At 38.9% G+C, this 211,540-nt stretch overlaps 3 protein-coding genes and 2 long non-coding RNA genes across 7 annotated transcripts; 4 read left to right on the plus strand and 1 right to left on the minus strand.

The window, feature by feature from the left end:
- Positions 1-90,267: 90,267 nt before the first annotated feature.
- Serpini1 (serpin family I member 1) lies at positions 90,268-170,478 on the minus strand. Of its 2 annotated transcripts, none has more exons than XM_048424852.3 (9): positions 170,339-170,478; positions 115,470-115,737; positions 114,213-114,443; positions 112,392-112,586; positions 110,683-110,887; positions 105,296-105,393; positions 94,175-94,261; positions 92,496-92,585; positions 90,268-92,274 (listed from the first exon to the last, which is right to left on the minus strand). In XM_048424852.3, exons 2-9 carry the CDS (start codon positions 115,717-115,719, stop codon positions 92,198-92,200), a joined length of 1,233 nt encoding a protein of 410 aa, XP_048280809.2. In that variant the 5' UTR covers positions 115,720-115,737; positions 170,339-170,478; the 3' UTR covers positions 90,268-92,197. The 2 variants fall into 2 exon arrangements, with proteins under 2 accessions (XP_048280809.2, XP_048280808.2); XM_048424851.3 differs by lacking the exon at positions 170,339-170,478 and adding an exon at positions 170,046-170,211.
- LOC146890100 (uncharacterized) lies at positions 107,171-127,474 on the plus strand. The gene is made up of 5 exons (XR_014999374.2): positions 107,171-107,231; positions 116,107-116,221; positions 120,487-120,542; positions 121,008-121,267; positions 127,104-127,474. It is a non-coding gene; the product is annotated as an uncharacterized LOC146890100 (long non-coding RNA).
- On the plus strand, positions 154,393-169,659 carry LOC125394136 (uncharacterized). The gene is made up of 4 exons (XR_007230114.3): positions 154,393-154,650; positions 160,949-161,043; positions 162,463-162,729; positions 169,267-169,659. It is a non-coding gene; the product is annotated as an uncharacterized LOC125394136 (long non-coding RNA).
- LOC146890099 (uncharacterized) lies at positions 169,696-170,936 on the plus strand. Its single transcript, XM_087899386.1, has 3 exons — positions 169,696-170,068; positions 170,206-170,640; positions 170,764-170,936. Exons 1-3 carry the CDS (start codon positions 169,696-169,698, stop codon positions 170,934-170,936), a joined length of 981 nt encoding a protein of 326 aa, XP_087755512.1.
- Pdcd10 (programmed cell death 10) lies at positions 170,848-210,351 on the plus strand. 2 transcript variants are annotated; one of them, XM_048424853.2, is made up of 8 exons: positions 170,848-170,993; positions 186,569-186,787; positions 194,351-194,404; positions 198,106-198,223; positions 199,568-199,694; positions 206,757-206,835; positions 207,089-207,171; positions 209,725-210,351. In XM_048424853.2, the coding sequence occupies exons 2-8, from the start codon at positions 186,692-186,694 to the stop codon at positions 209,804-209,806; spliced, it is 639 nt and encodes a 212-aa protein (XP_048280810.1). In that variant the 5' UTR covers positions 170,848-170,993; positions 186,569-186,691; the 3' UTR covers positions 209,807-210,351. The 2 variants fall into 2 exon arrangements, with proteins under 2 accessions (XP_048280810.1, XP_085538627.1); XM_085682501.2 differs by lacking the exon at positions 170,848-170,993 and adding an exon at positions 171,487-171,509.
- The last annotated feature ends 1,189 nt before the right edge of the window (positions 210,352-211,540 follow it).

Here is a 211,540-nt window from a genome sequence, read left to right on the forward strand (position 1 = left end):
CGCTCTAGAAAAGAACCAGCTCCATTGCTTGGTGTTCAGTGAGTTTTATAAGTGTTGTCTTCAGCAATAGGGCCTTACTGTTTTATGTTTTGTTTTGTTTGTTTGTTTTTGTGTTTTTTAGCAACTAATAACCTGGCAATAACCTGGGTTTTGAGGGGTTTCAATGGGACACCTTTGGCAAACAACTCAATTATATGTAACCCATTTCCAGTGCTGGAATCTTCATTTGATGGCAAGAGATATCCATTTGGGGCTCTGTATTCCCCCAGACAGATAGGAGATTTGGTGATTTGTTACTTGCTGATTTCATTTAGATTGATTTCATATATGCCTATATTTTAGAAAACTTCTACTGCATTAGATTTCCATAGAGTCCCTCAAATGACCCTTAGCTCTAGCTGTCCCTCCCTTTACTGCCCCTCTCCGTTTGATTCTGCTATTTCAATGTTCCCCTCATCTGTCTATAACTATGTGATTTATTTTCACTTTCTAGGGAGATCCATCCCTCCCAACTATTCCCTTACTATATCACTAATCTCTGTGGTTATATGGATGATATCCTGCTTATCAATGACTTAACAGTAAACATCCACATATAAGTGAACAGGTGTGTCTCATTGTCATGAAAAGACCTAAGTTATTAAAACATTTTAACTGCCATATTCTGGAGGTCTTTGATTTGAAGAATGCCCATTTAACTGAAATATATCTCTATATATCTAGAAAACCTAACTCACATGACTACAAGTGTGACTATTATAGATAGTTATCTATTAACCTCTATTTCTTAATTATACATTACATTTTTAAATTAACTGCACAAACAATATACCTTAACCAGGAGCAGAAATATACATATAATAAATTGACCTTAAATTTGTATCAATAAACCAAGATCCATATCAATGCAAAGTATTCATCTCTCTATGGCATATCCCCTTTTAAATGTAAACAAACATTTATAGACAGTATTTGGGAATTTGGGTGTAGTGCTCTCCAAACTGTTTCCTCCTTTTTTGTTGGGCAAAGTAATTTTGAGGGGTGTTTATGGTGACCTTTCAGGAGGTCTTGCTCCATTAAGCCACTTTAGTTTGGAAGGATTTCACAGGTACTCATTCTCTTAGGAAACAAAAGAAGAACTTCTTTTCTAAAACACCATATCTTTAGTCTCAAATTTTAAAGTCAAGAAATCTTTAAAACATATATGTTGGTTTATCTTGGCAGTCCCCAAAATCAAATGTTTCTCTTCAGTCAAAAAATTCAAAGAAAACACAGTAGTATACATAATCCAGACTCTCAGTGTATATTCCATCTTTATGTGGTTTATTTTTTCTTACTCTTATTTTTTCTGTAAGTTTAATATTTACTTTATTATCTTTACTCCTTTAATATATGACTGTCTGTACTCTTTATATTATTTACTGTCTCTTTACTCTTCTTCTATCTTCCAAGAGGAAGAGTATCTTGTTTAGAGGTCTTTTATGTCTGAATCTGACCTATTGTGTATCTGAAATCTTTTTCTGTCCAGGGCCACTTCTTAAAATGTTAACTGGCTAAGCATTATTACTAAAAGTAAAGCTGCTTTGCCTTTTGGTTCCACCCAGTCCAGCGTGGCCAGGCAGAGGTCTGTTTCACACAAGCCATACTAACAGCTTCAGTTTCAGGCACAAAGAGGGTCTATGTTGCCATTAAGTAAGTCATAGCACTCTGCTCACAAACTCCATTTAAATGCTCTGTAGTAAGACCTTCCAAAAGAGTCAGAGTTCATGCTATTAGCATGGCCCAGGAATGGGTTTTTGTTTGTGTGTGTGTGTGTGTGTGTGTGTGTGTGTGTGTGTGTGTGTGTGTGTATTTTGGCTACTACTGAATCAGGAAGACCCCTCTTACAGGGGCTGCAGCATGCTGCCAGTAAGCAGAACCCATTCAGAAAAAAAAATGGGGCTAAACTTTGTTTTTTAATGTCTAGAATTCCTTTCTAAGCCCTCTCAGGTTTTATGTGAATTTAGCTAGCACACATTGGAGCACCAATTTTTTGTTGGAGAACACTTCATTCATTTTTCAGCCACACAGAGTCCCAAAATAATCACACAGAAGCTGTATTAATTAATCACTGCTTGGCCTATTAGCTCTAGTTTCTTATTGGCTAGCTCTTACATATTTATTTAACCCATTTCTATTAATCTGTGTATTGTCATGTGACTGTGGCTTACTGGCAAGGTTCCATTTGGCCTCTGTCTCTGTCTGGGGCTTTTCCCTGACTCCACCTTCTTTCTCCCAGAATTCAGTTTAGTTTTCCCCACCTAGCACTATTCTGCCCTGCCATGTCCAAGACAGATTTTTTTATTAACCAATGGTATTCACAGCATACAGAGGGTAATCCACATCACTACCCCAGTGAAGAAAATGATGCACCCTCTCCTAACACATATTAACAGCTTGAAGATCCTCAGGGAGCAATGATCCTCATTTGCTCTTCCACATCAGTGCTTCTGGGTCTGAGAAATTGCTATTTGCCCAAAGGATAGGAAACTCTCCCTTAGAATTTTCTGCCTCTGAGAACTGGATATTAGGAAAGGCATTTCTCTCGAGTCTAACTGCCAAAGAAGGTGTTTATTATATATTTAAAACTGCCATTCTTGCTGGACAAAGTGGCACACATCCATTGTCTCAACTTCTTGGGAGACTGAGGTAGGAGGATCACTAGGTCTGGGAGTTCTGAACTGTAATACACTATATGAGATAGGGTGCTCATGCTAAGTTCTGTATCAATTTGGTGACCTCCCAGGAGTAGGGGACCACCAGCTTGTCTAAAGAGGAGTGAACATCTCAATTCTGTGAAATACAAAGATTTTCACTGTTTCTTTTCTACACAGTAGATTCTCAGATCAATTCTTATTCTATGAGTCTCAAAATGATCTTCTAATGTCCTCTTTCACCTTCTTCATCTCTTTTCATTCTTACTCTCACCTCACCAGGCAGACAAATATCTGCAGAGGAACTCATCATCCATTTATATACTACCATCCTTTCCCTCTTCTTTTCATCTGTAACAAGTATGCTTTATCATGTGTCTTCCTGTAGAGAGACCCAGTTCCACCCTTTCATCTCTAACTGGAGGTCTAAAAGTTCCCTGCCGTCCTTATCACCCATGTCATTTTTATTCCCTGGATTATTCCCTATAAGTGTGTGTACTTTCTCTCATTTAAAACAAATGTTTTAGAAAAGGTCTGTCTCTGACCCACTTCTCTCTTTGGCTTCGATCTCAATGGGTTACTTTACATCTGCTGCAGAGTACGAGACAAGATAAAAACTGAAAGGGGGTTTCAAGATCCGCTGCCTTCAATTTTCTCCCCTGGCTCCCTTGAACTAACCCAGATGTTTCACTTCACTGTTCTACTAACCTACTTCTCGCAAAGTCATGAATGACTGTCAAACCACCTACTCGATTTCAATTTCAATTTCAAATTTCCAGAGGAATCCAGGCATTCTCTTCTCCTAGAAGACTTTGTTTGGCATGTAAGATTCCATGTGCAATCATTTTTCTTACTTTATCGTCTTTTCTACTATTTAATTCTCATCTCCCAAACTCTAACTTTAGTGTACTCAGACCCCAGTGATTAGACTTCTCTCTCGTTCTCTCTCTCTTTCTCTCTCTCTCTCCCCTCGCTCTCAACTCTATTAATGACTAAAATATATAAATGAATATTATACATGCTAATGATTCTAAAACGTATAACTGTGTCACTCTAGAAATCTATCCCTCCTTCCATCTTTCCTCCTTTCTCCCTTCTTCTTATTCATCTTACTTCTCTAGACTCACATGGATGTCTTATATGCATCTCAACATTACATCCCCAAAGTAAACTTTTAAAAAGTCCATTCATGTGCTACCAATTCTTGGAATGGACAACGAGGCACCTATATATATATATATATATATATATATATATATATATATATATATATATATTATTTTTTGAAAGATAATATTTTAAAATTATGTTTCTTTTGAAGGAACAAAGCAATTGACACTTCGTTCGACTAACATTATGGACCAGTCTCCAGTTTTGTAATGAATCTTACTTTGTTTCTTTTCAATTTCAATGCCAGGTAAAAAAGGAGAATCTCAGATCTGGAATATAACCTATGAAAAATAGGGTTTTGTTTATGAGTATTTCTCAAGGTAGTCGATAATTTTATCAAAACTACAGAAACAAAAACATAGAACTTATAAGCAGCTTTCAACAATTGTTGCTGCCTCCACTTAGGCCTCATATTTTCCTCAGAGCTGATATGAGCAAATAGGGAAATGTGTGTACTCACTACATTTGAGAACAGAGACTGGGGGCTGATGATGTAGATCAGGGTAATGGTGAATGCACGGCACACACAAGGTCCCAGGTTCATTAGTGCCCTAGGCCACAGAGAGAGAGAGAGAGAGAGAGAGAGAGAGAGAGAGAGAGAGAGAGAAAGAGAGAGAGGCTAGAAAGAGAAAATTTGAAAAAAATCTTGAAGGAAAGGCTTTCTAAGCAGAGGCTAAACAGACTTACTTTTTGTCTCTGTGGGTTGTCACCCACCACTCTCTAACACTGCAGAAGTTTCCCTCCCCATCTATGTTCTTCACCCTTGTTCCTGAAAATAGAGGTGTCCACAATGACCAGGCTGATATGAAAGATGGGAAGTTGGCAGGCAGCTGAGAGATGGACACTAAGCTAGAGCCAGCTCCTGGGAAATGAGGTCATAAATATATTGCTAGCAGAAAACTCTTCAAAGGGCTGTGTTCAGTAGAAAATCACTGGAGCTTGCCCAAAAGCTGACATAGAAGCGTCAGGAAAAAAATTATTTATTTTTATCTGACAAAAACAAGACAATTGCTTGAGGAGCTTCCATTGCATATTTCTATTAGAGTTATATGTCTCATGTTCCACTCTGTGGGAAGAAAATAGTGACCCTGACAATTTAGTTTTCACTCAGTTTTATTTCTGAGGTATGAACAATGCTGTTTAGTCTAACAGCTTGAGTGCCTGGCCCAGGGCAGATCTTCAATCAGAAACCCATGTTAAATAGAAACGGATTGATATTCCTAATTATCTGAGAATAGAACTCTTTTTTTAACAGCAAACAGTATTAGCAGTGATACCCATTAAAAAGCAGTCTAAGACAGCCAGAAACTTAACTAAGAAAAAATTATTAGCCAAAAAAGATGAGGAACTACAGGGGACGGGCCATGTTCTATTATTTTTAATGCCCATATCATATGAAATCATCTATCATAATTATATATGTGTCTGTGTGTTTATGCGTGTGCGTATGTATGCATATACAAAGTATAGAGGCAGGTTTCTATATTTTCACTAGAGATACTCCCAAGTTCACATTGTAGAATAGTTATAGACGCAACTTTGAATATTTTTTAAAATGTAAATGTTTTGGTTATTGATAAAATTTTATTTTTTATCCAAAATAAATAAAATACAACAAGAATAATGGAATATTAAAAGATTTTATCATTCCTAAAACAAAAAGTCATATCAAGGGGACAGGAATGATGGCTTAGTTAGTCAAGTGTTTGCTGTGCAACCATGAGGACCTGAGCTTACAACCCCAGAGGCTACATAAGAAGCCCCCCCCCCCCCGTGGTTGTTTAAACACACCTCTCATCCCAGTGGTGGAAAGGCAGATACAGGAAGATTCCTGGGGTGTGCTGACAAATTAGTCTTGCTAAGTCAGAGAGCTCTAGGTTCAGTAAGAGAAACTGTCTAGAAAAATAAAATGAAAAACAACAGAGTATCAACCTCTGGCTTAAATAAACACACACACACACACACACACACACACACAGGTGAGGTGAACACACACAACAAAAGTAGGGCACGTATATGTAGACATTTATGTGGAGGCCCAAAAATGTGAATCTATTTCCACCTTGTTTGAAGGTCAGAGAGTTTCAGCTTCCTCAGAGTTACCATTCCGCCCTGACCAAATGTCAGAGAGTTGGAACTCCCTTCTATTCCTTCAAGGTTATTGTCCATTTCTACCTCAAACAAAGATCCCACCAAGGTGTAGATCAGAGAATTCTACTCTCTCAAGGTTATTATCAACAGGTGTGGCTAATATCCAGACCTTGTCTTTCAGTAGTAGAGAAGTAGATCTGTTTCTGTTCAAACAAAAGTCTAAGGATCCAAATAATATATAACCCAAATATCCCTAAGAAGATAACAATGGATTCAACCTAGTGGTTTGCCTCCAGAATGTTTTGATCTAGGGTATGAGTGTGACTTATCTTGTTCTAGCAACAAATGTTTATCTAAGAATGTAGCCTGCACCCTTCAACTGGTATGTTCATTTCCTTGTATGATGTTAATGTAGTTTTTAAAATCTTACTCCTAGGCAGTTGTTGGGTCTTAAAGGCCTCCCTGAGGACAGGTGGACCAGGGGCCAGCTGAGCCACATTCCTGACCAGCAGGGGCCCTGACTTCTAGCAGAGGGCCATCGGAGGAGTGAGTTTCCTTCGGGCCGGGGCAGGGTCCAAATGAGGAGGAGCTTGGGCGTTCCCCGACCCCATAGACGCCCAGGTCGCCCTGCAGTGCTGGCTACCCCCTCCCGCCTGCCATCCCAGCTCCCATCCAGGTACGATTTCCTATATTTCTCCCTTCCCCCTGGGACCATAAAATTTCCCCAGCTCAGCTGCCTTGCAAGCTGGGCCTGCATTGTAAGCACATCCCGGAAAGAGGGAGTGCCTGTGCTTCAATAGCCTGCCTGAGGAAAGGTGGGCATTCTGTCAGTGAAGTCGCTGCCCAAGAAGGGAACCTGACCCGGTAACAAAAGTTCCAATAGAGAACATTTGAAGTAAGAGATGGGCAGACGCCAAGGCAGGACCTCATCCAACAATCTGAAAAACAACATGAAAACACCAGATCCCAAGGACCCTACAATAGAAGGACTTGAACACCTTAACCCAGAAGAAGTGGAAAAAAGTGCCATTGTGAAAGCAATAGAGTCCCTTAAACAGGACATGAATAACTCCCTTAATGAATTGGATGAGAAATATAACAAAAAGTTTGAAGAAATGAGTATAGAATTAGATGAGAAATATAACAAAAAGTTTGAAGAAATAAGTAGATCCATGAATGAGACCCTGAGAAACCAAGAAAAAACAATCAAACAAGTAAAGGAAACAGTCCAAGAATTGAAAACTGAAATGGAGGCAATGAAGAAAACACAAACCGAGAACCGGCTGGATATGGAAAACCAAGGTAAACGAACGGAGACTACAGAATCAAGCATAACCAATAGAATACAAGAGATAGAAGAACGAATCTCAGATTCTGAAGATACCATAGAGAAAATAAATGCACTGGACAAAGAAAACGGCAAATCCAACAAATTCTCTTCACAAAACATTCAGGAAATCTGGGACACAATAAAAAAAAAAACAAATCTAAGAATAATAGGGATTGAAGAAGGAGAAGAACTGCAGATCAAAGGCCCAGAAAATATATTCAACAAAATTATAGAAGAAAACTTTTCCAACCTAAAGAACAATATTCCTATGAAGGTTCAAGAAGCATACAGAACACCAAATAGACTGGATCAGAAAAAAAATCCCCTCGCCATATAATAATCAAAACACAAAACATACATATTAAAGAAAAAATTTTAAGAGCTGCAAAGGAAAAAGGTCAAGTAACTTATAAAAGTAAACCTATCAGGCTTACACCAGATTTCTCTATGGAAACCATGAAAGACAGAAGATCCTGGATAGAGGTACTGCAGAAACTAAGAGACCATGGATGCAAACCCATACTACTATACCCAGCCAAGCTATTGTTCACTATCAACGGAGAAAAGAAAATATTCCAGGTAAAAACAAATTTAAACAATACATAGCTACTAATCCAGCCTTACAGAGAATATTAGAAGGAAAATCACTACCGAAGGAATCCAACATTCCCAACACGGCCTACAATAACTCGAACATCTAGAGACCATTCACAAGCACAAATTAAAGAAGAAAAACACATACACTCTACTACCTAAAAAAAAAAAAATGACCGGAGTCAACAACCACTGGTCATTAATATCACTTAATATCAATGGACTCAATTCACCTATAAAGAGGCACAGACTTAGAGATTGGATACGAAAACAGGATCCAACATTCTGCTGTTTACAAAAAACACACCTCAACAACAAAGACAGACACCTACTCAGAGTAAAGGGTTGGGAAAAGGTTTTCCAAGCAAATGGACCTAAGAAACAAGCGGGTGTGGCCATTCTAATATCTAACAAAATCAACTTCAAACTAAAATCAATCAGAAGAAATGGAGATGGATATTTCATACTCATAACTGGAACAATTCGTCAGGAGGAAGTCTCAATCCTGAATATCTATGCTCCTAATATAAAGGCACCCACATATGTAAAAGAAACTCTTCTAGAACTCAAGGCAGTCATCAAACCACACACACTAATAGTAGGAGACTTCAACACTCCTCTCTCACCAATGGACAGGTCAATCAGACAGAAACCAAACAGAGAATTGAGAGATTTATTGGAGGTATTGAATCAAATGGACTTAACAGACATCTATAGAACACTCCACCCAAATAGGAAAGAATATACCTTTTTCTCTGTAGCTCATGGAACCTTCTTGAAAATTGACCACATACTCGGTAACAAAGCAAACTTCCACAGATACAAAAAAATATTAGTAACTACCTGTGTCTTGTCAGATCACCATGGACTAAAATTAGAATTCAACAACAATGCTTCCCCCAGGAAGCCAACAAACTCATGGAAGCTGAACAGTAAACTACTAAATCACCCCTGGGTCAAGGAAGAAATAAAGAAAGAAATTAAAGTCTTCCTTGAATTTAATGAAAACAAAGACACAACATACTCAAACCTATGGGACACTATGAAAGCAGTGCTAAGAGGAAAGTTCATAGCACTAAGTGCCCAATTAAAGAAAACGGAGAAAGCACACATTGGAGACTTAACAGCACACTTGAAAGCTCTAGAAAAAAAAGAAGCTGATTCACCCAGGAGGAGCAGAAGACTGGAAATAATCAAACTGAGGGCTGAAATCAACAAAATAGAAACACAGAAAACAATCCAAAGAATCAATGAATCAAAAAGCTGGTTCTTGGAGAAAATCAACAAGATCAACAAACCCCTATCCAAACTAATCAAACGACAGAGAGAGAACATGCAATTTAATAAAATCAGAAATGAAAAGGGGGACATAACCACAGACACAGAGGAAATTCAGAGAATCATTAGATCTTACTATGAAAGTTTATATGCCACAAAGTTGGAAAATGTAAAAGAAATGGACATTTTTTAGATAAGTACCATATACCAAAGTTTAACCAAGACCAGGTGAACAATCTAAATAGACCTGTTAGTCGCAAAGAATTAGAAGCTGTTATCAAAAATCTCCCTACCAAAAAAATCCCAGGACCAGATGGTTTCAATGCAGAATTCTACCAGAACTTCCAGGAAGAGCTAATACCTATGCTCCTTAACGTATTCCACAATATAGAAACAGAAGAGTCATTGCCTAACTCCTTTTATGAAGCTACAGTTACCCTAATACTAAAACCACACAAAGACACAACCACGAAAGAGAATTACAGGCCAATCTCACTCATGAACATCGACGCGAAAATTCTCAATAAAATACTGGCAAACCGAATCCAAGAACACATTAGAAAAATTATCCATTATGATCAAGTCGGCTTCATTCCAGAGATGCAGGGCTGGTTCAACATATGCAAATCTATCAATGTAATCCATCATATAAATAAACTGAAAAAAAAAACCATATGATCATTTCATTGGATGCTGAAAAAGCATTTGACAAAATTCAACACCCATTTATGATAAAGGTGTTGGAGAGACTGGGGATACAAGGATCATACTTAAATATAATAAAAGCAATATACAGCAAGCCGACAGCTAACATCAAACTGAATGGAGAGAAACTCAAAGCCTTTCCACTAAAATCAGGAACACGACAAGGCTGTCCACTCTCTCCATACCTCTTCAATATAGTGCTTGAAGTTCTAGCAATAGCAATAAGTCAACATAAGGAGATCAAGGGGATTCGCATTGGAAATGATGAAGTTAAACTTTTGTTATTTGCTGACGGTATGATAGTTTACATAAGTGACCCCAAAAACTCTACCAAAGAACTCCTACAGCTGATAAACACCTTTAGTAATGTGGCAGGATACAAGATCAACTCCAAAAAATCAGTTGCCCTCCTATACACAAAGGATAAAGAAGCAGAGAGGGAAATCAGAGAAATATCACCTTTCATGATAGCCACAAATAGCATAAAATATCTTGGGGTTACTCTAACCAAGGAAGTGAAAGACCTATTTGACAAAAACTTTAAGTCTTTGAAGAAAGAAATTGAGGAGGATACCAGAAAATGGAAAGACCTCCCCTGCTCTTGGATTGGGAGAATCAACATAGTAAAAATGGCAATTCTACCAAAAGCAATCTATAGATTCAATGCAATCCCCATCAAAATCCCATCAAACTTCTTCACAGACCTTGAGAGAACAATAATCAAGTTTATATGGAAAAACAAAAAACCCAGGATAGCCAAAACAATCTTATACAATAAAGGCATTTCTGGAGGCATTACCATCCCTGACTTCAAACTCTATTATAGAGCTACAGTATTGAAAACAGCTTGGTATTGGCATAAGAACAGAGAAGTCGACCTATGGAATCGAATAGAAGACCCAGATATTAACCCACAAACTTATGAACACCTAATTTTCGACAAGGGAGCTAAATGTATACAATGGAAGAAGGAAAGCATCTTTAACAAATGGTGCTGGCATAACTGGATGTCAACATGTAAAAAAATGAAAGTAGATCCATATCTATCACTATGCACAAAAATCAAGTTCAAATGGATTAAAGACATCAACATTAATCCGACCACTTTGAACCTGATAGAAGAGAAAGTGGGAAGTAGTCTACAAGATATAGGCACAGGAGGCCTCTTCGTAAGTAAGACCCCAGTAGCACAGACAATAAGAGAAACAATGAAAAATTGGGATCTACTGAAACTGAGAAGCTTCTGTAAAGCAAAGGACACTGTCAGTAAGACAAAAAGGCTGCCTTCTGACTGGGAGAAGATCTTCACCAACCCCTCATCAGACAAAGGTCTGATCTCCAAAATATACAAAGAACTCAAGAAACTAGACACTAAAACTCCAATTAACCCAATTAAAAAATAGGGTACTGAACTTAACAGAGAATTCACAACAGATGAACTTCGAATGGCCAGAAGACACTTAAGGTCACGCTCAACCTCCTTAGCGATCAGGGAAATGCAAATCAAAACCACTTTGAGATACCATCTTACACCTGTCAGAATAGCTAAAGTCAAAAATACCAACGATACCCTATGCTGGAGAGGATGTGGGGTGAGGGGAACACTCATCCATTGTTGGTGGGAATGCAAACTCGTGCAGCCACTGTGGAAATCAGTGTGGCAGTTTCTCAGGAAACTGGGAGTCAACCTCCCTCAGGACCCAGCAATTCCACAATGGGAATATACCCTAGAGATTCCCTAACATACTACAAAAGCATTTGTTCTACTATGTTCATAGCAGCACAATTTGTAATAGCCAGAACCTGGAAACAACCCAGGTGCCCCTCAATAGAAGAATGGTTAAAAAAGGTGTGGAACATATACACATTAGATTTTTACTCAGCGGTAAAAAACAGTGACATCTTGAATTTTGCATGCAAATGGATGGAAATAGAAAACGCTTTACTAAGTGAGGTAAGCCAGACCCAAAAAGAGAAACACGGTATGTATTCTCTCATAAGTGGATTCTAACCATAATTAAAGGTCTTTGAGCCTATTATTCGTGATCCTAGAGAAGCTAAATAAGAAGATGAACCTGATGAAGATTATTTAGCTATCCACCAGTAGGTAGGAAATAGACAAGAGTCCCAGGTAACCTCGGGTGCATTGGGGGGGAAGGGTTGATGGAAGGGGAGAGGGTTAGAGAGAAGGGAGTAGGGGAGGAATGGGGAAAGCTCGGTGGCCTGGGATGGGGAGGGGAGGGAGGAAGGATGAATATGGGATCAGGGAAGAATATGTTTCAACTAAGGGAGTCATTTTAGGGTTTACAGGAGACTTGATTATATATGGGATCCCAGGTCCAAGGAGAGATCCCCCAGATTGTTCTCTGGACAGAGGAGAGGGTGCCTGAACCGGCCGTGGCCCATAACCATACTGATGTATATTTTGCTTATCACCATAGATCCTTCATCTGGCGAAGGACGGCGATACAGATGGAGACCCACATTGGAGCACCGGACTGAGCCCCCCAAGGTCCAAATGAGGAGCAGAAGGACGAAGAACATGAAAAGGGAAGTCAGGACTGCGAGGGATGCTATCACCCACTGATACAAGGGAACTGATCTAATGAGAGTTTACCAAGGCCAGTTGGACTGGGACTGAACGAGGACGTGATCTAACCAGATTCTCGGAATTTGGCCGGATTCTCTGAATGTGGCTGGCCTGAAGTCTTTCTGAAAAGCCATTGACTATGATACTGGGACTTGTTTCCTCTGCATATACTGGATTTTGGGGATCCAGTCTGTTTGGATACTCACCTTCCTGGACCTGGAGGGAGGGGGGGAGGAACTTGAACTTCCCACAGGGTAGGAAACCCTGACTGCCCTAAGGGACGAAGAGGGAGGAGGAGAGGGAGTGGGGGGAGTGGGAGGGTGTTGGGAAGAGGGGCGGAAATGGAAACTTTTATAATTTAATAAAATTTACTTTAAAAAAATAAAATAAAATCTTACTTCTACCTTTTGGGGTCTGAGTATTTTAAGCAAATGGAAATTAAACGCAGGCGATTTCAGTATTCGCTGGCCCTTCCTCCTGGTACCAGCCTATGTTTTCTGTTTTATTGCTTTCACTCCTAACTTGGTTCTCTTTACTATTTTTCTAATCCTCATGCTCCTACCCTTGTTAGTGGTATTTTTGTTGAAACTGGTCTCCAAAACATTTACTCATTTCTTTTGATTTTTCCAATGTATTGAAATACAGGTTTTTCCAATGTACCTTAACTATTTTCTGAATCTTGGCATATGGCGTTCACTCTCTTTTGGTTAGTTTTTTAAGAGTTTAGCAACTTTAATTATTACTATAGTCCACTCTGGTTTGTTGCTTGTTTGTTCATTTCCATTTTACATATGCTCTGCTCTTTTTTTTTTAATCTACTGATTTTGTGTTTGTCTTGTTCTTATTTTTCTGTGGCTCTAGATTTATTACCAATTTTATTGAAACTACCTTAATTTTTTACATGTAAGCATTTATGATGCTAAACTTCCCTCTAGGTCTGCTTAGATCATATCCCATGGGTTCTTATATTTTAGTAATTATTTAATTCTATGATTTTTAATTGTTTCAGTGGCCTATTAACCATTCAATACAGTGCTAAGTCCTCATAAGCTTGTATGTATTCCCTTCCTGTTGTTTTCTAGTTTTAGTCCATTGTAATCAAATAGAAGACAATGTTTATAATTTTACTGTGCATTAAGATTTCTTTCTGTTCTCCAGTGTATTAGAGGATGATTATGGGATGCTGAATAGAATACTTATTCTTTCGTCTTTGAGTAGAATATTCTGCAAATGTCTGATAAGTCCACTGATCTGTAACATCATTTGACTCATATCTTTTCTTGTTGATTTGCTTTATCTGGTTGACCTGTATATTAATGAGAGTCATACCATTAAGTCACCCCTCACCAACATGCTACCATCAGTCTATGCCTTTATCTGGTTGTGTTTATATTATGAAATTAGATATGTTGGTATTTTGTACATATATGTATAGAATTACTATGGCCTTTGTATAACTTGTTCTCTTGATTAATATGAAATAAGCTTTTTTTATCTTTCACTATTGTATTTTCAAGTCTTATTTGTCAGAATTCACATAGCTACACCTGCTCTTTAAAAAAGGTTTTCACCTGTTGTTGCACAAAAAATAAAAACTCAGAGGCAGATATTGGGGTTCAAGCTGAAGATCAGAAAAACAAAGCAGTCAACCACTAGAGAGACCTTTTACCTCTACCAAATCTTCAGACTGAATGGGCAAGATTCTGTCACCACAAATCTTCAGAAAACAAACTGTACTGAGTTCCTGTCTCTTCTCCTTTATATTCCTCTCTCCACCAAGTTTTATTGCTCTTCTCCACCTCTGTAGTGCTGGGATTAAAGGTGTGTGACTCCCACACACCTGGATCTGTTTCTGAATTGATCTTATGTAGCCCAAGGTATCCTTGATCTCATAGAGATCTATCTGTCTCTGTCTCCTGAGTCCTAGAATTAAAGATGTGTGCCAACACTCTTGGCCTCTAGTAGCTTAGCTTTGCATGCTGATCTTCAGGCAAGTTTTGTTTATTAAAATACAAACAAAATATCACAACAATCTGTTGCACTGTTTTTCCCATTACATTGTTCATTTTGCCTCAGAGCTGTTTGTCTTTGCCAGTGATCTGTATTTCTTAAAAGCAACAAACTGATATATCCTGTATTTTTAATACAATCTGCTACTCTACATTTTTTTGTTTAAAGATTTGAGCTCCTTAACATTCAGTGTTTCTTCTGAACTGGATGCTTTATTCAAAGGCATACATTAACAAACTCTTTAAAAATGTATCTCTTTAGAAATACGGGCTGTATTTTCTTGTTTGTGTTAGGCTTTACCCAGTCTTTGCATCTATGAGAGTCACAGCTCCATTCTTGAGCAGCAAACAAAAGATATAATAAAAGCATCTACTTATTCAGAACATTTATCTTCCATGAATCCAGCGAATGCCCTGGTGCTAGTCATTCCACTTTAATTCATGTGCTATGGCAAGATAAGGTCATCTGTGTACAAGAGACCATGTGACATATGGAGAATGATTCCATACTTTCAAATAAATTGTGAGATGATAACAATTCTACTCTTGGCACATAAAATATATGTAGATAATGGTTTTGATTAACAAAATCCCAGAGAATACGTGAAATAGTTTCTAGGGTTTTTCAAAAACTATAAACTACTGATTATGTCATATGGTATTTCACAATTTTCTTATGTATGAAGCATCTTACTTAGACTAACACAAACTAACTGATATGTTCTAAAGACTTTTATTTCTTATAGTCAAAATGCCAGCTAGCCAAATGCCAGTGAAACTCACTTTTTAAAAATATGATGTCATTTTGTGGCAAAAGATGTATTGTTAGGGCTGTGTTCATCCTATTATTTGGTGACTATATTTAGATTTCTTTCATATTTGTGTATATTTTTAAAAGCTTCTCCTGAGTAGGTTTCTATAACATCCTTAGAATGGTCAGTGCCATGAATGGGTTACCTTTAATTGATATATATTTTTTTTAACCAAAAGGGCCTATCTTAGTTAGGGGTTTACGATTGCTGTAAAGAGACCATGACCACTGCAACTATTATAAAAAAAAAAAACATTTAATTAGGGTGGCTGGCTTACACTTTCAGAGGTTCAGTCCATTATAGTCACAAAGGGGAGCATGGCAGCAAGCCCGCAGACATAATGCTAGAGCTGAAAGTGCTACATCTGAAGGCAACAAGAAGCCAACTGACTTTCACACTGAGAGAAGCTTGAGAAAAAGCGACCTCAATGCCTGCCACATAGTGACACACCTCCTCCAACAAGGCCACATCTTCTAATAGTGTCAATCTCTTTGGGAGCCATTCTCATTCAAGCCACACGTCCCAGACTCCCTGACTCCCAAAAGCTTATAGCCATATCATAATGCAAAAGAAAAAAGAAACTATGTTCAGTCTAACTTCAAAAATCCTCATAGTTTCAACAATATTAAAAGTCCAAACACCATAGTCTCTTCTGAGATACATGGTCATCTTTTGACGGTAATCCCCCTTTAAAAATCAAAATTAAAAGCAGTTCACATATTTCCAACATGTAACAGCACAGGACATACATTACCATTCCAAATCACAGGGAAGGGAGCATAGTGAGGAAATGTTGGATCAAAGCAGACTGAAAATCTGTCGGGTAAACTCAAAACTCTACACTCCATGTCTGATGACAAAACACTCTCCACCTCGCTAACTCTGTTCAGCTTTGTTGACTGGAAAGCAGTTCTTTCTCCTAGGCTTGGCTCACCACCTGTCGGCAGTTCTCCTCAGCAGGTATCCCATGACTCTGGCATCTCTCACATCCTGGGATGTGATCCCACATCGTGGATCTAAAGCAATCCACGCTTCATTTTCACAGCTTTACTTGGTGGCCTCTCTTCTAGGCCTCCATTCAGGGATACCCCTGATGCTTGCTTAGCTTCAGCGGCTGTTCTTACATGCAGAGACAACTTCTGTAACATGTTTCTTCTATTCTTAAGGTTAAAGCCAGAACCATGTGACTGTAGCTGCCAAGGTCTACTGCTTACTGGAGTTGGAACATGACCTCCTTGGTTAGTTACATCTTCACCAGCTTTTAGTTTTCCCTTACTGACCAAGCTTGGCTGTCATTGAACTTTATCTTTAGACCAGGCTGGCCTTAAACTCAGAGACCCACTAGCCTCTGCCTTTCCAGTGCTGGGTTTAAAGGTGTACACCACCACCACACACCTAGCTCTAAACTTTTCTTTAATTCCTTTCTTTCCACAAGTTGGAAATTTAGCTGGGTAGGATCTTATCTTGAGGTCGTCTCTTCCTTTACTGCATTTATTTGTCCATTTCTCTCTTTGAACATGGGATTTAGTTCCATTCCACTTCCTAGTGTTCTTTTTCTCTTCAAAATGTACTTTTGTTCTTTGCCTTGCTCAGCTTGCTACTTTTCATTCTAAATCTTCATTAGAGTTAGCACTAATATCCACATGACAGAGTCTATACCGAGCTGCTTTGAGATTTTTTTCTGCCAATGGAATTAATCCAAAACTCTTCACTTTCAGCCTTGGACAGAGTCTTTAGATAAGGACAAAAGGCAGCAACTTGCTTCTCCAGAATATCACAAGAAAGAACTCTAGACAACATACTAAACTTCTTCTCTGAAACATCTTGAGTGAGTCGCTGGTAGTTCACATACTAGTTAGCACCTCTCTCTTCCATGCCCCTACTAGTATGGCTCTTTAAGCAATGCTTAATCATAACCCAAAGTGCCAAAGTCCAAATTCCTCCAAACAAACACACGATCTGGCCTATCAGAGCAATTCTTCAGTCCCTGGTACCAACTACTGCGTTAGTGAGGGTTTACTATTGCTGTGAAGAGACATCATGAGCATAGCAACTAATATAAAGAAAACATTTAACTGAGGGTGGCTTGCTTACAATTTCAGACGTTCATTCCCTGATGATTATGAAGGGGAATATGGTAGCATACCAGCAGGTGTGGTGCTGAAACTAAACGTGCTACATCTTGCAGACAGCAAATGAGAAAAAGAGGATGTAGCTTTGGGTGGGTGGGATGTGGGAAAGACCTGGGAGGAGTTTGAGGAAGGGAAACCATACTCAGAATGTATTATACAAAAAAAATATTTTTAATTAAAAAAACTGATGTCATATGTACTTAGAATCTAATTGTGTTTTGCTAAAATGATGTTTCATATATATATATATAGTTTCTCCAGGTAAAGAGATATTTATAAGTCTGACCTCTTAATACACTAAAATTCTATTTTGCATTGCATTCTGCTTGAACAATATGACTGTGTGCGTGGTGTGTGTATGTGTGTGTCTGTGTGTTGTGCTTATAGTATATCATTTCAGAAAATAAAACTTTATTCATCATAATTTATAATAGTTTCAATACTTTCCTTTTGAGGTTACTCAATGTCTTATTACCAATAAATCACTGTTAAGTATATTAATTAGCAATATTTCACAATGCAACCCCAGTTCTGATTTTATTATGCTGGCTGCCACTCAGTTTAATAAAGCGCTTTATGTTTAAATGTGATCTTTCTAAACGAGTAGATGCCAAGTCATCTTAGTTAGTGTATTTTAAGTCATATTTATTACCTGAAGCCAACAGATAGTTTGGTAGTTCTTAGAGCAGTTATTTAAAAGTATTACTAAAATAAACATTAATAGGAAATACAAAATTATATTAAATTTTTTTTTACCATTGCTTTCTTCAGTGAAATATAGGAAGTATTAATGGGTTTAGGGAGGCAAAGAAAGGTCAGCATACCCAGAATACCGGAGCTGAGAGAGCCGATTGCAGTACAAAGCTTTGAGGGCCAGGTAGGTTCGCGTCTAAATGAAAGTGAAAAACAATTCAAAATGAGGCTTTTGACACAAACTAAAATCTGACCGAGAGGAGCCTTTATATGCGAGGAAAGGGCCTTAACATACGCTGTCATCTGAAGGCGGAGGACTCTTCTGAACCGTATTTGGTTTAAGAAACAGCTCAGATAGGACCTTGAAGCTAAGTGTCAACCCAACTGTGTAAAGACAATAGAGATTGCTCTCACTTCGCCTTATAAAAAAGAGTTTAACTTGATTTTATGACAGGGAACCACTGAGGCATTTTAATAGAGAGAATAATACGGTAAAATCAGGACTTTAAGATCATCTGCCTGCATTGCAGAAGTAGACCTAATAGTGCAAAACTGGAAGCCAAAGACAATGTAAGAGGGCTTTGGAGAGACGCAGTATAACAAGCTTGATGGATCTGAGCAACACCTTAGAGGTTCTCATTGACCGGCCTGCTTGAAAGACAAAATAAGGTGAAGGGGAAAAATGGCATCTAGGATTTCTGACATTTCCAACTACAGAATGGCGGTACTGTGAGTCGAAGTGGTAGCTGAAAGTATTCAATTGACATTCAGATAGAAGCATCAGGAAAAGGCATCTAATTATGGGTTTAGAACCCAGGAGAGGTGTAAATGAAGAGCACATGTTTGATAATGTAGATCACAGCACTGTATCTACACTGGAGGAAATGTGAACAGTGAGAAAAGAAGAAAGTCCCGGAGCCCTGTAAGGAGCAGAAACCTGTAAGGGACGCTGCAGACCTCTGGCTGCTCCAGGCCAGGCGAGAACAAGGAGCTGGGGCTGGAACAGTTCACGCGGTGTGAGATCCAAGGAGATCAGAAGGCAGAGAACACAGAGACCAGAGATTCATTTTCTACAGTGGCACAGAGAGTGACACTTCTCCCACTGTAACAAGAGAAAGGAAAAGTGTAAGCAGCCGCACAGTTACCGATGTGGCAGGAAGATGAGGGATTCACCTCTGTATGACGCGCCTGTTTCGTCGGAAAAGTAGAAGGGCAGCAGCTGGGGAGAGTGTGCCTACAGGAAGTACTTACCCGGCAAAAGAAAGAATCTTTATGAACAGTCAACTTATGATTCTCATGGAGACATAAAAGTGAGTATGTCGAGAGAAACAAATGTGATTCCAGAGTTATTATTAAGTCAGTTATTGTAATTTATTGAAGAACATTAAACTTTATAAATATTAGAAATCAAGCGTAATCCTAGACAGATTCTAATAGATTGGGTGAGTGTACATGTTTTGCCTGAAATATATTAATTTGAAAACATAATAAATACTGAATTTTATCACAGTCTAGTTTCTAACCATTTATTTTCCTGAAGAGAGATAACAATACTCCTGACTGAGGACGCCAATACATGGTCCTGCACCTGTGCACAAACAGACACCATTCAGAGGACACAGCTCGTTTGGTAAAAGAACACATGAAGTTGGTACTGGGGGTGGGAAGGGGTAATAGGAAAGAAACTGCATCCAAAGGAATGAGGGGTGGATTGGACAGAAACACGTGGTATGTATTTATGGAATTTCTGAACAATAAAATTTTAAAATGTTTTCCCTTGGAAATATTTTTTTTCCTCAAAGTTTATTAAAATACAAAAGTCTCCATTTCCGCCCCTCCTCCCAACCCCCTCCCGCTCCGCCCACTCCCTCCCCTCCTCCCTCTCCATCCCCAAGAGCAGTCAGGGTCTCCCTCCCTGTGGGTAGTTCAAGCTCCTCCCCCCTCCCTCCAGGTCCAGGAAGGTGAGCATCCAAACAGACTGGATCCCAGAAATCCAATATATGCAGAGGAAACAAGTCCCAGTGTTATTGTCAATGGCTTTTCAGAAAGACTCCTGGCCAACCACACTCAGAGAATCCGGCCACATTCAGAGAATCTGGCTGGATCACGTGCTCGCTCAATTCCGGTCAACTGGCCTTGGTGAACTCTCATGAGATCAGTTCCCTTGTATCAGTGGGTGATCGCACCTCTCGCGGTCCTGATTTCCTTTTTCATGTTCTTCCTCCTTCTGCTCCTCATTTGGACCTTGGGGGACTCAGTCCGGTGCTTCAATGTGGGTCTCCGTCTGTATCGCCATCCATCCTCAGATGAAGGTTCCCTCTGATCTTGCCTTCCTTGCTAACGTTCTCTTTCCTTCTGCTTCTCGTTTGGACCTAGGGAGTTAAGTCCAGTGTTCCAATGTGGGTCTCCGTCTCCATCTCCATCCATCGCCAGATGAAGGATCTATGGTGATAAGCAAAATATTCATCAGTATGGTTATGGGCCAAGGCGGTTCAGGCAACCTCTCCTCTGTCCAGAGAACAATCTGGGGATCTCTCCTTGCACCTGGGATCCATTTATAATCAAGTCTCTAGTAAACCCTAAACTGACTCCCTTAGTTGAGATATATTCTTCCCTGTTCCCATATCTATCCTTCCTCTCTCCCCCCTCCCAGTCCCCCAAGCATTCACAATTCCTCCCCTGCTCCCTTCTCTCTAACCCTCTCCCCTTCCAACAACCCTCGTACCCACCCCATGCACCCCAGGCTACCTAGGACTCTTGTCTATTTCCAATCTCCAGGAGGAAAACTACCTGAATTTTCTTCAGGTTCAGCCTCCTATCCAGCTTTTCTAAGATCACGAATAATAGGCTCAAAGACCTTTAATTATGACTGGAATCCATTTATGAGTGAATACATACCATATTCCTCTTTTTGGGTCTGGCTTACCTGACTCAGTAAAGCGTTTTCTTTTCTTTTTTTTCTTATAATTTTTTTTAAATTTTTTTTTAATTTTTTTAATTTTTTATTTAATTTTTACTGGGAACCCCTCCAGAATCAAGTCTCTTGCAAACCCTAAAATGGCTCCCTTAGCTGAGATATAACCCTCCCTGCTCCCCCAACCATCCTTCCTCCCTCCCCTCTCCCATTCCCCCAAGCCTTCCCCCAATCCTCCCCCTCTCCCTGACCATCTTCCCTTACTTCCAGCCCCCCACCCCCCATGCACCCGAGTTTGCCTGGCAATTTTGCCTAGTTCCACTATCCAGGAGGATAACTATATGATTTTCTTCAGGTTCACCTTCTTATTTAGCTTCTCTAGGATCACAAATTATAGACTCAAAGACCTTTAACTATGGCTAGAATCCACTTATGAGTGAGTACATACCATATTCCTCTTTTTGGGCCTGGGTTACCTCACTCAGTAAAGCGTTTTCTATTTTCATCCATTTGCATGCAAAATTCAAGATGTCATTGTTTTTTACCGCTGAGTAAAACTCTAATGTATATATGTTCCACACCTTTTTTAACCATTCTTCTATTGAGGGGTACCTAGGTTGTTTCCAGGTTCTGGCTATTACAAATAGTGCAGCTATGAACATAGTTGAACAAATACTCTTGTAGTATGATAGGGCATCTCTTGGGTATATTTCCAAGAGTGGAATTCCTGGGTCCTGAGGGAGGTTGACTCCCAGTTTCCTGAGAAACCACCACACTGATTTCCGCAGTGGCTGCACAAGTTTGCATTCCCACCAACAATGGATGAGTGTTTCCCTCACTCCACATCCTCTCCAGCATAGGCTGTCGTTGGTGTTTTTGACTTTAGCTAATCTGACAGGTGTAAGATGGTATCTCAAAGTGGTTTTGATTTGCATTTCCCTGATCGCTAAGGAGGTTGAGCGTGACCTTAAGTGTCTTCTGGCCATTCGAAGTTCATCTGTTGTGAATTCTCTGTTCAAGTCAGTACCCCATTTTTTAATTGGGTTAATTAGAGTTTTAGTGTCTAGTTCCTTGAGTTCTTTGTATATTTTGGAGATCAGACCTTTGTCTGATGAGGGGTTGGTGAAGATCTTCTCCCAGTCAGAAGGCAGCCTTTTTGTCTTACTGACAGTGTCCTTTGCTTTACAGAAGCTTCTCAGTTTCAGTAGGTCCCATTTATTCATTGTTTCTCTTATTTTCTGTGCTACTGGGGTCCTACTTAGGAAGTGGCCTCCTGTGCCTATTTCTTGTAGACTACTTCCCACTTTCTCTTCTATCAGGTTCAAAGTGGACAGATTAATTTTGATGTCTTTAATCCATTTGGACTTGAGTTTTGTGCATGGTGATAGATATGGATCTACTTTCATTCTTCTTGACATCCAGTTATGCCAGCACCATTTGTTGAAGATGCTTTCCTTCTTCCATTGTATGCCTTTAGCTCCCTTGTCAAAAATCAGGTGTTCATAGATTTGTGGGTTAATATCCGGGTCTTCTATTTGATTCCATAGGTCGACTTCTCTGTTCTTATGCCAAAACCAAGCTGTTTTCAATACTGTAGCTCTGTAATAGAGTTTGAAGTCAGGGATGGTAATGCCTCCAGAAGTTCCTTTATTGTATAAGATTGTTTTGGCTATCCTGGGTTTTTTGCTTTGCCATATAAACTTGATTATTGTTCTCTCAAGGTCTGTGAAGAAGTTTGATGGGATTTTGATGGGGATTGCATCGAATCTATAGATTGCTTTTGGTAAAATTGCCATTTTTACTATGTTGATTCTCCCAATCCAAGAGCAGGGGAGGTCTTTCCATTTTCTGGTATCCTCCTCAATTTCTTTCTTCAAAGACTTAAAATTCTTGTCAAATAGGTCTTTCACTTCCTTGGTTAGAGTAACCCCAAGATATTTTATGCTATTTGTGGCTATCGTGAAAGGTGATGTTTCTCTGATTTCTCTCTCTGCTTCTTTATCCTTTGTGTATAGGAGGGCAACTGATTTTTTGAAGTTGATCTTGTATCCTGCCACATTACTGAAGGTGTTTATCAGCTGTAGGAGTTCTTTGGTAGAGTTTTTGGGGTCGCTTATGTACACTATCATATTGTCAGCAAATAATGAAAGTTTAATTTCATCCTTTCCAATTCGAATTCCCTTGATCCCCTTATGTTGTCTTATTGCTATTGCTAGAACTTCAAGCACTATATTGAAGAGGTATGGAGAGAGTGGACAGCCTTGTCGTGTTCCTGATTTTAGTGGAAAGGCTTTGAGTTTCTCTCCATTAAATTTTATGTTAGCTGTCGGCTTGCTGTATATTGCTTTTATTATATTTAGGTATGATCCTTGTATCCCCAGTCTCTCCAACACCTTTATCATAAATGGGTGTTGAATTTTGTCAAATGCTTTTTCAGCATCCAATGAAATGATCATATGGTTTTTTTCTTTCAGTTTATTTATATGATGGATTACATTGATAGATTTGCGTATGTTGAACCAGCCCTGCATCTCTGGGATGAAGCCGACTTGATCATAATGGATAATTTTTCTAATGTGTTCTTGGATTCGGTTTGCCAGTACTTTATTGAGAATTTTTGCGTCGATGTTCATGAGTGAGCTTGGCCTATAATTCTCTTTCTTGGTTGTGTCTTTGTGTGGTTTTGGTATCAGGGTAACTGTAGCTTCATAAAAGGAGTTAGGCAATGACTCTTCTGTTTCTATATTGTGGAATACATTAAGGAGTATAGGTATTAGCTCTTCCTGGAAGTTCTGGTAGAATTCTGCATTGAAACCATCTGTCCTGGGCTTTTTTTGGTAGGGAGATTTTTGATAACAGCTTCTAATACTTCACGACTAACAGGTCTATTTAGATTGTTCACCTGTTCTTGGTTCAACTTTGGTATATGGTACTTATCTAAAATAATGTACATTTCTTTTACATTTTCCAACTTTGTGGCATATAAGCTTTCGTAGTAAGATCTGATGATTCTCTGAATTTTCTTTGTGTCTGTGGTTATGTCCCCCTTTTCATTTCTGATTTTATTAAATTGCATGTTCTCTCTCTGCCGTTTGATTAGTTTGGATAGGGGTTTGTTGATCTTGTTGATTTTCTCCAAGAACCAGCTTTTTGATTCATTGATTCTTTGGATTGTTTTCTGTGTTTCTATTTTGTTGATTTCAGCCCTCAGTTTGATTATTTCCAGTCTTCTGCTCCTCCTGGGTGAATCAGCTTCTTTTTTTTCTAGAGCTTTCAAGTGTGCTGTTAAGTCTCCAATGTGTGCTTTCTCCGTTTTCTTTAATTGGGCACTTAGTGCTATGAACTTTCCTCTTAGCACTGCTTTCATAGTGTCCCATAGGTTTGAGTATGTTTTGTCTTTATTTTCATTAAATTCAAGGAAGACTTTAATTTCTTTCTTTATTACTTCCTTGACCCAGGGGTGATTTAATAGTTGACAGTTCAACTTCCATGAGTTTGTTGGTTTCCTGGGTGTAGCATTGTTGTTGAATTCTAACTTTAATCCATGGTGATCTGACAAGACACAGGTGGTTACTAATATTTTTTTGTATCTGTGGAAGTTTGCTTTGTTACCAAGTATGTGGTCAATTTTTGAGAAGGTTCCATGGGCAGCAGAGAATAAGGTATATTCTTTCCTATTTGGGTGGAATGTTCTATAGATATCTGTTAAGTCCATTTGATTCAATACCTCCAATAATTCTCTTGTTTTCTGTTTGGTTTCTGTCTGTTTGATCTGTCCATTGGTGAGAGAGGTGTGTTGAAGTCTCCTACTATTAGTGTGTGTGGTTTGATGACTGCCTTGAGTTCTAGAAGTGTTTCTTTTACATAAGTGGGTGCCTTTATATTAGGGGCATAGATATTCAGGATTGAGACTTCCTCCTGATGAATTGTTCCTGTTATGAGTATGAAATGTCCATCTCCATCTCTTCTGATTGATTTTAGTTTAAAGTCAATTTTGTTAGATATTAGAATGGCCACACCTGCTTGTTTCTTGGGTCATTTTGCTTGGAAAACCTTTTCCCAGCCCTTTACTCTGAGTAGATGTCTATCTTTGTGTTTGAGGTGTGTTTCTTGTAAACAGCAGAATGTTGGATCCTGTTTTTGTATCCAATCTCTAAGTCTGTGCCTTTTTATAGGTGAATTGAGTCCATTGATATTAAGTAATATTAATGACCAGTGGTTGTTGACTCCAGTTATTTTATTTATTTATTTTTTTGGGGGGGTAGTAGAGTGTATGTTTTTCCCTTTTTGAGTTGTGCTTGTGAAGGGTCGCTAGATGTGTGAGTTATTGTAGGCGGTGTTGGGATTGTTGGATTCCTTGGGTTGTGATTTGCCTTCTAATACTTTCTTTAAGGCTGGATTTGTAGCTACATATTGTTTAAATTTGTTTTTATCCTGGAATATTTTGTTTTCTCCGTTGATAGTGAACGAAAGCTTGGCTGGTTATAGTAGTCTGGGCTTGCATCCATGGTCCCTTGGTTTCTGCAGTACCTCTATCCAGGACCCTCTGGCTTTCATGGTTTCTATAGAGAAGTCCGGTGTAAGTCTGATAGGTTTACCTTTATATATTACTTGACCTCTTTCCTTTGCAGCTCTTAATATTCTTTCTTTAATCTGAATGCTTTGTGTTTTGATTATTATATGGCGAGGGGATTTTTTTTTTGATCCAGTCTATTTTATGTTCTGTATGCTTCTTGAACCTTCATAGGGATATCGTTCTTTATGTTGGGGAAGTTTTCTTCTATAATTTTGTTGAATATATTTTCTGGACCTTTGATCTGCAATTCTTCTCCTTCTTCTACCCCAATTAGTCTTAGATTTGTTTTTTTTATTGTGTCCCACATTTCCTGAATGTTTTGTGATGAGAATTTGTTGGATTTGCTGTTTTCTTTGGTCAGAGCGTTTAATTTCTCTATAGTGTCTTCAGAGTCTGAGATTCTTTCTTCTATCTCTTGTATTCTGTTGGTTATGCTTGTTTCTGAAGTCTCTGTTCATTTATCTAGATTTTCCATAGCCAGCCAGCCCTCAGTTTGTGATTTCTTCATTGACTCCATTTCAGTTTTCAAATCTTGAACTGTTTCCATTACCTGTTTGATTGTTTTTTCTTGGTTTCCCAGAATTTCATTTATGGATTTACTCATTTCCTCAAACTTTTTGGTATATTTCTCTTCCATTTCTTTACTCACTTCCTCAATCTTTTTATTATATTTTTCTTCCATTTCTTTATGGCAGATTTTCACCTCCTGTTTAAGTTTCTCTATTATTTTCATAAAGATCCGCTTAGAGTCGATCTCTTCTATTTCTTCTGGAGTAGAGTGTTCAATTCTTCTAGTTTCGTGATCCCTGGATTCTGGAGATGTCATGTTGCCTTTCAGGTTGTTGGAGGAATTCTTGCATTGGCGCCTGCCCATCTCCTCCTCTTTGGATGAAACTCCTCAGCACTCTCTGGTTAGAACTCCTCAGCACTCACTGGATAAAGAACTTTTCAGCACTGCAGCAGGGATAGCTCTCTGGATAGAACTCCTCAGCAGTGCAGCAGGGATAGCTGGTATTTCCAGGACCCAGGAGACAAAAGGGCAGCAGCAGTGGGGGCAGAGAGAGGTCCCGTGGAGCACCAAGGCCCCTGCAGCAGAAGCTGAGGGGGGAGGGGCTTTGCTCCCCTTGGGGACATACTGCCCAGGCGAGCACCCACTAACGTCTCTGGATAGAACTCCTCAGCTCTGCAGCAGGGATAGCTCTTCCCTTGGAAATATTAAACTTGTAATTAAATATGTTACAAATATATGGATCAAAATTTTCAGTGAATGATAGCTTTAATACCTGGACACAGATATTTATATTGTATTTTGGGTTTTGTTTTTGTTTTTACGTTTAAGAGTTTAAAGTCCTATTTAGAGATGCTACCTTTATTTTCCTTTTGATATTTTTGCTTATTTTATTCAATGTTTTTCCTCACAATTTCCTTGATTTTTCTGATATTTTATTTCTTCAGTTATTTGTATCTTAAAGAGCCATAAAATATAATTAACGCATACATAAATTAGGAAGAATTTAACTACCTAATTTATTTTCTATTTAAATTTAAAATATATTTTTATTTTTACCATAATGAATTCCATAAAGTTAATCAGGAATAAATTTCACTACATTACAAACCTGAGACTTTGCTTGATAATCTTTAAGTGAACAAAGGCTCCTCCCTGTGAGAAGGCTGGGGTGGGTTAGTCCTTATATCTACCCCAGAACAAACAAGGAGTAGTTTTCTTATTTCATAATACTGAAAGAAATGATTCTTGAGATTTCTAAATGGTTCTTTTCTCTCGCTGTTGTATGGGTGGAGCAATATTATAGAAAGATTGACTGCCAAAGATCAATGTCAGCATTCATATACACCCATGTATAAATATGGTAAGAGAGATTATATGTTATATCCTAAGTATAAACTACAAGGCAGAAATCTTTTAAACCATGATATTCCTGCAGTATTCTTAATTGTATTCTTAATTCTTTGCCAAAACATTTATAAGTACATACATTTTTGTCTTCTTCCTCTACATCTTGTGCTTTGCTCCTTCATTTTATATTAATTAATTAATTAGCCACACCCAAAATTAATACATGTCATTTTCCTCAGGATATACCCTAGTATTCTTTTTCAACTCTCTGTCTCAGAGCAGTCTTTCCCTTATAACTTCCAGCCAATGATTCCCAGTATGGAATGCCGACTGAGTTCTAGTTACAGCTGTCGATGTCATTTGTGTATACATACAGGTCATATACTAAAGTGGCATCTCTCATTTGATGGCACAATTTCTCCCTGTGCATTCCATAAACCTCCCTTTATATATTGCTCCTCAATCATAAACTTTATAATGATCAACGCTCGGTAGATTTTCAATTTTAATTTTTCTCATTGAGAGGGGCACTTAAGTTTACCTTTCACTTCTATGAAAATGCATTCACACATAAAATAAGCAGATGGATTGCTAAGGATAGATCAGATGAATAGATATGCGATAAAGAAAATACAAGAATGTGTCACTTGTAAAATTTAGGTGGTGTGTAACATGAGGGCCAGCTTGTTGGGGTATCTATTCCCGCCCAGTACCCCACAGCCACCAAGTCCCAAAGAATATCACTCACAAGACTCCATAAGATTATAAACTGATTGGCCCTAAGTTATTAGGTCAGTCTTCTTATTAACTAATTCTTACATCTTACGGTAACCCATAATTCTACTCTATGTTAGCCACACGGCTCAGTACCTTTCTCAGCATGGCAGCTTACATCTTTCCTCTCTGGTGGTCTGGGCAGAACTGGCAGAGGAACCTCCCTGCTTTCCAGAATTCTCCTGTTCTCATTGCATCACCTCTACTTCCTGTCTGGTTTTCCCGCCTATACTTCCTACCTGGCCAATCAGCGTTTTATTAAAATACATGATTGACAGAATACAGATAATTCTCCTGCACCAGTGGTGGATATATGGGTATTCACCATAAGTCTTTAAACATTTTCATTTGTTTCCATATTATTTTTCATTAAAAATGTTGAGGAAAGTATCAAGTTTCTAAAATGTCTTTCCCAAATGTGGTAGTTTGAATGTAATTGGTCCCCGTAAGCTCATAGAGAGTGTCATTAGTAGGAGGGATGTCTTTGTTCTAGTAGGTATTGCCTTGTTGAAGGAAGTGTGTCACTCTGGGGGTGAACTCTGAGGTCTCATATTGCTCAAGTCAAGCCCAGTGTCTCAGTTCTGTAGGCCCATATTTCTATATGATGTGGCATCCAGGCTCTGAAGCCATAGACCCCACTGGAGGTGGTCACATAGCCCTGCAGACAGGCTGTCACTGGCCTAACAAAGGGTCAGGATGTTGTTTTGCTTTTTTCTTTGTAATTTGGAGGATGCCTGAAAGAGATGCCAATTCAAACCTATATGATAGCTAGCATACACAGCAGACAGGTATTTGTGGACCTGACAAAAAGCCATTCACTTGGTTACCTAAAAAACAGAATGCTAATGCCCCCCCCCAGTGAAGTTTGGGTATAAAGACTGTTTGGAGAATAAAACGAGAGAAATTCTTCAGGATATGAACTCAGGACTTCATGAGGGACCACTGAGAATCTCTCACCCAATGAAACCATGTGAGTCGTGTTTTTATTCCCGTCTCCTCCACGCCGGTCCAGAGAGAGATAGTTTATGTTGGGGTCTGGTAGAGAAATAATTTAGAGTATGGGCTAGCACTGGAACCTGACACAGTTCACTTCCTGTTGTCTTCTGATCAAGACGTAGACTCCTCAGCACCTTCTCTAGCATCATGTGGGCCTACACATCACCTTGTTACAAAATAATAATGGACTAAACTTCTGAAAATGTAATCTGTCCTAATTAAATATTTTCCCTTCATCAGGTTTGTCATGTTCATGCTGTCTCTTCGCAGCAATAGAAACCCTAAAACAGCACTGTGATATGGCTACAAGCATTTGAGTGTCAGGGAGCAGAATGAGGTAGCTTGAATGTAATTGGCTCCATAAGCACATAGGTAGTGACACTTTTAGGAGGTGTGGCTTTATTTGAGGAGGTGTGTCAATATGGAGGCAGGCTGAGGTCTCATTTATGTTCAAGGCATGCCCAGTGTCTCAGACCATTTCCTGTTGCCTACAGATCAAGTTGTAGAACTCCCAACTCCTTCTCCAGCACCTTGTATGCCTGCATGCCATCCTACTAGACCATTGATGATAATAGACTAAACCTCTGAATTTGTAAACCAATCCAATTAAATGTTTTTTCCTTTATAAGAGTGGCTGTGGTCGTGGTATCTCTTCATAGTAACAGTAACTCTAAGTAATAGTAACTCTAAGACAGAATTGGGTACCAGGGACTGGGGTACTGTTGTGATAGAGCAGGTCATGTTTCTGTTTGAGAGATTATGGACCATGGGACTGTGGATTAGAAAAGCAGTTGAACACTATAAGTGTTGCTTAATGGATCATGCTACTGAAGCACAGGAAACAGTGGTGGTGGGTGCTATTTGATGAACTGTGGGTGCCTGGCGCAAGAGGTTTCAGAGGAAAATTATGTTAATATGTGACCTAGAGATCATTCTTGCGATATTTTGATGAAGAATGTGGCATATCTTTTTGCCCTTCTCTGGAATCTGCATGAGGTTAAAGAACATAGCTTTGGATTAATTTCATTGGCTGAGGAAATCTCAAAATGGTCTAGTATAGACTCTGTTATTTGGTTATTAGAGTTAAATCTAATGAGATTTATAATGGAAAGGAGCAAGCTCAGCAAGGAAAAATACAAAATGTACAATTTGAGAAGGAAAAGAGCGCCAGGAAGTATAAGGAAATCAAGTCCTGTGTTCAAGGAGATAAACAGATTAAGAAATGAAATAAAGGGCACGGTGAACTCAGGGAAAGATCCCACCCTGCTATGTTTCAAACTTGTGAAAAGAAATTAAATGAAGGTTTTAAGTCTAGAGATAAGTAGGGTGGTACACACCTTAATTCCTGCACTCAGAAGACAAAGGCTCACAGATCTCTGAGTTTGAGGCAAGTTTGGTCTACAGAGCAAGTTCCAGAATTGTTGTATAATATTATTTCTAGATGTATTACATTCGTTTATGCTGCAGAACATTTCTTTAATGATACAGCGATGTGTGGCTTTCTTTCATATTTCGTTTGTTTAACTCTGGGAAGCTGTCCTTCTCTGTCTGTCGACCTAATAAAGAGCTGAATGGCCAATAGCAAGGCAGAAGAAAGAATAGGTGGGACTGGCAGGCAGAGAGAGTAAGTCGGAGGAGAAATCTGGGAGGGTAAGATGGAGGAACACAAAGAGAAGGAGGAGGACTCCAGGCGCCCTCCACCCAGCTACACAGCAAGTCACAAAATAAGAAGTCAAGCAAGATATACAGCAATACAGAAAAATAAAGTCTCATAGGCAAAAAGTAAACAGGATAATTTTAGTGAAGAAAAGCTGTCTAGAAACAAGCCATGCTAAAACTGGGCATTTATAAGTAAGAATAGGCCTCCATGTGTTATTATTTGGGAGCTGGGTGGTGGGTCTCCCAAGAGAGATGCTGGTTAGAATCTTTCCCAGTAAGCCCCTGCCAAGTGGTGATATACAAATTAATAGAAATAGGTTAAATTAAGATGCAAGAATTAACCAATAAGAAACTAGACATAATGGGCCTAGCAGTGTTTTAATTACTACAATTTCTGTGTGGTTATTGAAGCGCCAAGCTAGCCAGGTGGCTGGGATAAACAAGTGGGCCCTCTTTTTGCAACAAGCCCTAATTAAATATTTTTCCTTTCTAAAATTTGCCATGGTCAAAGTGTATCTATCTTTACAGTAATAAAAACCCTAACTAGAACACAACACATGTCCATTGACTGCCATAGCTATGATCTAGTTCCTCAAGACTTTTCTTCTCAGGTGCTACAACTGTTTCCTTGTTCTGCTCCTATCAAATTCTTCCAGAGGAAAAACTCCCTTTGTATATCGATCAGTGTGTCAATCACCCAGTAAATATAGCTTCACTTGGATTTTTGACAAAAGTACAAGCCTTCACTGGGTCTACTGAATCAAATTTCACAGTTTAAAAGATCTGCAAATAATTGACATAAAGACAGTTTTGAGAACTTTACCTCTATACAGTATCTGTATCCTAGACCGTGTGCTTCCAAACCTCTGATGACTCTCTGGTTGCTGACAGAGTTGTCTCTAAATATGTTGCATCAAAATCAATATAGTTTTGCTGTTGTCTGCATTAAGGACCTCATTTCTTAACACTAGTCTAATTCTCCCCACTCCCATACAAGCATACCTACTTGGCTGTCTATCTTTTAAAATTATTTCTTTTTTTTGATGTTATAATACAATTACATCATTTTTCCCCTCCCTGTTCCTCCCTCAAGCCCTCCTATAGACCTCCTCTTGCTCTCTCTTAAACACATGACTTCTTTTTCCATTAATGGATGCTATGCATATAGAAACACACATATATTTGTATATATAATACACCTTGCTCAGTCTGTATGATGTTAGTTGTATGTGTGTTTTCAGAACTTGTGTCTCATCTCTGTTTTCCCCTGTAATATTTTCCACACTTAACCCTTAACCTATTTCAGTCCTATTTGTCCTAGGTACTTTATCCACACTATTCCATCATATTGTGTCTATCTTTACTGTATTATGGTTTTTTGAGGTAACAACTACATATTTGTTAGGACTCCTTCTAGGTTTTGAGCTTCTAAAGGCAAGAAAGTTACCAAAAGGAAGAATCATTCCTAAGGCACTTAAGTCCATGCAAAGTATTATGTTCAAGATTGCTGTACAAAATAAACAAGACACACATCACAATCTACATTTAGTTCTCATACATATTTTCTGCTCGATTGCAGACGTTATTTAACCCCACATGTTTGTACTGGATTATAAGTGAAATGTTCTTGAAAATTACTGTGCATTTTATAGACTAGGGCTGGTCCTGTTGAAATATAATATTGTTTTCTTGCACTTAAACATTATAGTAATCAGATTTCACCTGATTTTATGTATGATAGACAAAAGACAATGTCATATTTATCAACAAAATCAATGAAACATCATTTAGATTTTTATACAGCAAGCAATGATCCATCAACAAAGCATAATTAAATTCTGTTTATTTTTTCCTGAGGTTATCACCAGAAAGAATTAAATATTTACTTGTATATTTACCTTTCTAGCCAAGCAGATCAAAGCTAACATTTAAAGAAGTTGAGGATGCTGGTACATATCACCAGGTGTGAGGTCAAGGCACAAGGACAATAATCTTGAGTTCAAAAAAAAAAGCAGAATAAGAAAGCTTTTTGTAATTTAAATTCTGTTCATGCAACATTAAAAGTAGTTTTCAGTCACATAGAAAAATACATTATTCAATAAATATAATAAGTTATATTTAAAATCATGTATAGACTATATATACTTAGAGAATCTATCTATTCTTAACATAATGTCTTAGATACTTATTATTAAACACAAGTAATTACTGACAGAGAGTCTCTCATCAACCAGCACTGTATCCTTCCTTTCACAATATACTGTGGGAAGTCTTGAATTTGTGCAGGAGCGGGTCAAGGATAGATGCTATCAGTCTAAGCAGCAGGCAAGTTGTTGCAAAGACTAAAATGAAGCTGAGGGGAGTGTTTCTTGGTGTACTTCTGTCTATGTGTTGCTTTCATTGGTTAATAAAGGAACTGCTTTGGGCCTATAGCAGAGTTGTAGGGGAAGAGAGCTAGGCAGGGCAAACTAAATAGAATGCTGGGAAGAAGAGGCAGAGAGGTAAGCTATGGAGCCGCCACCAGAGTCAGACATGTCGAATCTTTGCCGGTAAACCACTGCCACGTGGCGATATACAGATTAATAGAAATTGGTTAAATTAACATGTAAAAGTTAGCCAATAAGAAGTTAGAGCTAATAGGCCAAGCAATGATTTAATTAATACAGTTTCTGTGTGATTATTTTGGGGCTAAGCTAGCTGGGTGGCCAAGACGAATAAGCGGGCCCTGCTCCTTACAGTTTCTTGCAAAGAAGAAAGCAGTGTGACCTGTAGTTTAGGACACCAGCTAACTAGTGGTATGGGACTCCATCAGGATAGAGGCATGTTCTTATTCTATGAAAGATTTTAAGACCATAGTGACAAGTCTAGACTAGTCAATATGTTCGAAGAAGCCATTAAAGAGAGTTACGTAGCTGTCTGTGCAATTTTCTCTTCTCTCATCGGTGTTGTGGCTAGAATAAGAATGTATTCCCTTGGCTCATGTGTTTGCTGGTGGTGCTGTTTGGGAAGGCTACAGACCCCTTAGGATGTGGGGCCTTGCTGAAGAAAGACTGATGTCACTTGGGGCAGGCTTTCAGTTTCACAGCCTGGTTCCCTTTCTGTTCTCCCTCTACAAACAGACTAATGATACAATGTGCCAAGCTGGCTCTGTGCTCCTGCCTGCCATCTCCTCCTGCCAGGATGGATTATTTCTCTTTAGATCCACAGGCCAAAATCAACCCTCGCGTTCCTAGTTGCTCTTTCCCAGGCTATTTTATCTCAATAACAAGAAAAGAAGCAAATCATTCTAGCTACCATGTGGCAGAAGCAGAGAGCCAGAAAGGGCTTCCTGTGGCCCCCACAGCAGCTTGTGCCACAAGATTATCTCGCTGACTTACCTTACCACTGTGTGTGTTGCAAGAAATGGTGGAAATCTGGGTGTCAGGGAAAGGCAAAGCTCACAAGCATTGGTTGTTGATTAGATCTAGCAAGGCTGCTGAGGTGGTCAAGTGAACAGTGTATTAAGTTGGCTAGCAGAGAGAAATTGAGGCACATAAGATACCTCGTAGACATCCACAGGATAAGAATGTGCAGGCAGTTGCTGAAAGGGGCAGTGTTCAAAGGCAGTATCAGACCTGGTATCACAAAAGTATAATTAGCACACAAGTGATGTCTATGCTTAGAAAGATAAACACCTAATGAGTGTTACTTTTTCACCTGGTTTTTTTTTGCCCTCTATATTTGAAAGTGCCTACTTTAAAAGGAATTAATTATTATTAGATTAAATTTGGCACTCCCCATAAAAATTGGTTAAGTGAAAACCTGTGCTTTCCTTATTGTGCAGCAGCAGGAATATTGAGAAAGCAGATGAAGTATAATGACCAAACTCTATCCTCCTCGTGTTGTTTTCTGGACACAACAAAAATGTCTAGTTTACAGCCAAGAGTGGCGGTAACCTCCTTTGACCACAGCACTAAGGAGGCACAGCCAAGCAGATCCCTGAGTACAAATCCAGCCTGCTTTACAGAATCAATCCTCAGAAAACCAGGGTTCAAAGGAGAAAACCTATTTTGAAAAACAGAAAAAAAAAAAGGAAAAGAAAAGAAAAGAAAGAAAAAGTTGTTTACCATATAGTAACCAAGTCAGCCCACTAGATGGCAGAGGTTACCATATTCAAAAAATCCTTTTTGAAATGAAACTGGTTATAAAACAGATCATTTACAAAGAATGACAAGCTGCAGAAACAACACTTTATTGATCCGTCTCCTCCATCCTTCTTTGTCTTCAGGGAGTTGTTGTTGCTGTGACAGGGTTTTCTGTTCTGTTTCCTTGGCTTTGTTATAAAGATGGGAGGACTCAAGCAACCCTCAGTATACACATGGATGATTCTCAAAACAATCTGGAACCTTATCTATTCCATACAATGCAAAGTGGAATCACAATAGTAGGTAACAAATGTCATTTAGACGACTGTGATATCCTTCAACCAAGGCCAAATGGCCAACCTCACTGGTCTTGATAATGTCTGACACAGAAGGGAATGGCATGTTCATCACAAAAGCAAAGATATTTATTACACATTGAATTAGCTATACTAAATAAATATTTTATTACATTTTTATTTACTTACTTTGTGTGGGAGTGGGTAGAGATGGGTTCATTTGCCATGGCTTTCCTGTAGAGGTCAGAGGACAACTTCTGTAAGTCACATTTCTCTTTCAAATTTGTGGGACCCAAGGATGGAATTCAAGTTGAACTCGGGTCACCTGGCTTGGGAGCAGGTACCTTTACCTGCTAAGCCATCTTGCCCACACCTAATATTGCATTTAAAAATTATCTTTGACATACTATTTGTTCATTTGATCAGTATGCTGGCTATTAAGGTCATAAGTGGCCATTTAAATTCAGAGAATAAAATAATAAAAAACCTAAACTATCAAAATTATAATTCAATTTTGAAGGTCAATTTCAGAATATGGTAGAGATTGTTATTCTAATTAGTCAAATGAATTGCTAATTGCTTGCCTTTGTCTAGTAACTTTAAATACATATGGTAGTAACAGAGAATCATAACATGTGAAACCTTTGCTTATCATTTCCTTGGCCAACATATAAATATTTCCTTAGCCTATCAAAGAAATTCTTGTGGCTTCATAAATGTTATCTTCTGCGCTTGGTTCAGTAGCTCCTGTGATAAATATAAAATGATACAGAGAAGATTCATCTGCCCCTTCTGCCAGGGTGCTCTATGCTGCAGGAATCGGTCGAACAAAGAGGTCACTCCAAGATGAAATTTTACGGCCTGTGTGGCAGCAGGAAGGTCCATCCTGTAATGAACTAAACTGAACTTTGAACAGCAGTCCAAAGGCATCTTTATTGATTGCTAGACAAAGTTGTTTTTCAGGTAAAGCGTTTCCTCATACCAAGTTCCCTAATCTAATCTCTGGGTTTCTCTAAAGAGAAACATCACACGTCCCGTCCCTGCCACTTTAGACCTTTTTGTGTGTCATTAATCCAAGTGCTTCAGGTGTGCTAAAAATGTCTCTCATGACCAAAATTATGCAAAGGCTGTAGTACCCCCTCCAAAAAACAACATTGTAGATCGCAGAATATAAGCCCTGTTTTCCACAATGATTCTTCAAGGTCAAAGTCCTTTTTGAAAACAACTATTTACTCCAGTATTTTACCCTAGATACAATGAACTCTCCTAGAGTCTTCTGACACCCCTCCCTCCACAGAGATGACATGCTACCTTGTGGATCAGTCCATATTTTAAGGGTAAAAGAAGTAGGAAGACACTCTCACAATGACACCCATTACTTGGTACGCTAACTTAAAATGTTAATAAAATGTTTTATTTATTTGGTGTAGCTATAGGTAGCCTAAGATATTCTGTACCAGATAACTTCTTTTTTTGGAGGGGATCTGAGAGAGGGATAAAGGTAAGAAATAAAACAATGAGAGTTGATTGACTTTTTAAAAAATGGAATTAAAATACACACACACACACACACACACATACACACACACACACTACAACTTCAAAAAGCAAACTGAATTTCTCTAGTTCTGAGAGTATCTGGCACCTGTCCAGGGTGCCCTCTGTGGTTTTCTTCTAGCTCTCTGCCACTTCTGCTCAGCCTCTTCCTCTACAGCCAACTTTTTAAGTATTTTTTTGCTTCAGTTACTTTCCATGATTGCTCTCTCCACATAATAACACAAAAAGACAATTCAATACACCCCGATGTCTCAACTATCATGGACCTTTTGTGGCAGCTCTCTTAACCTTAGTAGTCGGTCTGGCATAACTTTGGGCAGGCTTTGGTAGTAGAATTCCTGGGTCTGAAGACTGGTGCCACCACTTTGTGCTTAGCATGTCCTGGCATTTTACATACCATAGTCTTGATATTTTACTTAACTCCATTGTGTTTGATATTTATCATGTACTTTAAGAATGGCTATGGTTCTACTGTCCTGTTATGTGTAACTCAGTACGAAGCAGCCCTTGTGATACAGTTGCCATAGTATCTGGCAAAAGAAAAAACAAATAATATAGCATCTTTGGCTCCTTCTTAGAAAACAGAAGCCTACATACTAAGTATCTCCACTAATATGTCTTACAGGAAACATCAAGGTAATATAACCAAGTCTTGAGTATCAATTGTCTTTCTTGAATTATCTATCTATGCTAATGGCCACAATCCCATCTAATTTCAAATTTCTAATCATTCACAATTATTCAATCTCCTATACCTGTTGATTCAATTTGGTGAAATGACCTGGGATGATTCTCCATAGTTTATCTCTATCCAGTCATTTATTCATTCATTCATTTGGATTTTATTAATCTCTTCATGGAATGAGTATATTGCCCACTACAATGAGATCTGGAGATTCAAAGCATCTGTCTGTGGACTCACAGGTTATCCAGGAAGGTTAACATAATGGGGAAAAATTACAAGCATTCTTATTTTAGTTTCTCATTCCAACAAGCCCTCACATAGATTGCTACAATTACCTAACAGTACCTCTTTCTTATACTACATTCAGTCAAAAACATTAATGATGGAATTATTAGACATAAGATAATATTCATTATTCTAACATAACAGGACATGAGCTAAGCTATATTAAGAGAAAATGTGATTATATGAGTCAAAAAATAGAAAGGAACTTGCTGTTGGCAAGGAGTTGGTGCTGTGGGAGCTCCTTTGCTCCTTCAGCCAATATCCTTTAAGATATCAGCCCACTTGGGTGTGCCTCTTAAAAACCATTGGTTTAAGGAGCTGATGGAGCTCCCGGAACACCAACTTTAGAAAAAATAAAAAATATGAGAATAGGTTAAAATAATGCAGTTAAATGAGAATATTTAAGTCAGTATGCTCGCTTATATTTTATGCCCAAACAACAAACTATGTAACTGAAACTGTAGAAACACACACAAAATAGCTGTGAGAAAGAATATGCAGTTGAAGAATACATGACATCAGTCATTCAAAAAGGAAATAGGAGAAAACAAGTACTTTGACATAAACTTACCAAAAAATGTCCATTGTTTATATAATCTAAGCAACAAAATTGTTTTAAAAATAGCTAGATATAAATTAATGGACAGACAGACCATACGCAGGGAGAGAAAAATCACAGTATAACAACTACCTTAATTAATTTATAAGTTGAGCTTGACCCTGATAAATGCCTGTAAGGATTTCATCTACAAATAAACAACTTTCCCAGAAAATTTATCAACTATTTTGAAAAGTAATAAAAGTAATTAAATGAACCTCAAAGAAGAGGAGCAACAACGAAGGAAATAGAGGAAAGGCCAGGTCAGAAAAGTTGGAAACAGCATAAATCATAATTCAAAACCTTCACTATTATGGATACTAACACGAACCAATAGAAACAGCAGAAAGTCCAGGCAATTGTAGGTAGAAATTCAGTGTGCAGGATGAGAAACATTTTAGATCACTGGGTAGGAGATGAGGAGATGCACTTTTAAATAAATGTTATAAATGGATATCCATATGGAAAAAGAAAAAAATGACTCCTCCTCCTACATCAGAAGCCAGAATATATTTCCAATGGATCAGATATTTAAACAAGGGTTAGAAAAGGAACCACATATGTATTAGGAAAGAACATTTGTGAACTCGGCTAATCAATAAAAGACAGCCTATCAATGGGAGGAAAATCTAGGCCACATATTTATCTGACTGAAAATTAGTAACCAGAACATAAAAAATATAAACAGCAAGAAATCAAACAACTCAATCCATAAAGTGAACAGACAGTTCTCAGAAGATAAAACACAATAGTTAATAAACAGATGCAAAATTATTCAACCTCAGTGGTCTTCAAAGAATTGTAAGTCAAAACTACCCTGAGAGCCTATCCTTCTTACGTCAGAATGCCAGTTATTAGCAACAATGAATGCTGTTGAGGTTATGGATAGAGAGTCCTCACACACAGCATGGAGGAATATAAACTAGTGAGCCAGCATAAAAGTCAGTATGGAGGTTTCTTTAAAAAAAACTGACATTAGGTTTTTTAAAAAACTAAAAATCTACATGTGTCTGAGTAGTATCATAGTGGGTGTATATCATTAGCAAGATTTTAATTCTATGCATGATAGCGTAGAAGCAAATATCTGTAAAATATACTACCAGTGGTATATAAAATTAAATAATATAGTGATTTCATATATGCATGTGTGCATCATGATACATCGAAAGCTTCTAAAAATAAAGAGGAAAAATGATTACCTGCATAGTCGAATGAACTGATCTGCATAAAATGTACAGGAAGGTAAGTGGAAATTGACCTTGACGGTCTTCGAGGTTTCTTAGTCTCGCGTAGGAGCAATAAAACTTGCTCTGGCTGTTCATTACATACATGTATTCATAAATCTGACTGCCACTCACTTGGCTGAGAGCTGCAGGTGATTTCTCATAGCGTGTGTGATACATTTCTGACTACGTAGCACAGCATCTAAGACCTTTGAAAGCCAGAACACTGCTGTCCCCAACTCCACAAATGTATAGTGTGATCACAGCCAAAATCTGTTTAGAAAATTTCACAGAAAGCTTCCCCCCCCCACGACATATGTTTGCTTTTACGAGTGTCTGTGTCCCCTGTTCCTTCTTCCTTTGCTCTCCAAAGTCCTGTGATTCTCCAAGACTCAGATTTTGAGCTTCCCTTGGGGGCACTACACCTTTAAATTCCAAGCCCTCACTCAGTTAAAACAATGATCACACAAATTTATCCTAGTCCTAAAGATGCGTACTAACTTTGTTGACTATGGTAATTATTATGCTCTGTCAAAACACCTCCAGCATTTCCATCTTTCATTAGGACATATCACGGGGTGTAGAAGTTGGAAAGTAGATTATTACATACTGTTTACTTAACACTCACAGTTTGGATTATTAGTCAGAATTCGTCAGGTTAAATGAGAAAAATCTAACTTGAGTCAGCTCAGCAAGCTGACAAGTGAACCTTGCCACTAGAAGTGAACCTTGGAAAGGGGTTGATTTCTGTTTCTGTTTTTCTTGTGTTCCACACTCTACCCTGTGTGTGTGTGTCTGTGTGTCTGTGTGTGTGTGTGTGTCTGTGTGTCTGTGTGTGTGTGGTCTGTCTATCTGTCCCCCCATCTGCCTATTGTTGAATACTCCCTCCACCATCTTAAGCCCATTATGAATCTCCATGAGGTAACTAACGTCAGGCAGCTCTCTGAGGACATTTTGGGTTTACCCATATTTAGCTCCTTCCTAGTAGCAAGAAACATAATTATCCACTTCTGATTCTAGCTTTTAAAAAGATCCCGTGAAAGTTGTCTAATTGACCGAAGGATGATTCACCTGTCTAGGCTAATTACCATGACTAGGAATGTAGGGTGTGTCATCCACCCGGATCTAGCATTGTGGAGGGCATGAGGTCCTTGTGCTCCCAGAGAAGCCCCAGGAGAGTCGGGAAGGTGAAACCCTCAGGCCTGCCTCTGCATTAATAGCCTGATGATGACCTGTGCTATCTGCATGGCAGGGCTTACCTGAAGGCCACAGACCAGTGTGTTTGCCCAGACTCTTCTCCCCTCGTCTATTGTCTTGAACAGTTTCTCAGTCAACAGAATCCATCCTTATGGGAGACGTCAAGACACGTACCTTACAATAACATGGGTGACCTCTGTGCTATCGGTGAGGCCAGGCCACACTTGCCACTCGCAAACTATATTTATCTCAGTTATTCGCCCTAGGTCCTTATTTGAAGAGTTGTTTCTCAGTCCATAGCAGCCATCTTTAAGGAAGAAGAGGTCTTATATACTTTCTAAAGAGTTTCATGTTAACGTGTTTTAGGGTTTTTTATACACACAGAGTTAATTATCATCAGGAAACTTTTTTCCCCAAAAAACTATGTTGTACTTGAATATGCCTAAAATAAATTGTCTGGTGTCAGATTATAGAAGTTCGAATCAACGTGTTGGACGTTGTGTTGAACTGAGTCGTGCTGAACCAGATTTCCGCTGAGCCTCATGTGAATCATTACTCTGTTGGCCCTGGTGTTTGTAGAGACTGCACATAGCACCCCATCCATCCTAATGGTGAGATGATCGATTGGAAATTCCAATCATAACTATATTTTGGGATACAAAGATGGGTAGCGTTCTAAGAAAATAATAAATTCTAGTCATACAGCAAGGGAACTTTCTACCATGGATGTGAAGATGAGAAAAAGATCAAATATCAGCCAGGCTATGAAACAGGAATAGTGATCAAAACTTCTTTTCTTTCTGACACACAAATGTTAACCTTTAAACAAATAAGAGTGTGAGCCAGGCAGTGGTGGCGCACGCCTTTAATCCCAGCACTTGGGAGGCAGAGGCAGGCGGATCTCTGTGAGTTCAGGGCCAGCCTGGTCTACAAGAGCTAGTTCCAGGACAGGCTCCAAAGCTTCAGAGGAACCTGGTCTCAAAAAAAAACAAAAAAACAAACAAACAAACAAAAAACAACAAGAGTGTGTCAGCCATGCTTGCCTCAGCCTGACAGTGGATCATTGTTTGCAGGATTTGGAATTGTGTGATATCGGATGAATTGTGTTACTTTAAAGGTTTTTTGGTGATTCTTGGTGTATAACCTAAGGCCATTTTGCATGATAGACAAGTATATATGCCACCTCTGTGCTATACTCCTAGCCCAATTTAATTTTTAAATTTTAATTATAAATAAGTGAGTAATAAGAAAAAGTATATCAATTAAAAGAAACGGCTGATCAAGGATTTTATTTTAATTCTTAATTTTATTTTATATATATATATATATATATATTCCTTCTCCTTTCTAACTATTCTTTAGATAAGGAATTCTACTTAAGGAATACAATTCCCTAACCTAAACCTCTTTGGTTTGATAAATTTGTGCATTCTTTACCCTATATAGTCTATTTCTCTTTCATAATACCTACTTTTCCCAAAGCCAAAAAACATTTGAGAAGAAAAAGCTGAAGAGAGAAAAACACATTCTTCTCTGTGAGTTGCTGCTCCAGGATGTTTCAGTGAGTGGGAAAAACAGGAGCAAGAGCTTCTAAAATTCTCCATCTCAAATGAATTTCCCAATCACGCTTTTGAAGTTGTTATAACACTGTACCCAAAAAGTTGGACTGGCTGACAAATTTCACCATCCAACTCTGGGCACTGCGTGGCTGTCTTTAGGAAGCTTGTCTAGGAGGCGCCATTATCAGGCTGGTGTGTTAGACCCAACAAGCAGCTTTCTCAGGGATTCATTTGGCTCACACACATTTGGGTGCCCAGTGTGCACACGGAACTGCCTAAGGAGAAGTGTTTGAGCAGAAGTGTTTGAAAAATAGAAGTTCCTCAAGAAGTTAACCCGTTCTTGGAAAAGAAACAAGAAAAATAATTCAGGAGGAATTTTAAGTGAATAACCATTCTTTTTATTTTTGAGACCAGGTTTCTTTGTAGCTTTGGTGCCTGTCTTGGAACTCACTCTGTGGACCAGTCTGTCCTTGAACTCACAGAGATTTACCTGTCTCTACCTCCCGAGTGCTGTGACTTAAGATATATGCCACCACTGCCCAGAGTGAATAACCATTCTTAAACAAATTGAAGATTTGTTTAATTAAAGTAAAGATGCATTTTTCTAAATCCATAACTATTTTCTGAGTTTTATGTTGCAATAAACACAATTGGAAAGTTATTTTAATGTATGAAAGGGCACACCTTACCTCATATTGTGTGGATAAAAATATCATTTCTTCCATGGTCAAATTAATTAATCTCCCTATGATTAGGTTCATAGTCCGCAAAATAGAGCTAATAATTCAACCTACCCAATGAGACTGTGTGTTGCTAAATAAGATAACATGTGGTAAAGATGTTTATGCTATAGCATGAATGCAGAAGATGTGTCAAACACATTATAGTCATTGTTTTTATTACTAGATAAAAATGTTTCATATGAAGCCTTAAGTGTTTTTAGACTTAGTTTAAAATCTTTCCCATCTTTGCTCCTATATAATCTTTTATATGTCCAACTTTACACTGAGTAAGTGCGGAAGTCACCCCAAAGGGCATCCTTGTGGGATCTTGGGAACTTGGGTTGCTATTAATCTCATGATTGATTTCCAGTAACAGGAGCCAGCTAAGTCTTCATGCCTTTTGCTAACCATAACCTTGTTCCAGAGTGACTCACCACGCTTTTCTTTAGGTTTGGGAGTATTATAGTCCGCTGTTTCTTTTTAGTTGAATTAACAGAGAGGACGTGAAGGCAACTTTCCTCTTTACCCTTGGTCTTACAATTTTATTTTTCAGTGAGCGGCTCCATGAAGATTGTGGTACATGATGACGGCGTATTGCTTGTGTCTTCTGTTCTCCCCTAAAGCTCAGTTCTTATGCTTTCCAGTGAGCCATCCGCAGTGTCCTCCAGGGGTTCAGAGCTGACTCCCCAACTAAGCTCTCCTCCACGGTTTTCTGGCCACTGAAAAGGGCTTTCTACTAAAGGACTCTCTCTTTATTCAGTGAACAAACTCAACTCACCAAAGTATGGGTTTATTTCTGAATATATTTGCATTAAATAAGTATGGGGAAATGATTAAGGAATTGTAAGGATTTCCTGTTTTAGAGCAATCTGGACTGCCTCATGTTGGAGTCTATGGACTTACCTCTGCAGCATTTTAGAGCCCAAACTGGAATTCAGTATCTATACACTGTGATGTTTTGTCAGCAATGTTTCCAGCCTAACGAGCTTCTCAGAGTTGCTCTGGATGAAGGGAGATCATCTGGTACAGTGAGTGCTTCGGACTTCAGTATGTTGTGTAGGTCATTTCGAAATGTAACTTTTTTTTTTTTTTGGTTAAGTTAAGTGAATCTAGTCAAGTATCCACCAAACTTCCTGTCTGCATGTTAAATGTTTTCCAATGGTTTTGGTGACAGTGTGCCTTTTGTTGTCTCATCTGACAAAGAAGAAAAGAAAATATATCATATGGGTGTCCCTGCAAGCCTCATGGCAGACAGGAAAACAAACTGCAAAGAAGTAAGGATGAGAAGCCAGTCTCCAAGAGGTTTAGGTTCAAGATGGACAAATTCTGAAAATTTTCTCAGTTAATCTCAACTTACAACATTCAGTTCTTTGGTTGCTGTCGACCATCGGACAGTCTCTTTGACTCAAAATTACAGAAAACAACTGACTGAAATAAGGAGGTCAACAGTATGGAATAGCTGCAGAAGATTATGCACCACTGACGTAGAATTACGAGCACGAGGCTATCCAGCTGCATGAAAATTTAAACTTCTCTTTAAAATGTATGAACATCTAGCTTCTACGAAGCACAATTCTTCGTGAATGCGACACTCTGCAGTCATAAGCTTTATAAAAATCACCGCCATTGGACACCAAATTTCACCGCATTTGCAAAGAAACCTAACGCAGTACAAGGTGTGTGATGAAATCGTCATTAATATATCATGGGCCACTGTTTTCTGTGTGTTAGAAGGGAACTGAATTATATGGAAAAGAATTTAGCTTTATTTTCATGGACCACGTGTCCAAAAAGAACTAAATATTCTTCTACTGTTTCACAACAAATCTATACATATATCATTCCATTCATTTATAATCACTAGTGGTGTAACTTATAAAAGGAAGCAAGCTGGTGGGAAGAAAGACTGAGACCCAGTGACCCTTAAGAAGAACTTTATTAGAAAAGTCATTATCTCATCGCCATGGCCATATGGGACCACAAAAGGACACAGGATCTTGAGGTCCATATGACAACGGAGACTTCTTTCCCTGGCAGGTTCCCAGAATGAAGCAATGGGAAGGTTCCCTGTGACTTCCTTTGTGTCCCTTGTCATGAAGAAGAGACCTACCTAAGAAAGTAAATTTATGACCCAAGGGGCTCTCATGCCTAGGTGCTGGATGACAGAGCTGGGCTTGCATCTAGCTATGTGGGGCAGATATGGAGAGAACTGAACCCCACATAGGAGCATTGAAGTTACTTTGGCTTAGAGAGGGAGACAATAGGGTATGTGGCCTGATACAGGGAGAGAGAACAACAGCTAGAGGGATCTGTGTGGGGAGGAAGGACTGAGTGTCTAACAACCAAATCTGGGTTCTGCCACACCTTAGCTCTTATAAGCTTAAGGAAATTATTTAATTGCTCTACTCTTCATGTCTTCACATATAAAATGATAATAATTTTACACATGAGAACCTTAGCTCTTATAAGCTTAAGGAAATTATTTAATTGCTCTACTCTTCATGTCTTCACATATAAAATGATAATAATTTTACACATGAGAACCTTAGATCATGTAGTTTTGTCAGAATTTATTTTTAAAAGAAACTCCTCAAAAGAGTCTCTAACACAAATTCTATAAATCTTTGTGAACTATCATCTACTATCCAGCCACTCTTTTCCCTCTAGGGGTGTGGAAATAAAAAATACAGACACAACTGTGTTCCCATCCCACCCCACCTCACCCCGCCTTTTTCTGTTTCCTTGACTGGCCAAAAATTCACGGTAACCCTGCCTCTGTCTGCTTCCCAAGTGCTGAGACTACACATGAGAGCCATTTTGTTCAGCTTCTTCTTATTTTGAATTAATTACCTCATCGTGCATTAGAAAGGTCAGCATCCAGTTCAAAGACCGTAATCCAGATCATGATTAAGTACTAGAAAGGCAACAGAAGAATTTTTTGGGGATAACTGAACTTACCTTGGAGATTGGGAATGATACTTAACTCAGTATCACTGACAGATGCGCACACATACAGCAGGTGTACAGGATTTACAGTTGGTTTCTCGACCACCTCACGGCAAAGGACCTAGCTAAAATATTGCTCTCTTTCCCACACAGCCTGCCCGCTTTTCTTCCCTGTATTCTCTAAGCACTACTGTACCCTCTCTCCTGTGGGCTTCTGGGGCTGCATCTTTCGTGTTCTCTTGACTAAGCTTTGAATTTTCCTCACTACCCTGCTGGCTTGGCATTAGAGCATTACTAAAGAAGCTTCGGTCTCACTCCCATGATGCTCTGTAAAACATGCCTGGAGTGTTGAGCTTTGCTAACAGAATTTTTCTCAGGGTAGCATGAAGCAACATCTAGGGTCTCTCCTAGTTAGTAATGCTGCCTCTCTCTTATTGGCTTCCTCTGGGATGTTGTCCACTGTCTTCCTTGTTGCCATGATAGGTCATTTAGTTACCTTGTCTGGAAGAGTAGCTTTTTTATTAGAGCTTGAACTGAAAGGAGATTTCCCTCATTGAACAGAAATGAGGATGCCTGGTACTTAATCTGTAATACCATCAGGTTCTCCTTGGTTGAAAGAGCTCTGAGATTCCCCGTTTAACAGTTTCCTGCCCAACATTATATGGACAACAAAGAAAATATGGTGTAGTTGTGAGCATTAAGGGTTTTCCACCATGTTGATATAAAGTGAGCTTTAATCATCCTCTGAGCAACAGAAAAAATAATTTATTGTTATATCAAGTGTGCCATATTTTGGATATAAAACCATAGGACAGAAGTCTATGGTGTTCAAGTGATATAATGCCCTTATAAGAACTATATGACAAAAATCATTTCCAATTATTTTTCTAGCAACTAGGATGCAATTTAAATACTTGGTCAATGGGAAAGGAAGTATCTTTTTTGGGTTTGGTTGTTTGTTTTTGGTTTTGCTTGTTTTAATTACAACAGAACTGAGGCATGGGAAAACATACACATTAAGAAATTTAAGTTTCCAGATCAGCCTCAAACAAAATATTCATCAGAGGTTGCTAACAAAATAATAGAGGTCCTGGCTTTAAATTACAATTTTCAAGTTTTTGGGGACTCCATGACGCCACTGTCATCAGGTGACCACCTATGAGGGGGTGGGGCTTTTCAGTAATGCAGGTGATTTCCAGTCTCCTATGTGCCTTTGAGCTCCAGGAGATGAAGAATTAAATGAGGCAGTCTAAAAAGCAAGAGATTCCATCATTTGCAAACAAAAAAAATACAACATCAAAAACTGTTCAAGCCCAGTAAAAAAGGACTCTCTCTGCTACTTTCCACCATCACCTGTACTATAAAATTGAAAGTAAGACTCTCAGATTTTGTATATGTTCTCTTAAACTTAAGCCTGGACTTCAGAAGAACTGAGTGATACTTCCAACTGTACCAGTATCTGAGCACCCCAGTTCCTGACAAAGACCCCACTGACAACATCTCTACTAATTCTCACTCTTATAGCATAGTTCTTAGTCCTTTTGTACTGAGATATTTTAAAATTATCTGAGGCATTTGGAATTTTCTTCAATATTAAGAAAGATGCTGATCTTGATGCTAGGGAAATGACCAATGAGACTGATGATACTTTAAGATTTGAATTAAGATTTGCTTGACTGGTCCCGCCCAGTGCCATGACAGGCTGAACAGAGGACAAGGAGACCTATGCGTATGCTCTGCCCTGGGCTTTGAGTACTCAGACCTACCTGGTGCCCTGCAGAGCTGGGCAGTTGAGTGCTATTGTGGAGAGCGTATCTTTGTTCTGGGATGGGAACAAGAGAGAGACAGAATGGTCATGTCCTGTGCACAGAGACATATCTGAAGAGGTGGCAGTGGTGAGGAGCAAGCTGAGGTTGGGTGGCTTGATTGTCAAGCAGGGCCATAGCGATGGCTAGGTCTGGTCTGCTGCCAGGACCCATGTTCTGGGGTCATGGCCATGCTTTAGCCGTGGTCTGTGTTAATGTCCTTGGCTCCTGATAGCACCAAAGGCCAAGAGGACAAGGCTATACAGAGTTGGCCCCACCCCCTCACTGGTTGCAACACTAGGGAGAACTTGTCTTACCCCTCACCAGCTAAAGTGCTTAGAATAGCAGGTCCTACATCTCGCCTGGACAGCACAATAGAGCTGGTCCTGTAGACAGGGGCCCAGTCGAGTCAGTCCTGAGGGTGTGAGAATGGGATAGCAGGTACCGCCCCATCATGTGCCAAGTGGTGGTAAGGTCTAGGGAAAGAGCCCCCCTTTTTACCCTTACCACCTGCAGTTGGTGAGGGAACTGACCCTCTCCTTTACCAGCTGCAGCACACAAAGAAGTGGGCCCTGTAGCTCCTCTGGGCAGCACAGTGGAGCTGACCCTGTTGATTGGGCCGTGGGTGAACATGGGAGATCTGGTCCCACCCCTCATCTGCCTTAGGGTGTTATGGACAGGTAAGAGATACTCCTCTGTCTCCTGCTCTTTGTTGCCTGTGGCAGATGGAAGAGCTGGTTCTGAGGTCATAAGAGAGAGAAAGCTGTCCCTGACCTCAACAGTTAAGGCACTGGGGAGGGAGGCCCCTGCACCTGGCCTGGGAAACATAATAGGGCTGGCCCTGGTGGTGTAGGTATGGATGAGCCAACCCTTAGGCATGGAAGCAAGAGCCCTGCTCCTTGCTCATTACCATAAAGGGTGAATTAACCAGGGCAATATCAAATCCCTGGTGGTGAGGAAAAGAGAGAGCTGGCGGACTGACCAATTCTGCAACTACCCAGGCCCAGAACTAGGGTTACGAGTTGGCCCACCCCAACATCCACCCCATCTATGATCTGCTGGAGCACAGGAAGAGGCGTGTTCTGCAGATTCAAAGCTGCCGTATCTTCATGACACAGGGCAGCAACAGGATACCAAGCGGAGTCCCAGTGAAGTGCCCAATATCGATAGAGCAACAGAAACCAGAGCCTTGAACCAGACCAATGACTCTTTGCAAGGAACGCTTGCAAGTAAAGATACATGGGTAAAAGTATATGCTGCATGGCAGACACACTGTGTCACGCTACAACTTCCAAGATGAGATTTAGGATAAGATTTTTCTTTTCTTTTTTTTTTCTCTTAAATTTTATTTTATTTTGAGGGGGATGTTGCAAGGGCAGAGGGTGGATCCAAAGGCACAGGGAGATGAATGGGATCAAGATGCCTGATGTAAAAGATAGAAAAATAATTAAATAAAGGGTTTAATAAAAAATTTGCTTGTGACTATTTGTTAAACCAGAGTTCTTACCAGACTTGTCATTTCTATGTTTTGAAACGGTCAAATTTTTCACCGTGTTAATCTAATTCTGTCACTATTTGGGGCAATGTAGATTTATGAAATTCAATTTTCAGATTGAAGAGACCTATTTTAAATCTTACCTAAAGAATACCCATTCCCAAGATACCTCTATTTTATATTCATTTTTCTGGATCCAGCAGCAATATAAATTCTTCTTAGAAGGAAGAGAAGAATATTAACTGTGTCTAGCCAAGTGGATCACTTTGGAGCTACTGATAGTAAAAACACTAAGATAGAATAAATTCAAAAGTTGTGGGAAGCCCTACAGCGTATTCAAACTCCTCTTTTCCTTAGACAAACAACTCATTGGCATATCCAGAGGTTAATATGACCTAGCTGATCCCTCACAGAGGCTTGTCTCATGGGTAATTCTACATCCCATAAAGTTGACAGCCTATATTAACCATGCTATTTAATTCTCTAGTTAGTAGTCAGTATTATTAACATAGCAATGTTTAAAACTCTTAACTTGAGACATGGAGCAACTTCAGCAACAAAACTTTAATTATTGTGCCCATTGTTAGCATTCTGTATATTTTTAAATACATAAAACCCACAGAGAAACACAAACTGACTTAATAAGTGCATAAAAAGGAACTTATAGCTACGTCCAATATTAAAGACCCTAAGGTCTATAGCAGATTTCGGGATACAGAGGTGTGAGTTCAAAAGAAGGCCTCCTTTTGGATAAAGAACACCGTATCTGTTCTTCCTGCTTTGAAAGGAGAGTTACCAGGAAAGCCTCTCCCTCGGCAGCCACCAGTCTGCCAGAACATATTGTTCTCCACTGGGGATCAGTTGTTCCACTTAAAGGACAGATGATGTATTATAGTCCCGGCCTCACTTGACAAGGAGAGAACTCTTCATCTCTGGCAGGTGAGGGAGACACCATTGGCTCGGGAGGCTGAGCAATGACAGTTACACAAAGCACACCATTGCAGAGCTTTAAAAAATGTATCTGTCCCCAGCCTCAGCAACATCTTCATTTCACGGGAGCAGCTGAAACACCTAGGCTAGGACGACTTCTGCTTTCTTCCCCTAGTCCGCTCTACCCATCCCTGCTGAATCAAGGCCAAATGAATGACACGATGCAGCCAAGAACAGTAAGGAAGTTTCAAGAATCACTGCCTGGAGCTGCTTTACAAAGAAAATACTAACGAAAATGAGGGGTTAGATATTTTTAGAAACACTTGATAAATTTAAACAAATATTTTTAACCTGAAGTAACTAATTAGCAATTATTTTTATTGCTTTTTACTCCAAAATTATATTAATTCAAATTTTCCTAAGTTCTACATGTTAAAACTTCATCATAATTGAGCGTTCTATACTTTCTATTGGCTATATTCAGGGATAATCAATGAAGTCATTATTATCAGAAGTTATGTTGAATTTTCGAATGGGTTTATGCTTTCCGTATCTAGTCCTGAGAAGTGACATCGTATCTGTAACTGATAGTGGTGAGGAATCCTACATCAAGTCGGCTGGCCTTCCTTGCTAAAGTGACACATTCCAATAATTTTGTAAGACACAATCTTCACAGAACTGCCAGTCAGCACACAACTTAGTCAGTTGCTAGATACCTTCCTTTAGGAACAGAAATAGGGTGGAAACCGCTTTACCCAGCATCTGGCTACAATCACATATCACGTCCGTAAGACACTTAAGGCTCCAACAGTAGCTCATCTTCAGGGAACCCAAGCCTGTCTACAGCTCAGGCAGGGCTGATGATGGAGGTGCAGGGGGTGGTTACTTTCTTCTATGAAGAGAAAGGTAAGGGGTCTTAAGTTTGGAGAGGTTTAGGGGATGATACCCCGAAATACGTCGCGGCAGTAAGATTTATTTTAAGCTATAGTTAATCTGAAGAAGACAGGGAGGAAAGTGTGCAGTGCCAAACCATATGTAAGGCTGATGTCACAGGCAGTTAAAAAAGAATCAAGACAGGAAAAGATAGAGACAAAACTCCAAGAAGCAGTAAGCAGTTCCCAGAGAGGGGATCGTGTCATTGAGATGGGTGAGGAGCTCCAGTTGTGCGAGCCATTGTTAGCAGCTGGAACTTAAGGTGGTGCAGGCAGAGGAGGGGGAGGAGGGGGGAGTCCTCCTATAATAGTACTTGAAGGGGAAGTCACTTCTTCTCATCGGGTGGGACTCCCGTTCCACAGCCAGGGGACAGGGGACCTCCTGCTAATTGCCTACAGCATAAGGTGTTTCTTTAGAAATAGGCCAGCTCTGTAAGGCATCATGGGTTCTTAGGGGTTAGAATTGTGGCTCAGACAATAATCCATTGTGGTCTAATTCCTAAAGGTTGATGATTTTGCTATTATTTTGGCCTATTGTCTAAATAACACAGAGAAAGGAAATATCCTTTGCCTTCTTTCTTGTAAGTTCATGTTTTCTTCAGTTAATAAATTGTGGGGTCTGGGGAAATAGTTCAGTCAGTGAATTGCTTGCTTGGAGGCACGAGAATCTGAATCTCTGACTTCCAGCCGTTCGCACACACTGGCAAGTGCACTCACCACCTCCCCAGAGACATGCACCAATACACACAACACAGGCACAAAGATAAAAATATATATGTAATAAAAAGCATACACATTACTTGATGGCAACATTTTGATATCAAGTGACTGTTCTTAATGAGTAAATGAATAGATACACAATAAATTCTTTTACCAGGACCTTCTGATCGATGTTTATCGAATTTTCCATTTTTCCTGTGTTCCCGAAAATGGATGGGAAATCTCTTTTTACATAAATCTTTGCATAAATGCTTACGTGCTTCTTTAAGATAAATTTGGAGTTTTCCTATTTTAAAAAAGCATATGCACTTTTCAAAATCTAAGGGTACAACTTTCAAATTTCCTTCCAGGAAATCTGTAGGAATTTGCACCCTCCCTTTAGTGGAGACAGAGTACTTCAGTAAACCAATAGCTTCGCTGCCATGCATCGATCTTTCTATCATCTCTGCAGAAAGCACGGGAAGGAGGGAGAGAAGAGAGAATCAGCAGCCTCTAAACTGCCACGATCCTCTCATCTACATAAAATAGTGATCTATATCAATTTTCAGCTTGTACACCTAATATATCCCAGGAAGTTCTTCAAGATTCGATTTTAATTTCTCTCTGTCCACATCATTTTCTTCTGTACGTGACTGGGAGACAAGCCATGAAGTATAATGGAAGCCAACGTCTCCCAGCTTCCCTGGAGTCATTTCATAGTTCCTGCTGTAAGAGGCAGCAGACAGTCAAGAAATAATGATTCAGCGGTTTTTCCTAACGATTTCCCAACTTCATAACCAATTTGCAAAAGAGAATTTATGTAAGTCATGGCATTTGCGCAGTGTTTGATATCAGCTCCCATAGACAACTTGGGGACGTGCCCACGTCCCATTCTCTCAGTATTCCGTTGTGCTAATTAGCTGAATTCCCCATGGGATTTGACCTTAGGAGTGCTGGTAAAATTGAACTTACCTAAAATGCCAGCACTAGTTTTCAGTTTGAGAAAGAGCAGTGAAGGGCGCTTTACTGGATAAAATCCCGTTTTTATCTTATCACCTGGACCATGAACATAAAGACCATCACTAAAATCCAAAGCACAGAAAGGCAATGTGATGTCCCACTTAGAATTTATTCACTTAATGAATTGGGGTGATGAATTAGCTAATAGCAAACCATGCGGCGCCATGAATTTTAAAATATAAAGATGAATGAGTAAAATTATATTGCAGGGATACGTTTATGTTTAAGCACTTATTCCTAAATAGAAGAAAATTCTGTGTCCGGCAAGCTAGCTAAGATACAAAGTACTTAAAAATGTTAGCCATTGCTGTATAAGCCAGGCATTGACTGTTGAACAGGGTAGACAGGTTTTCAAAGGGCAGAATGAGTAGGGACCAGTGGAAATATCTTCTGTTCAAGAGGCAAAAAAGTTTATTTATAAATAAAAAAATTATTATAGTGAATTTTTATATGTTAAAGATATACTTCATAACAATACACACATAAGACTTAATAAGGCTGTATTGGGGACCTACTTTATGGAAAATTATGAAACACTGCTGATTTAAAAGTTCCCAGGCTGGAGAGATGACTCTGCGGTTAAGGGTGCTTATTGCTCTTGCAGAAGATTTGAGTTTGATGCACAGCATCCTTCCCAAGTGCCTTACAACCACTTTTAAGTCCAGTTCCAGAAGATTTGATGGCCTCCTCTGACCTCCAAGTGCAACAGTACTCGCGCGCATGCATACCCCCCACGTGTGCATGCGCATGTGTGCAATTAAAGACAAAACAAATCTTTAAAACAAAAAGTCTAAATGAGAGATGGAAGATAAACTAAAGGAATAGCGGAATGTTTAATGTGATTGAAAGACTATAAGGAAAAGTTTAAATAAAGGAGAAAGGGGGAAAAAATAGTAAATAAGACCAGAATAAACCACACACTTTAAAAAATAAATTCACACAAAACAAATATCAAATTTTGAAATAAAAAAGTGTGAGAGTGTTCTATCTTTAAGACTGCATGTACAGCTGGAGCAATGGTGCAGCAGTTGATGGATCCGATCCCCACCACCCACACGGCAGCTCACAGCTTCCTAGAACATAGTTCCAAGTTAGCTGTTGCCCTGTTCTGATTCCTAAGAGCCCCTCATGCACATGGCGCACAGACAGACCGTCAGACAAAGCACCCATACTCAGAAATAATAAATAATGTTTGAAAATAATGTGCTTGAAATAATATAAGTGCCAATGCTGAAAAAGAATTATAAGGGTCAAGACCAATAAAGTGTAGAGTGCTGAAAATTTCAAGATATCAGTTCAAGCAGAATTTATGGCAACGTCACTAAAACGAGCAAAGTTTGCAGAAGCATTTGGTAAATGCTATAATCTGAAGGAAACCCATGATTTTGTTTTCCAGGCATACATATCAAGTATATAAAGCTTAATGCTTCAGATATATAAAGATAATTTAATCAAAGGAGGCTGCATGGCATACAAAGTAGGATTAGTGGGCTTGTCGTCATATATTTATAAACACACATATTTTTAATGATGGCCCCGAGGAGTTGGTTTAGTGGGTAATGTGATTGTCTGAAAACCTGAATTTGGTTCCCAGAACATACATAAAAAAGAAGGGGGAGGGGAGGCAGAGGCTACTTGATTCCTGAGGCCTAATGGCTAGCCTTCCTACCTGAATCAATGAGTGCCAGGTTTTATGATGAACCCTGTCTCACAAAGTAAGGTGGAGACTGACCTGATTAAGGAAGACATACAATGCTGACCTCTGGTTTGCATGCAAATCTTCATGTACATGGATAAACCCAAACACACACTTACATGTGAACACACAAGTGATGATAACAGCAATAATAAATAAATTGTTATTCTTTCCTCGCAGAGAATGAACATTATTTTCTGATACTACCAGAAAAATATATGTTCTGCAGTGAAGCCAGCAAACGTAGCTATCAACAAAGAAATCATGCATAAAAGCTTACAGTCATTATTTCAAATTTTTAGATTTATTTCTTTTTGTTTTATGTGCGTGAGTGTTTTGTGTGCATCTGTTTCTGTGCACACCACATCCATGCAGTGTCTGTGGAGGTCAGAACAGGGCAGTGAAATTCTAAGCAGTTGCAAGCTGCCATGCAGGTGCTGGGAACAGAACCCAGGTTCACCATGTGCTCTTAACAGCTGAGCCATTTCTCCAGCCCCACAATTGTTCTTCGAAACAGCTACTAGACCAGAGGAGAAATCATAGAGTCATAAATGGAAATTACCTTGCAATTAACTTTAAGCATACTTTACTTCAAAATCTATGGAGTTGCAGCCTGAGAATCAGAAAAATTAGCGATTGGGGATTCAACCTTAAAAAAAGAAAAGACCCGATTCTGCTATTCCCAGAACTGAGCTATTTTAGGACTCTGGCTTATCTGGTATATTTAAGATTATATTACACAGAAGTCTCAGTGAGGCCTGGCAACGGTCCAGACCTATTTCTGGCAATTTCCATGTCGTGATTGCTCTGGATCTGTGCAACTTACAGCAGCTTCCCAGCCAGGATACACACACTCAGAGCATGAGTTAAATGGCAACCTTCAAGTCCTTCCCAGGGTCATCACAACCAGAGCAGGTGGGCAGACTGGGATCCAGGAGAAATGGTCTCACCTAGGTAGATCTCCAACTCAAAAGTTTTCAGCAAACTGCACCTTTTGCTAGTTGGCCAGCATGGGGTAGAAAGAATTTAGATCCAGCTCTCTCCTAGGTTCCACTCAGTCATTCCCACAGGAAGGGTCTCTTTTTCCTGTTGGCCTCAAGGCATAGCAGAGCTTGAAAGCTAGGGGAGGAGCAGGGGTAATAGTCAGCAAGCCAGTAAGAGGCTGCTGGCACATTTCTGAGAGAAAAGTGTGGGGTCTCATCTGATATTTTGCAAAGATGTGGGGACAAAAGGAGCATATATCTTCACACACACACACACACACACACACACACACACACACCAACTCCGCACCTTACCTCCATCAGGGAATAGTCCTTGTCACTCCGTGCTGGCAAGAGACAAAGTTAAACCCCACTGGCTGAGCCCTGTTTAGGGGACCCAAGTGGCCATCATGGAAGGAACAGGACTGCCCCGCCTTCTGCATGGTTTGCATCTAATGAAACCCAAACCTGGGTCAGGTGCCCAGTAATAGGATGCAAGGCTTGTTCTGAGCTTTCCCTCTGCCTCCCTACAGAACGGGTCTGATCACCTCCCACTAGAACTACATGCCAGTGGCTTAAACAACTGTTTTGGAGGAAATGGGCTTTTCTCGGCATTTCGGAGCCCAGTGGACTCACTACACTATACGGTGCTTTGTGACTGCCCAGTCCTAAATAAAGCAACATTGGGTTTCTTCCGGGAGACAAGGTTTCAAGATGATCAGTGGAGGGGCTTAAATTCAAGAAGTGCAACCCCACCCTACACCTCACTTCTGTCCTACTTAGAATTGTGCAAGGGGCACAAAGAGAGGTGTTTGAAAGCTGATCTCTTTCAACATGCTCTCTTTTCTCAGACTCCAATTCCTTTAAGCTTCTGACGTGGCCACTGTGTCCCTGGCAGAGAACGTTTGTCGGATACAACTGGTATTTTTTCTCCTCCATTGAGAAGAGGCCCCTGTGTATTTAACATTTCTGACTTCCCCAGTGATCCATGGATGTAACAGAGAACTGACTCCCCCAAGTTTTCCCCTGACTGCTACATGCATGCTGTGGCCCATGTGACTTTTCCTATATGCACATGCATAGATAATAAATAAACAAACAAACAAACAAACATGTCATCATGAAAAAAAATTGTAAAACACATTAGGAAACAGTACCTCAAACTCAATGCTTGCACTTGCTGCAACATCATGACCTATTAGATGTTTGTCTTCCTCCTTCCAGGGAGATGATTCTTTGTAAGCAAGACAAGATTTACCCACTGGGAAATTGAAGACATGGGTAGGACACTCTGTCTCATCAGTGGTCATTTAATCTCTGTGGAGGAATAAAAGGGGAAAAGCAGGCCCCTTTCAAAGAGTTCACCATCTTAAGGGTGTCCAACCTTTCACATGTGACATGATATGTCGTGTGCAAATGTGCCGGACCACATTCACTGCTGTTATGGGACTGATATGGCCTGCGGACGCCAGGTTAGATATAGTCGGTAGACTAGCATTCAGTCAGGAGGGAAAACTAAATTACACTGTGCTGATACTGACAATCTGAAAGATCAAAGAGCGTGGCCAGTACTTTTTACAGGTGTCTGAGAAATTGCATGTGTGATGTGGATAGTCTACAAAAACTTGGGCTTCTCGGTGAAGGTGGGAATAAAACAATTAAATACCTACCAGCGCTTTTATGTCAAGAAACTACAAAATGAGGTTCTCAGCATCTCACTTCATCTAGTTTCTTGTTTGTTGGAAGAATGTCCCTTTGTTCTTGACAGATAAACCGGGGTCAGTGGTGAAGAGGAAATTACACTACACACATGGAACACAGAAGGAGAAAACCTGCAGATCAAACTTGAGCCGTGTAAGGTCTCTGATGATTCTCATTCTAAGTATTTACTTCAAAAAATTCAAAAATGCAGAAAACTGATGAAAATTTAAACCAAAGCAATATTGTATTCTGTGTAATTCATTTTTAAATTAGCATATAATCTGGATAATTGCCGAAAAGTAATTATAGCCATATATGGAAAATTTTAGTATTTGTGTATATGTTTACAGGTAGAATTTTTTGGTTGAGGGAGTGTGTTTTTAATTAGAACCTTCCATGTTGAAATGCTGACTGACTTCATCTCATGCAGGTCTCTGCAGGTCTATCCCAGCTGCTGGGAGTTCGGAACTTAGCAGTTCTGTCATACCCAGCAGACACAGTAGCTCCCCTGTCCTTCAAGACTTCTGACCATTGTAATCTTTTGACCCATTCCTTCCCAGGATTCCCTGAGTTTTGAAGGGGAAGGACTGTGATAAGGACGCCCCGTTTATGACTAAGCACTCCACAGACAGCACTTCTGCGTTTTGGCCAGTTGGGAATTTCTGTTTTAACTTTGAGTCACCGAACCAAGAAGTTTCTGTGATGAAGACCAGGAGCATACTAATCTATGGGTATAGAGATAACCTTTAGAGGGAAATTTAATACTGTGTCCATTTAGCAAAAGAGTAGTAATGCATTTACCCTTGGGGCCTATACGATCCTCAGCCATGAGTCCTGGCCAGATTTATAGTATTGGTTATGCATTTATCATTCAGAGTGGTTCTTACATCCAGTCAGAAAACAGTTGGTTGCAAAAATAACATTTGTACCACTATTGTACCCATGGGTATGTCTTACAAGCCAGATGTTATCATAGCTGGCAGTGCTCACAGCTGGGCAAGACTGCCCTTTTCTCTCCTGGTAGCTTAGATAGCACCTTCTAGTATGATGAAAGCTAGCTAGCCAGGAGGAAGCTTCTAGATCAATACCAGCATGATTTCTCCAAGATCTGTGACAAAAGTGTATGGTGTCTTTAGAAAAAAAAATCTTAGGAGTAAGTTCTAATGGGCAAAATGATGATGCATGTTTTTAAAGTTGTATATCATAGTGTTCTATATTGCTCATTATATTTACACTTAAGAGCTTCAAGTAATAGGTCGTCTTTGAACATACTCTTCTGTGCTGGATATTAGCAATAGACTATGAAGGGAAGGAGGGGCTGAAAGGAAGTTACAATTTAATCAGTCTCTTTAGGTTGCAATTGCTTTGTCTTGCTTCAGCTTTTCAGTGGTATCACTTAGATATTAAAAATGATCGTCCTCGGCCCTGTTCAACGATCATTTATAATATCTACAGTGGTATCTGTGAGTTTTGACAAATGAACACACTGCACAAAGTGGAAATTGTTCCTTATTGCCGCTCCACAGCCTTGGCTTTAGCAAGCAAATAAGAATTGAGAACTCCTCAACCATTTCCTAGAAGATTCCCAGTGTTTACACGTACCTCCAATATAAGAAAGCTTTCGACTCTCAGCAAAACGTGTTTCTGATATAGATAAAAGAAAATGTTTGTGTCTTCTGTGCTTCTACAGCTCAGCTCACCTGGGAATTAAAGAATGACACTTTACGACCAGGAGTTTCTATACTCGACCGAAGGAGTGTGTACTCAAGACAGTCTGTGACAGAGACGTGTTGTTGCATAGGACGGCAGAGGAGCTGTGTGCAGAAAACACTGCACTGCCAATGAGCTCCATGCGAACTGTAACTCCCAGAAAGGAACGGAAGAGACTTGTCACCCTCTCGAAGGACCTTGTCTTCTCTTCCCGTTTCTTACTTTCCAACTGTTTATTTACAAACGCTTCCATTTGATCCTATATGTTTCTCTCACAGTAAACAACCTTTTCTCATGCACCGTCTTCCCTCTTCTGGGGAACAGAATAGAACATTAAACGTTTCCTTTCAGCTCCCTTAGAAATAACACTTAGGTAGAAAATGTTACTTCTAAGTAACTACTGGTATTCATGGCATTAAGAGGTAGAGTGATTTCTGGTGGAGATATTTTGACTCTGAGACACGGGTAGCTACCTTAAGAAGTCAAAATTTAGAAGGTGGTTATAAGCACAGAGTAGAAGGTGGGGACACAAAGCTGGAACCAGAGACATCCAGTCAGAGGCCTGGGCTGTCTGAGCAGAGAGAAAAGCTTACAGAGGTAAGAGCTTGTCTTTGTTTAAGTAAAGCAGAGACAGAGAAAAACAATTTTCTCCGGATATGTTAATAAGTTACTCCTAGCTAGTTTTATGGGACCCCGCTTATCTACGAGACAGCCTCACCCAGCCACTTCTTGTTTCCCACATTATTTTCCCTGTCTCCTCTGCTTTAAGCCGACAATGTAGAATACATAACTATGGATAGGCTCAAACCTACGTACCTATTTGTAACAGATGTTCAGCAGTTGCATAAGGTCCTTTGGTTGTGAGAAGCCTTATTATTTGGTGAAACTGAAATGCTTTTATGGCTGTCTGCCACTTATAAGGAAACAATCTCTTATGTTTTAATAGGGAAAGGACACGCATTTTATTTAAAGATAAGATTTTATATTCAGCAACTACTGCTCAGGGATACCCATACACTGGGGAATGGCAATACACATGAGTCAACACGGACATGACTGGACAAATATTTGGTAAGAAAACTTGGGATCTGCTCTTTACAAGAGTTTCAAGGACGCAGTGCACTGCCATTACTCCAGTCCCTATGCTGTGGTAGCTTGTAGAGCTTACTTCTCTTACCTAACTGAAATGTTACAGCTTTTGGCCAGTGTTTCCTCTGCGGAGAACCCACCTCCACCCTGCGCCAAACCCTAGTAACCACTGCTCCACTAACAAAGTTATATAGTAACCCCGAGGAATACACTTCCGAACCGTTCTGAAACAATAGGAATTAATATATCTAAATGAGGCATAGACCATTTCCAGGTTAGCATATAATTTCTATCATCTCCATCAAATCTGTAAGGATATGATTATATTGTATTTTTATTCTCACCACTTTTCCTGAAGTTGCAAAACCATGTTAGAGGTGGATAATATTTCCAGTGTTATCTTTAGTGTTATCATCTTCATTTTCAAAGCATAAATAGAGGTTTCTGAAATTGTCTTCTGATTAGAACATTTATTACAGAACAGAAAACGAGCATATTGGGGCTGGAAAAAATTAGTGTCACTTTCTTGAGCCTTTCCTGAGCAAGCTAAGCAGAAAGACAAATATTTGTCACAATGTCATGGGGGTAGGGGAAACATACATTTTCATAATCAAAAGATGTAGGTTGATAGCTTACATCTGACATCCAACCTGCAGATATTCTTTCATATAGAAATTAAATTAAATGCAAGCGATGCTTAAATTAAATGATGACATTGATTATATTGTGCAGCACACAACACTTGTCTGTGCTCTATGCACTATCATACAGTTTGTGAGCTTTGGGCAAGGGGCTGGAGGTTGAAACATACAAAGACACACAGACAGAGAGACAGACTTCTAGTCACTGGTAAGAAGCCCTTTATTCAATAGCACCATGGAGGCTTATATACCCAACAGTCAAGTGGGCCAACAGGTGAAAACCTTATCTTCTGATCCTCAAGGTCAAGGCAGCACATGCTCGTGAAGCAGAGCTGGTAAACAACTTTGACACAGCTTTCAGTAACTCAAATCAGAAGGAAAGTAAAGATCTCTAGCAGGGAAGAGCAACTGGAGGCCAGGACTCCAAATGGTCCCAACAATATTGGGTGGTTTAAATACTTTACTTACATGCTGATTGAAATTAGTATTCCAGTAGAATGACAGCCCCATCTATAGCCCATATTTTCCAAAGCCTAGAACAATGCCTGTCACACAGTAGGGACTATCTTAAATAGTTTTTAAATAACTGAATCTGATGGACGACTAGCATTGTTGAGATATAGTACATTTAACATTAAAATAGAATTCAATTCCATTTTAAATAATTAATGTAGAATTAATGTCATTGGTGACAAAGTCCTATGACTCGAAAGTACCAGAGGTTCTCTTACAAGTTCTTTAATAGATTTTATTAGCCAGTGTTTCTTGGGTTTAAATCTCTTTTAAATGTCTGGGGGCTTGGGAGATAGCTCAGTATAAGGCTCTGAGTTTAGATCCCTAGCCCCAGACACCATGAAGGCAGAAAAAAGAAAATCCCCATGATGCTCCAGCCAGCCAGTCTGGCCAGATCAGTGAGCCTCAGGTTCAGTGAGATACCCTGTCTGGAAAATCAGGTGTGGTGTGTCATTGAGATAACTCAGCAGAGAGAAAGCACTGACTTTGCAATACTGACAGAGTCAAACCCTGCAACCTAAGGTGGAAGGAGACAGCAGACTCCAGAACGTTGTCCTCTGTGGGGGTCGCCGTTCCACGCCACCCACCTCCCACGAGTTCCATATTGTTCTAGGGGTTAAAACACAAGCCGCACACACACAGATACAGAGTTCCAGTCATCCTCAAGAAGAGAATGCCCAATTTATTCAATTTAATCCAGGGTTAAAAACTTTTGGCCCCAGTAAAGAAAAACTCCTCCCACCCAGAGGGGGCTGGGGAAACTGGTGCCTGTGAGAGCTCCTTCTCAGGCAGGTAGGTGGTCGAGGGTGCAAGGCGGTGTCAGACAGGGTAGATGTGCCTTGGCGCCTGAGCTTCTTTTAGGCAGGTTGAGAAATTACCATTTTAAAGTAAAATAGACCCCTCAGGCTATTGTACCAGGCTGTAGCAGAAGCAAGCACAGAACTTAGCAGGAAGCTTAGCTGGTTAGCGTAAACATTACTTGCATCCTGTGTTTTGGCCTCAAGGAACAGGGAGGACAGGGCCTCACAGTCCTCTTCCTTCTGCATGTGCATCATGGCCTGCATACAGACACACACACACACACACACACACACACACACACACACAATAATACACACATAATTGTAAACATAATATGATGCATTTTGTGTAACAGATGAAAAGACCTGATACTGACCTCTAGCCTCTATGTGAGTAGACACACTTGTAAATGTGAACGTGTGCATATGTTCATACACACCAAGCAAAATATATATTCAGACAAGGAACTACTATGTCTTTACTCTAAATTCTGTTTGTTACTAATTTGAGATTTTTTTTCCGTTGTGGTTCATGGAACAAAACCAAGAAAACATGATTTTATTATAGGTAGAATCTTTTTGGCAGTGAGCTATCAAATAAATTCATTCATTCATCTACCCAACCATCTGTCTATTCCTAGTAGTTACACCCTGGAAGTTGGCAGGATGTGTGAACCAGGAAGTATACAGTGACTGGTGATTCAAGACATCTTTGATGTTTGCCTAGCATCCTCAAGATGGGTACCACCACACTGCATGCAGAGTAGAGTGTCATTTTTACCTTCAAGAAGTAAGACATAAGCATCTCATAAAGAATGCAGAAAATGAGGTGAGATTGTCAAGAAAAATAAAAAGCAAGCACACACACGTAACAAAGAAGGAAACAACAACAACAACAAATTCAGTAAGCTGAAAAGCAATGACTCCTTTATTCTATCTTTTCTACCTTGATTTCTTCCTCAGTCTGGGTCGGCCCCTGGACTGTATTCAGATACTGAGCCATCAAAGCCTACACATCCATCCTTATTATTCAAAACATTGAACCACCTTTGCAGAAAAAGTACTTTATCTCTTTGTTCTGACAAGTAATAAATGTCATTCTCTTCAAAATGCTCTGGCACAAGATTCAAATAAAAATTATTTTATCAACTCACATAAATATAATAAATATAGCCTCCTGAATCAGGGAAAATAGTTCTATTAAAGCTTTAAAAACAATTTTCTACATAAATACTTAGAAACTAAAAGTGTGTCAAAAGTGACTCTTGCTAAGCCTGTAATTGGAAGTGACTTATATCAAGTATGCTCCTAGCTACCGGAAAGACAGCTTCCTTTTAACGCACAAGTATAAACCTGATGCTATACTTTAGTGAGAAAGCACTCACCTGGCATGCTCAGTCTTAGATCCCTGCATTATTAAAAGCGTCCTAAAACATAAATACATTCACAATAGACATTTGGTAAATGATAAGAAACCATTGGCCGTAGATTGATCTGCTGTGTAATCTCACACAGTCACTGGGCACGTGAACTGAGACAAGGCCATGCTGATCTGTGCTGCAAGGAATAAGTACTCACTAAGTTTTGAAGACTTGGCAACAAGACAAAATGAAAATGATCTGGTTAATAGGGTTTCACTGATCACTTATTAAAATGTATGTAGCTACGTTGCATGCTGAAGTATGTTGCAAAACTAGTGCTACCTGTTTAATTTTATCTTTTTAAAGTGTGGCTCCTAGAAAATTTAAAATGGCACATGTGACTTACATTAGGTTTATCTTAAAGGCTAAGGTTGAATATTGAATGCTATCCATTCTATTGCCTTAGAACTGCCTTGGAGGACATATAATTGAAGACCCATACTAATTTAGTTGCACATTCTGGAGGAAAGAAAAAGCCTTTGGGTGCAACAAAGCTCTGAGCTATTCCTGGAGAGATGACCCAGCAGGTAGGAGTTGTTGATGGAAAAGTATGAGAACCCACGCTTAGATACCTAACACCCACACAAAAATTTGGTTATGGCCGCATGGGCTTGTTACTACTGATGCCTTCTGACCACCAACCACAGACTACAAGCTCCAGGTTCAGTGGCAGTCCCTGTTCCAAAGGAATAAGGAGAAGAACAGCAAACCAGGACATTTCTCTCTCTCTCTCTCTCTCTCTCTCTCTCTCTCTCTCTTTCTCTCTCTCTCTCTCTCATTCTCTCTCTCTCTCTCTCTCTCTCTCTCTCTCTCTCTCTCTCACACACACACACACACACACACAAACACACACATGCACGCACTCACACACACAGAACACATGTATACACTTACACTAACCAATATACTCATATATACACATACATAAGAAAGATTAAAAAACAACCTGGACTAAGAAGAGGGAACTATTTCTTGTTGGGTCAATATTGATGAAGAAAACCATTCCTTCTTTCCTTAACTCACCTTCCACCTTTCCTTTAGCCACGTGTTGAAAACGCATACTAGTGGTTCAGAATTAGAGACTAGGGATGCATGAAAATGCACTTTCCTTACATTTTTGTCTAGATACTTGAACAGTTGAAAAATTATGGGGCCACACTCCTTAAAACTGCAGTGAGGGTAGGAATATCATAAGGGACAATCCTCTATGGCTATCCGCTGTAGATAGCACATGAGCGTAGACATGGAGCCTGACTTCCCAGTCTAGAAATATAGAAGGCCGGAAACTTGCTGGAACAGTATCTGTAGAAAAGGGACTTGTTGTAGCTTGCCTATAGAGGAGTCAGTGAAGCACTGACTCATTAACTCAAAGAGAACAGAATAGATTTAAAAGGACATAGAATGGTGAAAGGAAGGAGGTTGGTTGGGCTTCCCTCCTGGCCAAGTGAAAGACCATTTCACCTTTCAAGATGCTATGCTATTCTCCCCTGTTTGCTCCTCTCCATTGCTTCTTCATTGCTGTTGCTATTTTAGGTGAATGAGTGTGTGAGTGTGTGTGTATGTGTGGTATGTGGTGTGTGTGCGTATGTGTGAGTGTGTGTGTTTCATGGGAGATGGTAAAATATATGTATTGGATGGCGGTTGTCTTTGAGGTGGTCAGCATTGGTCCTCATCTGTAAGGCTTTGCTTCATACATTTGGAAAGAGCCTCTTAGCATCCTACTGCATCCTCAGCTGTGACTACCCTGCTCAGTTGCTGCTGAGAAATTCCCACTGTCAGCAAAACAAAAGTCTAATTCCTTAAATCATATGTATAGCATCTTTGCTGTTCTTTCTAGTTTATCTCTAGTGTGAACACCGCACTTTCTGTTTTAGCAGAATAGAACAACTTGGAGCCTCTTACTATTACCTCAAGTCATGCCTTCACTAGTTCAACAAGAACATATTGATTTCCTCTAGAGCACTGGTTCTCAACCTTCCTAATGCTGTAACCCTATAATACAGTTTCTCATGTTGTTTTGACCCAAAACCATAAAATGATTTCCATTGCTATTTCACAACTATAATTTTTCTAGCTATTAATTGTAACGTAAATATCTGAGATACAGGAATCTGATATGTGACTCTTCTGAAAGGGTCGTTCAAGCCCCAAAGGGTTGAGAACCACTGCTATAGAGCATCAGCTACTCTAAGGCACTACGCATGCACTATGTTAACCTCTTCCTTTTGATACACAATTTACATGGATTAAATAGGATTTTCTTCTTGGTCAATTTTGGCTTTGCTTCTGAAGACACTTGAAGAGATTTTCTACACAGATGGACTATTACATTAACTAAGACTCCTTTTTGTCCAGTTAGGATCAATACTATATGTGTGTGTGTGTATACTAACAGAAGCCAGAGAATGATGGTGGTGGTCTTTCTCAATTGCTCTATACCCTATTTTTTTGACACAGAGTCTCCCAATGAACCTAGACCCCAGTAGTTAGGCAATACTAGATGGCCAGGAAGTTCGAGAGTTCCTCTTATCTCTGCCGCTCCATTACAAGGGTTCTAGATCCATTCTCCACTATTCCAGGTTTGCATCATGTGTGGTGATTATGAGCTCTGGTATTCATGCTTTCACGGCAGACACTTGACTGACTAATCCATCTCCCAGCCTTTGTTTCTGTCTTCGTAGCTCATCGTTTGACGAACTCTGTCTCTATTATCTCTTTATCTTCCCACTTAGAAGAGTTCAGTGACAAGAGCTATGTCCTATCTGTCTTTGTATCTACAACATTTGGCCAATGTGGAGTTTCAATTTTCCCAACTTTGTTGTTTCTTAGCTAATTCTGTCTTTATTTCTTAATTTCGTATTTTCTACGAAGTTATATAACATCCAGAGACTTGACAAAGCCAAGTTTAGCTCAAAACAGTTACACAATCAAAATATGCTTTAGAGAAGTCTATTCCAAGCAGCATTGGGTGAATGATTTAACATATTTCTTTTTGTATCTAAACAATGAAGTCATTTCTGGTCATGGGGGGGGATAGGGTGAGAAAGCAAAGTACAGACTTTCCAAAATTATTCTGAAATTAAGGGTAAACAGCTGCTATAATTCTGAACATTAGAAATCTATTTTGACCATCAGAGGCTCATTTTAATGCAGACAAAAATAAAGCTATAGATAGTTACCACTGCCTTGCATGCTGCTAAGTTGTAATCAGCAAGTCACTGATTAAGGAGTGGCTTACATCTGGAACTTGTCTTGGAAACAAGATTGTTTTCGGCTTCAAAATGGCTATTTTCTTTTGTTCAGTCCTTGATAACAACTACAGTAGCAGAAAGTTTCAGATGGAAGTGTTTACCACTTCCTAACTAGCACTGCAAATATCTGCATGTGTTCTCTTGGAGGAACTAAAATAAGGAGATATCAAGTTGTTGATTACAATCTCTAGGACAGCTTAGACTTTTTAGGACACAGAATCCTCTAAAATGGCCCTAGGGAGCTGAAGCGGAACACAGCATCAGGCTCTCTGCCTCCCTGGGTATTAGGTAGCTCAGTGTGGCACTGGGGTTAAAAAAAAAAAAAAAAAAAAAACAGAAGAAGCAGGGGGCAACAGTGTGGGACAGTGAGAAGAAAGTGAATTATCAGCAATTTGCACAAGACATCCATCAAGTACTCTCTGGATCACGGCCAAGTCAGGAGATAACAGTACAGTGAGATTAAACATAAAGTCTTCTTCTTCTCACCCTAGAATTACTGCCCTGTGGATTCTTCCTGGCTCTCTGGTGCAATTCCACTAAAATATCAAGAGATGAATTCTGAAATAAATGAGATTCATTCTCATTGCCTTGCAAAATGGACTTGAAATATAAATCAGCTTGACTCACAGGTGACAACATGGCATTTCTTGTATTCATTCTCGAGTTTGGAAACTGCTGTCCTAAACTATTGAACAGAATCCCTGAGCATATATGTATATTTCTGAAGGAAATGTTCCTATAATTAAAATTGCTGTACTCAAGAGTATGCCATATTCACATTTTGATGGGTACTACCAAATTGTCTGAACCACGAATAATTTTCTATTAACAGTGTGCAGGAGTGTTCTTCAACTGATGACATATTTCATTTATCCAAATTATTTTCTTAAATTTATTCTTATATAAATATTTTCTGAGTTGCTTCCAGAGAGACTTGCTAAGAGATAATTGGATTTAGCTTAATTTCATTCAAGCCCAACGTCACTGGCTTATTGCTACCATCCATTTAATTTCTTTTGATGAAAAGTTAAAAAGAAGTGAGGGACAGGGGGACTAACACTCATTAAGAGGTTGCTTTGAAATTAGCATTTCTGGCAGATTCTACACTTTTGTCCTAATTACAGTAAGGAAGTGTATCTCAAAGTCTTGTCTCTAACAAGAAGTACCAGCAATTACCTGGACCTTTCTAGAAATATAAAATATTGACTACTATAACAGACCCAATGAATCAGAAATTATGTGCCTGATAACTCTAGGAGAAAACAACCAGCAAAATATCTGTGTATAACTAGCTCAACAGGCTGGGAAAACAAAGCACCCACATAGGAGACAAACGCAGTTGATATATAAATTGGGTCTAAAACTGGCCCCAAATGCATTATTCCTTTTAGGTACATAAAGATGTCAGCATTACAGAGAATAGGCCAACTGGAGACACAGACCTTTGATTCATGAGTTTATACAATACTTATAATATAGGAAAGCACATGATCAGAGTTGGGAGAAGACAAATGTATCTTATCTAAAAGAATTTTAGGTCATCTTTATCAGAGATGACGATTACTCACTGAAATGTTTTGCTTCTTTTGCTGCTTACTTCTCGGAAAAGGGAAAATAACTGCATGTTTTGTGGTTTCAAATAACGGCTGGGTATCAGGAGCAGACAGGAAGCAGAGGGCAAAGGGCCTTCATTTTCACAGAGGGAAGAGTTCAGTATGACTCATTATTAATTACAAGAAAATTAATTCGGTGAGATGTAACTCCCTGGCTCAGTTTGTGAGTTTATACATAGTTCAGACGGTGTAGAGAAAAATCTAGGCACTACTCATTGACTCTAAGAATGTCACTTTGGAAATGGGGGCACATGTGCCTTTAAAATGGAGAGCTCTTTGGGCGGAAGTAGGCATAGCAAATACAACTTTATAACGTTGTTATTTAAGGAGGGATGTGATTGGAAGGGGGGTTACTGAGGCCAACTCCAGGAAAAGGGGCATTTTTCTCCTATTAAACTATATAATATGAAGGAAGAAAAGTGATTAATTTCCGTCTGAGTTCTGTAAATAATGTGGTGTAGCTCAGTTATCTTCAAACCTCAGGGTGTCTTAGAATCACCAGGAAGACTTGCTGAGTAGACTAATGGATCACATCTGAGAGTTTCCGATTTCGGGAGATCTGGTGGGCAAGTCTGAGAGATGGTTTCCCTAACATGTTCCTGAGTAATGCCCTTGGGTCTGGAAAGCAAAGTAAAGGCCACAGTTGGGAAATAAAATGCCTATGCTCTTGTGTAGCAGCTGTATATGTTTATATGTATGCTTGTATGTTTGTATGTATTTGTGTGTGTGTCTCATGGGTGCTCATATGTGTCTATATGTGTGTATGTAAGCTAAAGGCTGATCTCTAGTGTCTTTCTTAACCCCTATCTAAGTTATTCTTAGTATTGTTTTGAGGTCAAGTCACACTATGTCATCCTGGTTGGTCTGGAACTATCTAGACCAGGATGAACTCACACTCACAGAGATAAACTGCCTCTGCCTCACAAGTGTAAGGATCAAAGGAATAACTCACTATGCCCAGCCCTTCTCCTTACTTTTATGACAAGGTCTTGCACTCAACCCCAAATCCATTGACAGATTAGGCTGCAGGGGTTCACCTGTGTCTGCCTCCTCAGCTCTGTGGTCACAAGCTCCCAGTGCTGTGCTTTTGTCCTGGGTGCTGGAACTGGAATTTAGATCTTCATGCTTGCACAAGCATGCCACCAACTGAGGCATCTTCACAGCCTCCATGGCCAAGTCTTAGCATCCGGTTGCTGAGTGTCCTTGCAGGAATCATTCCATCTTCCAGATTTGTGAGGTTTTGTGGTTTTGTGCTCTGTATCACATGTTCAATCACACACCACCTGAGTCACTCATCCAGAATTGTGAAGAGAGCCAAATGAACTGATACAGGAGAATGTTTGGAAGTGTTGGTTAATAACTAGAATTTCTTCCTCTTTTATACTTAGAAAAGTAAGTAAAATCTCTTTATTTACAGATTGATCCCCAAATGATTCTTCTTGATTTAGTGTGACTGATGTAAATTTTCCTTATCCATCCTTTGGTTGAGAGGCATTTAGGTTGTTTCTAGGTTCTGACTATGACAAACAATGCCACTATAAACATAGTTGAGCACATGTCCTTGTGGCCCGATTGAGCATCCTTTGGGTATGTACACAAAAGTGGTGTTGCTGGGTCTTAAGGTAGATTATTCTGTAACTTTCTGAGAAATCACCGTACTGATAGCCAAAAGGGCTGTAGCTGCTTACATTCCCACCAGCAGAGCGGAAGTGTTCCCTTTTCCCCACAACCTCTCCAGGATAAATCGTTGTCAGTGTTTTTGATCTTAGCCATTCTTACAGGTGTAAGATGAAATCTCAGAGTTGTGTTGATTTGCATTTCTCTGATGACTAAGGATGTTGAGCACTTCCTTAAGTGTCTTTCAGCCATTTTAAACTCTTCTGTTGAGAGTTATATATTCAGGTCTGTACTCTTATTTTTTATTGGGTTATTTGTTCTTTTGATGACCAATTTCTTGTATTCTTTGTGTATTTTGGAGATTGTGTATGCCCTTAATCAGTCGTTGATGTTGGACAGCCAGATCCATTGTAGATGGCACTCCTGTCTAGTGGTCCTGGATGATCCTGAGCAAGTCATGAAAAGAAGTCAGTAAGTAGCACTCCTCTGTGATCTCAGCATCCATTACTGCCTTCATGTCCTGCCCAGAGTTTCCACTCTAGGACTTTCCTGGATGAGCTACATACAAGCACTGAGATAAACCCTGTCTTCCCAAGTTGCATTTGATCACGTCTTTATCACAGCAGTAGAACCCCTGAGACAGTTACTAAGTACCAAAACAGAAATTCTAGGTGACTAAACACATGGTAGTTCTTCATTACCATCTCACTGTGTGTATATTAAATTTTCTTTTATTTTTCTTCTTTTTCTTCAATATTGATAGAATGCAGGGCCTCACAGATACTAGAAAAGTGCACACCTCTGAACTATATCCCCAGCCTCTTATCCCTTTAATTTACATATTTACATTTTATTTGGAATGAAGTCTCACTAAATTGCCCAAATTTACCTCTGTAGTCCTAGAATTCTGAATTCTAGAATTCTAGTCCTAGAATTTAGAATTCTGCTTCCTCAGCCTTCTGAGTAGGTGGAAATACAGGCCTGTGCCACCAATCCTGGTTAAAATCTCTATCATGTCTATGATTAGTTTTCTAAAGATTTCATTCTCTAGGTCAGAGAAATTCAAAAGATAAGGATTGAAGCATATTCTTAAATTTTTACTGTTAAAACCCAATTGTCCATATTTGTAGCTCAATTAACCCATGTATCAGCATACTCTTGATATTTGAGAATGAAGAACATAAGACAGATGATTACAGTGCTCATTACACACAGATAACAAAAACTAGCAAAATTTAGATAATGTCTGTGGGTTTTCATTCCATTTACTAGTAAGGGAGAAAGCTTGCAGATATAGCTCTGATATTATCATAAGCTGTGTAGTAGCGAGCTTTATTTTACACAGAAGAAAACATAGTCTAGTCTCAGGATTTCCTGTTATTAAATTTCAACAATATAAGAGTGATTATTGGGTATTTATTTATTTTTATTTTGTTTGATACAGGATTTGACTATATCAATCTGATTGTCTGGAACTCACTATGTAGTCCAGGTTGACCTTGAACTCACAAAGATCCATCTGACTCTGCCTTCCAAGTGCTGAAATTAAAGACATAAAAGCTTTCTAAAGTAGATGCATATATGAAGGTTATCTAAATGTAATCACCAAATAACAATGATATTTGAGCCCCAGATGGACATCTCTTATCAACAAATGAAGCTTGTTATGCTTTATTGAGATGTTGGCCAAAGGGATGCTATGTGAACTCCCAAACAATTCAGGCTATCCCTAAGGCTATTGGTGGCTCTCCATAAAAGACCACAAGGTTCTATTACTGAAGACAACACCTACACAACTCATTGAACACCAAGAAGTCAAGCTGGTGGCTACTTAGATTCTTGACCCCTGCAGATGAGTGTTCTTAGCACGGGAAGGTACTCTGCATAGTACCAAAGAAGAAACATAATCACCAAACCAGCTACAATCTTCAGCCTACAGTGGTGTTCTGCCTGCAAGGTATCCTGCAATGGTGGCACAAAGCTCATGGGAGTAAACAACTAATGTCTGCTTTGACTTAAGACCCACTTCACCAAAGGCTACCCATATCCATCTGCTTGGGTGACTAAGCATCTGAGACTAGCCCAGTTATCTAGGGGAAAAGAACAAATATTATTATTCCACTGAAGAAATATAGTAATCAAATGACTCCTGATGACAATCTGATATGTTCAGATCAGTGCCTTTCTCAGCCATCATCAGAGAAGCTTCACACTGTAGCAGAGGAAACACCCAGAATGAAAGACCTTGGAACAACCATCCCTAAACAAAATGTCTCCATCAAATCTCCCCCCTCAGGGCTCAGGGAACATTTCAGAAAGGGATACAGAAAGAGTGTAAGAACCAGAGGAGGACAAGGACCGCAAGGAAACAAGGCCTTCTAATCCTTGCAGGATCAAAGCACACAGGGAATCACAGAGACAGAGTGAGCACGTGCAAGGCCTACATGGGTCTGTGAGAGATGGAATCCTAGAGCTGAAATGAGATGTGCAAAAAGCCCCCATTCCTCACCCCAAAGCTCCCTCCAACTGATAATAACTTGCAAATGAGAATTAAGTTTTCTCCAATGGAGTATCGCTGTGCAAACAAACTATTCTTAGCGGGAGGACATATGCCCTGCAGTCGGTGGTCAAGAGACAATGAACTCAACAGGGACTTTGGAGGTTCCTTGTCTAATAATATTATGTCAGCCCTTCAACCCTGAATTTCAGTGAATTTTTATTTATTTTATTATGATTTTTTTTTACCCTACAGGTTCTTTGCAAATACATCATGGCTTCTGATTTTGTGTGTCAGTGTGCAAATGTGTGTATCTGAGTCTGATTTTTGTTTCTTTTCTTGGGTTTCTTCTTTCAGTTTGCTTGTTTTGTTCTATTCTGATTTGTTGTTTTACCTTATTATTTTTATTTTACTATTAGCCTTTAGATACCCGTACACTTGTTTGTTTTCTAACAAAAGACTGAATGGGTGTGGATCTGGATGGGAGATGAGGTGGGAAGGAACTGGAGAAAGCAGAGAAAGGGGAAAATATAGCATGAATATATTGCATGAAGAAAATCTATTTTTAATAAAAGGAAAAAGTGATTATTTGCAAAGTACTTGCATATCATACAATTTGTTTATTATGAATTCAAGTTGCTGGGATCTGTATAGGGTAATAATTTTAAATGTCAGGAAACATTAGCTAGTGTCTTGATATGTTTTGGTTTTCTTTTCTATACATGAGTAGAATAGTATAGCGGTCTGATCATTTTCTTCATTTATTGCTGGTTATTGGATCAGTCACTGTACCAACACAAAATCCTCCAAGCTTTCAGTACCAGATTGACGTGGGATTCCCCTCTGTATGCTGTGAATATGTTTTATTACCATTGGTAATAAAGAAGCTGCTTTGGCCTATGGCAGGGAAGAATATAACAAGGTGGAAAATCCAAGCAGAGATGGAGGAGGAAAGAAGGCAGAGTCAGGGAGACACCATGTCGCTGCTCAAATAGCAAGAGTTAATAAACCACAAACCTCGTGGTAAATATAAAATAATAGTAACGGGTAAATATAAGATGTAAGAGTTAGTTAATAAGAAGCTTTAGCTAATAGGCCAAAGAGTATGTAATTAATATTAAGCCTCAGAATGGTTATTCCCTATGCAGCCACAGGAGCTAGTGAGCAAGACGTGATAGGTGGAAAGAAACCAGTTATGGGAAACAGTGGAATGGAGGATACGGGTAACGACAAGAATATGGATAATTACTGCTGAGACATTCAGACATGTGGACCGAGCAACAAATTCTTAACCTTCCTGACAAGAGGCAGCCACTGTTGCACTTCTTGAAACAGATCCCTTAAACCAATCTAGCAAATATTCTTTTAGTATATATGAATTCATTTTACCAGTTGTTTCTTTTGGGAACCCTGACTAATGTGTAACTCTTGTGACTCTGTGTTAGCTTTCCGAATTTTGTGAGCTCCTGTCTTACTTCCCAGGAGCAATGTTTTGATTAAAAAAAGAATAGCTACACAAAAGTATGTCTTACTTATTTAATAAATCCACTTGAAGCATCTAATTAATTATTTAATGATTTATAATAAAAACAGAATAAGATTCCTAACATCATAGGCTGAAATAAACCAAAATAAATCTATACGGATTGAATAGTCAAATGGGAAATGCAGCAGAAATGCTAAAGGATGCATTAAAACTATATATATATATATATATATATCTCAACAGAGATTATAAAAAGAAATTTTAACTCTAAATTGAAAGGTGAGCCACATATTAAAGAATGTTTACAACACATCATAAAATTCAGACATACATAATAGAAATCTATTAGAGAAGTCTAAGTAAACTATAAGCATTTTGTTGAAATATAGGGAAAGAACAAAAGAGAAAGTTCCTCAAGTGGACACAGTCAATTAAGAGTTAAGTTGCAGGTATCTTTCTATCCCATGACTACTTTAGCACAGATGTATGCATTGTGCATCAAGGAAAGAGTTCCAAACTAAAGGGGGCATCTGCTTTCTTGCTGAGATATCCTCCATTGTCCTATGGTTTTGTCTTTTGATCCTTCTCCACTATCTTGATTATGTCCTTCACCAGCCACACAGGTTTTTATGTTCTTACGGTGTATATTTATTTTTGGTATCAATTTTTGCATCTATACAAAAATAATATATGTCAAGTAGCTATAAATTCCTCACAGGTCCAGATGCTGAGGTCTGAGGTCAGAACTCTCCACGGTGAGGTCCTGCTGTGGGTCCTGTGCTAGGCTGCAGGTAGCCATCTTTCCCTTGCATGTTTATGGTAGAAAGCACATCAGGAGCTTCACGAGGGTCTTTAAGCATGACTCTACACACATTATCTAATTATATGCCCCAAAATCTGCCCACAATGTCATCACACGGGAGGATAAGATTGCAGCATATGAATTTGGGAGGGAAGCAGATGTTCATTCAACAAAAACGCAACATGTACTTTGTGCACTTTAAATGCTTTTAGAAACTTCATCGTTCCATGTACTTTTTTCTGAATAATAGTTTTGAATATTTTAACATTAATAGTTGGAACTGTAGTCTATTATCTTTAATATATGTTTGAGCGTATGAATCTGTAATAAAGTATTCATCGATTCCTGTTTTGATGAACATTTAGCTCATATTTTATGCAATGAATACATATTACTCTGCAAAAGCACAAGTTGTTGGGGTTATGGAGTGATTATAAAAATGCAATGATGGGATTTAGTAATACATATGACTGCAATGTCTCATCGGAATTACTATGCTACTCAAATGCAGGTGCCCAGGGAAACTCTCCTTATAGTGTAATGACTTCTAGTTATATTTAATAATAGAGTTAAATTCCTTTATCTTTAATTTTTCAAAATCTTTTCCTTTGTGAAATATTAAAATAATTTTAAAAATAAAAATCTATTTTCATTTTTTGTCTCTTTCCAATGGGAGCTTCTTACATATAACTGAAAGGGAGAAAACAGGGGGGAGTTTTAGCCTTCTATAAAGGTCAATTTATTTTCAACATCTGTGCTTTTCCCCATCAACTGACTTACGGTTACTCATTTCTCTCTGAACTCACGCATGGAAGTGGTATTCATTTCCCTATCCTGGGGAGCTACCACATAATGAGTGGCTGGCAAACATTCGATGAATAAGTTATTTTATTGATTTTTGATGTAGAGAAAATGCCTTAGAGAGGATGTTCTTGTCAAAATAAGGACATTGCAGAAAGAACCGGCAGCTTTAAAATGGAGATTTTGGAGAGAATGCAGACGTAAACTGCTACTGTTCTCAACAGTATTTGAAAACTTATTTTATGGCTTTAAAATGTGAGATTGCTAATGCATTAGCTTATAATTTTGATTATTAAATATTTTTAAGATAGAATAGCACATAGTGGATTTCTTTATTGCATTTTTGTACACACTTTATTGCTCCTTGTCCTCTGTGATGTCAGCTTCATCCACTGTAGAACCCCTGGAAGGAGAGTCTCAGAGAAGGACTGTCTAGGTTTGTTGCTCTGTAGGCACGTCTATGAGGAATTGTCTTAATTCTTTACCTGATGTGGGAAGATCTCGCCCACTGTAGGCAACTCTGTTCCCTGGGGTTGGGTCCTGGTGCTCTAAGCATGGAGAATTAGCTGGGTAACACGTATCATTTATTCTCTCTCTGCTCTCAACTGTGGCTGTGCCTACGTGCTTCAAGCTCCTTCCCCCTGGCTTCCCTGCAAAATAAACTATAGCATGGAACTTTAAGTCTAATTGAATGCCCAATTCCATAAATGTCTCTTGTCAGGGAATTTCATCATAGCAACGTGAAGGGACGCTGAGCTAGCCCCTCTTCCACCACCTTCTCCTGCCCTACATTCCTCCTGCTGGTCCCCCTTCATCTCCAAGTCCTTTCTACTTTCATGTTACATGTTCCAGTGCCCTCTCTTTTTACCCCCATACTTCCCACTCATCAGGATTTCTTCCTCCCTCTAGAGTTCTCCATGTCATTGGTTATTTATTCATATTTCCACTTTTACTCGGCCACAAATTTCACTGACAATATCTTTGGAGGTGATGCACATTTTCCTGTCTCATAAGTGTCTTAACTTTATTTTCTGTTAAGATCAATGATCAAAAGAGTAAGAAATCTATAGTTTTGTGAAGTGACTTTCAAAGGGCCATGTGTTGAAGATTTGGCTCCCAGTCTGAGGTCTGTGGTGCTATTAGGCGATGCTAAGATCTTTGGGAGGTAAGGTCTAGTGAAGAAAAATGTCAGCTACTAAGAATGGCATTGAGTGGATTACGGAGCATAACTCATTGCTGTCATACTTCTTGGCATTCATGAAACAGTTGCCCCTCCCCCTTGTCAGTCTCCCATCATGATGTGCCATCTTGCCACAGGCTGAAAATTCATAGGAAGATGGATCATACAGTCAACTCTCCAAGACAGTGAGCTCAAATAATCCCCCTTTCTGTGTAAGATACGTCATCACAGTGAAGGAAAGCTGACTATCACAGGAATTTTGAAAAGAAGGAGAGTGCTACCCAATTATTCAGATGTACTGGTGAAACGTTGTAATAGACCCCCTTGTGAGATGACACCACTATGCTCCGCCTTCCCATTTCTGCTGATTTGTTTGTGCAGGATTTTGTCTGCATGGAGAAAAGGAAAACAATGAAATGAATGCTGGCTGGGCTTGGGAGTTCTAAGCTCCGGGTTCCAGTTTAAACAAGGAGTTTATAGAGCGCCGAGTAATTATGGTTCTGACGAAGGACAAGCACAGTTTGAGATTTAGTTCTATGAGTCAGAGCACAGAGGACAACGGACTTCGACCTCAGTTTGCTGAAAAGGTGGTGACTTAACAAGCATCTGGTGGGGTTAAGATGATGATAGAGTACCGAGCCTACAAACACAGTGATCGTCCCGTAGACAATGCCCCGGCAGCCCCATCACGGGAACAGAGCTGATGGTAAGAGTTTGGTTGCTGAGAACTGTATCTTGCTGTGTCTGTTTCTCACACTGAACTGGGCCTCTTTATAGACATATTCATGATTGCCTGGTGAAAAGCTTCAAGTAGAACACGTTATTGCCTGCATGGCTTCACCATAAGTTAGGCATCCCTGGAGATCTCTAAGGACTTGTCAAGCATGCAGACACAAAGAGACAGCAGTTCTGCTTCCATGAATGCCCAGATTATGTTTCTACAGGTTTTTTTTCCTCACTAAATATTGTTTTTGTTTGTTCCATAATGCTTGAAGTCAGATGTTCATTTCTGTCAGTCATATCTGCTTGTTTGATTTGCTGTCTGGGGTTTTGGAGGTTATCTATTAAGCTTTGATTTTGAACTTCTTTTTCAGAACTGGGTTCTTGTAATAAAGCCCCCACTCCGTCTGACTCCTGGAGGAAATATGTACACAAAATTGCCAAATCATCATCAACTCCTTTCTCACCTTCAATACTGAAATTTAAAGCTTCCATAACACTCCATATTTTAAAAAAATAGTTTAGCACTGTTTTAATTTCTGTTATGCTTGTGAAATGTGAATGCCCTAAATAACTCAAAAGTAGGTTTAGAAAGGCTCAGGAAATATCTTGAGTTTTACAGAGAAAATAAAGGCCTGAGTTAAAAATCAAAAGTAACAGGTGAAATTCATTCAAATACAAGTACTAGGAGTGGTAGAGAGTGTGGCTCAGTTGGTGGACAAAGCCCTGGGTTTGATCCCCTGGAGCAGATAAACCAGGCGCAGTAGCACATGTCTGTAATTTCAATGTCCAGGACGTAAAGCAGGAGGATCAGAAGTTCCCAGGTAACCTTGGCTACATAGTGAGTTAGAGGTTACTGAGATATTATCTCAAAATAAAATAAAATATATAGTATGACAAAAAGAAGATCTCCCTGCAACAGAGGAGTGGGAGGCTACAAACAAATGTCACTGGTTAACAGACTTTAATAAATTCTTATTTTTAAGGTATCTTTCCTTATTTTCTCTGCATGAGTGTTTTGCCCGCATGTATGTATGCATGTATGTCACAGACATTCCTGATGCCCTTAGAGATCAGAAAGGACATGGAATTCCCTGGACCTAGAGTCACAAACAATCGTGAGCCAGCATGTGGAGGCTGAAAATCCAACCCCAGTCTTCTGCAAGGAATAGAATGTGCTCTTAGCCGCTGAACTGTCTCTCCAGCTCCTAGATTAATTTTTGAAATAGTCCTTTACAAAATGCATCCTACTGCTATACTAAGACACCCAGAGCTTCAGCTGGCACAGCTCAATTGGTCCTGACAAACCCCCAGAGCATCCTGTGTCCCACACCTTGCCTAACATCCCTCCCGACAACACTGACATCTGTCTCTCCCTCCCACTTTCCCCCACTGCAGTGAGCTCTGGGTACGAGCTGAGCAGAGTACACTTTTATGTTTGTGTTCCCAAGACTCCAGTGGATAGGTACTCAACAACCGGTTAATGGAATAACAAATGAACAAACATTTACTACGTTTATTGAAGGGCTACCCTATTCTGTAGCTTGCTGGGGAAAGATGATAAGGCTAAAGGCCGCCAGTACCTTTGTATCCTCAGCTTCACTGAAGTCCATCGGGTTGATGAGGTGCCATTCTCAACCCTCCAGGCAGCAGCACACAGGCATAAGACGTGAATCCGGGGGCAGGCAAGTACAGAGCAGCAAACCTGTTTCAAGTCTCCAAAGCAGAGAGGTAGCAAGAAGGTAATCAATACCTGTCAAGGGGCCCAGTGGCCCAGGTGGGGGTCTCATGATGGAAGAAACTTGCCCTGCATTATTCAGCAAGCCCTAGTCGGAGCAACCTCATAAAGACAAAGTAATCCTTTAAAATAAATGTGTCTTTCTGACTGGAGACTGCACTGCTGTCACAAGTGAGTACATTACATAGTTGATTATTTGGGTAAAATACCAAAGAAAAAAATGTGAGCAAAAGTAGAAAGGCATATTTTTTTTTTCCTGAGAATAAGTTAGTCATATGCATACCCAGAAACTCCCAGTGGGCTGACAGCTGTAAAAAAAAAAAAATGGGCAGATGCATATTTATCTGTTTAATTATTCAAGTTTCATTATTTTATGCAGGATAATTGAAAATTTCTGGTCCTAAGGCTGTCCTGGGCATTTGTCCTTCAAATGGAAACTCAGACTCCTTTTCTGTTGGAACTATTTTGGCTCACATAATTAATAGTCTTTCTTCAGGTATACTACACCAAGTTACTAAGGGAGATCTGAGAAGGGATCAGAGGGTTTGAAAGAGATGTGACCATGTCAATTCTTATTGGCCATGGCATGGTTAATGATTGCAGTTACAAGGCAAGCTAGAATACCTTAAAGGTGACATTTTTTTTATGTCATTGCTTTTCCTTTACTGTAATTCTTTTTTCTCCCATGGAAAAGACTTAATAGATCTAAATAAGGGTGGGTGGACACTTGCCTGATGGAGCTCACAGACTGAGATTTCCCTTCAAATGGAGAATTATAACATCAGTGAAATAGTTCCTTTCTACCCCAAACCAGGACAGTCCTTCAGAACAGCTTGTATGAATGTCTGTGGTATAAATCCCCTGTACAAGAAATCCTAATTATCAGGTTCTTGATGCTTCCAGCCAAATTAGGTGGTGTGGGAGAATTGTCTGTATTCTGTCAATCATGTCTTAAATAAATGCTGATTGGCCAGGCAGGAGGTGTAGGTGGGAAAACCAGACAGGAAGTGGAAATGATGGAAGGAGAGCAGGAGAATTCTGGGGAAGAGGATGTTGATTCCTCCCACTCCTGCCCAGACCACTGAAGCAGCAGGATGTAAGCTGGCCCACTGAAACAGGTACTGAGCCACATGGCTAAAATAGATCAGAATAATGGGTTAATCAAGATGTGAGAGTTAGCCAGTAAGAAGCCTGACCTAATGGGCCAATCAGCTTTATAACTTACAGAGATCTGTGTGTGATTTTTTCATTGGGGCTAAACAGGCTGGGTGAACCGGGCGGGACAGATAAATGCAAACAAACAGGCCCCACTCATGTTACAATTAGGAGATCATCTAAACTAAGTCCAGCTGACTAACTCTAAATACACAAGTTTTCACCATAAAAAGTATGTTAACTTGGTGGGGTATCTATGCTCTGACTGAAAATGTCTTCTGTGAGAGACTGAAACAACCTTCTCTTCCCTGTCTACATCAATAAGTTTATGATTTATGGCCACATTTCTATCAGACTGGACCAGATATTGTCTACCATAGGTGAAACTTTGTTTCTTATCTCCAGAGAATAGGCTTGAGGCTCTGAAAGTGTCTGTTTCTACAGAGACAGCATCCAGCCCACTGGATGAGCAGTGGGGATTGCTGCATCTTTATTGTGCATTAAGATGAGCTTTGGTGCATCTGTTCATGCGTTACAGACCCGTGGCTCAATGGATGGGCTTTTTAATAATGGGTTAGAGGCAGAAGTAACTGGGTATAGCACCCAATATGATCATGCAGCCGCCTGGGCACTGCTTGAGAGAACGTCATTTTAGAAATGTTTTCTATCATAAAGTAAGTAGTTACTCATGTTTCTTCCATCTTAGCGATGTCATACCAATTAAAAATGGTTGCTCTTAATTAAGTAAATTGTTAAAACTGAAACCATGCTCTTGGTCAGGTTTCCTGTGAGTACGGAGGAAACCAATGAGCATAGTTGTTAATGAGCAATTTACGCAATTCTGTAGAAGGAATGGCGGGCTGCTTCCCACCGCCTGCCCAGCTAGCTTTACTTGAAATAATTACATGGAAACTGTATTCTTTTAAACACTGCCTGGCCCATTAGTTCCCACTTCTTATTGGCTAGCTCTTACATATTGATTCAACCCATTTCTAATAATCTGTATATCACCACGAGGTCGTGGCTTACCGGGAGAGATTCAGCATGTCTGACCTGGCGGCTGGCTGCATGGTGTCTGCCTCACTTCCTTTCCTCCCAGCATTCTGTTCTGTCTACTCCGCCTATCTAAGCTGCTGTCCTATCAAAGGCCAAGGCAGTCTCTTTATTAGCCAATGAAAGTACCACATAGAAAGACATACCTAAATCACAATTCCCTAAAATATTTGGCAGTATCTTGCATTTATATATCTTTGGGCACCATTAGTAACCTGAGACACAAGAGCACTGTCGTCTATGTCGGTCCAAGCTTTTCTCAACATTGTTTTTAATAACTTCAACTAGATTTCAGGAGCTTAAAAATAACATGCAATTCCACATGTTTTTATCTGTGTGTTGCTAGTATATGGCAAAATAGTAATTATTAAGTAAGTAAATTGGAAAAATTCCAGTAAAAGGAAAAGTGAAGACTTATTATGGACTACAAAGACATTCATGTCAGCTAATAGTATTTTCTTGTAGAAATATTTTACTAGATTTTTTTCCTAATAAAAAGAAGGGCATTTTTCTTTCCTTTTTTTATTGAAAATATATTCTTTTCTCATACACTGCATCCTGGCCACAGTTTCACTTCCTTCCACTCCTCCTAGCTCCCTCCCCACCTCCCCTCTCCCCACACCCACCCCTTCTTCATTTCCTCTTCAGAAAAGAACTAGCCTCTAAGGGACTACAGTCAAACAGGCCAAAACAAAATGCAGCAAGACAAGGCAAAAGCGCTCATGTCAAGACTGGATAAAGCAACCTAATAGGAGAAAAAGAGTCCTAGGAGATGTTAGAAGAGTCAGAGATACATCCACTTCCACAGTTATGAGTTCCACAAAAACACCCAGCTAACGGTCATAACATATATACAGAGGATGTGGAGTAGACCCATGCAGGCCCCTTGCCACTTCAGATTCTGTGAGCCATGTGAGCTCATGTTCTCGGATTCTGTGGCCCATGTTCTCCTGATATGAAGAACAATTCCTTTTAAATGTTGCCTCTCAATTCCTGTGTGGCAGCCATTCACCCACTAATAACTAAAATCCAAAGACATTGAATGTAACTGCATTTTACACATTAAGAGAAAAAACGAGCAGAGCATGGTGGCACACGCCTTTGATCCCTGCATCAGGGAGGCAGCTGCTGGTAGATCTCTGTGTTCAAGGCCAGCAAGGTCTACAAAACGAACTTCAGGACACCCAAAGCTATAATAAACTGAGAAACCCTGTCTCGACAACTCCCCAACTTGCTCCCCCACCACCTCCAAATAAGAAAGAACAAGAACTTCCTGTAATTAAACATTCTCTCTTTCAGCAATGGTAAAGGCAACCGCACCCAAACCAATTAAGTTTACTTTTCCTGCATGAGTTTGTGGTAGTTGAAATGGGTCTGCAGCCTCTCTTGTGAGCTATGTGTCTTGACGACAGGTTGTGATGGGAAAGAGTGCGTCAACAGGAGGTTAATGAGGACAAAGAGCTTATTTACTAGAGGCAGCTAGGAGCACATGACCAAGGGAGATTGTGTGTATGTGTGTGCGTGTGTGTGTGGTAACTCGAGTCATGTTTTTCCTTACAATTTTACCTCTGTTCTGGTAAACAATTGTCTGTGTCATAAACATCAGGATCGTTATAGAGCTGAGCCTTCAACCTTGACTTTTATTTCCAAATGTCAGAAGACTTATTCCACTTCAAATCTGAGACAGAAATAGAATATCATGAAAAATATTGATTATTTTACTGAACTAAGGGGAAAGATTCCTATTCTGTTTTCTGAAACGTACCATTGACATCAATAGCCTTGTTTTAGCAGACACTTTTTGTAGTGTGCGTTAATTTGGAACTACACACTAACATTGCCAACAGTACTTCGGTACTGAAGGGGGGGACTTTCCCCACCCATCTAGCTATTCAAAAAAAATTGAAAGAAAAGCATTTGCTTCTCTTAATAGCTAATCAAAATTGCGAAGATATATTTTGACATGACACTCTTCCATTAAAAATTCATAGTGGCAGAAAAAAGTCTCAAGCTTAATCTTCTAAATATTTATTTAGGTATGTGAGAGTGTGCACGTGTGTGAAAGTGCACACATGTGCATCACACGTGTCCAGGTGCCCTAGGAGGTCAGAAGAGAGGCAGGAGCTCCTGGAACAGAAACGACAGGCAGTTGTGGGTAGCCTCAAGCAGGTGCTGGCAAATGAATGGGGCAGCAAATTCTCTCAATCACTGAGTCATCTCTTCGGCTCCTTCCTCCTTAGTTTTATTAATAAAGGTTAATAAAAGTTTTTAGAAACTACTAATTGAAGTGGAGCCTAAATGGCCCTAACCTTTTCACTTCAAGTATTTCTAAATAATTTAAAGGAGAAGGATGTTGCCTTTCACAAATATTAAACTATCTGCTGTCTAGTTTGTTTTTCTATCAGTACCATTGTGACCCAGGAAAATTTCCTAGAAAACTCATTGTGATTTGATCCATACAATGACAATGAAATAAAAAATATTGGAGTCTTCTCCAAAGAAAGAATTACCCAGATCATAACTTCTGGGACTTATAAATTCCAGGCAATTAAAATAGCTTTTATTGAAAGGAAAGGGACTTCTCAGGGAAAAATTAAAGCTCTATTCTTTATATCTCATGATTATCAGCCTCCTCAAAGGCTGCCACTAATTCGCATGTGTAGTAGGTTAGGTCGGAATGCGATTAAACATCCCTGAAAGATGCTGCTTTCTAGGAAAGCTCAGTGAGCTAGACACGGCACTCCTACCCTCCTCTGGGCACCCTCACTCACACACAGATTTCAGTCTTTAATGTCCACTCCTAAGCCATGGGTGAGTGATGGTCATGTTTAGTCTACTTTCGATAAGACACAATTATTCGCTGAAAAGCATCCCCCCGTCCCCTTAGCTTCCAGTCACTTGCCCTTCTCATCTTTCTTTCTCTCTTTCCCTGCTTGCTCCCTCTCCTCTGGATTTTGATCTTCTAAATAGCCCCACGATAGCCACTGGAAATAATACTTTCAGGAAATCCCGGTCGACAGAATTTCTTCTTGCTGTGTACTTTGATAAATAAGGTCTCTATAGCACTGAGATGAGTAATCGCTACTCCGGTTCAATGGACTCAGGACATCAATGACGAGATTATTTTTTTTTAATGTGCTGCTAAGAAAAAATAAAAAGCAATGAACTAAAATGACATCAACTATAATGTTGATTTAAAATTCATTCAAAACTCAATAAATGCCACTTACATCAATTCAAAAATAATTTATGCTCTATCACAGTACTTATATTTAAAATAAAAACACAAAGGATATGCAGTGATTATAAAGTCCAGCACCAAGTCCCTTCTGCGAAGTGACCATTGCCCTTACTTGGCCACACCATTGACAAGGGCACCAGTGACTCACCGCTGGCCCAATGAGTTCTGAATGGTTTTTTTTGTCTCCAGGATTTTCTCCCAAGCTACTGACATCTAATCTTAGCATCTTGAAACTGGCACTTTATTTTACAGAAAAAAAAAATCAATGAAATGTGTTTTACCAATAACCAAGATTTATGATACGTTCTCAAGTGATCAGTAGGCTTCTTTCTCACCTTTCTTTCTGACTGAGCTCTCAAGGGACACCAGCTTTGTTTGGGGACAAGATTACTGCACGCAGACAGTGGCAAAGGTCTCGACTGTTGCCTGACCACAAATACTTCCCAGTCGCTTTTGATTCCTCCACCACCATAGCTGTGAGGCATGGAAAATGGAATCCTTCAGAAGCATCATAGAGGGGAAGGTCAGTACTGAAAGGTCACTTTTCTGGAAGTTAATATCAAGTACTCAGACTCTTCATTCACATGACATCATTGAAGGTTTCCTATAATATTATGAAGTCGATGCTATTATTCAAATACATGGATGACTTAATAATTTAATTACTAAACTGCCTCAAAGATAGACATCTAGTTAAGGTCTGACTGGAGCTTTAACTCAATTCTCCAACCCCTCCCCCTTTTTTTCCTGACATGTGTATGTTTATAAAAATTTAAGCAAAAATATTGAGAAAGGAGGCCACTCAATCATTTAGAAAAGGGCAATCTCTTTGTTGGTAGTCTTCATTTTTTTGGGGGGGGGATGTCAGAGAAGAGAACAATGGTGTGAACAAATGTCAGATCTAAATAATCATCAATTACAGCCATAGACGGGAAGAGGGTGGAATGTCTATTTGAGGAAGAACAAAAACGCATCAACCAGCTTAGCTGTGAAGGCTGCTGAAGAGATGTTTTCTGTGTCATGCCATATGTTACAGAAAACCACTTTAATTTTCCTTTAAGATTTCTGAAAATTTCAAAAAGAGAGAAGAACATAAACATCTAGTATAATAATTAAAAGAGAACTTAAACAGACAATACTCATTTTTGTCCCCTTTTATTTGAACAAAGTTAATATCCTTTTAATATATCTGTCTCATCAAAATAAAAAGCCAGTATCAGCAGTTTCCACTGTAGATTTTTGACTTATTAATGTTGAATTATTTTCTATTCTTTGAACTGAGGCATTTAATCAAATGTTAAGCAGAATTTTCTGTGGAACTCTCTTTCTTTTTAGAATATCCATTTCCATTTTTAAACAAGATGTTTTATGTGCTTGTGAAGGCTTCAATATTCTCTAAAGAATAACCCTTGATTATTATTCTTATTCTTATGATATAGCAGATATGAAACAAAGTTCATGGGCTAAAATCATGCCCTCAGGCTTGCATAAATCAAAGAAATTAATGTAAACCATGAGCTTGTTTTTCTATTTAAGAAAATAAATTATTATAGCTTATCACAGTTCTGTGAAAGTTTCAAGATGTTATAAAATTAAAAATGGGCATAGGCAAACTAAACCTTTCATTTCTTGCAAGCATATTTTATTCAGGAATGTTAAAAATGTCTATGATGTCCGGGTACAATAACGCACACCAGCAATCAAGTGCTTGTGATGCTGAGGCAGGAAAATAATGAAATTTAGGATAGCCCATGTCATAGATTGAGATGTTTCCTCAACACACACACACACACACACACACACACAAACACACACACACACACACACTATGTACATAGGTGAATAAATAGAATATAATAGCTATTCACAAATTAGAAAATTTGAAAACTTTATTCTGAAATTCCTACACTTTATAATGCCCAAACCATCCAAAACAAAATGCTGGGGACCTAACAGTTTTCTAAATTCTTCCTCAAGAAAATTTTATCATGTATTCATAACAATAGAAAATGTTTCCACAACAGTTAAAGTAAAAAATAAATCTATATAACTAAACAACAGGTTAAGTCTGGTGAGATGTCTCAGTAATTAAGAGCACTGGCTGCTCTTCCAGAAGACTGGGGTTCAATTCCCAGCACCCACTAGCACCTTACTACTGTCTGTAACTCCATTTCCAGGGGATCTGGAAATACATACATACAGACAAACAAAACAACAATGCACATATAGTAAAAATAAATATTATTAAAAATAAATAAGCAAACAAACAAACAACAGAACAGATTCAAGCATTCACTATCATCAACTTTTTGTAGAAATTATATAGCATTCTGGCTTAATTTTTTTGGTTCAATATTGCCATATATATGTACATGGCACACACACACATACATACATACACACACACACACACACACACATACACACACACACACATATATATGCATGCTCAAGGGGCCCAGGCTACCCCGAAGTATTTTTTATGTACTTCAAGAGAAGGAGAGGCTAACTATTAAGAGGTAAAGCTTGGATAATTCTCTATAATGATTGGCAGATTATGTTATATAATCATTTTCTCTACTGTGACTCTCCCTTTCTGTAAGCATACAATTTTAAGTATATATATATATATATATATATATATATATATATATATAATCATGCACAAGATGATAAATATGGGATCAAGTGATACTTTACTACACAAGATACCCAAGACCAGTATAGCTCAGATTTTCTTTTCTATTCCTCAAATTGGATAAGGGGATATAGTTGAGAACTCATTGAAGAAAAAGTATAAAATTGATTGTTACCATATGTGTGAAAACTTGTCCAAAGAAAAAAATATGCATGGCCTAGTCCGGATTGAGGTTCAGGAGGTTCTGAAGTTGCTAGAGTCCTTGTTGGAGTCAGGGGGATGCAGATTCAGGGGAAGGGACTAGATTGTAGAGTGCACTACTTTGAGTGGTGTGGGGGTGTATATATAGTTCAAATTCAAATGGGGATCCAAAGTTAAGCTATCTCCTAGGCATGCCTGCCTCATGACCATTAAGTGGCAGTGTGAGTATAAGGGAAATATGTATTTTGATTGTAAAAATAACATGAATTTACACATTTTAAAATCTAAAAAACCATACACAAAATGGCCAACTTTCAAAGTATGTAATCATTTTAAACCATAGCAATTCAAAACTTTTCATTCACATATAAACCAGACACCTATGTTTGCCAAATATTGCAAAGCAATTAGACCATCACTTAATCCCTTTCAGTTATGTATCTGCTAAGATATATGTAAATAATTGTTCTAAACTTCCATTTACATGTTTTAAAAATGGCAAATTTCTTGGTATAATTAAAATACTAAAAATGTGGATGAGAAAGCACTTTTCAGAGCACAGTCTGGATGTGGATGAGTTTCATGTCATAAAAAAATTATTTTTTCTAAATGGGTTTCCTCAAGCTTTGGAGTAAATTCCATCAGCGTCCTGATGGAGTATCCAATGGCTCCCCAGTGAATAAGATGGAAGCGCTCTCATTTGCAGACACATTGGGGAGACAAAACTCCAGCACAGAGAGCAAGCTGCTAAAACAAACACAAACAGGAACAGAAAGAAAGATGAGGCCACACATAAAACAAGCCACCATGCACACACACACACACACACACACACACACACACACACACACACACACAAACAGTAAGAGAAGGACATGCATACTCTGAAGCAAAATGATGCTACTGGACACACATACTGAGATCCATACATGCACTGAGACACATACGCACTAAGATACAAATGGAGACACATACAGACATACACAGAGATATAGATATGCACAGAGACACAGATATAGACACACATACCTATACACATAAAAAGATACAGATACACACACAGATACAGTTACAGATACACACACAAATACATACATTCACTGTGATACAGATACACACATACATACACACAGAGAGAGATACAAATACACACACATACAGATACATACACATACACACATACAAAGATACACCCTCACAATAAGAAACAGACACTCAGACACATATATAGAGATTCACAAAGACACACATACTGGGACACACATACAAAGTCACATACACTGAGATATATACTGAGATACGCAGCTAACTAAAGATTTATCTTGAGTTCATTCCAATAATTTTTTGAGATTATAATTACTCAATTTTTTTCCTTTCCTCTCCTCCCTCCAAACCCTTGTATATAACTTTCCTTTCTCTCTTTCAAATTCTTGTCTTTTTTTCTCATTATTTCCCATTGGATGAATATGTGTATTTGTATATACATATATATTCCTAAGCACAACACACTCGGTCTTCATAATATTATTTCTATGTATATCTTATAAGCAATTTTTAATGTGCACAACAATACTAACTGGCCATTCAGGCTTCCTGCAAGCTAACAACATCCCTGAGACCTTGGTAGAATGTCTCATTGAGTCTCTAGCTTAGGACATTCTTCAAATTAATCATATAGCTAAAGAATCTTGTTTTGTGTCTGTCTTTAGAAGATTCCTTTTATAATGGACCATGATGTCATGAGGTTCAGAGAGTAAGGCAAAGCTGCAGAGTTTCACCAACTGTATTTTTCCTATTATTTCTTTTACTTTTGAAATTGTATTTTATCTTTGCTCAAGATTGCAGCAAAGACCTTACTTCACAAAGATAAGTTTCAACTGGTTTAACTTGCCTTCACCTAATTAGTGAAATGTTATCACTATGCTCTTGCTTTAGAGAAAAATAAGACAAGTTTTCAGATAAGAAAAATTACTACCATTAAAAATTCAAGAAACTGATTATATATCAAAAAGCAGTGAATTGTATTATGTATAACATGCATATTTAATGAGAATGAAGTATGTTCTCTACTGTATTTTACTTTTATTTTTAGTGTTCTTATAAAATGGATATTCTTGGTATTCAAATAAGGATAGATCCAGTTTATCTCATACTTACATTAATATTTGTTTGGTCCTAATGGTGATATTAAAGTATGTAGAATTGTAGGATAATATTGTCTATAACTATGTAGTCCAGTCTGTTGCATCCACACAAATAGGTAAAATAAGAATTTCACTTAGTGTCAAAATACTCAGAATGAAACAACTAGGAACTGTGTATTGTTACTTTTACAAGAGAAAGAAAACTATTGAAATTACAAGCAATGTGAGGACAACTGTAAACACTGAGGACCACTAAGACGGCCCAGTGAATACAAGCCCTTCTTGCACAATCCTGCGAGGTCAAGTGTGATTCTGGGATCCCAAGGTGCAAAGAGGCAACCGGTTCTCCAAATTTGTCCTCTGTCCTTCACGTACAAATTGTGGCATATGAATGCGTGTGCTCTGGTAAACACACACACACACACAAACACACACACAAATGCTAAATTAATAAAAAGAAAATCTTGGTATTATAAAGTATTATCTCTAAGCTTTCCATCAGCATGGGAACATTCATTTTTAATTAAATAACACCTAACTTATATTGAAATATTTTAAGATAACTATGCCAAGTAGTAGAACTTAATCATATATCTGTTGGTAAAAAAAGCATTTGAGACTTCATCGAATCACATGATTGCATAATGATTTTTATTCTTCCTTACAGGCAATACATTCAGTTAATTGATGAACATACAGGTATAGCCATGTGTGCAATATTCACAAGAAGAATACAGTGATAAATACTGTCTGGGTGCAGAATGTGAACACTGAGTCAACATCAGCCATCTTAGCTAAATAAATTACAAATGAAAACAAGTGCTCTATTTTACAGTAACATAAAGATTTATGAATAAACAGCTAGTCTTCTGAAAATATAAACTGTAAAAGATTCAGTGTTAAGTACTCTGTCCTTGGATATTCATAAATTCTTCCATGGGTATGGCCTATAAATGTCTCCATATTTTTAAAAACTACTTCAAGTGTTGTAATATACAGAAGAATCTCACATTTATCTATAGTGTGTACTAGAAAAAACCTTTAAAGTTATATCAGTTCTTGACAAGGGCATTGTATTATTAATGCAGATTACATTTCTGTCCCTACTCTGATTCCCTCTAAGTTCAGTCAGTGAAAATGAGAGTTTTCCCCCTGATTTATATGAGTAGCAAGCATGTGATGCTTACATTAAGTAGAATTTTGTTCCCCAAGTGACAAATAGCAAAGCCTATGGTCAAACACCTGTGGCATCATTTGGAAGCTTGTTAGAAAGGTATGGTCTCACCCTAATTGTTGTTCTAGAACCTTCATCCAGCAATGGGTGAAAGAAGATGCAAAGACCCACAACTAAGCACTGGGCTGAGTCCAGTCAAAGAAAAGGAGGAGGGTTTATATGCAGACTCCCCATGGGAAGTCTTACCCTTTCTGAGGAGTGGATGGGTGGTTGGGTTGGTGGGTAAGTGGGGAGAGTGAGAGGAGCAGAGGGAGGGGGAACTGTGGTTGATATGCAAATGAAAGAAAGACTTTTAAAGAAAAATATTTTAAAAAGAGAAAGGTACGGTTCCCCACTCTGCCTTAGACATCCTGGATAAGAACCTGTATTTGTAACAAGTGACCCGGTGACAGCATCATACACTACAGTTGAGAAGCATTGATTCCTTATGATATACTGACCAATGATTTTTCCATAAAGTAAAAACATCTAGGCAGCTGGTACATCAAGGTACCACTTGATTACTTGGATATATTCTAGGAAATGTGCCACTGGGTGATTTCATCTTTGTGTGAATATGAAAAAAAAAATCACTTAAATGGTACAAGACAATCCCTTCATGTGTGTGTGGGGGGGAGGCGCTCTTGATGCCACTGAGAGTACGTAATAAGATGTTTGAGGTTGTGTCTAGAGTCATGTGGTCTATAGATTCACATAAAACTTTTAAAAGCAAATACAGCAGGAATACTTTAATGACTTTAAAAGCATAAACTACAGTATACACACAAATCAGTAACACCTATAGGCTTTACATATCCCAACTTTTTTCCTAAAAGTTTTGTCATGGAGCCTTACAGTAAATGAAAGTCCCAATGCTTGTGGCTTACTTGCCTCCACTTCACATTATTGCTTATTAAATACATAAATTTGCTCACTTTGGTGTTGATTCTGCATGATCAGGAAGAAACGCAGAGACAGCAGTTTCTACATTTTGCATTGTAGAATTACTTTACTCCAATTCCTAAAGAAACAGCAGAGTTTCCAAGTCTCAGCTATAGTGGTGTGCAGACTACAACTACCTCCAAAATGAAAAGGTCGTTCACAAGATCAGTATAGACTTTTATTTCTAACAACATCACAACAGACACTGTTACACAACAGAACCGTAATTTTAATTCTGATAAAGTTTCTTGACAGGCTGCCTTACAGGACACATGTATTACTTCTATCCAGAACTAGTTTAAGTATTATCTTAAATAATACCATAAAACAAAGATCTTAAATATATACCAATTGCAAACATAATGTGCTTTACTACTGATTTACTTTTGTTCAAATATCATCATTTAAAGTTCCTCAAAATCATGTCCACTTGTGTTCATGGTTTCAGGGTGCATGACTCGTCCCATGAATAAGATGGTACCTGCATTGGTTTGGAAGTGAACGAAAGAGGAGAGTGAACAAAACAACAGGATACATGTTTCCTGCTTGCTTACAACTAGCAATGTTCGAAAAATAAAAAAATACACTATTTTGATTTTTAAAATCATAAGAAAATTAGAATCAATCTTAAATATATATATCGTTTAAAACAGAAAACTTCTTTGTGTCTTACAAAATAACATAGTCACATAACACACTCACCAGCTTTCCTGTTCCTGATAAGAAATAAAAACGGATGGTCGACAATAACCTGCGGGTACAGCACAGCCATCCTGCTAATTGCAATCATTCCTATGGCACACAGAGAAAGGAATTACATGTCTGTGGATGTGCAGAGGCTCAAGACTCACGAGAATTTTTCAAAACAATCAATATCTAGTCATTTAATGAAAAAGTAATAATCTACAGAAAACAGGGGCTTGAAAACAGAGATGTTTTCATGGTGCTATTATTTATAGTCAATATTTTAAAGAAAACACACAACTGCAACACATATGCAAGTTATTTCTCCCTGCTAAACCATTAAAAATAGTAGGCTGATTTACTCGGCCTGTTATAAAAATGTTTTCCTTAGTCTAAGACAAATATTGCTGTTTTAATCAAACTGCCTTTTCAGGAAAGAGAAGGGATAAAAGGAAGAAAGAATTGTCAAAGTGAAAGGCGCTTTTCATACTTTCAAGTTATTTCTGATACTTCGCAGTTCTGTGGGGTTCCAGTAATGATCAGGATGGAATAGAACGAAAACCCAGCACTGTGCAGAGTATCCTTATTTGCTACTGCCTGCTTAGCTATATTATAATCTGGAAATTTTAATCAGCTTTGATAACCTAAGAATATTTCCTTTTTCTCTTGAAAGTCCTGTTATCACTGATGAGGTCTGAAGCAATACATATCAGTAAGCTAATATATTACCAGGTAGCAGAAGTTTATTAAATTTGATCTTATCTGCTCAACATGCGAGAGAAGCAATCCTAAGGTAGCAAGAAGATGCAGGAAATGCAATGGTAAAGTCATTCTTGGTTATCTAGGGCAATCACAACCAACAAAATGATCCAGGGTGGGACTGGGGAGACGGTTCAGTCAGCAATGTTCCTGCCCCACAACCGTGAAGATCTGAGCTCAGATCCTTTGCGTTTGTGTAAAAACTCAGGCGTAGCAGACTGGGCTACATTTTAATTACACTGCTGAGGAAGTACAACGGCTCTCTGAGACTTCTTCATTTAGTCTAACGGAGTTGGTAAGCTCCAGATTCAGGAGCAAAAGCTTTCAAGAAAATAAGATGAAGAGAGGTATCCTGGTGGATACCTCTGCTTTACAAACACCCCATACAAACGTACATGCATACATGGCTCCACACATGAACTTGTGTTCATCATACACAAGCATGACGAAGGACCATTAGCTGTTACCATCTGGAAATGGAATGTATGTTCCTTGAAAAATGTGTTCATTTAAAATTATTATCTTATGATCATCATTATTTAAAAGTCCTTAAAAGCATTTTTATGTCTACCAAGTCTTGTTTGTGTACATAGTTTATCAATGCCAGCTTTCCACAGGCAAAAATTAATAACTAACTTCCAGTAGTAATCAGGAAGGAAAAATGTTTGAATACACAGTAGGCGGATCCTGAAAATATTTGTGGAAACAACACAGCAGGGAGGTCGTCTCTTAGAACTTTCACTGGGAAGGTAGGCATGGACCTGTGACACGCTTCACATTCTGTGAAAATGTTCTGACTGCTAGAGCTTTTGCTTGACTTCTGACTTGGCATCGAGTGAGGGTTTTGGTCCGGTTTCAGAAAGGGATCTCCATTCCCACCCAGGATTGTTTAAAAAGAGAAATTTGGAAGAAGAGTTCGGAAAATGACTCAGTGTTACCGGAGGCTGCAGCTGCTTCTGACCCTTCTTCATTAACCTCGATGAAGGACTTGTGAACAACTTTGGAGAGAAACAGCTCTTTCCTATCTGAAAGGAAGAAACGAGATCATTAGCACCAGACACAGCGACACATTTGACCCCTTGGGAAACTGAGTTTGAGAAACCAAGAGACTGATTTTAAAAAGACAGTATATTGCCAGATTTTACTTAAGGCATGAGAGAACTAGTGACTGTGTGGTTTCAAATTCATTTTATAATCACTTGTTAATTTACCACTATCTTTTCTCCAGTAACTTCCCACTGTGCATTTCTCTTTTCCCCATTGCTTAGTTCTTATATTGCTCAGATGGAGGGGAGCAGAAAATTTGTTTTCAATAGTGACTTCAAATGATTTCATCATTCAAGTTAAAATTACATTACCTATTGTCCTCTAATTTCAAATAAAAAGTACATAATGAAAAATGAAGATCCAGAAAAAAATATTTTTCCTTAAAACTAATCAATATTGTTTAATAATATAGATGACATTGGCATGGTAAAATAAAATTGACCTCTTGCCCGGAGAAATGTAAGAAAAGAAAAATATATAAAATGGCATTCTAGTTTGGTTTAATGGCTGATCTGGGTGCTTGCAAATACATCACTCCAAGATTGTATTAAAAATACATTTCTAGTAACAGGAAGAACATTTTCTGCACTGAATTGCCTTTCAGTTTACTTTGAAATTAATGCAATTTGGGGCAGATTTATGATCCCTAAACATTCATTTGCTCAGGTCCTAACCCCCAGGACTTTGGTACGTGACTGTATTGAGAAGCAGGGTCTTAAAATGAAGTCACTGTAGAGGATTCTGATCAAACATGACTGGTCTCCAATCAAGAGGAATTTGAACTGAAATAGCTACAGAGAAAAGCAGAGATGAAGTATTTAGTTTTGTATATCGATTTGCTCAAGCTTTGCTACTTAGACCCTTAAACAAACATTCTGGATGTTTCTGTGAGCATGCTCTTGGATGAGATTAACTTTTAAATCAGTGGGTTTTGAATAAGCAGATTGCTTTCCCAGGGTGGGTGGGCCTCATCCAATCAGCTAAAAAAAAATCTGTATTAGAAGGAAGACATTCCTTTTGGCAAGGAAGTATTCAGTCAGCAGATTTCTTTAGACTCAGCTATGACTCTTTCTCGAGTGTCTGCTTTGTACATTTTTCATTTCCATAGCCTTCACAGTATGTAAGTCAATTCCTAAAAATCTATCTATCTATCTATCTATCTATCTATCTATCTATCTATCTATCTATCTATCTATCTTTCTTTCTGTCTATCTATCTATCTATCTATCTATCTATCTATCTATCTATCTATGTATCTATCTATCTATCTAATCTATGTATCTATCTCCATCTGTCTAGCCATCTAACTACTATATCCAATACACATGCAAAATATCTATCTATAAGCACATAAAAGATGTATTATTTGGACATACATATGTTCACACACATCCTGTATCTCTGGAGAAATATAACCAATGTATATGTAAAGATAAATAAAGAAGCTATTATCTGTATGTCAAGGAAGTAGACTTCAGAAAATGCCAATCCTGTCAACATTCTTAGCTTAGACTCTTGGTTGTGGAACAAGTGAGAATATGAACTTCTAATTTTTATTCAATCTTTTTATTAAAATCGAAATATAATTCGATATCATTTCCCCTGTCCTTTCCTTCTTCCTAGCCTCCCATATACTCCCCTTGCTCTCTCTCTATTTCATGAGTTTTTAAAACAGTTACACATATAGTATATGACACCACAAACACGCATATATATACACATACAAACACACATACATATTCCTAAATACATAAAGTACATAAATAAAGCCTTCTCAGTCTGTATAATGTTTCCTGTATAAATGTGAGTTCAAGTTGACCATTGGGTGTTTGGAAACCACCTTGAAAGTTCTTCTCTGGGGGAAGACTAAGTCCCACAGTCTTTTTTGCTGTGAAGGACCTAGCAAACTATAAATGTCTTCCAGTCCTGAGTTTAACTCTTTCCCAAGATGGATACAAAAGAACCATAAAATGCATTCTGAGTACTTTTGAAAAAGGAGAAACCCAGACAACAGGATAAAGGATTATTCGAGTGTCCTACTCCACACAGTTTTCTCCTTTTCATCTCTCCTAGGAAATGTATGCTAAATTTCAGATTAATAACTGCATTGTTAATGTCCAGCACCATTTGTATAAGCCACAATCCAAGAGCTAGCTTGGTAAATTGCCTGCATCAAGACCTAAGGACCTGAATTCGCATTCTAGGCACCCACTTGAAAAGGCATGCAAATGGATGGAAATAGAAAACACTATCCTGAGTGAGATAACCCAGACCCAAAAAGATGAATATGGTATGTACTCACTCATTAGTGGACTCCAGTCATAAACAAAGGACATTGAGCCTATAGTTCACAAGCCTAGAGAAGCCAAATAATAAGGTGAACCCAAAGAAAAACATATATAGATCCTCCTGGAAATTGGAAATAGACAAGATCACCAGGCAAAAGTTGGGAGCATCGGGGTGGGGGTGGAGTGGGGGGAAGAGGAGAGGAGGAGAGAGAAGGGAGACGGGATGGATTGGGGAGAGCTTGGGGGAGTGGGGGGGTGAAGATGGAGGAAGGGTGGATGAGGGAGCAGGGAAGAAGATATCTTCATTAAGGGAACCATTTTAGGTTTGGCAAGAGACTTGGCTCTAGAGGGGATCCCAGATGTCCACGGAGATGTCCCCTGCTAGGTCCTTGGACAGCAGAGGAGAGGGTGCCTGAACTGTCCTTGCCCCACTATCACACTGATGAATATCTCGAATATCACCATAGAACCTTTGTCCAGCGATGGATGGAGATAGAGACAGAGACCCACATCAGAGCACTGGACTGAGCTCCCAAGGTCAGGTTGAAGAGCAGAAGGAGGGAGAAGATGAGCAAGGAAGTCAGGACCGCGAGGGATTGGTCCACCCACTGAGACAGTATGCCTGTTCTAATGGGAGCTCACCAAATCCAGGTGGACTGGGACTGAACAAGCATGTGATCAAACCAGACTCTCTGAATGTGGCTGACATGGGGGCTGACTGAGAAGCCATTGATAAAGGCACTGGGACTCTATTCTGCATGCACTTATTCTTGTGATTTGAGTCAAAAACGCTCCTTCCTCCCTTGATCCTCCCTCAGCCTTTGTACTCCTAAGGCTCAGCTTCTACCTATGGAGACTTCTCTGGCATTTCTATTCCTGTATCTTTAAATTAGATCTGACCACCCTTTTTCCCATGGACCCAAAAGTTGATTCTATGAAGCCTTTCTGATATATTACACCTGCGTTAAACCTTTCTCCTCCTGGACTCTCGTGTTCCTCAAGGCAATGGCTGTGCCATTAATTCATTCATCCATCTGAGTACTCCGAGCTGCTGGCATAGAGCTGGGTCTGAAATGTGAACCCCTGTCGTGAGGGAACACTCTGCTCATGTGTTATTTCCCAGTATTAACCCAGCACACCGTGCTACACAAGGTTTGGTGATGGTTTAATGAAAGATCTTAGCTCTTTCATAACATGAGAGTGTGGGTGTGCCAACTTAGTGTAACACTGCATGGGCACCATGACTGTGGTTCCGCTCACAATTATGCCTATAAGGTTTACTTTTATAATAAATTACAGAGTAATACTAAGCAATTATTCCAAGAAAAGAGCAATAAGAGGGAACGAGTACAGAAGTCACCTGCGTTAAAAGACTTAAAAATTGGATCAAGTTTAAAAATAATGGTAATAGCATCTGCTGGGCCAGTGTTACTGGCTATATTTTAAAGACAGCAAAGGAAAAATTGGCTCTGCTTTTCATATATCCACAGTATTACTAATTGCCACCCGATGGTTAATTCAGTGTCTGCAAATGTAAAAAGAACCCAGACACTTGACCTGCACACACACACACACACACACACACACACACACACACACACAAAAGATATATTATTATAGATGTACATGTAGGAAGAATTGTGCTATGTTTTCCCCTTGGGATAAACTTCAAACAATTGCATTAAAATAAAATAGAACTGAGAATGGCTTGAGCAAGTGTGTATCAGCGGCAACAAACACTTAAAAATAGATCAGGTCTTGTGGGGACACAAGCAAGTTCACGTTCATGGCTCCTTACACTTGGACTTGGACTTTATCCTGTGCTATTGTATGTTAATCAGAAGCCCTCTGTCCTGTGTTCACGTGGCTGCATATGCTTGTATGGCTAGACATGTGTGCGCATGGATGCCAGGGGTCACCCTTTGTTATCCTCGCCCAGGAACCATAAGCCTTGTTTTATGAAAGAAGGTCTTACAGTGGCCAGGAGCTCACTAATTAGCCCAGTCTGGCCGGCCAGAGAGCCTCAGGAATCTTCTTGTGCCCCTCCTGCCTCAGCACTGCCAGCCTGGTTTTTGAATGTACCTTCCCGGGATTGAACTTGGTGCTTGCATGTCAAGACATGTAACTCCTTAGTCTACAGATGTTGCCTGCCTGTATGCCTTCCTTCCTTTCTTTTTTGCTCTCTCCCTTTCTCCCTCCCTCCCTCCCTCCCTCCCTCCCTCCCTCCCTCCCTCCCTCTCTTCTTTCCTTTCTTTCTTCTCAAATATGTCTTTGTGTGTGTGTGTGTGTGTGTGTGTTTGCTTGTTTTTGTGTTTTGTTTGTCTGTACATAGGCCCCAAGCAACCTTCTCTTCTGGCCACTGCAGGCACGTCTGTTCAGTGGTTGGTTTTACTTTTTTCCAGGCAACCAGGACCCAGACTTTTAAAATGGCTAAGATGGGAACAAGCCAATAAACCCCTAGGCTATCCAGAGAGGAGCTGGGCAGAAAACCAAATTCTTGTGAAGAGAGCAAGGCAAAGTACTAAAGCATTCATTCAATAGCTGAGCAAATATTTATTGAACGAGTGCTCCATTTGACTTATTGTGCAGCGCACAAAGGCTCTGAGCATCCGACAAACACATGGAGCTGGCAGGGTGGTCATCGGGCAAGTGTTGGCCTCTGCTTCCTTTGTGGCACTGCTTCTGAATACAGCCAATTTAAATAGACTTCTGCATCACCAAGGGCAGCCTTAAAATGAAGAGAGTATCATAGCAAAGCCCTACACACCAAAACGGCCTCTATGTGATCCTATTTTTAGCTTCAATCCCACCCGGAAAACTTATGAAGAATTTCCCAGAGCCTGATTTCTTTCAGATTAGAATGGTGTTTGTTTTCATGTGAATTTTGATTTAGAAGCAGAAATTATTCACTTATTGATGTGTGATTCATGTACTCAGTATCTACTGTATATGCTAGGCATACTATGGACACTCAACCATCCCTTCCACATAAAGGCACATGGACATGAATAAAAGAGCAATGGTGAAGCAAAAACATAAACAGCCATAATTTCCAGATGTGGTTCATATACCTGGGAAAACAAGACAAGACAGAATATTGGTTGGTGACAGGACACCTTCTTGAGAACATCTACTTGGAAGAGGGGTATGTAAGAGAAGATGGGAACGTAAATAAATGGGAGCTGACACTAAGTGAATATGAAGGAACCAGCCCAGGGAAGACCTGAAGGTGCAGATGAAACCAAGTGCAGAGACAGAGTCAAACTGGGCATGTTTAGGGAGGGACCCAAAAAAGTCCCAGTGGCTTGAGTATGGGAAGGAGAAAGGGCTGGGACCAGAAAGAAGCAGCCTCACAGAAACCCAAGCAGCAGCCATGCCCCGCCCCGCATTTCTCACCCATCATCTTCCATCCCATACCAGCACTGTGCTGAGTTCTGAAGAGAATGACCTCCCACACAGTCACTGCTTTGAAACAGCGTGTAGCTCAGGTGCGAGTGTATGAACAGACAGTCCAAGTTAAAGGTGAGGCATGGTAACAGACCCGGGTGTGAAACCCTGCCATGTTCTGGTTGCCTAGGAGGAAGGCAGGATGCCAGGCAAAGGTGACACCTGGGATGGTTCTGGAAGAATAAGTAGAGGCGTGAAAGAGAAGGAGGCAAGGTCATCTGGTGCAGGAATGCAATTACATAGTGGGAGGAATAGAAGGGGTGACTTAGAGGGCTCAGGGGAGTGTAGACAGTAAGGGTGTTAAGGAGTAGCAAAGTGTCTTGTGTTAAGAGCTTTAGCCTTGAGGTTAAAGAGCCTGGGCTTTGTCTAGAAACAATGGTATATGCTTGCTCTGTGCTTAGAAGGGACCAGTGAAGAGATAACTTGGATGAGCAAATACCTAGCAGCAGGCAGATCAAGTTCTCTTTGGCAATAGTCAGGCAAGAAAGTAGGAACAAAGGCAGAATTGTGGCAGTGAAAAAGGAACAAGCCCTCTGGCTTACAGTGCAAGCAGACAGAGCAACAGGGGGCAGGATCCAGGAGCTGGGACAGCATCAATCTACAGTGCTTGCATCTGACCTGAATACGCCTTTCACTATGTCTTTTTAAGTCCTTTATTTTATTGGCTTCTTTATTAAAGCTTGTACTTTATGCTGAAGGATTTAGTAGTCTCTTTTACTTGACCCTTATACCTTCCAAGAAGATTACCTATTAATCCAAATGCCATTCATTTCCATTATAAAAATAGCCTTCCTGTATAAGAGAATCCTTGTTGCAGCTACCAGAGCATTTTCAATGAAGCCTGAGAAGGAAATGATTCTCAGCACTGCGTATTCCATGTTTTTTGTATGAGTCTTTACCGTGTTTTATGTTAATGGGATTTAGCATCAGGAGCGATGGCTATCATTGAGATGGAGAAGTCACCATAATAAATATTGAACACCCTACCTCATTTATGTCTGCATTCAATAAGTACTAAGCAAGTAAGAGTGGTGGGCAATGAGGAAACATGCGTCAGAATCAATCTTTGGTCCATTTATATTCTGCCTGGGATAGTAGATGCATAAGTAACATAAATATGAAATAAGATATGTGCTGTACAACAAAGAGGAACAAAAAACGCCAGCGACTTAGTGAGCAGCTGCTTCTAGGGATGCAGTCACGGCGGCTTGATGAAATGTGAGCTATCTGGAGGTGAGGCTCAGTTTGGGTGGAGGAGCTTTCCCAGATGTGAGGAGTTGAGCAGATAGGCAGAGCAAGTGACCAGAGTGACCAGAACACAAGCTAAGTAGGACTGAACTTGAGAGGGAGGAGCTCTCAGTTCCCTGGGGACCAGGGGGATAATGACCTGCAAAGCAAAGGGCGTTGTGAGCCGGTGCGGCAATGTGTCAGTGAGTACTAAAGTGATTAATCATGGCAGCGGAAGATACAGCAGATTAGATTGGAGAGAGATGGGAAACCATTTAGCAGAGTATTAGTAGCCTAGGGCAGCAGCGAGAAGCAGCCCCACAAGAGTGGATTCAAAGGGATAAAAATGAGAGGGCCTCTGCCAGAAGTCTTAGGGAAGGATTTCAAGTCATCCGGTCTCCTGGAGCAAAAGGAAGTGGCGCAGGTAGCTTGTTTTCTTCTCCAAACACGATTTTAAAATCTACCGTATTTTTACAACAACGAAGGGCAGTTTTTTGAATGCTTTCAAATTTACAGATTCATTCTCTTATAGTTCTTTCAAACAGTTTTCTAAAACTTTAAAGTAAAATGATGGGCAAAAAAAGAAACACATGTACAAGGTAGCATTCCAAATAGTACCGAGTTCTGTAAGAAATTAAAATTCTGACTCTCTGGGTAAAGCGCACGCCATACAAATATGAGGACCTGAGCTCTGGTTTCCCAGGACCCATGGGGAAAACCCAGGTGTGGCGCAGTACACCTGTCGTCCGGACTCTGAGAGGAAGAGACAGAGAGACCCCAGTGGCTCACTGGTAGCCAGCCAGTCCAGCTGAAACGATTCCCAGCACTCAAGTGCTTTTTTCTGTCAATATTCAGAGACTTCTCTACACATTCCCTTCTGTCCTTTGCAAGGGGCCTCATTTGACGTTAGGCTTACTTTCTTCCTTGTTTCCATCATGTTTGCCCTAATCCACGGTTTCCCATCCTCTAGTCACTGCTGACATTTAAGATCAGCTAGTTAGTCATTGTGGGAGCCTGTGCTGTGCATGGTAAATGTTCACAGGCATAACTGGCCTCTCACTGGAGACTAGAACCACTTCCCATTGTGATATACAAGAAGGTCTTGAGCTATTGCTGACTCTTCCCTGTGGCGGGGATGGAAAGGACACGTGACCTTCTTGAGAATCACTGTTAGTGGTTCTTTCAGTCTTTCTTATATTAAATTAGGCTGCTATGTCTTTCTCCCCATAAGCCCTCATGCATTGGGGCTTGGGGTATGGCTAATTGGTTAGAAGCACTGGCTGCTCTAGAAAAGTACCCAGATTTGATTCCTAGCAGTCACAACGAACAACTTTCTACAACTCTAGTTTCAGAAGATCTGCCACCTTCTTCTGGCTTTGGTGGGCATTGCACACATGTGGTACACAAATGTGCTTTCAGGCTCACTACCCTTAGACAGAATAATAAACAAACAAAAACTTTTAAAACTCTCGATGCTTCTTTATTTGTGTGAGGTAAGATTTCTTAAATTTGTAACATACTTTTCTCATACATTTCCCCCACTAGCAGTTGTTTTATGAAAATAAGAAAATAATAGACACAGTATGAAATATCATTCACATTATATATCATGAACACCCACATAAACCGTGACAAAGTAGAAGGAATAACTAATTGCATGGGAATATTTTTACTGAGTCCTTGTGAGGGTCACTAAGAATTACAGAATCTCTAATTATCAAGGTTCTGTGTTATTTGAAGAGATGAACAATTAGCCATCTAAAAATGGATATGAACCATAGAAAACAGAGCATATGGTGCTCAATTAAACAAGGCAGAGACACCACACTGATATTAGAAGAAGAAGCAAGCAAATGAATGGTTCATAAATTAATGAAGGAGAGAGGGAAGAGCAAGGGAGCGGGGGGGGGAGTGGTAAAGAGGAGGGGTGAGAAAGGAGGATTAGTTGGGGCTGCTGGCCTGCTAGAGCTACCACTGTTTAATCAAGCAACCAATTTAACAGTCGAAAGATTCACACTGCAAATTGTAAGCAGCTTGCTTCAGATTCATTCAAGCAATCCGAAGTTTAAACAGGGTGGTCTTAAGATGGCAAGTGTCGGCCTGGTAACTGCCTTCCCAAGAACTAGGGCTGCAAAATTGACCCAAAGAGCCCCATTCCCTTCTTCCCTAAACCTCTTTTAGTCTCTGGCAAACATTTCCTTTCTATCAACTCTTTCTAATAGGTTTGATCAAATAACTAGACCCTTTGCCTACAGACTACTAAAAACTCTCTGGAAGATTTTAGTCTTATTCCAAATCATCAAACAATCCGATTCATAACAAACATTATGATTTGCAGTATCTGTGGTGGTAAAAACAATGAAATATTACGTTATGAACCTGAGTATGTCTAAAATTGCAAGTCACACCGACCACAGTGATTGCCTTGCCCTAGCAGAGCTAACCCCTCAGGACCGAGTGGCAGCAGGTGTTATATTGGGGTAAAATATCTGCCTGGATGCTTGGCAGACAGTGAGGAATCATGGTAAAGAAAGTAGAAGGTAATTATCCAGTGGGAATTCAGCCAGTAGAGTAAGATCAATGTTCTAAATTTATAAGGAAGACAGCATTAGAATTTTATGCTATGCTTCAGCTATGAATATATTTCTGACTCAGGTACAGAAATATCAGATGATCTTCCAAATCTCCACTAGTCGGGTTTTCCTGACTATGCCAATGAGGTGCTTGCAGCTCTAAGAACTTGGACGTGAGCCCTGAAGACATTTACTAGAAGAAAACACATATCTCTTGCATAGACAGGGTCATCTATACAGTAGGCTCTTAGATAGTATCTGTTGGTGCTTAGGACATTAAGCTCCCTGAATGCGGAGCAGAAGTTACAGTACCAAATATATCAGAAATATATCATTCTCAGCTCACTGCTAGAATCTGAGTAATGCTTAAAACCTGCCCTCACTATCCTCATTCTGGGAGGGTAAGTGCTAGGATTTCTTGAACCCTTTGAATCTCTCTCTCTCTCTCTCTCTCTCTCTCTCTCTCTCTCTCTCCTCCATGTACTCCTTCCTTCCTCCTATCTCTCCCTCCCCAAATGCAAACGTAGATAAGAATATGCACACACACATGTACACATGTGAGCAATTTCATAAGTGGGGAATATATTTCCAGCAAAGACATAGAAGTTGTGATTTCACCCAGGTGACTGATTCAGGAGATGAAAACTCAATTCTTTCTTTAACATAGGAACTGATTTGAAAGGTCCACCACCATATACTATATATAGTTCAACTACATTGTCTCTAAAGAGGTCTTTCTTACAAGTTTAGTTTTTTTTATTTTAATATGTATTTGTCTTCTCATCCAAAAACAATCCTATTTTTCTATTGTTCAAAAAAATAGAAAATCATGATTAGAAAAGCTTATTCATTTAGGCTTAAACTTAAATGGTAAATACCTTATGGTTAATCACTTAAAACTATATCCAAAATTATTTAAATATCATAAATGCTTTAATGTTACTCACATTTTAGGCTTCCTCTTCCAATAATTCAACTTGTTATTTTTCATTTTTCTATATGTTTTAAAGTTACTTTTAAAGGGCATTGCTTTTCCTTAATATTTAGGAAAAGTTTTACAATATCTCACTAGGTAATTTTATTCTGTTCAAGATAACCTTTGGCCTGTTTCTTACAGCAGAAGGCATTCATTCACCTTTTCTATATGACTAATTCCAGTGGGATGTATTTAGATATCCACCTAACATATTCATTGGTTGTCTGTTCCACGAGGTATTGTAACAGGCATGATAGAAAATTTAAAGGTGTACCAAGAAGAAGTGTTCAGGAAAGAATCTACTAAGAAGGCCCACATCCGGCAAGATGAAACACTATGGTTACATCTATAGTTTAGTTTGTGCAAGTGAACTTATCTCTTGTCTCATTGATTTGGTAAGTGATGACTACATATTAGAAATACATGAGACATGACGGACTTAGGATCACTATCTTGAAGAGCTTTGTATGAATAATATTTTAATGGATAATTATTTCTTACCTGACATGGCAGTCAAATTTGCATCTTTGATGAAAACCTCCGTGACTCCAAGGGCTTTAAAGATGTCTTTTAAATCAATTCCCTGTTCCACTGTGAACCTGGAGAACACACAAGAAGAAGGTATTGACAACTTCTTTTATGGAACAAGGCTATAATGTTCAGTACGTCGATGACAAAAGTGTTTTCTAGAGTGGGTAAATTAAGCTAAAAGTGACTGCTGATGGGAAGAAGTGTGTGACTGTGTTTATGAAAATATGGGGGTGACAACTGGAGAAGATAATTTTTCTTTTGACAAGTGGGTACCAGTTACAGACAGCTTTTCGGTTAGGTGTGGGAACCCATGTCTCTTCTACCAACTCTGGGACCCCATCTGGCTTGAACCTGTCTAGGTCATGGTCAACACAACAGGATTTTTAACTTGATGGCATTTCTGTAGACTTTTTGTCTTATATTTATTGTTTTGTTTGGAAGTAGTATTGTTTTGTCTTATTGGTTTGGGGCTTCTATATTTTGATTTCTGTGCTTTCTGTGTGTATGGGAGTGTGTGAGTGTGATTGTAAATATTGTGAGAAAGAGAGGAGAGATATTCATCCTTCATCCTTTTAGGTTTGATTTTTAGAGAGAATCTGCGTGGAGTTGTGGGAATAGAAGAATGAGGTGAATCTAAGAAGAATTCACAGAGGGGAAAGCATAATCAGAATATATGACATAAAAAGTTTTTTTCAATAAAAATGAGAATGGATCAAAGTGAATGAACTAACACAACAGGATTTAAATCCATTAGTAGAAAAGCATTTGCTATGGGCACACAACTACAATGCATGAGACTTAAATGGATCTTTGAGGTTAGGTGTTGCTAAATATTATGTGAATCATGTCAATGGGAACAAGTGTGATGGCTCAGTGGATAAAGGCACTTTCCACCAAGCCTGATAACTTTATTCTGGTCCCTAGAACCAACACAGTAGAAGGAAAAAGTGATCCCCAGCAAGTTGTCCTCTTATCTTCACACATTTGTACACACACACACACACACACAACATATAGAAACATTTTTTAAAAATCCATAAATCAATAATTTTCAAAATATTATGGTAGGTTAAGTAATATTCATGATTTTTCAAGGTGAAAATGATTAACTGTAAATTTGCTTTCAAATTTACTTAGGGTCTTCCTTCCTTTCTTTCTTTTTTCTCTCTTCTTATTTGTTTTATTTATTTATTTATCTATCTATTTATTTATTTATTTGGATCTGGTCAACTGATACTTCCTATCAATCCCCCATCCAAAATGAACAGGGATAACCAAGTGGCAAATTTGACTTTGCAATTAATACAATACACATTTTAACTCCATAAAACCTCTCACATTAAAAATAAATCATCATTGTGGTTATATCAAACTCTAACACATAAATAAACATGTTTTCATGAGATCATCACAAAAAATTACTTATCAATGAAAACAAGGTAAATATACCTCCAATACTGTGAGCATTTACAATTACAGGGTGCTTTTGAAAACAATCATGACTTTATTTTTAAAGAATTTTGAATTATTATGTACAAAAATGCATCAACTTTCTAAGAAAATTAAACATTAATTATCATATCCACAAATGGAATCTTAACTTCCAATAAATGGTTTCTGTGATAAAGCATGTTGGTTAATATATCTCTTCTTAAACCAATGAGTCATATTATTAGTCATTCTAGGCAGAGATATTGAACAAACATGCCTGCTGTGGGATAATGCTCTTGTACCCTGTAAAGATTTGTCACTCATATTGGTTGAATAAAATGCTGATTGGCCAGTAGCCAGGCAGGAAGTATAAGTAGGGTAAACAGACTATGAGAATTCTGAAAAGAGGAAAGACAGAGACACAGTCACCAGCCAGACATGGAGGAAGCAAGATGAGAATGCCTCACTGAGTAAGGTACTGGGCGGGACAGAAACTTCTATCTACACATGCCTTCATCTTTTTAATTTAATAAATAAAAATATGTTTAATGCTTTAAAAACAAGATAAAAATGTGTCAAAAAGAAATGTTTTCCTTTATCTGATGCTGCCTTTTGCTGAGTACAAATTCTGCATGTAATTTTTAGAGACTAGCCCTTGTCTTTAATGTGATAAGTTGAACTATTTACTAGATATTACATTAGAATTTCTGACATCATAAGAAACAAAAGGAAATAACTATTAAAACTATTATAACTATCATTTATAAAGAGGAATGATTGAGAAAAATAAATTTGGCAGATTAAAGTTTCCAAAAAAAGACTAAGACATGACTCTCTGTAAATCAAGCATACTCTTCCAAATCCTGAAATTTACTACATTTTTATTTTAGTTTAGACTTCTATTGATTGCATATGCCAAAATATGAATATTTATTGTGAAAACAAAATTGTTCAGTGTCTATTTTATTTTAATGTCTGTAATAACTTGAATAGGAAAACCCATATCAGTCCATCTAAAATGTAGCTTTTACTAAGATTTTTGTTCAAACTTAAGAAAAACTGTCAACAATCTCTGGCTGTCTGTTCCTGCCTTTTTCCCTTTGCAAGCCAGTCATCACCTCTCCTCTTATTACAGACAATTAGCATATTGAGCTATCACTATCCCCCCTGAAACACATTTTACGTACCCTGTCCTCTTTCTTATCATGATGTCAGACAACCCAAGAGGGAAATGTTGTTTTCTCTGGGATACTACTACTACAAGCACCACCACCACGACCAATAATAATAATAATAACAATAATAATAACAATAATAATTGAAACACAAAAGAAAGGTAAGCCACTTGCTCAAATCAGATTAAAGGAGGAAAATAATGATAGTAACTGAGTCTTTCTGACTACACAGTTTTCCAAATCCATAGAAATCTCTGGCTTCAAAGTTAGTAAGTTGCTGAAGATGACCTTGAACTTCTGGTCATCCTGGCTCCACCTCTGGAATGCTGGAATTAAAAGTGCGAGTCACCATACATAGTCCATGCAGTGCTAAGAATAGACTCCAGAGCTTCAGGAATGCTAAGCAAGCCCTCTACTGAACCACAGCCCTAGCCTTCAACTGTACAACCCTTCAGGATGGCTGGTGTTTTATACTGTCTATATAAACTCTAATATGTCTGAAACTAAAGGTACCTGTTTGGTAGGACAAGAATGTATTTGTGGAAATGTAAGCTTGAATTTTTAGACAAACATTTCTCCATGAAAACTACATGAGTCATGATGAACTGATCCTTGAGTAAACCTAGAATCCAGCTATTAGAGGCATTTTTTTTAACCTTTGCTCAAATTGGGTCACAGAAGCCACTACCCTCATCAAATGCTTAGAGGCTCCAACTTCTAGAGACTGTGGGTCTTTGTATCTGATTACTACAACAAACAACTGTTTCTAAACAGTTACTTTGTTACAAAAGAAAAATCTAATTTATCTCTTTGAGCTATCTGAACATTATCTGAACATTATCTGTGCACAGGGAGACTTCATAAAACTCCTAAAGAAATGGAGACACGGTAGATAGCTGGTCCTAGTATAGAAGCTTGCATTAAAAAGAGCACGCAAACCAAACTGTTTCATAATTGAAGAATAACTCTTAGAAAATGAAAATTTAATTTTCTTTTGCTACTGCATTCTATTTCTCAGTGGACGTGACCTGGAGGACACGTTTTCTAGTGAATTTGAATAAATTAGAATAAATAATGTTTCTTAAGCACTCATTTAGAATTCTGTTAAAATACATGTAAGTAACTTCATATTTTCACAGAATGGAAGCTTTTGGAGACACTATACTTAGCTTATGGAATTTAATTACGGAAGCCTTAACACTGTATTGAATTTGTTATATGATCAAAAAATTTCTTATTCTATTGAATTCATGATAAAAATCATAGAATTTTTATATGGGTTTAAATGGGTTTTAAACCTTTTTAATATGGGTTTGAGCCTTAGACAATTATTTCATATTCAACTATTAATGTTAGAAATAAAATATTACAGTTTAAAATATCCTTGTTCACAAATAAGTATATGACAATTTTTATAGTTTAACAAACTGCTGACATTTGTTATTCACTGATGACTTCTTGAGAATAGACTATTAGAATATTTCTTTGTAAATGTATCATCATGGAAAGTAATTCATGCTAAATATCTTAGATACCTTAAATTTTTGGGTTATGATTACTTTAGTTTTTATAAGAAGACTAAGCAAGGTATATATATATATATACATATATATGTGTGTGTGTGTGTATATGTATATACATACATATGTTGACTTTATAATGCTCTAGCTACAATATCAATACAAATAGATCCTTATTTACAAAGGCAAACCATCAACTATGTTTTTGGACAAATTAGGCATTTGCATAAAATAAAACTTTTAAACATCAGCTCCTAAAATTGGAATCCATATGAATTAATAAGACTGTATAACCCAGATTTGTTCATTTATTTACCATTATCACACTTTTATAAAAAGATTATATTTATAGAAACTAGTATTTGAATAATTTTCTTAATGTAAAGTGAGTCCTAAAACTGTACTGTCACGTACACATACATATCACATGTTATTGGTGTGTTTTGTTCTCTAGCCTACTTTATTTATTTTGCTTGTGAACTCACGGCTCACAGATGACTTCCTGTAAGGTCTAATGTCACAACTGACCCTTAAGACTAAGTAAGCACTACTTGGAGAAGGGCACTATAGGTCAGTGCAAGAATATAAATGGAGGCTCAGACATGGAAAAGCAATCATATATGTGTCATAGATATCGGGAAGTGGAAACCACAGGCTGTTAAATACGACTGAGCTGAGAGCCCTAGGGTGGAAACCAGGAGAAGAGTAGTTACAGTCCTAAAGTCATGCATACATCTTACACTTTCGGACACAGGAAGGATTTCAAGCAGATCTTTTCTGTGTATATGAGCATATGTCAGTACCTACTACGGTGGCTTGTTCACAAGTACTTCCAATAGTGGAAGAGGTTTTCTCCCCAGCTATTATCAATATCAATAGCATGTGGTATTTACTGTTCAACAAATCAGAGAGTAGATGTACATCTCTGGGTAGGATTGTGTCTGTACTACTGAATGTTAAGGAGGAGGATAAGAAGAGAGAAAGTAGAAAGAGAAGATAGAGGAAAGGGAGGAAAAAGAGCAGACAAAGGAAAAGAAAGAGGTAGATGAAAATGGATGAAGAGGAGAAGAAACGAACACGGGGGAAAGGATGAAAGAGAAAAAGAATTGAAGGAGGAGGAGGAGGAGGAGGAAGCAGAAGAGGAGGAGGAGACTGAAATTTCGAAAGCATTGGCAAGAGATTTTTGGATCGCAGCACAGTGCTGTGCAAAGGGCCATCCAGGAACTCTCACCTGGGCAGGTATACTTCCACCTTTTGTTTCTTAACAGAGTTTGCCCATTCTTCAATCAGCTGTGCTTTGAGCAGAGGCTCCAGTGTGGCCAGTGGAACTTCCTGTCTGGACAGGACCAGCATCATGCTGACCTCCTCTCCTTCGTAGGGTATTTCTAAGACTTGGTAGATGCCACCGGCCTCGTTGGATCCATCACTAAATTCCCCTAAAAAACAAAAGAAAGGCTTTAGAATTCATATCAAACCTTTTGAAAAATGATTTCAGCTTTTTATGTCTTCACTTGAAAAGAATGTTGGGATCTGAAGAAACGTTCAGTAGTTAAGATTCTTGCCGAGGACGTGGGCTCAGGTCCCAACACCCACACAGTGGCTCACAACTATATGTAATGTTGTGTCCAGGAGATTTAAATGCTCTCTTCTGGCTGCCTCCTGGATCAACACACATGTGGTACACATACATACGTACACACATGCAAGAAAGACATACAACACAAAAAAATGAATCTTTTTTTTAAAAAAAGCAATAATGTTTAGAAAAATAAGAAATTCAGGCACCTAAAGCAAAATGATTTATTTGAAACTAGGCCTTGAAAGTAAATGCATCACCACTTCCAAAGATGTATTTATTTTTGAATTCCCAGAATTATCTCACATTTTTATGTTCTCTAGTCTTTTTTATTTTTAAATAAGATAACTCAATTTAACATAGTGAAAACTATGATTCTAAAATGAAATCCCTGACTTCAAGTTGAGTGTGACAACTTGGACATTTACCAGTTCTCTTGATTTTGAAGAAGACAACTTTCAATTATGGGTACTCTGTTTCACCACAATTACAAGATACAAGGCCAATGCTGCTAGCTAAAATAAAACCTATTCATTATATACTATATATCACAATAATTTATAATAACAAAGCTCTCAAAGTCAGTAATTAGGTAAGTGAGATAATTTATTTTGTGGTCCATAAATTTTTCAGAATTTCTTATGCATGTGTGCATACACACACATACACACACATACACACACACACATACACACAGAGAGAGAGAGAGAGAGAGAGAGAGAGAGAGTCTTTAGAATACATGTTCTTGTCATTACTTTAAATTTTCTCTACCATCGAAACTAAGAAGAATATCTTTGTTATTAATATTTTTCAAAGTATATTAGACATAGCTTTAGATAAAACTGTTAGTTCTAACACATATTCTTTATACAATTACATTTCTGTTAATGATTTAACTAATTGCATTTCAAGAGGAAACAATACCTTAAACTTCTGAAGAGTCCAAAGAAATTTAATGAAAATAATCAACGTCTTTGTTTCCTCTTGAATTATAGCAATTAGTTAAATCATTGTTTATACCAAAATATGAAGAGTTATTTGTGCTGGGCATTCATACTTAGGTCCTCATGCTTACATAGCAAATGCTTAACCCAGGAAGCTATCTTGCCAACCCAATATCAAATAATTTTAGATGACAAAAGCCACTTGGCTGGTGTAATTAATTACATGCATATTGGAAAACTGTTAATACCTGTACTATTCATTAACGATCTAATGAGAAGCCTTGGGAAATGTAGGCAAGCAAATTGAACTACAGCCCAAATTATATTCACAAGAAATTGGAGCAATAAATATTTCATACTTTTAAAAGATTTGTTGATATACTACAAGAATTTAAAAAAAAACATTAAAAAATGCCTTACCATAATAAAACTCCCCTTGTTGATACATCATTGGAATCTGTACTTCACTTTCATCGTCTTTAGTGAAGGAAAAAGTTCTGGTATTTTCAGGTCTAAACTGGGATTTCCAGTTTCCTTTGAAATACACAGCGTTGATGAGGGCCAGATGAGTGACAGCATCAAAATCCCTCGGCGATACCAAATCCTTCAACAGACCTGTGCAGGTGAAGCAGATGAGAATTCGCTTTAAATTAAAAAGTGGAAAGGCACAGCAAAGAACGTCGACACACCACCCTCTGGCAGAGGGGTCCCTACAGATGCAAGATGTGCATACAACAGAAGTACAGCATATTACTGTTAAAGGAAGAATGCCACCATACACACATAGTTCCATCATTAACAAATCGGTTGCTGCTATTTTGCTAAGAGTACCAAAATAATTTGAAAGCTAGCATATTTTAATAATGCAATATATTTAAGGTAGATAGTTATTCTTTTTGAATCCTTAATAATGGTAAAATGTCTCTGTTACATCACAAATAATCTCATAATCTAAATAAGACCAAATTTATTTAATACTTTCTCATTTTGTCAACCATATCATTTCTTAAACACTATCTCAAGGTTGTATGAATTGTAGGATTTAGGGTGTCTGATAGTGTTTTTTGTTCTAACATAAGATTTTACAATATAAACATTTGGGAATTTATGACATTAATAACATTGATGTTCTATGTAATAAAGAACTATACTAATCTACTTAAAATATTAATTTATTTTTAATTCATTTGTTTTATGTTTTTATACATTGTGCATATTGTTTATTGTACATGTTATCCACATATTCTCCTACATTAATTTTCTCCCTCTTTTTTTCCATTAAGCTGCTTTTAATTAGTCTCAATTTTTAGATTATTATTTCAGTCATCTTCCTGGCTAATTGAAAAATAAATGAAGCAATTTACCACCTAGAGGTGTTAAATACAACTAAAATATGAATTATTGGGGGCTGAAGAGATATCTCAGCAGTTAAGAGTACTTGCTGCTTTTATAAAGGACATGGGATTGGTTCTCAGTACCCACAGGCTCACACATTGACCTGTAACTCCAGTTCCAGGGAATCTGAAGCCCTTTTCTGGCTTCCATGGATATGCAATTGGTTCACATATATACACTGAGGCTTACATATATATATACATAAAATAAAAATAAATTTTACAACAACAAACATAAATTAGAAATAAAATACAAAGTATGTGAAGCTGGTTTGTAATTCCTCTCTCCTAGTGTGAGCTACAGTGGACAACTCTTCCTAGAATGAGTATTATTTTCCTTCTTAAAATCACCTATTAACTATTGTGGCTGTAAAACTATGAAAAAGTTTTCAAACTTTGATTTTCATTTCTTATTCTATTTTGTTAGACTTCTGTTTTGTTTTTGTTTTTTCAAGACAGGATTTCTCTGTGTAGCTTTGGGGCCTGTCCTGGATCTCACTCTGTAGACCAGTCTGGCCTTGAACTCACAGAGAGCTGCCTAACTCTGCCTCCCGAGCGCTAGGATTAAAGGCATGCACCACCAACACCTGGCCTTTTCTTCTATTTCAATCTTACAATGAAACTATCACTATCACTAACTACCATTATCAAATAGTTCAAACAAAATCCCACACAGAAGCTACACAAGGGGGTTCCATCTATTGGGGAGCACTTATGACAGATGATCAGAGCCAATATTCTACTCATGGCCACGGATTTAACTTGTTTAATAAAAGTGAGGGTACACATACATCCCAAAGTGAAAGATGTTTAATATTGAGGTAAATAGTGAAAAGAAAGGACATACTGTTTGTGTAATTCTCCACCCACTTATTGATGTAGTTGGCCACAGCGACATTTTGGCTGAAATCCACATGATTGACTTCCGCATTAAAGTACTTTTTCATCATTTGCAAGAACTCATCATTGATATGAAACCCATTTTGCACAAAGAGGGCATTGGCAATTTTCATCACATATCGGCTCTCTTTGGCAGATACCATGTCAGAGAAATCTTTTAGGAAAGAAAATTCTTCACCTGTAGGATAACAAATAGCAAGTTTATCAATGAAAGAGACACGGTGAAAGACCACTGTAACAGAGAAGGACATCAGGAGAACCAAGCCAGTGGAAAGCAGCAGGCTCGGTCCTCACAGAGAGATGGTAAGGAGCTTCAAGTGCTAGTTCTAGGTGCTCAGATTAGCTTGATCCAGGTCACCAAGTGTTACTCTTTGTTTTTGTATATTTGTTTGGTTTGGTTTTAGTTTGTTAGTTTTGCAGAGTCAGAGATCAATCCTGGGACCTTAGACATGCTAGGCAGGTTGAACTGCAGCCTTGCATTGTGATGTGGATAAAGTCTACAAAAAAAAAAACCCAAAGGTAAGTGGTTTTATTTCAAAATGGCTGGATTCGTTGCATTCAAATAATCTTTTTTGGGGTCATCAAGCAAAAATTAGGTATCTAGAAGATATTCCTTTAAAATTTCCTCTTACCTGATGATTAAATAACATTGGTAGAAAATCCATTGCTTTCTTTTTAAACTTTCTGATGAATTTGTTCATGTGCACGCTAGATAGAAGTGCTAAAACAGAAATTACACCCATTTCCAAATTTTTCCCTAGTTGGTATAATTTTATAATAATACATTTCAAAATCCTGGATATTATTAAGCAATAAAAGCATCATTGGTTGTAAAGCAAAATTTGCTATTCTTCTAAAATCATGAAGCCTTTCTTTCTATAATCTATCACAGCTACCTTGTCATTTATTTCTATGACAACTTACACTGGCAATTACAGAATCACTTTTTTTCTTTACTATGCAAAAACTATGCAAGCTTATTTAAATAATACCTTTGAGAAGATGCACTTTCCTTGGATTTGCTCAGCTATGACCGGAGACAGGAATGAACCCCTTTTTTATAAATTGTAACTCTTCTAACCTTTTTATTGCAATAAGATTATTCCTGACCTCTTGTAAATATTGCCTCCTCTGGAAGAAGGCAACATGACTGGATTAAAAGTTAAACCCAAATAATTATGAGAAATCAAACCCAGAAACTTACCATTTTTCAGGCCATCATATCCCATTGCATGACGGATTTCTTTCAGTGTGGATCCTTGAGCCCCAAGTTCCATCACTCCCATTGCAAGGGCAATGCTCAGTGGGGAAAAGAGGATGTTTTCATCTTCCCCAGTGGCTCGAAGATGATTGTACATATTCACGGACCACTCCGCCATGGGCTCATCTGAGAAAGTTGCCCCTGTTACCACACATTGCATGGCCAGCAAAGAGAACAGCCCAAAATAAGCCATCCTGGAATGGTTTCAAGTCTGTAAAACAGTAATATATATTAACTATTATCTCTGATACACAAGTTAATAGAAGAAAAAAATAGTACTTGGTAGAATTATAAGATAAACTTTTTTATAAGTTGAACATTTAAAAACAGTTCAATATTAATTTATCTGTTAAAAAAGTCACATTAAAGATTTAATAATAAGTTTTCTCTTCTGTCCCACCTGTGTGTGTGTGTGTGTGTGTGTGTGTGTGTGTGTGTGTACTTTGAATGGAAGGCATACATGCTAAGCACACACTCTAAAACTGGGTTAAACACCATCAATCATAGTTTGCTTTCTGTTGTTGTGATAAAGCACTCACTAAAATCAATTTGAGTAGAATAGGGTCTATTTGTCTTTCAGGCATCTTTCTTATACAACTCAGGCTCAGCTCCCTAATGAAGGTATTGCCCACAGTGGATCAGGACCTCCTGCATCAATGAGAAATCAAGAACATGTCAAACAGACATGCCTACAGGTGAGTCAGATAGAAGCAATTCTTCAACTGAAGTTCCTTCTTGCCACGTATGTCCAGCTGACAATCAAGATTAACTATCACAAGCCACATTCCTCAGACTTCTACTTTGATAAACAATCAATGAATGGTCAGTTGAAAAGAAAAAGATAGCTAAGTTGCAATGATTCTACAAGGAGTAGGATGCACATGGTCATAACATTCATGACATTAAGGTATATATGATGTCCTGGCTAGTTTTATGCCAACTGGACACATGTTAGAGTCATCTGAAAGAAGGGAAGCACAATTCCAAATTAAAAATCAAGAATATGCCTCCATAACATCCACCTCTAGGAAATTTTCTTCATTATTTATTGATGGGGCATGATCCAGCTCATGGTGGATGGTGCTATTCCTGGTTTGGTAGTCCTAGGTTCTATAACAAAGCAGATTGAGCAAGCCATGATGTGTCTCAGCTCCTGGCTCCATGTGCCCGCCATGTTTGAGTTCTTGTCCTGATATGCTGAGCAATGATGATGAGCCGTGATGTGAAAGTGTAGCCAAACAAACCGCTTCCTCCTCCAGTTGCTTTAGCCATGGTGTTTCATCATAGTATTAGTAATCCTAACTAAGTCAGAAATTGGTGTTAGGATAGTCAGGGTCTGCGGTGCAGACCTGGCCATGTTTTGGGGAGGACTGTGGAAAGATTTTGGAACTTTGGTCAAGAAATGCCATTGAGTGTTCAAAGCTTGTTAAATTGCTCTGTTGGAGCCTGTAAGAAATCAGACACTTTAAGCAGGACTTAATGGGTCAAGAAGACAGTGTTGAGGGTAATTTGAACTACAGGGGCCCAGATAAGGAAGTTTCAGAGGGGAAGAATTTTAGTAAGGGACCTCTAACCCATTCCTGTGGTATTTTGATAAGGAATATGGCTACTTTTTGCCCCTGTCCTAAAATTCTGCCTGAGGATTTTTTTGAAAGAGTCTTTGATTAATGGCAGTGGTGGTGGATATTTGAAGACAACCTAAAATGGACTCTGGTATGATTATTAGTAATCATTCTCATGGGGCTATATGATTTAAAAGGAATGAAGTAGGGAAAGAGATATTAAAAATGTACAGTTTGGAGTGAATGGAAGCACCAGGAAGTGTAATGGAGTTAAAGCCAGTGCTCAAGGAGATGAAAAGTTTAGAGAAAAGCCTGATCCTAAACAGAATAAAGGAATGGTAGTACATCAGGACAAGAACCCACCAAGCTAAAGTTCCTTTCCTTCAGAGGTTAGACTTAACACATTTTCTTGAGTCTCAAAAAAGATGTGCTATTTCCTGAACACAAGGAACTGAAATTTCCTCCCTTCCCTCTCCTCTCCTTTCTTCGCTCTTTCTGTTAGCTATTCATCTTTAGTTATTTCCACTTTGAACTTTGAACTTTTACCTGATGTTGAGACTGTGACAGACTATGGGGACCTTTGAAGCTGAACTAAATAAATATTTTGCATTATGATATAGCTACAAGCCTGGATGTGGGGGCAGGGAGTTGCATGTGGTGGTTTGAATAAGAATGACCCCCATAGGCTCAGAGGAACTGTTTGAAAAAAATTAAAAGGATTAGGAGGTATGGCATTGATGGAGTTGGTGTGGTCTTGTTGGCGGAAGTGTGTCACTGGGGGTGAGCTTTGAGTTTTCAAATATGCTAGACCCAGTCTGTCTGTCTCTCTTTCTCGCTTCCAAATATCCACAGAATAGCTCACCAATCTTTGAACACTCAATGGCTTTTCTTTTTTAAAATTCCAAAATTCTTGCCTAATCTAGGTCTGTCACAGTAATAACCAGCTATCAGAGAGCAGTTTTTGACTTAGGGTTGCTATTACTGTGATGAAACACCATGGCTAAAGCATCTTAAAGAAAGAGGGTTTATTTGACTTATGCTTCCTCGTCACTGTTCTTTATTGAAATAAATCAGGATAGAAACTCAAACGGGACAGGAACTGCATGTGAGTACATCTGTATTTAATATTGCTACCACTGCTACCTTCACTATCATTGGACTCCTGTTTCATTGGGTTTTTCAGTGTGAACAGTGGCTCTTCAGGAATTTTCTAGGCCTTCTGTGCTGGATTATACCTGATAGAGCATCCACTCCTGGACTGAGCAGCTACTGAGTTCTCAGTTTCTCCAGGGTACAAATAACCATTGTTGAATTATCCAGACTGTACTGTTTAAGCCAATCTAAAGAGCCTTCTTCTAATATATTATTATACACAGACACACACACACACACCACACACACACACAAATGTTTTCTAAAGTTCTTGTTTTCCCATACTGTGACCTGTAGTCTGAGGAAAGACCTATTTCTCTCTCTCTGTCTGTCTGTCTGTCTGTCTGTCTGTCTCTCTCTCTCTCTCTCTCTCTCTCTCTCTCACACACACACACACACACACACACACACACACACACACACACCTTCCCATTAAGTCAACATGGGCATCTGGAAGGCACACTGTTTATTCACACAATTTAGTAATTTATTTGTTCTTGACGATTTTTTAAATCTACCATTAAAACACCACATAGAGTAATGTTGAACAAACACATTAGGAAAATTGTATTTTAATTAGAGTTGATAGACTCACTTAATCAACTAACAGTGTACACAGGAATCTGACTGGAGTACACTTCCAACAGGCTTTCATCCAGAAGACTCCAACTGTTCTGTGTTGTGATTCTGATTTCAGAGAACTCTTGGGTCACTTTCCATAAGCCCTTCACATTTCAGAGTTGGACAAGTGTTTTCTTTTTGTCTGAAGAGTCTCGAGGTTCTCTGCACAACACTCATCTCCTTGCTCTTGTTTTAAGGTTTGGGGACTACTGACGGGCACATTTAGGAAGGCAGACTCAATAAGGTACCTCACAACCTATGTTTTAAATTCTAGGGCTACTGGGGCGGGGGGGGGGGGGGCGGTAAAACTGCATCAGAATATGCCCCGTGACTTAGACTTCACTGAGGTAGAGCCAGCTGACAAGACCCCAGCACTGGAAATCTACAGACGCTGGTCATTCCTGCTTTCATGGATTCCTCCCAGAACACACCCGGAGCTTCCTCTTTCTGAGTTCAGAAGGAAAATTGGCAGGCTCGCTCCTAAAAGAAAAGACTTATCTATGATTTAACTCGTTAGGTTTAATGGTTAGTCCTTAGCGGATCATAAATCCAAGTCAGATTAAAAACCCACCTTGTTTTTATGTTTTCACCTTTGTTTGCTTATGTATCTATATGAGTAGGAGTTATGTACATGCTGAAGAGAACAGCTTCAGAAGTTTGGGTTTCTCTTCCACTATGAGTACTGGGCACAGAACTGATGTCATCAGGCTTCAGAGCAAGTACCTTAATCTGTTGACATCTCATGCTTCCCCAAAGCCTGTCTTCTTGATCAGTACATTCAACAGTTGATAGGCCATCTCAACGTCTTGACAGGGAAGGCCTGAACCTGGGCCTCATGACTTTCCTTGAAGATTGCATACTATGTGGCTGGGGGGATGGCTCAGTGGTTAAGAGCTCTTGCTGCTCCTTCCTCGAGCCCAAGTTCATGACAATCATCTCATGATTGCTTATAACTCCAATTCCAGGACATCTAACACACCATTTTGACCTCTGTAAGCACTGGAACATATGTCACATGTGTGTGCATGCACACACACACACACACACACACGCACATACACACACACACTCCTGCATAAAACAAAAAATGAAAATTAAATCTTAACAAAAGGTTTGATGAGAAGGCTCAGTGGGTAAAGGCACGTGCCAGCAAATCTGAAGTCCTAAGTTCTATCGCTTGGACCCACAGAGTGGAGAGAAAGAACTGACTTGTGAAAGTTGTTCTCTGACCTCCATAAGCACATTATGGGACATGAACTAATTCCAAAATTAAATGAATGTAATCACTCAAAAAAATTAAACTCTACATAGTATAAAAAGATAGTTGTACCTGCCAATCAATAATGCAGGTCTTTAAACGACACTGGGATTAACACAAATATCAAATTTCAAGGTAACAAAAAATGTATTTTATTCATATGAAATGAAACTGTATTATCAGTACAGTCCAGCAAATGATACTAAGTCTATTAAAATGTGTTCATAAGAATTTTAATTTATAACTGAGTGTCTCATGAGATAATAGCAGCTTGCTTAAATTTTGCTGCTGCCCTGTAAGCAGTACTCCCACTTTATAAATGGGAACAATGTAATCTGAGATAATATTAACTTTTCTATTATCCTAGGAGCTCTGGACCCAGAACTGAGGCTCGAGTCATCCTACCTGGCCTGGTCTATTGAGGTAATGCTCCTCCAGGCTTTGGGAAAACAGAAAGATACAAGCCTTAGGGAATAGGATTTGGTGTGCATTCAATAATCCCAGCAAGTCAGACACATTTTCTCAGCCTTAGTGACCACATCTGTGAATGAAAATGCAAACCCTTTGCTACAAAATTATTAAAAAAAATAAGAGAAAGAAATTTCTGTGAAGTACTCATTTTAACGTACAAGTTACAATAATGGGACATTACTATGAGGAAAAAAAATTGTTTCTATGTTCCCATCTGTTAAACCAGAGGCTGGTAGGGCTAAAAATGAGAACTTATCATTCCCCCTGGCCCAATGAACGTAACATTTTTGTACATTCATTCAACCAAGAGCAGAGAGGTTTCTAAAGATATAAAAATATTTAACTACAGGCTCTTGATCTTCGGAAACCACTCACACGGTGTGAGAATACACATTATAATATGGTTTTACCTTCCAGAGAAAATCCATCCTCTAAAAATCACCACCCCATCAACTGACCCATCAGAAAAAGGTGTCACACTGATGAGAGCAGATATTCCTTGTGCACGGTAATCAGGGACCTCGGACGAAGATGCTCTGGTCTACAGCAGATAGTTCAGATAAAAAAAAAAATCTGTGCTTGGCATCCTGCATTTTGCAAGTCACCTGTCTTCAGGAGAATGTCAAAACCATTCATCTATCTTCCAGTAACCAGAGGACTTCGGTAATAATTACCCGGTATGTTTGTGGAAGAGGCTTCTGGCAAGGCTGTGAGCAGCCAGCTAAAGACAGCAAATTACACTAGGAAATTAGGGGCCTGTGGCTGGGAACCGTGGCAGTAGGTCAGACCATGAAACGTTTTTCAAGACTATAGAAAGACCCGCATTTTAAAAGCTTAGATACCCAGCTGAAGAAAGAGAGCTTCCAGTTTATAGGCCAAATTTCCTTTGCCAACCTGGTTATGTATTTCAGGTGTCACCGATCCTGCTCTTGGGTATTTAACTTTTGGCTGGGGCAGGATCTCATTTCCCTAATGTATGTTATAAGTATGTATGTTCCATATATGTCTTATTGTGCCTTGTTCTCTCTTCTTGGATACATGGCTCATATTAGTCTACAAAATGCCAGGGTCTTGCTATTAAACATGATACTAATATTCTCATTAATTAATAGCATATTCTCACAGATGTTCAAGCCTACTTCCCAATGGGCATTGCTAAATGCTCCTGTGAGTGTTAAAAGTCTTTATCTTGTTTGAGCGCTTCGAAGGCCATCTGGCTCAAACAGGGCTCCTGGCCTTATCAAGGACGTTTTCTTCCAAAATTCATATTTGTTTCTAGTTGAACTCTTTTCCCTTATATTCAGTGGGCTGTCAACATTTCCATGCTGTATGCCATGTTCTTCTCACTGTGTTTACTCAAAGGCTGCAAATACAGTTGCCGCCTTTTGATCTGTGCTCGGAACTCCACCAATGATTCCATGGTTCCTCTGACTGCTTATCATCCTCTTCCACCTAACATGCTGGTACCCTCCAGAGAACGGCCTTGACAAAAACCTCAAAAGCCCTCTCATGCCTGGAGCCCGAACCCCCAAACCTTTAGCCTTGTCTATAATCCTTTGCACTTCGCCGCAGTATAAATGTTTGCACACTACCGTCCTTCATTCACCCGACCACACTTGCCAGACTCCCTGTGGAACCACAAGCCCCAGAAGCCCCCTCTCTTCACGCTAGCGTGTAAGTCTCTTTCTGGAACAACCTTACCACAGTTCATCATGTTCCTGTTCTAACCACAGGCTCTGCCCTGCACCCTTCACGAACACTCTCTCGGTTTTTCAGTTAGAATTTCAACAATGTCCTTCTCTGTTTTCATCGATGAAAGGTAATTCCACATATGTAGCATCTCTTCTGAGGGGTTTGAGGACACTAACAAAGGGTATGCTTCTTTGTGTATGCCAGGCTAATGAGAATAAGCGGCGGGCGAATGCTTTACACAAGGGAAGTGACAAATCAATGCTTATTGAATTAGGAAGGTATAATACATGAAGTCACACACACAGCACTGTATCCGGAGGAACAGCCAAGAGGCTGCAGCTTCTGAACACTACGGGTTAGTTTCGTCTGAGCCCAAGGACAGTAGCTCACTTTCATTCGTTATTATTTTTGATAAAGTATGTCCTTACTGAATGTGAGGCCACCTTTCCAAGCCTGACAAAGTGGTACTTGTCACTAACACTGGTACAACATGAGAGCTGGCCACTGGAGGCAGTAAGAACAAGCACACCTCCTTGGGCAATCACACAGGGGGCACCCAAATGCTACTGGGAATAACATTAGTCTACAAAATGCCAGGGCCACTAGTATTAATAAGCAACATTCTCAAGACACTTGCTCTCGCATGGAACCTTACGTTGGAGATTTATTATTTACAACAGACTGATTTGAATGCTTTAATGCAAAACTACGAAGGGCTACTGTTATTCTTTTGCGATGCCTTTAAGAACTAATCACGCCCACTTCCAGCCACTTCTGACCTCGTCGCCATCTTGGCTTCCCTCTTACCTGTCCGTCTCTTGTCGTGTGTACACGTGTTTTCTGTCCCTCTCTATGTCTGTCTATGTTTCCCTTTCTTTAAGTAATAAATGTTTAGCTTTATGTATAGCCTCATGTCCATTTACTCTGCTGTCCACCGCATCCAGCCGCCTGACTCTGCCGCTCACCCAGGGACCCTGTACTGCTCCAGCGGCAGCTTCTGCCTGGCTTGCAGACCGCCCGGGCCATCCCATCATCATAATATTTTTAAAGAACAATAGCTACAGTACCAGAATAGCAGCAGATACGTGCTGCAGTTATAGAAAGGATAGAAGAATTCAGCTTCGAATAAACTATTGCGAAGTTTTAGACTTCTCCCCCTTCTCACCAGTGGTTACACAGGTTGGGTGCATGTGAATATGTGCACACTGTATTCCAGATATAACATAAAGCACATGAGAGAGTACTATTCTTATAACTGCTTTATGATAATCATATAATTAAATGTCAGTACTAATAAATAGATAGCTTTAAAAAGTCTTCTCGAGAGAGATGGCTAAAGTGTTAAGAGCCCTTGTTGTTTTTGCAGAAGACCTGTACTCCGCTCCCAGCGCCCTATAGGGACCTCACAACTGCCTGCAACTCCAGACCAGGGGATCCCAAAATCTGTATGGCCTTGGATATCACACTTATGCACATGGTCCACGTAAAAAGAGGCATGCACATACACACATGAATAAGGATGCATTTAAGCAAGAAAGTAAAGCATCTCAGGCTTATGAGATGATACATCAGGCAAAGGAGTTGGCTGTCAACCCTGACAACCTGACTGCCCACCCCAAGACTCACACGGTGGAAGAATAGAACAGACTCCCTAAGGCTGTTGTCTGACCTCACATACATGTTGTGGCATGTGCACCCTTCCTCCACACACTCTCACTTACACACAAGTAAATAAGTGAATGACAAAATGATCCAGAAACAGAAACTAAATCTTTTCTGGGTACCTAACCTAATTAGTGAGACAATGCAAAACTGCATCTTATTTATGTTTTGATAACACAATTATTTTACATTATAAAATATTTCATTATTGTGAGTTGTAAAAAATGGCTAAATGTCTCCTCTCCAGGAAGAAATAAAAAGGCAGGTGGAAATAACTAAGGATGAACAACGAACAAAAAGAGGGAAGGAAGGAAATTTCAGTTACTTAAACTGAAAGTGTTTGTATTCATGAAAGATCACATCTTTTTAATTTGCCTTATGTTTTGAAAACATTATGATGACCATTTGGTAAACTGTTGAAAACACTATTCCAATTTTGTCCAGTATTTACTCTCTTGAGAAAACATGAGATGAGCAGAAATCCCCAGGTCTTTGTTTGCTGTTTTACTAAGAGAAAGGTTATGTATTAGATCATCTGTGATGATGTCGGAAGATTTATGGAATAATTAATTGGTCCAAGACAGAAAAAGGTTACTACTAGTTATAAATAATTAATAATGATTATTATGATGATGATAGCAATAATAACAACAATAATAACCTGCATCTGAGAAGGCCTGTAATTCAGCAAAATTTCTATTTGTAACATGCAGAATATTCCTCCTCTTCCCCCGTATCCATTTTTCTGAAACTGAAATAAATGTTTTAATTCAATGAAACCAGCTGCTCTTCAGGCAGAGAGGCAAGCTGTGACATGGTTGTTGTTTCAGGCTACAGGCTGAGCAAGTATGGACTTTGAACATCAGGGGGTATTTCATTCCCTCATTAGCTTCCTTAGTTCTACACCTCACAACTGAAAGCTTTCCTTCAAGTTTGCTCTGGAACTCTCCACTCCTGGATCCTCTTTATGGAAGAGAAACAAGAACGGTTGCCCGAAACATACATTTGCTGTACATGCTGCAAATGTTAATGGAAAAAAACAACATAACCATACTGATGAATATTTTGCATATCATCACAGAACCTTCATATGGCGATGGATGGAGATAGAGACAGAGACACATACTGGAACACTGGACTTAACTCCCTAGGCCCAAATGAGAAGCAGAGGGAGGGAGATCGTGAGCAAGGAAAGCAAAATCAGAGGGTCCTTCATCTGACGATGGATGGAGATAGAGACAGAGACCCACATTGGAGCACTGGAAGTCAGGACCGCGAAGGGTGCGTTCACCCACTGATACAAGGGGACTGATCGAATGAGAGCTCACCAAGGCCAGCTGGACTGGGACTGAACGAGCATGTGATCAAACCGGACTCTCTGAATGTGGTTGACATGGGGGCTGACTGAGCCCCCAAGGTCCAAATGAAGACTGAGAAGCCATTGACAATGGCACTGGGTCTTGTTTCGTCTGCATGGACTGGCTTTTTGGGATCCTGGCCTGTTTGGATGCTCACCTTCCTGGACCTGGAGGGAGGGGGAAGGAACTTGGATTTCCCATAGGGCAGGAAACCCTGACTGCTCTTTGGACTGGAGAGGGAGGAGGAGAGGAAGTGGGGGGGGGGAAGGAGAGGGAGTGCGGGGGAATGGGAGGGTATGGGGAGGAGGGGAGGAAGTGAAAAGAGTGTTTTCGGATACTTGAATAAACAAGTCTAGCAGAAAAAAAAACAAAAAACAAAAACAAAAAAAGACAACTACCTTTCATCAACCAAATGTGTCAAAAGGGACCTAGAAAGATACATTCATGTATATATATATCTTTCCCTTTGGGGATAGCCAAAACAAACAAACGAAAAGAGAAAACAAATGAGCAATAACAACAACAACAAAACCCCAGTCCATTAGATGTCAAGCAGTGTAGTGAAAGGCAGAAGTTATCAAACCTCTCAGAATGAATCACAGTGTTTTACAGTTAGGAAAGGAAAATTAGCCTTGTGTTTCAGGATGAGGCTTATTGTTGGGGTGCAAAACTATCGAGGCTTTCCGATATCAATTATCTTATAACCCAATATATCAAACTAAACTAAAATGTATGTGAAAGGCAGGACTATGGGGTGAACTACCCAAATAGTAACTCTGCGTTTTTGAAATATTATAATGACTACATTTGTAATCAGAAAATTGCTAAAAAGGTATCAATCAAAATGAGCATTATGGAGCTGGAGAGACTGCTCACTCAGTGGTAAAGGCATTTGCAACAAGCCTGGCAACATGAGTTTGATAACTTGAATCCATGTGGTAGACGGAGAGAATCAACTCCTGAAGGTTTTTCTCTGATCTCTCTGACTTCCACACTGCACATGGCATATGTGTGAGTGCATGCACATGCACACACACAAACACACACACACACACACACACACACACACACATTAAATTTTTAAAAAAATTAATGAATTATAAAACATTACATTCTGTGCCAGAGAAGTGATAACCAAATATCGTCCTGAGGAATGTTAGAAAAATTTACAATCAGACTATAGGGTAAGGGCAGTTCAGACACCCTCTCCTCTATTGCTTAGGGTCTTAGCTGGGGTCATCCCTGTGGGTTCTTGGGCATTTTTCTAGAGCCAGGTTTCTTGCTAACTCCATAATGACTCCCTCAGTTTTCCTCAATTTTTCCTTGATCTCTTATCTGTCCCTCCTCCATCTTGACTATCTTATTCCCTCAAGTTCTCCTCAACCCCCCTTCCCCTCCTTTCTTCTACCCCCTGCCTCCCTGCTCCCAAATTTTTGTCTGATACCAATTTCCAGGTGGGTCTATATATGTTTTTCTTTGGTTCACCATATTACTTAGTTTCTCTAGGATCCTGAACTATAGGCTCATTGCCCTTTGTTTATGACTAGTATCCACTTTTGAGTGAGTACATACCATATTCGTTTTGGGGGGGTCTGGGTTACCACACTCAGGATAATGTTTTTAATTCTGTCCATTTCCATTCAAAATTCAAGATGTCATTATTTTTCACTGCTGAGTAGTACTCTAATGTGTAGATGTGCCACACTTTCTTTATCCATTCTTCAGCTGAGGGGCTTCCGGGTTGTTTCCAGGCTCTGGCTATTATCTGAAATTTCACCATTCATCCTTCATCCAACAACAGATGGGAACAAAAGCAATGACCCACATCGGAGCACTGGACTGAGTTCCCAAGATCCAGTTGAAGAGTGGAAGGAGTGAAAGTATGAGCAAGGAAGTCCAGACCATGAGGGTGTCATCCACTGAGACAGTTTGCTTGAGCTAGTGGGAGCTCACCAACGCCAACTGGACTGGGAGTGAATGAGCGTGGGAAAAAGCAAGCCCTACTGAAGGGGGTTGACAGCTGGGGCAGACTGAGGGGCCACTGATAGTGACACTGGAAGGTGTTGCTACTGCATATACTGGCTTCATGGGATCCTGTTCTCTTTGGATGTAAACCTTGCTCAACCTAAATGTAGTAGGGAGGGCCTTGGACTTTCCACAGGATGGGGTGCACAGCACTCCCTTAGGGTTGGAGGGGTGGGGGAGGGTCTGTGGAGGGAGAGAGGGGGGACTGGGAGGAGGGGAGGGAGTGGGAATTTGGATTGGTATTTTTAAGTAATATTAATAATAATAATAGTAATAAGCAAAAATAAAAATTTACAATCAACTTTCAGTCATCACATCAATAAATCTCCACTTTTTTCTCCTAAAGATGTGCACATAATGTCCTTTATAAATTGTCTTTTTTATCTCCAAAGCAGTTATTAAATCAATATGTCTTAGAACCAATAACCAGGGTAGTAAGGAAATGCAAAGGGGTTTAATTCGGTAATCACTTATGATATTGTTGGAACTCAACAAAACAATAGTCCCATGCATGGCTCCTTGTATGCTTATCATCTTAAAAGTCTTTATAGATTCGCAGTTACTCAAAGCAGCTTCTGTCTGATACCATCTTATCTGCTTTAAGCTCAGACTGCCAAAGAAAAGGCTGCCTTCCAATCCTCTTTGCAACTTCCAGCGCCTGTCAGACAGAAGATAAGAACGAGATCATCATATTTGGATGGATTTGGTCACAATGTATTGTTTATCTTTCAGGTTCTTTCAGATTCTACAGGGGAAGCTGATTTCTGGTCATTTATTACTAGTCCATATTGCCTGTGCTTCCCACCCTCCTGCCTGTTGTCAAGAGGGTATTTAAACTTCCACCATCTTGCCCTTCCCTGAGGTCTCATTTTCTTTTGTGGCTGCCTAGCTGTGCACATCAAACGTAGCTGTAGATTGTTTTCCTTTACATTCCTTACTGTTTGTTTCAGCAAAGTGAATTGTTGAATCTGCAGAGAGAAAGTTTGAAGTTTCCTACCATGCAGCACTTTTTACTTTTATCTAAACCCAGGCACTCAGCTCAGCTTCCCTGTGTCCTTAACTTGCATTATAAAAGCAAGCCTGATAAATGCTTGCTTTCCCTTCTCCCCCGTGGGGTAAAATCAACCCAAAAGGAAAGCTTTTTTTCAGACTTATCTCAAAAATCTTGGAGAAAAGCCAGGTAAATCGAAAGGGCAGAACTGAGGACTCAGTAAGCTGTAGAGATTCCATTTATCAGTATAAACTATGAAAGAAATGGGTCAAGATGCTGACTATACGCGGTCTAAACATATATTTGTATTTTCAGTTTACATTACTCTATGCGTTTGGGAGCCTTAGTTCTGAACCTACTTATAGCCTTTTAAATTTTACAAGACTGACAGCGATGTAAGTAGTCTTGTCCGTAAAAATGCAGATCACATACACATGATGGAAGGCAGATGAGGACTGCCCCATGGACAAGCCCAGCTTTGCATCTACTAAGTAATGATACTCCAATTGACTTTCTGTTGCTGCTGAGGAATTCAGGCAATATATTATTAAATAGCATATTAGTTACATACTAACACATAATTAATATATTAATCAATACATATGTAACAGTATTATTGATGTAATATTATTATTAATACTAAGAATTAATATTCTTTATAGACTTATATTATTCTGCTTCATTAATTCTCTACTGAATTGGCTGTCCCTTACTAGTTAGAGACTAAATAAGTAAGGCTTTGAATTTATTTTCAGTTTATATTTGCATTTATTAAAATTATAACCTTTAAAAATAATTTTCTTCTAACTGATTAAAAATCCTAAAGTTAGAAATTTTTCTATCAAGAATATTTTCTTCACAGTACAATCCAACGACCTGAGTGAGGCAGAAGTGGAATAAAGATCTTTTAAAACTGTACCAAATATTGTCTGTTACTCATTGAATGAGTACTATCCCTATGATACTTCACAATGAGTTGGTAACACTCTGTCCCTGGGAAATGTGGATCACAAAAGAACTAGTATTCGCTTAGCTTCTTGGATATTTTGCTTGCATCTAGGAGGAACGTTGGTCCTGGGGTCCCATCACTTGGGAACTAACGAGTCTAGTCCTGTCAACACTGAAAGCTAGAGAGGTAGTATGTATAACAGCGTTCCACAGACTTTCTAACATCCTTTGGCATATACATAAGATCTTTTCTGAGTTGCTCAGTATCAACACAAAGCTAACTGGAACGAAGGAGCACTGTGACTTAGAAGACTCCCTTTCTTTGCCAGTGCCTGCGGCTTCCAACATGATTTAGTTCCCAGGAGCCTTCTTGTCCTGTGGAGATAGGTTCTCTAAACCTTCAAGACTATTCAATAACCACAATAACTGTTGGGTAAATTGCTTTTATCTCAAACAGCTATGAATAAATATCTAGTTGACCCCTATCTCTCTTTAAAAGAAGTCTCAAAAATTAAAAGCTAAAATACGTTGTGTTCTTTTTTAAAATCTAGAATAATGCTATCAAAATACATGTGATGCTTGTTTAAAATTATAAGGAAGACTTTATTCAAGAGACTAGACAGCAATGGGTGCTCTGAAATAGTGGAGAGAAATTGGCTTTCTCTCTCTCTCTCTCTCTCTCTCTCTCTCTCTCTCTCTCTCTCTCTCTCCCCTCTCTGTATGTGTGCACCTGTGTGTATGTGTACCTGTGTATATGCAAAAAGGAGACAGATGATTCGAAAATTGCTAAGAGAAATTCCATGAAAAAGAGGCAATTTGACTAAACTGACTTAACAGGATTCTTGTGAAAGACAAACCAGAATGATAAAATATTGAAGACAATGAATGAGAAATGTGGTCAGATACGAAGTGTGGTGGATAATTGCAAAGCTGACCCAGCAGGAGTCCTACTAAAGCTGGAATTTTAATCAGACCCAGGAGAGAGTCCCATAGCTACTTGAGAAAACGGTTCAGAGAAATCTGATTGAAGTTTGGTCAAGCAGTGAGGTTTTTGTTAATTAATTCTACTAAGTTTTTGAGAATTTCATAAATGTGTATAATGTAGTTTAATCACCATCATCCCTACTTTCCCACAACTCTTCCAAGATCCACCTACACTCCCTACACATTAAATGATCATTTAAATAGATGAGTTTAATTTGTGCCATGAATATAAGGGGGTAGGGCTACCCACTGAACCATGGTTGACCTACCAGGGGCCGCACTCTAAAAGAAAACTGAGAAGGGATAGGTATAGCTGCCCCATTTGTGACTGAACAGTTCACAGACTTCTATTCTAGCAGCAAGATTTTTTATTCTCTGCTTTTAGTAGTATCTTCACCGAGAACAGATTTATTATCTACATGTGCTTGTCCAATTAAATAGTAACTAGGTCTTATATTAGTAGGCAATGTGCCATGTAGTTAGTGTAGCCAAAAATGATACTTTAATTTTGTTTAAAAATAAGCAACTTAAATAGCTCATGTCTTTATTGGTTTTCCCATGAAGCTAGCAGTATGGAAATATCAGCTCTTCATAATACTTGTTCTTAATCAAATAGTACATAACAGAAGCAATAAAAGTAGAGAAAAAAGTAGTATCTAAAACCCTCAGCATCTCAAAGATTCTATGACTTAAAAAACAAACTCCATTTCTCCAAAAATTACAAATGATAGAAAAACTCCATTTGAAATTCCAAAGTACTTAAATTAAAGTTATTGAGTACTAGGGGAAAGGAATCAGTGGCCAAACAAGACCAGGGAATCTGGCAAATCCTCAGTCCTCCTGGAAATGTGGATTAGGCTTTCTACATAATAGTAGTAAATTATTCTTTTTGGCACAACTTGGGCAAGATCTTATTTGTCAATAAGTGATTTCTCTCAAGTGTGTGTGTGTGTGTGTGTGTGTGTGTGTGTGTGTGTGTGTGTAGAGCCAAATAAGAGACATGAAACTCAAAGACAAGAATAAGTAAATGGCTTCTGAGAGATGGATCAGAAGTCATGCTCAATGAAAGTCACAGGTTATCCATGTTCACTACAGAGCTAGACCAGTCATTAACGGTCACTAAGTCCTCTTCAATGCTAAAGAAATTTCTACAGTTTCTTCCTCATACATTAGCCTTGGATTATATTAAAACTATGGATATTCATAGCTAGAAATACCTCCTCAGGCTCATCATTTTCTACTTCAGAAGCAGTCATTTGAACTGAACAGGGTACTGAGAATGAAAGGTATTTCATGAGTCAAAGAAACACTCATCTACGGATACAATAGCTCAGATTTTATTCATTGAAACAATTCACTCAATAAATACTTACTTGATTTGTGTCAAGGCCCATTCACGGTGCTAGACACATGGAAGAAAACAGCGTTAGAGAAGTGACTGATCATGTGTCATTTTCCTCCATGTAACAGGTCTACATTGCCCAACATAATATTCAGCTTTTCAAATCAAGCTTTAAAAATTATATTTTATGATTTTCCTTTATAAAAACATTGCTTATGCCATAAAATTATGAAAAGCTGGATCTCTCCCTCTCTTTCTGAAAACATTTTTAAATACCAAGAATGAGGTTACTTTTAATTATTTTGCTCAGAAAAGAATTGTAGCCTGCCTCATTTTTCATTGATCTCTATGCTACAGTGGCACATGAGTATGTGCTGATGGATTGGAAAAATGAAGGGAAAACTTCTGAGAACTCACTGACTACATAAAATGAAAATGGAATCCCAGCACTCAGGAAATAGAGGCAGGTGGACTTCTGAGTTCGAGTCTGGCCTGGTCTACAGAGCGAGTTCCTGACAGTCAGGGCTATTATACAGAGAAACTTTGTCTCCATAAAAAAATAACAGTGGATGGTTCCTAATGATATTCTGCTATACTCACTGATCCATGCCTAACCCAACTGTCATCAGAGAGGCTTCCTCTGGCAGCTGATAAGAACAGATGCAGAGACCCATAGCCAAACATTAGGTGGAGCTAACCGAACAGTGCAAAAGAGAAGGAGGAAAGATGCTAGGAGCCAGAGGGATTGAGGACACCACAAGAACACATTCCATACGAACGACAAAGCAGGTCTCATAGAGCTTTAGAGAGAGTAAAGAGGAATCACAGGAGACTGCTTGGGTCTGTGTGTTATAAGACGCTGCTTGTTCATTTCCCGGCTGCCCAGACTCCCAACATAACCATACAGAAACTGTATTAATTAAATCACTGCTTGGCCCATTACTTCTAGTTTCTTATTGGCTAACTCCTACATATTAATTTAACCCATCTCCATTAATCTGTGCATCACCATGAGGCTGTGGCTTACCAGGTAAAGTTCCGGCGTCTGTCTCCAGCAAGGCTACTTGGCTGCTCCCTGACTCTACCTCCTTTCTCTCAACATTCAGTTCAGTTTTCCCCGCCTAGTTTTCTTCTACACTATCAGGCCAAGCCAGTTTTTTTATTCACCAATGATATTCACCACAGCATACATGGGGAATCTCACATCATCTGTGGTCAGTCCTCTCTCTGTGTTGTGGTTATTTAGATTGGGGATTTTATGAAACTCCTAATGGTAGGAGTGGGGGGATCTCTGACTCTTTTGCCTGCTCTTGGAACTTCTTTCCTCATACTGCATTGCCTAATTCAGTCCTGATGAGGATTTGTGTCTAGTCTTATTGCATCATCTTATGCCTTTGTTTGGTTGATATCATTGGGGGGCCAACTGTTTTCTAAAAGGCAAGGAGGAGCAACAGATCTGAAGGAAAGGGGAGATAGGGGCAGGTGGGAGAAGTGGAGGAAGAGGAGGCTGTGGTCAGCATGAATGAAAATGATTGTATGAAAAAAGAACCAATTAAAAGAAAAAGAAAGTTTTGCAGAAATTTTGTAACTATGCAGGGTCAGTTTTAGACCTGTCTTGGGACATAGCTTCTTGTAGAGCTGCAAATGCATTACTGCAATATAATGGTATCCAGTAGAGGAGAGATGTGGATAGGACAACTGGTACACAGCAAAGAATCCAGATGAAATTGGACCATGTTGTTTTTAGAGAGGGCTTCCGTTCTTCGCCTGGCTTTTTCTGTCCCTCACTCCCTGTGCTATTAGCCTCAGCTGTTTGGTTCTGTCTGCTCCCTTAGTTCTATCCCAGGTCACTGGTTAGAGATCTCAAGTGAGAGTTTGAGAACACACACTTCCCTGAGGCAAATCCCTAGATGTCCTTTCCGCTCGTCTCTACTGAGGCCACACAAAGCTGTTTTCTTGTCTGGTTAACAAGCATAGCATTTTAAAGATTGGATTCAGCAAGGCAGTTTTGGCTAATGAGATTCTGACAATAAGTAAATAAGGAGGACCTTTTAAATTAGCTCCAAATTTATGTGGCTGTAATTTTTATATGTCAAATATCAAGAATGTCCTATGCTTCAACCTGCTACATGCTGAGCATTTATTGTGTGCCAAGGCGATCAAGCTTTTATGCTAGTTTGCTACTGTATAGACCATAGAGTTGTTATGTTTAAAAAAAATATTCTAACTAGGAATCTAGACTAAATTCTTCATTTTCAGTTCCTCTAAGAAGTCTGTTTGCTGCCAGCTGCACAGGAGGTATGGGTGACAGAAAGATGTGTGGCTGATACAGGAGAGGAATCTCAGTTAAGTGATTCTTGGGTTTGGGCTTTTTTTTTTATAAGATTATGTATTTTTAATTCTTCTTTTCTTAAATGATTAATTTTTGTTCTTTGAGAATATAATATAATTGTATTATTTCCCCCGACTGTCTCCTCCATTCAATCCTTTCCTTGAACTCCCTTGCGCTCTCTCAAATTCGTGACCTCTTTTCTCATTAATTGTGGTTACACACACATATATGATTATGTATATTCATATACATGTATGTGTATGTAGCACTCATGGCTCACAGTGCTTTGACCCTTCGGAAATGAAGTTGCAGACATTACTTTTCCACATTCCTGTTCAGGCCTAGAGACTATGATAAGCGTGAATTAAGAGCTCAAAAATAATTTTATTGCTGTATTTTGAAACTCCCTGAAATCCGCTAGTGTTAGATGAATGGTTCTTGAACACACCTGCTTGGCAACTGTTTACAAATCTGTCACTAGCGGAGGGGGGTCCTAATAGAAACATTAATCTCTTCACCCTGCCCATTGCAGTGAATGACTGAAGCCTAAGTTATTATTTGGAGTACTGAGTGCAGGCAACCAAGTAAAACATGAACCGATAGAAAAAGGTCCATGAAAGGATTCTGTTTTCATTCCATGCCCATATTCAGCGCAGCATTTATAATATAGTAACAGGAAGTATACGGAAAGATGTGTCAGGGAAGTCAGCCAATGTGAAAGTTTGTTAGGAAGGGGTGAAATAAAAACGGAGGGGTTTACTGTATTTCTCTACAAGGTTCTTAACACAGTATTCTCTTATTTTAAGATACCAGGAGAGAAATGGATTTAATTATTTCCTCCTGAATTGAATCCAAGTTTAACAGTCTGCACTGACAGGAAATGGTCCCTTATTAAGCTACTCTCATAACAGCTTTTCCCATCATCGTGAGAAGAATGAGGGGAAGGGAGCAGTTTATGCTGTGAATACAGCCTCGGCCTTCTCCTGCATACTTAGGGCACATCACTTTCTCTCTCATTTAGCCACTGGGAGATCTTAGTAAATGCCACGGTGAAATGCAGGCATGTGTGCGTGTGTCTGTGTCTGTGATATTCAAGTTTAAATTTGTGTGTGTCCATGAGCACACAAATGTGTGTGCATACATGTGTATGGGAACCAGAGGGCAACATTTCTTTATGACTCTCCACTTTTTTATTTGAAATTGATTCTCTGTTAGAATCTGGAGAATACACATTGGGTTGGACTGGCTAGCCAATAGGCTCCAAGGATACCCTTTCTCTGCTTCCCTAGTACTAGGATCATATTGTGAAGCACTATGCCTGGGACCCGGACAGAGGTGTGGTGGCTTGACCTCGGGGATCTTCACACTTGAGCAGCAAGCATTTCTATCCTTCTTCAGTGCCTAAGCTTTTTCTAAAAATTTCTGTGCACCTCAATTGTTATCAAGACCCAAATCTAGTTGTATTGCAGGAATTTCATATATGCCAGAACATATCATACAGATGAAATTTATAAGTAAATTAGACCAAAAATAAATTATTCTCCCTGTTTAACCTCAAAACACACACACACACACAGAGAGAGAGGGGGGGGGAAGAGGGAGGGAGGGAAGGAAGGAGGAAGGAAGAGAGAGAGAAAAAAAGGGAGAGAGAGAGAGAGAGAGAGAGAGAGAGAGAAAGGACCCCAAGAGAATGACTGTTTGATGGCCATCATGATGCCATATACATCATACATTTTGTACCGTAACAGATCTATATTTACATGCACTTCTATAATACCAGGATAAAAATGATGGTAGTTAAAACTCAACTGAAGATAAACATAAGGCAGGCAACCCTAACAGAGGGTACATGGTATTGCATGCTGTCACCTTCAACATTGCTTTTAGAGTCGATTTGTGTGACTGGAACCTAAACTACTAAGAGGAAAATTCTAGAAATGTGAATTTTTCAAATTGCAGAAAAAATATGCTGATTAATAAATCACTTAACCTTCTTTCCTACTTTCCAGGAGCGAGCTGATTCAATGAATTCTGCTGGAATAATAATAATTTAATGGACAGGTATCAAGGAATAATTAAAAATACACAGTATAAGTTGAAATCAAGCATGGTGGTGTCTCCAGAAGTACTACTTTTTCTCAGGATTGCTCTGGATATTTTTTTGGTCTTTTGTGCTTCCACATAAATATTAAGATTGTATACACTGTCTTTGGTAAGATGGTCATTTTTCTTAATATTGATTCTTCCTATCCATGATCATGGATGACCTTTCCGTCTTCTACTGTCTTTTTAAAACTTTTTCTATATTACTAATTCAAATAAAAAGTCTAAATATACAAAGATGGAGGCAAATTATAATGTAGATTAAGAATTTGAAACCTAGTAAGATTAGGAGACCTAAATATTTGTTGAAAGTTTTCATATCCTTTGCTGTTTCATTGTGTCTTTATTGTATGAAATTTAAGGTCAGCAAACACTTCTGTTCATTTAACATATAAATTATGAATACAAGGTTGAGTCTACTAAATCTTTCTCACAACAACACACATAGCTTTGTGTAGTATGTCATCTTACTTTCTGAAGAAGGACCTCTCTTGTTTTGACAGACTATTTCTAACATATTGATCTTACTTTGTCAAATAACATATTATAGTTATTAAACATAAAATATATTATTCCAAATGTTAACCTCCATTTATTTGTCACAACAATTATAGTGTTAATGGAACAAATGAACTGGGTAAAAATATACACAGAGAAAAAAATGAACCTTTATGTGAAGCCATATTAAGACAAGGTCTAATGTAACCCAGGTTTGTCTCATATTAGGTATGCAGTCAAGGATAACCTTGAACCCCTGGTTTCCTATCCTCCTTTTCAACTTCTGGTCCTATAAATTTGTGTCAGCATCCTCAGTATTATATGGTTTGGGGGACTCAGACATAGGGTATCTTGCATGCTAAGTAAACACTCTGCTAAGTAAACCACATTACAAACTAAACATAATGTAATGATTTTCTTTCCCATATTCCTTTGTTCCTATTAATCAATTTCCCTCAGTACTATGGATTAAAATTCTATATATGGTAATACAGTAGGTGCATTATCATTCTTATAGTAAATAAGATAATAGTTATTAATAAATGCTAAATATATTTTCATCTAGTAATATACATTAGAGGCTATTTTCTATGATTTAACCAAGATTGTCTTCCCTTTTTTATTGGCGTCCACGTATTTCACTGATATAAATGTGTGTCATTTATTTAATTAGTCTCCTACCAATAGGAACTTAGATCATGCAATCTTTTACTGTTACAAATAATACTGCAATGAGTAATTTCAGGAAATACATCCATTCACAGGTATGCAATTATCTCTGCAGGATACATTCCTAGAAGTTAAATTACTAGGTCAAAAGACACAAGTACTTGTAATTTTCATAAATACTGCCAAATTGCCTCCACAGAGGTGATGTCATTATAAACCATAGGAAACACTCAGCAGAAATAAAGAAGATTTACACACACACAAAAACAGAGAAATATTGCTGAGGGATAGACAGAAAAAGGAGTAGATTTATTAATTCCCTGCATAGTGTTCTTGCCAAAATAAAGAAAATTCAGATTATTAAACATCATTAGGCTATAATCAGAAAGGAAAAATTCGCAGGACAAGTGGCACAGGTCCAGAAAACAACATGCAGGAATAACTGGTTGAGGAAGAGAAAAAAATGATTTTAATGAGATCCCAGAGGTATCAATAAAGCTTAATGTCTAGACTTTATCTGTAATTTTTAAAAGAAACCCTAAAATTCATTAGTGGTCATTATGAGAGAGCTGAAAAAGATTAGGAAACATGCAAACTGATATTGCACTTTGATATCAGAATATCCAACACTATGAATGTCTATTAGCCTTATAGTTTGATAGTTAACACAATTTCAGTAAAATAACAACAAATTACAAAAGTTAATTCTGAAATTCATAAAAAGCCAATTAAATGCAAGCATAAGAAAAAATATAAAACAAAATGGCTTAAGATACAACTTAATACGTGACAGAAGTTAGTATTTAAAATTAATAGTTATGACAGGTGGTGGTGGCACATGTCTTTAATCCCAGCACTTGGGAGGCAGAAGCAGGATAAACTCTGTGAGTTCAAGGCCAGCCAGGTCTATAAGAGCTGGTTTCAAGACATGCTCCAAAGATACAGAGAAAGCCTGTCTCAAAAAAAAATATAGTAGATTATTTAGTTAGTGATTAGCTGATATTTAGATAACAGGATATCTGGCTGGGGTGTGGTCAGGTTAGCAGAGTGTCTGGCACGTGAGATGCACTAAGTTTGTGATCCCAGCATCACATAGAACTGGGCACGGTTGCATGTGCCTATAGTCCCAACAATTGTGAAAGAATTGAGGAAAGAACACCATGGGTTCAAGACTATTCTTAACTATATGGCTAGTTTGAGACTACCCTGGAGTATGTAAGAACTTGTTTTAAAAGCAGATGAACAAACACAACATCAAGAAATGTAACAGGGAATCCGGTTTGATCACGTGCTCGTTCAGTCCCAGTCCAGCTGGCCTTGGTGAGCTTCCATTAAATCAGTCCCCCTTGTATCAGTGGGTGAACGCACCCCTCGCGGTCCTGACTTCCTTGTTCATGTTCTCCCTCCTTCTGCTCCTCATTTGGACCTTGGGTGCTCAGTCCAGTGCTCCATTGTGGGTCTCCGTCTCAATCTCCATCCATCGTCGGATGAAGGTTTCCTCTGATCCTGACTTCCTTGCTCACATTCTCCCTCTTCTCATTTGGACCTAGGGAGTTAAGTCCAGTGTTCCAATGTGGGTCTCTGTCTCTATCTCCATCCATCGCCAGATGAAGGTTCTGGCTGACATGGGGGCTGTCTGAGAAGCCATTGATAATGACACTGGGACTTGCTTCGTCTGCATGTACTGGCTTTTTGGGATCCTAGTCTGCTTGGATGCTCACCTTCCTAGACCTGGAGGGAGGGGGGAGGAACTTGAACTTCCCACAGGGCAGGAAACCCTGACTGCTCTTAGGACAGGAGAGGGAGGAGGAGAGGGAGTGGGGGGAGGGGAGGGTATTGGGAAGAGGGACGGAAGTGGAAATTTTTATAAATTAATAAAAAAAACAAAAAAAGAAATGTAACAGGGTGAATATGCACATAAAAATGTTTAAGGTAATGTACGCTTTTCATCACAATCAAAATAAATTCTATACATACTGGCTTTTAAAAGCATGGGAATGTCTTAAAAGATGCATTATAACTGTGTTATGTGTTGATATTATGGTAGTTTGAATCTAATTACCCCCCCATAAGCTCATAGGAATGGCACTATTTAGAGGTGTGGGCTTGTTGGAGTAGGTATGGCCTTGTTGAAAGCAGTGTGTCACTGTGGGGTGGGTTTTGAGTTCTCATATGTGCTCAAGTTATGTCCAGGGTCTCTGTTTCTCTCAAGATGTGGTGATGTGGGATGTCCTTCTGCATGTGTTGTTGGTTGATAAATAAAGCTGTTTTGGTGAATGACTTAGCAGAGTAAAGCCAGTAGAAAAACCGAACAGAGACATATAGAGAGAGGAGGTAAAGTCAGACAGATTCCAGCCAGCCACTGAGGAAAGACTATATGTAGAAAATGAGGTAGCATCATGGCCATGTGGCAATACATAGACTAATAGAAATGAGTTAATTTAGGATGTAAGAACTAGCTAGAAATATGCCTGAGCCATCTGCCAAACAGTGATGTAATTAATATAGTTTCTGTGTGATTATACGTGTCTGGGCAGCCAGAAAACAAAAAAACAGTCTCCGTTTACAATGTAGAACTCTCAGTTCCTTCTTAGCTCCATGTCTGCCTGCATGGTGTGATGTCCTACCATGACAATAATAAACTAAACCTCTGACACTCTAAGCCACCCAGTTAAATGTATTCCTTTCTAAGAGTTGCCATGGTCATGTGTTTCTTCACAGCAATAGCAACTCTAACTAAGACAGATATGTTTTCATATACATCTTCATTTAAACATGCACATGTATGCAAAACATGTCTATTATATATTTATAAATGTATATTCAGTATCGAAATAGAGGTCTATCAATGATCACAAAATCATTAAAGAACAGATTAATGAGTATGACTGAGCTATAATAAAAACATCTACATAGTCCAATCTGCAAAATAAAGATAAAAGACAAAGAAGACCAAAATATATGGGCCTTAAGAAATGACTCAGTAGTTAAGGCTCTTGAAGAGGACCTGAGTTCAGCTCCCAGAAGCCATATTGGAGTCTGACACCTCTGTGCTTCAAGGAAACCTGTATTCATGTGGACATATCCTGAAATAGACATGCATGCATGTCCTGGTTAGATTTTTGCCAACTTGACGAAAGCCTGAATCATCTAGAAACATAACCTCAAATGAGAAAATGCTGCCATCGATTACCTATAAGAAAATCTGCAGGCTATTTTCTGGATTAATGGTTGACGAGAGACGGCCCACTTCACTGAAGGCAGTGCTCTCTTTGAACAGGTGCCTCAGGAAGCAGGCTGAGTAAGTCATGAGAAGCAGTCCAGTAAGCAGTGTTTCTCCATGAGCTCTGTTTCAATTTCTGCCTGCGGGGTCCTGACTTGAGTGCTTACCCTGACTGCCCTCAGTGATAAATTGTGACCTTAGAGTTGTAAGATGAACCTTACCCTTTTTCTCTCTAATAAATGCACAAATTCAAATTAATAATTAGCTTTGAAAAGATTAAAATATAGAAAAGAAAATAGAGGTCCAAAGAACCCCTATAAACCAGTAAAACCAACATAAATATAACTATAGAAAATGTGTATATTAAAGACACTTTACCAAGAAGTTACTGTAAATAATTCTTAAGCTCACAACAATATGATTTCTTTATAATTAATAAAGATAACTAAACCTTATGAGAATTAGATAAAATAAAGTATTCTGAAGTATTATTAGTCATCTTAGTCATTTACTAGTTTGATAAGCCCTCAGTATTGGAGTATAACCCAAAGGCTAAGCAACCTGTGGAAGGAAATGGGCAGAAGCAAATGCCAGCTACTTCTTAAATGTTATAGTGCACTCCTATAATCTCCAGAGCCAAGTGTAAGACTCCACCTGCTATACAAAGGCCATGACATCAGATCAGTTCTGAGACAGAGAATGCAACTAAACAAAATCCTCAAAAAGGTCTTTAAACAATCAAAAATAAAGATGCATAAAGACCATTTTAACTGAATCTTATACAGTAAATTCAGAAAGCAGTCCTCAATCCCTACCAGAGAATGCATATTTTCATTTTGCGTATAATATTAATATGCCTGCTTGTTTTATCCATATTCGCCATCTTTGTCACTCAAAACCAAAATTTAGAAGCCGGTGCTCTGAAGACAGGCACAGGGTCTCTAGAAAGAAAATAAAGGCTGTTGGTCTGCAGCTAACATAAAGTCACACTCTGAATAGAAAGTCTTAGCACCTAGGCCATTTCCATAAGCATATTCTTCATGATGCTCATGGCATTACTGCCATGCCCAGTACTGAGAGTTAAAGATGGCACCCCTGAACTGATATCAAGGATCTTAACTTACTCTAGCCAGTAGATTCTGGATGGGTGTATATTATTTATGTTAGATAAAGTCTGAGAGGGACCTCAAATAAAATACTGGTTAATCGGTAGGACATCACAGATGTCTAGAAAACTTAAACAGAGAAAAGCAAAGAATCTTTTGGGATGCAGCTAGCTCTATACTTTTGTGATTTTTAAAGTATTAAAGCAATATTTACTGCACTATATGACATCATTAAAAGGCAGACTCTCTGGTCTTCCACATGTCTGAATTGGGAAATATCACACTTTCACTGTGGCTACTAAGAAATACTTTTGTGAGTTGATGACCGAACCCTGAACTTGGCGACAGGCCATGCTTTAAAATTCTTTGACTTGCTGTAATTACATTAAGAGAGAGAAATTACATTCCTATTTGAATCTGCATGACTTAACGATAACAACCATTGGCCCCATCTGTTGATGGCTGTCCTCTGTGAATGCAGATGTCGGACCCTTCAAGGCCAGTTTTCTCCTTGCTTGTGGCTGGGCTTTTATCATTCTTCACTTCTTTATCCTGTAAAATGGATGACATTTTAAACCTCTTCATGTGTCGTTATTTTTCCACTGTAAAGCTACAGGCAGCAAAACAGATCCTCTGGGGGTGGAGAGAGTTATTTTAAGATTTAAATCCTACTATGATTAGATCGTGAGTATATGATCTCTATGGGTCATTAATATCACTAATGTGAGGCAAAAGTGTAAGATTAAATGGCTTCCGTGAGAGCATAACTTACTCAGAATGACATGCTGTACAATGTTTTTATAACCTAGTATTTAAAAGGGAGACTGTAATGCTATTTCTCTAGATCAGCATTTTCTCAGTGGTCTGGCAATTCTGGTGTTGGGATTTCATTAGCAGGTGTTAAAACGCATTTTAGGGACTACATCCTCAATGTCTTGAATCAGAAATTCTACACATTGGACTCATTCTCTATACTTTTACAGGCTATTTCAAGGGATGGATAAATAGAAAGACAAGTAGGTAGGATAGAAAGTAGAGTCTGTCTGGCTGAAACAGTTTGTGGCGACGAGTGGGAAGGAGACCTTAGAGCGAGGCACTTCATAAGCCAGCTCATCTACTCCTTTGCACCTCCACACCTATGGTGGTCACACTTGTTCCCGGATGACTCTTGATTGCTTCTGCTCTGAAGGGTTCACCCTCCATGAGGAGAGGAAGCAGCCTGTCTGACTCAGGGTTCTCTGCGTATAACTACTTCTGGGCCTGAGACTGTACTCCATATTTGTTGAGTAAGTGATGGGTGCAGAAAATTCCTTATGTGTGAGCCAGAGGGGACTCAGAGACTTGGAAAGGACTGTCTGGGACGACATCACTTCTATGAATCAGAAGAGAGTCAGTCGGATCTGGTTCTTAAGCGTGGGCCACTTACTCTCGATACCCCACACCCCTCTCTTTTTGTGGACATCAACCTGTCTGTAAAAAGACTTCTATGCCTGTTGCTTGTTAAACTCCCAAGCCTCCAGAAACCTCTATAATAAAACTTTTAAAATTATAGTTGAAATGTGATCAGTACCCCAAAGAAGTGGATTCAGTGAAGTGGAAACAGTTAGTAAGAAGAGAGAGAGAGAGAGAGAGAGAGAGAGAGAGAGAGAGAGAGAGAGAGAGAGAGGTAATTTTACAAACAAAGATTAGGAAGATTTTACCAAATCACTGAGTTTTAAAAGAATGTTCCAAGGAGGAAGATGAAGAAGAAATCTCTAGAATCCTGAGGTTAGAGGCCTGAATTTACAACTGCAATTGCCAAGGAAGCTGCAGACCCTTTGATTCAGAAGCAGAGAGATTGACAAAGTAGAATGGGGAAAGTGGGCAGAGAAGGGGTGAATGCCGAAGTGGGGTGTTCAGATGCATGGGCAAGGGAGATTCATAGGTTCAGCAATAGTTCTTTTGAGCAAGAACAGGTGGATCTAACTAAAGGAAGGAAAGGACCCTTAAGAGGGGAATTTCACCGTTTACCCATGCAAGACAGGAAAACATAGTGTTCTTATTTCTACTAGTGAAAGATCAAGAGAACATTGATTATAGGCATTGCTGCAGTAGTGCTATCAAGAAGAGAAATTAGGAGTTGGGGCAGTGAATAAGCAGATATGTTGGCTCTACATAAAAACAAAGGTGCTGCACTGGTAGAAACTGGAGCAAAGGTGAAGTTCATGGGAGCAGAGACATCTGGGTGGGTGCACGTGGTAGCAGGAGACCACGGTTTCCCAATGGATCTTGGAGGAAGTGCTGTAAAACCTGCCTTAAGCACATTTTCCCCATCAACATTCTCTTCACATATAAGTATGAAACTAGGTATTTCTGCTTAACCATATGGAAGATGTAAAGCACAGACCCTTGCCAAGGCAGTGTTTCTCATCTTTGGTTAGAATAAGATTGGAAAACATATTGTGCAAGTAAGGGATTTTGCGAAATAACTTACTACAGATTGAAAACCTACTTCTGTGTTCCCACTTGTCTTGCAAATTTATCCCCTTAAATTCATTTCGTGTTCTGAATGCCAGTGAGAAATTTAGTAGACGGCTGAGCTGCACCCCAGAACTGGGTTTCCAACCGTAATTTAATTGGAAAGGTCGTAACTAAGTTTCACCATATGGGACTGCTGGATGTAATCAACACAATGTAACTTTGAAGAAGATATTATTGAGTGTGCCATTGCAGTTTATAAGCAGTGAAGGCTATCATTTGTGTAACAGGGATCACTCTAATGTCTTAGGAAATTAGCACACGGGTAGAAAGTGCAGGAATTAGAGGGTTAATGCAGAATGAATCATTATGACTGAGAGATACCATACTAAATAATGCAGAAGTCGAGAAATAGCGCTATTTCCCACAAGCCCTCACAGTCCCACAAGCATCAAATCCGCAAGACTGATATGACTGAAAGTTTTTAGCTTAATAAATTTGAAGCTGCAACTGGAAACTGATAATTGCGGATTCAGTTTTTTATTAACAATGAATATAAAGGCATTAAATAGAAGACAAAGAAAAGTTGAAACAACTGAAATTGCTGTCATTGGCTGCTTCAAGCCTCAAAGCATTTTTAACTCAGCTTCTAATGCAGCAACGAATAAACTTAAAATGAAGTCAGTGATCCCAAATACGTCAAGTCTATTATTCAAAGGTCTGAAGTCAGAGCCAGTGTAAAAATGTGACACCAGTCAAATCATATGAGATTCAGGTTTCTGCAACCCAGGCTAGGTTGTAGAGGGTTCCCGTACAAAGAGCTCATATGCCCTAACTGTACACCAGGAACAGTTGTTTAAGTGTTAAATCTTGTTCAACTACAAATGTTTATGCTATTTGCCTCCAGGGGGATAAGATTCCAGAGCTGAATCAAAACCACCCATCATGTAAAGCATAATCATCTAATTACCCTCCTAGAACGTGAAGTTGCTGAGTTTCACCCTAATACCTTCCCAAACTGAAATTTGCTGCATTGTCAAAAGAAAGCATCAAAAATGCCACTGCCTCAAGGGCCCATAATGTTGAACTCAGTGCTGTTCAAGGTGAACCTCAATGCACATGGGAAAAGTCCAAAGGAAAAACAATTCAGAGCATTTATATTATCTGGTCTTGGTCACATCAATTCGGGGGGATGCTCCACCTAAAGGATCTCAGAGATGAAGATTTTGTGACTGCAGTGCCGTCTCTCCCACCCCTTAGCTGTGGAAAACCCCGTCAAAAACTCATACTTTAAAAAACCAAGACAACATGCTTGACCTAGAAACATCCTATGAGATGCTTGGAAGTTACACCTGTTCTCCAAAAGTTAGACCTTTCCTGTCCTGGTGCCAGAACAGGTCAATGATGCTCAGCATTACACACCCAGGTTGGCACCTTTTGTCCTGACGGGATCCAGCTGGCAACTGCCTCTGTCTTACCAGAGCCATTCCAATCTTGGTCAGACCCAATTTATGGCACCACACAGAGGAAATGATGAGTTCACCCAGCTGGACCGCAGAGATGTGAGTGCAGCAAGGCTAATTGAATACTTTCAGTGAAGCAGAATATTGCCAATTCTAAAGCAATTCCAAGATTAAAGTTAGTTTGAAGGAAATAATGCTTATTCCCCACCTGTCATCTCTAAGTGTCCCTTTGTTGAGGTAAAGACACTACATGTGTACAGAGTATCCCAAGGAGGCAATGAGGATTTGATGCTTCAAGGTCGTCTGACACAGTTGCACTTTTGATATCACTAGAGGCAGAGTACCATCATTGTTTCAAATAGTATTCTTAGACCCTTCTACCTGACCAACCTTCGCTTTTTTTTTCTTTGAAAACTTATCTTATTGAAGATGACCCTCAACAATTCATATCCTTTTGAAACTATCATGCTTGGAACAATGTTTTGACTAGTAGATTCTAAACAAATGTTTGTTGAATGAAGGGGAGGAGTAACGGCAATTTTGAAATATGAATAATTTGAGGATGTGAATAATGAGAATGTTGCATTAAGAATGAGAACATAAGGACTCGAATTGTAACTCCACTGTCAATAACTTGTGTTACCTTGAAAACCTTTTGCTGTTATTGGAAACTCCAACTACTTGGAACTTATGAAAATGATGTTTCTGAAGTGATAAAATGGGATCTAACAGCTGACCTAACCCTAATCCTAACTCTAACCTCTCTGCAAACCACTGAAATAGGTGGCATCTTCATCCCGTGTCAAGTCTGAGCCATAAACATGCTTTTTCACCATGAAAAAAACCCTGCTTTTTCCACATTGTTTTCCTGGGTGTAGGAATAGAGCCCAGGGCATCACGTGGATGCTCAGCAGCAAGCACCTTGCTATTGTTGCACCCTCACCCCTACTCTGACTCTTAAACTTCTTTTATAAAGCACCATCAAAATATAAAAATCCGTCATGCCTTTTTATTTATTTAAATTATTTCCTGTCTAAGAATGATTTTAGCCTAAAAAGAAGTAGAAAGAAGTTCTACTTCTTCTACTCATGGGAAAGAGTTTTTCCCTCATGGGAAAGAGTTTCCATGAGGCTTTCTTGCTTCTCCAAACATTAACATCTTCTAACTCATGCAAAATTTTCAAAAATCAGGAACCTTCCATCGGCATAATAATACAATTAATCTTCCCACTCAACTAATCTATCCACTTTATTTCAACTTCACAAGTTTCATATGAATGTCTTTGTTTCCTGGCTCTGGATTCTGTCCAGGATCTAACACTATATTTAGCTCCTGCTGCTAGTATTCTCCAGCCTATGGAAAGGTTATCTTATTGATTGATAGTTTAAGATTATATAAATGTCCTTTCTTATCTCAATCTTGACCAATAATTCTGATATCCATTGATAGCTCATTCCAAAAAATAGTAACATAATATTTTCCAAACTGTGATGTTTCTGCTTTTGCTATCCTTCTATGTTGACCTATAAGAAATAGGTTATCTTTATATGTTCATGATTGCATTAGTTTAGATACATTTTATTTCATTATATGGGTACTTACACAGTGCTATAATTCGTTTTCAAGTTATCCAAAGCTTGGTTTTTGCCTCAATGTCTTACAGGAAACCAATCACCCAAAGAAATGCTTGTTTGAAGATGTAGCATGGCACAACACCTGGGAAATGAAGGCGTGGACCAGATGGAGCAGGACCAGAAGGCCAAGTGTGGTAGTTGGAAAGAAGATAGCCCCCCACCCAAAGGAGCGGCCCTATTAGGAGGTATGACTTTACTGGAGTAGGTATGACCTTTTTGGAGAAAGTGTGTCACTGTGGGCATGGGCTTTGAGGACTCTAATGCTCAAGCCATGCCCAGTGACACAATTAACTTCCTGTTGCCTGTGAATCTAGATGCAGGCCTCACAGCTCCTTCTTCAGCACCATGCCTGCCTGCATGCTGTAATGTTCTGCCATAATGATAATGGACTAGACCTTTGAAAAAGTAAGCTGCCCTAATTAAATTTTTTGTTTATAAGAGTTACTGTGCTCGTGGTATCTCTTCACAGCAACAGAAACTCTAATGAAGACAGCCAGGCTGAGTACATGAGAGCCAGATCAGAAGAGTGAAAAAAAAAAAAACTGACCCTGGACAATAGCGGAACACACCTTTAATCCCAGCACTTGGGATGCAGAGGCAGGTACATCTCTATGAGTTCAAGAACAGCCCATTCTACAAAGCAAGCTCTAGGACAGCAGAGACACACTGTCTTGTAAAGAAGAGAAAGAGATAGAAGGATTGAAAAATTAAACATATTCTAAAAGAGGAAATGTGTTTTCACAGGAACTGGGGATACATGACCCTAAATCTAGGCGCCTACAAGCTTCAAATTGAAGACAAAAGACCTTCGGGTCCACAAAAGTTCAGGATAGTGTGCATTACCAATGTTTATGCTCTGAATAGGAATTTAGTCATTCAGCATTTGGTAAGAAGGCATTTAGGAACACTTGTATTGTTTTATATTTACATGAGTGTACAGAGTATAGTAAAATGTGTGATGACAACTTTACTGAGACAAAGAGAGAGTGAAGAGAGAGGGATGATGGGGAGAGGAGAGGTGGGAAGGAGAATGAATACTAGCTCACCAATTCAGGTTGCTTGAAAAATAAGCAATCTTAAACAAACAAACAAACAAACAAATGGGTACAATCAACCTGTAGCGTGAATTACATAATGTAACCCTCAATGCAACAAAATTCAGTAGATAGAAAAGCTCAAACTAATTCCTCTATTGTATTTATTTATAGTCTCATCTGTTAACTCATCAAACTCTCTCGTGTTTTGAATGTTTAATATATCGCAACTACCATGTGAAAATGATGGACAGAGCAACAATTAAATGTTTTCCACTGACCTCAGCAGTTTAGTGGGACTAGGAAGAGTTTTTCCAAAGGTTAGTCTTAAAAGAAGTTAGTGGTTTCATGGGTAGGTAAAATAAGAGGTTAGTCTTTGATTTTTAATATTCTTTTTTCAGGACTGAAGATATTTCATATGGTGATTTATTAATTTGATAATGATGAGGATACTGCTAACGTTGCCTCCCTCTGAAAATTGTCTAGTTAGTAGGAGATACACTTCCCTCTTTTTAATAAATCCTTTGTAGATACTTAAATACTGAGTTCCACAGAGCTGGTTCCTCAAGGATGGAAAGCCTCATTAGCATATACTCACCAACTCTTTCTCTCACTGCAGCTTACAGCTGTGACAGAATAAATAGTCAGCTGAGATTCAGAATACATTATTTTTTAAAATCTGAGGAGTAAAGTAAGTTGCATATTATATTTTTATTTGATTTTTAGTAGCCTTTTGGTAGATACAAATCAAATACATAATCTAAAAAATTTGTAGTGCTACACTGGAAATTTCTTGCACAAACATACATGATGGTCATGTCAGTTCAAGGGTATATACTAATCCACAGCTTCTGAAACAAAATACTTTACCTCATAACCTATGACCAGATATTCTTATTTTGAGGTTTAGTTAACAAAACCTATTTATAAAATCAGAAGCATCTACTTGTTTACTCACCAATAATGCAGGATTTTGGTTTATTAAATGTAAAATACTTAGGATTTCCAGACTCTCAGAGATTACAAAAATGTGAAAATAAATGAAAAATGTCAAAAAATATTATCAAATAATACTAAAAGACTACCAAATTCACATTTTATCTTTACTTCAAAGTGAGATCAGTTAATGAACTGGTCTGCCCTGTATAAGAAAATGAGGACAGCACCCAAATCCAAATGTGATGTGTTCCAGGCAGACCTTGAGGGGTTCACGCTATAAGACCTAAAATCTTTGTGAGATTATCTATACAAATGAAGAAATACAGCTTTATGTGTACAAAATGAGTCTGTGACCGGATCATGTGTGTTTTCCTTCTTGCAAAGCACAAACAACTGTGGGGATGTTGAAGAAACACAGAGCTAGAAAGCAAAATAAGTATGATTTTTTTTAAGTAACAAAAATCAAGCCTTGCTCTGTGACTAAAAAAGAAATCAATGTTCCCAACATCTTTGGTTGCCTGCCTATTTCAGGTATGAAGGTTAGCTATCCATAACCATAAATTTGAAATTAATGGGGGGTGTGATTACAGTGATCACAGTTCCAATAGTTTCTCAAGGAGTCTCCTTTTTTTCAAAGTGATTTTTTTTTACAGCTGTCACACTGAAACATATCCTGTATTACAGTGTACCATTTCTACGTACCTTACACAGTGCAGACATGCACTGAAGGGTTCATGCTTACAGTGAGAGCTATGACCCATGACTTGCTGAGATTTTTTGACTAGACATAGTCAAGAAGAAATTGAAATTGTTGAATGAAGTTTTTAGAAATTACAGATCAGGCTGTGAGATGCCTCATTTATTGTCTGAGGCAACTGTCGGGTGTTGTGGATAGAGGGAAAGGAAGAAAAGCAGTAACTTACAAGATAAGAAAGGTGGCTAGCATGGGAGTTCCTTTTGGTGGTCAACTTGACACACCTGGGAAGAGGCAACTGAAGCTGCGGAATTGCCTCCAACAGATTGACTTGTGTATACGTCTCAGGGTATTTTCTTGCTTGCTAATTGATTTAGAAGGGTACTGCTCACTGTAGATGTCACCATCCCTAGGCAGGAAGGGTTAGGTTGTATAGGAAAGAAGCTGAATTTGAGCCAGGAAGAAAGCCTGTATGCAATATGCAGTATTTTTTCATGGTCAGGGAGCAAGCTAGTATGCAATATTCCTTCATGGTCAGGGAGTAAGATAGCATGCAGTATTTCTTCACGACCTTTGCTTCAATTTCTGTTTGGGTTCCTTCCTTGGTGTCCCTTAATGATGACTGTGATAGGGAATTGTAAGTTGAAATAAATCCTATCCTCCCAAAGTTGCTTTTGGCTGTGGTGTTTATCAGAGCAACAGAAAGCAAACTAGGAGAGCTAGGTGATATGGAGAGGAAATGTGCTTCTAGGCAATACAGAATCAAGCAATATTCTAGGTTGGGAACGACTTGGACAAATACTTAATCCCATGATTCTATATTGGGCACATACTATTCATTGTAAGGTTTAGACAATAAAAGGGATTTATTTAGTTAAATCTGAGAGCCCCATAGAGTGGCAGTCAACAAGTGAATTACTCTGCATCTAGCACATAATGGGTGCGTTTTAGTGAACATCTTTTTATATATATATATTTTTTATTTTTTTTTTAACAGAGCTCTACCAGAAGTGGGTTCTTCCTGAATGAATTTACCTGATTAGTGATACTCCTAGCATTCAGCAGATGTGTAAACACAGGTTCAGCATAGTGGATTTCTTTAAAGCTGGGTCATGAACCTTAATGACATTTTATGTTGATTATTAAAAATATTCAAGTTTGAACAGCCTCTGTACACGTCAGAGAACATAGCTTTATGCTGGGATCTCTAATGTAGGAGAATATCTGTCCCAGAGAAGAAAGCAGAGTGTTTATTGATGCTTAAGTATTTTAGCTGCATAAACAATCAAAATGTCTGCAAGCATTTTACAATTATGGACCAGCAGAGGTCTTTGAGGGCCACTTCCCTCTACTCCGGTGACTGAAGTTGCATCTCTATTGTCTATGGTCTGGTTATAATGTTTGATTCAGTTGGTGGATATATTCTCATTTCATCCATTTGGGGATCTGTGTTAACCTGCAGTAACTCAAAACATTTATTCATTTTTTCCCCTCTTGGGTTGCACGCCTAATTAACTGATGTGAAAATTGTAGTGGTGATCCCAAATTCTCAAACAGGATGAAAACAAAGGTAAATGGGGTAGTCTCCATCTTTTTAAATCGTAATTATTAGAAGTGTAAACTCTGAAAAGGGAACTTGAAATAAAATTTTATACGACTTCAAAGGAGAAACAAATTTATTCTTCCTCTTTAAAAAGTCATGATTTATTAAATATTTGATGTCCTGAGGATTAGGTCCAAATATAGCTCAAACAGTCAATCAAACACCACCATTTCTCAGCAGGAGACAGTGGCGTCACTTACAAGATGCTTTCAGTTTTTCCCATTTCCATCCTTCAGCTGAACACCGAGTTTCTGATCCACACTGTTCCCTTTGAGTGTAGTGATAGTGGTTCTAAGCAAGAATTAGACATATGCTTCCCAATCTTTGCCCTCACCCAGGGAATATGATATATTCTTCAAAATAACCAGTCTGTAGTAGGGAATGGAGATGAGGTAGACTTAGAAACAGTACCAAGGCTCTGCTAATGTACGCATCTCACTGGACACACCCACTCCCATCCCACCCTGAACGAAAACCCAAGACTTTTGAGAATCGTTGTCGAAAAGAAAAGGGAGGGTATGGAGAACCTAACAGTTTAGCACCATGCTCTGACATCTGATGAACTTGATTCTTTCCTGACAAATGAATTCAACGATTGCTTATACGTGCAACTTTACAAATCTCCAATTTCCCTTACGGCTTAATAGAAATCTCCAATTTCCTACTTCTTTTTTTCACAGGCGCAAAACATTTGAGAAAATTAATAGAAAAGATTGGGTGTTCCACCTTTAATCTTAGTTCTGGAGAATAAGCTTTGAGAATTTTTTTCTGATACATTTGAGTCAGGGTGCTTAATAACAAGTCTACTTCAGTCTACCCAAATATGAACTCTCAAAACATTTGTAAGTAATTCAACAGCATTGCTACATTTTGAATATGAAACGTCCTCCAAATTCATGTGTTTCGTATTTGGCCTTTACTGGGGATATTGGGAGGTGTTAGCAAGCAGGTGGGCTGTAGTTGGAGAAAAAGGTCAGGATGGGGTATACATCAGCCCCCTCCCCTAACTCCTAGTGTCCTTAGTCCCCTCCACTTTAATTTCTTTTCCTGTTCCTATAACAAAATACTTTGAGAAGGACAAACTTAAGGGAGAAAGGGTTATTCTAGGTTACAGTTCAAGTGTACAGTTTATCATGGTGAGGAAATAAAGGCGGCATGAACTTGAGACAAGTGGTCACGCCATATCCATAATCAGGAAGACAGGACAGTGAAGGTGAGCTGCTGCTCAGTCCCTATTCCTCAGTTATATAGTCCAGGATCCTGTTGAGGGAATGGTGTCTCTCATAGTGGGCAGGGCTTCCTATCTCAATTAACTCAATCAAGGCATGCCCAGTGGTCCATCTCCTTGTTAGTCCTCTATTCTGTCAAACTGATAGTTACCAGGAGCCATTACAGGACCTCCACGAGGTCAGCACCCACTGTCCCATCTCCCCCAGTCATTAATTCTGCCTTGACTCAGTCCCAAAGCTATGAAGCCTGCTGACTTTGGACCACTGAAGCCTTAAAACTTGAGTTCAAATAAACCTTCCCTCCATGGAAACTGTTTCTATCAGGCGTTTCTCATAACCACAAACCCCTGACTAGTGTGGGGTATCTTAAATGTCCTAGTAGGCTCAAAAGCCTGAAAAACTCAGAAGTTGAAAGTGTCTTAGAGTCACCATAGCACATCAGCAGGGTCTGTGGCCCTGGAGAGGGGATATGTTACCTAGAGACAGTGCTTTCTCTGAAACAGAAACTCTGCAAAGTGTGCTTAATGAGGTGAGGCAGGTTTCACTTACCAAGCTGCCAGTCTGAGCATCAGATTTAAAATAACCTTGCTGTGTTTTAATATTGCTTAGTTCTGTCTGAACCACACACTAGAATTGTGTGTATGTGTGTGTGCATAGGTTCATGTGTACATAAGTACGTGCATGGACAGGTTCATGTGCATGTGTGCTAGTGCTTGGGAAGACCAAAGATCAACATCAGGTGTTTCCCTCAATAACCCTCCACATTATTATTATTATTACTATTTTGCAACAGCACATCTCAGTGCATCTGGTGTTTACTGATTCAATAAGATTAGCTGGCCAACAAGTCTCAGGTCTTGTTTTCCATCTCTTCTTCCTCCTCAGTACTGAGACTGCAGGCCCATGCTGCCATTCCTGGTTTTCATATGGGGTTAGGAACTGAATTTGTGTCCTCATGCTTGCAAAACACAAAAAGGGACTTCAGTAACTGAACCCTTTCCCCTGAAGTTATAATTCTTCTCCATTGATTTTATTAGTATTTTAAATGGCATAGATTTATAATAAGCTCTCAAACTTTTCTAATTTTAAGAATGCAAGAGAATGCATAGTTGTCCATTATAAGCTCTTGGACACAAACACTGCTGTATCTGCACAGTTTACAGATACACACAAAGGACTTTAGTTACTATTGAAAGAATGGTCCGATTGCAGGACCTGTCATGGCTAAATCAATCACAAACTTGATAGTGTAGGTTGATCCCAGAGGTAACCTAGGCAACTTTTTCCTGTTACCGTCCTCAATATAACAATTGGAATTGCTCTAATAATTGACCCAAAGGACATTATAAAAACCAAGAGGGTAACAGTTGGGTGTATAGAAATTGGCATGGTGCTTAAGTCATAGAAAAGGGACTGTCTTGAAAAACAGGGTTGTTTTCTGAATTTCCCCCTATACAGTACCTACTGCCTCCCCAAAACCTCTCACTGTCTGCTCCCATACTAAGAACTGCTTCCACATAGCATAGAAACAAGTATCAAGAAAACATGCGCATAACCCCGTTGTTCCATGTTGCCTCATCTGCTTCATTAATTTTCCTTATATTCATTTTGTTCTTGTGTCAAACCACATGGCTGAAATAACTTCAGCCTCCTGAGCTCAAGTGCGAAAGGAGAAAGCTTATATAATGTCTAATGTGTTCATGTGCCCATCTCAAGCATTTCTGCATGAACTGTTTTCAAAGCTGGAAAAACAGTAAATGCAGCTGCAGAGAGGAAGCAAAACTTCAGTTTTGGTTTCCTTTCTCCGAAAATAAGTCACTCCGGGTGGCTGTTTTGCCAATAGCTGTAATTTTACTTCTTAAGCATCAACTATTTTTTCTGTCAAAACAAGTTGTATGAAACCTGAAGAGACAGTGTCATCACCCACCCACCTCAATGGAAAGACAAGAATTTATGCTCTTCCTCAAACATGAAGATCATCATTTGAATTCAGGAGGACTGTCCCGCATTCGTCCAGCTCACTCAGAGCACCACGCTTGCCCCATGCCTGTCTGGGAACTTCTATCAGAACACTGTATGTTTGCTTTTCCTAATTCCGTAGAGTTCTCCACTTCTTTTCTTTTGCTTTCTATTACTGAATCATTGTTAACTTGTCTGAACACACAGATTAAGTAGCAAGGAACAGAAAAGTAGACGCATTGCTTAAATTTAATAGTTTCTGAAACTGGCTAAAGGCACGAGCTAATGAATACGGTGAACACTTCATCACGCGCGTTGGCTAGATTCAGGAGCTAATCCTGTGTCGCCGGCTACTGTTGCGTGGGAATTCCATATCCAGCGGACTGATAAGATCTTGCTAAGGGATTTGATTACCAAGTCTTGCTGATGAGAAGGAAAAGAGGTAAAACACTTAAAATATTCAGTGTGTGTGTTGTTGCTGCTGGGGATCAAACCTTGGACTTTGTGGATGTTGGGCGTGTTCTCTTCCATTGGGCTACAGCCCCAGCAGAGCACAGGGTAACAATGCAAAGAGAGCAATTACCATGGCACATTGCATATGAGAAATGATTTCCAGTGATAATTATTCATGCCAGCTAGGGAACTGGATGCATGACTCTGAGCGTGAGAAGCACAGGTGTCTTAATAAGCTTTGTGGACGCGAAGAGGCATTCAAAACCAAAATATGGAAATTTCCAAACAGGATGAATTAGAGTACTAAATACACACAAACACAATGAGAGAAAATGAAGCTCGGTATTTCAATCGAGATTGACATCTTTAATCAAAAAGCAAGTGGTAATTTTAAAACCGTGCTGAAAAAAATGCTCAAGGCAGCATTATTTTGTCAGACAGATGAACTGTCCTTTCAAGACAGAAAGGTCTCAGTGCTTCAAAGGTTCAGTTTCATAACTGTCCCCTTTTTTTATCTAAATTTATAAACATGTTTTTATGGGCAAAACTCACCAAACAGCACATTTATCGTCTTCTCCACTTGGAATTACAAATTTTTCTACACTCGTTGCTCATTCACAACGTCCACGGCCATGCTTCCTCAGCTTTTCCTAGCCCATCGGCAATGAAACTCATAGGCAAGGCACCTGCTGAGTGTAAGACCAGAGCGTGGTGGAGAAGGTGGCAAACAGGAGCCACACACACTTCACCCGTGGGTTCCTGCTCTGTAGTGATGTAAAGACAAATGTTGCTGAATCCTCATTCCACATTTTCCTTGGACCAACATCACTTTTACCACAATGTTTCCTCCTCTGCCTCATCACTAGCTCGTGTTCTCGTCTTCATTCTGAACGATGCAGTCTCTTTGTGGGCTCATTTACTTCCACCTGTCCAAATGCAGATCTGACACCAACATCCGTGGTCATGCTTATTTTTCAAGTTGTTTCAGGCTTTAATTCTTTAGTGGCTGTACAAACAGGCTCAATGTTATGGTGTCTTCACACTGTAATACACCTTCACCGCTACGAATGACTCTCTTCATGAAACTCAACCTTTTTGTCTTGAATTCTGCCTTGTCTTATATAAAATTTGAAATTAACCTTTATATATGACTTCTTTGCATTCCCTTTCCTTCCCCTGGTATTGCTTTATTTCATGTTGTCTCTTTAAACCTGCATAGCAGGATTCTAGGGTGCTAACCTAGCAGGCGCAAAGTCCTGGATGGAATACCTAGCTTCTATTAATGGATCTGGCAGCACATACTTGGAATTCCAGCGTGAGTCAAAAGGCAGTAAGATAAGAAGTTCAAGGTCATGTTCAGTCAGACACCAGTCTGGGATGTGATACCCAGTCTCATTGGAAGATAAAATAAATGCTGAGTTTTTGAACTTCCAACAACAAACTAAGGCTAGGCACTTGTGTACGTCTGTAATCACAACGTTCCAGAAGCTGAGACAGGAGGATCGTATGTTCAACTATAGCCCATACTACAAAGCAAAACCGTGTATTTAAAATTAGGAAGGGCCTCAACCATGCATAGTTGTAATAACTTGTTTGTAAGCCTGACACTGGCTTAACGCTTCTTTTTATTCTGCTTTGATCATATTCTTATTCTTTGTTTTTAATCTTATCTTCTACGAATGTGAAAAGCATTTATTGACTTAATCATTGGTAGAAAAGCATTTAATCAGGGGGCTGTAGAAATGACCCAGAGGCTAAGAATGCTTGCTGCCCTTCGAGAGTTCCCCACTTCTGCTCATAGCACCCACATGGGGTAGTTCACAAAAGCTAAGAACGCTAGCTGCAGAGGCTCTGATACCCTCTCCTGGTCTCTGCAGACACTGGCAAGCATGCCTCTCTCTCACACACACACACTCACACACACACACGCCTATGCCCACACACTAAATTATTTTAAAAAAGAATTTAATATTTTTTATATTTTCTCCTCTTTTCTACTGATCTGGTATAACTGACCAGGCACATTCTCACATTATTGTTTTTCTTTCTACCACAAGATACCCCATTTCATAATAATTATTTATTTGACATCAAATTTAATTTCTAATCCCATTAAAAGCAAGATAGTAGCAGTTTGTTTTTTATTTGTTTTAGGGAACAGCTGACTCCATTTTTCTTTTTAGTTAAAAAAAAAAGTTAGACTTTGCTTATGTCCTTAGCTAGAGGACACCCCTTTGAGTGGTTCTCCCTCAATAATCTTGTAGATTACACATTGTAACGTGTTTCCATTGCTCTGAGAATTGACTGACCATGTTTTGTGGTATGTTAACTATCTGACCATAAACCCATAACATATACCCTTCCCATGATCATAAAAATAACTCCCAAACTCCATTTTTAGTTGCTTGCTCCCATGGTAAAGAGACTACCTTTAATCTGAGTTTTCCTTCTCCTACTGTAAGAAACTGAAAATAGAGCCAGGTTGTTATTAATTTTTTTTCCTTTCAATATCCCAGTGTTAGTTCCTGGTTTTTGACACTATAACAATTTGATACAATAATAATTTGTCTGCAGGTGTACATGGTGGCACAGTGTAAGTGAGCACTCGGGAGGCAGAGACAGGAGGATCTCTGTGAGTTGGAAGCTAGACTGGTCTACAGAGTAAGTTCCAGGATAGCCAGGGCTGTTACACAGAGAAACCCTATGTCAAAACACAAAACACCCAAAAACCACAAAAGAAAACAACAAAAAACCCAATTATTTCTAAGATCTAAGTGCCTTTAAACAAAACAGCGGCAAACATTTGTATCTTATTTCACCACTTTAATCTTGAATTCCTGATTATGTGGGCAACAAAGTATTATTTCTTATTTTCTGTGGTGCTATGCATTGTCCTTTCACAACAGAGAAAATTTTACTTTTGTTCTTAGGTATGCTGAGCTAAGGGATTAGGAATCATAAACAAAGTCCTTTGTGATTCCCTGCGGACTGTACTATTAAGGCCTCCTGTCACTGAGTGCAGTAGGGCAGGGCATGGCAAACTTATTGTGATGGTTTAGGACCATCAATTTGACAAGCTCTGTCGCCATGTTTATAAGAAAGTTTTGAAGCCGTCTTCGTTAAAGTGGGAAGACTCAAACTAAATGTAGTCAGAAGGAACCTACGGGCTGGGGGCCAGCACAAGGCGGGAGAAAGTGAACAGGGGCAACAATGTCCACTGCTCTCTCCTTCCTGACTCCATTTTGTGTGTACACACATGTGCTGTACATGTTTACATGAATGTGCATGTGTGCATACAGAAGCCAGAGGGTAGCATCAATTGTCTTTCACATTCATTCTCCACATCAAAATGTTTTTTATAATAAAACCAGTTTTAAAAGACAGGTTCATGAAATTAAGAAAACATCATTATCTCTTCTGTTTTGGGCATTCCTTTACAATGTAAAGGAACACGCTAGTAACAGTCAATTTCCATGCCCCTGACCAATCACTAATTATGTGTTTTTATGGATTTGCCTTTTTTAGAGATTCCCTGTAAAATTGGTCTATTGTATCTCACAGTTTGGTGGACATGTTCTGAATGGTTACTGATGTTAGCATCTGCCAACACTTCACTCATTCTTATGGTCAAATAACACTCCACTGTATAGAAATCTATTTAATTTGCCCATGAGTCAACTTTTATGTGGACTTGTTTCCCAAATCCTCTTGAGTACACAGGTCCAGTGTTATTACTGGGGTCACATGCTAATTTTGTGGTTCTGAAAAATGATTACAGTGTTTATCAAAGTGGGTGTGTGAAGCCTAGAATTTCGAGGCCAGAACACAGTTTTCAATTTAGTCAATGATTGTTACTGATCCTTTTCATTTAAGCTATTCTATTGTCAGTTTCTCATTTTGATTTCCCGTTTGATTTCTCAAATTTCCAATAATGTTTTCTATCTTTTCCAATTGTTGAAAATAGATTTTTTTCTCATACCATACATCCTGATTAAGTTTCCCTCCCTCTACTCCCCCAAGTTCCTCCCCACCCCCCCATCATGATCCACTCCCTTTTGTCTCACATTAGGAAAAAAAAACAGGCTTCTAAGAGATAACAACAAAACATTAGAAAATAAAATATAAAATAAAAATAACAAGGCAAACCAATAGAAGGGCCCAGGGTAGGCTCAAGAATCAGAAACTCGCTCATACACACACTTAGGAGTTCCATAAAAATACTAAACTGAAATTCATTACATATACAGAGAGGCCCTGGTGCAGACTCGTGCAGGCCCCGTACTTGTGTATCAGTCTCGGTGAGTTTATGTGTATGCTGTTTAGTGGATTCAGAAGGCCTTGTTCTTCTGATGTCCTCCATCCTCTCTGACTCTTACACTTTTTTTCTGCCTCCTCTTCTTGGGAATTCCCTGAACTCTGTGAGGATTTGATGGACACCTTCCATTTAGACTTATGTATTCCAAGGTCCCGCACTCTCTGTGTGTGTTCATTAGAGTTTTGTGTATATAAAATTCATTTCAACTGTCAGTACAGGTTTCATTATTTGTTTCTAATCAAGAAATTTTCTATTTGCCTTTTCCAGTTTCTTCATTACAGGAGTGAACATAATTGAGAGGTTCTATATTCTTCTCTTATTCCAGATACTAAGAAACTACATTTAGTTCTGCAGAATTACATAAAATTTTAGCACTGAAATTTGTAGAATTCTGTAGAAACCTGATGAGTCCATCTCATATGGGACATCTGAACATAGGTAATAATATATGTAAATGAATATACATATGTGTACATTGTACCATGAAGAGAAGCACATATAAGAAATTGTGGAAGGAGTGCAGGCAATGTACAAGGATGAGAGTCTGTATGCTTTTCTAGTTTTAATTCCAGCATGTTTTTTTTTTCTTTTGGTGGTAGGTACACACGTAAATTTAATGTGAAACTTTACAGCTTCCCTTTTGATTTCCAATTGTATCTGCTTACAAGTTTGCCAAGTTATATAGTATTTGGTTCTGGATAATTTTGGTGTGACTTTTTAAACATATTTCAAAGTTAGTTTTTTATAATAAAGTAAAAGATAAAAAAGTTGAGAAAATTATCTTAGTTTGCTAAATGCCACTATGAAAGCATTATGGTTTTCTTTTTCTTTTTGCAACTGTTGTTGCCTGACACAGCCTCCACAGGCATTCAGGCTGTAAATATCTTTACTGTGTGATTGTGGTTTAATTTTACGTTACAATAATCTGGATTAAATTTCACTTTGTTACAGCACATTATTTTTCAATATTGCTTGCTTGTAGATCTTTGCTTTTTGAGTCTGTATTCAGATTTTCTAGTTCTGAGTTTTCATTTTTTCTTTAACGATTGGCCTATTACATTAAGGCAATGTAATCTGTTGCTCTATAGTCACAGCACCTCATATTAACCTTTATTTTTGTAATACTGGTATCATTATGATTCCATTTAAACCATTTTCCTCTTGTTTCTAAGAAAGTATTTTTATTCTTTAAAAATTGATTCTCATGGTTTCCTAAAACAATACATTATTTAACCTTAACTGTATCCTAAGTATAGATTGACTTCATATATTTAGTTTGTGACTCTTAAATTCATTTTATATCTATATAATATTTTATGCAGCTCTTCAAATTTTTCACAGGTAAAGTATATCATTTCTACTTTCCTGATCATTTTTCCAGGACATAGGAGGAATTAATTTAAGAGTTTTAAATTTTAGAGTTTTTAAATGAGATTTCACTTAAAATAATAAATCAAAATAAACTTTGAAATTGAATAAGCAATGCTTAATGAGCATTAATTACTGCTATGTGCAGTAAAATATTATATCAAAATAAACAGGCTGAGCCATTATACACCCCATACTAAGATTTAAAGAAACTGATTAAGATATTATCATATAGCAATAACAATGTAATAAAAAAGCCCATTTTGTCTGACTACAGAGTTGATGTATTCGGAGGATGGCAGACTTGCTAAAAGGAGCAGATATGAAACACCTTAGACGTGTGGACATCCCTCATTTAACTCTGATATTACGGTAAGAAAGTAACATGAAAATCAAAGGGAATAGTTGTGTTCAAATAAAACTTTATTTATAAAGGAAAGTCATGGGCCAGGAGGTACAAGTTGGTAGCTTGCCATTCATTGCAGTTAAGTGATTATTCATAATGCCTAAATTCTTATGACCTTCTTTGATTACCCATAGGTCAATTTTTCCTGCTCCTTCGGTTTCTCAAACACCATTATCATACTAGAGCTGTGATTTACCTGACCACTTTCACGTGATTGTGCCGCATGCTGCCTTGTTCTGTTAACTATGCTGACAGATTATGACAAGCAGTAACTTATCTTTTTGTTTTATCTTCCTATAGTAATCCCATGTTACTGTATGACTAAGAGTTTAGAAACTTATGTGGTCATTAACTGGGACTCTTGCCCCCTCCCCCAAAGCCACTCCCATAAGGGAACCAGATAGGTAAAGTAAAATGGGCGTAAAGAATTAACACAGAGATTAAAATTAACACAACACCAATATGGCTGAGAACGTTTGGCATCATCAGTCAAACTGAATCTTTAAGTTAAGGTGAAAGGTTTAGTAACACTTGCTTTCATTTCCTCCCTGTGGAATTCTCCTTAGGCTTTCCTATCTGCGAGAATAATTCATCACAACTCTTAAGTCCAAGATGTGTCACTGGACAGATGAGTCACCCTGCAGGTAGTGATCACTGCACAGACGCTGGCAACATCCTGTGCTTTAGAAGTGGATAACATCATTTTCTATGGTGATAAATTTTATAGGGCTTCCCTCTAAGGAGCAATCGCTTACTCTGTTTTGTCAGGCAGCAGAGCAAGCCTCCAACTCTTCTTAAAAGCAATCCTAATATCGAGGATTATTCACTCATTTACTTATTTATTTATTCGATAAGTTACTGTCTTGTCATGGAGCTCAGGCAGGCCTCAAACTCATAACCCTTCTACCTTAGCCTCTTGAACACTAGGCTGATAGGTGTGCATCACCATGCCCTACAGACCCATATTATTGAATGCAGTCATATAAACAGATTCTTAAATATTTTCAGGATTAAGGCAGATCACAGTATAATCATCAAATTTTACAGACTATGTCACAGTGAGAAACTGCAGAAAAGGTATTAGATTGCTGGCTAGGTAGCTTTCTGGAGATGCCCATCAGCCTTTGAGGATTTCCTTTGCCTGGTAACTTGAAATTTGCTAATTACCCAGATGAAAAGCTGGTGTGGGAAAGGTAAACTGCTAATGTACCAGGTGGGCATTGGGGAAAGCACTGAATTTCTAAGAATGTGAGTAAAATTTAAAGCTAACATGGTTTGAATGAGTCATCTGGCTAACATTACTCAAAGTTACCCCTAGGTCATGTTCCATCCCCTATCCCTTGGCTTCATACACCAAAAGTCCCTGATACCCCGTTTTCCTTTAGGTTGTAGCAACAACAGGCTGTGGTCAGTCAGTGCACAGGAGATATATGCTGGAGGCCTTTAGGAAATCGTTTATCTCTTGGTCCAAAGTTTCATTCCCCATTCTTTCATCCTTGTCCTGGAATCGGATACCTGAACAGATAGGCAAAGGATTTGCCTTACGCCAAAATGAGAGCAATTGCTGGGTCAAAGAACCTGACAGACAATGTTGAGCCTCTGCAGGAAAAGCAACATCTACTCACCTGGATTGCTGCTCTTAAAATAAATAGGTAAACACGTAAATACATAAAGAATGTAAAATAAATCCTGTTGTTTTATATCATTTTGCCTAAAACTTGTAGCTGAAAGCATTTGTAATTGAGACATTTGTTCATACAGTTCTTTGGGGTTTGCTTGGTTTTTTGTCTGATTTTTGAAGACAGGGTCTCACTATGTAGCCCTGGGACTCGTTATGTAGACCAGGCTGGCCTCCAACTCACAGAGATCCGCCTGCCTCTGCCTCTTCAATGCTGGGATTAATGGCATGGCCACCATACCTGGCAAAATATTTGGTTTTACGTTTCTATGAACTGATCTGCCTTCTTTTAAATGGTGTGTGTGTTGGTGGTAGACGGTGGGAAGAAGGGCGAGGCAGGCACTGGATGCCACAGAGCCTGTGGAAGGACCTGTATAAATAGATGACCTCGGATTGTTTACGCCAAGGCTTCTCACTGTTCTGCAGGCGGCCTAGGGTGGGTGTTCTTCTGCCTCTGCCTCCCATCTTGTAGAAGGAACAGCAAAATTAAAGACCTACAGTGCTCTCAGCTTCATGCGGGCACTGTGGACATGAAATCTCTCCTTAAAATGACTTAGTAAGTCCTTTACCCGCCAAGCCACCTGCCCAGCCCTAACATGTTTTTTGTTGTTGTTAGTGTAAATGCACTTGACTTTTAAATAATTTACCCAACCTGCCCTCCCCCTTAAAACTACTACCCACTCAAGTGAATGAGGATCAAAACAACAGAGCTCAGGATGACATCGGTCACCGGTGTAGAAAGGATGGCAAATAACAGCCAGATAAAATGGCATCCACCAACTGGTGAATTTGTTACTATTTCTCCATTTCTAAATCTTCTAATCTGCTTTTCTCTTTTGTGGAACACAAACAGTTGCCAGGCCCGGATGGAACAGGCCTATAATCCCAACACTGGGGGGAGACGGAGGAGGAAGAGGGGAGCTCAAGGTCAGCCCTGGTATGCAGCAAGCTAGGGAGCAGCAGGAGCTAATGAGACTGATCTCAAAAAATTCTACCCCAGGATCTCCTATTAATTCTTTATCATTTTATATGCATGATATATGGATACATGTATGCATGTGTATCTATGCATGTATGTAGGTGGGGGCAGTTCTCAGCAGTCAGTCCTCTTCTACCATGTGAGGCCCAGAGACCCAAAGCAGGTCCTGAGGCTCGGCAGCCAGCACCTTTACCCGCTGAACCACTTCAACGGCTCTAGTTCTTCATAGAAACACAGAAACTTTAAATACAGGAAATAAACCAAAGACCTTTTCTGACAGAGTTCATGTATGCACCTTTTGGGTAAGACCTCATAACTTTTTAAGTTTCCTGAGTTACCTGAAACAAAAAATACAACATTGTTATGCGGCTGTAGGAATATTTCATTCAACTTTCATGTGGTAGTACATGGCAGAGGACTTATGCATGATTTAAACTGCGTTCAAGACAGAGTAAATGATTTAATACAAGTAAGCAATTAAAGAATCTAAGCCAGTTACTAGACAGAGGCTTCTTAACTAGAAGGCTGAACATACCTCATAGACACTGTGTCAAGGATTTCAAACTGTTCTGTGAGGTGCACCGCAATTAAATGCTTCAATAACTAATTTAATTCAAGTGAGTGGCAAGTATTATACTTTGTAATAACATGATACTGCATATTACACTTCATAATGGCATCCTACTAAGAGATGGAAAAAATAAAATAAATTACTTCTTCAATTCAAACAGTGTTAAAACACCTATATCCCAACAAAACTTAGATTATCAAACAATGGGCAGCTGTGTGATGGCCTACACTTACAAACCCAGCACTTGGGAGGTCAAGACAGAGGGATCATGATTGAAGGTAATCTCTGGACATATATTGAGTACCAGGCCAGTCTGGGGCACATGAAATGCTATCTTAACATAAAGGATAAAAGAAATTAAATACAGGCAATATATCAATCATTTCTTATATTTCTGGCTAAGGTTAAGTGGAGGAAAATATAAGACCTTTCCCAGTGAAGTCTTCTCATTTCAAAACAACAGAAAAACAATAGTCCAAACAAGGTGCTAGGAGAGAGGACTAATTGAGAGGCATTCACTAACATCTTAGCCTGGAACATTTAGCTAGTTACTGATAACGCTGGCTGAGATACATCTGAGAAAAACAATAAGTACACTTTTAAAAAGGAGGTTATTAAGGCAGAGTAAATTCCTTTCTGCCTTACCACATTAATTACAAGCCAGCAAGGAGTTACAGCACAAGACTCCGAGGCTAAATCACAAAGGGGCTCAAACAGTAGTTGAGTGGACAGGCCATGCAAGCTTCCCTAGCCAAGCAATGCAGGTCACAACTGAGCAAGGTCTCAGAACTTCTCCCTTCCTGATGACAACTCCAAGGTAACAAACACATGTGGCATTCTTACTCTGGCCTTCTTGATGCAACCATTTTGCCAAAACAGAACAAATGTTCTATTTTAAGGACTAAATTCTGGTACAGATGAAGCCTCATATTATTTGCATCTAATTTTTCAATATTTCTATAGGTAAGAAAAAATACACACACATGGACACAAACACATGCATTTGGGGGTAGTATAAGCAAAAGACATCTTTAAAAAAAAAGAATTAGGGAGGCAAGAAGTGGAAGGGCTTTAAATGGCATCCAGCGATGAATTCCTAGCTACAACATGTATACCATGTTAGGCGGAGGTTAAGGACAGGATTTGCTGTATTCACTCCAAAATGCAACAATAGACAGCAATGACTATTCTTAGCTCAGTAGAGTCAACTGTTGGGGCAGTTGGGTTTCAGTGTTAAATGAGATGTTTAAGCAAAGTTAAGTGTGGATACAATAAGCTTAACCAATAGCTGAACATACTACCACTATTAAATATGGCCTATATACGAGGATTTAACACACATGTAAAAGCCAATGACGCTCAGTATTAGTCTGAAATATCCTGAATATCTGATGAAAAAGATAGTTATGAACCCAGTGAGCAGTCTGGAGCACAGTACTAAGCATGAGAGTGTCAAAGGAATAGGGAAGATTAATCATTTCCAAGCTAATTTATTCCTATCAGCATACTAGCAAATGTTGGCTAAGTGCAAACACAAGCCAGCTAAAGAGCTGCTGCTATTAATCTCATTATCAAAGAATTGTTACAATTAACTAGCATTCACCAAGTGTCTAGTAACAAAAGATAAAAAAAAATCTACTAAATTTTGAATTCTGACACAATATATTTTTCTAAAATGTTAAGTCAAAAGTACCTAACACCAACTCTACAAATGCTTAAATAACACAGGAGGACCTCTTTCCTCCTTCTGAGGGTGGGGTAGAAAAAAATAACTAGAGAAGCTGAAGAACCAATTCAGACTTTACACAATGAAATTTGGTTTTAAAAGGAAGACATTAGCAAAGGTCTTCCTCAGCCAATGGATGAGCCACAGGCTTCCCTGGCTGGGAAATCTTCACCTCGGGAACATCTTCTGGCAGAGCCGTGCCTCTCACCCATATTCCCTGCCTCTGGAATGAATTCAGAAATGCTGCCACCCAAAACTGTAGATGAAATTTTGCAGCTCACAAAGTGAATCAAATCTGGCTCGAATCAACACATCAGAACAAAGCCCTTTTCAGAATAGCTAACTTACACAGTAACCATTCGGTGGGACCAACTGTCTTATCTATGAAAGCACAATTACCTCACTGTCTATGTTACAGTACTGGACAACATGTCTAACTAAGCTGGTGGCCACAGTGCAGTTTCCTTCTGCTGACCTTGATAGAATTTGCTCAACAGTAACATGAGCTAGGAAGGAGGCACCTGGCCTGGGCAGCCTAATCCTCTAGCTTCTGAGACCCACGCCTCCTGAAGAAGTGAAGACAGCAGGATCAAAATTTCAAGAGTAGCTTAAGCAATTTAATAACATCCTATCAAACCAAACCAAAGCAAAGCCTGAGAAAATTTCAAATCCCATACTTAATGAGTTAACATTTCAGCAGTAGAGTGCTTACCTAACACACCTGAGGACCTAGCTTCAGCTCCCAGGACTGAGAGTGACAATAAAAATATAAGGTTCTACACGCATGAAAATGATTATTTATACATCCTATAAAAGCAGAAAATGCACAATGACCCAGATTTTAAGGATGGAATATGGAAAATGTTAGCTGTGAGACTAAAACAGCAAAACAAATCCTTATCTGAATAGACAATTGCTCTGGATCCCCAAACCAGTATTTAACCTTAGGAAATTTTGTAAAAATCAAAACTATTGGTTCTTATTTATATTGATTGTCCATCTAAGTAACTTGGTTAAAGGGAATAAACACCACTTTAGTTTTCATTTCTTTTAAAAAATTTTGTTCCAACAGTACCATGACGGATTGGTTCTTCCTTTACAAACTAAAGCTGTTCAAAGTTTAATGTATTAATGGCTTAGTGACTGACTCACAGCGTAAAAACGTAATGTCTGCATTATGGATGTAGGTCTGCAGAAATTTGGGGCTGAGAAAAGAAGACGGTACTCTCTTACATGAATTTAACCCAAAACGTCAAGTAAACATCAAGTATCTTTTCTCTCACGCCCTGGGTATGCTTCACAAGCATTTTAAAAATCGATCTCCCTGTCTCCCGTCCACAACAATACCATCTGACTTTGAACCTGAAAGTCCTTTTCCTATTCTGTCAATGACAGCCACCAAACCTTCTGCTGCAGATGTATTCCAATTTACTTTTACTCAGTAGGCTTAAGAGTTGGAGTTTTAAATTTAAAGAGGGGTCCGAAAGATAACCCTCTTTGAAATTAACCAGGTCTTATGGCTAAAGGAGTCACCTCCAAGTAATTCGTATACAGAGAGAGTCTGCACGCTGCTGTCTGGATTTTTCTATCAGACCATATACTCACTCATAGCTATGCATATGCAGGAAAAAGTGAGATGAGCAGGATAAATAATCTACTTTTCAATCACAGTTGTATATAAATTTATATAAACAGAATTGATACAAATTGAGTGGCCTTTCCCAACACTAACATTTCTGGTTAATTGAAATAGAATGCGAGCATCGATGAAATTGGATGAAGAGTTCAAGGTGAAAGATACTGTCCAACTATGATTTTGCTAATGATTTGCTGTCATATAGAAATATGGTCTTCTTACTCCCAAAGTGACACAGGAACCCGGTCTTGTCCACTGAATTCTTAAAAGGATCCAAAGGAAAGACGGGGTCCTTTAAAATCTCAGTCTCGTTTTTCTCAATGAGAGTGTAGGCTTATGACATCTCAGACCTGTGATGTACATAGTAGGGAAGCTTCAACATGCATCTCCATTTCAGATGCTTTTTGTCAATTATATTCTTGGTTACTGACTGATATCCATCAAAAATTCCTTCAAAAGGTCCTCCTAGTAAAGGCTCCGAAAGACCTTCTTTACCAGTCATGTAACATATTAATATTTTGTATATTATTATCATGACTATGATCACTGTGTGCAGGGAATGACCTAGAGACAACAGGTATTCGGTTTCCAAAGGAACCGGCAGTGGCGCCTTCACAGTTAAGACTCTGACTCAGGACTATGCATCTACATCACAAATAACAAGGGCAAGCAGGATCCTATCCAAGAGTTACTAAACTGTCAGACTGTATTTTCTCTTCCCCAATCATGGTTTGGAGACCACATCAGTTAGCTGGCTATACCAACTGACAGGTCTCTAGGAGGGTACCAAAGACAGCATCCAGCAGACTGTGGCTGCAAAGTTCAGTGGCTTCTGCAGCTTTTGCTGTCCTACAAGCACTTTGCTTCTTCTCATACTTACCTGATCTGCTCAGTCTAAACCTAGATATTTTTGTTGGTGTTTATTTTTATTTAAGATTTTTTTTTCTGTGCCTACAGTTCTTTGGCATGTGAGAATGTGGGAGGGAAGGATTAAATTAACTTAGTGATGTAGATTTCTCATTAGTACCAGCACTCTGCAGGACTGAAGCCTAAACCACCGAGAGAATACCTTTGAGCCACTTCATTTTCATTTTGTGTGCATCACAAAAACAGAATTCCAAATCCTAAAGAAAATCAGAATAGCACGACAGCAGAAGAAAAAAGAAGGTCGTTACTGGACCTTATTGACCATTCTTAAAACAAAAAAAAATCTAAAGTATTCTGGCACCCCATGGAGCAATCAACTGTCACAATAAAGGCATCTTAGAGCAGAATATGCTGCAATATGGCACTGCGATTAATAGATTTTTAATCTGGGGCACTGTGTAACGACAAAAAAAAATGAACTAAGATGACAGACTCTTATTACTTTTTCAAATGAAAAAGGCTGTAATCTGTCCTAGTTACACAGAGGTAGGGACGACTATTACCTTCACCAAGGATTACTGCATAATTCCACCCATATTTATTATACTTGCATTTCAAAAAGTATACACATGATGAGAATGAACTATTATTATATGATATGATATATCTCTGAAGTCGGAACCCAGTATAACATACTAAAAGTTATCATTTTACACCTGCTCTCTCCAACAGAGGAAAGCTCCTCCACACAGCTTCGCTTGGACTCCTGTTTTAAAAAGACCAACAAACGTTGCCGGACACAAACGAGAGAATAAGCAGCAGCGATGAAGTACACCATATGTTCCTGTTGTAGGCTGAATCCAGGTCTTTGTTTCAATATTCCAGCGCCAGCAGCAAGGAAAGCGAACTAACCGCCTATTTAAATTTATTTTCTCATTATTGCGGTAAAAGTTACACTAATGATAGGCTCAACCCGAACCCATTCTGTCTCATTATTGGCTTCTGTAATCCAGATCTTTTGCAATCCCAGGAACCTGAAATACAATCGCCCTGGATAACAGGTCCGTAGCAGAACAATCTGATAAGCCAACACAAGCGGCACGTACTGAAGAGAATAAAGTTGTTTTCCTAGTGAAATAGTTCCGAAGCCATTCTATATCAATGGCATTTTTTGCCTTTTTACCAACTACGCACCTACCTAGGCGCCGTTCACCTGCTTCTCAATTAACAGGGCTTTCTCCAATCTTGCGATCTCCCAGAGCAGTTTTAATGGTGCAACTCAAAACAAAACCACTAACCGCGCCCTTAATAGCTCAGACGGAGTTATCTTTGGCTTTTTTTTTTCTCCCTACGAAACTCCAAAATTGTACATCGTTTCCCCCTGAAAGGGTTTGCACCGCTATCTTAAACCAACATAGCACTTTTCCAGCTCTGCCCTGGTGTTCCTATTGTCAGATGCCTTTCACCCCGGGGCGGTGTGCCCGGCGCCGGTCAGGGGCACCCACGCTTACCTCCCGCACCCGTGCAATCCCGGGCTCGGGATGCTGGAGAGGATGCTCGGCGGGGCTGCGATCGCTCGGGATGCTGCTCCTGCCTCTCTCCGGGGAAACTACCGAGCAGGCTGAGCCCAGGCTCCTCCTGAGACTCAAGCTCCGCCTTCCCCTCGTCTAGTTGGCCGAACCTCGAGCTCCGGCTCCTCCCTCCGCCGTTTGCGCAGCCCGGGCTGCAGGCGGCGCGAAGCGAGGGTCTCTCAGCGGCGGCTTCTCGGGCCGCTTCCCCCCCGCTTCCCAACCCGGCGTCGCACCTGGCGCTCGCTTTCTCAGGTCCAGCTCAGCCCTCTCACCGGCTGGTCCGGTGCACACCGGGTGGGCTGTCCTGGGGGGGCGATCGTGCTGCTCCGGCCCCAGCCGAGCCCACTTCTCACCCTCCTTCCTCCACCCCTCCGGTCCCCAGAGGTTTCCTCGGCCGCCCACCCAGGCACCCAGCCCGGCTGCCGGTTGCTCCGCCACCTCGGTCCCCCGCCCTTTTCCTTTCCACCCATCCACGAGCCCCGCCCATCGGTGGGCGTGGCGTCCGAGGGCCGGCTTTGCATTCGGATTGGTTCAGGTGAGAGTCGGCCCCGCCCTTCCTCCGTTTCTGGGCGCTCTCCCTCTCTCGGTCTCCCTTCCTCTCGTAAAGGCAGGGAACTCTGTTCTGATTTGCTAGCCGAGTCCCCACCCATCGCCCTAGGCGTTCTCGCTTGCCCTTCTGGGAAATGTGGTCCTCGGATGTCAGGAAGTGCTGACGGAAACGGCGGGCGGAACTACGAATCCCCATCGGGCCTTGCGCGGCTCCTGCTGGGCTGGATTCCGGACAACGCCTGGTTCCTCTCGGGTCCTTCCGGCGTCGCCGGAGTGAATTGATCCGGGAGTTGAAGAGGGCTCCAAAGGTGGGAAGTGAAGTCCGTGCCTCAGTTGCCGGTAAGGAGAGGTTTCTCGGTTCGGATCCGCATGGCTCCGCGGGCGGCCAAGGCGGCCCGGGATCAGGCGGAGGCCGAGGCGGAGGCGCCGGGACTGGGCTCTGGCCGGCGGGCGGGCGGGCGGGCGGGGAGCGGGGCCCTCTGGGCGTCAGCGAGGTCTCTACGCGAGCTGCGTAAAGCTGGTTTGTAAATGCCGCTTGCCCGGCCTGGCCCGGCACCTCCAGGAAGTCCGCTGTGGGTGCGGGCGGAGGAGAAGGGTGAGGTCGGCCTCCCGGGTCCCGGGCGGGCGGGCGGGCGAGGGGGCGGATGTGCTGGGGTGGGGTCCACGGCAGGTGAGGCTGGAGCTGTGCAGGGCCTGGAGCGAGCGTCGGAGCCCGGCCGTCGGCTGCCGCCGGGACTGGGGTTATGCTCTTTGTGGGGGGGGGGGGGGAGAAGAAGAGAGCCCGTGTTGACAGTTGCGACTCAGTTCCAGTTTCCTGATGTGGCCTCTCTAAGGAGCTAATTCTGAACTCGCAAGGTTTGTCCCTCTTCGCTCTCAGACGTCAGAGGGCTTTACTTCTGAACTGTGCCCACAAGCGCTTTCACTTTGGGATGCTCGTGGGGGAAAGTAAAGAAGTAAATGACGTGCCCAAGGTCACACAGATCTTCAGAATCTGGTCCGCAGAAAGTCCAGGTTCTGACCAGAGCTGTGTGCTGAGAAAGAGAGTGGGGAGGTGGTTGGTAGTGCTCGAACAGGATGAAAGACGCTGCAGAGTAGTGTGTGTGTTTCTCAGAAACGCTCGGGAGGTGAAGAGTTGGTTTGTTGGCGGTGGAGTGAAAGCCTTCTCAAAGCAACCCCTCCAACGTTTGGCTAGAACAGGAAGGAGCGTTAAATATTTTCCCCTTTTTCTGAGTCATACTAAATGATAACACTTAATTTCCGCGCGCCATTTTTAAAGGGTAGATAATATTTAACAATAAGTTTAGCATTGCCTCTCAGAGAATAGTCCTTTTCTGTTTTCTACGACTAAGATTAAAGTGCGCGCGAAACTTTCACGAAACTTATTTTATACATTTTAAAGTTTTCATTAAGTGAAAGGTTCAGTGCAGAATCGTGGAGAAGTGATAACATGGTCATTACCAAGAAATGACCTTTTTTTTTGGTCTGAGATTTTTTAATGTTTCCTCATTTTCTTCACCCCATGTGTAAGTAGTAAAAACAGGAGCTTGTATGTTTTCTCCTTCTAGGCATCATCTGTGACTTAATTCGTTCCTAATTTCAAAGAATGAAAAAATGATGCCTCTATTGAGTAAAAAGCAATGCACTTGTTTTAAACAAGTGACAAATTATAGCTGATAGATATTATTAGACAGTTTTTAATAGAATTTTAGTTTTTATTGAAGTCAAGATTTCTTCCTAAGATTATATCCATAAACATGCACATTTATAGTTAGTAGGCATACTATGTAAATTAGAATATTGAATACACATTATATACTGTAAATAAATAGGCCATATTTTGAATGTGCGTTGCTCGCCATGGTTATTAAAGATTTGTTTGATTTTTTTTTTTTAAATGAAAAACTTTTCTGGCATCAGAAAAATCTTGTTCCTCTATAGTTCAAGTTAATATGGTCTTATTTTACTGTAACTTTTAAAGTAAACAGAGAGGTAGGGTAGCAATACCAATGGGAAAAACACAGTGTCATGACTAGAGTATTACAAACTAAGGAAGAAGCAACCAAACAAAGGAAAATTATATGGGGTTAATTGCTTTTGCAGCAGATTAAAAGGGTGCTTTGGTTTGAGTGAGCCATGTATAAGTCAGTACTGGGAAAACAAGATTGTAAATATATTTTCTAGATGACTGTGGACATTTGCTGTTTGCTGGGAAAGATACGACATGTGTTTCAACTGGCACGTAGCTATGGAGAAGATTTTTTGTAAATTTTTTTAACTTTATTTTATGTACTTTGGTGGGAAGGTGTCAGATCTCCTGGAATTGGAGCTACAGACAGTTGTGAGCTGCCATGTGGGTGCTGGGAATTGAACCCGGGTCCTCTGGAAGAACAACCAATGCTCCAAATTGTGGAACCATCTCCCCAGCACCCTGGTTGTTTGGTTTTTTTTTTTTTTTAACGAAAAGGAAAAATTAGTTTTTGTCTGTTCTGTCCTGAGGTCCATTGTAATTGTGGTGTTCAGTGCCACAGTTGTGCTGAGATGAGTGATGCTATTGCTGTTTTTAAAATTCCTTCCATCGTTAGCTAGAGCTCACTGCTTTGTACTTGTCCTGGTCAGCTCTTAGTGCCCTTGTTTCTCCTCTAAAGTAGCTTTGCATCAACTTTCAGACGTCATCCTTTGCAGGGTCTTGGCGATCTTCCTCTTATAGCTGTTTCTCTCTTAAAGGATAGTCCATAATAGCAGGAGCTATATATTGTTTATCTTTGTAGTCTCAGTTGTTAGAGTGATTCAGTGGTTACTGAGAGTAGAAAAGGCTTGGGTTGGGTTAGGACTTGCCCAAGGTCATATGACCTGTAACAGATCAGGTTATAGTCCAGGTCTTTTGACTGTGGTTCTTTAATATTATGTTCAAAACTTTGATTAGTTTACGTAAGAAAAAGACTGGCCATCACCAATGTTTAGATGTCATGACCCTCTTACTTTTATACTGTTTAATCCCACCAGTTTGTTCCCTACTTCCTGAATGGCTCCCACCTTATCCTTAGTTTTTGATTTTCTAATCTAAGATACTTCCTGCTTTGGGGACCATTTTACAAATTCAGCTCTTTACCTGTCCTATTTCATCTCCCCTCTCCCAGTTTGGTTGATTCCTTCAAAACCTGGCTTACTCTAAACTCTCCTTCCCCAAACTACAGTAGATTCCTGCTCTGTCTTTCCCTTATTCTGAATTCTATTGTCAGAATAGGAACTTACTATTTCTTTACTGATTTCCTAATATTTTATCATCCTACTAAAAGTTGTCTGGGCAAGGCATTTTCATTGGTTATGACTTAGCCTACTTCCTCTTACACTATATAGCAGTGAGTAATCAAATCAGTAGGTATTTGCAGAATGAATGAATGAATGAATGAATGAATGAATTCAAGCATAGTGCCTCCAGTGCCATGCTAGGGACAGAAATAAAGAAATGGATGAAGCATTTGCTTCCTTACTCATAGCCAGTTGAAAAATAGAGGAATTTTCAAATGAATTTAGAACAGGTATAAAGGAGTTAATGCCAGAAGCTTAATGCAAATTATAGAAAGGTCCTTTTTCTTGGAGATCTCTAAAATCTAGAGAAGTAGTTTCCTTGTGGAAATTTAAAGGACTTAATTTCTTTTATAGTAAAATTTCTGTGCAGCTCAGCATTTTAGAAAACTTGCCACTGCCTTGCTTTTTAAAAACAAGATTCATTAGAACAAAATATAAACATGGACGAAACTTTTAGTGGATGCTATTCTTCCCTTAGATATATCCGATTTTTACTTCAGAACAGTTATTTCTCTTGCCTATGACCAAGGACACCAACACTAGAAGTCAGCTTACACATTCCACTCAGAATACAGTCACATGGCTGGAGTCACCGAAGGACTGGAACCAAGGCTTCTCTAGACCTGTCACCGTGCTACTTTGGTTTGCTTAGTTTGTTGTCATAACCAGGATTTAATGCAGCCTTCTTGAGGGAAGGGGATTTGGGGAAACTTAACTCTCTAATTTCAGAGGAACTTTTTTTGCCCTTCTTAAAAGTTATATTTGGGGGCTTTAAGATAATATTTCACCTGCTTTGAGTATGACACAAGATTAAAAGCATTTTTAAAATTTTGCAGACAAAATTTTAAGGCTATAGTAGGCTAGATTTTTGTGTGAAAAACAATGTAATTTCTCACAGTACCACACTATTACAATAAAATACATTTCAGCAGCTCAGAATTATGTATGTAGCTTTTTACTCATTCATATATTTATCAGTCCACTGTCTCAAAGAGTATTGTCAAAAGAGTTGCTTTAAATTTTGGTGATGTGCTAAGGTTTATTATTTAATGTGTCTTTGCTTAAGTCTAACTTGGTACTTTTAAACAGTCTAAATGTTATTTGAATCTTTAATAAAAACTTTATTTATCTTATATAGGCAGTTTGTAGGAGATTAAGGTACATATATATTATTTATATGTTGTTAGAGTGTTAAGATTGTTGCAATAGGTATTTCTACAAGAATTTTTTCCTCTGAAACATTTAAAGATGGTATGATTTTATACTTTATTACATTTAAAATATTGTGAGTTTCAAGTTTAAGATAATAGAATATTTATACACACTCAATAATAGCATATCTTATTTGCTGAAATTTAATTTCATAGTTCAACTATATAAACGTAAGGACTTCATTTAAGCTGCAAGCACAGCCTGGCTGGCATCGCACTATTAGTCTTACTTTTCAAGGCCATTTTTACATTTGGCGTATAGGAAGCCTTTTTTTTAAGCTATGCAAAAGTGATTTGAACCTCTTTAATCTCCTTCTGTAGTTACTTAGAATCTGTTACTTTAGGAATGAAGGGGAGCACAGAGAATTTTTATTATCATTGGGTTACACTGGATTATCGGGTAAGCACTAGAAGTTAACTTTCTTCCCTCAGTCAGAATAGTCTCTTGGGAACAAGTTTACCATAGGCAATCCTCAACTGCATAGTAATAATCCCTTGGTTCATTCACCTCTGTATTTGTTGAGTAAGTTTTATGTGTGAAATTGTCTACTTTGGAATAAGCTAGAATCTAATACATGGCCAGTGTTAGTGCCAAGCCCATGCCCACCTATAATCCTCACAACCACCAGAGGAGGTAAGAGCTCTATTACCCACAGTTTGTGAACAACGAAGATAAGATGTTGAGAAAATAAGTCACTTGCCCAAGATTACAGAACTCATATTTGCTTGGAATTACGTTAGGAGTTCAGTCCACGTGGCTCCCTGAAGATAGCAGACATTTGATCATTTCAGTAAAGTGGTGTTCATGGTTAAAGGCCTACTTGTAGTGTTAGAGCAGCAGTTACAGAGAAATTGTCCCTTAGGTGTCAAGGTCATTAGGGCACAGTTACTGTTATTTCATAAGGAGGTTTATACTTAAAAATCTCCTGGAAAGTTGATGCAGAGGAACTAACAGATCACTTCTACATTACATCCAGGGTTTTTTCTATTAGATTATTTTCTTTTAGTTTGGTTGGTTAAGTATTTGATTTCCTTCTCAGGGGCTGTTGGAAAATATATTTTTTTCTGGTGTTATAGTTCATAATTCATCACTCAAAATCAGTTCTGAGAGCTGCTGAGACTGAGACTCTGTGGCTGTTTGTCAGTGGCATGGCTCATTTTCTTATCTCAGTCTGGGACTTGTGTGTATGAATAATTATTACCACTGGTCTTCGTAGAGTGGACACGTCTTAAAGATGCAGGAGTGCTCCTTTCCGTCACTGTTTCTCGCTGGCTCTCCACCGCAGTCTGTTCATTATCAAGGGCTTGATTGGCTTCAGTGCATCTTCAGCTAGCCCTGCTGCTGACGGAGACCATACGGAGTTCCGTGACATGTACTAGGAAATCAGAATAATACATACGTTCTCTTAGGGAGTTTAGACTTCGGTAGATAGAGAGGAAAGGAGATGTAAAGATCATATCTTTGTTACTTAGACATTTTAATACTTAGACAGCATTTCATATGCATCTGTTTGGTTGTTAGGAGCCATACCTGATATGGAGGGACAAAATCTGGTTTCTCTAACTTACCATCGGTCTTCATGCATTGAAATGGCTCTTTTTGTCTTATTCAGCCATCCTGCCTTAATTCAGGATGACCTGGAATTGAGCTGAGATTGGATTGAAGGGATGACAAAACCCTCAGATGTTACACTCTTACTGCCTTCTCATACTTATGTAAGGTTGTACTACAAAAGGTACTTGAAAATGTTAAATGAGTCAGACCTGGCCTCTAGGCAGCAGTGGCTCTCTGTGGCACTTTATTGCAAGGCTTTCTTAATTTAATTCCAAAAGATTTTGAATAATACTGTGACCTCTTTATTCAGAAATACACATGCTTTGAGGGATGCCTTTATCCATGTTAAAATGAACAGTTTTATAGTATTGAAATTTTGAGGTTCTACCTCAATGTAGGTGGGTGTTCTTACAAACAGTTTTACGAAATGGAGGTTACAGCAGAGACTCTAAATACCCATAGGTAGCCATCCTATTACCCTCTTTTTGCAGCTAAGATGTTGGTATTTGAGGTCAGTGAGGAGTAAGAAGTAAAGTTTAATGGTGTCATCAGGAGAGACCCTTGCCCTCATTAACACCTAGTGTTGAACAAGAGAACCTAGGGCAAATTGTCATTTGGTGTTGCAGATTCTATCAGCGTTTAGAGTGCCTTGTTTTGGTGTAAGAGCATCAAATAAGGAAAAATGACTTCTGATTATTGTAGAAACCCTTACCTATTTGGGGGTTATTAAATGAAAGAGTGGGCTGCTAAGACAAAGGAGTTAGTAGACATGGTCCAGGGTGGTCTTGTTTAGAGAACAGAAACATTCTGTGAGCTGTTTACTTGAATTTCTAAGAACTTTTAAATCTTAGTTTTATGTTGGCGAAATTAAAAGGAGAGATCACAAATGCTGGTAAAAAGGAAAACCGTCATGTTCGTCAATTAAATAATAAGTGACTGTTTAGCTAGGCACATTATGTATGAGCTTCCTACACTGTGAACTTCATGACCAAAAGTGTCGCATGATCAAGAGGGCTGATTATTTAATTTTGTCCATATTTGAGTTCTGTTTAGTCAGATCACAATAAGAAATTTGTTTTATTCCCTAAACCAGTGATTTTCAGATACCTAAGAGACCATTTGCTATTTTCCTTATTCCCATGCCCCATCAGCCCGCTGATCTCAGATTCGAATTCTCTACTTTGGATCACTCTAGATTTTTATCTGTAATATGTTGTCCCTGGTCCCTGATCATATTTTGGTTTTCCTGTGCTCCCCTATCTGCTTCTATTACACAGCTTCCTTTATTAAACCGTCCTGTGTCCATTTAAGAAAATGAAAGTAGCTTATTGTTTTTTGTGTGTGAAGTTTTTTATTTATGTTTATGTGCATGGGTGTTTTGCCTGTGTGTATCCCTGTGCCACATGTGTACAGTGCCCACAGAAGGCCAGAAGAAGTTGGATCCCCTGGGATTGTAGTTATAGATAGTTGTGAACTACCACGTGAGTGCTGGGAATTGAACCCAGGGTCCTTCAGAAGAGCAGCCAGTGCTCTTAACCACTGAGCCATCTCTCCAGCCCTGAAAATAAAAGTAGTTTTACACCATGGCTTTAAATATTCTTAAAGTTCATTTGATGACCAATTTCTTTTTGTACCCCAAACTGAGAGTAATTTCCTGTGGGTGACATGAATTTTGATAGTCAAAGTAATTTTTAACTCTCTTTTGAGAAATGAGAGAGAAAGGTTTTGGGAGTGGGTGGTGTAATGGGTGTGACATTGTGTGTATAATAAGGGATGTAACATTGTGATAATCAGCATTAGATTGTCACTGTGCTGGGTATAGGCAGGATGAAGATGAGGCAAGTAGAGCAACTGAAGGTGGCAGAATTGAAGGTGACACTAATTCACCACGTCCTGCAAGTCAAGAGTTTACACTCTCATCTGGTTTGTCTCAACCTCCTTTCAGCCTGAAGCCATCAGCTCCTAGAGCATTGATGAAATATCATCTCTAACCATCTTAGTTAGATGTTTATTAAGTTTTTTAGATATACTTAATATATCTAAGCAACCATGTAAGGTGAAAACTCCAGTCAGTATGTGCATTAATTTCTCAGTGAGTTTAGAAGTTACGAAAGAATTAAACAGTTTAAACAGAAAGTTATTAAAGAATTAAGCAGTATAAAAGAAATAAACAGAACAAACAGTATGAGCAAAAATTTAAACTTTCTTCCAAACATTTATCTCCTATAGAATATCCTGTAGAAAAGTACTTCTTCCACTTCATTGAATTTTATAATGTTCAGTAATTCCCCCAAATATGTAAGTGTACTATATATTTGTATATTGGTACATAGTGTGCTAGACATATAATAATTGACTTTATGGTGAATCAGAGTTACCAAAGTAAAAATCCACAAAGTCAGATCTTAACTCAAGTACATTCCTGCCTACTTGTGTCTCTCGGCAGTTTTATGGGAGTTCACAGCTCTGTTCTGTGCAGATTGAGCCATAGGTAGGTAAAACAGTGAGGTAGGGTAACCTAGTAGTGCTTGTAAACACCAAATACAGTAGGCCTTGGAAGCATATTCATGTATTTGGCCAACACTGTCAATCATCGTTCTGGTTCTGAATTGTGAAAGATGAAGACTGGGCTTAATATCCATAATGGTTATCTTTAAAGTTTTAGAACTTTAGCAGTTAATTTTCTTAAATGTATCACCATCTCTAGCAAAGAAAGTTAGTGGCTAGAGAGTGAGATCTGGTACTGAGTTACAGAAAAGTTTGATTCTAGATGTCCTGTGCTGTCTTACCCTTACTATTAGGGTCATCCGCTTACGCTTTGTCTATAACAATTACGTTAGTGTTACCTGTGCTAGCTCTGTAGAGTAGTGACTTGCATTTTGAGGAGAGATAGATGTGTCATGGCTTCTGTGAGAGGGAAGGGCTAGCAAGTTTTAATTGCTTTTAATGCTTTATTAAATGAAAGAAGTTTAACGTTTCATTTCACACACATATATGGAGAGAGGGGAGATTTTATTTGAAAACAGGTGCTCTGCTGTCTTAGAGGTTTAAAATCATTATATTTACCAGCTTTTTTGTGGTCAGAGTTCTTGATACCCTGGAGAGTTGGCAATGGAGGATGCCTAACTTCATTCTAAACTGAATGTGCATTTCTCCACTTGAACATAATTAATATTAATTGCTATGCCCCATATATTGTCCTATCTGTAGTAATAAGCTATCTTCAAACCTGGAAGTTAGTTGCTATTAGCATTTACACTTGAGGCAACTATGTTCTTGATTTCTCAGATCCATCGACAGCATTTCTGGCCCTGTTGTCTTGTAGGCAATATTAATTTTGAAATCTGTTAAACACTTTCTTTCTCAATAAAATGTCTGCGATAAGCAATTTGGCTGCAGTTCATGGTCACTTGGAGACAGATCCCATCAAGGTAGAAATAAGATCACACAAGATGGAACAAAGAACAAGAAGTCTATTTTAAAACATTAAAGGCTATAACACCTTTAACCTAAGTTCTTTGAACCAGTTCCACTTAAAGTTTCTACCAACTCCTAATATCACCTCCTTGGAAAACCAGGCCTTCATCACATGAGAGTCTGAGAGACTTCGAAGTTCCAAATGACAGCGTCAAGCTTTATGTCAACGTTGTGATATAAAATATATTTAGTCGGTCTCTGAGAGTCCCAAAATCAACTGTTCTGAAATTTCTCCACTGTTCAACTCCATAGTCACCAGAGTGACTCAGTTTAACTCAGCTGCCAGCCCCTGTAAAAATAAAAAGGAGAGCCATATACATGTAAAATACTCTGGTGGAGCAGGCAGAAGCTACCCATATCCATTCCAGAAGGGGAAATTAGGGGAGTGAAAGCAGTGGTCAGTGGGAAGCCTAGCAGGACAGATGTCAAATTCCAAAGCTCAGGTTTTTGTGTTTGATTTTATTTAGCTAAGCTTGGTACTTGAAAAGTTGTTAGCAAGGCCGAACTTAGAGGTTGTCTGCTTATATCCTTAGATTGTTCATTCAATCATTGCTCTGTGCTATCTCATAAGTCCTTATGGGGGAAAGAAATACATAGGAATTGGAATATAGCTCATGGATTCTGCACCATGCTAGAGGAAGGTACACTTTTTTCATTTGTTTTGTTGCTAAATAGTGAAAGTGTATGTTATTTAGAAATCCTTTTCTCTGAAAAACCTTATTTCGTCCAGTTACAAGAAGTTCTGCTTGTTCATTCCCTTTGTCTCTGGTAATTAGCAATAGTTTTAGAATTATCTCTCGTCCCAGATGAAGTAAAGTGAGTCTGTTTCAAGAAACTCTGAGATACTGTAGCTCTTTATGTGAGCAGACTGAAGTTCGTCAGGCAGGGCAGGAACCCTGAAGACTAAGTTTGGAATTGGAAGTGGCCAGCAGTCTATTTTATGCCTATTCAGTCTACACAAGTGATAATTCTTTTAAACTCAGGAAGATATTTCAAGCTGGTTTTTCTTATGTTGGAAATTAATGGTACAATTTTGAATACTCGGGGAAATAAGAGGAACATGCACAAGATGGTTCCATTTGTAATGGAATCCTACATCAGAACATTATTTCTAAACAAAAACTGAGTATCGTTTGCCATAGTTCAGCTTTTAGTGTGTTTGTGTGTGTGTATTAGTGTTGTTTTTATTTATTTATTTCATGGATGCTCACTAATTCCACCTACAAAGCTCAGTTTGAACTAAATGGTTCCTCTGAAGCAGCTTAATAAAAAGAAATATAAAGCCATTTCTGAGAGTCACCTGTATCAGCACACACCGCCCCTCCTCCCCTCGTGTGTGTGTGTGTGTGTGTGTGTGTGTGTGCGCGCGCGTGCGCGCGCATTTGTTGCATTTGGGTGTGGAGGCATGAGGCCAACTTAAGGAGCATCCTCCTTGCTTTTTGAGACTGTCTCTCACTAGCGCAGGACTTGCTCACTATTGGGCTAGGATAGGATAGGCAGTTCGGATAGGATAGACTGGCCAGTGAACACCAGGATCTGACTGTCTGCATTTTCCCTACTCTGGAATTTCAAGTACATACACTTTTGCTCCGCTGCCTTCCTTTTTATATGGGTGATGGGGATTGAACTGAGGTACATGGTGGCAATGTCAAGTACTTGATTAACTAAACTAAGGTTTTGTGATTTGTTGTTATTATTAGGAAGTACTTGTGATCATCTATATCAGTATGATTTGTGCTAGTCTGTGTTGTCAGCTTGATTGGATTAAGGAGCATTTCAAACCTTAGTGAAGCACATTGACTATATCCGTGAGCATTTTCAGAGTGCTTTGAGGGGAAAATCTGTCCAAATCTGCTTATGTGGAGTGCATAGTCCCATAAACTAGGGGTCCAGGTCAACTAGAGTGGAGAAAGGAGACTGCCTCTTGCTGCTTCCTGTCTGCCAGCCACATTACTGCTCTGCTGAAGCTCCAAATCTGAGACAAATACATCATTCCTCTTTGATTGTTTATGCTGGCAAATTGTTACAATTACAGTAAAGCTAACAAACACATTAGTTAGCATTTGGGGACCTTTAATTTTTGTGCAGGTCGGAAGTGGATGAGATCACTTCCAGGTTTGGAATTTAGAATCTAGGATCTTGAGTTTTCTGTCCATGCAGGACCATTTCTCACCCAGAACTGAGGACCTTGTGTGTTGCTCATCTCCTATGGCAAGGATGAAGCTCAGAGCTGTCCCGAGAAGGAACCTTGTCAAAACAAGGTCCTCAGACCTCAGCTCAGTGGGCCCTTACTATTTATACAGCAAACTTTTTGTTGACTTGTCATATTTATAGGTTGTCCATGAAACCATTTCAAATGAAGACGCATGTGGAAGAAAGGAAAGAAGCACATTGCAACTTGAATTAAAGCTGGCAGAATAATTCAGTATTTTAAAAGCCTTATTGGAACCGTTGATGTGTATCTCATGCTTTGAACCATAAGTGGGTCCAGTTTGTAATGTATATTCTAAAATCAGCTCTGTTGTAAAGTGTTTGGAGGAGCATTTTCATAGTAACAATACTGAAAAGTTGATAAAGAACTGATACTAGTACAATGTTAGTTTTAGAGGAGAAACTGCTAAACACAAGATCAAGAAGAGTCCCAACACCAGTACATGTAGACGGTTTGACTAGTACATAGAGATGTATGTCAGCAGGTACGCTTAAGGCTTCTAGCCATCCGCCCTGATCTCTGAACCTGTCAGCACGTCTGTCTTAGGTGACAGTCACATGTATTCTTAAGAGTAAGGTCAGAATGATCCAATTGACCCGTCTCTGTCCATTGTCATCTCATTCCTCCTGAAATACTTGAAAACAGCCTTTCTTTTGATCACCTCACTCTAAGCTTTCAAAATAGTGAATGACCCTGCTGTTATTTGCAGAGTGCTTTTAATTTCAAAGTCATTGTCTCTATTCTGTGACTTTAAAAACGTCCGGCCACCGTCTTCGCGTAATGCTCGTTGTCTGATCTTGTCACCTGCTTTCCTCTTTCAACAAGCATACAGGCCAGTGTTGCTTTTGATACTCACCTTTGGTCATTTTCTGTTTTCCTCCCATGACATAACCCATATAAGATTAATGGTTGTTTTTTAAAAAATATTTTAAAATAAAACAAACTGTCTTTTTTGTTATACATACCAATCCAAGTTCACACTCCCTCCCCTCCTCCCATTCCCTCCACATACCCTCCCACCCCACCCCATCCCATCCATTCCTCAGAGAGGGTAAGGTACATTGCTTTGTTGAAGGTCCAAGGCCCTCCCTACTATGTCTAAGCTGAGCATGGTATCATCCAAAGAGAATAGGTTCCCCCAAAACTAGTACATGCAGTAGAGATAAATCCTGGGGCCACTGTCAGTGGCCCCTTAGTCTGCCCCATCATGCAACTGTCAACCACATTCAGAGGGACTCGTTTGGTCCTATGCTTGTTCCTTTCCAGTCTGACTGGAGTTGGTGAGCTCCCATTAGCTCAGGTAGACTGTTTCAGTGGCTGTACCCGTCATGGTCTTGACCCCTTTGTTCATATTCTCTTTCCTCCCACTCTTCATCTGGATTTTAGGAATCCTAAGAAAAACATATATAGATCCACCTGGAAAGTGGAAATAGACAAGATCACCTGACAAAATTGGGAGTATGGGAGTGGGGGAAGAAGGGAGGGTGGAAGGGGAAGAGGAGAGGAGTAGGGGAGGAGTGAGGAGAACTTGAGGAAATGGTGTAGTCAAGGAGGAAGAACAGAGATGAGAGCAAGGAAAGAGATATCTTGATTGAGGGAGTCATTATAGGGTTAGCAAAAAACCTGGCTCTAGAGAAATTCCCAGGAATCTACAAGGATGACCCCAGCTAAGACCCTAAATAATAGAGGGGAAGGTGCCTGATCTTGACTTGCCCTATAGTCAGACTGATGAATATTTTTAAATATCACCATACAACCTTCATCCAGCAAATAATGTAAACAGAGGCAGAGACCTCCGTCGGGGAGCACTGGACTGAGCTCCCAAAGTCCTGTTCTTGTTTTTTTTTTTTTTTTAAATTAAATCACTACTTGACCTATTAGCTCTTGTTTCTTATTGGCTAGCTCTTACATCTTAATTTAACCCATTTCTATTAATCTGTATATCACCACATGGGTGTGGCTTACTGGCAAGGTTCCCTCCTGCTATAGCAAAGTTTTAATTTTAACATAGTAAAATTGCATGTAACAAAACAGGTATCAAGCAAGAATTATAGTTACAATATTTATATCTACTTTATCTTTTATCATAACTAAGGAAAACTATAACTATCTTCAACTCCATCAAAGACTCCAGAAAGATACGATATTGCCTAAGTAAACAGGAAGTGTGTTGTAAGCAACTTCCAAAATTCTAGAATTGACAGAGACATCTTACTACCTAGACAGTCACCCAAAGTTTTTCTGTAACGTTGCGGGCACCCATCTTCAGCCTACAGGCCCATAGTATCTGACCGAGGTTTCCATGAAGCAGGAAATTTCAAAGACAATTCCACCTATATTGGCAGTTTGTTAGTCAATTTCTTTGAAGTCCTGCAGAATGTCAAGCAGACTCTTTCATGAGGCAGGAACCCCAAAGCATTGTCTCACCTTCCTTAGGCAGTTATCGCTCCGTGGGTCCTGCATGTCCAGTTCACACAGCATAATATCAAGCAGTCCAGGCAAGAGCAGTTTCTTGCCCAAATGTCCAACAAACTCCATATGGAGCCTCTTCAATGCCCATCATCCTCTTGAAATAGATTGGTGCTGCCAGGAGCAGTTGTGTCTCATTGCCATGAAAAGTCCTAAGTGTTTAAAACATTTTAAATGCCATATTTTGAAGGTCTCTGAAAGTTTTGAAGAATACCTATCTAACTGAAATATATATCTATATATCTAGAAAACCTAACTAACTTGATTATAAACTTAACTATTATAGACGATTGTTTATTAACCTGTATTTCTTAGTTATATAACTTTTAAATGAGCTGCACAAACACAATACCTTAATCAAGAGCAGAAAAATAAATGTAATAAGATTGACCTTAAATTTCTGTCAATAGACCAGACCCATACCAAAGCCCAAATTCCCAAATATTGTTTATAAATGTTTGTTTACATTTAAAGGGGGATAGGCAATAGAAAGATTTTTTTTTATCAGCTGATGTGTATTACCTACTATGCCAGTAGGTAAAATAGTAAAATATTTAAAAAGTGATCCTCCTATTACCAAATTCAATTGTTCTTCGAGGCCTGTCTCTGGGCCTATTTTGCTGTTTCTCATGTTTTATCATTAGGGCCATGAATTCTTACTGTTTAACCTATTCTTTGTTTTAATTCTATAGTTTTTATTTTCACTATTATTGCTTATCTGCCTCCTTGGTTCCAAGTTTGTTTTGTGTGATTGATTATTTTGTTTTATTGAGTGAAACTAGCTCTGAAGCACAAATGAACCTCTAACTCAAAAACACTCCTTTCTCTCCAAAATGCTGGGATTAGGTGTATGTACAACCATAAAGGCAGATCACCTAGAAGCTTATTAAGTAGTTAGGTAGGAACAGGAGGACTGCCATTGGTATTTACCTACTTCTGCTTGCTTAGCACTGGGACAATTTATTCTCTTGCATTGACATATTATATGTGGTACGTTTTCCCTGCCTATAGTTCTGCTCTTCTCACGTTGTTTAGAGCCAAAGCCGTCCTCATAAATCTACCTTAATATGTTAGGTTAGTGATTTTCTCTTGCTCTGTAAAGTTTAGAAACTGGTTTTGGTGGTGTTCTGTAAAATTGGGGAACAAAGTTTAGCTCAGTAAAAGAAATGATTTTTTGTTTGTTTGTTTTTTGCATTTTTAAAAATTAGCAAAACAGGACTCAGCTATTAGCAGATGCTGAACCCCTTCACTGCAGAGTACAGTAGAGCACTAACCACTTAGATTTAGCAGGGATTGGAGCATTTGAAGCAGTACTCTAGCACTTTGTCAGACAGTTGAGTTCAGAAGAATATTGTATAGACCTTTTTAATAATAAGTATTAAATCTTGTACCTCTAGGTACAAAACTATGGGGCTGTAGGATTTGTTCAGTGAATGAGCAACGTCTAGACGGCTCCTGTAGGGATAGAAAGGTGCTCTTTAGTTTGACTCCAAGAGGTCTCTGTAAATCTTGGGTCTCTAAAGAAGAGCGAATATCTTGTTGACTGGGGCGGCTTTCACATGGAAAATGTTTTAACAAATCAGCTTCTGGGTGTGATAGCCAGCAACTCTTAATTTTAAGGGGCGCATTTCTAGAATTTTGTTTCCTTTAATATAAATTACTTTTTTCCTTTCCCTTTTAGATTGCTGTTCTTCTTTGTGTACTATTCTTTATCGTACATACATAGAAAAGGGAAGAAATTCTGCAGTGAATGAAGATTCTTCTGCATTTTAGCATTGCTTTTTCTACTGTAGTTGGCTTTTGAATGAGGATGACAATGGAAGAGATGAAGAATGAAGCTGAGACCACTTCCATGGTTTCTATGCCTCTCTATGCAGTCATGTATCCTGTGTTTAATGAGGTGAGTGCACACTTAAGATCTCTGCAATTCCTTCGTATCTGCTTCATTTAGTCATCTGTTCTTCCACATTTCAGGCATTTGTATGAACTGAACTCCTGTGTGTTGGCGTTGGTTCTGGTCCATACATACAACTGTAGGAACAAAAGCAAATAGTTTTGGTATTCTTAGCGTGGAAATTAGGTATTACATACAATTCAAAGTTGAAAATGAATGTAAGCACTATCAACTAAGGAAGAAAATGAGAAATCAGTTGATGGCTTCTACTTTAGGGTTCAGAACAGGCCCCAGTAAACAAGATCCATGTATGTTAGAATCCAAAAGACAAATAAGAGTAGAAACAAGTATATGGTAGGTAGTCAGAAACAAGTGCATGGTTGGTAGTCAGAATGGCAGGCACAGGGTCATGGTGATAAAACTCTGTTTAAAAATTGATACTTGGAAAACGCTGTTACATTGTATTAATGGCTTTTTTATTGAAGGAATTGTCTTGAACATAACACAAGCACATATTTGGATTTTTTTGTTTAAATTAATATTATTATTCTTATATATGAAGAAAATTCTGGACTTGTAAGTTCCTTAGATGTTAATTAATTCTTCTCTGTAATGTTGAATGGAGGAATAGTCAAATTATCTTTCTAAACTTACATAAGACAAACAACAACTCTGCATGTCCTGTCTCTAAAGTTAGGGCTTTATTGGAAAAATAAAAACAACAAAACCCCAAAACTTTAATAACATTAATCCCTTTTGCTGCACAATGCAGTTAATCTTCAAGACCACCCGTCTTGCTGCTGAGATAGCCGGGAGCCTTTATGAAAGTGCCAGTGCATTCTCGAGTGTTGTTATTCTAAGGCTCAAGTCCCTTCTTTGTCCCCACATTGTTTGGTTGATGCACTTGATACACTAATGAACCTTAATCTTGTGGGCGGTAGAGGGTGATTCGTTCTCCTTTTTGTCAAAGCAGACCTGTTGTATAGTTTCAGACGCTACTAAATAGGTTCAGGGGAATTCAAAATCATGGTGTAAGTAAAAGTCTCTGTCTTCCTTATGTAAAGGATTCGGGCGGCAGAGAATTTCAAGGCTAGTGATACTGTATGTAAGTCTTTATCATCAGCAGTTCATCTGCTTTACCGAGTCACAGTCTCCACAGGGTACATGATGGCTACCAAAGTTCCGTCATGTCCAAAGGCCCTGTCCGAGATGGATAAGATTGGAAGTCCATCGGGGTCTACTTATTTAGTATAACCTTTGCAAAAACAGTCCCACACAAGACTTCCGTGCACATCTATTTTTAGGAACTTAATCTTATGACCAGACCTAAGTGCTCAAGAGGTTAAAAGATTCAGGAATATTTTCTTACTGAGGAGAAAGCCTCCTTAAGCAACTTGCCCCTGTGGTAGTCCCTGTGGTAGCTCCTGACAAGCCAGTAATTAGATCCATCCTTTGTAGAGATACTTGGTTGCAAGTAACTGTTTTTAGAAAGAAGTGCTTTTTTTGTGGTAAATTCTGACTTTATTTGCTTAGAACTCTGCTAGGGCATGAGGATAGAGAGAAACAGACAGCATACCTTTCTCTAGAATCCACTAGGGAACGTGACTATTTAAAGTTACTTTAATTGACTTTTTGCCAGGAGTGAGACAAAGAGATATGTTCCTTAGATTAGATAAGTAACTTATGTTTGCAATAGTTTGGGTTTAACTTCTTATATTCTCCAACAGTAATTTTCATATTGTCACCCCATAGGAGTTCTGTCTTTAGGTCTGTGTACCCAACTGTCTACAGCACAGTGTTAGGGAGAATTTCTGGATTAATCTGGTATTTTGAGTCTTGATTTGAGAGGAGTTTCTGCCTCTAGTTGATGAAGAGGACTGAGAGAATGCTTTTGTCTAGAAACATGGGGCAACTTCCTGACTTTGCTCCTGAAATATGTGGCTTGGATTAAACAAACTGTTGGGATTAATGTTGATAAAAACAATTTTAGGGGGCTGGAGAGATGACTCAGTGGTCAAGAACACTGACTGACTGCTCCTCTAGAGGACCCAGATTCAATTCCCAGTACCCACATATCAGCTCACAACTGTCTGTAACTCCAGTTCCAAGGGACATGCATATGTACACAGACAAAATACCCATACATGTAAAATAAAATAAATAAGTCTTTGCCAAGCGGTGGTGGCAGACACCTTTAATCCCAGCACTCGGGAGAGGCAGAGGCAGGTGGATCTGTGTGAGTTCAAGGCCACCTGGTCTACAAGAGCTAGTTTCAGTATAGGCTTTAAAGCTAGACAAAGAAGCCCTGTCTACAAAAACAAAAAACCCCTCTATTTTATACATGTTTAATAGAAATTTACTTAAATAAAAAGAGTGACTGAATAGGCTGGTGATGATCCGTAAAGATGGTGCTTTTCTCTGGGTGAGATCTCGTGGGCATAGATTTAGTGATTCATCTTTGTTCTAAGAATTAATTTTCAGAAGTAGGGTTTGAAAATGAAGTGGCAGACTTAGCATTGGTGCAGCACATTGATGAGGTTCATTCAGCATGCTGGCCTAACCTTGTAGTGTACTTTTTAAAAAATTATTTCCTGTCCTGTATTCAAAACTATGCTCCAAACTATTGTTTTAGATATGGCAGGACTTCATCTTCTTGACAGATGAAATCTAGAGTTGGATGGAGGAATAGAATAGAAGAATTATTGGGACTTCACGATAAAGTGTTGGGATAAAAGGTATTAGAGTCTCTGCTAGTGCTATTCTTCAGCATTTCTGTAACGTTTAAAGGCCGGAACCCTGCCTAGTTCCCCCAGCTTTTGACCCCAAAGAAAATAACACAGGAGATCTCTATAAGTTATAAAGCTGATTGGCCCATTAGGTCAGGCTACTTATTAGCTAACTCTCACATCTTGATTAACTCATTTTTCTGATCTATGTTAGCCATGTGGCTCAGTACCTTTTTCAGTGGGGCAGATCACATCCTGCTGCTTCAGTGGTCTTGGCAGGAGTGGGAGGAATCAACTTCCTCTTTCCCGGAATTCTCCTGCTCTCCTTCCATCATTTCCACTTCCTGTCTGGTTTTCCTACCTACACCTCCTGCCTGGCCAATCAGCGTTTTATTTAAAACATGATTGACAGAATATAGACAGTTCTCCTGCACCACATTTCCATGTGTTAATGTAAGGTATTTAATGAATTAAATTCATAGTTAACTATAATTTAAAACTGAATTTTCTATATAGGTACTAGTGGGGAAATTGTGGTTTACCTTGGCTTTATTATTCTATACTGTACAAATTTAGATAAACATGAAAAATAGTTTTGAATTACTCCTCCAGAAAATAGTCTACAGTAGGGATGCTGAAAGTAAGATGTGTCTTTCCGGATCTTCCCATAGTAGATCATCAGCATCAGGAAGTGTAAGCCTTCTTCCTGTGACATTCTGTCCATAGGAGCTACAGTCTAGGAATCATTTGTCTAAAGGGACGATGCTTCATGTTAGAAATTGTAGTACACTTGCTCCAGCTTACCAGTCCCGTGTTTGTGGTGTTCTGGATGTGGCTGTGCTGAGTAAAGCAGCAGTGCGACAGCTGAGAGGAGCACACTGCTTGCTGAGCCAGCTGCCACTGTTCAAGTCCCAGAACGCTGTCGACGTGCGCTTACTGTGAAGTAGTCCTCAGTGCATGGCGGAAAACTTGGCTTCTGCAAAACCTCACTCAGGCTAGGCCTTTGGTCGTGTTCTCCTGAAACTGTATTGTTTACTATTGTATATGGAGAAGAGAGGCCATTTACTTCTTCCAGGAAAAAATAAGCCACATGTATGTATGTGGAGAGACATGTTTTAAGATAAAGTACGTTTTCTGATTTGTGAAATAAAATTTTGTGATGAGATAGGAATTTTAGTCTGTAAAAATTTGTCAATAAATTACTTCCAAATATACTTCTGGATAAATACTGTGCTATTCAGAAGCGTCTCAGTGAGCCACTTCCGCCAGTTTTTGCTGACATGTAGCTCTATGGTTTTTCCTGGTAAACAAATGTTACTGAGACTATTCCGGCTTACCCAGTGTTCTTCCGTCTTCTCCCTTTTGGGCAGGGGAGGAATTCAGACTAACTTTAAAAAGTGAATGAATTTTATCTGTGGTCTCATCATGCTTAAGTGATCATACTTTGGGGTGCAAATTTGTGCTATGCTGCAAAAAAGGCATACTTTTGCTTGGATTTCCTGATTACTAAAATTGGATAAATAATAACTTATTTAATTTCAACAACCTGTGAAATATATTAGTTGATGTAGTGTAATATATTTAGAATAATACTAAACATATGGTGTTGTAATTATCCAGTGTCTTTGATAAAATTGTGGACAGCATAGAATGTTTGCATGCTTTCTAACAGTGCCAGCAGGTGTTTTCCTACTGCCTATGTGAGCCTTCTGCTCTGATTGGTCATACAGTTTGGCAGACCCAGGAAGTACTCTGCTAGGAGCACAGAGAGCATCTTTTTTTCTTTGCAGAGGATAGCTGATGACATTTGCTTTCTGGGGCAGCTAGCACACTGACTTTTCAACTTGACTTACCATGGTCTTACACGATACATCGGAGTTTTTAGTCTCCTGACATGCCCCAATTTAGTTTAAAAAATAGAATCAGTAAATTTGAAGGCGGTGTAAGGATGGTGGTCATTGTGGGAAAACCTAATGTTGTCTGATGCTTAAAAAACCAGTAGATGTGTATGTAGCTTAGAACTAATTGACTAATTAACCTAATTATTTTGACCTTTAGAAAAAGAAAAAAAAAAACTTTCACAAGATTTTATGTAAGACCGTTGAAAACTTGAGCAAAGGCTGAATTGGTTTCTTTTTCTTTTTTTCTGTTTATTTTCTTCTAATTATGGGTTAGGGAACTCATACTTGAAAAATAAGGAAATAACTGATGCTTCTAGAGGGATCGGTTCAATAAATGAGCACCTGATAACTGGGATTACACTTGAACTTATAAAGCATTTTGTTAGTGAAGCTGAGTATGAATTTGGTAAGTATAGTTGATAATAAAGTGTTGGAAGCTGTCTTGGTTCTGAGGAAGAAGCTGCTTCTGGGGTTGGTAGTGAAGACATGAGCAGAGATGCTCATTCCATAGGGATCCTTTCCCGGGCACTATTGCTCACCTCGTAGTGGACATAGCAGCCATCTTAAGCACTGCTTTCTCTACTTTGTACTTTTTTCCCTTACCTCCTTTCAAAGCTGTCATAAAGTGAGGCTGAGACCCAAGCAGTGTTCAGCGATGCAGAATGTAGCTGCAATCTTTCTCCCTTTTTAGACCCAACTGTGGTGTCTGTGTTGTCCAATGCTGGTAATCCAGTCATTTTCCAAACAAGACGGGGTTCTAGATGAAGCTACTGGAGCCAGCAGCTGTAACCCCAACAGCTATCAGGGTTCCACTTAGTAATAAGTATTAGATGCAAACTACAAACTTGATAAACAATCATAAAGACTGCTTGTATACAGACCTGAGAGCCGAGCTATGGCATGGACCTTGTCTCAGTACAAAGTTGGACATTTGTATCAGCCAGACTTTGTATCTGTAAGATTATGACAACAACAAACTATTGTGAAGATTAGAGATTTTTCTGTAGAGACAGATGGACTTCACAAGCAATTGGTTGATGCCTGATGAAGTGACCGCTGCTGTTAGCATGTTCTCAGTACTGTCAGGAGAGTATGGTGTGGTGAACATGGTTTTGTTAAATCCTAATCACTACTGAGAGCTATAAAAGAAGTGCTTCTTGTAAGGTAGGTAATGCTCTTGTGCCTAAGTGCAATACATGACTGTATAAATTAGAGGAGAATTGAGATGGAGCTTCTCTGCAAGCAGGAGGTCTGGAATTGTGTGCCAGGCAGCTCTTGGGCACTGGAAGCCAGATGAGTAAGAAACCTACTAAATTCATTGCAGATATGTGGGTGTATAGTATACCCCCAAATGACTCCCAACAGAGCTTTGCTCAAGTGCTTCACAGTTTACAGACTTTGATCTGAGATGTGTCTGACCTTCCTATGACTCTTTTCTTTGTAAGATGCAAATGTGCAAATTTAGTCTAGAAATCCCTATCTTGGATATATGTTACCAGATCTGCACTTGCTGTTCTGGTCTTTTACTTGCATTCCAGTGAGGATCAGACTGAGTTGCTTAATAATGCTACTGCTTGAAGGCACAGATCTGACTCAGACGTCTCTGACTGGTCAAAAGGAAGCGCTGTAAACCCAAAGAACATGAGTTGTCTGTATGGAAACATTCATCCGGTCTGCCTGTCCCTTTTTTGTTGTTGTTGTTTGTTTGTTTAATAGTCTGAAATCTGATGAGCTGTGCTGTTACGTTAAACAGCATTCGCTATAATTACATGAACTATTGGAAGTAGAAACTGTTTTCATTGTTAGAGACAGACTTTTGCCAGGGTTAAAGCTGTTTTTAGTCAATTCTTCCCCATATCTGTGTTCCGGGCCTCTTTACCATCCTTTTACCTGGTTAGTGCAGTCACAGGCCTCCGTAGAAGCCAGGTTAAATGCTAAGCTAAGCGGTGCACTATTTATGTACATTTATGGTACGTTGTTTTTGTTTGACAGGTTGTTGCTTTGCCTTTGTCATGTGCGCATAGCTTGTTCTGATACATTTCTTATATGTTGTTTACTATTAAATTGACTTATTGGCCCCACATTTGATGTAAAATTAGTCATTACATTTAACCTTTTAAAAAATTGTTTTTATATGCACGATAGTTTTGACTTCTCCATGTATATGTGTGTGTGCAGTTCCTGTAAAGGCCAGAAGGAACTCTCAAATCCCCTGGAGCTAGAGGTACAGATAGGTATGAGCCATCAAGTGGGTGCTGGGAATTGAACCGGGGATCTCTATGAGAGCAGTGTGTGCCCTTAACTACTACTCAGTCTTCTCTCAAGTACTTATTGCTGGATTGGTAGAGGACACCTGGAAAGAGCTCTGAAATTCAAAGGGTCTAGGCTTCAGTTTGAGTGTTAGTAATAATAATTATTATGTCAGAACTATTTGCTGATTGGCAAAAAGTAGGCTAAGTTTACTCCTTGACTGATGAGTTACAGTAATTAAAAAGGAAGTAAGTATGAAATTCAATATAAGTACTTGTCTTCTTGTGTTGGTCATTCTTTGTTCATTACTTGTATGCACACACAGAACTATAGCTAGGGAATCAGAGCAGTGAATTTATTCTTAATTCTCATTATTTTCAGGGATTAAGTTGATGTATGTATTGTTTGTGTTAGGACTTAGAATTCTGTATCATATGTGTATATCATGTATTCTGTATTATAAATCTATATTTAAGGTAGATTTGTTCTTTTAAATAAGGCATCTTATTTTTTAAAAATTCTTTTAGATGTTTGGGTACAAATTTTAAAGTTATAAAGAATTATGACTTATATTATTAAAATGTTTTTGCTTATTGTGTGATAAATTTTTCATTCCTAGAGAACGAAACATCAGAAATGTTTTTTTCCCAAGAACATTTATACTAATCTTAATTTTAAACTTCTCATTGTAGCTAGAACGAGTAAATTTGTCTGCAGCTCAGACCCTGAGAGCCGCTTTCATTAAGGTGAGATGCAATAACTTTTTAGGATTATTAAACTGTTACATATAAGTCTGAATATCATGAGATTGTTGCTAGTTTTCTTTTAGTGGAAAATATCTTAGATTACTTAGATATTTCTTATGCTTTGGTCTATTCTATAAAGCTTTAAATACTTAGAAAGGCAAGCTACACCAAATGATTCTTCAGATGATCACTTTTAAAAGTATATTTATGTTCTTTCTATTAAAAACTTGTTTATAAAAATGTAAATTAGTTATACTTTATATTGTCTAATTATGGGCTACAAAAATCTACATTATGTATGGCAGATTAAAGTTACTTTGAGAATACAGTTAAAATATTCCAAGTGAGATTCTTCATTATCCTAGATCAGAACTGTTGATTTGATCGTTGCTGACAAAATGTTGAACTCTTAGAGGTATAATTTCTTCAAATTGATGTGTCTTGCGTGTAAAATACACACATGCTTGGTGACTTTGTATTAAAATGAGCATTAGGTACCTTAGTAATAAGAATTCGTTTTAGACACACCACTAAAGCAGCTTCACTGTATACAACCACTAGAAAACTTAAAGCTGTATTCATGGTATATTTCTGTTGTGTAGCTGTACTTCACAGACTAAATGTATATATTAAACATATTATTTTCAAATGTTAACTGTTTTCTCAACTCAAATTTTGGGTGCACTCAGATTAATTTTACTTGTTAATTCCCATCACCAACTAAAATAGCTCATCTTAATGCAGCTGTCGTGCACATTCAAAGGGTCCAATTGGTCTCATGCAGACTCCCCAGCTGTCAGTCCAGAGTCCATTGAATGTTGAAAATAAGAATATACTTAAATTTTTAGTAGCTGTTATCTTTAGTGAAGCTCAAAAATAGTAAAGCAATGTTTCCTTGAGGAATTTTCTCACGACAGAAGTACAGTTGTGTGACTGTGATAGATCTGCTTATCTAGGTTTGTCCGTGGATACATTTGTTATCCACAGCTCTGATGTTCTTGATTTGCTTATTTATTACTGAGATAGAGTCTTAAAAGGTTTCCCAGGTCTGACTTTGGACTTCTCTCCTCACCAGACCCTTTGATCTCAACCTTCCAAGTACTGGGAACTATTCTATTCTAGTTCAGGTCCACAATGATGATTCTTAATTTGAAAAATAGTGAAAATCGTCTGAGAGCAGCATGGCTCACATAGTTAGGCAGTGATTTATTGTTAGATATCACAGCTAGTTAGATTTCAAATGAAATAAATTTCTACAGTGCTATGTAGACAATGTGATTTTGTGTTTTTAAATTTCTCTTTTGAGAAACTAGGGAGATGGCTCAAAGGTTAAAAAACTTGCTGCTTTTCCGGAGGACCTGAATTCAGTTCCCAGCATCTCAGCCAGGCTCACAACCTGTGTAATCCAGCTCAAGGAGACTCTATACCTCCACCTACTCAGGTTCCTTCACTCATGCACACACCCACCTGCAGACACATAATTAAAGAGAATAAAAGTAATTTTTAAAAAATCTTTTGTTTTGAGTGTGTCAAAGAAATATTGTTTAGCTGGCTTTTACATTCATTCTTTCAGTTCGTGGCTTATTCAATGGTTTTTAAATCGCATTGTATTACCAGTTTTTATTTGGAGAAAAAGAGGATTAATAATTTTTCCCAAAAAGAAAAATATATCACAGACTATTTTAAGTTATAAATTCTGCTTGATTGCCTGTGACCTTGCCCCTCTTGACAATTGCTGACATGCTGTGCTATCTCCTACGGTGGTAATCACTGGCCACAAAACTATGCTTTTACGGAGTGGGATGTTTTCTCTCACATTCCAGTGTTTACAAAGGTTGAATATCCATTAGGTTCAAGGTTGGAATCTATCAAGTGCAGATAGCGTCTCTGATCTAAGAATAGAGGTTCCAGAGGTCCCTGTGCAATTTGAGCTTTTGAAATAGGTAGCTTGGCCAGGACTTTTGCCAAAGACACTAAGACATATAATTCCCTAAACTTATGGCCAGGCACCCTGCAAACTCAGTGATATTGTGTTAAGTATTTTAGAAAGGTTGTGATTTCAACATGCTAAATTGATCTGCATGCCTTTAAATGATATCATATCTTTGTGGGACTAATGAAAAGCAAGTACCACCCGAAAGTCAGTGTTGAAGAAGAAACGAGAATGGTGCTTAAGAAAGCGCACTGCTCAGGAAACACAAGCATCCCCATTAATACAGAACCTTTATTAGCAATGAATTTAAGTCTTGGGATTACCAAGTTGTTAGAATATACCACTTACCTAAGGTACTTATACAACATAAACTACTTAGTAAAGAACATTTGGTGCTAAGAGCTTTATGAGCAGAGAAAGTTCAGGGCTTCTGTGAGACTTTTGCATTCTCCAGTTCTGACATTTTGCTGTTCCAGATCAAACTGGTACTTAAAACTTTGTGTATAGACTTAGAACATTTAATTCCTTCAGCACTTTAACTTAATTAGCAAGATGCTTTTCTGCTGATATTGCCTGCAAGCACATAGCGAATGCTCCCATGGCCCCCTGATAATTCATTATTATGTAGGTAGACTTAATGCTACTTGGATAAGGAAGATAAACAACTATTACCAAATAAGCACCAAGTATAATTTTTGGCGGTTCAGCAAACTAATACTCTAGCAGAACATTTAGCTATATTTGATAATTTTTCTTTTAAAGTTACCGTAACAAAACAGAAACAGAATTTAGAAGCCTCATTAATCATTTATCTAAGTGAAAAGCATAGCATTTGACATCAAGTACAGTGATTCTGACATTGAGATACTTAGGTATATTTTGTGTCTTTTCCCAGTTTTGCTCCCAATCTCTGGTTTTCCTACCTGAGACCTCCTAAGAACAGGAGTTTTAAGAAAGTGAGAAACAGAAGAAAACTTTAGCTGCAGTGATATTAGAATAAAACAGCAAAGGCAGAGAGGTTAATTGTGTTTGACAACTAAGGAAGTAGGGAGAGTATCACTGGATCAAAAGTGGAAATTGTGTTTCTGTATGTTAACTGAAGCAAAAGAGAACAACCATCATCATATGGATTTAATTGGCAGCCATTCTAAAGGAGACAAACTTTTAATGTGATTAGGAATATTTTTAGTAACTATTAGAATAAGCCAAAATTACTGAGAAAATGGAAATGTGAAATTTGCCTTTACGTTCAGTGTCTTGGTATGGCTAGATTTTAGTGCCCTAAGAAGTTCAAGTCACAAAGAAGGAATGCCCATTTATTTGTCATGCTCTTTATATAACTTAATTATTAAAAACCACAAAAACTATCCTAGTTTTGTTTTTCCTGGCATTTAATTTTAATACAGCATATGGTCAGAATACATTTGATAAGAGTTACTATTGCTTATCCTTAAAATGAAATGTTACATATACTGAGACCCCTCAATGTAGTTAGATTCATGACAAGACTAATATATGAAGAGAGAGAGTGTGTTGTGTGTTTATGTGTTTCTAATTGTTAAATTGATTGAAAGAGGGCATGGTGGAGAGGCGAGGAGTCCTGAGTACTTCTGTGACTTTTCCTAGAATGAAGAGCTACTGATGCGCTAGCCGAGCAAAGCTGAAGATGATGCCCACAGAGCTTTCTGTCCTTACGAGTGAATAATACTGAACGAATTAAAGTTTAGCTTTAAAATGCTGATCACATGAAAACATTTTTTTCTTACAGGCTGAAAAGGAAAATCCAGGCCTCACACAAGACATTATTATGAAAATATTAGAGAAAAAAAGTGTAGAAGTTAACTTCACTGAGTCCCTTCTTCGTATGGCAGCTGATGATGTAGAAGGTATGGGAAAGGAGAGTTGTTTAGTTTCTTTGTTCCTGAGAAGCCCTTCCTTCAGATCATTACATTTTACCAGGCAGTCTTCTCTCCCCACACACACCTTCATACTTCTCGCCATGGTAGTGGGCATTGTACAGAGTAGACAAACAGGCTTGCCGTATTTGTCAGATTTAGTTCGGGGGGGGGGGGGTACTTGTTTATCTGCGTGCTTTGACCCCACCCCATTATTAGAGTTTCATTTCTTTAAAGGTCTGAGGAATATCTTGTGTTGTGTTTGAAAGGGATGAGTCGCTTGTCTTATTTGATGTTACTACTGGTAGTATTTCTTTCTTCCACCACAGAGTTGAGGGGGCAACATTATTTTTTTAACATTATTTTCAAAGTTAATAGCATTTTCCAATATTTAGAAAAAAATAGTAGTGTCCTATATTTATTATTGGAGGGCAGAAGAAAGGTATTTGAGCTAATTCCAAATTGAGCTTATTCTCATTTTCCTGAGACCAAATGCTTGCTGCCAGTTTGACCAGCCAGCTTTGAAGGTGTAAGTTGCTGAGCTTCCTGCTAGGCAGTGAGCCTGGTAGTAGGCTTGTTCCTCTCCTAAGTCTGATTGAACCTCTTTTTCAAAAAGCCACTCTGTGATCCCAGCCCTTACGTTGGGTTCCAATGAAATTTCAAGAGTATACTGAAAATTACAACAACTTACTTAGTGGTTTTAATATAATGAGCCACAGTATATTCTACATTATAGGGTTTTGATATAATGAGCTATAACATATTCGACACTATACGGGTTTTAGTGTATTTCTCACTATTGGGGTTTACTGTAATACATAACCATATTACAGTCCGTACTGTAGACGTTTCCGTATGGCCAGTTGTCACGTATTTACTACTAGAGGAAGTCTAATATAACAGACTGCAGTGTACTGCACACTGTTAGAATTTACAGTTACTAAACTCACCTTTCTTCCCTACTGATATATAAATGACCAATCTTCATGATTTCATTATTTAAGGTTTCATGGTATAATACAATGTGAGAGTATTGATGAGCTTGATAAAACCTCCTCTCCTTTATATTGGTGGATGGATGTGTTTCTAAGATTTTATGAGGTAATCCCATATATCATAGATGAGAAATATTTAATCCTGTTTTCAGAGAAAACCTAGTGTTTTTGTTTTGTTTTGTTTTTTGTTTTTGTTCTTAAAGTGGACCAAGTTGAACTTCCTCTGCCTTTTCTAACTAATTGGCTTTTCTCCCACTGTATCCTTCCTTTGATCTACTCTTAGACTTGAATTTTTTGGAGAGTCACGTGACATTTTTTTATTGTCCTTTTGTTTTCTCAGAGTACATGATTGAACGGCCAGAGCCAGAATTCCAGGACCTAAATGAAAAGGCGCGAGCACTTAAACAGATTCTCAGTAAGATCCCAGATGAGATCAATGACAGAGTGAGGTTTCTACAGACAATCAAGTGAGTGAGGCTTTCTTTTGATTTGATTAAAAACAAGAGTTATTAAGTCTTTTTATTTTGATATGGAATGTAATTAAAATATTTTAGAATTAAAAATCTGATTTTGGATCCTTTTACTTTAAATATAATGGCTTCAGAATATTCTGGGTTTTTTTTTTAGAATTTTAAATTGCAATAGTGAGTAGATTTTTAAAATAGTGAACAAAATTTGATAATAATTTAAAGTACATAAATAATGGGAACCTGTGGATTTCAATATAAAACGTGCACACACTAAATTGGTAGCAATAAAGACCATTGTTTTCATTTCAGAAATGGCATAAGTCATTTGAGGAAGTGAATCTATAGATGTCACTAGCATTTTCTGATATTGACCAGACTGACCCTGCAAATCCCTGCTTTTGGATTATAGGTTTATTAATAGTGTCTAAGAAGCTGACGGGTAGGCAGACAGCAGAAGTAGTTCTAGAGAACTAGGTCTCAGACTCGTGGCCGACTTGTCTTATTTGGGTTTCTTTTGCTATGATAAAGACCATGGGATGAAATGGTATTTTACTTATGAGGTCACAGTCCATTGAGGAAAGCCAAGGCAGGAGCCTGGAACAAAGGCCATGGAGGAATGCGACTGACTGGCGTGCTGAGCTTTGTCATATACCTCATGTCCAGGGGGGGCACTACCCACAGGAGGCTGGGCTTCCCACTCCAGTCAGCAGCGAAGAAAATACAGACTCAACCACAGGCCAATCTGATGACCGACCATAGATTGTGTCAAGTTGACACCAAACTAACCAACATACTGTACCCTTTAGTATCTATGATCAGTGCAATGTTTTAGGGGAGCCATAGGAAGAAATTTCTGGGAGCACAGTTTTATTAGCACATGTCTCTGTACCTTAGGCTACACTGTATGATACCTTGAAAGCATAAAGTTACACAGTTGTAAAGCTCTCTTTGAATAAATGCTAGGTTGTCTTTCATTAATATTCTGTATAACTTATGTTACAAAATGCTGTGTCGATGTTGGAGCACATCTTTTAAGTGATATGTCCCAGTATAAAAAGTGGTTTGTGATAGATAGACAAACAGACTATCATTAATGATTCTCCTCCTCGACAGCAGTCGGAGTACCAGGGGTATGGGAAAAGGTCTGAACAATATAGCCACCTGTTTAGGGAACTGTAGTTTTAACTTAATGTGCTTGAATGAAATGCATATGACATGAATGGATCCATTGTTACTGATAGTAAGCTTTGTTGCTTAGATGATTTATTTATTAAGTTTCTAATTATATAATGTGACTTCAGTTGTTTTTGATAATTATATATTTGTGGATAAAGTTATACTATGTCTCTATGTAGACTGACAATCAAAGTCATACTTTTAGCAGATTTTGCTTCAGATCATGGGCATAGAGGATTATAGAATCAGCAAGGTCTTAGTAGCAGCAATCCCTTATGTTTGAAACACTATTTCAAGCCCTTTCCTGTGTTAATTTATTAGTAATTATTTCTCCAAGAGATGAGGATAGTCCCTTTCCTCCTAGGGCAGTGTTTCTCAACCTGTGAGTTGAAACCTTTTGTGGAGAGCCACATATCAGATGTCTTCTATACCAGATATTTATGTTATCATTTATAATAGCAGCAAAATTACAGTTATAAAGTAACAGCAAAATAATTTTATGATCAGGGGTCACCATAATCTGAAGAACTGTGTTAAAGGGTTGTAGCATGAGGAAGGTTGAGAAAGTATAACTGCCCTAGGAAGTCAGTTAGGCATCTTTCCTAAACCTGCTGTGGCTTCAAGGAAATAGGTTGCAGGCTGTTATGGACTGCTCAGCTGTAGCTCAGACCCTTGAGAGTGTGTCCGTAGTTTTTAACAGAGACTTGGATGTTGCAGTATTTCACTTCTACTTTTGAATGTGCTAAGCACAATTAAATTAAGAATAATGACAGTGGCATTGTATTTTCTATACATTTGAGGATTTATTTTCCTTGATAAGTTTTTAGAAATAATGTGCACACATTATTTCTGAAATGAGAAGTCAATCATACATGAATAGCATAAATGATTACAGCTGAGTTTTGTTCTTTAACAACCTTACCTTCATATTTAAAGTAATTACATTTCTTTCCCATATTTTTATCGACATTAAGCCCATATGACTTACTGCACCAAATATTATAGGCATATAAATGATGCTGTAATTTGTTTTTATACAGTGAAAATATTTCTAATGACTAGTAAGTATGTAAGCATTTTTAAATGTATTTGGTGACTTGATTTTGAATCTCTATTGTAACACACAGACAGCTGTGTTACAAGTTGCTTAGCTTCTTATTTGGTTTCTGACTCTCAGAAGTGAAGGTACTGCTTCTGGGAGCTGAAAGAAAATCTGGAGTATACACATCACATTATAGCCTGTGGAAGGTAGAAAGGGCTCCTCCTTTTCTCTACCTTGTTGATAGGGAAAAAATGATGCAGTCTGAGAACATTATAATTTTTGTTTTATTAGTGAATGCTTTTGTCTCCATTTGAAATTGTATAGATCTTCATATAATTAATGTATATTAAAAATCTGACACATTCCAATTGATGATGGCTAATGGAGAATCCTGATGTATGCATCAAAAAGCCATGCATTCATTAGTTTATTCTTCTTTCTTTTTTTGTATGTTGTTTTTGCTAAGTCCTGTGTACATTTCATCTGATGTCCATTGCCTGCCATTGCATTGCAATTAATGTGTTAACCAAAATTTTCCTAATAAATAACTGCAGATGCACACTTCTCTCTGTGCCATAATGCCTGTCAGTTATAACAGATTCATAGGCTGCGAATTCTGCAGAATTATTTTACCCCAATTCTTTATCTGGTTCTCTGAGTATTCTTTTGTGCTGGTACATTCTTTTGTAGTTTGCTAACTCTTAGGTTACTAATATTACTAGTAGAATTCAGTGTCACTAGTACAAAACTTGATGCTAGAAGTGAAATGCTTTTCTGTGTTGTAAAGGAGGGGGCCCCTTGTTTGTCCCAGCGCCTGGCTAGCTTACACCCGAAATAATTACATGGAAACTGTCTTCATTAAAACACTGCTTGGCCCATTAGCTCTAGTTTCTTATTGGCTAACTCTTACATCTTAATTTAACCCATTTTTATTAATCTGTTTATCGCCGCGTGACAGTGGCTTACTGGGAAAGAGTCAGCATGTCTGACTCTGGCGGATCCATGGTGTCTCTCTCTCTCTCTCTCTCTCTCTCTCTCTCTCTCTCTCTCTCTCTCTCTCTCTCTCTCTCTCTCTCTGCCCTTCTTCCCAGCATTCAGTTCTGTCTTCTCTGCCTACCTAAGCTCTGCCCTATCAGGCCCAAAGCAGTTTCTTTATTCATTAACCAATGAAAGCAACACACAAACAGAAGGACCTCCTATACCATTTCTGTGTATATATGGATAATGTATTTGACATAGGTTAATTCAGGATGTTTTTTAAGAACATTTTTTAATAACAGTAGTTTGCTTTTGCACTCCAGGTAGATCAGGCTTAGGGATAGATAGTGTTTAATCAATACAGATAATGAAAATGTGCTGTATCACTAAGGTAGCAGATCTTAGCTGCTTATTCCCAAATGCAGTGGGTTTAAAATGTGCCTCATGAACACAGTCAGCTGGGGAGTATTTTTTCTACCCCCACCCCAGCCAATGTTGTATAATTTCTTCATTGTATTAGAGTTGATATACAAGAATTCAAACATTATATCTATCAATGAGGTGTCAAATGCTGTTCACTGCATGTTTGCCTTATGTAAACTTTAAAAATCCTAGGTGTTTTAGAATAAATGGTATGTAATTGTTTTCTATAGTCGCTCTACTGTGCAGTACCATAACTTGCTCCTGTCAGTAACTTAGTACCCAGTGATCAGACTTTGCCTGTATACCTTCCTCTACTGTCCCCAGCCTTTCACTCTCAATATATCAGATCTCCTTTTTAGACTCTACTTACAAGTGAAATTATATTGTATTGTCCTTTAGTGCCTGCTGTATTTCATCTAATAATAATCTCTGATTCCATTCATATTGTCATAAGTTACAGGGTTCCATTGTTTTTCACTGTTGAATAGTATTCCATAGGATATGAATAGTTTGCATATTGAGTAGTATGCACCGTGTTTACTTTATACATTCCTCCAGCATTGATTGACACCAGGCTTGTTTCCTATTTTTTACTATGTTGTGAACAGCTCTGTGGTGAATGTCAGAGTATAAAACATCTGTTTGATGATCTGTTTTAGATATGTACCCAAGCAGTGACGTCGCTAATGTGCCGATTTTTAACTCTGAGAAACCCTAATGCTGTTGTTCATAATCACAGGATAATCGACATTCCCGCATTCAGTATTTCTGTATGCCTTGCTAACATTTGTTATCATTGTGATTTATTACTGTCACTCATCCTAGGGTGAGGCAGTGTTTGGGTTTTGTTTGTTATAGATTTGCGTTTCTTTGTTACTCAGCGTTGAGTGTCTTTTCATCTACCTGTTGGACATTGGTGTTTTGAAAAATGTCTATTTAAGTTTCTTATCCATTTCTTAATCTGTTCAATTATTTTGCTACAGTATTTTATGTTCTTATCTGTTGTTTGGGTAACCTTAGAATTTTTTTAATAAAAATTGGTAGTAATTTTGTCAGTAAGTATATTGTTTTATTCAGAAATTAGAGAGCTAAGATTCTCTCTGTTCAAGTTTCACACTGTGCTCCAGATCAGCTGAAAGCCTTGTGTACACGCCCTGGCCTAAGTTTGACATTGCATGGTTGTATTTTGCTTCAGAATCACTGGGTGGAACATTCCTAGGGCCCTGTCTTGAAGCTATGGCCACCATGCCACCAATCTTTGTCATACTCTAACCCATGGCCAGAGAAGTTCAGAATATTGGAGAGTTAAGACCAGGGCCCATCTTTCCAAAGGTTCTTGTTATTTGGTAGACTTACTAGTAAAGTAAGTTCTAGGCATCATCGATGCTCCTAGATTAGAAGTCTGGTAGAGTGGGGTCTTTTTCTATGAAACTTAGAGCTGTTGGAAGCTCTGCTGACAGGGCACCTTGGGAAACTGCCCAGTGTACTTGCTACCTGTCTTAGCAAATGTGGTCTGTCACCCCCTGTACTTTGGGTTGAGGTATTCTTGGCAGAAGACCCATTTGCCCCTGTACTGATGCCACATTTTGTTATGCATGAGTCTACACAGTCTCAGGTATATAGAACCGTTTGTGATAGTCATCAGTGTTATAAGCCAAACTAGTTTGATGCTGGGAGGGCGCTAGAGTCTATTATGAGCACTGGCCTTCTAGCTTTGCTACTTGGGTTTCAGAGATGGGTGAGGAGGCAGCCATGTGATACCAATGTTAATAATACTAAATTGAGTTGTACCTGAGCCTTAGCTCCAGAGATCTGTATTGTCTCCGAATGAGGGCAGTACTCCTTAGGCAGCCTAAATATGACTTGCAGATGCACAGAGTTCTTTCTGCCTGTTGCCTGAGCTGGTCCTAGGTCATTTGTGTTCTTTTTCTCATATAGGGCCTTCAGTGTTTCTTAGGTACTTTGCCTCATGATGGGCTTGAACCTGGGCAATGAGTAGGGCAGAGCTGATATAGAAGCGGTTGAGGCCATTAGCATTGTGACCTGATGTTGTTCTAGCAGCAAAGTCCACAAGCTCCTGGGGCTTTCCCAGCCCTAGGTCTTGCTGTGGCTTTGCTAGGACTATTGCATCTCTGTGTATCTCTTCCTCCTTTAACTGAGAGGTACCTCTCTCTGAACTGGGGTACTGGGGTTGTTGATGTTGAAGGACAGTAACAATGCAGACTTTCCTTCCTACTTCCTGTAATTCAACTAAAACCAGGCGCTCTGATCCCTCACCTGTTTCCCTAACTTTGTGCTGAATGTTTGGATTTGTGATAGCTCTTTAGTTTGGTATGCTGAGGAAGGACTCACCAGAGACTGTGATTCAGCCTTTCGTCATGCTCACCTTTCAGATTCCCAGTTCTTAAAGCACATCTAGGGTAAACTCTACCAAAGCCCTTTCTTCTCCTCCTGCCTTGCATGCCTTTCCAGGTAAGTTAAGCAGACTGTTTCTGAGCTGCTCATTGACCTGCCCTGTCCAACCATTTCCATCATATTCACATCTTCCTCATTAGCCATGACAACAGTGTGATAGTTACTTTTTTTGTAGAGTATTAAAATATACTAAAAAATAATTCTACATTTATATTTATCTGTGATTGCTGTTCTCTTCTTAATTATATTCTATTTTAGTTAGCTCCAGTATGAATTTATTGAACCTTACATATGTAGAGATTGAACAGTTTTTGATTGGTTGCCGCTATCTTTTCTAAAAAACACAGGAAGATCATGTGATATCATTTTACTATATCACAGCAGGACAGAATATTGAAGCTGTTAGAAAATACAGAGGTCCTTACATGGTGTAGGCTGCTATTGTTAAACTAGCAGCAGTGGTGGTAACAAGTATCCAGGTGACATTTTTGTATCAGAATAATTCTATTCAAATAGGTAATACTCTTAAATATAGGAGCTGACATCTATTTACCATAATGTTTAGTTTTGTTTTATTTTTTAAGTCATTACTACGTCAGAATGCACTAAAGCACTTCACGAACTGAGAGAATTAAGTATGGAATTGAAGAGTCCTTTGAGGGTGTGGCCGATATGACTCAGTTGCTAGAGTGCTTGCCTAGCAGTCATAAAGAGGAGACCCAGTGTCCAGTACTGCATAAACTAGGAATGGGTACTCTGGAGAGGGATCAGGAGGATCATTCAGAGTTCATGGTTATATGGGAACTTGAGAGCTAGGCCTGGTTATTTGAGATCCTGTCTTAAAAGCACACCTTCAATCCCAGCACTCAGGAGGCAGAGGCAGCACAATCTCTGAGTTCCAGGCCAACTTGGCCTATGTCAGAAGGGAAGGGGTGGTGGTGTAATGTGATTCATAATTACATGGCTACACACGTATATGCTTTCAGTATAGCTGACTTTAAAGATTCTTTGTCCTTTCTCCACAGGGATATAGCTAGTGCAATAAAGGAACTACTTGACACAGTGAATAATGTCTTCAAAAAATACCAATACCAGAACCGCAGGGTAAGTTGCTTGTTGTTGCCACTCTAGATGTTAGCTGGTCTGCAGTTGTTTTCTGACCTCTATACTAAAGGCTTCGGTTGTTAGAAATTGTCTCACGGAGTTTGTCTTCAGATGTAAACCTGTGCTTATTTTAGTGAACACTCTTAAAATACTTACCAAGTATAAAGTTCATATTCATTATAGTCATTGACCTTTAACTTAGTCTTTTGTTCTGTTCTTTTGACTTAGTTTATTTTTCTTCTCATAAATATAGGCACTTGAACACCAAAAGAAAGAATTTGTAAAGTACTCCAAAAGTTTCAGTGATACTCTGAAGACATATTTTAAAGATGGCAAGTAAGTACTGTCATTTATACTTTTCTACTAAAATTAAATGTATGTGTTTTTGTAGGACATTTAAACCATGTAAATTGTGCCAGTAAGAGGACTCCGTGGGTAAGGACTCTTGCAGCCTGGCCTGACAACCCACATTTAGTTCCGAGCACCTGCTTGAGGAAGAGGGAAAGGGAGGAGAAAGGTCGAGCCATGCAGGTGAAGCTCTTGTCTCACGTTGTTCTGCCGAGGTCATCTGAGCAACAGGCAGAAAGTGAGGCGCTGCTCCTCTGGTCACAATTCAAATTGGCTGAGAATTTTGAGGCTCATCTTTACCTGTCTCCTAATACCTTTTCTTTGATCTTTTGATGTTTTGTTTTTGCCATTTAGAGATATAAAGCCATACCCCTGAATAGTTCTTCTCAAAATGTAGTGGCACCTCATGGAGGTCTGGAATTGGGGCCCAGTAATTTCTAAGATTTCCTCTGATGCTATCAAAGCTGCCAGTCCTTTGAGAACATAGTGCACAGAGGTTAATACAATAGTTCTTGATTCTGTCTACGTGTTAACATCGTCTTGGGTTGGGTTAGGTTTTAAAAATGTCATTACCACAGCTCCACTTTGAGTGATTTCTCCCCTTGTCCTGCATAGCAACATGGTCTAGAATGTTACGTAAATCTGTGTAGATGTCTTTGGGGTGCTGCCTGGCTAGGGATCCACTATCTTCCAGGGATGGTAAAGTGGATTGCCACATCCTTCTGCTAAACAAGAGGTGTACTAAAGAACAGGATACTCTGATTGAAAAGAAGACAAAAGCAAATGAATATTTAAGAGAACTAGAAGAAAGTTATAACTTTCCACAAAATGCGTAGAGCACTGTAGATCCAAGGATTGTGTGTGTGTGTGTGTGTGTGTGCACGGTTGTGAGTCACCACTTCTGCAATATGGTTTCATGTAGGCTGTTGACTGTACTTCAGGTAATGTGCTAGAAATTGTATTGAAAAAGACTTATTTTGTTTTCTTCTGTTTTGTTTTGTTCTTTTCTTTTGGAGACAAAGTTTCTCTGTGCAACAGCCTTGGCTTTCTGTTCCAGGCTGGCCTTGAACTCAGGGATATTTGCCTGTCTGCTGGGGTTCAATGTGTGTGCCACCACACCTGACTGAAAAACTCTTTAATAATGTATAAATTAGTAAAATATTTTAAAAAGGCACTGCAGCTGAAAATATCCTTGACATTTTTTAAGATTCTATATAAAATCATACTCTTATAATACTTATTTTAGTAATATTTTAGAATAAAAATACTTTGAAATAAAATTTTAGAGTCAATTTAATAGTCAGACAAAATACTTTGATTTATATAACAAATTAAAGATAGTTAAATGTTGCATATGCAAATTCGGATTGGCTAGGGGAAATGATCCTTTGTGGCTTAGTTTAATAAATGAAGTTCAAATAGCCAAAGGTATAATTTACATAATGGTATAATTTTAATTAATAAATTATGTATAATAAACATTGAAAAGTGAAAATTTTTATTTCAATGATGTAAAATTATTTAGGTCTGGATTAGTCAAACTTACTACTTTTTCCCTGCTCTTCAGCAGCTTTGAAATCGATTTTGTTTTGTTTAAATATGTGCCTTGAATTTTGTACTTCTTTTCTCCAAATGGAAATTGTTAGTCGAGTGCACACTTTTAAAAGATCCTGAACTAGGGATCCAAACTCACACTGATTCTGCTGGGTCATTCCTAACCTGCCTTGCTGAGAAATGTCTAAGATGAAGATGCAGTGTTGAGCCCGGGTGCAGAGAGCTTGCTAAGGCTGGGACGAGCCGCACGGTGAGAGTAGTGGCTCAGCTCCGCCCTGTGCTCTCTGGGCAGAGATCCTAGTGCTTAGTGTATTGTAAACTACGCTTTCGGATTTGTCGCATCTCAGGTACTCAATCAGTTGGTTTTCTTTTTTTTTATGTTGATTTTATTGAGCTCTACATTTTTCTCTGCTCCCCTCATTCCCCCCCCCACCCCCCAGTTTTTAAAGGCAGGCAAGGCTTTAGATAGAGTAGGTGAGATTAGAAGTGATAAACTTTTCTGTTTTTCATGCCTATCAGTGCCAGGTGTTATTGTGCATCAACATGTTGAGGCGTCCTATCATGCTACAGCAGACCATGTTAACTGGAGCCCTCATCTGAATCCTTTGAGCATATAAAATTCTATTTTAACAAAATTTTTAAATTTTTTATTTTATTTTGCATTTGAAATCATAGCTGAAGACCAATCTGAATAAACCCTTTGACCAGTGATTTGCTTAGCCTGTAAATGGATGTTGAGGTAGCAACTCTTCAATACCTTACTGCCAGTCAGAACCACCAGGGGGCAGTAATTCCTAGACACTACATTGAAATACTGAAACATTAAATTCCAACCTGGAATGAAAATTTAGAATACACAGTGCTAATTTGCCTTTTCCCCCTATATTTCATTGCTACCATTGATATAAGACATTAACTAGAATTATTTTATTTTAAAAGTGAATTTGTGTAATGAAATTAATGCTTGTTATTTTTCTTTTTAAACAGGGCAATAAATGTGTTCATAAGTGCCAACCGGCTAATTCATCAAACCAACTTGATACTTCAGACCTTCAAAACTGTGGCCTGAAAGCTGTATATGTTAAGAGATGTACTTCTCAGTGGCAGTATTAAACTGCATTTATCTGTAAATTTTAAAGTTTGACTGTATAAATTATCAGTCCCTCCTGAAGGGATCTAATCCAGGATGTTGAATGGGATTATTGCCATCTTACACCATATTTTTGTAAAATGTAGCTTAATCATAATCTCACACTGAAGATTTTGCATCACTTTTGCTATTATCATTCTTTTAAGAATTATAAGCCAAAAGAATTTACGCCTTAATGTGTCATTATATAACATTCCTTACAAGAACTGTAAATATTGGTGTTTGTTTCTGACATTTTAACTTGAAAGCGATATGCTGCAAGATTATGTATTTAACAATATTTGGTGGCAAATATTCAATAAATAGTTTACATCTGTTAAACATTTCTTTACTTGAAAAGGAAGGATGCATATATATGTGTGTATATATGAGCAGAAGACCAAGACAACTTGGTCTAATGTTAAAGATCTTCTATTGGGAGCTTACTAGCAGTTTATCAAATAATAAAGCAACAAGAATTCCTATTTTTTTGTCCTTAATCACTTTGGGCAAAATATAATCAGTTAAAATAGTTATGTTAGTTGTTACTTATAAAGAACTGGATATTTTTTCACTGTTTCTAATCTTTAGAGACTTCTGAGAAGAGAGCGCAGTCTACAATGTCTTTGTACTGTAATGATGCTGTCTGAACTGTGTGACATTGTAGATTCTGACTCCAAGAGATTACTTCTGGTATGCTAGGCCCTAATAAGCTTTGCACATTGTCCCCAAAGTAGTCACAAGTAATAAAAACTATTCCAGTAGCTGCATTGAGATTTCATCAGTGTTAATATACACCCTTTAAAAATATGTATCATTTGTTTTACAGAAGAGAAGTTATAAGGAAATTATGTATCTAATATTCATTTTGAGTGATTTGGGTGTTCAACTGATAAAAATAAAGGGAAAATCAGGTTTTGTTCATCTTTTATAAAGAAATTATTAAACTAAATCTGTTGACAGTATATTTTGCCTATAATACAATTTAGTTATTTTTGTTCCATTTTTAGAAAATGAATTTTTAAAAATTATCATTATTGATAACATAAAACGATCCTCATAAATATGTCAGTATGTGAAAAGAAGCCAAGCTGAAGGCATAGATAACTGATTGAACTCTTACAGCCTATGAACATCTTCCTAGTTTGATTTGTCTTTCTTCAAAAAGTACAGAATCATTAAACATAAGTGATAAATCTTTAGTATTTTCATGAAAAACTATCATTTATTGTTGGAAACTAAGAAGAAAGAGAAGTATGTCGTTTGTGCAGGTGTCTCCTAGCCAGAACTGTCTTCTCCCTTTTATTTTCATTCCTACAAGTTGCCAGCCTGGTTTCTTTAAGTCTTCTCTATCTTTATAAGTCTTTATCTGTAGCATGTGGCTTCTGTTGCGTTGAATCATATATCCATAAAGAGGGCCAATTCTGCATGACAGTCCCTTCCATAAATTCTTTGAAGCAGCTAGGTTGAATCGATGAAGCGAGCCAGTGTCCAGGTGGCTTCTGCGGAGAGACATAGAAAGCTCAGTCCTCTGCTTCCTGTGTCAGCTCCTGAAAATGCATGGCCTTAGTTCAGTCTCTTAAGAGTTGTATAATTTAATCATCTTCCTTATAGCTGAAGACTGAGTGAGGTGATAATAGCTGTCAGCTGGGGCTGATATTGCTTTATGTGTCC

This window comes from Myodes glareolus, chromosome 20 (assembly GCF_982192425.1).
Source record: "Myodes glareolus chromosome 20, mMyoGla1.1, whole genome shotgun sequence".
Lineage (NCBI taxonomy): Eukaryota > Metazoa > Chordata > Mammalia > Rodentia > Cricetidae > Myodes > Myodes glareolus.

Coding starts and splice junctions, on each gene's coding strand:
- Serpini1 (XM_048424852.3), bottom strand. CDS start 115,719: ATGGCTTATTTTGGGCTGTTCTCTTTGCTGGCCATGCAATGTGTGGTA. Junction 114,444..115,469: donor ATATGATGGCCTGAAAAATG/GTAAGTTTCTGG, acceptor GTTATCCTACAG/GTGAAGAATTTTCTTTCCTA. Junction 94,262..105,295: donor AAATTTGACTGCCATGTCAG/GTAAGAAATAAT, acceptor TCTTCCTTTCAG/ATAGGAAAGAGCTGTTTCTC.
- LOC146890099 (XM_087899386.1), top strand. CDS start 169,696: ATGGCATTTTTTGCCTTTTTACCAACTACGCACCTACCTAGGCGCCGT. Junction 170,069..170,205: donor CCGCACCCGTGCAATCCCGG/GCTCGGGATGCT, acceptor CCCCTCGTCTAG/TTGGCCGAACCTCGAGCTCC. Junction 170,641..170,763: donor TTGCATTCGGATTGGTTCAG/GTGAGAGTCGGC, acceptor CCATCGCCCTAG/GCGTTCTCGCTTGCCCTTCT.
- Pdcd10 (XM_048424853.2), top strand. CDS start 186,692: ATGAGGATGACAATGGAAGAGATGAAGAATGAAGCTGAGACCACTTCC. Junction 194,405..198,105: donor TGAGAGCCGCTTTCATTAAG/GTGAGATGCAAT, acceptor TTTTTCTTACAG/GCTGAAAAGGAAAATCCAGG. Junction 199,695..206,756: donor AGGTTTCTACAGACAATCAA/GTGAGTGAGGCT, acceptor CTTTCTCCACAG/GGATATAGCTAGTGCAATAA.